The sequence below is a fragment of the Polypterus senegalus genome, chromosome 1, assembly GCF_016835505.1.
Source record: "Polypterus senegalus isolate Bchr_013 chromosome 1, ASM1683550v1, whole genome shotgun sequence".
In the NCBI taxonomy this organism is placed as follows: domain Eukaryota; kingdom Metazoa; phylum Chordata; class Cladistia; order Polypteriformes; family Polypteridae; genus Polypterus; species Polypterus senegalus.
In genome coordinates this window covers 60967898-61243598 of record NC_053154.1, presented here as the reverse complement: position 1 = coordinate 61243598, position 275701 = coordinate 60967898, and the positions used below count along the sequence as shown (strand labels likewise).

At 38.7% G+C, this 275701-nt stretch overlaps 2 protein-coding genes across 2 annotated transcripts in view; both read right to left on the bottom strand.

Annotated features, from left to right (window-relative positions):
- Positions 1–103164: 103164 nt before the first annotated feature.
- qser1 (glutamine and serine rich 1) lies at positions 103165–237488 on the bottom strand. Its single transcript, XM_039749680.1, has 13 exons — positions 236944–237488; positions 179750–179862; positions 168010–168171; positions 162465–166148; positions 145940–146241; positions 132336–132452; positions 126454–126587; positions 125710–125942; positions 122421–122558; positions 116457–116554; positions 114474–114620; positions 112802–112897; positions 103165–104299 (listed from the first exon to the last, which is right to left on the bottom strand). The coding sequence occupies exons 1-13, from the start codon at positions 237048–237050 to the stop codon at positions 104159–104161; spliced, it is 5472 nt and encodes a 1823-aa protein (XP_039605614.1). The 5' UTR covers positions 237051–237488; the 3' UTR covers positions 103165–104158.
- A 30479-nt stretch (positions 237489–267967) lies between these two features.
- The window catches only part of prrg4 (proline rich Gla (G-carboxyglutamic acid) 4 (transmembrane)), a 46834-nt gene continuing 39100 nt past the window's right edge, over positions 267968–275701 (bottom strand). The window contains exons 6-7 of the mRNA XM_039749669.1: positions 275585–275701; positions 267968–268943 (exon numbers count right to left, since the gene is read on the bottom strand). The exon at positions 275585–275701 is cut by the window's right edge and continues 54 nt beyond it. Coding sequence (XP_039605603.1) covers positions 268916–268943; positions 275585–275701 — 145 coding nt within the window. The 3' untranslated portion in view covers positions 267968–268915. The remainder of the gene's footprint in view (positions 268944–275584) is intronic.

Below are 275701 nucleotides of genomic sequence, written 5' to 3'. Positions count from 1 at the left end.
ACGTCATTGGGGAAGTGTGATATCACAGAAGTTAGCACTGCTGCAGAAGGCCGAGTACAAATCCATCCAGTGAAGTACAAGATATATTATTACAATTCTCTGTTCATCTCAGTGTGGTTTGCAGTCAACCGGCAAAAGCTGTCCATGGTTGGCCCCACATTGCACCAAATGCTGGTGAGCGAAACCTCCAGCTCCCTTGAATCTAAAAGTTAAATCAAGCAGGTTAAATGAATTGATGGATTCATTATTTTGGTTTCCGACTTGTTATTCTGGATGTTTTTCCATCCTGTCAGCCATAACGCTGAAAAAAGGCTTTCAGTGAGAGAACAAACCCAACAGGTACAATACCTATAAAATGTCACGCCAACTACAAGAATTTTATTGACCATCACATGCTCATCTGCTCCAATAATCCAGCTACATTTCAAGCAAGCTATAAAAAGATGGGGCTGTAAAACACAGGAGCTCTCTGATGCAGCAGATTCAAGCTATTAATCTTTTTGTCTCTGTAATCAGATCTGTTCCGAAAAGCTGTGGATGAAATCAGATGAGAGAAAGCAGGACTGACTCTCATGGTCATGTTTACTTAAATATTGTAAACCTGCGCCTATAAATCAGAGCTGTAAAACAACAATGCTTCCACCTTTGGCTTTTCAAACATCTCAGGACGACTCTGATCCAATATTTCTTTGTGTTAGGCAGTATATACATATAAGGGGAAAACTCTCCCATTATTCAAACTGAATGACAGTATTGTGCCACATAATCAGAGAAGTCTGTATAACTGTCACAAAGGCACTGAATAAATTACAATCAATGGCTGCACACATTACAACAACCCCTATTTAGCTTAGCATGGTATCTGAGCCAAGTGCAGTGACATAAAGATACGTATTAATATTGTATAAAAACTAGCAAACATTATGAAAATAGTGTGTCCAGGCTGACAGCCTGTCTCAGCAGGTACAGCTCAATTGATTTCTCAATTCTTATGATTTTATCAAGCATTGAGTTACACTTTGGATTGATCGGCTCTTTTTTGCAAGCATTCTGAAAAGCCCTGAAGTTGTGCACATCGCACTTGTATAGCAGAGATTAGTCAGTAAGCCTTTTGTAATGTTTAGAAAGCAAACTTCAGACCAAATATTATACACAACTCCATGTCCAAATGCCCTTCGTTGGCTGGCAGACCTGGGTAGGTCTGAAAGTCGGAAAATGAAAATGCTGTGAGTATCCCTGAAAAAAAATGTTAAAACATTCTGTGATGTAAAAACAGCTAGGAGACATGACATGGGTGGACCTCAGCAGCTTGTCTAGCAAAGACGGATATCCTTTGGTAGGCCTTGAGAGTATTTGAACAAGACAGCAGAGAATTTTAGAGAAAAAGTATCGATAAGAACTCACCAAAGCCATTAGTGCTTGGCTTGGTCACAGCGACGCTGAAGAGTGTGACGGTGGATGGCAGAAAGTAACAAAGCCTGCCAATACCATGATACTTCATTTAATTCTGGTACGTTGCTTTTTGATGTTTTCTGTGAATTTCCCCTTGGGATTAATACTATCTATCTATCTATCTATCTATCTATCTATCTATCTATCTATCTATCTATCTATCTATCTATCTATCTATCTAATCACTGTTATATTTTATTGTTGTGTTGGTGACATCGTCACAGCGATCTTTTACTGTTGACAGTGACACTCGTTGTCAGTCATGTTACTCAACAGCAATACTTTGTAAAAGGTCATCAATTCTGTGACACGTTTAAGGGATTGCCACGGTTCTCTTAGAGTCCAAGATTCTGGACAGAAATTGACTAAAACCTCAGGATTATTTGCAGTTGTTTAGGGAAAAGATTCTAAGAATACCAGGAACTTTTTGCAATGGCTTTTTAGCGATATCTGATGAGTGGAGCTCTGTTCGGCTAGTATGACCCAGTCCATATTTTCAACTACTCTTGTGTTTTTGCCCCTTTGAGCCTCATCTCCTTCTTTGGGCTGAGCATTGCTTTGTCGCCATGTTGCAGGAGAGTACTGCTTTACCCTTAAGGGACATGCTTGTGCCTTTTAACTAGCAAGAGCAGCTGGTCTGCAGCAGGGTGGCAAATTGGTTCACGGCTACCGTAACCCGCATGGTGAATATCCATTTTACCTTTGCACTCACATTCCCGGTGCATGAACGGGACTGATGCAGCCTGATATTGCACACCTATTGCAATGCATATTCTAAATGAGAGCATCTCCTAGCTACTCAAGTTACTGTATCATAGTACCAGAGTAAGATTTTAGAGTTCATCCACCAGTGGCGCATTGACGCTGATTAATACGGAGTATTTTACACAGTTTTTCAATGTTGCAATTTCCCCCCAGCCCTCCTCCTTTGGCTCCTTTCAGTTGTTTCTGTGAAAATGCCAGTGACAGAAACTTCCTCTTTTTCTTTTGGTTACTCCTGTTAGGGGTTGCCACAGCGGATCATCTTCTTCAATATCTTTCTGTCCTCTGCATCTTGTAAATCAAACAGGCTCAGTCAGCAATGAAGCAATGAGCAAACAGCTCTTCTACATAACAACATCCCTATATGCTTTGTGATGTCATCATTCTTCTGTCTATTCCCCTCCTGGAATTTCTTCTTATTTCTTGAAATAATAGGAGAGATTGGAAGGTATGTCAAAAACAAAGAATCAGTTCTGGATGGACCACCAGTAGGGCAAAATCAGACACACCCATACTCACTCAGAGTGGGCCAACTTAGAATTGCCATTGAACATAACATGCACATATTAGCTATATGAGAGTCAAACAGGGGCACCAGCAGAATAACATCTCACACAGACACAGGGAGAATGTGGACACTCCAAAATTAAAGTTCTGAGCCAGGATTTCAACTGAGGAGTACTCTATCTTAACTACTATTCCACCTGATTGCCATTTCATTATTATAATATATATCATTTAAAACTTGTTTAATACAGTGGTTCTCAACCTGTGGGGCGGGCCCCCCTAGGGGGGTGTGAAGCAACAAAAAGGGGGGCGCGAAGATGTGAAAAAAAGAAAACAAGAATCGAAAATGTGAAAAATACATCTGTTGAAACCAAAACAAATTAACTTAAACTACATTCTGATACTAGAACAATAAATATAGAGTTAGATAAATGTTGATAAAAGTTAAGTAGGTATAATAAAATATGCATCTACATTTCAAAAAAATGTTAGGGGGGTGCGATTAAAACTTATGAAAACTCGGGGCGCAAATACTTAAAGGTTGAGAAACGCTATCTTAATACAATTTAGAGATACTGGGTCCCGGCCTAACACAGGGAGAACACATACACCCACACTTAGGGCAGTTTAGAATTACCAGCTAACCTAACCTGCAGATCTTTGTGAATGTGAGATGAAGACCACGGTACCTGGAAGAAAGTCCACTCAGACACAGAGAGATTTTACAGACTTCACACAGATAATAACCAAGTGCAGGATTTAACTGCAAAGCGCAGGATCTGTGATACAGCAAAGCTATTATAATGTAAATAAGAGGAAACCGACAGCCCAAAAATAAATCAATATACCAGAAGATGAATTTCTGAGCCAGGAAACTTTGGTAAGGTCAAAACCCGGAAGAGCTGAAAATTGTTCCACAAAACTAAAATGTTAAACCAAACTTGAAGCCAAAACAAGGATCGATAAAGTTCTTAATCCGAAACTGCATCAAAATTCCATTCAGTGCAAGGTAAGATCACATGCCTAACAACCTACAGCACTGCCTTTGACATTATAGCACAATGCCTATTTAAGATGAAGGCACAAATCATTCTGAATCTAAGCTTTGGGATACTAAATATTTTCCACAGGGATCGATGACAGAAAACAACAACAATTTATTTAAGGTATAGGCCAAAATCACACACAGTATACCTCAATTAGCTTTAACAGGCCCTGTTGTTTGACAGATCCAAACTCCAAAAAGAAATCTTGGGAAAGGCAATTCAGAGAGAGACCCCCTTCCAGGTAGGTTGGGTGTGCCATGAGTGTGAAAAAATGGGGTAAATAGCACACAGAAAACAGAATATAAGTAGTCCCCTTCACAGAAAGAGATGGCCAGTCTATCATGGCCATCTCTGGAATATAATAGCAGAAAAAAAAAGTGCAGGCGCAGTAAACTAAGAGACAACTCTAAAGGCAAAATGCAAGAATAGTTTATACCACTCACTAAAAATGGAACTATCACACAAGGATACAGATTTGTTCAAATACACCAACCCATCGCACCAACAACTGTGCAACACATCATGACAACTGGATGATAAAATGGTGGCACCCATGGCAAAACAAAACGGTGACACAGCAAAACTAAATTTAATGATAAAAAATATCAAAGAACTACAAAAATAAAATAATATGGAAGAACTACAAAAATAACCATACAGTAGGAATCTTTGTTATTTCAAAGCACAAAAAATACTAAATGAGTTCCAGAAAAAAATGTTTTCAGGGTAAAGGTTTTTGAAGTTCATGTGACTCATAACAGCTATGCCACAGTGTTAACTGTTATAATTATTATTCATTTCTCAAATCTGCTTGAATCAGGATTGTAGGGAAGCAGTGTAATGACTGCACGGGGCAGCAGCAGTTTTAAGTCAGATGGAATCAGGAGACATAACGTAATAGCAGTGAAACAAAGTAAAAGCTGGGGAGGACTTGATTCAAATAAATAAAGGCCAGGACGTGAGACAAAATCGTAAGTTGAGTGAATAACTAGAAACTTTCATGTAACCTAAACCAAAATGCAAGACATACAGTAAATCAAAATCAAAGAACAGAAAACAATTCATAGCCAGAGAGATCTCTCTATTATAAAAAAAAAATCTTGGGTGGGAGACGAGACATGATCTTCGTGGATGACACATTGACGTCATGCGAGACAAGGCAGTGAAACAACAGGACAGCTGCTGTACAGGCTTTTAAATGATTGACGCGTAGCGCGACACGCAGATCATGCAGCACAGCACTAGCAGCCCTGGTAGGGGGAATAACTCATTCACTACAGCTTTTATATATCATAATAAGCCGAGCCAATCAAGGCACCACTAAGGTGCAATGCAGCAAACAGCCCTTGACAAGGTACCAGTCCATCATTGATCTTCTTCTTCTTATTATTCACAATGTTTGAGTCAATTTTTTTCAGCATTCAAACCCCAACAATGTCTAAATACTGCCTTTCATTAGGATGTGAGTGTTTCTAGTTACATGATCTTCTGCTCCTTGCTTGGATTTGGATAGCCAGAAGGGATTTTGAATCTTTATTGATTGTACAAAGTCTTCTTGCTACTGCTGACACAAACATTGCCTTCTTATTCCACATTCAGCTACCCTTAACTCCTGTATCCTTGTATTTGACTGATTTTCTGCCTTTGCACTAAAAACTTGATATCATTTTAGACAGCTGTAAGCACCCCTTCCATAATCCTACTAAGAACACCTAACATTATGGTGCGCCATAGTACTCCCTGTGGGTGCACCCAGTGGTACTGGCAAGGCAACAAGAGTTTCTATTGCCAGTGTAGATCCCACTGAGACCTCTAATGTCCTGACTTCTGTCCCGTGCCACATGAAAACACCTGCAGCTCCTTGGTCACAACTTACAATGAATTACTCAATCGTATCCCATAAAACTAAAGAAGTACTTTTGTATCCACACCAGCCAGCATCTGTTCTCCGCAGAGACAACTACATCAGTTCAGTATTGTAGGACTGCACGTCAGACATTGTGGTAAATTATTTGCTTGTTTGTTAATGATGGCAGGCACTTGATGGAGATCACTTCATGGTAATTGCTACCTGTAATTTAGAGGGCGTTGTTGCATTCATCTCTGTCATTACCTGGAAGGTGTTGCCTTGTATTGGGTTTCCTCATGTGCACCCCAGTCACTGTAAATAAGTGTGGTGCTGAGGTGTCACCCACTGCACTCGGGTCCCAATCCAGGTGATTCGTCGTTCGTCATCTTACCTATAAAAAAGAAAAATGCATACATTGATATATCATGCTGCAATTAACAGTGATCTAGGAAAAGCAATCTTTAGGGAGAGCAATCCACATGTCACTAAACCTACCTAAGATGCAAATTCTAGAAACTGGATAAGGAAGGAAGCCGGTTGCTTCAAGGTTAAGCAAAACGTATAATGTAAATGCTAGAATGGCATCCTAAGTGGGACGGAAGATGATGCCTTACCCAACCAGGAGGCTATTATGGATGGACTACATATGTGGAGGTGCAAGTTCTAGGTTCCTATCCCAGTCAGGGTGATCATATAATGGGTGTAATGGGGGGAGACTTGTTATCGGGGACAGTTTATCCCCGAGGGCAAAAGGTGTTACTATGCTATTGTCCCAATTTGGACTCCTGCAGAGTTTCATAGGAAGTGTAGTTCGGGAGAACGACCCTGCCTGGATCTATGGGTGCAGCCAGAAGAGGCTGCTGGGAGAAGATCTCCTTACTTTGGGGAACTTCCATATGACCTGGAAGTGCTGCTGCAATGGTATGCCTTGGCACTGGAAGTACTCCCGGGTTGAACAGGAAAGGGGCCATCTAGCCTCACTTAGGTGAGTCAGATTTGGGAGGAGAGTGGGAGAAACTCACCACAAGCGTGGAAGGAGAGGAAATAAACTTTAATTAATTGTGGTGATTATTTTTTTGCTGTGAATGTACTGTACAAATAAACATTTATTTGAATGCGTGACTGTGCAGGGGGTAACTGTGTCTGACGTTTGAGGCTTAGTGACGCCTCCTAGTGTTCACAGTCAAGTATACAGTATTCTTATTATAATCAAGGAGAATGACAGAGTTCATATTGCCATATCCAAAAGAAGCCAAATATAGCTTAGATAAAGAAACAGAGGAATCAGGTGACACTCAGAACCTTAGTACCCGACTTCACAGACAATGCCTTTAAATAACAGGTGTATATTCAATGAACTACATTAAATGTATTGATTAACATTAACAATAATCTTCTTATATAATACGCTACTGTGGCTGTTTGTTTGTCTGTCCAGGATTTTAAATCACCTGTAGCTCGCAAACCATTTCACCTTTTGACTTGAAATTTGGAACACATACACTACGTGACGTCTACTATCTGCCTTCGGGGTAATATTGTAGTAACTTTCGGCAAAATTAAAGAAAATGTTCTAAGTAATTGCAACACAAAAACGAACTTAATCAGTTTTAACGCAAAAAGATGCCGACGAAAGAAGGGGAGCAGCAGGCCGCTGGGGTGGACAAAAGAAGAGCTGCTCAGGAAGCAGCATGCGCATCAACCTCTCAGCAACAACAACAACATTTATTTATATAGCACATTTTCATACAAAAAAATGTAGCTCAAAGTGCTTTACAAAATGAAGAATAGAAAAATAGAAGACACAATAAAAAACAAAAATAAGTCAGCATTAATTAACATAGAATAAGTAAGGTCCGATGGCCAGGGTGGACAGAAAAAAACAAAAAAAAACTCAAAAGGCTGGAGAAAAAAAAATAAAATCTGCAGGGATTCCAGACCAAGAGAGCGCCCAGTCCCCTCTGGGCAATCTACCTAACATAAATGAAACAGTCCTCTTTGTATTTAGGGTTCTCATGGAAGGACTTAATGATGATGGTCACGTAACAACAACAACAACATTTATTTATATAGCTCATTTTCATACAAGCAGTAGCTTAAAGTGCTTTACATAATAAAGAATAGAAAAATAAAAGACACAATAAGAAAACAAAATAAGTCAACATTAATTAACATAGAATAAGAGTAAGGTCCAACGGCCAGGGGGGACAGAAAAAACAAAAAAAAAACTCCAGACGGCTGGAGAAAAAAAAAAAATAAAAATAAATAAAAAAAATAAAAATAATCAAAATAAAAAAAAAAAAACGTAGACTTCTGGCTTTCAGTCCATCAATGTTGGAGCATCATGATGCTTTGAGTAGGTGGTGGTGGCGCAGGCCGAAATGCTAAACAGAGACAGAGAAAGAGTATGAAAACTAGGAATGCTTAAGTCAAGTGTATTCACTGCACGTTATCGTGCAGTACGCCGTTACTGGTAACTAATAATTCCAAAAACAAAAAGAAAAACAAGTGGAAACACACAATGCATTAATTCTGTGCCTAGCTGTTTCATGTAAGCAGTAAAGCAAAAGAACACAGTTCCATGAACACAGTACACCCATCGCTCCATCTGTTGTTAAATTCACGGCTCTCGGGAGATGACAGCAATTTTTGTGCTATGGCCTTGTAGTGGATTCAGAAAGTATTCGGACCCCTTTATATTCTGTGCACTTCATTATGTTGTAAATTTAGATTTAAAATGAATAATGGGTGAACGAGGGATTTCAGTTTTTTTTTATTTAATTTTTAAATTTAATTTGCATACCTTTCTTAAAACATTTTCATTTTGTCATTACGGTTTTTTGAGTGTGGACTGGTGGGCGTAAATGACAAATGTATTCATTTAAAATGAAAAGTGTGCAGGAAGTAAAGAAGTCTGAATACTTTCTAAATCTACTGTAGGTAGCAGAAATGACAAAGTTGAAGTAGTTCACAAACATGCTGTGCTTATTAAATGTATGGCCTTATGTGGGTTTCATACATTCCCCCGAGGACTCTAAGCTGGCCTGTTGTGTTCGAATGTGGCATGTGATGAACTGGTGCTCCATTTCAGGTTGGTTTTTGCCTAACATCCATTGCAACCGGGGAGCTCACCAATTTCCTGCCACTCTGTACGAGAAAAACTGAGTTTGGGAATGAAAGGATAGCTAGATCGTGTCACACACATGCAAGTAGGAGGCAGCTGAGTGGACCAAGTGAAGGTAATTACTCGCCAGGCCAGGGGGGTGGCAGGGTGCACTAAACCTACTTCTGTTATCTCTGCAGGCCACATATGGGAAAACCTACCTGATTTATTATCAACAACGTCGCTCCCGGTTCCGACGGCAAGAAAAATGTCACTTCTGGTTCCAGCGCCACAGAAGACATCACTTCTGGTTCCGGCCACGGATGAAGTCACTCCTGTTCTTGGCCTTTAAAGCCGCCATCTTATCACTACCTGATCAGCTCAGTTTTGAAACTCAATGAGAGCACATCTCATCATGTTTCTATACCCTTCTCCAGCCAGGGACAATATACGTTTGCAAACCTTTTTTGTGTGTTGAGATCGATTCTTTTACAATGGATATTATAAGAAGCTGTCTATATGAAAGTGCAGTAAGTTCAACAGTAATGTTTGTAATGCAAAACCCATTCTGCTTAATCCACTTCAGGATGGCAGGGCCCAGAGGTTTATCTGGCAGTTTCACATCCAAGGCAGTAACCAGTCCTGAACAAGGCAGCGTAGGACTCACTCCTTTACATACATGTGCTCACTCAATTGGAGGCACTCTAGAGTTACCAATCAGCCAGACATACACACCTTTAGGATGTTTAAACAATACTGGAATATCAGAGACATAAGAAAATGTGCAAATGCCACACAGACAGTGTGCTTACTGGTGATAGGAATTAGGATCGTGAGGCTGTTAGGCTGCAGCACTAACCACTTCGTGGAAACGAGTCCGACAAATGACTGCTGGGTTACACGTCTTATCACTGAGTTGTTACAAAACTGCATTTACTCGGTTTCATGGCTGGCCCTTCTACGGCACAGCTTGTTGAGAAATAAGAAGGTGTCTCCCAAGATATCAGGTGGCAAGCGATTACGAAGGAAGTAAGTAAACAAATCAAGTGCTGGCTGGCAGCTCTGGAGCTCAGGGCAACATGCAAAATAATTGAAAATGTCCAGAGAAGAGCGACTAGGCTAACTCTAGGGCTGCAGGGGGTGAATTATGAGGACAGATTAAGAGCTGAGCCTTTTCAGTTTAAGCAAAAGATTATGAGGTGACATGACTGAAGTGTTTAAAATTATGAAGGGAATTAGTACAGTGGATCGAGACTTGTATTTTAAAATGAGTTCATCAAGAACACGGGGACACCGTTGGAAACTTGTTAAGGGTAAATTTCACACAAACATTAGGAAGTTTTCTTTACACAGAGAACCACAGACAATTGGAATATGCTACCAAGTAGTGTTATAGACAGGAGGACTTTAAAGACTTTCAAAACTCGACTTGGTGTTGTTTTAGAAGAATTACGTGGATAGGACTGGCGAACTTTGTTGATCTGAATGACCTGTTCTCATTCAGACTGTATTTGATGCCTACTGGTACTGCATGACGTTGATTTTATAGTAATATTAACAGCATTGGTTGCATTGTATTGAGAAATATTATTCAAGTAAACAGCAGGAAGACTAATAGACTTGTACATTTATTTAATAAAATAATAATAGTAGAGGCAGCACAGTGGTGCAGTGGTAGAGCTGCTGCCTCACAGTTAGGAGACCAGAGTTCGCTTCCTGGGTCCTCCCTGCATGGAGTTTGCATGTTCTCCCCGTGTCTGTGTGGGTTTCCTCCTACAGTCCAAAGACATGCAGGTTAGGCACATTGATGATCCTAAATTGTGCTTGGTGTGTGTGTGTGTGTGCACCCTGTGGTGGGCTGCCCGGGGTTTGTTTTTCTGCCTTGTGCCCTGTGATGGCTGGGATTGGCTCCAGCAGACCCCCGTGACCCTGCAGTTAGGATATAGCAGGTTGGATAATGGATGGGTGGATGGATAATAATAGTAGAAGTATTATTGTCACATGTGCAGAGTCCAGTGAAATTTTTACATGTGGGTCAGTCCAACATGCAACACGTTGCCATTCTCCAGTGCCATGTATGGAACACCAGGGGGTGTACGGCTCCCCCAACCCTGACACAGACAGGCTGAGACACAAGGCCTGCCAGACAGCATGCCTTTATTTAAGTGGGGAAGCGCTTTTCTGTTGCTCCCCGCTACACAGCACAGTTCAAATTATCAAATGTACAAACAAGCACAGTCCTTCCTTCTTCGTCTCTCTTTCTCGCTGTCTCTGTTTCCACTCCTCCTCCCGACTCTGGCTCCTCATGTGGAGGTGAGGCGGCTCCTTTTATAGTGCTCCCGTAAGTGCTCCTGGTGCTTCCTAATCTTATTCCGGGTGTGGCGGAAGTGGTGCCACAAACGGCTCAGCTGTATCTGCAGCACCCCCTGGCAGCGCCCATGGAACCCAACAGGGCTGCTCCAAATTACATCTCCCGGGGATCTGTGGTACTGTAGAAACCCAGGGGGGTTGCCCTCTAGTGTTTTGGGGAAGATAATGTCCCAAACATGTTCTCTCCCTCGGTCCTTCCACCCAGCCAGCGTTCCGTCTGGGTAATGGCCCTGGCCATCCGTCACACATGATAAAATATAATGTAATAATACATAACAACATTAAATTTAATAATAAAACACAAATCAGCTTACCAGATGCACGCCTTACTTCTGGTTCCATTCCACCCATTCTGTTATCAATTTCTTGCAACTTTGTGGAAAAAAACCTTTCAATATAGCTGTAGTTAGTATGTCTGCTGCTCATCACTTGTAAGCTGCAGGAAGTCACACTTGCAACTCTGACTCCGACAGGTGAAACTGTACCATGTTTATGGAGGTGCGCAGTATTTGGACGTATTCCTGTCTGTTTGCTTTATATATTTTTTTTTTTTGAAATTTTATTAATTTTTTTTTAAATCATTCCATACAAATCAATCAATTTTCACAAAAAGTAGAATTAAGAACAAGTCGACCCCCACCCCTGAGAGAGAGAGCAAGTTTGCTTTGTATTAAATAAATCTATTACAGTGACTTCAGCCACCACAATGTGCAACGTTCCCCTTCTAACTTGAACATACTTGCATAATAATTTTTTTCTTAATTCAGCATATTTGTATATATTGAATAAACCATTAAAAGAGTTTGGAGTGCCAGATACATTTTGAAACTTGGTATGCTGGACACCTGGGAATACTCAAAACTTTAAAAATGGCTGCCCTGACCCGTGCCTAACCACAATTTGATATCGGATGTCTGTAGAGAATACCTTGGACTTCATGGCTTGGTTTTTGTCCTGACTTGCACTGTGAATTGTGTCACCTTATATACACAGGCGTGTGACTTTGTAAATGAGGTCCGATTGATGGACCCTAGTCAAGTTCTAGACACATTTCAAGGATCCATCCATCCATTATCCAACCTGCTATATCCTAACACAGGGTCACGGGGGTCTGCTGGAGCCAATCCTAGCTAACACAGGGCAGGAAACAAACCCCGGGCAGGGCACCAGCCCACCACAGGGCACATACACAGCCACACACCAAGCACAATTTAGGATTGTCAATGCACCTAACCGGCATGTCTTTGGACAGTGGGAGGAAACCGGAGCACCCGGAGGAAACCCACGCAGATACGGGGAGAACATGAAAACTCCATGTAGGGAGGACTCGGGTCTCCTAACTGCGAGGCAGCAGCGCTACCCACCACGCCACTGTGCCGCCCTCATCTCAAGGATAAACAAAACGCATCTAACCAGAATTTGGATCAGCCCTAGAGAGGACAATTATTATCCTCACACACTTATAGTTAATGATAGCAGCAATTTACGTGTCACCTCAAGGATAATTAAATAAAGCAAATAAAATTCATCTAACCACAATTTTGAGTACCCCAGCAAAGGGTCTGAATACTTATATAAAAAAGAGATTTCAATTTTGGATTTTTAATATATGTGCAAACCATTCATGAAACATATTTTGACATTTGTCATGATGGAATAGTAAGATTGATGAGCAAAAATGACAAAAGTCCTGCTGTGTAAACAACAATATCAGTTTTTAAGAAACTTATTAACCTCAAAAATGAACTGGTAAGGTTCCTGACTGACCCAACATCCATATTCATGTCATCTTTTATCCTTGAACCAGACATCTGCAGGGACAAATATCAAGCCGTTTTATATGTATATATTCCAGTAATTTACAAGCCTGAATTCTTAACTCCAACATAAATGGAAATTATGATATATTACAGACAGTACTGTCATTTGTTCAGCAGGAACAGATAACAGAAGTGCCTTTGTACAGAGAAACGAGTGGCTCTGCAGACCTCTTAGAAGGTCTTTTTTATTCAAGAATTCAATGCCTTTCAGGCATTTGGATTGAGACAATGTAAAAGTTAAAAGCTGATGAGTCCACATTTTGTCTTTGCCTTTTAATTAGATTTTGGGAACTTTTGGAAAATGTTACGTGCTCGGCTTACACTTTTAAACCATTCGAGTACAGTACACAGTGTACGTCTTAGCCGGAAGAAAATATAACTTCCTTGTTCATTAGATGTGCACTAAAAAAGAAATGTCATGTGAAGGAAGAGAAATCCTTTCTGTAAGATTCGCCTAATCGTTATGTCATTTACTGTATTTACAGCGTCTTACCAAAATCCATGGCCATGTGTTGTTTGAACCAAACGGGTGTCGACAGCAATAGCGTGATGGCCTGCTTTTGCCTTAATGTCTGCTTCACTGTACTTACAGAATGTATGCTTATTAAGCCAACTACTTCAAAATCACTGCACTTATCAAACCTCATATCACATTTTAAAAGTCTTTGGTTTGTGACCTGCGCAGTAGCACTGCAGAAATTTGAATTGTTTGTATTGTAAACTGTGATTTATTTATATAACAGTTCAATCATCTCAAGGTTATGTTTATCATTTGTTATGAATTACCAATAAACTGGAAAAAAATCATAAAGTCCACTAAATCACTAGTTAAATAACACCAACCGTTTAGGGGGTCCGTGTCACTGCACAGGGTGCAATAAAAACAGGTCACTAAAGAAACGCCCCAGTGGGAAAACATTTTGCCCCAAACCAAAAATTCACTGACTTAATCAACCATGGGGAGTGCTTTTGAATGCCAGGTCCAGTCCCAAAAATGCACCCTAGGAGCACTTCCAGGAATTTCAGAGTGAAACCCAGGCTATGGACTTCACCTGTATCAATGATGTGGCGACAGATTCCACCTTCTGGATTTGAATACTAGACAACCATATTTAGTTTATATATTAGACAGATTCAGTCATTGAAGGGGTGCCAGGACTAACAGAGGTAAAGGGCACATCTTCAAAAAAATTAATCAAGCTACACCTTGTGAAAAACTGCCATAAAGGCGCTCATGTTACTGTTCCATCCAGTATCCAACCCGCTATATCCAAACTACAGGGTCACGGGGTCTGCTGGAGCCAATCCCAGCCAACACAGGGCGCAAGGCAGGAAACAAACCCCGGGCAAGGCGCCATCCCACCGCAGTGTTACTGTTCCTTATATGTGAAATAAAGTGGGTCACGCTTCACCTGTCCCCAAAGAACAGGCCTGACTACGCCAGTCATCAGAGTTCTTAAAAGAGCATAAGAAGTTTGACAAACAAGAGGAGACCATTAAGTCCATCAAGCGTGTTTGTTTAGCTGACAGCTAAGATGTCCCAAAATGTCATGCAGTTACTTCTTATAAGAAGTGTCTTAGATTTGTGGTACAAATTACAGGCCTACAGAAGCTATTTGCCAGTTCATTCTCATAGTTCAGTGTTCAATAGATTCAATCGCTGAAATGTAACAAATATTATATGTGCAAAGTTCTTTAGAATGGCATTCATATTATGTACAAAAACCCAGTAGGAAACGATGTTTGCTTGCATGTTGTATCCCATTCCATACACTTTAGCAATATTGCCAAAAGCCACCTCTGTTCACCCTCGACGTTCAAACTACCCCCTCAGACGGTAAGTATTCACCAGAGGTACTCAAGACGCGACTCACAGCTGCCAACAATGCATTCTACTTGTCCATCCGGCTGATTTCTTATGTCTGTGCACACATCAACTGAAGCTGTCGATCTGTGTTACTGTTTTTCTAGGGATATTCCAGGTAAGTAGTTCATAGCCTTCCATGGAAAGACTTACTGAATTTCTTGACGTTGTTCCTAGTTCACAAATTGCAAATCCTTTGGAGAGACGAACTAACCAGTCACCCTTCTCAAATTATGCTCGTTATGTACTCAGTCACTGCTTTTTACCTACCAGATTCATTCATCATGTTGCTGGCTTTGACAAGGGGAATCAAAATGGTGGTGCAATGACTCCAGTATCACAAAGCTTTTCTCCATGAAGAGATTCCTGTGTAAATCTCACTCATAGTCTGTGGTCATTTAATGAGTTAGAACATTACGTTTCTCAGTGTGCACATTTAGTTGAACTGTAGAACTCCACCTTCCTTGGCGTGAAACACTGTTGTGGTACTCTTTACCCCTGCCGACGTGGGGCTGTTCCACCTTTTCAATGAATTGCACTCTTTGAGGCCACTTTTTTGCATCTTAAAATTTGTGACTCGCACTATGGGTTATGGTCTTCTTCCCATTAAACTTTCCATAACACAAGATTTTGAGAAATTGTAACAGCTGTATAATACTGTGCATACAGACGCAATGTCTGGGATATCCAATGATTGAAAAGAGCACACAAGAACAATATAAATCACTTTCACTCAAAGCCGTTTCAATGAAATATCTGTCACCTGTGCCAATCAATTTGATTCCAAACTTCTGATTTGAAAGATTAAGTATATACTGTAGTTTACTGGTACTGGGACAGAATTCTGCTGTCATGATCTCAATGGGACCTCATCCCTGGCTCCATCCTTTCTTCCTTGCTTCATTCCTTGCTCTATTCTGCAGTCACCTGGGGTACTGCAGGAAACAAGAAGGACTTGGAAACCTTTACTGATGACAATGCTAACTGCATCATTTGTGCCCAGTGGAGGGTTAGAGATCAGCTGGCCTAGATTATTCTGACGTCTATGATGCAGAAACTGATTACCATCAGACTTAACTATTTGATTAGCTCGCTCCTGTCTGCTGACCATGGCCCTACAGAGGTTTATTTATCTCCTACTGAACCAGTCTTAGGAGTTTTTTGTTTTCCTCTCCTCCATGTCAGCTGGTCAACTAATCACATTATGGAATCAAGATCTCCATCTACATCCTAATTCAACTGTGGACGAGTTTATTTGCTTTTGCATCTTTTCATTAAATTGAATTACATCAAACTGTCTCTACTTAATGTGTTGCCATGTACACCTGCCTAAGTGAAATGCAGATATATACCGTATACTGTATATATTTATTTTTATATACATGTAGACTAGGTCTGGTTGTTCTCTTTCCATTTTTATGTATAAGGCTTTTAATTAGAAAACAATATTAACCTGTTTCTTATAACAATGAAACTTTGTTTTGCACTTTAGTATTTAAATTTTGTTTAACAATGCCCAGGTTGTTTTTTATCTATTAGAAATTGTCATAATATTAATTAATAATAATATCTAAATAACGATATACCTGTATATCTTTATTGTTTTTGTTGATTAATTTGTGGAAAGCACCTTGAGTTGCATGAAATGGTTTTTGTTGTTTCTTTTTTTCGCCTTATACAATTTCTTGTATTAGGAATTTTTTAGTTTTCACATACCTCTTGGGGTCAGAGTGCAGGGTCAGCCATTGTACAGCACTCCTGGAGCAATTACAGGTTAAGGGTCTTGCTCAAGGGCCCAGCAGAGTAGGATCTCTTTTGGCAGTGACGGGGATTCGAACCGGCAACCTTCTGGATATCAGCACAGATCCTTAGCCTCAGAGCCACCACGTGCTATATAAATAAAGTTGTTGTTGTTGTTGTTGTTGTTGTTGTTGTTGTTGTTGTTGTTGTTGTTGTTGTTGTTGTTGTTGTTGTTGTTGTTGTTGTTGTTGTTGTTGTTGTTTGTTGTTGTTGTTGTTGTTGTTACATCCCTATTCCCTGTATCCATTTTTGGTAATTGTTTTTCAATTTAATTTGCAGCCAAATGGGGCAGAGCCTTCAACTGGTGTATAACCCCGAGCATTCTATACAGATAAAATGTCACATTCCAAAGGGAAAAAAATTAAGAAATGAAAGAATAATGTCCAAAGCAGAAAATTGTTAGGAATTAAACTCACCTTGAATGCTATGAATGATGTCACTGGCTTGAGAGTCTTCTTCTTTCGGCTGCTCCCGTTAGGGGTTGCCACAGCAAATAATCTTCTTCCATATCTTTCTGTCCTCTGCATCTTGTTCTGTTACACCCATCACCTGCATGCCCTCTCTCACCACATCCATAAACCTTCTCTTAGGCCTTCCTCTTTTCCACTTCCCAGGCAGCTCTATCCTTTGCATCCTTCTCCCAATATACTCAGCATCTCTCCTAGTAAAAAGCAACAGTTACTATTTTCTCTATAGATAACATTTTACTTCATTTAAAAATTGCTTACAGGGTAATTTAGTTATTTCATATTGGAAAGGGAAGAAGAATATTGATGCATTATCTTGGAAAATTTGAACCTGTACTGGCAACTATATATGTACAGTATCTGAAATTTCATATTTAATGGAAAAAAGTTGTAAATCCTAGAGAGACCAATGTGTAATACCCTTGATGGTTGAGAATTTGTTCCTAAAAGAGATCACTTTAATGTACTAGAATGATTCAGCTTTGTAATTCTTAAAACTTTGGAATTATCAAAATGATATTTTTGGCAGGCATCCAAGAGGAAACATATAATGGGCTGTGTACAGGATAGCAAGATACCTTTTAGAACTATAGTTTCAGCTTTTAGTCCTACAGATTTATTGTAGCCAAAACCTTTTCCTTGTGCAAAACCTTGAAGTGTTACTGCCATGAATTTTATTTCTGATCTTCCACCTGTGGAGCGCTGTACTTTTATTTCAGTCACTGATGACAAAGTTGCTGAAGTTGCACATGTTGTTCTGTTAAACAAATTGAGTTCCTCACAAGAACGGGCCAGAATATTTTTAAGAGTTTTTTTTAGCTTGTTGGGTTCCCAAAATTGTTCTATCTATCTATCTATCTCTCTCCCAGGATTTTTTTATTCAATTATTACTAGCACTAAGCCATGTATGAACAAAACTGGAGTCAGTAATATGGACCTTCATACATCTGTTGCTGTGGACAGTCCCACTTGTGAAATCTAGGGACACATTTTAGTTTATAAGACATATTACTAGTGGAAGCAGTCACCCAATTGTATAGAAAGGCACAATAACTTAATTGTGTTCACTAGGTCTAATATATCATTTTCATGTATAGGATAACACAATAAATCATAGTAATTATCTTCAAAGTTTCATAATCCGCTGAACCATTAACAACTCCTGGGAACATCTAAGTGAAAGTCAGAGCCAGCTGCATTTTGAACTTCTCCCTGTGACTTTCCAGGCCAACACAATGTATAACACCCAGACATTTACCATAAGAGTTTATTTATGAAAAAAAAAAAAAACGCAAAATTATATCAAATATATAAAATGTCACGACAGCTAGTGTCAGTGAACTAATCCTAATAGGCCTGTGGTGATAGGTGTGTTCAACAAGCTTGTAAGCCTCTATAAACAAGTGCAAAACTTAAAGTTTGAACTGAGTTTGTTTTGCAGAGCTGGCTGTTAAACCTGGACAGACTCTGAAATGACTGACGTACTTTCTGTCCATGCTGAGAAGGAAATTGCTATGTTCCCTTCGGGGACTGAGAGACAAGTTGAAGTAAACGATCAAATTATAAAGGCCTTGAATGTGCATGATATAGTGAGAAAAAGAGCTCAGCATGAAAACAGATGGGAATACATTGTTCACGGGGATACAAACACCAGGAATTAATTGAACATAATTCAATACATTAACAAGCCATCCATGCAGACAGTGTGGCATAGTGGTTAAGGCTTTGGATCTCAGACACTGAGGTTGTAGGTTCAAAGCTTTCTATTGACGCCGTGTTACCATGAGCATATCACTTCACCGGCCAATGCTCCAGAAATGTGACCGATTGGATCTCGCAAATGTTGCAAGTTGTATTGGATAAATGCGTCAGCCAAACAGTAGCACAGAGGATTTGGTCATTTTTATACTTTAACCCCTAAACCACCTGGCGTGCTGCTTCTAATTATAACACCATTAACATAAAATACACGGTCAGCCCCAATGGATTTGACTTTTAAATTTATCCAATTTTGTTGTACTTGTGCAATGACAATAAAGATATTCAATTCAATTCAATAGCTTGCAAAGTTTCTTACTTAAATGGTACTTTTGAATTCAGCAAAGTGAAAGATGTGAAATGGGCTGTACATTCCAAATGATGCACTGTTTAAACTACAGGACCCCTCCATGACATACGACGTTTCAGTCCTGCTCAGGTCCACACTGTGCTCTGTACACATGGCAGTACCAGTGCTAGTACTTCTTCTTCTTTCGGCTGCTCCCGTTAGGGGTCGCCACAGCGGATCATCTTCTTTCATATCTTCCTGTCCTCTACATCTTGTTCTGTTACACCCATGACCTGCATGTCCTCTCTCACCACATTCATAAACCTTCTCTTAGACCTTCCTCTTTTCCTCTTCCCTGGCAGCTCTATCCTTAGCATCCTTCTCCCAATATATCCAGAATCTCTCCTCTGCACATGTCCAAACCAATGCAATCTCGCCTCCCTGACTTTGTCTCCCAACCGTCCAACTTGAGCTGACCCTCTAATGTACTCATTTCTAATCCTATCCATCACTCCCAGTGCAAATCTTAGCATCTTTACCTCTGCCACCTCCAGTTCTGTCTCCTGCTTTCTGGTCAGTGCCACCGTCTCCAACCCATATAACATAGCTGGTCTCACTACTGTCCTGTAGACAATCCCTTTCACTCTTGCTGATATCCGTCTGTCACAAATTACTCCTCACACTCTTCTCCGCCCATTCCACTCTACCTGCACTCCTTTTTCACTTCTCTTCCACAATCCCCACTACTCTGTACTGTTGATCCCAAGTATTTAAAATCATTCACCTTCGCCAACTCTACTCCCTTAATCCTCACCATTCCCCTGATCTCCCTCTCATTTACACACATGTATTCTGTCTTGTTCCTACTGACCTTCATTCCTCTCCTCTCCAGAGCATATCTCCACCTCTCCAGGGTCTCCTCAACCTGCTCATTACTGTCGCTACAGATCACAATGTCATCGGCAAACATCATAGTCCACATAGACTCCTGTCTAATCTTGTCTGTCAACCTGTCCATCACCATTAGTCCATAATATAATTAATTTTAGGAAAATGTGCTTTTCTGTGCAAAGGAGATGTAATGTTGCATATAGTTGTGGCACACATATCACCAGAGATTGTTCAGCTCCTATAATTTAGTCATGTACAGACATTCCAGCCTTACAGTTTGCTGTCTACTTTGGTGTAGTTTTATTTTCCAATACAGTGGAACCTCGGTTTGCAAGCATAATTCGTTCCGGAAATGTGCTCGCAATCCAAAACACTCGTATATCAAAGCGAATTTCCCCATAAGAAATAATGGAAACTCAGATGATTTGTTCCACAACCCAAAACTATTCATATAAAAATGATTAATACAAAATATAAAGTAAAATACATAATACAAATTAACCTGCACTTTACCTTTAAAAAGAATCACGGCTGGTGTGAGTGAGTTTCTAAACTCTTGTGGGATTCCACCCAACAGGACGACACGCGGAGGAGTGTCCTAAAGCAATCGCAGTCTCCCAGCACTGTAGCAGTTCGCTGTATAAGCACATCCAAAAAGATCACAGACATGCTATAAGCGCCTGTCGTCAATTGGTCATACAAGGAACATTATAAAGATCCCGCTGCAATAAATAACAGCGCTGTTGCTGTTTCAAGCTGAATAAAGCTGGTGTTAAAGTACTGAGACTCAGCTTCGTGTTATGGGGAGCAAGATGGGGACTCACACTTCACAGCACACACACACACACACAATGCTGTAGTAAATAGAGAGACGCACTGGGCGAGCGAGATAAGGAGAGAGAGAGACACGCTGTAAACAGAGAGACACGCTGGGCGAGCAAGCGAGATAAGGAGAGAGAGAGAGAAGAACCATCAGCTCAGTTGTGATCACATGACGCTCAGCAGACAAAGTGTATCCATACTGCTCGTATTGCAAGACATCGCTCGTTTATCAAGTCAAAATTTATTAAAAATTTTTGCTCGTCTTGCAAAACACTCGTAAACCAAGTTACTCGTAAACTGAGGTTCCACTGTATGTCATTATTCCAGGCCCTTTGCATTAATGTATGTTGTGACCTTCCCTTATACTGAAGTTGGACAAAAGCCACACATTACAGAAACAGTTTCTCACCATGATCTATGTTCTATAACATGGAAAAACATTTTGAACAAAATAAAATAAATACCTAAATTAAAAAAATATACTGTGACATGTGATAATAAATGAAAACAGTGATATGTGAACATAAATAACTGTGTCATGTTTTAGTTGCTTATTTTTTATGTTATGTTTTATTTCCTCATGTATTTACTTCATTGACACCACACACAAGGTACCATTGGCCTTGAAATGAAAACTGTCATTTCTGCCCATCAAACTTGAAGAGGGTGGGCTCTGTTGGCTCAAGACTGTGTTTTGATTGGTATATCATTGGTAGAGGGGATGGGAACAACTGCAGCTTTGCACATGTCTATAAGCCCTTGGATTTCCCAAGACAGGCAAAGTGCATACTCTGTGTTGTGACTGTGTGTCTCGATGCATGCTCAATAATCCAGGAAAGGAAATTCTAGAAAGTTGATTCTGTTCATCTGGACATAGTTTTTTTCCGATACGTTTCATCACTCATCCAGCTGACTTCCTCAGTCTCGGTTGACTGCAGGTTTCTCCAACCTTATAAACAGTACCTTGGCCTAATGCCGGAACTGGCACTATTGACTAACAATGGGCCGTGTGATCAATGATATGCAAATTGTCCATTGATCAATGGCCATGAGTATCATTCACAGAGAGTTGGGGAATGGCTGCAATCACCGCACTGTAAGATTGTGAAAGATGTACCCTAAGGCCCCCTCCTCGGTTCAGAGATGGTTGTTCTTTTTTCACGTAAATGGCCTCTTTGACTCCTCGCTCAAACCAGCATTCCTCACTGTCCAGGATGTGCACATCTTCATCACTGAAAGATTGACCACTGTCCTGTAGATGTAAATAGATTACAGAGTCCTGGCCTGATGAGGTTGTCTTCTATCGTGAATCATACATCAGGGAAACCAAACAGCCACTGGCAAAGAGGATGGCACAACACAGAAGAGCTACCTCATCAGGCCAGGACTCCGTATCGAAAAAAAAAACTATGTCCAGATGAACAGAATCAGTTTTCTAGAATTGTGACTGTGTGCTTCCAATGTGGAGAAGAAGAAAAAGCTGTGCCACACTACTGCATGAAGCAACTACTTTAAGTCAAGCAGGCCCGAATTCGTCATCCTTTTAGGAGTTTGTATCTCTTTGGTGGTGTCTGCCCTTAAAGGCCACAGAATTATACACTGGGCACTCTTCTGACAATTCATCAATCAAAACATACTACTTGCTAGAGGTCATGCTCTCAGATTTGATGGGTAAAAATGATAGTTTTCATTTCAAGATGTATTTCATCTTGTGTGTGCTGTCACTGAAATAAATAAGGAAAAAATAATTAAATAAATACATAAAATAATAAGAAACACAAAACATTTTCCATGACACATGTAATTGGTTATGCTGATATATCATTGTGCTTTTTATATTGTAAGTACCACGGAAAACAGAAGGGTATGCCGGCTGGACGAGGAAATGGCTTCTTGCCCAGCTGAAGGCATATAAAGAATGGACCAGTAGAAAGCGGAGTCCAAGACTAGTACCTTCCCCGATATAACAGGTGGCAGGGGTACATAGTGGCCCACAATTTGGACACCTGCTGCGGTACATGGCAGTTGGTGTCCGGAAGCTCCTGGGAGCCATTAGAAGGTGCTGTGAGGGGGGAGCTCTCTGGTTTTCACATGACCCGTAGGGCTTCTAGGAGAACACAGTATGGCACTGGGACCATTCCTGGGTCCAGCTTAAAATGAGCCTCTGACTAGGGGAGGCAGTGGCACTCAGCAAGAGGAGTGCAAGGAGAGAGAAACAATATAATTGTAGTTTGAATGTTTTTGCACACTTGGTCATTTACATTGTGTAATAAAACCCTTTATTTGAGCCCAGTTCTGTGTTTGGTGGCATTGTGTCTGAGCTTTAGAGCTCAGTGACTCCCTCTTGTGGTCACACTATTTATTGTCACATTTCACAATACATTTATTTCCATATTATTTATTTTTGTCCAGGGTTCTCCTCCATACTATAGTGATGACTTCTACAAGGATGACTTCCATAATCAAGGCTCCATGTCCCCTAAAGTCCTTAGCAGTAGAGTGTTGTACCGTGTTAGCCATAGATTGATACAGAAGAAAGTAGGGTGAAATGACACCTTTTATTGGCTAACTAAATAGATTACACATGCAACCCTTCGAGGCAGCTAAGGCCCCTTCTTCAGGATACACCTTGCCTGATGAAGGGGCCTTAGCTTCCTCGAAAGCTTGCATTTGTAATCTATTTAGTTAGCCAATAAAAGGTGTAATTTCCCCCTAAAGTCCTTGTCTGACTATGCAACACTCTTTTTAGGGACTGTAACTGTGAACAGAATAATGCATACAGATTTTGTGCTGCAATTGCTGATTTCAGGGAGTGTCTGCTTGGTTACAGCTCGTATTTCACAATTCCAGTGACTCCAATTCAATATTTGATCTTGACAATCCCTGTGTTTATGTCTTCCTCATATTGGCCTCTTTTTTTTTTTTTTTAACTCTCCTCCCCAGGTACTAAAGCATCCCCTGAATCTCAAATATTTACACATTACATACCTAGCAACTCTCAAGCCTTAAACAATGAAAAGATACAAGACAAGAACCTATTTAGAAACTATACACCTACATCCTGTAGCCTTTTTGGGGTCACCAATTATTGCGTCCTTTTTTGTTTTGTTTTTGAAATGATGAATAAAGCTATGGATTCTTTACTTCCAATACACAAAAGTATGTGTAACTTTGTAATTGAATGCAGGCCTATAAATATCTGGAAGTGCAGCTGGATGATAAATTGGACTGGACTGCCATTACTGATGCTCTGTGTAAGAAAGAGCCGACTATACTTCCTTAGAAGGCTGGCGTCCTTCAACATCTGCAATAAGATGCTGCAGATGTTCTATCAGACGGTTGTGGCGAGCGCCCTCTTCTACGCGGTGGTGTGCTGGGGAGGCAGCATAAAGAAGAGGGATTGCCTCACGCCTGGACAAACTGGTGAGGAAGGCAGGCTCTACTGTAGGCACGGAGCTGGACAGGTGACATCCCTGGCAGAGGGATATATATTATTTTTTTCCCTACCACACTCTTTAGCTTTGGCAGACCTGGCAGCATGAGATGGCTTTAGACCTCCCCACTGCACTCTAGGCTGTGTAATGTGGCACACGTTTCAGTGCAGGTATCATGCAACTCACATCCTATGTATGGAGGGTGTTTTGGATTTTGTTTTATATTTCTGTAGGATTATTTTTACTTTTTTCCATAGCTGGGGCCAAAATCTAAATCAAAGAAAAATTTTAGTTTTTTTTCCACTAAGAAGAGTTTTTTTTTAGGTCGTGTCATTTTAATTATGAAGTTCATGTTTCTGCCTATTTGTTTGAATGAAGGCAATACCTTTGGCCTTTTTATATCTTCTGCACACTTCTTGTCTATATGAACCACAAGTACTTGCTAAAAGAAAAAAAACTTCCACTGTGAACTCAGACTCAAGTATCTTTTTACATTTGTCTGCAGCAAAACTACATTCTCTCCTGTGAAAAAGCAAAAAATCACGTGGCAAGACATACCTCACCTTATTACTGTTTGCATATTTCACCCATAATACCCCGGCAAGTCCAGTAAAGTTGTAATAGAGGGATCAAGTGACAAGTCTAAGTAAATTCTTGGAAATTCCTAAGTAAACAGATCTCTAAAAAAAGAGAGTTTCACATAGTGGGTACTACAGAGTGTAGATGTGATCCACTTAGAGGGGTCTTGCCAGTCCCAGAGTGTATTACTTCCTCCTCCAGAATTCATTTTCTAAGAGATTTGCTTATTCCCTATAAGCTCTGTACATTTTTTCAGTTTTGTGGACTTCGTAAATATTTAATGCACAACTATGGCTAAACTATGAAGAGGAGTTTCAGTGTTTTTCTAACCCACTTATTTCTGAACAGGTTTACTGAGGGTACTGGAGCCTCAGGTAGAAACCGTCACCTGGACAGGGGAAACCCACCCACACGCCAACTGTATACTTGGGCCTAACCTGCAAGTAGAGGAGTGGGCATTAATGAAACTTATCAAACCTGCCAACCCCAGCAGCACTGGGCACACGGCAGGCCAGCCATGGACAGGGTAGTAGTTCACATTTGGAAAGGACAACTCAGCCCATATAAGCATGTGGAGAACATAAATACTCAACACAGACAATGGCCAGATAAAGGGATTGAACTCGGGATGGTTGATCCATGAGGCAGCTGAACTAAACAATAAACTGGTGAATATTTATAAGAAATGAAATATCAGTCAGTCATTATTTACTCTATTGTAAATACTTTCAAGGCCAGCACCACCTCAAAGTACTTGACAAAAGAACACAAAACACAAACACACGACAAGATATTCAAACATCTATTTGATGACTGGTGCATACAGAGGCAGGATAATATGTGTGAACTGCATGTGGTGCCTCGGACAGGCTTTGTTTAAAGAGTGGTAGAGAAAAAAAAAGGCAAAATAAAAGGATTGTCTCTTAAGTTGGCTAATGTCATTACACAAAGATGAAGCAAATCAAAATCAAAGCTAAAAGCAGAATCTCTCCCTAAATATTACTTATGATGACTACTCAAGCACAAATCTGCTGCAAGGTCTTTCTTTTGGTAAGTTAAAGTCTGGATATATCTGAATATGCGTCACATATCATGCAGCACATGCATCATCATAGCGACCAGACACACAAAAGTTTTACAGGCAGGAATCACGGTCCAGGGTCAAGAGAGAATTATTAATTGACTTGGAAAATCAAGGATTACATACGGGAGACACTGAGAGGGCAGCCCTTTGTCAGGCACGTGTTGATAAACATTTTAGTCAACTATACAGTGGTGTTTTTGCATTAATGGCCAGGGGGCACAGCCTCACCAGACGTGCAAAAAAAGCAATAAACTCCCCTCAGTAATACAACTTGCTAACATTTTAGTAACAACTCTCAGCTTTATTTTCTTATACATTTTTTTTCCTATAGTTCCTCCAGATGCTCAATGTATTTTTTTAAATCTAGAAAAATATTACTTTTGTAGTATGTAAAGTCTGTTTTCATGCCAGCTTTCCAGCTGAGGTGTTGGACCAATTGGCCCTGCAGTGTTCTCTATAACCTTGGGTGTGTGTGTGTGCTTGTACGATCTGAACTTTCCAGATTAGCAATGGGGCTTGAAAGTCATTTTGGATATTTAAGTGAGGACTGCCTGTTGTTGTTGCTGCTTGAACATGAGAAAACAGGAAGAATGTCAGGCATCGATCACAAGATATTACACTGTGTCTTGATTTTTGCCCCTGTTCAAGAGGTCTGCTTCAAATTTAAAAAGCCACCAGGAAAGCCTGCATATGCTCCTTCCATACCATTTCAAAGAATCACAAAGTACTGCTGCAGATATAACAGGTATGTATACAGAAAACTGTTTTTCCAGTGGTTTACAGGCCTTGCTTATCTGTCTTTTTCACAGTATTGTTGTTTGTCCTTTTTCAAATCAAAGCTGTACAATGCTGAACTTGAGGTATTGCTATTTCAATTCAGGGAGTTCACCGTCAAAATATTTTCCTGATGATTTCACTATAATACAAATATAAATCACAAAAAATGAGAAAAATGTTAACAAAAGGAAAAAATAGTCATAGAAACACCAATATGGTTAATGTAGAGTGGCATAGTTGGTAGTGTTTTGCTACAATCCAATAAGAAGACTGGAGTTCACCTACTGAGGACTCTTTGCATGGAATCTATATGTTCCCTCTGTGTCCACACAGGTTTCCTCCGGGTGCTCTAACCTCCTCCCATAGCCCAAAGACACAGAGGGTAGGTGTTTTGGCCCTTGTGTGTGTTCACTCTCCAATGGACTATCACTCTGTCCAGGCGTCGTTCCTGCCTTGCGCTTGATGCGATAGGCTCCAGTTGCCTCGTGACCCTGCCCTGGATAAACGGGTTAAGAAAATGGACGGATGATAAATGTATCTGTATTTTCTTTGCAGAAGAGGAGAAGATTCCACTCCAAGGTAAGTAAACTTAAGCTTATTTTAGCTAGTGTTAAATATCATGGCAAACATCCATCTGTCTTAAGAATAATAATGGCAGTAATCACATTTCTTCTTGGTACTGCATGCATGGAATTCACAAAGTAATAGTGCACATTTGTTACTCCCTCTAATTATACATTAAATCACAAACATTGTACATACACTAATAGTTTTTAATTCCTTCCAATGTAAAGTTGCTGGAAGCCAAAGTCTATCTATCCTGTTAGTATCAAGAACATCACTAGGATCACAGCCTATTCTAGTGGCTTTGGACACAAGGCAATACCCAGTGTTGGGCAAGGCTCCAGCTCATCACAGAGTACATTTGCACATACACACTTACTCGTAAATATAAAGACATTTTAGAGTCTTGAGTCAACTCAACCTAACAGTCATTGGGATGATTGGAGAAAAAGGCACAGAACATCAGACTCTACACAGAATGTGACCTGAATGGTAAAAGAACTAAGAACTTTATGGCGCTTTTCCACTGCATAGTACGGCACAGCACGGTTCAGTACAGCTCACCTTGGTTCGGCTCGGTTTGCGTTCCGACTGCAGTTTAGTACCGCTTTGGAGTGGGCGGGATTATTCACGTGTCGTTATAGTTGCGCCGCCTCTACTGCTCGCTCTTCATTTTTTTTAACTTGTCCCTACACTGTTTGTAAGTCCGATGGTAGCCGTGTGCGCCCAAGAGCTTAGCGACCTCCTGAAAAACTTTTTCATTTGCGTCGCCCCATCCAGCTCTCGCTGGATCCGCTCCTCAGCTACCAACGAGAGGAACGTCTGTACTTCCTCAATAGACCACGAAACAGCTATTTTTGGTTAAAACAAAATGGTGCGTCCGAACCTTCGCTGGCTGTGCTAAAAATCTAGCGGGTCTGTTGTGTCTCATGTCGCAAGTGCAGTGACGCATTAATGACGATTTTCTCCAGCCAATCAGTGACCAGCAGAGTTTACATGTCACGTTTTGGTAACGGTTCGGTGCGCTTGGAACCTCGGCTGAGGTGGTACTAAAAAAAGGACCAGGTACCAGGTACTGTTCCCAGTGGAAAACCCCCCAAAAGTGAGCTGAACTGAACCGTGTCGTGCCGTACTATGCAGTGGAAAAGCGCCATTAGATCCAGGTCCCATATTGTTCCTGAGACTGCCAAAATAACGTCAGCTATATTTAGATTAAATATCAGTAAACTGATGTTTGGATAGTTCACAATGCTCAGTTTCAATCACTATAAATATTGATTTGTATGTTATGGAGTTTTTCACAGAACATGTCTTTTTAACAGACTTTTTTACCTGTAGCCTCTCTTTTGGTGCTATACAAAGTAAAACTATGTCATTGATTGAGAATTAGGGTAAACGGGTTTTGTTACATGCACAGTGAAAACATATAATATTGCAAAGTACGTGAAAATATGCCGTAATAGACATCTATAGCCTTGGGCCCCTGTAATCAACATGACAGTAGATCCTTAATGTTGCATCTCCTCCAGGGTACTCTCCAAGTTAAATTCTTTACATATTTAAGTAGAAAGTGTTTTGTGTTATCAAAAGTGTTAAAAGTTTGACCTTACTCATTTTTTTTCAGTTCTCTGTTCAAATTATATAGTGGTTTATTTAGAAGTGGAGAACATGCAGGAGTGACTCAGGACATGAATCCTGGCCTGCTTGTGGTGAGATACCAGCACTGCCACTGCACCGCTGTGACACCCCCTGCCCCCATATTCAAACTACTTTCACAATTTTAATACAACATAATATAATTAAATCAGACAATCAATTCAACTTGATTAGAAAATCCTGTAAAAGCCGAGTATGTAAATATATGTTTGTAGAGGAATGGAACGTTTAGCTCAGGGGTGGCGAACTCCGGGCCTGGAGGGCCGCAGTGGCTGCAGGTTTTCATTCTAACCCTTTTCATAATCAGTGACCAGTTTTCACTGCTAATGAACTTCTTTTCCATTCATTTTAATAGCCTTGTTTTTAAGGATTAAGTCCCCTGAATTGATTCCTTTCTTCATTAAATGTCAGCCAAACAGAAATGAGATGTGAAACAAGCCAACAGATGACCAGCTAAACTGGAATTTCAAAATGAGAAGGTGATCCCTGCTGTTAATTAAACCTGTTATTTAATTCCATAGCTTGTTGCTGCTCTCATTCTGCCACAGCAGACATTTCCCAAACTGTTGATTTTTTTCTAAGAACACCATCAAGATATTTTGGTGACCTGAGAGATCAACCTTACCAAGACCATCACCTCTCTTTAATTTCAGATAGTGTGTGATGGGCACAGGGAAGCTGGTCATGCGGTGGCTTGTTTTGTGTCTCATTATTGTTTGGCTGCTAATTAAGGAAAAAGAGACAAACAAGGGGCCTGAGTCAAGTCAACTAAAATTAAAGCAAAAGAAGTTAATTAGCAGCAAAAACTGGTCACTAATGAAGATGATTAGAATGATACATGCGGTTTCCTTCAGTAAATAAAAATATTTCTCATTATTCTCAAATAAGTATTATCCTTCCTCTTGGTTATAAACTCAATCCACGTGAGTTGTTATTTCTTCTCTGCTATTCAGCACTCTGTTTAGTTGACTTCAGCTGCAATGGAGCCCCTTTGATCTCTTCTTCAGTCTTTCCCGTTCTTACCCACAATATCCACACCACACATACAAAGAGATATTAAATGGTTTGATTCCTGAAAGCTTCGCCAAGTACTTCGTACTGAAGATCTTTCATTAATTAATGAGCATTTCACGAATCCCACGTGAAGTATAAACAAGCCCTTACAATGATACAAAAACTAATAATAATAAGTCACAGTTGCAGCAATAAATACTGTTAAGAAAATGGATCGGTGGATAATGTAGGCTATAAATTAATGCAAAAGGGGCCCTTTGTAGCTTTAACACCTGTGAATAATTGGAGTGCATAGTGAGTTTGGTTAGTTAACACATTGTGTCATCAGTCACATTCTTTAAAGTCGGAAAGTGAATCAGCTGTCCAGAGAAGGGGGCAACTAAACCAGAAAATCTGTTTGAAATTGCGCCGTCCAAGAAGCCAAATTCGCAGTTGTACATGCTCTTTTCCAGGTGGACATGAACCCATGGATCATTTCAGTAATCTATAATTAATTGAGAAAGATCGGTTGGATGGAGGTCTGATGCAGCACAAATTGGAAAGGGGAACACGTCAGAGGGTTGTCTTTAGACACCCTGTACACCTTCTGACAGCTCTCCGTTTCTATGCCACCAGTGGATTCTTGCAGACCATCAGTGATGCGTAAGGACTGTGCAAGGCAGCTCAGACTACTGTAATGCCATGCCAACCTTGACACTGTGCGACCATTAGGAAGTCATTTCACCTGCTTATACTCCAGCTGGAAAAATGAAAGAAATGTAACCAATTGTATCATGTTGTAAGTCAATTTGGATGAAGACATCAGACAAATAAATACATACCGTACTAATAATAATAATACAATGCCTTGTATGATTCTGCCTTGCAGTGTGGTGTAGTGGTTAAGGCTTTAGACTTTAAACCCTGCGGTTGTGGATTTGAATCCCAATACTGACACTGTTTGACCATGACCAAGCCACTTGACCTGCCTCTGCTCCAATTGGAAAACCAAAAGAAATTAAACCAACTGTATCAAATGTTGTAAGATACCTTAGATAAAGGAGTCAGCCACGTAAACAAATGTAATTTTTATGCCATTGCAGGCTTACCTGGCATTGTGCAGAGGATGGAACGATCGACCCTATTCATATTGCCAGCCTCTTCCAATCCATCTACACTTGTGAAAATGGTTCACAGCATTACAATTCCAGGTGATGTTCCTAGCGGCAGGTTACAAGGAGACAGTGGGTGCCCTTTTCACAAATACCTACTAACTCCAGGTCTGAACCCTCCAAACCATGGCTGAGGAGAGGCAGAACAGCGCACGCCAAAGAACACATGCGGTTGCAGAGCATGCTCTGGGCATATAGAAGATGTGATTCTGGTGCCTGAACAAGTCCTCAGGGCTTCCACAAGCCTTGGAAAACAACATTCCTTTAGTTTTTGCCAACTTCTTCATAAGTCGTTTCAACTCCTCTTCTGTGACTTGTTGCTTTATATTCCTATTGCTGCCTGCCACTGTTCATTTATGCAAGGAAGTTGCATCATCTTTTGAGCCCATTTATATACTTTCTACTATAATGATATAAAGTATTTTATCTAATAGTCAAAATTTAAATTTATCCTTTTTGTTTTTTTTACTTTACATTTGTACATGGCTGGTGTAACAATAGTTCGCAAACCGTTTCACCTATTGACTTGAAATTTGGTACACATATACAACGTGACGAATACTGAGCTGGGTGGAAGGGTGGCATTGCGTCTGGGAGCTGGATTGTGTATTTGTGATTGTTGATTTATGAGTATAGTGGTGGAGAGTGTGCTTTGTGCACTGTGGCGATTAAATAAAGTCTGAATTTGGACTTTTACCTGGTGTATGGAGTCATGGACAGGGGTTCAAGGGAGCGAGAGTACTCCCTATCTACCACAACACATATATATATCTACACATATACCTGTATATATACATATCTACATATATATATACATACATACACACATATATATATACAGACATACATATGTATGTATGTGTGTGTGTATATATATATGTATGTATGTGTGTGTATATATATATACAGTATATATATACACAGTGGTGTGAAAAACTATTTGCCCCCTTCCTGATTTCTTATTCTTTTGCATGTTTGTCACACTTCCGGGTCCTCCCTGCGTGGAGTTTGCATGTTCTCCCCGTGTCTGCGTGGGTTTCCTCCCACAATCCAAAGACATGCAGGTTAGGTGGATTGGCGATTCTAAATTGGCCCTAGTGTGTGCTTGGTGTGTGGGTGTGTTTGTGTGTGTCCTGCGGTGGGTTGGCACCCTGACCAGGATTGGTTCCTGCCTTGTGCCCTGTGTTGGCTGGGATTGGCTCCAGCAGACCCCCGTGACCCTGTATTCGGATTCAGCGGGTTAGAAAATGGATGGATGGATGGATGTTTGTCACACAAAATGTTTCCGATCATCAAACACATTTAACCATTAGTCAAATATAACACAAGTAAACACAAAATGAAGTTTTTAAATGATGGTTTTTATTATTTAGGGAGAAAAAAAATCCAAACCTACATGGCCCTGTGTGAAAAAGTAATTGCCCCCTGAACCTAATAACTGGTTGGGCCACCCTTAGCAGCAATAACTGCAATCAAGCGTTTGCGATAACTTGCAATGAGTCTTTACAGCTCTGGAGGAATTTTGGCCCACTCATCTTTGCAGAATTGTTGTAATTCAGCTTTATTTGAGGGTTTTCTAGCATGAACTGCCTTTTTAAGGTCATGCCATAGCATCTCAATTGGATTCAGGTCAGGACTTTGACTAGGCCACTCCAAAGTCTTCATTTTGTTTTTCTTCAGCCATTCAGAGGTGGATTTGCTGGTGTGTTTTGGGTCATTGTCCTGTTGCAGCACCCAAGATCTCTTCAGCTTGAGTTGACGAACAGATGGCCGGACATTCTCCTTCAGGATTTTTTGGTAGACAGTAGAATTCATGGTTCCATCTATCACAGCAAGCCTTCCAGGTCCTGAAGCAGCAAAACAACCCCAGACCATCACACTACCACCACCATATTTTACTGTTGGCATGATGTTCTTTTTCTGAAATGCTGTGTTCCTTTTACGCCAGATGTAACGGGACATTTGCCTTCCAAAAAGTTCAACTTTTGTCTCATCAGTCCACAAGGTATTTTCCCAAAAGTCTTGGCAATCATTGAGATGTTTCTTAGCAAAATTGAGACGAGCCCTAATGTTCTTTTTGCTTAACAGTGGTTTGCGTCTTGGAAATCTGCCATGCAGGCCGTTTTTGCCCAGTCTTTTTCTTATGGTGGAGTCGTGAACACTGACCTTAATTGAGGCAAGTGAGGCCTGCAGTTCTTTAGACGTTGTCCTGGGGTCTTTTGTGACCTCTCGGATGAGTTGTCTCTGCGCTCTTGGGGTAATTTTGGTCGGCCGGCCACTCCTGGGAAGGTTCACCACTGTTCCATGTTTTTGCCATTTGTGGATAATGGCTCTCACTGTGGTTCGCTGGAGTCCCAAAGCTTTAGAAATGGCTTTATAACCTTTACCAGACTGATAGATCTCAATTACTTCTGTTCTCATTTGTTCCTGAATTTCTTTGGATCTTGGCATGATGTCTAGCTTTTGAGGTGCTTTTGGTCTACTTCTCTGTGTCAGGCAGCTCCTATTTAAGTGATTTCTTGATTGAAACAAGTGTGGCAGTAATCAGGCCGGGGGTGGCTACGGAAATTGAACTCAGGTGTGATACACCACAGTTAGGTTATTTTTAACAAGGGGGCAATTACTTTTCACGCAGGGCCATGTAGTTTGGATTTTTTTTCTCCCTAAATAATAAAAACCATCATTTAAAAACTTCATTTTGTGTTTACTTGTGTTATATTTGACTAATGGTTAAATGTGTTTGATGATCAGAAACATTTTGTGTGACAAACATGCAAAAGAATAAGAAATCAGGAAGTGGGCAAAAAGTTTTTCACACCACTGTATATATATATATTCAATGCATTCGTAGTCTGAATCACAATCTGATTGTATGGGTGGTTACGTCTATGGTTGGTCAGCAAGTCAGCTAATATCCGCCACGGTGCCTTCTTTCAGTTGCGAGAAGCAGATCATAGAATGGTTGAAATAGTTTTACTGTCAAATAATGCAAAGAGTACGTGACACGTGTTTCGCCCTAATTCTGGGCTCATCAGGTGTACACACTCACTGCATCCCCTCTCTAGAATCGAACCTCGGAACGTCAGCGGCGAATCCTCTTACGTTATGCAACGGCGTGTGGTTCGTTTATTTGACAGTATGTAGATCGGGGTAATTACATTCAATGCATTCGTAGTATATATATATATATATATATATATATATATATATATATATATATATATATATATATATATATATATATATATATATATATATATAGCAAAATACCCGCGATTTGCAGCGGAGAAGTAGTGTGTTAAAGAAGTAATGAAAAAGAAATGAGAACATTTTAAAAATAACGTAACATGATTGTAAATGTAATTATTTTGTGACTGTTATGAGTGTTGCTGTCATCAAGGATTTGATTATCATTATTTCTTTCAATCAGGTTCGTATTTGTAGGATGTGTTGTGTTCAAGTTACATTCCGTGTTTGTCAACCATTGTAAAGATAACAGGTTTCATTCATCGAAGTGTTCACTACCCAAATCAGTACTCTTATCTGAGACATCACAAACTGCATGCATGGGTTTTTTTTACACTGTCTTCCTTTAGCTGGACATTGACTTTTTCCACCGTGCGCTTTGTTTCCGCAGTAGCTGTACTTATGAATATGCTTGTATGCGTACTGCGTTCACAGTCAGTTCACGTGAGCAGCACGGAGCACATGCATCGAAGGTCATTTGCATAAGCACAGTCCTTCACCTGCGAATATTGACCTTATATGGGCAGGCACTCAATTACGTGGGAGGTGTGATGACGTGGGACGCAACTCCGCCTCCCACGGCCATCGAGCTGGAGTCTATTACAGTATATGGGCGAAAATAGGTTCCAGTTATGACCATTAAGCATAGAATTTCGAAATGAAACCTGCTTAACTTTTGTAAGTAAGCTGTAAGGAATGAGCCTGCCAAATTTCAGCCTTCTACCTACACGGGAAGTTGGAGAATTAGTGATGAGTGAGTCAGTCAGTCAGTGAGGGCTTTGCCTTTTATTAGTATAGATCAACTCCCGGCAGCAATCAGCAGGGCGGCAAATGCGTACAGGCGCCGTTCTCATTCCCTCCCACCTTCGCCTTCACTTTCTCTAACTCTTCATATCTTAAATCATTCATGAAGCAGATTGAATACTTAAGTGCCAGCTTAAGTGAAAAACTAAGGAAACCGTATAAAGTTATTCCAACACAAACACTTAATCGGTTTTAATGCGAAAAAAACAGAAGAAGCGAGCCATTAGGGTGGAGAAAAGAAGAGCTGCTCAGTAAGCAGCAAGCACATCAACCTCTGAGCAAATGAATGCTAAACGTACAGAGAAAGAGGATGAAAACTAGAAATGCTACTGGTATAACATATTTGATCACTGTGATATGTGGAATAGATCTTCCTGTTATTGATCGTGTGATTTTCTGACACAGTTGCTAGAAGGAACCCACTACTACAAACTCTCCGGTTAAATGTTGAATAACGAACGGCTTTGGGGAACACTCATAAAACTCATTCGTTCTTTACCTACATCATTTGTAATTTCATTTGTTATTCACTAAGATTGATCATTTTTGAAAAACTGTGTTTTCAGGTTCAAATTAAACCGTAATTAACTGTATTGTAAGCAGTTCTTTAAACTGCAACCCAATCAGGGAAACGTGTTGAACAAATACTGACTACATCTGTGTGAACTTGCCTGAAATCCCAATCCAATGTGTTATTATTTGGACATCATTCTGCTCACTGCCATTTTCTCTCTTGTGTCTTATGCTGTCTAGCAGGTTGGACTACTATCCTAGTATCCAGTCAATTATCTTTTCATATTAAAAGCAGTGAAAACTCTCATTAAAATCTTTTTATTGAGTCATACAATAATTCAGTATAGCTACTGTCACATGCACAAGCATATCACAGAACTTATGTAAGGTTACATCATGGCTTACCTGCTTGTCCGTTCCCATCAGGACCAGGAAGAGGACCACTGAGCTGGCTCCAATTTGCCTCCATCAGTGTACGTCCTAATCTATAGAACATTTAAACTAATGAAGACCACAATTTGAGCATGTTAACAATCACCAGAGAAAACAGAAGACCTTATTGTTTGCACAGAACTTCAACCCATCTCATAATGCATTTTATTATGCACTTGTTCCACATGTAATCCATCCATCCATTTTCGAACCAGCTGAATCCGAAGACAGAGTCACGGGGGTCTGCTGGAGCCAATCCCAGCCAACAAAGGGCACAAGGCAGGAACCAATCCTGGGCAAGGTGCCAACTCACCGCAGGACACACACACCCACACACTAGGGCCAATTTAGAATCGCCAATGCACCTATCCCGCATGTCTTTGCACTGTGGGAGGAAACTGGAGCGCCCGGAGAAAACCAATGCAGACACGGGGAGAACATGCAAACTCCACGCAGGGAGGACCCGGGAAGAGAGCCCAGATCTCCTAACTGTGAGGCAGCAGCGCTACCACTGCGCCACCGTGCCACCCTCCATATGTAATATTATGTTTAATATTTTATATTCTCAAACATTTCCCAATCTTATTTTCTCACCAAAACATATCATGCATCACAAGAATGAACTAAAGTTATGATTCCTCTGGAGACTGCAGCAGAAGAACTACTGCGTATTTACAGTAGACTTCATTTTTTCCTTTGTAAAATAACTGGGTTTATGTGAGTTTACTTTACCTCATTTCCTATAGTATCGCTCCTTGACTAGGCATTGCTTGGCACAAAATGGTAAAGCTGTCTTCAATTTAGTAAAATTAGTTTACAATCTACCAACTATCATCGAATTGGTGTGTCTTCAAACGCATAGTATAAATACTGTACAATGTGAGGCCAAAACATGTGGCCAAAAGGACACACCAAAAGAACTGGGCTAAGAAAAGCACACAGCAACAAATGTGCACATGAAAAATGCATGCACTAACAAATCTTCTCATTTATTAGTGAGTCGCTCTTTCAATCTTGCACAGCTTCTGTGGAGAAAAGTGAAGGGATTTACTTTAGTAGACACTTGCAAAAGCAACAAAAGTTTTACCTGCGTATTAAAATGTTATTAACTTTAAATTAATTCCCTCCTGAGTTAGATAAGTCCCATTAAAAATATATCCAGATTAATCACTACATGTAACTGTTAATATGGATATATGGATGGGTGCACATGGACTTTTTGCAAGGGATCTGCATGCAATATAGCATTATAAATTGTACAATTTAAACGGTTTTGCATTTTCTCCCCAATTTGTTGCAATGTTTTTCCTAATGTTATGCGTTTGGTTCATCACAATTTCTTTTTTCACCCAAAGATGCTGTTTTTTTTTTGTTTTTTTTTTACATTTTTTTCTTTGTAAATAAAACGTGCATTAGTTGTGAAACCTGCCAAAGATGACTGGTGCTTGGTATCATCTCCTGCATGCATAGCCTTATCCTGGCAAAACTTTAGAAAGTGTTTGAACAGTAAATTGTGATAATATGTGCCTTGCACCGATTGAGGAATGATCCATCCTTTGGAGTGAGGGTTTCTATCCAAATCTGATCTGTGATTATAACCATAACATTTTCCTCTCAGCATTGTGTTGGACACAGACTGATTTACTTTTAACCTCTTTTGCTGTGGGATTTTTCAGTAGTAATGCTTTTAGAGTATAGTCTCAGAAACGGTGGTACTGCATTTTGCAATAAACAAATTATTTACCAGACAAATAAATTAAAAACCTTTTCTGTGGCAACTTGAATTTCTCACAAGAATATATTAATGACACTGAAATATATTCCATATACAACTCTCTAGTGTTTGATTCCAAATTGTGGCAAACATTTCAATGAAGACAGAGATGCACAAATATGCCTTTTAGGGTGGAGCTCACAAAACAAAGATGCTACTTGTACTAGTATCTCGTTCTCAATGATTTGTACTGTACAATACAATACAATACAGTTTATTTTTGTATAGCCCAAAATCACACAGGAAGTGCCGCAATGGGCTTTAACAAGCCCTGCCTTTTGACAGCCCCCCAGCCTTGACTCTCTGATAAGACAAGGAAAAACTCCCAAAAAAAACCTTGTAGGGAAAAATGGAAGAAACCTCGGAAAGGCAGTTCAAAGAGAGACCCCTATCCAGGTAGGTTGGGCGTGCAGTGGGTGTCAAAAGTTGGGGGTCAATACAATACAATACACAGAACAGAACAAATCCTTAAGACAGCATAATAATAAAAATTTTAGAAGTACTTTTTAACAGTAGATGATATGACATAATTAGGTTTGGATATTTTTAGAGTCCTGGAGACCTCATCCATCTAGCTGCCTCCCCATTTGGCCATGCCACGGCTGAAACGTTGCTCTGATGAAAGGACCCCTCTTTCCCATGATTCCTGTGATCCTCCATCAGGGATGACTTTACCATAGGCAGGCAAACAACTTGGCAGGTGGGCCGTGGCACCAATTGCCACATTTGGGTACCGAGAAAAGAAACAGAATAGGTGAGGGTTAGTATTCAAATATAACTATCATGTTACTTATGTTATAGTGCTAATGACTAACAACAGAGATGCAGTCTGTACAGTTAATCAGCAGCTCTAGTCAGAATATGCTAAACTAAAGTAGTGAGTCTTCAGCCGGGATTTAAAGGCTGAGACTGAAGGGGCATCTCTTATAGAAGCAGGAAGACCATTCCACAGTTTAGGGGCCCTGTAACTAAAAGCTCGACCTCCCACTGTTATTTTATTAATCCTTGGAATCCTAAGCAGACTGGCATCTACTAGAGATAAATGCATGAATTAATTTCTCACAATCCTGTTTATTTAGAAACAGTACTTACAACATAGTAAACTTGAATCCATCCCACTCTTGCCAGTCACCAGACACTGGGTGGTAAGCCCATACTACGGCTTCATGCACCTTTTTCAGTTTAATTTAGACCACCTATTGTATAAGGGTAACACTCCACCTGGTTTCTGGAGTGAGTCATGGTGTCCCTGTTTATTGTGAGGACATCTTGGATGTATTTGAGACTATCAAGAGGTTATTTAATGGGACCTCTTCCCTTTACACCAGTTTATCTTGGGGAATGCTACCTTGATGCCATGTTTAATTCTTTCAAGGTACCCCAGGCATCTCTATCACAACACAAAAACTGAGATTTAAGGTGATAAAAAGCCCTTGGTGGAATGACAGCAGGAGTGGATAACATTCAGCCACAAATGAACTGGATAATGTGGAGTTGTGATGGCTAACATACCCCTTTAATGTTGGCTGGAGTAGTAATCCCCACTTTTAAAATGGGGGACAACAGGGTGCTTTCCAGTAACCAAGGGTCAAAATCCTCAGTTGCTCTGGGAATGCTTATGCCAGGATCCCAAAATGGAGTAGCTGAACGTCAGAAACCGAAAAAACAATGCTAATTCTGTTCTGGCTGGGGAACAGTGGATCAGCTATTTAAACCTACACAGATCTTTAAGGTTTCATGAGAATGTGTTGTAAAATCAGAAAAGAGTAGGCCTGTCTACCTATCGTCCACTGTGTAGGACCACCTGAATTCCTTGTCAGACACTCTCATGTTGATGGTAACTAAAAACTTCCATTCTGCCTCTTCCTAAAGCTGATCTGTTAGGCTGAGGTCTATGAACTGTGCAGACTATTAGAATAAACTGAAGTCATTTCTATATTCTTGGAATAATCTTGAAAAGATGCACGCTTTGCAACATGGCATGTCATCCTGCACAAAATACCCATTTAAAAAAGGATAAGCTGTGGCCATAATGGGATGCACATGGTCACCAACAATGTTTAGAAGTGTTGTTACATTTAAATGACACTCAGGTATTTTTGAGAAGTCTAATAGGTGCCCAAAAACATTCCTCACAAAAATTTCAGTCCCACCACCAGCCAATTTAATACAAAATAGGCTCAAATCACGGATTCATGATGTTTTACCAAAATTCTAATCCTATCACTGAGAAGTTGAGATGACATTTTTGAAATTTTCCATCGTCCTCATGCTCATGTGTCAACTGTAGCCTCGTATTCTTTTTCTTAGTTGTTTGAGGTGAGACTCAGTTTAGTCATTTGTTACAGACCACCTGCTTCAAGGACAAATACATTATGCTGTCAGTGATGCCATTCTTCAGGCCACTGCTATAAAGAGCTGTATGACTATTTGTAACCTTTTGTAACTTGAATGGGTCTGGCCATTCCTCTCTGATCTTTTTCAACAGCAAGTTTTTTTTTTTGGTCTAAAGAACTGCTGCTCGCAGAGGTTTTGTTTTTGTTTCTCAAATCATATCCTACAGACGTAAGAGCTTGAAGTTCACGAAAATCCTAACTCCTCAGCTGTGCTAGATGAGCTAGCACCACCATACCTGGCAGCCTCAATCAGTTACTTAGATCAGTTAAAGCTACATGCCAATTTGAAGGAGCATGGAAGGCAATTATTAACTTATATGAACTGTATCATTTCAGAAAGAATTTAATGAATTTGGGATCACAAGAAACTGCGTAAGAAATGGCATGATTACTTGAAGAGGCCTGGAGGAAAGAGGAATTAAATCTTAGTGAATAACAAAGAGATGTTAGGGTAAGAAGGGAGCTTACAGACAAAGTAGGAAATGGAAAACTTACATGAGTGGTGGGATCAGTGAAAAGAAGCCTGAGGGAGAACAGCATCAGATTTAGAAACGGTGTATGCAGCGAAAGGCAGACTTTTTCTCAATGTTTATTTATTTTTACGCTAGTGATTGATTACAACGTCATATGGAGAACACAAATGTGATCAGCAAGAGCTGTTAGTGTAAATACAGAGGAACTGAATTATAAAAAATAAGCCATAACTGAAACAGAAAAAAGTATGCGAGATGTTCATAATCTAAAGCATAAAAGCAAAAATAAAAGGAGCTGGGAAAGGCAGTAAAGGCGATACTAGAATGAACACAAGGTCTATTGACACAGCTGCCATATTCTATCAAATACAAAAAAAAACAATGTGATCTATCTCTGAAATGTTTAATTTTTATTTCCTGTAAATACACCAGTCAGTTAATTTTAGTGCTCAAATAATATTCTGTCTGCCAAACTTCATTCACATTCTAAATATAGAAGGCGCTTATTATATTACTTGTCCACTAAAGCCAGGTGGAATGAAGCTTAGCACAGTCTCAAGTTTTTTCAGCTACTCTCTCTTTCCCATCAGTCTAACCAGCTATCCATTTCTGAACGCGTTTAGGCGACATCCAAGCATGACATTTCGTGCCTGCTTCAAACATGGAGCACTTCCACTGAGGTGGTGGTAGCCCCAGCCTCAGTGGCAATTCTGCAGTAAGGGACAGTGGAGCACAGTTCTACCTGATTTCTCCGTAGTAAGTAAGTAATAAACTTTCCTCAGTAACTTAAAATCTAAATCAGCGTTTCTCAACCTTTAAGTATTTGCAACCCGAGTTTTCATAACAGTTTTAATCGCGCCCCCTCTAACATTTTTTTGAAATGTGGATGCATATTTTATTATACCTACGTAACTTTTATCGACATTTATCTAACTCTATATTTATTGTTCTAGTATCAGAATGTAGTTTAAGTTCATTTGTTTTGGTTTCAACAGATGTTTTTTTCATATTTTTGATTCTTGTTTTCTTTTTTCACATCTTTGCGCCCCCCTCAGAGGTTGAGAACCACTGATCTAAATATTTAGGACAACTCTCACCAAACAGATGCACAATGTAATTACCCATCTACAAAATATTGCTATTTGTAATTTGTGAAATTGTCCTCAACTCTGTAAGCCTGTTCCCGGCTCATAGGCCTAACTCTATTGACCTGCCATGCTGTCATTCTGAATGTCCTGTAGTCATGTGCAACCTGAACTTGCATGTTTAGTGATTAGTCTCGAAGATTAGAGCCTCCTATTCCCTTCATTATCATTGGTCTATCACAGGGTGCACATACACACGAGCACGCACACATACCATAAATAGGTAGTTTAATGCAACCCCTCGACCTAACTGGATGTTCGTGGGCTGCAGGAAATGTTTTTAGCTAGCTTTGCAATCAACTTGGAAGACAAGGCATAAAAATGCTGTAAATAATATTTGGCATAGGAAATTAAGAAAAAAAAAATAGTATTACATTTCAGCCAATTTGTTTGCTTTATTTAGTTTTTACTTTCCTCATATATACTACAGGTATGATGATGTGAAGAAGTTTTGCCCCTTTTCTATTTCATCTTTTAATGCAAATTTTTGAAGCTAAATGTGTTCATCCAGGTGTTCCTTATCCAATATTAGATTTTGATTGAAGGAAAACCTGAAAACATCCATCCATCCTTCGATTATCCAACCCGCTATATCCTAACTGCAGGGTCGCGGGAGTCTGCTGGAGCCAATCCCTGCCAACACAGGGCGCAAGGCAGAAAACAAACCCTGGGCAGGGCGTCAGCCCACCATAGGGCACACACACACCCCGCACACTAGGGACAATTTAGGATCTCCAATGCACCTAACCTGCATGTCTTTGGACTGTGGGAGGAAACCCACGCAGACACGGGGAGAACATGCAAACTCCACGCAAGGAGGACCTGGGAAGCAAACCCGGGTCTTCTTACTGCGAGGCAGCAGCGCTACCAATGCGCCACCATGATGCCCCTGAAAAGATTTTATTTAAATTATATTATTTAATGAAAAAGTGAAGTCATCACCACCAGGCACTATATGGGGAAAAAAGAATTGCCTTCTAGGTAAATTAACCTATCTAAAGAGACAATTAAAGTCAGCTAATCAACCACTGTCAACATTTGGAACAGTAGTCAGTCTTCCTGGGAATGGCCGGCCTCTTAAAAACTCCTCCAAGAGTACACCGTAGAATCATCAAGGGAGTCCCAAACAATCCTACAAAACATTCAAGGCTTCTCTTCAAATCAAAAAGACTCAGGGCAAAAATGGAGTTCATTACAGACTAGCGAGGCAGAAACCACTTCTAACCAGAAGCTACAGTATATGAATGCTCGTCTCCCATAGCCTTTAGCCAAAATGTTTGTTGGACAGAAATGTCAGAAAAGAAGCTAATTTAACTTTTTGGACTGGCCTAGTTGAAGTCTATAGAAAAGTATATTCTTAAAGTTGATGATTTGCCCCATTGGGTCACATGATTTGGGCCTGCACCAAATTAACACCATTCTGGGCCAAAATCTTTAAATGCCTTTCAGACAGGCTTGGGATCAAAATCCCTCCAAACCCATTAACAGCTGGGTTTGGTGTATGTGAATTTCCCCTTGGGATTAATAAAGTATCTATCTATCTATCTATCTATCTATCTATCTATTCCCAGATGGGCTTAAAGTGAAGAAGGACAAACAAACTGTGATTGCCTTCACTACACTATTGGTACGTAGACTTATCTTGCTCAACTAGAAGAATCCTAACCCACCTCTTTTAAGTCAGTGGGCAATCGATGTTACAGTATATACTATTTGAAATTGGAAAACATCAAATTCGCACTTAGAGGAGCTGTGGAAAAACTTTTTAAACCTGTCAGGGTCTAATCAACAACAATTTAGAATAAGCATTTAAATTGGGGAAAAGCATTTTCTCACCCTTTTCTCCTACTCCTTTTTTTTACTGTTGGCCTAGCTCTCTTTCTCATGGGTGGGTTTGATTTGAACTTAGTTTTGTCAAGTTTGACTTGCTTGTATGGAATGTTACTTGCTTTTTAATAAGTCCAATAAAAGGTTAAAAAAAAATTGATGATCTGCATGTATTCAAAGAGAGTCATGAGCATATATGACATAAGCATTATATCCTAGTACACATTTGTATAGTAATGGTTAAATCACAAAAAGGCCTGTGTCTGCATATTTGTATTTTTCTTAGCAAGCTGGAAACCACCAATATTTCATGAGTGAAGGTCAGGCATGTAGAAAGAGGCTGACAGGCAGAACCCCCCCTTCTCTCCAGGTGGTGAACATGAGCTGAGGACTAGAGATAATGGTGGCAGGAACTGGATGGGTTCAAGGTGGGCAGAGGGTCAGCCAGGTGGCCATGATGGATAAGAGAGTGCTACGCTCATTAGATTGGGAAATATTGGTGAAACTAATTAGAGGCAGGGCCAAGACAACAGGAAGCTGGAGTCAGATAGTGAGTGACGTAAACTTTTGCTAAGGATTGTAATAAATGAAAGGTAGCCAAGTTGCTAGTTGCTCAGTTCATTTGAACTTAAGACCGAGTGTGCATCACACAATAAAATATGATTCTGCCTGCACATCCAGAGGTCCTGAGTGCCTTCTTTGAGCAGTGTGTTTCTGCCACAAGTCAAGACCTAAATCCAGTAGAGATGCTGTGACAAGAGCTAGAAAGAGCCGTTAATACTTGAAAACCTAATGTTTCTCAAATAACATTTGCCTTAGAGTGTGTTTCCTGCAGAGGCATTAGCTCTCTTGGAAATGTGTTCTTTTAATATTGTGGCTTATTAAATTATTAAACAATATCATAATATACCAAAAAAGGCGATATCCCTCCCATAGTGATTACGGCGGTACAAGAATCACATGAGACAAAATATCTTTTAGCTTACATTTACTGACGTTTTACGCAGTTACAGACGGGAGGCATATGGACAGACTTTATCCAGGTGGGAATCTGGATCAACACAGTCAGCCATTTTCTCCGTCCCTACGCTGGGAGGTTTTCCAACACCTCGTGTGTCGGCACAGCCTCGAAGGGTCTGGCCACTGTCCAGACCTTTTATATGGTTCTTGCTTCATTTGCTGGTCTTCTCCGTCTCCAAACAAGGGCTGAATTCCTCTCCCACAAAATACAGAAATATCATAGTGCTTACATGTCGATTCTCATTCTCCCAAGAAGGAAAGAAGGTTTGTGCTGATAGAGGACAGAAATACCCTAACCTGTGTTTAAGCTGACTATACAAGCCTCCAGTTGTCTTTGGCTATCTAATCCAATGCTTGGTCAGCAATTCTAACTGCTGAGCCCGTGTGTGCCACAGTTAACATGCACATGTGAATAAAACTCATAACAGTACTGTCCAGATACAGTGACATAAAGAAACATGTAGTATTACAAGCCACCCTTTGTCACTGGATCTGTGACAAAAAACAATATTTGAAAGTCATATCCACAAAACAAAAGGTACTTGATCCCCCATCACAGTGTCAATATTTCAAGTCATTTGCGGACATGTGAGATGTAGTATCACTATAGCTTCTGTACCATTCATCTAAAACCAGCGTAAACATGGACAAACAGTTACATTTAACATGCTGTTATCAAGTAGTGATATCTCATCAATGGTGTTAGTGGAGATTTTTGCCCTGTTATTTCTTACATAGTCTGTGTTGTGTCTACATATTACTGAATTCATGCAGTGGGTGTCATAGCATCAGATTATATTACAATCCTATATAGCATCTTGATGGATTACTATTCTTTGGCACTCCTATCATTTCTAGCTTCAACATACTGCTATATGTGCCCACCCTTTGGTGTCTGATCCCTTTATGAGTTACAATAGTTGTAACATAACTCAGATGCTATTCTAGCTTCATTGCTATGATTATTAATTGTTCTTAACTAGTATTATTGCATAATTGTTCATTCACTATCTGTTATCCTCCCCAACTTCACTATCAGATGTTCTATTCCAAGTTACCAATTTACAAGTTCACATCATTGATAAATCATGCATATCCTCATACCTTTGAGCCCTTCTTATAATAGTTTCAAGTATATTCCTAGACTTGCTATATATATGCCTTGTCCAACCCAGTGGTTTGTTAACAAAGTCTTTTTCTTGGTGGCTTTGCAGATTGGTAACTTTGCAGATCCGTCTGAACAAAGTGTGACTGCTTCAAGGCACTAAAGTTTGTTGTTACTGGAACAGAAAGTAAACAGTCCTTTTGCCATTAGGGAGCTCATAAGATGAACACATGGTGACTGTCCCTTTTAGCAGAGGTTCACTTCCCTCTAAGCTTGCACTGTATTCAGTGGTCATTCATGGGAGCCTTCAACAGCTGTCACATCACCTCAGTGGCTACAGCCTGTCCTTGAAGAGTCCATAAAACTTGTCTTAGTTCATGGCATCAAATCTGAGTAGCTGGACTTGCAATCTTTCTTTAGTTCTTTACTCCGTTCCTCTGGAAAGCAAGTGTTTCTTCACCAGCTATTCTCAGGTATGTGCAACAGATTAAAAGTCATTAGCGCAGTACAGTCTCTGTAAATCTTCGTTTGTGTATACACCACCTGTTACTTCATTCATGAAACTTTACCACTGAATGGAGAGGCTTTAACCACTAAATTTAATGGCTAAACTTAATTAAGCTACTTGCTATGCTAAACTAGCGAAGGGTGGAAGGTAGAGCAAATACATAACATAAAGCAATTATTTCCCAATCATATGTATCATACAAATGCAGCATTATAAATGACAATTCTAGACCCGCAGTTCAGTCTCATAAAATAACAGCAAGAAATAGAGTAATACATTTAAACTATGCTAGTGACAATGTTTCTTCAGTAGGATCATCATACATTACACAAAATTAACACATTGCCTCAGTTATCCAAGTGTCTTAACTTATAACAGGATGTTACATATTTGAAGTTAAGTGTTAAACAAAAATATCTTATAATATCCATATCATATAGCTCATCTTATTAAAAGACAAAATCTTTATAATGTCTGGATTTTATAACAGTTCATATAGACTATTGCTTCTAATGTATAACTGCATAATCCATTTAGCTGTGTGCATTATCACTGAGCATTAACTTAATACATTGATGCAATAACAACTCTTCTTAAAATTAATCACTTACAGAAACAAATCAATACATGTATGTCATTTCTAATACATTTTGTAATTACTGAAGTGATAATAATAATCATTTGTCATACATCAAAATATGTAAACCCTCTATACTGCTTTTTCAAAGAACGAAATCAGTCTAGTGTTCATTTGTTTGCATTTTTCATTAAAACATTTTAACACTTGCACTAAATCAGCATGCAAGAAAATTATTCTAATAGCTCCTATCATTAATTTATGATTGATAAATATTCACTATCCTTCGATTAGATTATTTCTAATTGCTCTGCCCAAACTTGCTATTAAGCTATTTTTTGCAACTTGTATAGAAACATAGTTTGTGTTTTTCATCCGTTGGTCAGTGGATTTGCTGAATCTGGAGAAAAAGAACATCTATAGATTTTAAATGCAACTTTTATGCTTATAACACTTTTCATGAAATTCAGATTTGAAAATTCTTCTCTTTAACTGACCATGTTACAAGCTATTCTGAGATTCGTCGAGGTCAATAAGTCATGGCGTTATTTAAACTCTGCATCTGTTTGCAGGCTTCAAAGACACAGACCAGGCACAGATTGTGTTATCAATCACCAGTCATGATCACTATTGATATTCACATGTATTACATTTAACTTTGAATATTATTATATGGGACGTCTCCCATTTCTACAGTTTATTTAACATTCTTAGTCAGCTGACGAACATAGAAAGACAGACGTACAAATGACATAAACACGCATCTGCCACCCCAGACTCTGAATAAAAATAATTTATTCGTCTTTTATTTTCTTTTCTAGATTCTAAACTCTGCTTCATGTCCAAGTAGAATTACTTAGCTAAAGCAGAAATTCGTTCACTAGAGAACAGACAACCAACCTTCACTCGTTTCAGTAATTTCTACACACAGTATTTGGCAATTGCTTCATTCTTTCACATGTATTCACATACTCGCGTTCTCTTTTACAACAATACTTCATTCACAGAATAAAGTTCTCGATTTCTAGCACACGTGCTATAAACTCACTCGAGGTTGTGCTTTTTGTTTATCTATAGGGTTTCACCATGCAACATACTTAAGCACGTCTTTTCCTTCATGCTTATTATTAATCAAACAACATCTCAGGCCGCAAGCTGATATTACTGAAAATATTAGGAATGCTTCTTACCTCAGTTTCATACGCGCTATTTTCCAGATCATGGAATTTTCGTGGCGAGCATCACGGTCCAGCGGCAACAAGGGCAACGTATTACCCGTTGGCGATCCGTAAATTCAGCGGCAACGAGAAAATCCAGAGGAAATCACGCAGCACAATTCCACAACAAGAAAGTGTTCCCAGAAAAGTTATGCGGTCACAAAGAATATTCTGACTTAACAAGGAAAACATACATGCTTGAACCTTTATCTCATATCACCGGGCAAGTGTGCTAACCACTGCGCCACCATACATTCCCTTAAGAGTTCCCAAAATACATAACCTCCATTCATGCACAATCGGGCACATGCTACATATCCGTGAGAACTTGTCTCCCTTATTATTTAGTATTATTAAAAGAGTATTTTTCCTTTAAACTTGATCAGGGTTTAAAAGAAAAAATGTTTTGCACGTTTATAAGTTTTAAACAAAAGTGGAGACATTCTTTTTTTTGATTTGCTTTAAACCAATTGTTCTTATGAGAAACTGCCTCATGTTTTCAAATTCATACTTATTTAAATAATCCCTTCTTAAAACAAAGTTTGGCCAGTACTTACCAGAAGGTACAAAGGCATGTTTCTTATTGTAAGTTTCATCCCCAAATGTATTTATTCTTTTTTCACTTTGTTGTTAGAGCTCTTTTGCATTTTAGCGCTATATGTGTACACCGTTTTACTAATTCTTTTTAAACATTAGCTTATAAAGTAGGTTCGTTGTTTAAGCTATATTTAAAAGGCAATTTAATTATTTCTGTGTGTTTAAACACACGGCAATTTCTTAAAAGTACCAAAATAGATGGGGTTCGCCAAAACCTTTAACCTTTACCCTGTAGGTAGACTGATAGAAACAGCTGGCGTCTTTTAGACTGCTTGTAACACGTGGACGAAGCTTGTATTTTTGCATCGAGCTGCTTGGATGCCATTAAAGATTTCTACAAATTATTTTAGCGATCGTGATTGAGACGTTATGGATTCTATCGCTGTTGCTTTGATTTCATCTTTAAGTTTTTTCAGCTCCGCTGGATTACCACGCAAACGGCAAGGTGAGTGCATTGCCTGCATGTCTTGTCTGCCTGACGCAACTAATATACAATAACGCGCCGTTCTTTATAGCTTTTCAATATTGTTTTCTAAAGCCTAGCAATGTAATTTATTTTAAATACGTGTTCCCAACACGGCATTTACTTTTCTAGGTAGATTTTGGGCTTCGTACGGCCATTAATTAATCTGTGCTGCCCCTGTGAGTGCCGTTTCATTTTACTGGACAGCCAGTCTCGTGCCATCAGTTTCAATCTTGTTGTATTCCATTTATTTTGTCCAATTTTAGTCCCACTTATGCGTTAAACTTAAAAGTCCAACCTTAAAAGTTCACTCGATACCGTAGGTAGCAGACGCTACACGATTCGCCGACAGATGTCGGGCTTTCTTTCCAGCCTCATGCACTGTGCCGAGTTTGACAAGTCCGCCTCTTGTCTTTTGATGGGATAAATTAATCAGGCCAGGCATGTTAAGGCAGTTTTAATTCTCGGCCGGAGTCCATGACAGTGCGGGCGACCTCCATTCAAAACCGAGCCTCCCATTCATCAGTGTAAGCATATTTTTAATATATATATAAAATATTATAATTAATATATAATAATATAATTATTAATGTAGCCACAATCCTGCCGACTACGCCATTATGTTTCCTGCAGAGGCATTAGCTCTCTTGGAAATGTGTTCTTTTAATATTGTGGCTTATTAAATAATTAAACAATATCATAATATACCAGAAAAGGCGATATCCCTCCCATAGTGATTACGGCGGGACAAGAATCACATGAGACAAAATATCTTTTAGCTTACATTTACTGACGTTTTACGCAGTTACAGACGGGGAGGCATATGGACAGACTTTATCCAGGTGGGAATCTGGATCAACACAGTCAGCCATTTTCTCCGTCCCTACGCTGGGAGGTTTTCCAACACCTCGTGTGTCGGCACAGCCTCAAGGGTCTGGCCACTGTCCAGACCTTTTATATGGTTCTTGCTTCATTTGCTGGTCTTCTCCGTCTCCAAACAAGGGCTGAATTCCTCTCCCACAAAATACAGAAATATCATAGTGCTTACATGTCGATTCTCATTCTCCCAAGAAGGAAAGAAGGTTTGTGCTGATAGAGGACAGAAATACCCTAACCTGTGTTTAAGCTGACTATACAAGCCTCCAGTTGTCTTTGGCTATCTAATCCAATGCTTGGTCAGCAATTCTAACTGCTGAGCCCGTGTGTGCCACAGTTAACATGCACATGTGAATAAAACTCATAACAGTACTGTCCAGATACAGCGACATAAAGAAACATGTAGTATTACAGAGTGGACTAAAATTCATCCATAGTGTTTTAAAAGACAGTTACAGTCATTGCAGCTAAAGATAGAGCAACCAGTTAAGAGTAAGGGGCAAAAGCCATTTCATATAGTGCTTGTTGCTGATAATTAGCTTTGTTCATTAAATAAGTTATGTAAAAACTAATATATACTGTATATATATTTGGTCACTCCAGTCACATTTAACTTAGATTCGATTTTTGTTGAAGATACAAGAATATTCAAAAATTTGCAATAACAAGAAAATTATTATACTGGGCACATGCAGTGATATAATCAAAATTTCACCTTTACGTTTGATACATTAACATAATTCAAGCATGGTTAGACCGCTTTCAGGATGATGACAATATACAAGTCTATGGAGTCAATACCAAATCAATCAATCAGAATAAAACTTGGCACAATTATTAGCAATGTAAAATGATAGATATCTATTACTTTTAAGCAGACTCACTTGGGTAGATTTTGATCTACAGAGATGATTCAGATTTTTACACACATTAGTGCCCCAAGTCCAGCATAGTTGGAGAAAAACAGTGATGAGTGAACTCTGTGGAGCTCGCTTAGCTATGGGTTTAATGAAATCACAGAAATTTTTGCAAACTTTGTCAAACTCAAAAAAATGCTTTTTAAGTCAATGGGGAAGGAGGAACTGGATTAGTTTTGAGCTGCTTATAAGGATGTAATAGTGTTTAAAGTACCTAGTAGGCTAGGGAAGTATCTGTCAACTATGTTGGTCTGATTATTCTGGTAAAAAATCTCATCTATAAGGCAACAGTGCTAACCACTGTGCCATCATACCTCAAACAAAAGATGCAAACAGAACAATAACAACAAACAAAATAGATCACAAACTAGGAATAAGTAAAGAAAAAAAATCATTGCACTGAGTGCTCTAATCTTGGGAATCACATTAGCTGTGCAACAAAGCAGAGGCTTGTTCTATTGTTTGAAGTCCTGGCACCAGGCTTTGCTTGAATGTCTTTTTGTTTCTGATCAGTATGCATAAGCTATGCACTTTATTCTTCCATGAAGAAGACTAGAATGCCTTGTGAACAGTAACAGATCTTGCCTTACTTTTAGTATGCCACATGTGTTTTCTTTCTCAAGAAGAGGGAGCAGGCTTTCTGTAAGGCTTTTTTTGAGATTGTAGCTGTGCACATGGCTAATTATGTGCGTAAATGTAAAAGATGTAACTAATAAAGTGAACTGCTCAACTCACTTTGAGTTGTTTATTAAGAGAAAATGTCTAGATACTATTCATGAGTTTCTTAAGCGATTTGATTTTTTTTTTTTAGAGCTGGAAGGTGGTTGGCATTGCTGCTTGCCAACTCCAGCTGGAAGGAATTCAATAGGCTGTTAAATTTATTGGATCAATTTTATCACATGTGCCTAGTACAGTGAAATTCTTACTGGGCCCAGTCACCATCCATGTGGAATTTCCTTGTTGTTAACATGTCTATGTGTGTTTTTCTCTGGTACTTTGACATTTCTCCCCAATCCCCAAAATGCATGTTAAAGGAATATTTCACCCAAAAAGATATTTTTAAAGTGTTACTTCTTCCATATCTTTTTTTAAACAATGATTTCATAATGAACGGAATTACAAAATTCATGTCGGTTATCCAGTTGTTTGCTTGCTACATGTAAAACGCATACATTTTTTTCCAAAGTATAAAATATTGGTAAATATATATTTCCAAAAAATCAAACAGGAAACACAATTAACATGTGACTGAGCTTCAAAGTGAAAATTAGCCTCTTCTCCTCATTTATTGGTCAAGAGTCCTGTTTTCTGTCTTCAAGACACTGATCACAACTTCATCAAACAGAAAGACACACGGTCAGCCACTGGGGGAAAACAAACAGAAAGACTAAGACCAGCTAATTTAAATGCAGTTAAAAGACACCTGCCAAAATAAAAAGCAACTAAAAATGCACAAATGCATCTCAATAGAACATCAAAAGAATTGGGCAATGCCGCTATGTTATGAGCTGTACAATCATTTTGCTCAAAGGATCTGCAATCACCTATTAAAGTTTTCTTGTAGTGGTCATCCACCTGCAGCAAAGTATGTACAAGCCTGGCCAGTACTTGGAATCTAGGATGTAGGAAAAGTTTGGGTTGCTGCTGGAAGAGGTGTTGAAGCCAGCAGGGAGCGCTTATGTTGTGGTCTGAAGATGGATCCTAATACCCCAGTGCAGTGATGGGGGCAATTGAGACGATGTGGGTTCTGGCTCCACACTCCCTTTGCTATTGGAAGCACTCGAACCCAACACCGTCGATAATGTAACCGAGTGAGCTAGTCAATGGAGGCAAATGATTCCAGCAAGGGGAAGGTATACAAAAGTGCAAAAGTGCTTTTATTAAAACAGTCAACAAAAACAAAAACAGTGTTCCAATAAATAGTGCAGTACTCTCCAAGTTCTTCAATAAATAAATAAATAATCCATTAAATGAAAACGAGGAGTAAAACCAATAAATAGAAAAAACAATCCTTTAAAACCAGAGGTTAAAATGATCAGGAAGCTGTCTTTAAAAACAACAACAAATAAGCTTGGTGCTTCTTTTCTGTATGCGTCTCACCTGCTTATCCCGTACGGGCTTAGCAACAGGCAAGACGCTCTGCAGCTGCCCTCCTACATCACACGCTCGAGACTGGAGACCTCCCAATCCCTGGCTTCGGTCCGTCACTCATCCCAGTCCCCGAGACTTGATTACCCTCAACGGCCAGGTCGCCCACGTTGGGGATTCCATCACCAAGTCTCCCGACTTCCGCTGCCTTTTCCACGGCCTCTCTGCGGCCCGTCGCTTTCACCTTGTCACTCCCGCTACCAGATCACTCAGCGGGAGCGACATCTACACAAACACCTGGGTGTCGGCCCAACACCCAGCTTCCTCGCAGCTGCCCACGGCCGATCGCGCTCACCACACTCCGCGTGTCCGCTCTCTCCTGCACCGCTTGCTTCCACGCTCCCTGTAACCTCCGTCCTCTCCTTTCCTTTCTCTCCGATCGATTCTCTCGCCCCCTCCAACCGACTTGCGCTTCTTTTAAAACGTGAGGGGCCATCACAGCTGCAGCATTAGCCACGGGAGCAATCACGAATGTGGGCAGTTCCTCACCTGTGCACACGGTGAGAAACGCCCACATCGACGACGCCCCGCTGCTCGCTAACAACACCCTCACGAAGCCGCCTCGGGTGCGGTGATTATTTATTTAAAATCAATGGCCTTTTCTCCACGAGCTGTGGACCCATAACACCACAGCAATATGCTGTAAAAATGGCACCATACTTAGGATGTGACGTAAAACTGGAGTCCTGACTCTCTGTGGTCATAAAAGATCCCTGGGAATCCTTGGTAAAGAGCAGGGTGTATCCCAATGTCAAGGCTAAAATCACCCTCCATGGCCTAGTCATTCTGGCCTTCTAATCATCCCCAGATCTGTAACTGGCTCTCTCCTTCACCACTTCACCACCCAATAGCTAATATGTGTTTAGCATACTGGTGCAGAAACAGCTGCCCTCACATCATCCAGGTGGCCACCGAACATTGGTGGCGGTTGAAGTGGCTCCCCACTCACTATGAAAAGTGCTTTTAGCAGTGTTACGGCTGGCTTGTAAGTCGCAACATAAAACTGGCACAACACCACATTCTTGGGGAAAACTCCATTTATTTACCCAAAATAAGAAAAGTTTACATAACAAAACTAGACGTCTAGGGATGTAAAATAAAATTATACACGCGCGAGTAATTAATAGAAAAGCTAAGAAGAGGGGAAAAAAAACACACAAGCAAACACAAAACCTGACTCCCCTCCAAAGGAAAAAAACAGGTTTTTATACATCATGACCCTCCCAGAGGCTTAATCAGTGATTAATATCACCTGTTGCTCAGCCAGCGATTTCACTTCCCGCAAAACCAGCAAAGGGGAAGTAAACAAGCGTAAGAAGCAGTGAGAAAACCACTACATAAAATGTAAAGAATTATTATTATTACTTGAAATTACTTAATTTTCCCCCGTAATGAAATGGAAGGCAAACAATTTAATTCTAAAATTATAATTATCTTTCAGTCTTAAAAGAATATCTGGTATAACACCATAAGGTGCACAGAGAAAAGTAAAGAAGGACCAAGAAGTAAGTGTAAGCAGAATACTAGCAACGAACTGCAGGGAAACCAATTGCAATCAAAATCAAAGCGAGAAGAAAAATCAAAGTAGTAAGATATGCAGATTTTTTAGACTAGAGTTAATACAGGGAAACTCACCATGTTTTTTTTTTTTATCTTTTAATTATCCACAAAGTTGGACATTGCTTCATTCAGAACAGAGAACAATGGGTACTTGCAACGTCTAGAGTAGTGTCCCTATCAACCTCACATTGTACAAAACAACAAAGCTACAAAATGGAGCCTCAGTAAATTAATAATTAAAAAAAAACACAACATTAAATAATAAATTTAACACGGCCTCTTTGGCGAGTATCAAGCATCCCATTAAGTTCTCCAAGTTAAAAAAAACACACACAACACATACTTTACAGAAATATATTTATCTAGTGAAGATTTAATTCCCTCTGAATCCATGACAATACCAGGCAGTAAAAATTAGCGTTTGGTTCTTTTATCTTATATTCCTCTCAGTTCAAGGTGTGCAGCAAAACATACCAATCTTTGAATTATCTGTCCCAATATGAATGGAAGACGCTGTATAAGAATCACTATATCCTTGGCACCTGAGCTGGTCTGTCTTTTCAACTCTAAAACTGCCTAAAACAAGTTCAGTAAGTGGGTGAGAGGACAAATACATACAGTATACATCGGTTAACAGAGTGCATGCCTGCTCTTCTGCTCCACCACAGTACATTCTTTTATGACAGAAAATGGATTGAGGCATAAGTACATTTTTAACTGACTGAAAAATGTTATGAAAAAAAAAAAGATATACGTGACATAAGAATTACGTTTTCTGCTTTCTACTTTTTCCTTGTAAATGCAGTTATTAACCATGACATCCTTTCACATAAAAGGATAAAGGACTTTAAAAACCTTGAGAGAAATTGTGAATCAAGTTACATCCTCTGCGGTGGGTTGGCACCCTGCCCAGGATTGGTTCCTGCCTTGTGCCCTGTGTTGGCTGAGATTGGCTCCAGCAGACCCCCGTGACCCTGTGTTTGGATTCAGCGGGTTGGAAAATGGATGGATAGATGAAGTTACATCCTTTAACACTGCAAACAAACAGTATTAACTGAGTATATACACAATAGAAAAGGGGTGATCTGAACGTTCTGAGACTGAACCTTAAAGGGGTCTTCTACAGTGCTAATTTTGTAAGGGGGTAATTTTGTAAGATTATTTTCTGTGTACTAAATATACATGATTACAAGTTTTTAGCATTTGTAGTTGAGAGTGCATATTTTTTGTTCCAGAATTAAGTCAACAGTATACAGTTGGCAAAAATGCAAAATCAGGTATATATTAGATCTGTGAATATACAGTATATGTGTATGTGTGTGTGTGTGTGTGTGTAAGAACACGGATGGAAAAAAGTGTTATGCTCCTGGTTGGACTGAAGTATCAACTACAACTGCTGAAATACCAATAAACATATGACAATAATAAGTATCAAAACAGTACAATAACAAACAAACAAAAAAATCCCGGCAAACATTATAAATACTGTAGATGTATTGCAGTTCTTTGGTACCTTCAGTAATGGCTTCTTGCAGCACAATGGCTTGGCACCTTTGGTATAGAGCCAATAATCTTCTGAATCTGTATTTCTGAGATGGAGCTGCTGACTAACACATTTTTTTATTTAGATCACACCTTGCCCATGATCAAGTCGCTTAAACTCTTGCCTATCAGTCTGAAAGGTCTTAAACCACTGGAGAAGAAAGCCAGAGATACTCAGAATGTTCTCCATTCTGGACAGCATAATATCAAGTTTCATAGTATCAAACGCTGTACTAAGGCCTAACAGAATTGATAAGCTGGTTTGCCCAGAGTCTGCTGCCATAAGCAAATCATTCGTTACTTGGAGCTGATCAGTTTTGCAGCTGTGCTATGCTCTGAAGCCAGACTGAAAGGGTTCCATCAGCTTATTATTAGTTAAGTAACTGGTGAGTTGTGAGGCCACAACACACACCTGAACTTTACACAGAAAAAATAAGTGAGACATGAGGTGAAAATTGTTGAGACTGTCAGCATGAAGACCAGACTTTAATATTGGGGATACAAAAGTGATTTTCAAAGTAGCTGACACAGAGCCCGTGTCAAGGGATGAATTTATTATTGCAGTTTGGATTATGGCATGAAGGCAGGATTTGAGAAGTGTGGTGGGGAGCAGCAGTGAGAGGAAGCACGGAGGGCACAAGAGTGATGTCTCGCATACGCACATAATGTTTTACAAGGACCAGAAAAAACAGTCAAAAAACGAATGAAATTTGTCAGTAAAAAGTTAACCTGGAGTAAAAGCCAACATCCAATGAGGTGAAGTAACCAACAGCATGAAGTCAATTGCCCAGGGGGTGGTGACAGATTAAAGCTGACAGTCTTTCTAGCGATTCCGCTGAACGCAGAAAGGGATAAACATGAACTTACTGTTGAACGCAAGTTGCATCGGTTCTCTGCCCATTGAGGGCATGTTTATATGTTGTATACCATGCAGCATGTATAGTTCAGATTTTCTGGTTGACAATACAGACAGCTTCACCTGCCAAAAAGGCTTAGTTAATTTAAAGTTGGTCTGGAAAATATGCAAATTGGAAGACCGTATTTGGAACTTGAGAGTGATTAGGCAAACCGAGAATTGGATCGACTCAATTTGTTTAGACAATTTGGTTACTTCTGATTGAGGCTTAGTCTCTTCAGGAACCACTGTAGTCAGTGCGCGGCCAAGATCAGCAGCACCAATTCAGTTACAGGGTGAGTGAGTACAGTGAAATGGGGGGATCAAAGCAGCCAAAATGTAGTCCTTCGACATCCAGGTCACTAATTCATACCCAGAACAGATTCTCAGCACTCTGCGTGTGCCTGTGGAGCCCGAGGACAATAAAGTGCTTATAATTGGCAACTCCAGAATGTTAGAATTTCAAACTATGTTAATCCGGCAGTTAAAGTTGAATGCCTCCCAGGGGTGAAGGTATCTGACATTGAGGCTAAATTGGATATTCTGACCAGTGGTGAAGTAGTTACCTCATTGCTGCATGTTGACAATAGCAATATTTATTTGCAGCAATCCGTGGTATTAAAAGGGAACTTCATTTCTCTATGCACCAAAGAAAAAAGAAAATGTCAGAATTTAGTTGTGTCTGGCCCCTTAGCAAAATTATATAGAGGGGATGTGATTTATAGCAGATTGCGTTTCATTCACTGCTGGCTAGAAATGTGGTGTGCAAATAAAAGCATAGCCTTTGTGAACAATTGGGATTATTTTTGAGAAAAGCCAGGAATTTTCAAGAGAGACGATCTTCATCCTAACTGGGAGGGGATCTTTTGTTTTATCCCAAAATATGGCAGGAAAACTGCCTGTTGGACTAATCAGAGCATCATCTAGGCCAAAGTCTTGTGATCTTAAATCACATGCTGTTGTTTATCCCACCTGTTACTCTCCTGTAGCTGTTACTCATAATCCCTGTTGTGGGGCATCTTATAAAATTAATCTTGAGGCAAACCTTACATTAATGATTACCAAAAAATAAGGTATATAATTAGACCAAAAGATAAAAACAGATCCTCCACAAGGAGCACCTGTAATAGAAACTTAATTCAAATTAAAACAAAAACTATATCATCAGTGCAGAAACATCTATGCAGTTTTAAATGCTGCACATTTAATATTCACTCTCGAAAGTAAAACTGCCTTGGTAAAAGATATTAAGTACAAAATCTGAATTGTGTCTTCTCATTGAAACCTGGCTTAAAAAATCTGACCCTATTTCCCTCCATCCATCCATTATCCAACCCGCTATATCCTAACTACAGGGTCACGGGGGTCTGCTGGAGCCAATCCCAACCAACACAGGGTGCAAGGCAGGAAACAAACCCCAGGCAGGGCACCAGCCCACCGCAGGGCACGCACACACACACACACACCAAGCACACACTAGGGACAGTTTAGAATCTGCAATTCACCTAACCTGCATGTCTTTGGACTGTGGGAGGAAACCCACGCAGACATGGGGAGAATATGCAAAGCGAAGTGAAGTGAGAAGTGGGAAGTGAACCCAGGTCTCCTAACTACAAGGCAGCAGTGCTACTCACTGCGCCACCATGCTGCCCTGGATACACATTATTTCATAAATTTAGACATAGTGGTTGAGGAGGTTGGCCTGGGAATAAGTCATTGTGACAAAATGCACATTGCTTCTATAAATGTAGGCAACTTCACATCCTTTTACACACTCATTTTAAATATTAAAATACATTCCAACAGAAGTGTAGTGCTAGTCTACAGATCAACATGGCCATATTCATTGTTCATGACTGAATTTGGCAACCTTTTACCTGATTTAGCTATAAATTATGATCATGCAGCGTTAACGGGGGATTTTAATATACAAATTGATGTGGAAACTGATACTTTCAGCAAATGTTTTACTTATTTGCCTAGCGGGGAGTGGGCAGTCTCATGGCCTCAGAACCCCTGCAAATTTTGTTTTTTTCTCCGGCCCTATGGAGTTTTTTTTTTCTGTCCTCCCTGACTATCAGACCTTACTTTATTCTTTGTTACTTAGTATTGCCTAATTTTATTTTTATATTTTTTCTTTCTTCATTTTGTAAAATCACTTTGAGCTACATAATTTATATGAAAACGTATTATATAAATAAACGTTGTTGTTGTTCTTTATTAAATTCAGTAGGATTTCGTCAGATTGTCAAAGGTCCAACTCATAATAAAAACCACAAATTAGATTTAATTATAACTCGGAGTTGATATTCAAAATTTAATATTACTCCATTAAATGCTATTTAACTCCATTAAAAGTTATTTCTGATCACTACTTATTTATGTTCAGTACTACCCTTACTAATAAGTTTGCGGTTTAAAACAGACAGTGTGACATCTACAGTATATTCAAAATCTGCTTCAAAATTTATAGATATTTTGAGTGAGTGAAGTGTAATCGTGAAAGACAATTTAGATCAGCCAACATCAAATTATAATCTGACCTTGAGAAAGGCTTTGGACGCAGTGGTTCTCCTTAAAACAAAAGTGATTGAAGTACTGTACATTGAAACTCACTCTGGTTTAGTTAGAATACTCACTCGCTTAAATTAGAGTGTTGACAACTGGAGCGGTAGACGGAGAACAACAAAGCTACAGGTCTTTCGAATTACATGGGCAGATAGTGTTAAAAAATATTTGAAAAAGCTCTCTTAAAAGCCTGCTCAAACTACTATTCTAAATTAAAAGATAACAGTAATAATCCTTGTGTGCTGTTTAGAACAGTAGATAATTTAAGAAATAGGAATATAGAGCTACACTGCAAAAGATCCCAGATGTAAGCATCACAGTGCAAACCTAATACTAGTTTGGCAGACCCTATCTCATCTTGCATCCTTAATCTTGTAACAGAACAGGAAGTCTTAACTTTCATTTCTAAAATGAAATCTACTACTTTTTCTCTAGATCCAGTGCCAACAAAACTAGTAAAAAGTACAGTGGATATTTTTGTAGTACCTGTTCATAGCATTATTAATAGCTAAGTTTTTGTATGGCGTAGTACCTGATGCACTGAAAGTGTCAATTATCAAACCACTAGCAGAATACCCGTGCTTCGCAGTGGAGAAGTAGTGTGTTAAAGAAGGTACGAAAAAGAAAAGGAAAAATTTTAAAAATAACGTAACATGGTTGTTAATGTAATTGTTTTGTCATTGATATGAATGTTGTTCTCATATCTATCTATATATATATATATATGTTGTTCTCATATCTATCTATATCTCTCTCTCTCTCTCTCTCTCTCTCTCTCTCTCTCTCTCTCTCTCTCTCTCTCTATATATATATATATATATATATATATATATATATATATGTTGTTCTCATATCTATCTATATATATATATCTCTATCTATCTATATATATATATACACCCGCGCTTGGTAGCGGAGAAGTAGTGTGTTAAAGAAGGAAAGAGAAAGAAAAGGAAACATTTTGAAAATAACGTAACATGATTGTCAATGTAATTGTTTTGTCACTGTTATGAGTGTCGCTGTGATATATATATATATATAGCAAAATACCAGCTTCAGCGATGTCATGTGTTAAAGAAGTTATGAAAAAGAAAAGGAAACATTTTAAAAATAATGTAACATGATTGTCAAAGTAATTGTTTTGTGTATTTGGCGGCAGCGTCACGAAGTTGTTTTCATCTAGCTGCATCAGAAAATGTACCACGACGTCTGACACGCCTCCTTTTTACTGTTTTCTCAAAGCTTGGATTGCTGCTGTCATATATACAGTACACACACACACACACACACATACATATATATATATATACATATATATATATACACATACATATCTTCATATCTACATATCTATATACATATCTACATATACACATATATATACATACATACATACCTATCTACATCATATATACACACACATACATAAATACACACACACAAATTATATATATGTGTGTATGTATGTATGTATGTATGTATGTATGTGTGTGTGTGTGTGTGTGTGTATATATACACATACATATACTTGTGTGTATGTTTGTATGTGTCTATATGTGTGTGTATAGGTTTGGTCACTGAGTGCAAGGGAAAAATAATAATTATAGTCTATAAGTTATTAAACAGTAAAACATTAACGTTTTAAGAAGTACAGGTACATTGAAATTACATTTTCTATGTGAACGTTCAAATTTGTGCCTCTGGTAATGTGCCTTACCGGCATTTAAAGAAAATTAGTTTTGTGTCCTCTGCAGTGTTAAGAGAGAAAGGCTTTGGTTTGGGATAAAAGGAAAAAAGGTGTAAAGAAAGGAAAGTTGCCTTTTTCTTTTATATAGTATAGAGATGTGTTCGCTGGACGTTATGATCGCCTTTTGGGGACAGTCGTGGGTCTTGTGTAGACTGGTGAGACGTCCCTGCCATTAATCGGCTGTGATGGCACTGTCAGTCCTCCACTCGTGTGCGTGTCTTTATAATCCGAGCTGAGGACCTCATAATCGTATACGTGAAAAAGAAAGTGTGAATCGCCTTAATATTATTTTGCCGTGGTGTAGAAAACGGGTCCCGTGTTTGCACTTGTCTGGGCTATAGCGCAGGGGGAGGATGAAAAAAATTAAAAGTGCTCACTTTGACTTAAGGCAGAAGCGCAGTCAGCGTCTCAAAGGCCGGCACAGCTATGCGCGGGCGCTGGCTGCTCGACTTTTGCTGGGCAGGAGACCCCAGTTTTGCAGACACGCTCATGATATCAAAAGTCTCAGCGCTCTTTGGAGGTCATTCATATATATATATAGCAAAATACCCGCCCGCAGCGAGAAGTAGTGTGTTAAAGAAGTAATGAAAAAGAAAAGGAAACATTTTAATAATAACGTAACATGATTGACATTGTCATGAGTGTTGCTGTCATATATATGCCTGCCTAAATAAGTCACCCTCGCTTTGCTCTTACTTTTTTACCGTTCATTTAATCATGGCTAGTGGCGGAAAAATTATAAAATTGAAGGAGGATGGCTTTACCAAAACAATTATTGATGGCGAATCGATTATTCATAAAGCTTGAATTGGTGATCTGTTTTTCTATATTAACCTCATATTTTTTCATACTTCTTCTCAAACTAAGGTGGTGCGAGGGTAAAATGAATCGGGATGCGCTGATCAATGTAATCCGTGTACCAGGAAATCATGCATTGACAAAAGCTCCCCTTTGCTTGTAATGCAAAGTGTGATTAAATGCATTATTTTTTAACGCGTTATGGACCACATGCATCGAAGCTTCTCAGCTGTGCTTGTGCTAAGAAAAGGAAAGATTTTTAAAAAAACGTAACACGATTGTCAATGTGACCTTTTGTAAGTAGTGCCTGGAGGATTCAGTGTGGAGAAACTCTAGAGACAGCGTGTGTATTAACTTGTGGATTTTTCTGTGAGTATTTGGTGGCAGTCTGACGAAGTTGCTTCGGAAGACGGCGTTAGCCGCGGAGCTCAGCTCAGAGCAAAATCAGAACTGTCAATCCCCCACAAACACAGTCTCTCGGATTTTGCATAAGCACACCCCTTCACCTACAATTTTAACTTAGTTACAAAGTGATCAAAACTCTCATTTATATCCTGCGTCCTCTCATTAAACTTGTATCCCGCATTACCTGTGGGCATGTGAAACGCCAGCGGTAGCCTGTCTATGAACTTAATTTAAAGTTTAGGTTTACACCGTGCTTTCTTTCCGAGCTGGCAACACTCATGAATATGGTAGTATATGTCACTCGCTCGCTTCTTATTGTTTCGCTGCCTTCTCAATTATATATTGCATGTTTTCTTAAGTGCTTTTTGGAGGTCTTCCTGGTTTTCTACGCACTGCGTTGACAGTCAGTTCATGTGATTACGTGGGAGGCGTGATGATGTCACACGAAACTCCGCCCCCCACGTCTTTCCAGCTCAACTCCATTACAGTTAATGGAGAAAAATACCTTCCAGTTATGACCATTAGGCGTAGAATTTCGAAATGAAACCTGCCCAACTTTTGTAAGTAAGCTGTAAGGAATGAGCCTGCCAAATTTCAGCCTTCTACCTACACGGGAAGTTGGAGAATTAGTGATGAGTCAGTGAGTGAGTGAGTGAGTGAGGGCTTTGCCTTTTATTAGTATATAGATTATTTAAAAGGTCAGATCAAGAACCACATATACTTAATAATTATAGACCCATTTCAAATGTACCCTCTCTCTAAAATACTTGAAAAAGTAGTCATCAATCAGCTTCAGTCCCACCTTACACATCACAGTTTGTTTGAGAAATTCCAGTCTGTCTTCGGCATTGGTCATAGTATACAAATAGCACTAACGTGTTATAAACGGCACTATGATATCCTCTGATGAAGGAAATTTCACTGTAATTATCCTGTTAGTTTTAAGTCCAGCGTTTGACACCCTTAACCATTCTATTTTACTACACAGGCTGTAAGATGCCATTGGACTCACAAGCACTGTCCTTGCCTAGTAGTTCTTATTTATCAAATTGTTTTGATTGTTTTGCTCAATACTGGGACATTTACGGTTTTCACTTTACATGCTTCCACTGGGATGTATCAGTAAAAAGTATAATGCTAATTTTTACTTGTTTGCAGATGACACCCAGTTCTACCTTTCTTTTAGACCAAATGACACTTCTTGGATGTTGTCCTTAATTAGATGTGTTAGTGAGTTAAAGGAGAGGATGAATGAGAACTATTTGTGTTTGAACACAGTCAAAGCAAATGTATTGGGGGGAATGATGCTGATCGCAACAATATTTTGTCATTATTTACTGTAACTCAATGGTTTTACTGAATCAGCCAGTCACCTAGGCATTATCTTTGACACTAGCATATTGTTTAAAGCGCACATTACAAAACTGTTCAAAAACTTTTTTCCATCTTAAAAATGTTGGAAAATTAAGGAGTTTTCTAAATGTGCAAGATATTGGTAAATTAATTAATGCATTACAGTAGAGTCTCACTTATCCTACCTTCGCTTATCCAACATTCCGTATTATCCGACGTCCCACTGCAAAAAAAAAAAAAATATGTGTCAATCGGCAACAAGAACTGCAAGTTGCGAGCGTGAGTGTAGTCTATTCTTTGTTGCTCCCGACTGTGATGCAGCTAATTACAGTGGAACCTCGGTTTGCGAGCATAATTTGTTCTGGAAATGTGCTCGCAGTCCAAAGCACTCGTACAGTATATCAATGCGAATTTCCCTATAAGAAATAATGGAAACTCAGATGATTCATTCCACAACCCAAAACTATTCATATAAAAATGATTAATACAAAATATAAAGTAAAAATACATAAAGCAAATTAACCTGCACTTTACCTTTGAAAAGAATCATGGCTGGTGTGAGTGAGTTTCTAAACTCTTGTGGGAATCCACCCAACGAGACAACACACGGAAGAGCGTCCCAAAGCAATCGCAGTCTCCCAGCACTGTAGCAGTTCGACGTAAAAGCCAATCCGAAAAGATCGCGGACATGCGATAAGAGCCAGCCATTGATGGGTGATACAAGGACAGAGGGACATTATAAATGCACTGGGCTCAGTATTACTTTCCCCCCGACCCTGCCTGACTGATGAGTCTGTGTATAGGAGAATGGCAGATCCTGCTACAATAGATAACCGCGCTGTTGCTGTTTCAAGCTTAATAAAGCTGGTGTTGCTAAAAGTACTGAGATTCAGCTTCGAGTTTTCGGGTGCAAGAAAGGGGGCTCGCACGTCACAGCACAAACACACACACACACACAGTCACAATGCTGTAGTAAACAGTATACGCACAATATTAGTGACGGAGTTAAGGCTAGAAACTGCAATTAATTACACTGAGAAATAAGAAGAAGCTACAGGACATAATGATGCTGCAAAGATGGCGAGACTTCACAGCGAAGAAACGGCACTCATCAGGAAAGCACACTACAATCAAAAATGTCTTTAAATCATCACAGGACTGAACTTTTTAAGTACAGTACATACTGTATTTAATGTCAGACAATTCTGTAACTGTAAGTTCATTTTTTCAGTAAATTTATTCTGTTGTTTTGTTGCAAAACATGATTATTAGGTTCATAATGTGTAAAATTATAACACTGACGTTTAATAGGCTTTTTCTTAACATCTGCCATTATCCAACATTTTCGCTTATCCCGCGAAACTCTACTGTATTTCTAGTAGGACTGACTACTGCAATGCAGTGTTCACTGGCTATTAAAATTGCTCTATATAGCTATCAGCTAATTCAAAATGCTGCTGCTAGAATTATTATAAGAAGAAGAAAATATAAACACATAACTCCAGTTCTTAAGTCCTTGTACTTCTTCTCAGCTAAATTTAAGGCAGAAAAAAAATATTCTCCTTTAAACATATAATGCCTTAAATGGCAAAGGTCCTGCTTACTTGTTTGAACTTATCATTACTTACAAACCAGAGTGCACATTAAGAACTCAAGATGCCAGTCTGCTTATGATTTCAAGGATTACTAAACTAACAGTGGGAGGTCAAGCTTTTACTTACAGGGCCCCAAAGCTGTGGAGTGGTCTGCCTGCTACTATAAGAGACGCCCCTTTAGTCTTGGCTTTTAAATCTCAGCTGAAGACTCACTACTTCAGTTTAACATACCCTGAGTAGAGCTGCTGACTAGCTGTGAATATTGCATCTCTGTTGTAAGTCATTAGTACTAAAATATAAGTACTATGATATTTATAAACTGTTACTAACACTCACATATTCTGTTTCTCTTCTTAGTACTCGCATGTGACTCTTGGTGCCAAGTTGTGTGCCTGCCTATGGAAAAGTCATCTCTTATGAAGGATCACTGGAATCATTGAGTAGAAGGGTCCTTTCATCAGATAGGTTTCCCAGCACTGACTCAGCTGTAGTGGTTGTTGGTCTCCAGGTCTCTAAACTCTGTATCCTCATATTTGATAGTTCTGTATTTGGTGACTTACAGTATATAATCTGTTCTTGAAATTTGCCTTGTAGTTTGTACTATTGTACTGTACTCTTATATTGTATTCCTGAGATGGCAATGATAGACTGGCCATCTAGCTCTGTGAACAAGATTACTTGTGTTCTATTTTTGTGTATTGTATTTACCCCATTTTTGTCACCCATTATATGCTCAACCTACCTGGAAAGGGATCTCTCTCTGAATTGAGTTCCCCAAGATTTCTTCCATTTTTTTCCTTTCAAAGGTAAAGTTGTCAAAAAGCAGGGCCTGTTAAAGCCCACTGCGGCACTCCCTGTGTGATTTTGGACTATTCATTAAAAATTGTTGTTGTTGTTGATGGGGTCCAGTACATACTGTAAGTATTAGGCCTCATCTTATAAATCAAGTCATTAATAAATGTAAATGAAACTGGCAAAAAATTGGAAAAGGAGTTGAATGGAGAGGGGAGTCAGGGAAAATATAAAAGGAGGATATATTTGTATTAGTTTAATTATTTAGGTTTGTACATTTATCATGGACAAAGTGAAGGATTTTTTTAGTCTTCCGTGGAAGAGGTGGTTGGGCCAGAAGTCGTTTATTAACCACAGAGAACAAAACCCATGAGTTATCATGGACACTCTCTATCGTTGTGCCAATGTGTTTTCTTGGCTGCAGTAAGTGCCTCTCGGTGTTGCTATCAGTGTGTGATGAGTGGGAGAAGAGGGTTGCATTGACAATCCAACACAATGGGCAGCACATTGAACACATTTTAGAAGTGGTCAGAAACTTGTAAATAACTCATGATAAGAATAAAGTTACGTTAAAACCAAGCACACCATTGTTTTTCTTGTGAAATTCCCAATAAGTTTGATGTGTCACATGACCCTCTTCCTATTGAAAAAACAAAAGTTGGATCCAAAATGGCCGACTTCCAAATGGCCACCATGGTCACCACCCATCTTGAAAAGTTTCCCCCCTCACATATACTAATGTGCCACAAACCATTCCCATTTTATTAAGGTGTATCCATATAAATGGCCCACCCTGTATATATATGTGTCCAAACATTTGGCCTGTACTGTATATATAGTGTTTTTTTTTATTTCTGCTATCCTTATCATAATTAAATGTAGCTAAATGTTTTACTAATAGGAATTTATTGCAACATATATTATATAATACTAACATTTTTTTCTATGTTTTTAGGTGACTATATCTCTTTTTACTTTGCACGTAATCTAGGTAACACATATGTAATCATGAAAAAATTCCACCATCATTTTCAACCTCCCTAACAACAAAAATATCATTCTAATATAAAGTGATTATAGTGATTATAAATAGAGATTGTGGCAGTAGGGGGCAGTCGTGCACCCTTGAACCCTCAGGTACAACTCCAGACACCAGGTAAAAGTCCACGACCTTTTTATTTTCTTTTAACACAGTGCACCAAGCACCCTCCACACTACTCATTCAATAAATCAATAACTAATACAATAACCACTCCTCCTCGCCCAGACACTTTGCTCCTCTACCTCCCAGCACAGCTCAGTGTCTGGACTGAGGCTTCGTCCTTTTATAGCCCCTGACCCGGAGGTGTTCCTGTCCCAACAGTCCACAGTTCCTTATTCCTTCCGGGTCAGGGCAAACAGTCCTTTTCTTTAACCCGGGAGCACGTTGTTCCTTCCTATCACGTGACCATGACGTACTCCCGGGTCATAGGGCACAAAAGAGCCAATAAGCCCCCCCACAGCGACTCCTGGTGGCCCCCAAGGTATCCAGCAGGGCTGTGTATAAACACTTCAAGGTCCATAAGGCCCTGCTGGACCTCAGGGCACGATCCTGCTGTAGGGAGAGCTCCTCCTGGCGGCCTGGGGGTGCGGACCGGCATGGAAAGCCGGCAATCCTCCACAAAATAAATGATTGTATCGATATTATCAATTAGTTATGATGAGAAACAAAGAGATATGATATTTGAGAAATACTGCGCAACTGGAAGTGGTTCTAATTACCTTTTCCTCTATCTCAGTATACAAGAAAGTCGAGGGGAGCAAACCCCTGATTTTTCTGAAAGAAATTTCATGTAGTTAAGTGCAGGAAAAGGCAATGAGAAAGATTATATTAAAAAAAGAAAAAAAGCAAGCTTTGTGGTCAGAGGCCCAAGTCAGTACTGTGTTGGAAACAGATAATCCAGATGTACAAACAAAATCTAATAGGTGACCAATGGAGTAGGCAGGAAAATCAACATGCTGCACAATGTCAAACAGTTCAGCAGTGATGGGAATTCAGTTGTTAGGTTATATGAAGGATCATCAATGTGGATATTAAAGTCACCTACAAGAATAACCGTCTGTAAAAAAAAGAACTTAAAATGAGTTAGTATTTCAGTCGGATCAAATAAAATGATCCATCGTATTTTAGAAGACGATAGAGAATAAGTAAGATAGGACCAGATTTTGTTATTATTTTTAGGACCTCCACCTTATCTTTAGCTGTAAGCCACTGTAAAATAAACAGATGGAGTCACCTCGATTAGAGATGCAAACTCATTTAGTTTTTGCCATGTTTCTGTTAAACTTGATATATCAAGGTTGCAGTCTGTAATGAATTCTGACACTACCAGTGCTTTGACATTGAGAGACCTTGTGTTAAACAAGGCCATGTTAGTGGCTGAGTGTTTTCAATGTGTGCATAGCCAAATCCAGAATATATTTCATTTCTTTAGTTGAAGCACATACAGACAGCGCCGGTAGTGATCCAATACTTCCCAAAAAAAAAAAAAATCCAAAAAACTAGATCTCTGCATTGTAAAGAAAAACATTCACAAAACAGGGATCAAGTAACAGATGGGCATTCAAAAAACAAAAGTTTCATCCAGTAAACTACATTCAAAACAAAAAAAAACAGCAAATACATAATCCATAAAAATTAATCCAAAATTTAACACAAAAAATAATTATTTGGATCAGTGAATAAAACGGTGAGAAAAAGTAAAAAATGATGCAAAAAGTGCAAGGCTCGTTGTAAATTTCAAAGAAAAATGTTATTCGCAGAGAGGAGCTGCATCAAGTGTGTCAGCATTCCTTCCCTATCAAGGGTGTTATGCTTATTTTCATGTTCCTGGTGGCCGATGATGATGTTTTTAACTTTTTTTTGCACTTTTTTTATTTTTTTGTTTTTATTAATTTTATTACAATCCATACATAGCAATCAAGTTTTTACAAAAAGAAGAATTATGTTAAGAACAGATCGATCCTCACCCCTGAGAGAGAGAGCAAGCCAAACTGCGTAAAATTTAAGGCTTGTAAACATACCTAAATTAATAAATTCTCTGTGCTTTATAAACTTATTTTAAAATATTACTGATTAGATCCTGCCATGTTTTGAAAAAGTCTGTACGGATCCTCTAACTGAGTATTTGATTTTTTCCAATTTCAAATAATATAACACATCGGTTTCCCACTGACTTAAAAGAGGAGAGTTTGGGTTCTTCCAGTTTATCAGAATAAGTCTGCATGCCAACAGTGTAGTGAATGCAATCACAATTTGTTTGTCTTTCTCCACTTTAAGGCCCTCTGGAAGAACCCCAGACACACATTTTAATGACATTGGAGCATTTTGACAAGGCAGTACTCCAGAAGATTACTCGCCCATATGAACGTGAATTTTTAAGGAAGTTTCTGCCTTAACCAGGTTATTTACCTTATTCCAGTTACAGTATGTGTGGGTATGTAAATGCACTCATTGTGTCACTGAAGCTTCAAAAGTAGCATGGGTGGCAGATCTATCACAATCTGTTAGACTGATATGTATGACTGTCTGTCTGCTTTGGTGTGGTCATGTGGCGATGCAGGGTCGCTCCATGCTACCATCTTTCTTCTGGGAGCCCTTGAACCCGACACCGTCAGTAATGTCACCGAGGAGCTTGGCAGTGAGGTACAAACAATGAAGCAAGGGGATGATGCAAAAAGTGCAAAGTGCTTTTATTTAAAAACCAGCATACAAAAACAAAGTGTTCAAATAAATAGTGCAGTGCATCACTAAAAGTCTTCATTAAATAAATAATCCATAAAATGAGTGATGAGTGGAGGTCAAAACAATAAATAAATCCTTTAAAAACAACAGGGTTAAAACAATGGCTGGAATCAGTCCCTTTAAAAACATAAAGCATGGTGCCTTCTTTTACTGGCGACTCCCCTGCTTCCCCCATCCAGGCTATGTACCAGGGGAGTCACCCTACATGCAGCTGATCTTCTTCTGCTCGACTGGTCTGGTGCCTCCTGATCCCTGGCTTCATTCAGCCCCTGCCATACCGAGACTTGGCTTCCCCCAACGGCCAGGACGCTAACACTGGGGATTCTACTCCAAATCTCTGACTCCCGCTGCCTTCTCTATGGCGAGCCAACCTTTCTCCTGGTCACTTCTGCTCCCAACAAGCGCACAGCAGGAGCAACCACTAACATCGGCCCTCGGGTGCCGGCCAAACACCCTGCTCGGGCTCGCCTTTCCCCAGATGCTTGCATACAGCGCGAGCCTGCGCTTGCTCACTCTCCTTCTCTCCTGCACACACCGGCTTTCTCTCCTTGCTGCTTCCTGCCTTCCTCACTCATAACCTCTGTCAGTTTTTCTTCCCTTTTCCTATTCTTTTCTTTTTTTTCTTCAACTGCCCCTGTTAGCCGCCTCGCGCTTCTTTTTATTATGGGGACGTGGATCAGCTGTGGCAGTCAGCAGCTCCTGGGAACAATTACGGATGCGAATGACTCCTCACCTGTGCACTTAAGTGAGAACCGCCCACATCACAAATTCCCAGGGAACCGCTCGGCCACACACCACGCCCCCTCGCTAAGCCACGAATGCAGCGATTATTTATTTTAAAAAGTGGCCTCTTTGACCACAGGTCACTCAAAGGTGACCCGATCTTGGACAGTCGTCTGGTCTGCTGAAAGTTTTCCTGTATCCTGGGCAAAGTGGAGCAGCATTTTTAAAGATGATCTGATCAGGCATTCCTCCATTTGGACCTTGTTTAGTAACCATGCCCCTGATTGGCTTGTGTGTGTTTGTTAAGTTGTGATACCTCACTATTCTGGCTGTACTGCAGGTCAGAGTTCAAAAACAGCTGATATCTTCTATGAAACTACACAAACTATACAATAACTATAGTTTTCTCATTCCAGAAAGTATTACTTTTTTAGTTTTGCAAACATGTATATCAACACTCAGATTCAACAGAGGCACCTTTGGCAGAAATTTGATGTATGAGTGTTATTTTTGTGCATTTATTATATTCATAGTAGCAATGCTATTTCCAGTGATGAATTATTCTTCGGGGGGAAAAAAAACGAACAGAACTTGTTCATGACAGCATTATATTAATTTTTATCAGGTCAAAACTGTTATACTTTATTTTATGATCTTTAAAGTAACATAGGCTACGCACAATCATTCAATTTGTTTTAACATTTTGCCTTGAAAGTATCCATTTACATTGTGGACTATGGCCGGCCATTCATCCCGGCCAATACCCCCAGGCAGCCAGAGGGAGCCCTCCCTGCGACATGGAGATGTAGTTTTAGTACACAGCCCTGGTGGATAACGTCAGGGCCGCCAGGGACCGCTGCAGGGAGGCTCAGAGAGGTTTATTTTCCATATAGCCCGGAAGTACTTCCATGTCATGAGGACGGAAGAAATAAAGTGCTTCCGGGCTGACGAAGAAGAGGAGTTTCTATCTGACCCGGAATTGCTAGGAAGTCACATGGACTGTGGGTTCAGAAGTACTTCCGGGTCAAGGACTATAAAAGGACTATGGGAAATCCCAAACGTCAAGCTGAGCTGGGTGGAAGGGTGGCAACGTGTCTGGGAGTGGAGGATTGGTTATTGTAGTATTATTGAGAATTGTGTATTTGTTTATGAGTATTGTGGAGAGGAGGGTGCTTTGTGTACAGTGCAATAATAAAAAGTCAACTTACTGGACTTTTACCTGGAGTTTGGTGTTTGATCTGAGGGTTCAAGAGGACGATAACGCCCTCTATCTGTCACAACATTTAGATAACTAAATGTTATTAAGGTAGCAGCTACGATAGTATAACACTTTCACATTTGCTATTTAAATTTAGCTGTAGTGTTTTAACCAGTCTTCACGTGAATAAACTATTACAAGCTAAATTTATCATTTTAAACTACACAGCAAATTCCTAGTATGTATGTTGTGCCTTACTGTGTTGCATATTGCCCTCTACTAAATGCCTTTGAGGCAAACTAAATTTAGTGATAACATCTGCACCAGTGTCCTTCATGAAGTGCAAGGCAAGAGCTGCCCCGACATACTCAAGCAGGCCTTGTTCTAGCATGTTCATGTGAGATCCATGACAGTCAGCATTCACTTGTTAATCCACAAACATCAATGCTGTACTCTTTAGATAAATATCATTTGTACTGCTAATCCACAGAAGTCAGTCTCTCCTTTTCAATTTGCTTTTTCTAATTCATTTTGCCGCTGTGGGCTGGCGACCTGCCCGGGGATTGTTTCCTGCGTTGTGCCCTGTGTTGGCTGGGATTGGCTCCAGCAGACCCTGTAGTTAGGATATAGCGGGTTGGATAATGGGATGGATAATTCATTTTCAGGGTGCAAGAGATTTTGTCTCTATATTACAAAATAACTCAACACTTATGATTTCATACTCATCCCAACTGTGAGGCAATTATTTGAAGGTTTGAGATCACAGACTGATGTGGTTACAAATATGGATGTCATGATACCAGAATTTTTTCATTCAATACCAATACCAGTGAATTTTCATGATACTCAGTACCTATTTGATACTACTGCAAAACAGAACTCTCTTTTCCTGGCTTTAAAATTAAAAGTACAAGTACCTCAATTTTTTCAGGGGGAAATACTTTTGCCTTTTTCTGTAATAGAATATAAAATGTATAAAAACTAATATAACACAAAATGTTAACTAGTAATTGTTCCAAAATATGATCAAGTCTAGTTTTGAAAGTCCTTAAAGTCTGTGTGGGACGGCCAGAACGCCTCCTCAAAGAAAGAATAGGGGGAGATGGCTTTTGGAGGGCACCATATACCCCGAACTGCTACTTGGCAGCCACCCTGGGTTGCAACGGCACCTCGCTGTGGAAGCTGCAGAGCCCTTCTTTGGGCTTTCACCACACCTGGGAGTGAATCCAGACCTCGCTAACAAGCCACCTCCTTGCCAGAGGAGGAGTGGAGGCGAAGGACAAAGAGAGAGAGAGCGAGAGAAAAGACGAAGAACGACAGCTGTATTGTGCTTGTGGGCTATGGTTCTTGGTACTGTGCTGTGGTGCAGGGAATGAATGAAAAGCATTTCCCGCACGGATTAAAACCTGTTGTGTTTGGGTGTTAGGGGAGCTGTGTGCCCCCGGTGGTCACAAGTAATACTATCTTTACCACATTACTTGGTAGCTTATTCCATTGTGTTTGTGGTTCTCTGTGTGAAGAAAAACCACCTAATGTTTGTGCGAAATTTATCCTTAGCAATTTTCCAACTGTGTCCCCATGTTCTTGATGAACTAATTTTAAAGTAATAGTCTAGTATTTACAGTACTAATTCCCTTCATAATTTTAAAAACATCAATTATGTCTCCTCTTAAATGTCCTTCTAGTTAAACTGAAAAGACTCGGCTCTTTTAATCTTTCCTCATAATTCATCCCCTGTAGCCCTGGAATCATCCTAGTCGCTCTTCTGTGGACTTTTTTCAATGCTGCTATGTCTTTTTTGTCATCTGCAAACCAAAACTTCACACAGAACTCCAGATGAGGTCTAACCAGTGCATTAAATGGCTTGAGCATAACCTCCTCGGACTTATAGACCACACATTGTGCTATATAACCTAACATTGCGTTAGCCTCCTTAATGGATTATGAACATTGTCTGGCAGTTGATAGTGTTAACTCCACTACAGCCCCTAAACCCTTCTTATAAGGTGTACTTTCGATTTTCAGACCTCCGATTGTGTAAACAAACCTAACATTTTTACTTCCTACACGTAATACAGTTGCTTACGTTAAATTTCATCTGCCACAAGTCTGCCCAAGCCTATATGCTGTTGAAGTCCTTCTATAGCGATTCAATGGATTCTAGATTTGCCATTCCATCTAGCTTATCATCATCTGCAAACTTAACCGGATTGTTACATATATTCCTATCCAAATCATATTATATATATATATGAATAGAGGCGGCCCTAGCACTGACCCCTGCAGGACACCACTCTTAAGAGCCAATTCTCATAGGGTTCCTCTCACCACAATCCTCTGCTTTCTGTGTCTGAGCCAATTATGCACTTATCTGCAAACTACACTCACACAACTCCCACTTCTTTAAGTTGGATGCCCAACCATATGTGGAACCTTAAATGCTTTCTGAAAGTTAACATAAATAATATAACCTTTTGTTGCTTCATCATAGAGGTCTAAACAGGTTAGTAAAACATGACATCCTCAATTCTACCCTGATCCATTATTATATCTGTACTACTGAATTTGTGAATTCCAGGATATTTTCATTTAAGCAAACTCTTTAAAGTTGTTTGTGTAACATGTATTCAAAATCTAGTTTGTTAAAGAATCTCTCCGTTAGGTTTTCAAAATATGCTATTGTCAAATTTAAATTTGCATCATTAGCTGGTCCAAAAAAAAAACCAACTTACTAAAGAGTAATATTAAACAGAGGAGTCAAATTAACTCAAATTTAAAATGTCACAGATTCTAGGGCTTTAATTGTGCAAATCTGTTCCTTTTTTACATTTGTTCCAACTTCAAGGCTTTCTTTGTGTAATCAGACTTGTCAGTTTTACATTATACCGTTGCTTCAGAAAACAGCCATTGTGGTTGTTTTCAAAGCGTTCTAAATGAGTGATCAGACTTTGTAGCATGTGGACATAGATCCAGAATTAGAAAATTAATGAATTGATGTTACTTGTAGTCTGAAAGACTACATCACACGTGCCAATGTTACATTCAAATATACAATATACTGTATGTGCTTTCACTACATTTGTCACATGATGGCGGTTATACTCATGAACATTGATTTTTGAAATCAAACTAAATGATGCAAATTTAGCATTTGTAGATTGATATTCAGTATAGTGCTTGGCCTGCATTGCTGTAACTATGGTACGTGTCACTATAATGCCTTTCTATTAACACTACAGTGATCCCTCGCTATATCGCGCTTCGACTTTCGCATCTTCACTCCATCGCGGATTTTAAATGTAAGCACATCCAAATATATATCATGGATTTTTCGCTGGTTAGCGGATATCTGCGCACAATGGGTCTTTTAATTTATGGTATTTATGGTATGCTTCCTCAGTTTGTTTGCCCAGTTGATTTCATACAAGGGACGCTATTGGCGGATGGATGAGAAGCTACCCAATCAGAGCACGTATTACGTATTAAATAAAACTCCTCAATGATATACGATATGCTTCCCTCGTGGTGCTTCGCACACTTAAAGGCTCTAACAGCACGTATTAATTTTTGATTGCTTGCTTTTCTCTGCCTTTCTCTCTCTCTCTGACGTTCTCTGCTCTTGACGGAGGGGGTGTGAGCAGAGGGGCTGTTTGCACAGAGGCAGTTTGCTTAGATGATATGGACGCTCCTCTAAAAAATGCTGAAAGACTACCTTCACACTGATTCCTCCCTTGCAGTCGCTTTATCGCGGTGCTTCCACTTAAAAGCCCAACAGCCCTATTGATTTTTGATTGTTTACTTTTCTCTCTCTCTCTCTGACATTCTCTGCTCCTGATGGCACTCTTTTGAAAAGGAAGATATGTTTGCATTCTTTTAATTGTGAGAAAGAACTGCCATCTCTGTCTTGTCATGGAGCACAGTTTAAACTTTTGACTAAAGGTTGTTATTTCATGTGTAGAGGGCTCTGATAATGTTAAAAAAAGTATTTAGAAGGTCGTAAACAGGTTTTCTATGCTCTGCATAGAAAAATAATAGATTTATAAATAAAGAATCCTACTTTGCGGAAATTCATTTATCGTAGTAGAGTCTGGAACGGATTAACCGCAATAAACGAGGGTTTACTGTATACAGTGCATCCAGAAAGTATTCACAGTGCATCACTTTTTCCACATTTTGTTATGTTACAGCCTTATTCCAAAATTGATTAAATTCATTTTTTTCCTTAGAATTCTACATGCAACACCCCATAATGACAACATGAAAAAAGTTTTGATAAGTTTTTGCAAATTTATCAAAAATAAAAAAACTGAGAAATCACATGTACATAAGTGTTCACAGCCTTTGCTCAATACTTTGTCGATGCAACTTTGGCAGCAATTACAGCTTCAAGTCTTTTTGAATATGATGCCACAAGCTTGGCACACCTATCCTTGGCCAGTTTCACCCATCACTCTTTGCAGCACCTCTCAAGCTCCATCAGGTTGGATGGGAAGCGTTGGTGCACAGCCATTTTAAGATCTCTCCAGAGATGTTCAATCGGATTCAAGTCTGGGCTCTGACTGGGCCACTCAAGGACATTCACAGAGTTGTCCTGAAGCCACTCCTTTGATATCTTGGCTGTGTGCTTAGGGTCGTTATCCTGCTGAAAGATGAACCATTGCTCCAGTCTGAGGTCAAGAGCGCTCTGGAGCAGGTTTTCATCCAGGATGTCTCTGTACATTGCTGCAGTCATCTTTCCCTTTATCCTGACTAGTCTCCCAGTTCCTGCTACTGAAAAACATCCGCACAGCATGATGCTACCACCATCATGATTCACTGTAGGGATGGTATTGGCCTGGTGATGAGTGGTGCCTGGTTTCCTCCAAAAGTAACGCCTGGCATTCACACCAAAGAGTTCAATCTTTGTCTCATCAGACCAGAGAATTTTGTTTCTCATGGTCTGCAAGTCCTTCAGGTACCTTTTGGCAAACTCCTGGCGGGCTGCCATGTGCCTTTTACTAAGGAGTGGTCAGAATGGGAAAGAAAGGTGATTTAAGCAATTTTGAGCGTGTTATGGTTGTTGGTGCCAGACGGGCCAGTCTGAGTATTTCACAATCTGCTCAGTTACTGGGATTTTCACGCACAAACATTTCTAGGGTTTACAAAGAATGGTGTGAAAAGGGAAAAACATCCAGTATGCGGCAGTCCTGTGGGCGAAAATGCCTTGTTGATGCTAGAGTTCAGAGGAGAATGGGCCGACTGATTCAAGCTGATAGAAGAGCAACTTTGACTGAAATAACCACTCGTTACAACCGAGGTATGCAGCAAAGCATTTGTGAAGCCACAACACACACAACCTTGAGGCGGATGGGCTACAACAGCAGAAGACCCCACCGGGTACCACTCATCTCCACTACAAATAGGAAAAAGAGGCTACAATTTGTATGAGCTCACCAAAATTGAACAGTTGAAGACTGGAAAAATGTTGCCTGGTCTGATGAGTCTTGATTTCTGTTGAGACATTCAAATGGTAGAGTCAGAATTTGGTGTAAATAAAATGAGAAAATGGATCCATCGTGCCTTGTTACCACTGTGCAGGCTGGTGGTGCTGGTGTAATGGTTTAGGCATTTAGGCTTTAGGCCCCTTAGTGCCAATTGGGCATCGTTTAAATGCCACGGGCTACCTGAGCATTGTTTCTGACCATGCCCATCCCTTCATGACCACCATGTACCCATCCTCTGATGGCTACTTCCAGCAGGATAATGCACCATGTCACAAAGCTCGAATCATTTCAAATTGGTTTCTTGAACATGACAATGAGTTCACTGTACTAAAATGGCCCCCACAGTCACCAGATCTCAACCCAATAGAGCATCTTTGGGATGTGGTGGAACGGGAGCTTTGTGCCCTGGATGTGAATCCCACAAATCTCCATCAACTGCAAGATGCTATCCTATCAATATGGGCCAACATTTCTAAAGAATGCTTTCAGCACCTTGTTGAATCAATGCCACGTAGAATTAAGGCAGTTCTGAAGGCGAAAGGGGGTCAAACACCGTATTAGTATGGTATTCCTAATAATCCTTTAGGTGAGTGTAAATAGTCCTTAAACTCAGCATTTTGTGAAAAGGCAACATCAAAAGCACGGGGGAAATAGAAGAATTTCAGCAAATACCAAATGGAGGCAAGGGAAAAAGTACTATTTGTTGGTTTAAACAGTGGTATAAACAACAAAAGGTCAACAAAAGTTGATCAAGTGACATAGAGTGTTGGAGAAACTTGAAAGCTCAAGTTCACAAAGTCGCACAGTGCCCAAAATAAAAAAGAAGTTGTCAGATATCAAAGTCGTCGTGAAAAGGCGAGTTGTAGCCCACTGTCTGAGCGTCATATGAAATCTTATTAGGGTACAGAGAAAAAAAATAGGCACACAGTGGGAAAAAGCATGAAATGTAATCTTTAATCTTGAAATTTCCACTTTAATCACTTAGTTTATTTTGGCATTAAAGTAGAACATCATAAACTTCATATTAAAATCGCTTAATTTACTAGTTTCTCAAATCCCATCGTAACTAAAGTAGCATGTTAAATGCTTTGTTTTGTATTTGATCTTTTATGTGCTCTATGTGTGTGAATCAGTACGTGCTTCTTAAACAGGCTTTCTCTTCCTCTGACTGGACACAGAATCCATTACATTCGTGATATTACAGCTCTCTGAATAACGAATAACTAAAATACTGAGATGTATACTTGATATCATGTTTATGATGATAGGAGTTAAAGCATGTTATTAAACATGGGAACACGTGACTGTTCATGCCTCACGCAAGATGCTTGCTGTGCCGTGTGTGACCTTCGATGAAATAATTTATTGCAGCAGTACTGTCTCTTTCAAACGTACTAACCCACAATTCCTGTCCTTCCTTTTCTTTCTCCAAATGCCCAATCGCCACACAATCAGCTCTGTTAAGCCATCTGTATGCTTAGAACACCGATTCTTCAAAAGTTTTAAGGAACATTGAAATATCTTCGTAGTACGTGTTTAATTATTCCCTCCATCTATCCTTCCAGTGTAGCAGCAGCCCCGGCAAGAATACAGCGCAAGGCAGAAACAATCCGTGAACGGAGCGCTAGCTCCTTGCTAGCGTTGTAGCACCGTGTCCTCACATGTTTAATTATTAACAATATAGATTATTTAAATTAAGTTAAAGTTTTATCTGTATAATATAATAAACATACTTTGCTGCATTTCCCCTTAAAAATGATATCGTCATCATATGTAAATATGTGCTTTATAAATTGGCTCAGGTTGTGCAATATTATAACTGTAATGCAAGTTCACACAGTTCTACAAGGAGCACTTGATGGACTGATTGAGTGCATTTATAGTTCTTGGGATGAAACTGTTTCTGAACCGTGAGGAAAGGCTCTGAAGCATTTGCCGTATGAGAGCAGTTCAACAGACAGCATGGCTGAGGCAGCATTTGCTTGATGTTGTATAGCGATAATTCTCTTTCCGATCAGCTGCTGCTCTGATTCCCCACTCAGATACAGTGATATAAATATTCTAAGTGGTGCAGTGAGAATAATATGGAAAAAGATGATCCGCTGTGGCAAACCCTAACGGGAGCAGCTGAAAGAAGAAGAAGGTGCAGTGAGAGTAGCAATGCTAAAGCAGTTATGGTATTTAGAATAGTTTGACCATTCTGTGGACCATTATATTGTTACAGGTTAATTACAATCAGATGCATTAAACTAATAAACAATATGTGGTTAATTTCAGTGTATTTATAAAGCTGCGTCAGGGAAGGTATATCTGAAAAAGAAAGGGAAACCACAATGGAACAGTAGCACAGCTTTGACGCTGGGTGCCATCAATTTGCAAAACCGAGCTGAGAATTTGCGTACGCCAAGCATTTAGCTACAATGAAAATGTGCGTGGCTTTACACCAAGTTTAGGTTTTAGTAATCACGATCTGAGCATGGAAACGGGCTTAAGCAACATTTTTGTGCGAGCGCACCGTTTATACATGAGGCCCCAGGTTATTTCCAAACATGACTTCTACAGTTTTTCTTTTCAGCATGTGTTAATGCAGTGCTGTAGCACTGAGAGCCATTTCTAGATTATTTTGATATTGTGATAATTCATCCACTTGTAGTTACTCAACAATTTGGTATTGACTTCATTCAGTACTACTGATACTGTAAAAAATCTTGTACTATTACTTTTTTGCCATTTTGGTATTGATTTGGTACTGAAGTATTAGTTCTTGTGACATTACCTAGATAGGAAGACAACATGAAAATGATTTTAAATATATAAAGCTTTGACACAATCTCAGCAGGTCTGACCTCATCTTTGTCCCTCCTGCAACCCTGTAATTGGCAGCAGCAGCTTTCTATCGCCCAAGTACAAAGTTGTCATGAGTGTTTTCATAGTTTGCTTTTAATATTTATATATACACACTTGTAAAAAATATTAAGGAAGCACTTAAATCACATATCAGATCTCGAAAAATGAAATATTCAAGTGGAAAATCTTTACTGAGTAATATTGTGTAATTCATTGAGAACAAAGAGTTGTAACAATGGCCAAAGGAAATCAAAATCACCAATCCATTTACAGCTGAATTTAACATCACACTGAAAACCCAAGTCAAAAATTAAAATCACAGGCTGATCCAACTTGTGTGAATTTCATCATGGCAACTCATAATGTAACTCAGTAGTGCATATTGCCCCAATCTGCCTGTATGCACATCTGAAAACATGGTGTCTTGGGAGATCTTTTCGCAGACCTGGATCAGGGAATCAGTGAGCTCTTGGGACAGATTATCACGCTATTTGGCAGTGGTGTATGCACCAATAAATAACGTCTCAGTTGGATTGAGGTTTAGGGAACCTGTGGGCCAGTCAATGACATCAATGTCTACATCATTTAGGAGCTGCCTACGCATTCTGGCCACATGAGGCCAGGTATTGTTCTGCACCAGGAGGAATCCAGAGCCCGATGCACCAGCATAAGGTCTGAAAATGGCTATAAGGAATTTACCCCAGTACAGCAGTCTGGGTACTGTTGCCTACCACGTGGAGGTCTGTGCGACTCTCCAAGGATATGCCACCCCAGACTATCACTGATCCACCGCCAAACCAGTCATGCTGGATGATGCTGTAGGCTACATAATGTTCACCACAGAGTCTCCAGATTCTTTTACGTCTGTCAAATGTGCTCAGTGTGAACCTATTATCATCTGTGAAGAAAATGTGGAGCCAATGGAGGAGCTGTATTATCTGGTGAATGTGATGGGCAGTGAGAAAAGGTCCCACTAGAGGACATCAGACCTTCATGTCACCCTCATGAAATCTATTCCTGACAGTCTGGTCAGAAACATGGATACCAGTAGCAAGCGGGAGGTCATTTTGTAGAGCTTTGGCAGTGCTCCTCTTGTTACTCCTTTCATAAAGGAGAAGATGCTGGTCCTGCTCCTGACTTGATGCTCTTCTATAGCCCTTTGCAGCTCTCCTCATGTAACGGTCTGTCTCCTGGTATCTCCTCCATGCTCTTGAGGCTGTGCTGTGAGACTCAGCAAACCTTCTTGTGACGGCACATATGGATGTGCCATCCTGGAGGAGTTTGACTACCTGTGCAATCTAAATCAGCTGCAGGTACTGCCTCATGCTATAAGGAGGGCACCAAATTCTTAAATGCTAATCAAAACTTGTAGTTAAAGGATGTTTCCAAAATGTTTTTTTTTTTTTTAAATAACAGACAAAACTAAATGCCATAACATAATCATAATCCAAAAGCCTAGGACAAGAAAAATGCTGACAAAAATATTGTTAAGCCAAATTTCAAAAGCTAACTGTAGCAAAATTATTTAGAATAATCCAAAATCTTGGAAAAAGTAAACATCACATTTCTGGCTTAAATAATGTTGCACTGAAGATGCCTTTTGTGAAATGTGACCCTAATAATCAAACAGATATGATATTGCCAGAGGAAACACAGAAAGAAAAAAAAAAAAAAAACGACCCACCACACAAAAAAAGAAAACAAGCGAATTAGTTGCAAAACTAATTTAGCCTATATAAAAAGAGCAAAAAAAAAAAAACTGAATGCAGCATACTTTCAAGTATACTTTGTTGTGCTCATAACCTGAAAACTGCTCATGGAGAGCTGCACAATCACTGAGCCTGCACACTAACTCCCAAAGGTCACGCGAAAAGACAATTACCACTCAGGGATTAACAAAGTATTTCAAAATCAGAAAAAAATCTAGTGCATACTAGAAATATAAAAACTGAGCTTACAAAAAAAAAGAATTAGAATCATAAAAGACTAAGTCCTATTGCTAGTTTAACAGGTCAGCGTAAATAGTTTTTTCAATGTGTAAATAACAACATTTATTTATATAGCACATTTTCATACAAAAAGTAGCTCAAAGTGCTTTACATAATGAAGAATAGAAAAATAAAAGACACAGTAAGAAAATAAAATAAGTCAACATTAATTAACATAGAATAAGAGTCAGGTCCAATGGCCAGGGGGGACAGAAAAAAAAAAAAAACTCCAGACGGCTGGAGAAAAAAAATAAAATCTGCAGAGATTCCAGACCATTAGACTGCCCAGTGATTGAGTAGCATACAGCAGATATGTAACCATAAGCCTTCTCCAAGTCTACAAAACACAATTACATCAAATGCCCACAACCTCTCATATACGCCTATAAGGGCAAAGACGTGACCCGCTGTTCCACACTGTGTTATGATTCAGTGGTTCTGAGAGGAGGAGAGCTTATTGCTTTACTTAATTTACATGCTTGACTTTATTTTGAAAGAGTGATTGCTTCTTTGTTATTTTCTTCATGTGCTTGTGCTGCCATTTTATGTATTGTTTTGGGAGTCCTTACTTTACCACCACTATAGTGTTTATAACAACGGTTAACACTACCAGACGTGAGACACTGAAGTCATGGGTGGTTATCATGTCCCACGTACTTATGATAGTGGCACACTATCTGCACTGACTCCAGATCCTTTGGTGTGTTAGCTTGAGTAAAAATCTCTTTTGAGATTTAGTACTTTGTGTGTTTTTCAGTTATATTTTTGGTTTGTATTCTGGTTTATTAGATTTTTTTTTGGCTCTGACTTTTTCTGTATTTGTAACTATGGAGACTCACTGGTTCACATTGCTTTTTTCTGCCATTTTCACTCATAGATCAAATACTCAACTGGCAGACAGTCTCTGCTCGAAATGCATTGGCCTTTCCAGGCTGGCTGAAGAGTCTGTTACTTTTGTCACTGGAATAAAGTTTTATTAATGTTTTATTACAAAGGCATGTATGTGACAAGTAAATTCATACTCTGTGTTCCAGTAAAAAGAAGGATCTCCTTTGCATCCTCTTTTTTCTGTTTCTTTATTGAATGGTGATAATGTAATAAATAGTATCATATTTTTCAAATGTTACGCAAGATGTAACAGATGTCTCCAACTTCCACACAATATGTAGAGAACATAAATAAAGACAATTCCACAATATCAGGTGCTCTCAGCATTCCTGTCTACATCTCATCCACGTTGCCCTTCCATCTACTGACCAAATCCCTTCAGAAGCTTCTTATACTGCCTCCCCAAAAACAGTTCCAACTCTTGATGGTATCTGCGGCTGACGTTTCCCGATTCTTTCTCAGAATACCTTAAGTGGCGTAATGCCTGCCCTACCCTTTCCATGCGAAATTCTGGGAACTATAATAAGAAATAAATTACAGAATGTATCTGTATGAAAATAATATGCTATATAACAGCCAGCAAAGGTTTATGAAAGGAAGATCCTGCCTTGCCAGTCTTTTACATTTTTCTGAACAGGCAACTGAAATAGTTGGCAAGAACAAGGAACAAAATTACTGGAGTGTTCTCCTTTATATGCAGGCAGAGATATAGTAGGTATGGGTGTTTTTTCTGAAAGACAGGAAATGAAGTTTCATAAATCATGCATATCAATGAAATACTATTAAATTAATAGCATTACACATCCAGTAAATGGCAGCAATAGATCAATAGTGTACCTTACTATAATTACTTGGAAAAAACTGCACCTTGTATATTTAGAATATTGACATGTGGATCTGGAACTTAGCAATCAACTTTCCACATTAAAACACTTGAATGTAACAAAAAAACAACATTAACAGAGGTCAGATAATGCACACATTACTGTAAATGACATCTCGTTGTTCTTAAACAGTCACCCCCATACTGCTGTCTAAACATCAAACTTCAAAAGAAACACAAAATTAACCTTAAATATACATTGCAACACCAATACCATTAAAGAACATGGTATGCCAATAATAACCTGAAGCCCATCCGTCCATTTTCCAACCCACTGAATCTGAACACCCAGCCAATCCCAGGGCACAAGGCAGGAACCAATCCTGGGCAGGGTGCCAACCCACCGCAGGACACACACAAACACAACCACACACCAGGGGCAATTTAGAATCGCCAATCCACCTAACCTGCATGTCTTTGGACTGTGGGAGGAAACCCACACAGACACGGGGAGAACATGCAAACTCCATGCAGGTAGGACCCGGGAAGCGAACCCTGGTCTCCTAACTGCGAGGCAGCAGTGCTACCACTGCGCCACCGTGCCGCCCATAACCTGAAGTAAAATCACTAATTTATATTTATGCACATGTCAAAAGAAACACACTCTTTACGCATCTTTTTACTACACACGCAGTATTGCGTGATGGCATCCTTGTCACCTCGTTAGCAGAAGGAATTAGACGTCAGCAACTTCTGGGACAGGCATAGTGATGCAGTACACCAAATGAATTAGAAAGCTAGCCTTTTTAAACACATTTCTTTACGTAAGAGTTTAAATCTGGAACAATCTACCGGGAGATGTAGTTAAAACAGAAACCTTGACAACCTTCAAGAAATTTCAGGATGAGATATTGGGACAGCTTAGCTGTTAACTAAACAAACAAGCTTGATAGAGTGAATAGTCTCCTCTCATTTGTCAAATTTCGTATCTACCATAGTTATCAAATGGCAAGCTTTAAAGAACTTCTGGCAAACCAACCAAAGACCATTACTTTTGCTTATGACACAGATACCACTTATCTGCTGGTACACCTCAGTCCGATCTGGAAGCACTCCTACAAATGGTACATGAAGGTTTCTTTCTTTGCTTGAGACAGCCTCCATCTCTATTGGTATTTACCAACTGGTTATTGGATATCTGCCATGACAGTCAGCAACCAACTTTTGGTTACAGCTCCTTGAGAGTGATTGAACTACTGGAAACTTGAAAAGAATACCATTGAACAGCAACACCCCATAGTCCTTTTTATGGATGAGCCAGACTCATGCTGCATGTTCTTTGTTCCCATAAAATGTAAGCAAAAGTCGGCTAAGTAAGAATTGAAAAGATCTTTGCGTTACCTAGACATTTTTAGTGTATCTTCACTCTGACAGTCTTCTGATAGTTCAAAGCAGACAATTCGATCAGACCATGTTGGCAGCTCAACAGCTCTCCATTACACATAAGCGTCCCAAGCAAGTAATCTCATGATTATGTAGTTGATTACTGAACTTTTTCAAACACGTTTGGGGAATTGTTTTAAAGGTATATGAGGGGAAGACAGTATGTGTGACATCACTTTAACAGGTTCTGCTTCTGCTCTACAGACCGACATGAAGAGCCAAGATCTCATCTTGGCCCTAGCCTTGATCTCTCCTTGATATGCAAAGGATTAATTTTGATAATTTTTCTCGGGTGAATTTCTGTATATTAGACACTCTTTACACAAGATTGAGGTCACAGAATTAACTTCTGTGCCCGGTTTAAATTTTGTAATTTTATTTTGAGCTATTTCCAATACTGCTTTGGTTATTGTGGGTGCAGCAATTTTTTTTCCCCTGTCTCTATGGACACTCTGCAGTTGGGAGGTGGGATTCCTGAAGCCACAACCTGAAAATTAATTTGTGCCAGGTTAAAATGTTAACTGATGTGGCACTTCACTATCCAGATTCATTGATAAGTTCTTAGAGGCCTTTGTACTGTAATACTTATATTCTGTTTGTGTATGTGGTTAAGTGACCATCCTGTAGTTCAAAGAACACACTCATGGAATGTTTTTTACAACGGTTAATTGCTGTTTAATACCAAAACAATTTCCACAACCATTACTTAGGTATTCCTAACCAGGACACCAACTCTTTTTACTTTTATTTTTTCACACCAGTTACAAATCAATACTTAGACTCACATCAGACATGCCATTCCTTCCATACATGTCATTCCTAGTTATCTTCATCAGCTGCCATGCTGTGTTGGAGTCTCAGAGTAGAAATATCTCTAAAGAAGCTTAACATTTGGAATGGGGCTTAGGCTTATATGGGGGAAAAAATACAGCCAAAGTTTTCCTCCACGAATTACTGTCAATAGCTTTCACCCATTAATACAAACTCCAGTTATGGCCTGTGAGTAATCCCTCAAAAGCCTGGAGCTTCTCCTTTGGGGAAATTCGACAGTAGGAAGAAGACCACTCTCAAACGAGAAGACTGCTTCCAGACTCGATTTGCATAGACTGACTACATCCAACTCTTCCTGCCAGACATCCCAAAGGCCAGTTTCTTCTTTCAAGGTTTAATAAGTTATGATCTGCTCCACCCATGCCCATCAACCAACTGGTATTGAACCAGACAGAATTTCCAGTTGGCAATTCCTTTTGGTCTTTTCCATATAAGCCTGATTTGGCTATATAGTTTACCATAATACAATTAATGTAGCTTTTAATATTCCTTTGACTGTTTGGAAATTAAAATGAATGGTCACCCAGCCATTGTTATATCTCTTACTTGTATTTTTAAGTAATTTGTATTAACCAATACTAAAAAAATACTAATTTAGAAAGGGATAACATGTGTAGAGTACCTGAGTAGGTCATGAGAACTGATCATCGATAACATTATGTCATACCATAGAGAACAGTATTAAATCTACAGATTGTATACCTGGGACTTAAAGTGTGAAGCTAATGTAATGCATAGTCCCCCCCATTCTATGCGACTCTTCAATTCCACCGGGGGGAGTAAATGCGAACATTAATTTTATTTTAATTCTTTTCATTTTTATTACTATTTCATTTCATATTGTTTCTTTGTATCAGTATACTGCTGCTGGATTATGTGAATTTCCCCTTGGGATTAATAAAGTATCTATCTATCTATCTATCTAGTGTATTATGGGGCAGAATACAGATGTTAACAGTTTTATTCAGCTCTCATAAAATAGACGAGAAACAGAACTTGTCCCCAGGGCGAAATTTGGCTTTTTACAGAAGCTCTTTAAATAAATAAATAGGTAGATAAATAAAGAAATACACACACCGACGCACACACGCACACTTTGGTATAAACACACACCAGAATGACTATAAAGCAAGAAAATTAAAAAGAAAGAAAAGTCACAGACAGACATTATGCAGACATATTGTTGTTGGTATAAAGGAGCCCCTGTAGCATTTCATGAGACACTTCTGCTAAATAATTAATTGGCTGAAATTCCTCAGTGTTAGTATATGAGAGAGGATGTGCACCATTCTTCACAATGTCACTCAATTTTACTTTAATTCTCTTCTGAGGTGCAACCTCCAGGGAGTGCAGAGCACATCCTATAACTGAGCTTGCCCTTTCAATTAGGCTTGTTGATTTGGTGGACCTCTTTTGAAGTTATGTTAGCAGTCCAGCACATTGCAGCCCAGGGTTATAGAAGATGTGAAGGTTGTCATTTCCCACATTAAAGGAATCCAGTTCCCTAAGGTGAAAAACTTATAAAGATCCTCTGTATTTTACGACCAGTCTAACCTGTCATTTATGTGATCCCCAAGTTCTTATAGGAGTGGACCACATTTACATCCACTCCCTGAATAATGACTGGACATAGAAGCTCTCTGTTGCGGCAAAAGTCAATAACCAGTTCCTCTGCTTTTCTGATGTTAAGTTGCAGACAGTTATTTCTGCACCAAGAAACAAACTTCTCCAATTGACACCTAAACTCAATTTTATTCTCTTTATCAATACTCTCCAGAAGTGCAGAATCACCTGAGAAATTAAACTTGGCGTAAAACCATGCACATTCTCACTTCAGCCTTCCCCCTTGATTATGCACTTTTCTGCTCGGTTTTGTAACCTGGCGGCACCCAGAGTCAAAGCAGTGCTACTGTTTTCTTGTGGTCTCCCTTTTTCTGATTTGCATCAGTGACACAAGATTTACAAAATACACTAAAATTAATTGCATATCATTTACAAATTTAACTCACTTGATTATAATCATTCTGTAACCATATAATAGTGTACAGAATGAACATACTCTTCCAAATACCATAGCTGCTTTAGTGGTATTACTCTCAGGGAACCACTCAAGAGTATTTTAACCCACTTTACGTGTGTGTGGTATCATAGCTGTATCGCATCTGATTGGAAAGCTCTATGACGGGTTCTGTTGAGAGCGCAGACAATTATCAGGATACAGCTTCTAGCCCTGGGGGTATTTTCCGTACATTGCTTAAATCATCCAAGATCAGATGCCTCATCTTGGATGAGTTAATGCCAGTGAAGCTCATCCGGGATAAGTCAGTTTTTCTAACGCAGCCGTGTAGTAGATTAGTTTAGCTGAATCTAATCATTCGAGATGATTGCGCTCGCCCGCGCTGATTGAAAAGCCCATATATATTGAGTCTAGAAAACATGATCAGCAAGTCTTTGATAGGCTGCAACAAAATAACGAAAGAAAGGGTGCATTTTTTCACACAAGTGGAGCAAGACCTTTTACTCGAGGGATATGAAGAATTTCAAGATTTAATATACACAAGGGGTAACACTGCAAAAGCAGCCCAAACCAGAAAAGACGGCTGGTAAAAAGTGGCCGACAAATTAAACGCTAAGTAGTGTGCATTGTACTTACTGAATGCAGCGCTTCATTTCCTATGTGTCAGATTAATTATTATTTAATATGTCATAATTCCAGATCAAACGTGAGCACAAGGAGAACATGGGAAAAGGTTAAAGTGAAGTACAAGAATATACTTCAAACTGGTAAATATTGGTATATAACTATTTAAAGAATTGTCGACATAAAGAATCATATATAATATAAAAAGCATTCATTTTAAAGCTACCACGCGGTCCAGACCTAACCCCTGCAGAAGAGATGGCTCTCCAGCAAAATGCCCATCACCCTGTTTCTGTGGGCATTTTTTTTTTGTTGGGTCAGTTGGAAGGAATGTCATATCCCTAGAACTCTTCTGACCAACGAGATATTGACGAAGGTCAAATATTTGATGAAGACACTGTGTCTGATTATTCATCAGGAGAAGAGGTACATTTTCCAAATAATGTTTGATCAAACTCCACTCTGATCAGTCCCATGTGCCCCAATCACATTTGGAAATCCTGGGTAATGAGAATGTTAGGTTGATTGTGAGATTCTCTATGAAACTGTGGGTGTTTTTGCCTGTGTACCTGCAATGGCATGAAACGCTTCTTGTATTGTCTGCACACGCGGGTATCCAGGAAACACTATGAAACCCCGAAGGAAATGTTTCAGAGCCAAACAGACTTTACGAATTGCCTGGCAAACCACACTTTTCGATAGATGTTCCGCATCGCCTGCAGTATATAAAAAAGTGCCGCTTGCAAGAAACCTCAAAGCAATGCATACTGTGTGTTTGTGAGAGCCCGACTTCGCCGAGTTTGACTTCGAATATAAGGAGCTAATAAATCTTTGAGGTACAATATTCCCCCTCGGCTAAAGCGGTATCTTTCGAAAAGAATTTCCTCCGGGAGCAATAAAGGATCTTGCCGATCGCGTAAAACCCTCTCTATATGAAATTCTCTTCGTATAATTTGCGCACCAATATCAATTGGTCGCTCATTCATGAACGGCGAAGCCAAGACTGGATGAATTCCACGCACCGTCACTGATTACGTGTGTGAGCTAATCCTTGTTTACATAGAAAAAGGATTGGGATGTGCTGCTATGACAACACTTCCAGCAAGAGTTTCGAAAAACCGACAGATCAAGGAAAGGCCAAATCGTCAACAATTACATCCGGCTAAGCGAGTAATCCACGTACGAAAAATACCCCCCTGGAGGCGCAGAAACAGTTTCATCCCAATTTTTAGAAAGACATCATAATGAGTAAAAGTAACTACAGTACTACCAAAGTGAGCTTTTCAGGAATGCTTATTGTGCCAATCCAAATTTGGAAAAGAAAATAATTTACAAGGTAAACACTCCCTTCGTTTATAACAAATCGGGGGAAATACGGCTTACCTCTGACATGTAAGCAGGACCACTTTTATTCCATAAATAAATAACCCGCGCCTAACCCCGCTCCATGTGACCTGAACTAACTTTAGGCGCGTGCGTGTGAGCTGCCGGACCTTAACAACCCCCACACCCAAGAGATGAACCACCCGAATGCTTTCTCTCGTGTCACATGCACGCGTGTGCTTTGATTAAAGCAAACGATCCGCTTGCGTGTGTCTATTGTCAATTCACACGCCGTCGTTTGAACCTCTAGTCTAATGCCACATAGCCAGCTGGCTTGTAAACGACGTTATGAAAGAAAAAGAAAAGAGGCTGATATTAGGTCGAGAGAACAACTACTCGTTCATGCATACAACGCTTGTAGACATTCAAACAGGATGCATACGCTGATACCGACCCTTGTCAGTTACCCCTTCGCGCGACACCGCCCACCATCGGCCACTTCTCGGCGAGCCGGTAAGTAAGACCTGCGGCTTTGGTCAAGCTAACTATAACCGAGTCTTAAAAAAAAGACGGTCTCTAATGCAACTCCGAACTACGCAAAGTGATTAATCAAAACAATTTGCAAAATTTCTAATTATTTACCTTTTACAGAAAATGTCAGGGATTAATAAAAAGAGTCTGTTCTGCCATCCGCAATCAAAATTGTCTAAAGTCTCAGTAAAGTTGTTCAAACATTATTCCTTCAGTTTAATCACATACTCGAGGGCACCATTGGAAGTTCAGGTAAAATGAGGGAGGTACATCATTATATAAAGAAGTCCTGGCATTATAGGGATTATAGAACACGAACGACATATTGGAAGAGTTGGCAGAAACTGACTTTTCCAACTAACTAATCAACTTTCATCTATTTCAAATTACTCCCCACGTTTCAAAATGCTGAAAGTGACCCCATTTTATGTAATGTCATATTCTCAAACCTGCTAGTCATACTTGCAATGGCCTATTTGGGCAGCATTTGGTGAGAATCAAATGTGGATGGACACCACAGGGCCAAGTTTAGAATCCTAATCCTCATAACATGGTGCATTAAGGGGAAAAAACAGAGTGCCCTGGGAAAAATCCCCTCGGACATGTGGGGAACAATTTTGAAGTGCAGAAATAAGAGGAAAAAGGAATTCATGCCAACGCTCATTTAACATTATAAATCCTACTGCCATGGAATGGTGCAAAGTGAGTATACAGGCTGTGGAGGATGTTGGTGGACATTGCATGGAGGGACTATACATTTATTAATTTGCTCTGTCGAAGATATGAACATTAAAACAAAATGGTTTTGCCATGTGTGCTGGTTCAGTTTTTAAAAAAGTCTTAGTGTCAGAAAGGTTGAACTTGCTTTTGAAGCCAGGTCTTCACTATTAATCTCTAGGGCCATTTTTATAATCTTCAAACTTTCTAATGTGGTCTTTTGACGTATAAAATGTTTACCCAAGTTATTTGCGTCTGGACTGACCTGAGCAGTATTTAAACAAAAAATAGTGTCACATGTGACAAGAAGCAGGCCAAAATCAGTATTCTAGTCTCCAGTCAACCAGCACCCTTTAAATCAAATCTGCAGTCAAAACATTGAAAGCAAAGTGTGAAAACTGCTGTGTCCAAACTGATTTCAGAGAAGAACAAGGTTTTCAAGGGAACAGGCCATAATCTTCCTTGCTAAAGATTAGTTTGAAGGCCAGCCAGAATCGTGCATTCCTTCATAATAAAAGAGAGGGATACTAACACAGCTGCTAGTGTTGGGATCAAAAGCACTCATTCAAGGGCATCCTTAAGTAATCAGTACAGTAAAAATGAATAAATAAAACGATAAAGGTTTTATTTTGTTATTTGCAGTCTGTTACTTGCAAAGGACTCCAGTGCAGTCAGTCCTTGCTTACATGAGGATGTACAAGCTCCTGAAAATCAGCAAGACCTGAAAGGCCGCTGGTCACACCACCATGCAAGGGGAGAGCCACACAGCCAAGTGGACCTTAATGCATTCATGTGAGTACAATCGTTAACTTTCCCTTTGCAAATCTTCATTGAAAATGGATTTGTGGGTGGGTTAATTTTCACAAAAGAAAATATTTAATATTGTAGTGTTTTTATTATGAATTTTATGTTTAATTAAGATTAAGCTTGACGGGGTTTACATTACTGCCTTAATCATACGCCAGGTCACTAGCTCTGTGGAGTTTGCATGTTCTGCTCATGTCCATTTGAGTTTTCTTCAGGGCTTGCTGTTGTAAGAATAGATTACAGGCTGCCACAGCCCACTGACTGAAACAGCAAACAACTGAAAATGGATGGATGGATGGAAAAATGGATCAAATTGTATATGCCATTGACAGGGTATTTAAGGAAACTCCACTTAAATAGGTTTGTGGTCAACTGAAACAGATCTTTACTGTGAGAAATCATGGACACTGATAAGCACAGTATTTTTTTGAGCAGTTAAATAATAAGATAGCATATTCAAAAAAATAGCCTGACATGAATTTCAAATATGCAGACCACATCAAAAATTATACTCTGCAGTATTTTGATCATCCATTTATTGTGGCTTACACTTTTTCCTTATCAAAAGATTAAATAACAGCAGAACACCACCAGCCACTTTAGAGTGTGCCATCACTCTGTGACAGCATGACTTTGGACAGTCAGAAGAAACAGAAGCTCCCTTAGAAAAGGCTTGTGAGATTGTGCAAACTGCACAGAGAATGAAAAAGAACCTGGTCTGAGTGCCAACATTTTGCTAATATACTGTCCCCTGAACAACATGCTGTACTATATAGTGCATTTCCCTTTTAGTGCTTTCTTATTTTGCATCTGTCATCATTTACTATATTGCTTTACTCACTACTCAGGGTAAACTGCAGATAGATAGATAGATACTTAATTAATCCCAGGTGGCAGTCACTTGGAATTCTTGCTTTGCTAGTATGAAGAGATAAAATGTTAAATATAAACATTTTACCCAACACATAATTGAATTGATTTCTCCCACAACTAAAACAAAGCAAAGTTTTAGGAATTCACAGCAATGAGGTATAGGACATACAATTATCAAATCTACCTTTTTGAAATTGTTTGTTCCAATACAAGGTTGCACAAAAGCTAGGGCCCATCTGGGCGGTTTTGGAGTGACAAGTAATTTTTATTTTTTTTATACAAGTACTCAATTTATAAGAGTCAGAATATACAATATATATACAGTAATAACCATTAAGAGTTGGGGGGAAAAAAGTTGAGTTGTTTGCTTTCAATTAGTATTTTAATACAGTTGTGGAAAGCAACAAATTATTTTTATTTTTGTTACTATACTTGAGTAGATTTTGTTGGGAATTTGTACTTTTTTTTTTTTTAATTTATTGATTTTATTGAAATCGCACAACATTCCATACAGATAGATCAATTTTACAAGAATAGAATTGAAAACAAATCAACCCCCACCCCTGAGAAAAAAAGCATGGGCAGCAGAATAAAACTTAAACCTAATAAAAATAAGTAAATAGATAAATTTAATAAGTGAATATAGATAAATGGAGAAGAAAAAGAAAGAATAGGGAGAGACTCTACTTTGTCAGTGCTTTTAAAAGCTTACTATTCAACCCGCGGCGTACCATACGCCGCATAATCAGGCCGGTTTTTTAATGATTTTTAAGCACAGGGAGAAAATTAACGTTTGAAAAATCGGTACTGTATTAAATCAGCAAGAAAAGCAACATTGTAACAATGCACGGAACGAACCAACACACGATCTTCCGTGACTGAAAACTGGCGGACCGCAATCGTGCCCTGCCTGCTCATGTACCCACCTCCAACTCGTCACTTGAGTCGTTGTCATCTTTGCACAGTCAACATGCACCTGTGACTTACATAGACTTTTCATTGCACTGTGCGGTTTTGGCTGCTTTTCTATATATAATCCACCAAGACACCCGACCACGGTAGTAGCATGAATTGCTGTATGTAGTGTGTAAAACAGTTTGCTATGGTGCACGCGGTCGTGCGTCGTAACCGAAAACTCGAGAAAGACTGCTTACTTCATTGTGTTTTAACCTCAGTTGTAAAGGATTTTTTTAAGGATCCCATGGGATACCCTCGCAAACCGTTTTACACGCTGCATATGGCGATTCACCTCCACAAGAAACATGCCTCTATGAACAGTCAACGTCGCTCGGAGGTGCATGTGGTCTCTACGACAGACGAATATAAATGACGCAGTTTTTTCTGTGTCGTCGCGTCCGAGTTGGTGGGCGTGGCTCTGCAAGTTGTCATCGTATCCAATGGTCTTGGAGTTGGTGGGCGTGGCTCCTTCCTGCGTGCGCCATAGGTGTCTTACTTGTCGGCGGCTTAGTGAATCCACGCCCCTTCCGGCGCTTTCCATGGGTGTCTTGCCTTAGTGAATTATATATATAGATTCTAAAATGTTATTGATTAAATCCTGTCAGGTTTTGAAAAATTGATAATAAGTGAGAATTTGATTTTTTTCCAATTTCAAATAGTATATAACATTAGTTACCCACTGACTTAAGGAGAGTTAGGATTCTTCCAGTTGAGTAAGATTAGTCTGCATGCCAGTAGTGTAGTAAAGGCATCCTTAGCATCTTTTTCCCAATATACTCCGCATCTCTTCTCTGCACATGTCCAAACCAAAGCAATCTCGCCTCTCTTTGTCTCCAAACCATCTAACCTGAGCTAACCCTCTAACGTACTCATTTCTAGTCCTATCCATCCTCATCACACCTAACGGAAATCTTAACATCTTTAACTCTGCCACCTCCAGCTCTGTCTCCTGGTTTTTGGTCAGTGCCGTCTCAAATCCATATAACGTAGCTGGTCTCACTACCATCCTGTAGACCTTCCCTTTCACACCTGCTGATACTAGTCTGTCACAAATTACTCCTGACACTCTTGTTCCATCCTGCATGCACTCTTTTTCACCTCTCTTCCGCAATCCCCATTACTCTGTGCTGTTGATCCCAAGTACTTAAACTCATCCACCTTCTCCAACTCTACTCCTTGCATCCTCACCATTCCACTGATCTCCCTCTCATTTACACACGTGTTCTGTCTCATTCCTATTGACCTATATTCCTTTACTCTCTAGAGCAGTGTTTCCCAAACTCGGTCCTGGGGACCCCCTGTGGCTGCAGGTTTTTGTTCCAACCACATTCCTAATCGGTGACAATACCTGATGACACTGATCTCATTTGATTAGCTGGTATTTTTTATTCTTTTATTCAACATTCAGAAAAGCACAGCAGCATGATTTTTACATTTATAAGACATTTAGAAATATTTCTGCTTTTGCTGTAGATTTAAATGCTCAACTCTCTTTTGTTGATTTCATTATACTTTGCCCTTTCTCTGTGCAGTTTTTCCCCCTTCGTTGTATCTTAATAATGACAATTTAAAACGAGCAGATTACCCAGGAAAACAACACTGAATAATCAAAGGCTGCAACTACTTTAGAGTCAGACCCACTAATTAGTAAATAATGGATTAATTAAACAATTACAAGACCTAGAAAAGTAGAAAGAAAATATTGTTAAAATGAAAAAAAAAATCATTATTCCATTATATAATTTGTCATTATTCCCATATAACTGCTTGGTACATTTTTAATTTATACATATATATATATATATATATATATATATATATATATATATATATATATATATATATATCAAACTTATTTTACTAATCTCTATATCGTTCCCTTAAACACAGAACTTGGGAAATAACACATCACTTAAATAGCCCAGGAGTTCAATTAAAAACAGAAGCTGGTTGGAACAAAAACCTGTAGTCACAGTGTACCCCCAGGACCAAGTTTGGGAAACACTGCTCTAGAGCCTATCTCCGCCTCTTCAGGGTCTCGTCAACCTGCTCCTTATTCTTGCTACAGATCAGTGTCCTCAACAAACATCATAGTCCGACCTGTCCACCTGTCCATCACCATTGCAAATAAGAACAGTGTCAGAGCTGATCCCTGATGCAATCCCATCTTCACCTTGAATGCATTCGTCACTCCTACTGCAGGCCTCACTAGTGTCACACTTCCCTCATACATATCCTGTACAACTCCTACATACTACACCCTCAGAGCAAACACAGCATCTGTGGTACTCTTTCCTGGTATGAAACCATACTGCTGCTAATTAATCATCACCTCACTTCTTAACCTAGCTTCCACTACTTTTTCCTATAATTTCATACTGTGGCTCATCAATTTTATCCACCCTGTAGTTACTAAAGCTCTGCACAGCCCTGCTTATTCTTAAAAGTCGGTACCAGTACACTTATCCATTCCTCAGGCATCCTCTCACTTTCCAAGATTCTATTAAACAATCTGGTTAAAAATTCCACTGCCATCTCTACTAAACACTTCCATGATTTCACAGGTATGTCATCTGGACCAATGGCCTTTCTATTCTTTATCCTTTTCATAGCAGTCCTTACATCCTCCTTGCTAATCCATTGCACTTGCTGATTCACTATCGCCACATCATCTAACCTTTTCTCTCTCTCTCTCTGTCTCCTTCTCATTCTACTCTTTCCATCTGCTTGTGAGTACATTTCCATCTTTATCCTTTATCACCCTAACCTGCTGCACATCTTTCCCAGCTCGGCCCCTCTGTCTAGCCAATCGGTACAGGTCCTTTTCTCCCTCCTTAAGTGTCCAACCTCTAATACAACTCATCATAGGCCTTTTCTTTAGCCTTCGCCACCCCTCTGTTCACCTTGTGCCTTATCTCCTTGTACTCTTGTCTACTTTCAGCATCTCTGACTATCCTACTTCTTCTTAGCCAACCTCTTCCTCTGTATACTCTCCCATACTTCCTTATTCCACCACCAGGTTTCCTTTTCATCCTTCCTCTGTCCAGATGTCATGCCAAGCACCCTTCTTGCTGTCACCTTTACTACTTCTGCTGAAGATGTGCTCTTCACTGCCACTCAGTGCCTGTCTTACCTCCTCCCTGAACTCAACCTAGCAGTCTTCCTTTTTCACCATCCACCATTTCAGCAGGACACTGTTTATATATATATATATATATATATATATATATATATATATATATATATATGTGTATATATATATATATATATATATGTATATATATATATATATATATATTCGTAGTCTGAGTCCCGACCTGATTGTATGGGTGGTTACCTACCAGGTTACACATGTGGTTGGTCTGCCAGTCAGCAAACATCCGTCACAGGCCCTCTCAGTTCCGAGAATCAGATCATAGAATGTTACATAGTTTGCTGTCAAATAAAGTAAAAAGTATGCAACACATGTTTCGCCCTTATTTGGGCTCATCAGGCGTACACACTCCACTGTACCCCTCGCGGGGATCGAACCTCCAGGCTGTCAAATAAATGAACCACATGCCGTGGCACAGTGTAAAGAGGCTTCGCTTCTGACGCTGATGTCCAAGGTTCATATCCCCGCGAGGGGTGCAGTGGAGTGTGTATGCCTGATGAGCCCAAATAAGGGCGAAACACGTGTCGCATACTCTTTGCATTATTTGACAGTACACTGTTAGTTATATATAATCTGTGTAAACTGCATCCTTACCATCACAAAAGCTATGGAGTTACCTGCATACAAGTATTCTGTATTCCTCATATGTACAAAAACATTTGAAAGTTCCCCTTCAGTATGTAATGTGAGGTTCATTTAGTACATCATTTCTTAAAAGCTTGTCATATTTAGCAGGACATTTTTTTGTGTAAGGGCATTTGTAAATTGTCTGGTTTAAAAATAAAAAAAAACACCTCAACACTGAGGAATGTTATTGACAATTCTACAGGACGGTCCAGATCTAATTATTCAGATCCAGATTGTCTGGATGACTTTGATTTATGCGGGGATGATTCCAGTTCGGCGCAAAGACGATTCTTCATGTCGTCAGTTCGCACACTTCTCGATGGTCTGGGATTTTTTGGGTGATTTTCTGTGTAATAAACTCACTTAATTAAACGTAGCTTAATGAAAATTGCATAATTAGATCTGGACCACCCTATATAGCACCAGCCTTCTGTGGTGTATGCAATACCCAGGAGTTGGACACATGAAGGAAAGAAAAAAACACCTTTGACGTTTTACAGGCTATACATTAATGCTGTATTTGTCTAAGTGCACATTATGCACATTTCAGATGCCGATAATTCCTGCAAATATCTGCCTGTGTTTTTTTTTTTCTCCCTTATTTCAAGACTCTTATATTTAATGGTGTGCAGCACAAACTGTAGTTTGTTATTCAATGTTCTACTTTGCTATTCAGAGAACATATTAAATGTTGTTTGAGTTTTTGAAAATTGCTTTTTTATGCTGGTTCTTTACAAATTGTATTTGCCTAATGTTAACATATTTAAAAAGCCTGTCTTGCTACTAATGCCACTTTATTTGCAAAACTGTTTTTCTTTACTGGTGTCTCTACTGACTCAAGTTATACTTTATAATGATAAGTACATTTTACATTATCACCTAATATTTAGAGATTTTTGATCACTTGCTTTCCATACATCAATTGTTACAATGTCCTTTTTTGTATAGTTTGTATTTAAAATAACCAGGTTACTTCAGAGATGTGCAGTTAGTGTAACAAGGTGAGATGAGTTTAATCAGGAGGTTTTTAATAACAGACTAAATTAATATATCATCCTTATTGATTTCAAATTGTAATTAGCATAAGTGCACATGTAGTAATTAAAAATGTTGACTAAATTTCATACATTTAAATCTCATTTCATGGATAAGAGGATGAGGCACTTTGCAGTTGATGAAGAACACAATTTCCTAGAAGCAGACATTTAATAAATATGGTTTGAAACGACTGTGGCTATTGTGCTATTTGTTTGGATTTTTGTTTCAAAATGGAAACTTTTTGATTCATTAAAATCCAGTAGAAAGCCATAATAAACAAAGAGATGGCAATGGATCCCTTTATCATATTTGTTCTGTGTTTGGAATTTTAAAATTTAATCAATTAATTAAAAAAAACATTAATAGAAAAATTGGCAATTGCAGTTTTGCATGTAAGGTTTTGTACTGAGTTTATCTATAGTACATGAAAACAATTTTTTTAAACAATCTAAATTAAGAACATGGCATCCTTATTGAATTTGTATTTTAATCGTCATTGTGAACTTCCAGCAATTAAAAATATGGTTTGCTTTCATAACTTTAAATCTCCTCTCAGTTGAAGGGAGTATAATGTGTTTTGTAATCGATGGGTCCCTTTTGATAGAAGTGTATAACATTAACTACAAGTGTTACTGTGTGCTATTTTGTATTGCATAGACAAGGCTTTGAACTTCAAACCCTGAGGTTGTGGGTTCAGATCCTGGTACTGATGCTGCGCGGCCATGAGCAAGTCACTTGACCTGCCTGTGCTCCAATTGGATAACCAAAAGAAACATAACTAATTGAATCGCATATGTTGTAAGCTGCCTTGGATAAAGGCGTACGCCAAATAAGAAAATGTAAATGCAGACATGCGGGCATATAAAGTACAGTGCACTATGAACTGTCTGTCTTTTTGTTTATTGTTTATACATCCCAAAACACAGCATGGATATTTAAGGATATTTACTAATGTATACTTTTTTTTTTTTAAGTAACAAAATTGTACTTGAGTCCCATGTTTCAAGCCTACTCATTTTTTTACTTGAGTAGTTTCCATATCAAATACTTGAGTACATTCTCGTCTTCATAGTAATATCTGTACTCGAATAAATTTAATTTAGTACTTTTTCCATCTCTGCTTTAATAAATAATATAAAACACTTTTTTATTCTTTAGTAGTTGCATTTTGGGGGAGGTACTGGAAGCCTCAAAGTCTGTTATTTCTAAGGGTTCTCACCTACTGTAAAAGAGAATGTTACTAGTCATGCTGTGGGAGGTTTATGTTAGTAGAAAATGTGATTAAACATGGACCTGACCCCGGCTGATCCTGATTCCGCCAGTGTTCAGCTTTTATAATCTGTTTAACCATCCATTTTCTGAGCTTTTTCATTTCTATGACAGGGTCATGAGAAGCCATAGCCTATCCTGGAATCGGGCACACGGCAGGAACTAACTCTCAATGGGATGCAAGTCCATTGCACTGCACATTTGTGCACTATCTTGGGACTAGCTTGAAGTTCCTCACTTACATGTCTTTAGCTCTTGCAGAAAGTGTTCAAACTCCATATAGAGATAATGTAACTTACGAGAAAATTGTATTAAAGTTCAGGGACTACTGCAAAATGGTTTCTACTTTATGTACATTGCTGTACAATGGTTTCTGTGGAATTAAATTTCAATGCTTCTTGTTACTAAGGTAGATGTGTGCACGGTGGTGCAGTGCTAAACCTCACTGCTCCAGGGATCTACTAAAATCCTGGCAGATGCTCGTGTAGGTTTTGCAAATTCTCAGTGTGCCTATTCAGGTTTTTATTGAGGTCAATTCATTTCACACCACAGTGATGTGATTAGGTAATTAGTAAGGATAAACTAGTCATGTACAGTACAAGGACTGAAAAATTGCCAAAATCGGTCAATAGCACAGGAGTAAGGTATGTGTTAATATGCCGCTAGGTATTGTGTGGTTTATCATTCTGCCGAGTGGCACTGTGCGGAGTTAAGTACATATTTCTGGTAACTGTACAGTGTGGTGGTTGTTTCACACCCAAGTGTTCACCAGATCTTGTACCCAGTGACTTAATTTTGCTGCTGAAACTAAAATTGAGACTGAAGGGAAATCCAGAAAAAACACTGTAAGCTCTAAATCAGGGGTTTTCAAACTCGGTCCTGGGGGACCCCTGTGGCTGAAGGTTTTTGTTCCAACCAGATTCCTAAGCAGTGACAACACCTGACAGCACTGATCTCATCTCATTAGCTGGTATTATTTATCTTTTATTCTACATTCAGAAAAGCACAGCAGCATGATTTTTACATTTATAAGCAGCTTAGAAATATTTCTGTTTTTACTATGGATTTAAATGCTTAACTCTCTTTTTATTATATTTTGCCCTTTCTCTGTGCAGTTTGCTCCCTTCATTGAATCTTAATAATGACAATTAAAAACAAGCACATCAGAAACCCAAGCAAACAACACTCAATCGTGAAAGGCTGCAACTACTTTAGTGTCAGCCCCACAAAGTAGTAAATAATGGATTAAATAAACAATTAGAACACCTAGAAAAGTAGAATGAAAATCAAGATGAAAATACTGTTAGAAAGAGAGAAAAAAATACATATAACTGCTTAGTAAATTTTAATACTTTTTTTTTTTTTTACCAAACTTAGTTTTGTAATTTCTATATTTTTCCCAAAACGGGGAATCTGGGAAACAACAGTTCACTTAATTAGCCCAGGAGTCCAATTAAAAACAGAGGCTGGTTGGAACAAAAACCTGCAGCCACAGGGGACCCCCAGGACCGAGTTTGAGAACCCCAGCTCTAGATGAAATAATAAAAGTAGTGCTGGGATAAGTGTATTGCGTGTCAAGGAAAGTATTTTAAAGAATACTAAAAGGAAATTGCTGAAAGTTTTATTATAAAGTTTTTTTTTTTTTTTTTATACTATTGGGAGTTCTTCTGTCCCTCCTTGTATATGAAAGTGTCAATGCTCTTTGATGGAGTAGCACTCTATTTCTGGTTTATTACATGCTTGCACTTTTTGCCGATCAGACAATAGAGTTTGTATATATTTGATGATTACTAATTTCTGTTGGTACTTAAAAACATTAAATATTTAATGCTTTAGCAGTTAAGTCTTAATTTCAATGCATGGCTATGGAAAGCAGTGTTTTTACATATTGTAGTAATATAGTGTTGCATGGGCCCCGGCCGGGACACCCCTTCAGTATATTTTCTGGGGGAGCAAGCATGGGCTACCCAATACCTCCCCCGGGACGCTAGATGGCAACCACCCTGGGTTGCAGCAGAGCCTCTGAGTCCCACAGGGCTTCATGGGAGTTGGAGTTTGGTGCAGCCCTGTTGGGATCCGCAGCAGCTGCTGAGTTCTTATGGGCAGTGTTTTGGCCACACCCGGAAATGGGCAATCAAGCATCTGGAGCACTTACGGATGCCTTATTAAAAGGAGCCAGCAGCCACCACTCGAGGAGCCAGAGTTGGGAGGAGGGAGGCAAAGCTGCCGGGAAGAGTGGAGGAAAGAAGAAAGAGTTTTTGTTTAGTGTGGGACTGTGTTGTGCCTGTGGCTATGGGGAGGACGTAGCCCACATATGAAGAAAATAAAAGTTTATTTCTTTTATAAGTGTGTCTCCCGTGTCTGTCTGTGTCAGGTCGGCGCTCATATAGTGCCTTTTTGTCACAATAGGAATGATTGCCGATGCTGGCATTTATTGCTTTGATACTGGTTACTTTTTTTGGTGTTATTTATTGAGGTTTTCTGTGCTTCTGATCATGTTGTATTCTTTAATGAACATTTTGCAGAGAGCTTTTCGCGTTACAAAGGCATTAGATAAAAATGTATCATTGTTGTTCTGTGTAAATCTTGCTAAGTTTCAGCAAGTAGCACCACTAGTCATTCAATAGGATTCAACAACGAAATGTTCAGCCTGCAATCTCATCAGCCATTCTTTACATACTTTCAATTGAACCTACATCAGATCCTTTCAAACCCTTCACACAGTAATGACACAAATACAGTCTAAGTATATTCATATTCTGAATGTAAATTGTTGCTACTGGAACACAGTACTACTGTCTAGATTTATTGTTTATCCATTCTGTACTTTTATGATTTTAAAATAAAAAAGCAACTCAATAAATCAGTGCCCTTGTTTAGTAGGAAATTTATTTTCATGTATCAGAAAATAGCAGTGTGTAACACAGCTACACTTGGAAAGCAAAACTAGTCCAATACTGTATGCTTATTCTGGTTAACATTTAAGCAAACCTGTATTAAGAAAGAAAGAATACTTCAAGATATATAGTATACATTATGTAATCAACATATAAACGCAGGAGGATTTATTTTGAAAACAAGGAAAAGTGTATTACAAAGATACATGAAACAAATTCAACCACAATATTTTCTTTGTGAAAAATACAACTATTAGTGAGATAAAATGTACATATTTAAAGAAAAGTATAAAGGCAAAATATTTTTATTCAAACAGAGAAAATAGTTAAGTTCATTGCATTTCCATTACAATATAATTTGTCACAAAACAAGCAGTTTTAGAATTGCACCAACTCCATGTTCAGCTTTCTGAACACTGTTATAATAAAAGGAGTCTTAAAAGCAAAAAAAAAAAAAAAGTATATTTCTATATTGTCAATTTTTAAGAATGTAATGACACGCCGGTTTTTCTTTACAAAATTTACAATACTCTATATAAATTTGGCGTTTCATTAAAAATTGCTCCCCATCCCCCATCTGTTTTGCTTTAATTCATAGTGACAGTAGAGAGGCAAATAAAAATTAAAGCATTTAGTTCTCTGATTTAAAGTGTTTTTTCCTATAGTATTAAGTCTTTTTAGTGCATGCTTTGCCACTTTGATCTGTCACATAAGGTTCCTTAAAAAATGTATTTATTACAGGAAAAAAGAATTACAAAGTACAAAACTCATTCAAAAAAAATGGTTGGCCAGCGTAAAAAAGTGACATGTATTAAATATTACAGTCCCAGTCTGTTGTCAGCACCATGGCCAGGATTGAAGCATGAATGCCCATATGGCGCGTGTTACCTGCTATTCTGTCTTACATTAGTGCTTGCATTTTTGTTGTATTCAAGGGGAGAGCTAATTGTCTGTATAACTGTTGTTATAAACAGGTTTGTTGCACTTGTGTGAGAAGTTCGCCAAACTTGTCAAACAAGCTTTCCACCCATTTGGCATTTTTCATGCACAGTTGCACTGTCTCTTCTTGGCCCAGATCTTCATTGTCCTTCTGAATGGCAGCAATCTGTATATACAAATAAGTATTAGTCTTGTTCATTAAAATAATGCTAAATTAAAAAACTTATCAGAAAAACATTTGCTATAGTTTATACATACAAGCAATATTACCACAATTTTGGGTGTAACAGCCAAAAGTTGCCATACATTTAAACTGCATTTTTTATGGTGAAGAAAACATTCTTATACAATTTCCATCCATCCATCCATTTTCTAACCCGATGAATCCGAATACAGGGTCACGGGGGTCTGCCGGAGCCAATCCGAACCAATCCTGGGCAGGGTGCCAACCCACCGCAGGACTTCTTATACAATTTGATAGTCCATTTGTACTTTTATTATAAAAATAAATAAAACGGCAGCCGAGTGGGTTGGGGTGGGGGTCCTTTGATGGGCAATCCCTTTAGTTTTCAGTCGGCAACATGCCTTGGTACTGTATACACCGCGCTTTCTCTGTCAATGTTCTTCCAAAACAACAAATCCCTCATCACTACGCAATGTGCCTTCCAAATGCACTTCAGCATTCCTCCTAACGGTGATGTCCCAAATCAGAAAACAGTTCTTCAGTGGGTGGCTAAATTTAAATAGATGGGTTCAACGCTGAACAGAAAATCTCAGGGCAGTCCTCAGACTGTACGAACGCTTGAAAACATCTAAGCTGTAAGAGCATCAATTTTGAAATCTCCTAGACGTTCAGAGCGTAAAACATGCTCCAACACATCTTTGAAGACGATTTTGCATGAGGACCTTAATTTCCATCCATACGAAATGATGGTAGTGCAGGAACTCGCAGAGAGAGACTGGGAGAGCTATAGAGAGTTGTGTGCAAACATTCCGCAAACCGTTCATCAAGACTCCATCATTGTGTAATGACGAGGCACATTTCCATTTGAATGGTTGCATAAATAAGCAAAACTTTCGATATTGCGCTGAAACCAACCCTCAACAACTTCATCAGAGACCACTGCACAATGACCGTGTTACAGTTTAGTGTGCAGAATTTGGTACTGTAGGCCCTTAGTTTAAGGAGGGAAGAGCAACGGTCACAGTCGCTTTAGAACGTCACGTTGAAATAACTTTTTGCGGCCCCAAGTGGAAGAAGTGGATGCCTGGTTTCAACAACATGGAGCAACAGCTCACACAGCGCAGAGATCCATGCAAGTTTTGTGGGAGATGTTTCCAAGGAAGCTGATCTCCCTGCATGGTGGGTGGCCTTCACATTTGCTTGATTTCGCTCCATGTGATGTATTCTTGTGGGGCTATCAAGTTGAAGGTATACACCTATCGACCTCAAAACCCTGAAGCCTTCTAGAACACTATTTGCCAGAAAATTGAAATGACCGAATGAATCATACAAGCATTCGGAACTTGTTTCGAAGAGTGTATCGCTATTGATGGCCACCACCTTGAGGGTATCATTTTAAAAGACTGAAAAAAATTATTTAGTATACCCTTTCTTGTGCCGTAATGAAATTTATCTTGTATAATTTTTATAGAATAAACATTTGAAACCAATTACAGCAATGAATTTAAAATAACAATCTTCAATATATGGAAGAAAAGTACCCTGACAAAACTTGATCATTTGGAAAACAACTACACACAGAAAAGATTCAAAACCTATGCCCCTAAAGCAGTGAGATGATGGAGTTACCACTACTCCACTATTCCACCAAAAATGTGTAGTTAATTAAAATGATAATGTATTGCATATTGTTAACAAAAAAAACTCCTCTCATGCAGGCTGCAAATTAGAACAAAGACACAGACAATTTCTTTACAAAGAAAGCTGTGCCTCACCTTTTACCAGGCTACTAAAAACACCTCCCATTTATCATAAAAAGTACATCTGTTTGCCAGAATTTATATATATTTTAAATGTCACAAGCAATCTGCCACTGGGTTAACCTTTTCACTTTGGTTATTTGTTATCTAGTACTTTACGCATCTGCTTCTGATCTCACAACTAAGTTTTGTATTTTGTCTCATCTTTGTATCATTTCCAATTCTTCATTTACATTGTTTGGTTTGGATTATGGGATATGTGGTAGTGTTTTTGTCAGTGAAATTAAAAGCAAAGGAGTACGTGTTGCTATGTAATGATGTGCATGACATGTTACCATGTTTAGAAATCTGGGGTTTCCACAAAGCTCACACAGTGAGTAAGCCTTACTTAAATGACAAAGACAACAGGCTTATCTGAGGCAGTTTTGGTTCCACCAGGGAGGATCGGGGCAAATCATCAATGTTAACCAAGGCAGCTAACTATCAACCCTTAGCCTCCCTTCTGTCAGGCTAAAGATGAAGCCTAGCAGAGTGTTGTGGATTGAAAGTCCATGAAATTTCTGTTTAATGAGAAACAAAACCAGTTCTGGGATTTTAAATGTTTTTTTTTTTTTTTTTGACTATCAGATTTTGCTGTCTTTTTGTTTAATCTTACATTTTCATTACAAAATGGTAAAGCATTTTAACCTAAACTATCCACTGAAAATAAATTATTTAAATTATGTCATTTGTTACCACAGCTAATGTTGCCATTTTATTAGTTACACGATCGTTCAAATTAATCTGATGTATGTTAGTTACAAAGTGGTAAAACAATAAAAGCTCAGCGTTCACTGGAAAAAAAACAAGAATGAATATCATATTTAATTATGCAATTTATCTCCATAGCTCTTTTTGTCAGCAAGAGACAAATGGATAATATACAATAATAAAAAATAAGTTAAAGTACAGTATATTCTATAATGTTAGAATTGACACTTTAACTGGCAATTGTAAGTCCATAACCCTTTAACTATAAGGTACTGCAAAAACATTCATAGTAAGTTGCAAGAAAAAAATGCCTTCTAGGATCAACCCTGGTGTGCCTCCTGCCCTTGTGTACTGTGCAGAACTTGTCAACAGGTAACATAAGAAAGGAAGCCCATTGACCTTTTTGATACAAGTCATGACAGTATTTGTATTTAGATTGTAAAATAATAAAGAGTAAGATATATTAAACAGATTCAGTTTTGCACTTCACAATAATTAAATGCCTTCAAACACTACAGAATGTTTTGTAATTGAGGATGAGTGAACAGTGATGAGTTCACTGTGAATTCTCCAAAATCGCAGAAATGTTTTTGATATTCGCCAAGCTGGTGAACTGCATTAAAGCTGTTGGGGAATGACTAACTGAACTAGAGTTGACTGGATTATAATGGTGCTTTTGTCTTTAAAGTTTGCCTGAGAGCTAGGGAAATGTTTCCAACTATACTGGACCAATTACTGTGGACAAAAAGATACCTGAGCTGATCAGCAGTAGTGCCAATCACTGCACCACTATGCCTCTGTGATATCAAAGAAGAAAGTACGCAGTCAGAGATGCACAATCATAGATTCCGTCATAAAAAATCAGAAATGCTCAAATCCTAGTCAAAAGTCCGAAAAAATATGTAGGTGTTTTAAAGGCAGAAAATTCAAAGTGGTGTGTCATGATTGAAGCCGCTGGCATGTTCTATTTTTTGAAGTCGTGCTGAAGACTCTCAAAACTGTCTATGCTGATGCTTTGCACTTTTTCTCCTATCAAACAGATAAAAATGTGTTGTAAATAGCAATAAGTCTTTTGTTATAATTATTTCATAGAGACTCCTGTGTTTGGAGGAGGGGGGGTGTCAGGCTCCTCCAAAGTTTATTTATCTGCACATAGCAAATTATTATGTAGACATAGGGCACATGCCACCTTCTCTTATACTGATGTGGCACTTAAAGATTGACCTGCACATTGGCGAAAAACACGGTTTTACTGTTTAGTATTTGATATGCTGGGCCTGTTTTAAAATCTTCACAGCTGCTCACAAACCCTGTTGACGGCTGGCAATTTAAAAAGATGTCAGCTGCAACTAAAACTGTAGGTGAACCTAATGTTTGTAGCGATCTAGCCAAGCACTTTGGATACTTGCAATTGACATATTAAATTTAAAATTGTAACTGTTTATTTTAATATTACAACTTCACAAGCAGAGAGAACTTTTTATTATTTATGCATATAGGTTTCATTTTTGTGGCCAAAAATGTGATCTGAGCTGTGCGGCAGTAGTGCCAACCATTATACCACCGTGACTGTGTGAGATCAAAGAAGAAAAAATACAGTCAAATACACACAATCATATATTTCATGAAAACAAGTGGAAATGATGAAATCATAGTCAAAAGTCAGAAAAATATTTAGGTTTTTTAAAGACAGAAAATCCAAAGTGGCGCGTATTAACTGAAACCGTTGGCTCGTTCTCTTTTTTGAAGTTGTGCTGACGGCTCTCTAAACTGTCTCTGCCAATTGCTTTGCACTTTTTACTCTGTCAAAAAGATAGTCATGTAAATTGCTTTATAAAGTCTCCTCTACAAGTACAGATAACTCATCCCACAGTCTGTAATGCAAACGATCAGCTTTATACACTGTACCTCCTTGTGCCGTGGGGTCCCTTCAATTTTGACTGTTACAGCTCCAGACGATGCCACACTGGGCAAATTATCAGTAAATAATTTGATAAACAAGGGCGAACACAGCAAATTCACAGTGAATAACGTTTTGGCAAAATTCTCCGATGAACATTTAATGAGGATATACCAGTAAAACAAAAACACTCAAGTCTGGTCTGGTGCTCATACTGATGATTTTCACACTGATGTTTTGTGGACACATTTAATATATAAAATGTTCTAAGTGCATTTATCCAAAGCTGTATCAGTGAATATATAAGGTACTTTAGGCTTACCAAAAGTCATAGGTGCAATAGACTGCCCTCGTGTACAAATAATGGCACCAACGGGCTCATTAGAGGCCGACTGTGTAAAATTCAGATAATTCCTGCAGCATTAATGCAGTTGGTCCTTTCAATACTGATGGGTGTGGCTATTCATTTTCTGAAATTAGACATTCTAATGTGAGCAAAGTAATCAGAAGAAGTGATACTGGGACTGCAACTGTGGCAAAAGCTGCAGATCTCCTTTAAATTAATGCACAATATGTGTTTGCATATAGATGTATTCTATTAATTCCGAAATATGTTTTTGTTTGCATAGTGTTCACTTGCTGCCAAATGTTCTTCATATTGCTACTGAATTCTTACTTGTTCTAAGTAAAGTCTGAATCAAACTAGACTTTTATTCCGTTTTTGTCTGATTGGGTAGAAAGTTGAATACAAACTACTAAAATTTGGATTGTATTTGGGGCTCCATTTTCATTTGACTGACTGGACACTGATAGTTGGGTCAAATAGCTGGTGATGTTAAAATTGACAGTACTTTTATCATCAATCAGTGGCTTTGACAATTATCCCTATTAAAACCAAGTTCAGTTTTTTCTTTTTTGACTTTTTAATATGGATGTGAAAATTGGGCCAATGATGAAAACTTTTAAACATTTGCACTAATGTGAAAAATAAATAAATGCCGTGTTTGGTAATGATTTATTTGAAAACTCTTCACTGGCTACTCCTTGTTTGGCTGGCCAAACCAGAGAATCATTAAGCTACATTCTGGATGACTGTTGAAGCCTTCAGTTCACTGTATAAACAGGTCATTGTAGTTACATATGTTATATTTTTTCTTATCCAATAACTTAAAGAACTAGAAGACCAATGGCATGGTTCCAGGTGTTTTCCATTATAAGAAAGAATACTAAATGTGGGGTTACTTGTACATTGATCACAGTAAACAAAGGATTTTTGGATAAATATTTGCTGCAGTGCCATTTTTTTGTACTTTTAATGATCTTTCTAAAGGCACTGTTTTAAAATTAGCATTTATAGATATTTCTTATGGCTTCTTTGATGTTAATTTATATATTCCACTTTGTTATGAATTGATATTTTAGGTCATGCTTAACAACACTACTATCAGAAATCATCAGGTTAATCCAGTTTGCATTAAAAGCGAAAACTGCAAGAAATGCAACAAACCAAATCAAGTGCTATTTGAATGCACAAAGAATTTTCAAATTACAGACTTCTTCACCTATATGAAGAGAGAGGCAGTAAATAAACCACTGGCTTAAACACACTATAGCCTCACAGAGATGCTCAGATTAGTATAGACAATTTACTGAAACCTTCAGGAAGGTCATTAGTAATTGAAACAAAACAGAGAATACAGTTTACTAAAGGAAAAACGGCCCTTGTAAATAGTATAGGCCATGTGTTTCACAGCTACAGAGCTTAAGCAGCAACTCAGTTCTGCACTGCATACCCTGCAAGTGAAGGCATCCACTTAAATTATAACCAAGAAACTGCTTATATTAGATTTTAAAAGCATGCTGCCTTTGCTATTGTTGCCAATAAACAGGCACAGGCTATGCAATAACCAAAGAAGTTAAAGGGACTAAACCCAGCATTGTTTACATGAATACTTTATTCTGTGCTGCATCCTATGAAGGCAGTTTCATAGCTTTTTGCTGGTAGGAGTTCTGCAGTTACGCATGCCATTACATAATGTCCATAATGTGACCCCTAAATACAAACAGACTCTTTACCCCCACTTTTTCCAAACAGAAATTTTATACACACACACACACACACACACACACACACGTTAATGTCCATAACAGCTTAAACAAATACAACCACTGGCAAAAATGATGGAATCGCTACTCTTGGAGGATTTTCATTCAGCTGATTATTTTGTTGCAAAAGAACATCATAGATATGACACAAGACTATTTTATTTAACAGCTGTACATTCTTGCATTGTAAAACATACCTCATACAATTAATTTAAAATATTGTAATTAATGGCACAGTTTTTGTTCAGGCCAGTTAGAAGTAAGCATTTCTAAAACAAATTCCTGCACAAGTCTATATAGGCCAGTTAGTCTGCAGTTAAAAGAAAGTGCTTGCAGACCATAATGCGCTCTTGCACCTGGTTGATTGACAGGAAACGTGGCCCCAAAAAGAGAACTATCAGTTGAAACAATGGAAAGGATTATAAAACTCCTTTAAGAATATATTTCAGCACAGATTGTAGCAAAACATGTTGGTTCCCAGTCAGATGTCTACAAATTCAAGCAAGTACAAACAAAATGTGAAAGTTGGAAAAGGGCAACATACAGGTAGACCAAGGAAGTATCAGGACAGAAAACTCAAAGGAATATGCCAGTAAAACCAAAAATGCAGAACAAAAGAAATGAAATGAAAAACAAATGGGTATAAACAGGAGTCAGTGTTTGTGACCAAACTGTAAGACACTGGCTGAAGGAAATGGGATTTGGTTATTTCACCTTATACGATTTCTCCTATTAGGAATTTGTTAGTTTTCGCATACCCCTTGGGGTCAGAGGACAGGGTCAGCCATTGTACAACGCCCCTGGAGCAATTGAAGGTTAAGGGCCTTGCTCAAGGGCCCAGCAGAGTAGGATCTCTTTTGGCAGTGACAGGGATTCGAACCGGCAACCTTCGGGATACCAGCGTAGATCCTTAGCCTCAGAGCCACCACTCCTCCCATTTACATACAGAAAAGCCAAACATAAACCATCATTAACTCCTAAACAGACAAAAACTAGGTTGCAGTGGACTGAAAAGAAACTGCAATGGACTGTGGATGATTATATGAAAGTAATATTCAGTGATGAATCATGAATCTTTATTGGTGAAGGAGATGATGCTGGAACATTTTGTTTGGTTCTGTTCCAATCAAAGATAAAGATGACGATTGCCTGAAGAAAATAAGCAAATTTCCACACTCATTGCTTATTATATGGCATTGCACGTCCGGTAAGGAACCAGGGAAGATGGCAGTCATTACCTCTCTACAGTAAATGCACGGGTGTACTTTGATGTTTTTGACACTTTTTTTCTCATTCCATCAATCAAAGGTAGGTTTGGTGATGATGAAGTCATTTTTCAGGATGATAATGCCTCTTGCCACAGAGCAGAGAGTGTTTCATCAGGAAAGACATATCGACTCAATGACATGGCCAACAAATAATAGTCCGGATCTCAATCCGATTGAAAATTTAAGGTGAAAATTGAAAAAAATGGTCCTTGACAAAGCTCCATCCTACAAAGCTGATCTGTCAATTGCTATACAAGAAATTGGAACCTGGTTGATGAAGAATATTGTTTTTTATTAGTGAAGTCCACGCCTCAAAGAATTCAGGCTATCATAAAAGCCAGAGAAGATGCAACAAAGTACTAATTGTAATTTTTTGGGTTAATGATTCCATAATTTTTTTTCCTCCTCGTTTAGCGATCCCAAAATTTTTTCCTCTACTTGGTCTGAACAAAAAATGTGCCATTAAGTACAAATATTTCTTTTTTTGAGGTATGTTCTACGATGCCAGAAATTAGTTTTGGTTCATACGTTTTATTTTTTTTTTTTTATCTTCTTTTTGTTTTTTCCAACAAAGTAAAACAGCTGCATGAACATCTTCCAAGAGTATTGATTGCATAATTTTTGCCAGGGGTTATATATTCTAAAATCCTGCACCAAAGAATTTTCTAATTTCTCCAGAAAAAAAAAACATTGTACTCACCTCATCTTTGCACAAAAGGTAAGTATGATATTTATAATGCTGGAGTGAATGATACAAAGAAAACCACTGTGTTTTATCTTTGTCCACATTGTATTCCTAAAAAAAATGTAAATTGTGATCATTTTGACATACAGAAACATTTAATGAATATTTAAAAATTTGGTTTATTTTAACATTTACATTAACATACCTTTTTATTAAATAAAGACTATTTATTTGTAAAAGCAATAAAATATAGTGTTGCAGAAATGATAGGCCCAATTTATAAATCAGTGCTACCACCTACTGGCTGATTACTGTTGGTAACTTATTCTGAAAAGATTTCCATTAATACACAGTTGACTTTTACATTGGTTTAAAAACTTTTTACAGATTTACCTTTGCTCCTAATTTTAATTTTCAGAACAATCTTAAGGTAATAGTTATGTTGATCAAATTAGTGATCCAGTGCAAATACACAATTCTACAGAATGTTTCAAGAAAAATAAAGAATACGTTTTTATATTTAAAATACACTTAAAAAGATCACATTCATATGTAATTTGTGCACAAGGAAGTTTTATAGCACCTGATAAATCTTTACAGATATTCATAATAACAAGTAATGGAATGATTTTCTTAAGAGATTTAAAGGTGAATTTTTTTGCTTTAATTCATCACATCTTTTTTTTTTTTAGATTAACATCATTTATTGAATGTTTGCTAAACTACTAAGAGGTAAATAAATTTATTTAACTCTTGTGCAGATGGGTGTTAAGATTTGATCAAACTGCAGGTTAACAGGGGCCTCCTAAGTAGTATTCTTGGTCTGTCATTTTGTAACTGGGGCTTCCCTGGTCCTTTTAGTACTGGTTGAAGTTTGGGAGTGCAGGAATACCTGGGGCCACCAGAGAAAACTCTATACATACGACCTGAAAGGCATCAAAATGGCACCTGGGATTCTGGAAATAAGAATTCTTTAGGACCACCTGAAAGTAGTTCACAGTCCTTTCTGGCCACAGTGCAATTGAACTTGGAGTTTTAAGGTCGGTTAGATCAAGAGATCAACTGCTTGGAAGAAAAAGTTGTAGCCTTGAGGAAAAGGCATAGAAGGTGAAGGAGAGGTGTGTTTTGATGATATTTTCAGGTAAGCAAATGGATGAAACACTTCACTGGACTGAGGAAAGTTGTAAACTCTTTGAAGTTAGACCCAAGTGTGCTAGTCACAATATTTGTTTCTGTTCCTTCTTTGTATTAATTATATTAGTTAATAAAATACCCTTTTCCTTTAACTTTGGTTTCCTTGACGTTTATTCTTGATTAAGGAGGGCTTGTGACTGCCCAGTTTTGTTCACACATTTTCAATTATTTGGTCATATGGAGCTGGGCCTCACTGTTGCAGAACTGGGAGTAAGGTAAAAACAAGTCTGGATGGAACAGCAGCCCATTGCCGAGCACATTAAGGTATACAAGCTAGCTTGACCTTCTTATCATTGGAAAATCTGAGTACCCAGAGGAAAAACATGCATTGAAACACAGAAGAGCATGCAGACTCTTTATACAAAGTGATTAGGGTGGGATTAGAACCTCTTGTCTCAGGTACTGTAAACAGTATTAAGCCCGGTGCCAGCATGAAACATAAGAAACCAAAAAAATTATATTAATGAAAAATAATTAATCAAAATGGTCTTACCAATGGCATTTTGGAGGAAGTCTTTGTTGCTCTCAGAGTTCTTTTATTGTAAACTTTCCCACTCAGTTTAATTTTACAAGATGAACCTGCATCACTAGACTTTTTTAGATCTAGCACCAACAGTTCTGGAAAACTATCCAGTGCACTCTGAAGAGGGAAGAGAATATAGTATTTTAAAATTCAGTTACTAAGCCTGAAAAGGGGCTCAAAGAGCAAATTATCAGTTTGGATCCTGTCCTTTCATTAAAATGTGCAACACTCCCAGTGTGGAGCTGAAAATAAAAATTCAAAAGACTCATAATTGATTTATATCCATCCATGAAAATCTAATATATATGCACAATTACACATTTACTGCAAAACCACACTGAGTTAACGGAAAAAAAATAATCTTGAATCAGGCTGCAGCTGACTCAACCCAGTCTAACGGTTAACGGCTCCTTAAGTACAAGAATGAGAGCCGCCTTCGTCTTTCGGCTGCTCCCGTTAGGGGTTGCTACAGTGGATCATCTTCTTCCATATTTTTCTGTCCTCTGCATCTTGTTCTGTTACATCCATCACCTGCATGTCCTCTCTCACCACATCCATAAAGCTTCGCTTAGGCCTTCCTCTTCTCCTTTTCCCTGGCAGCTCTATCCTTAACATTCTTCTCCCAATATACCAGCATCTCTCCCCTGCACATGTCCAAGCCAACACAATCTCGCCTCTCCGGCTTTGTCTTCCAACCGTCCAACTTGAGCTGACCCTTTAATGTACTTATTTCTAATCCTATCCATCCTCGTCACACCCAATGCAAATCTTAGCATCTAATTTTTAATAAATAGAGTGTTTGGATAGTTAAAATGAAAATTACAAATCTATTTAATATTGATTAGTCTATAATGTACTTTATGGTTATATACAACTGAGGGGACTATTGACTAGGCAGAATTTCAAAACATTTTAAACATTACAATTACATTAAGATATAGTTACTTCAAATACATTAAAGAAATATGTAATTGTAATCTAAACTTGTCAAAATGGAATTACAGGTACCTCTAACTGAAACTCTAAAGATTAATCTATGGGGAAAGTCCAATGTTTTAACTAGTCTAACTGGAATAACAAATCTCCAAAGACCAGTAATTCAATTTGAGCTGCCAGAATATCTACCACAAAATAAGGCATTTCATTAACAAAGTAATAATGACGAGGAAGGGAAGAACCTTAAGTATGTACAAAGCATCACGTTAATAGACAAAATAAAAATGATGTGTGCCTCCCATGGCCTATCTATCACAAGGACAGTCTCATGCACATTCCTGCAATCTCTCCTGCAGGATTCCTCATGCATATTCCTACCAAACCACAACTAACTTTCCTTACTACTACCACATTTTGCCCTCTTATACTCAATACTGCTTTCCTCCTTCACTTTGCCCTTCTCACCACCTGACACTGTTCCTTGTGCTAGGTTCCTAGCATTATGACAGCAAGGCCATTTACACTCCAGTCGGTTAGTATTTCCAAGACATTGGCTAATCTATCCTTTAACGCAGCAAACCAGTTCAGAGCTTACCATCTTTGCAGGTCCACATGGGCCTGTCCATAACTTGCAGCAGAGCTCACATAGTTCCCTGCTGCCCCAACTAGGAAAAACCTCTCACTAGTCAAAGCGTTATTACAGACATTTCTAATTCAAATTTTAAGTGAAGTATAATTATAGACATAATAAATGGGGAAATTGGCACAAAGCATTAAATATATAACTGGAAAGCTATATGTGTGCCTGTGCACCTTCAGCTTTGAAGACTGCTACATTTCAAGAAAACAGTCTGGATTTTATTAAACATATACTTTTGTTAATCCTAGACTGCAGCAATACAATATTTTTGTATTTATGTATATTTTAATGGTAATTTCAAGTTATTTTCTTGGCATGAATACAGGTTGTGTTGCATTTTACGTGACATTTAATAAAGTTTGTAAACATCCAGTTACCTTAAATGACTGTCCTACTCTTAATTTTGGAAGCAGTCTCCTCCTATTGTCAGTAATCATTCCATCCACCTTCTTCATGTGAGGCAATAGTAGTTCATCTGTAGAAGAAATACCCAAATAAACAATTTAAAAGACAAATGAAACAAAGACCTTTGCAGGTATTGTTATATTTTGTATAGGTTTATCATAAATTGAACTGTTCTCATTTACTTATTTCTCACGGTTACCATTATCAAAAGTCAAGCTATATTAAAAAAAAAAATGCTTAACAGTGGCTACTACTCTTCTTTATCTGCTTTTCAACTATTTTGGCCATCTACTCCTATATACTGGCCATTTGATTTTCATTTTGAGTTAGTATTTTTGTTGGCAGCAAAATGAGCTTTCGGATTACAATAATGGATATTTAAAATATAGTGTGTGCATTTTGAATTAACATTTGTAAATATAATATGTTGTCCTGGTAATCTTTATATATGTGGAGGGAACTTTTTGAGAAGAGGTTAATAATAGGATAATACCATATCAGTTAATTAAATAAAAAATCACTGTGATTTTTATAATGCCAGATTTTAATAGGGAGATGTTACTCCAATGTTCAATAAACTGGAAGGCGAAAGTAAAGCTTCACTGGGTAGTTAAAACAGCTCACTTTCCACTGAAACATCACTGCCCTTCTCAGAATTTTGAGCATCTCTTGACGCTAATTGTTTAAAGTATTCACGTATACCATAGAGAAACTAGGATTCCAGAAGCTGTTAAGGAAGCTGAATGTAAAATATGAGTTGCCTGACAGAAATAGCAACTCGACCTGTGAGAGAATAAGCATGTGAGATTCTGGGGGGGGCAGAGGCATACATGTTGAAGCAGCTTTAAAGCAACTGTCCTGAAAAGGCAAAGAAAAGAAGATAGCCAGTGTGGCATGAAAGCTTGTGGTGACAGTGATCCCCTGAACAAGCTTCAAAATTGTCATCTCCCGAGGCCAACAGTGGAAGTTGATCGGGGTACTTAATAAATAGTAATTTCAGGGACTGTTCAACAGCTGCTACTGTCGGTGTGTCAGTCCATCAAACCTTGGATTGTTACAGTACTTACTATTCTGGTAATTGATATACAATAAGTACTAGCATGTATCATATAGACTGTTAAAAGACAAAAAAAAAAAAATCATGTATATGCATATTATACATATTATGTTACAGCCAAGGCAGAAAATGTCCGGCCAAATTGAGAAATGGCCAATGTCGCTGTAAATTGACCGGCCAATGTCCGATCATTTCCTCAATTTTGGAATTTTGCTGGCCAATTTGCAAAATGGCAGTGGGCCAAAGTCGGGTTGGGGGGGCAATGAGCAGCAATTTGTTGCGCATTGCATTGAGTTTAGGCTTGGCGGCTTTTGTTCAGAAACTGGACGTCACTTGGTTGTTTCACGGTAATTAAGATTAGGTATATAAGTATGTTTCACATTTCTGTTACCATTTTAGCCCTAAAAATAGTAACTTAACATCAGGGACCTATTTTATTGACCTTAAGGTTAGTGTTTGGGTGAGGGGAAGGCTGTCTCAAGTGGCGTCCGCTTTCTGAACAAGACCCGTCTTGAGCAGTTTCTCGTGCAGAATGGAAAACTCTCTTCTTAATCAGCATCTAAAAGTTTTTAAGCATCTTCACACTTTGAGCGGACAGTCTTACATCAGTACATCGGATTTTGGCCAGAGTTCTTGCCACTTTGCGAAATGGCCGGCCAAAGTAGCATATATGCTGGTCATTTCTAGTAATTTGGACTTGGGCCACACCTCACGGCCAAAATGTAAAACGGCCGGCTAATTCGGGAACTGGCTGAACTTCGGGTTTTGCCCGTAACATATATAAGTATACAGTGGTACCTTCAGATAAGAGTGTCCCAACATACAAGTTTTTTGAGATACGACCCGTCACTAGGTCAACTTTTTTGCCTTGAGTTACAAGCCAAAATTCAAAATACGAGCCATCAAAGAGCTTGTCACCGCACATTCCGAGGAACTGACGATGGAGAAGTTGACAGAACTACAGATGCAGCAACATACAGAGGTACTGCATGAGATCGGTATCGCAGGGGAGCCAGAGGCGGAGGAGGTTATCTCTTCAAGCGAGATAAAGGAAGTGTTGGCAATGTGGGAAAAAGTTTCGGACTTTATTGAAAAGAAACACCCTGAAAAAGTTGCAACTGGTCGTGCAGCAGCGCTATTTAATGACGCTTGCCTAACTCATTTCAGAAACATTCTAAAGGGGAGGAAGAAACAAAGCTCCTTGGACAGGTTTCTACTGAAACGCCCTGTGAATGAAAGTGACGAAAGCATGGCAAAAAAGAAAAAAAGTACTGAAGAATAAAATGAAGTTAAGCAAAAGTGAAGTGAAAGGAAAAAAACATTACAATACGCTAATCGGCTCCGCCAACATCTGTTTATTTCTTTAGATTCTCTTTTATGTATTAGATTTTATTTTGTTTGTATACAATATTTGTTCATTATAAATTTTTATGTTGAAAACATTTACCACAAAATCGGGGTGGTTTTTTGGGGGCTGGCACGAATTAATCTCATTTCAATTGATTTCAATGGGGAAAATTGATTTGAGATACAAGCATTTTGACTTACAAGCTTGGTCACAGAATGAACTAAACTCGTATCTCAAGGTACCACTGTATATGTCTCTATGGTGCTGACCTTGAAACCTGAAGATGTTATGATAACATATTGAGAAAAATTGAGTGTCTTATTCTGGGTTAAAATAACTGCAGCATCAGTTTAAGTCTGTATTGGCCAGACTTCTAAAATCTAGAGGGCTGGCTGTGTATATTTGGTAGAAGGGACTTAATAATGTTTGTAAAGTGTAAATGATGCCAGCTGAAAGCATACTACTACAAGAGAGTGCAAATCTCTTGAAGAGATTTTGAGCTGTAGTGTATTAAGTAAAAAAAATCTTTTCTGTAACAGTTAATTTTTTGGCAGTTGCACAACAATCATTGTTTTCAATTCTTTTGGTCAGCTATTGTCATTATCACATTTAATTAATCAAGCCAACCATTCCATTGCAACTAAATTGTTTCATTGCTGAGCTGTTTTCACTGTTTGATTTCTTACTGTGTGAAAATTTGTCGCATATTAAATATAAAAACAGAGAGCAGCAGGGCTGACAAAACAAATGTAAATCAGTTTGTTCATATTTTAAAATCTTGAAGTTCACTGATGTTATTTCCCTTTGTGGAAAACCAACCTACTAGATATCTTACTATGAAGGTTACCACAGTAGTGTAACATGTGCAATATAAAATAATAACAAATCCTGTGTTGTTCACTATTATAGCAGAGTTCCTGCACTACAAATTACTTCATTCAGAACAGTTCTTAAGCTAAAAAATGAAATTCTCTGCTTCAGATTTGGGTGGGAAAGGGATGAAGTGGGGGGAAAAAAACATTTATACAATTAGGTAAAATTCCAAAAATTGCTTTTTTTCTTTCTGGTGGGATTGTCTTCAGCTGAAAGAAGTGGATTTTTAGGCTTCTCTAACATAAGAACTAGGATTTAATTTTCCTGTTCAAAGTTCACTTTGTGCAGTCTGTGCTGCTGATTCAATCTTAATTGCAGTGAAAGGTGTGTTTCTTAAAGCTTCCCAGCAGTGGCATGTCTATAGCTTATGCATTGTGTGGTGCATGCCACAGTTTTTCTTTCTTGGATTAGATATGAAAGCTGCACCAGATTTAAAAATAAATGTTCTGAGTCGACAATCAGTAATCCAATAGGGAATGCATTTTCAGCTACTTTTGTCACCTGGCTTTGCCTAGGATATTTCATAAGACAATGGGCATCAGTTATAGTGCTGTCAGTTAATTGGATGTATCAGAAATACTATGTAAATACTTTTCTGTATACAATATTAAAGCTTTAGACTTGTAACCCTGAGGTTGCGGGTTCAAATCCTGGTATTGATGCTGTGTGACCATGAGCAAGTCACTTCACCTGCCTGTACCGCAATTGCATAAACAAAAGAAATGTAACAAATAGTATCTCATATGTCGTAAGTTGCCCTGGATAAAGGCATCATTCAAATAATAAGTAATAATAATATCAGTAAGTCACTGGTGCATTTACTCTTGAAAATGCTATACACAATTGAGCATGAACAAAACATTCCTGCATTCCTTAGCTTAATTTCTGCTTTTCCTAGTGACTTGGCTTTTGTTGATGGTCATTGCATTGTTTTACAGGAAAATATATTCTTAGGATTCAGTAGGAATAATGTCAAATATGAGTATATATTTTTGGATTTTTTGCATCATTCACTCAAGTACCTTATTTCTTTTTGTGTTTTTTGTCAGCTGTATGTAATCTCCTTTTAAAGCCCATGGGTTTAAAAGTATATGCAAAGCAGTGCTTTAAGTTGATATACATAAATGTTGGAACCCTATGTATTACACTGATGCATTAACCTGAAGTGCAAGGAGCATGGAGTATTAGCTTTGAGTGCCACAGCACAGATTCTGTGGCTTCCCCATCAGAAGTTGAAGTATCATGATCTAAGACTGACGTCTTTCCCTTGGAGTTTGCAGCACCACAATTGAAAGGGGATTTTCCGTTAATGTTTTATGCATAGCAATCAAAGAGCAGGGGTGGGAGGGTGGTATACAAGTTGTGCTAAAATCATTAAATAATTAAACAATTAAAAACACCCGCTCGTTCAACTGCTTTGACCAGTTTAGGTTTGCATATTTGCACCAAATAAAATAAAAGGCAATATTGGTAATCCTTCGTTCTGGCATTCTGGTTTGGCATCACTTGGTACATTTTATCTCCTGCAGTGACATTGTTCTCTATCATGTTGTTGTTCAGGTCTATTTTGGTTTTCTTGGATTCTGCAGAATCAGAAAAAAATTGTTGCTTAAACTGCTAGAAGTGCCAATATTAGCCTTTTTCAGACTGTAAAGACAGTTACATTCATCTCGTATGTGGTATTGCAAAATCTTTTTTTTTTTTTTAAGCAGCCAATGTTGAGGACAGTTTTTTAGCATTACAGCATCCTCCCGTTAAAGCAAGCAACCAGGGCTATATTATTCTTTTAAAAACTTTTTAATCAGGTCTGATTGGATATGTTTATAATCATGAGGTTTGAGGAAAGCTGATTGCTATGTGTGCCTGTACTATCAGTGAAAACTTGGATTTTTTTTTCCTGTTGTGCTTTTTTTTCATTTCCATACACTAAGGCCCCTTTCTAAGAAGAGACCCAGGGTGAGCACCTAAGTAACCCTGCTAGTAGATCGTGGATAGGACAACAGAGTCGCAAGCTGCTGGCCCTGACATACAGATGTGGACAAATCTGTTCGTATCCTCATTGAAAAAGTGATGTATGCCTCTTGAAAAGTGATTAAATGATAAAGTAAGGAGTAAAGCAAAGTCAAGTGTAAGAAGGTCAAACTACAGAAACTGCAGAAGTATCACTGAATGACACAAGACTCGCTTATTTGCAGTGATTGCCTCTAAAGGTCGTGCCACAAAATATTCGGATAAGTGTTCCATCATTTTTGTCAATGCCATTTTAATTTGTTATTATTTGAAATATTCTGTTAAATAAAAACTCTAAAGCAAAGTCTGATTTTTGGTAAATACAGAATAAACAATGGATGCCAATTACTTTAGTCAGTTTCATGTTATTTCACAGATTCCTTTTTCGTTGAGGGGGGTACCAACAAATTTGTCCATGTGTGTATTTGTACCTTTTACTCGAAGCTAGCTTTGTATTTAACTGATTAGTCTATCATATTTAGACAACCTGTGTATTAAAACATTGTCTACTTTAAAGTAGTGCATGTGGAGAAAAAGTCAGTATTTGACACTTAACAGAGCTTCTGATCCCCTTATACATTTAAAGGAATTTAGTAATATTGTTAATCAGATATCCAGAATCATTAACAGTCACTTTTCTGTACTAACCGTTCTCTTTCTCCAGTGCTCCCATCACATCTGCATCCAATGCAACACTGATTAACAACTCCACATAACTCTTAAATGTTTCCTTCATGGTTCTGGTGTTTAAGAACCGAGTTGCAAAAGGTACTGGTGGTGTAAATTCTAAAAGTAAAACATAATAAACAAGTTTGTTAATAAAATTATACAAATATACTGTAAAGAAAAAGGTTCAAGCAAACTAAAAGTACATTTACTCAAAAGGGACAGAAGAGGATGTTTTATATCACAAACTGTATAACTTTGTGGTAGGGACCATATGAAACAATTCAAGCTAGAAGAGCAAATATAATTTTATAATTTATCTCTGTATGTTTTTAGTAGCAATACTTTGAAATCTACTTAAGACAATAATTTTACCATTTTGTAACTGTACGCGCTAAGTGAAAGAAATGTAAAATTTCAGCAAAATGTGCAAATTAATTTTGATTGAGGACATTGGTCGCTACTGCCAGAGCATTATAATCTTCAAAGTTATCCATGTAGGACATGACCAGTATGACTAACACAAGTTTTTTAAAATTTTAATTGGGTAATGGCTGGTTTCTCTGCCATAATAAAACAAAAATAATATAAGCATGAATGTGTAGAGTTATTTCCTGAAATGCAATGAATATTTAGGAATTATAGTAAAATAGCATACAAATGAATCACTTTTTAATGCTGGACCAAATAAAAAAAAAAAAAAAGTGTGTGTGTATTAGACTATTAAATCTTATTATATGACAATCCCATATCTGTATCTCCTATATAAATGACAAACAAAAACCTCAATTGTGATTGCCCAAGACAATGGACGTGCATCAAGCCCAAGATGGCCGATGAATTCCTGCCTGGCCGAGAAGCCATAATGGAAGGATGGCCCAGTTATAGACATTACCTGGTCAGGACGCCCTGTGATTCCTGTCCTGTCTGGGATGCCAGAATGACTTGATCCAATCCAGAAGCAGTTTATTCCCCAAATAAATAGGTGGCAGTGTTTGGACACCCACAGGGCTGCAGGAGTCTGGAAGTGCAGCCCTGTAGGGGTCCTTGGGGAACGATATTGGGTGCTGCCAAGGGAGGACCTCCCTGGCTTCTGTATGACCAAAGTGCTGCTAACAAGCCACTGGACGTACTCCTCAGTCCAAGTTAAAAGGAGCCTGCAGCCATACCTCAGGCAGTCAGAGTGAGGAGGCAGTAGGCAATGTTCTTTTGTAGGAGGAAGAAGGAATCCTGATTTGTTTTGTTTTGCTGGAGTTTGTGTGAAGGTGTCTTATCCAATAAAGAATCGTTTATTTGAACCTGGAATTGTGTTGGGCATTGTTGTGCCTGTGGTTTGAGGCGCAGGGGTGCCCTGTGGTGGTTATATAATAAATAAAATTATTATCTGTTAAAGACAAATAAATATGCAGACACTGTTTTAAGATGATGTAGAAACTTGTTATATATAATATATAATTTTGGAACTATGGGAATTTCAGGTCTGCAGTAACATTAAGCACCTTGAGCATGGAAAGGGTGCTATATAAATAAAATCTATTATTCTAGAAATAAAAGTTGCAGGACATATTACATGTCTGAGAAATTTAAGCCATAAGTTACTTTTATAATGTCATAAGCCTAATTATTTATTAAAAATGATAAGATAACTGAGATAAATGAAAGAAGGAAAAAAAACACACTGGGAAAACTGTCGTCTTGACGTCTGTTAAACAGACTTTCCATTCAAGTTACAAAGGCTTCAGTTCCATTTTCTATTAAATTAGTTAGGCTTATGAGCTCAGAAATAGGTCAGGTCCACACTTTATATACAGTGTGAAAGGACTAGAGTGGCAAATAAAAATGATTTATATATTGCCTGAGTGGACAAAAATTTAGTTTAGATAAAAATTTTGTAGTTTATTAATACATGTCTTCGTAATAAATTTTCTACATCTAATATGTCTAATAGAAATGTAATATTTTAAACTGTATGTGGACACCCCTGAATAAGTAACTAATAATTTTATATACCACATCAAGACCACAAAATCACTGCATGCAATCCTACAGTGAAAATGTGTTACTTTAAAAACAGGCAATAACGTAATATGGAGAAACAGAGTTAACTTGAACTCTATGTGTCTTTACTTTGAAAAAATATTTCTATTAAACAATAATGAGTATTGTGCAGCTTGTTACTTGTGTGAAACCAAAAAGGATTTTCTTTACTTTTTTATTTGGCTCCTGATTAATAAAGATAAAAGCTACATGAAAACCAGGAACAGTGGTTTCCAAAATATTATTTTAATTATAACTGACACACCTCTGCTAGTACGAGTTATTTGCATAAATACCATTTGCTAGTGTGATATATGGCCAGCCATTCATTCCGGCCAATACCCCGAGGCCGCCAGATGGAGCTCTTCCTACAGCATGAAGGTGCCCTGAATTCCAGCAAGACATCATGGACAGTGGAGTTTTCCTGTACAGCCCTGCTGGATAATGTCGGGGCCGCTGCAGGGAGGTCCAGAGACTTGTATTTTCCCTACAGCCCGGAAGCATGTCATTTCCTCTGTCCATGTGACTGGGACGTACTTCCAGGTTGAAGAAGAGGAGTTTTTAGCTGACCCGGAAGTGCTGGATAATCACATGGACTGAGGGCTCAGAAGCACTTCCGGGTCATGGACTATAAAGAACTCGGGGAAATCCCAGACGAACGAGCCAAGTTGGGTGGCAGGGTGACAACGCGTCTGGGAGTAGAGGATTGATTTATTGTATTGGTTATTTATGAGTATAGTGGAGTGGAGGGTGCTTTGTGCACATTATTACTTAAAGTGAATTATTGGACTTTTATCTGGTGTATAGTCTGAGGGTTCAAGGGGACGACGGCACCCCTTATCTGTCACACTAGCAAGTAAAATTAAAATTTGATGGTAAATCCTGGCGTAATCATTTGCATTTTTACTTTTTCACTTTTCAGCATATATTAAAGCTTATATTCATTAACACTTTTTTCAATTTTCAAAATTATTCTTCTTCTTAAAATGTCATTTCTGTTTCACCCCAATGTGTGTTCTTTCATTTTGAGAACGAGCATTATTCCTTAATATTAATAATATCATATATCTTTTATGTCTTACTTAGGCTACATTAGGCTAATTTGATACAATTCTTCCATTTCACAGATTTAACTTTTACCCAAACTTTCCAAGTCACAACAGAATGCATACTTTCTATAAACTTTAATAAGCTACTAGTGACTTCCTATGTAACAGACAATAAAGCAGCTTACCATCATCTTCACTCTGTGCCTCTTGTGAAGACTCTGAAGGAGAAGGAGAAAACACCTCCTTCCACTTCTTCCGTTTTTTTGGAGGAGGTTCAGCCTTTACTTTCTGCTGTTTTGCTTTTGGCTTTGAGGCAGATGTTTTATTTGAGGGCACTTTTTGGGTCAAGTTGTTGGGAGCAGGTGAAGGTGCAGGAGCTGTTGCAGGCTTGGTGCTGCTGGACCGGGACTGAGAACTCCTAACAGATACAAAAGAAAAAAAAAGTTCCCTTTGTTATGATATGCTCTCTAATAGTTATCTACAAAACTTGAATAATTCATTGAGCTCATTAAATAGAAACCAACATGTAATGTCATCCACGATGATATTCCAACATCTGTATCTTCCAATAAATGTTTAACATTTCAGTTCTGTGCTTGGTAATAACATAGAATACTTTGCATAGTAAGGAAAAACTTAGCGGACAAGAATAGACATAATACATGGAATTAACATTTACTGATTAAACGTCTACATTAATATAGCTTTTTATGGAGTTTATCTGTTAAATGCTGAAACCTTAACAGTACAATAGAAAGCAAAGCACAAGTCATAGCATAAGTAAGAATTACTGTCCAAAATAATCCAAAAAAAGGGAAAACATTCAAAGTCTAAAAATAACACAGTATTGTTAATTTCATTCATTATCTCATAACAAATGAAAAACTAAGAGCTTACATTCTTTAAAGTAAACAACTATTAATTGGTACCTCATTGAATGCAAAGGTTTACATCTAGGTTTCCTGTTGCAGACACGGACATACTCCTTTTTATTTACAGTGTCAATGAATTTAACATACACTCGTTTGTACTTTGTCTTTGCGTCCCCAAAGTACCCAAGATACTGTAAGAAAAGCAATAACAAAAACATATTAAGAATGGCTACTTTATGCACTAATGTTATAAATGAACACTGAAAATAATACTTGAAATACTAAGGGAAAAAAATGTTACAAGATGAATTATTTTTAAATTAACAAATGAAAAGGGGGGAAAATAATCCTGTTACAGTCTGAGATGCCCCAGACACATAGTCATGATCATCTTCTTGTATCCAGAGCATCAACAGTCATGACTGAGATGGACCAGGACGAGTGAGGCAGACAGGCCGCTTTTTAAATGATTTTTAAGCACAGAGGAAAAAATAAACATTTGAAAAATCCGTAATTTAATAAACCACCAAGAAAAGTAACATTGCAACAATGCACGCTACGAACCAACATACAATTGTCCGTGACTGAAAACCGGAGGAGCGCCGTCGCGCTTTCTCCTTCCAAAGCGAAGGACGGGGTTGAACGGCGCTCGTTCAGTACGCACTGGCCGCTTATGTGCCCGCCCCAACTCCCTACCTGAGTCGCTTTCGTCTGTGTGCAGTCCACACGCACCTGTGAGTCACGTTGACTGTTAATTTTCCAAACACCGCCTCAGTCGGGTTCCACGTTGATTTTTCATTGTTCTTTGCGGTTCTGGCTGCTTTTTTTTTTATATATAATCCACCAAGTCACCCGACCATGGGGGGCTTTACAAAGGGCAGGGACGTAATCAGTGCAAGCATATGACCTGCACGTACTGGGAATTTCTCGTTCGTGGGGAACAATTGGAAGCCACGGTCTCCATCATAAATGGGGTTCAACGGCTTACCCATGCCGGGTAGACACACGTTACTCCATTCAGTGTAGCGCGCGTGCAGTACCGGACATACAAGTGCATCACAGACCTGTTAATGCTCAATCTCACGTGGCTGAAAGCCACTTGTCCCTCTAAGAATTTGGACGCCGACCGCTGTTGGGTCGTGTAACTATTTAGCAGGCGCGATGTCTCGCTCGTTTTCGGAAATAACCAGCCAAAATCGCTCCACCAACTAAAAACTGCCATGCACCACCACCCACAGAATCGAGAAAGAGCTATCAATCTGTCAATCCGGGCCGGGTGAGGTTTCCTGTGTTGAGTCAAATGAAGTGAAAGGCTCCACACCTGGTGGTGCCCTTCCGTCAATTCCTTTAAGTTTCAGCTTTGTAACCATACTCCCCCCTGAACCCAAAGACTTTGGTTACCCGGTTGGCAGCCCAGCAGGTCATGGGAATGACGCGGGGCCTGCATTGGTGAAGCAGGTGAGACAGTAATGAAACAGAGGCACAGGGCTTATTGGTTTTTAAAGACTGCTTCCTTCATTGGGTTTTAACCAATGCACGGAACAAACCAACACACAATTGTCCGTGCGGCGCTCAGGGTGGAACGGGAGGAGAGGAGAAGGACATCCACTCCGCTCCCTCCGTCATGCTAGTCTGCTGGTTTCTCGTTCAGTATACACTGCCTGCTCATGTGCCCACCTCCAAGTCGTCACTCAAGTCTTTGTACAGTCCAGATGCACCTGTGACTCACGTAGACTTTTCATTGCTCTGTGCGGTTTTGGCTGCCTTTGTATATACTGTATAATCCACCAAGACACCCGACCACGGTGGGAGGGGGGTGTGTACAAAGTGCAGGAGTATCTAAGAAGACGCATGTTTGTCGCGGATGCGAATTGCTGTATGTAGCGTGTAAAACAGTTTGCTATAGTGCACGCGATTGTGCGTCGTAACCGAAAACTCGTTTTTTTAAAGACTGCTCACTTCATTGTGTTTTAACCTCAGTTTTAAAGGAACGTTTTAAGGATCCCATGGGATACCCCTCGCAAACAGTTTTACACGCCGCATATGGCGATTCACCTCCGAGAAACATGCCTCTATTAACAGTCAACGTGGGTCGGAGCTGCATGTGACCTCTACGACAGACGAATATAAATGACGCCGGTTTTTCTGTGTCGTCGCGTCCAAGTTGGTGGGCGTGGCTCTGTGAGTTGTCGTCGTATCCAATGGTCTTGGAGTTGGTGGGCGTGGCTCCTTCCTGCATGCGCCATAGGTGTCTCACTTGTCGGCGGCTTAGTGAATCGCTTTCCATGGTTGTCTTGCCTTAGTGAATTTATATATATATATATAAAATACACACACACACACACACACATATAAACATATATACATATACATATCTACACATATATATATATATACACACACATACATATACATACAGATAAATATACATATATATATACATACATACATACATATATATACTGATCTACAGTACATATATACACATATCCACATATGTACACAGGTGTGGCAGAAAAGTAATGAGACTGGCAACACTGTGCACTGAGATTACTTTTGAGAATGCAACGTATAGTTTTGTCCAGGAGGAAAGCAATGTTGCCTTAAATCAATGGCAACTTTTTGTAGGGTGTGTCCCTGAGACTTATTAATTGTCATCGCGAAGCAGAGCCTTACTGGAAATTTGAGGCATTTGAATTGAAATGGGAGATCGGAGGGTATAACGGTGATGCAAGGAATACATTCAGAGTGTGGTGCTCTGCTGTTTTTTTGTGTAGCTGCCTTCACACAGCTTCTCCGCTGCTTTATAAACGAATGCCATATAAGGCCGTCGTTTCTCCTTGCTTCGCGGTTCTGTACTGTTTTATTGTTCGTTTATTACGATTCTTATAGTTATTGTGTAGCTATTCGAGACTTACTTTACTGTTCAGGTACCCATTTCCTTTATTTAATCCGCGGCTTGTACGCTATTTTTTGTTCATTTATTACGATTATAGATCTTTATTGATTCCCTTTTTTAGCTGACTGCCTCCTCATATAAGGTGCTCCGCTGGTTTTTTGTGAAGCAGCCTTTACGCAGCTTTTCCGCTGTTTTATAAACGAACGATGTATAAAGCCATCCTTTTTCCTTGCCTCGCCAAGGAAGCTGCTTTTTATTTAATCCACGGGTTCTCCGCTGTTTTATTGTTCGTTTATTATGATTGTTATAGTTCTCTTTATATAGCACGTTGTCAGTTCAGCAGTCCGGTTGTAATATGACGAAGCTACGCGAGCTTACTCTTGAGAATGCAACGTATAGTTGTCCAGGAGAAAAGCAATCTTGCCTAAAATCAATGGCAACCTTTTGTTGGGTCTGTCCCTGAGACTTCTTACTTCTCATCGCAAAGCAGAGCCTTACTGGAAATTGGAGGCATCTGAATTGAAATGGGAGATCAGAGGGTGTAACGGGGATGCAAGGAATACATTGAGTGTGGAGAAACTCTAGAGACAGCGTGTGTATTAACTTGTGGATTTTTCTGTGAGTATTTGGTGGCAGCGTGATGAAGTTGCTTCCACAAGACCGCGTTAGCTGTGGAGCTCAGCTCGGAGCATATTCTTTTTCCACCTTGTCAATTGTGTAATGCATTTTTTGAACAGGTTTGATTCATGGAAGTGATCACTCGTACTGTGTTCAGTCAGTTCACGTGAGCTGCTCTCGTGTGATGTTGCGATGTTTACGGCTTTATTTTATGTTAGCTAAGACCCGGCACTTAAAAGTTTCTCGCTACAGCAATTTTAACTCCTTTACAAAGTGATCCAAAGTCTCGTTTATACCTCGTGTCTTGTCATTAAACTTGTATCTCGCAAATAAAGTATTTGGCGTTTTTCTTCAGCGCTCTTTGGGAGCGCTTCCTTCTTTTCTACGTACTGCGGTCACAGTCGGTTCACGTGATTACGTGGGAGGCGTGATGATGTCACACGCAGCTCCGCCCCCCACGGTCATCAAGCCAACGTCCATTACAGTATATGGAGAAAAATAGGTTCCAGTTATGACCATTATTGTAGAATTTCAAAATGAAACCTGCCCCACTTTTGTAAGTAAGCTATAAGGAATGAGCCTGCCAAATTTCAGCCTTCTACCTACACGGGAAGTTGGAGAATTGGTGATGAGTGAGTGAGTGAGTGAGTGAGTGAGTCAGTCAGTCAGTCAGGGCTTTGCCTTTTATTAGTATAGATTGGGGCACAGTGGAGCAGTAGTAGCAATGAGCTGGCGAACCATCCAGAGATTTTGCCTGCCTCCCGCAAAATGCTTGCTGGGACATGAGCAACCCTGAATGAAATAATTTAATGCACAATACTATCTCTGTCAAACATACCAACCCCAAATTTCTGTCCTCCCATTTTCTTTCCCTATGTAGTCAATCGCCACACAATGAGCTCTATAATGTAAAACTGGCTGTAAGCCTTTTCTAGAACACTGAACGCGCCAGCAATAGCAAGCATCAAGTGCAAGGCAGGAACAATCCCTGGATGGGGTGCTAGCTCATTGCTACCGCTGTCCCAGCGTGCCCTCACATGTTTAATTATTAACAGTATACATTATTTAAATACAGTTAACAATTTGTCTGTAAAATGTAATATACATACTTCAGTGGATTTCATCATAAAAAGATATCAAGTATACATCCTAGTATTCTAATATCTTTAAATATAAGCTCTATTCTATTGAATTGAACTGAATTCCTTTACTGTCATTGTTTGGTACAATGAGATTAAATATACAGACCTTCCATAAACTTATTTTCCTATAAAGTGATAAAATAACAATAATAATAATAATACAATAAAAAAATAATGAAAAATATACAACATGCAAGCATAAGTACAAAAAAAGTACATATAGTGCAAATGGTTCATAAAGTGGCTCAGGATGAGCAATATTACAGTTGTGGTGCAAGTTTACAGTGAGGTAATTGTAATTTTAAGTACAAACATTTATACTGGGAACACTTCATGGACTGATTTGAGTGCATTTATAGCTCTAGGGATGAAACTAATTGAGTTTCGAGGTCCATGCAGGAAAGGCTCTGAAGCATTTGCCAGATTGGAGAACTTCAAATGGACTGCAGCATGGGTGAGTGGAATCCATGCAGATGCTGGTGGCTTTCCTCAGGCAACGTGTGCTATAAATGTCCTCCAGGACTAGATTCTGTATCCCGATAATTCTCCGCGCTCTGGACACATCCTGTCGTAGAGCTGTCCGATCACTTGCTGTGCAACTATGATACCACACACATACTAAAAATACTCTTAGTGGTGCACTGAGAGTAACAACGCTGAAGCACTATGGTATTTGGAATAGTTTGTTCATTCTGCACACTGTTATATTGTTACAGAATGATTACAATCAAGTGAATTAAATTTGTAAATGATACAATTAATTTTGGTATAATTGATAAATCTTTGGTCAATGATGCAAATCTGAAAAAGGGAGACAACACAGAAACGGTAGCACTGCTTTGACACTAGGTGCCACCAGTTTGCAAAACTGAGCAGAAAAGTGCGTTTGCGGTTGGGGCTGCTGTGAGAATATGCGTGACTTTACACCAAGTTTAGATTTTATACATTGCAAAGTGTATGTGGAAACAGGCATATGCAACATTGTTCTGCATATGCACTGTTTATAAAAGAGGCCCTTGGTGATCTCCATAAATTAAATATGGTATAGGTCAATGAGGGGAAGCTGACAAAAGCATCTTTACCTTAAAATAGGTACACTGTTATCTTTGAGTGTAGGACCGCTGTACATTGATGAAAATTAGCACTGACGGGAGCACAGAGCAAAGCATGCATGATTACTTCTGCCTTGTTTCAGTCTTAGCTTATGTATAATATATGTAAATACATTTGTTAAATATACCTAGAAATTATTTAAAGGAATTTTAATTAATTTTACTCACACTGTTTGTTCCAGAAAAGACTCTATTTCCATTTCGTAATTCTGGTACAAATTTCTGTAACAGTGCCTTTTGTACTTTCCAAATTGCAGGTGGCTCTTTCCCTTCTTTTAGTGTTGTCTGTAAAAGGGAAAGAGAAGTTGAAGATGAATTTAAAAACTTAGAACCTTTCAGTTTATATACAGTACATGCAAAGGTCTATGAAAAATATATAGTACAACTCCAGCAACAAGTGGATAGTATAAACTAATTATGAACAGAATAATAATCAGTTATCTATGAAAAAATAAACTTTTAGATAGTTTTACACTGTATTATAGATTGTCTTGGTTATTTAAAGTAAATGGAAACTTTAAGTTCTATAACAGTTTTAAAGATTATATTGTAAATAAACAATGAACCTTATGTAATTCATCTTGACAACATACATTTCATGTGCTGATATAGTAAAAAAAATAGTTGTAGATCCCAAAAAGAAAAAGTAAAAAATGCTTTACTTACTTGTATCCCAACCAAATAGTCCAAAGCTGAAAAGAATGCCTAAATACTGTACATTAAAAAAAAAAAAAATGTAGATCCTATATTTCACACTTAATATCATGGATATGATGTTGGCGGGACTCAAGAAAAGTAAACCCACTTCCCAGCCAATTTAATGTTATAGCTATTATAGAAACTTTGAGGTGACACCATTTTCTTTTGAAGATCTGGAAACATACCACATATGAGATAAATCTAAATATCAAATTACCTGTTTAAGAGTACACTTAAAAAATAATACATGTAACATTTGGATAAATCTAGATTTCAAGCAAACCTCAAAATGGGGAAATTTTCTGTTTTGTTCTACTGAAAAGAGGACTACATATGTGACCACATAAAGGTATAACAATTATATTTATTAGTAATTTACACTTTTATTAGTTTTGATGTAGTGATTCTTTAAAGGCCAAATTTATATTTTAATTATTTTGCTCTGTACGTGTTTAATGTGTAGTATGAATTAACTACTTTTATTAAATAATAAAGAACAGCACAGTGGCGCAGTTGTAGAACTGCTGCTTCACGGTAAGCAGGCCAGGGTTTGTGTCCCGGGCCCTTCCTGCATGGATTTGCGTGTTCTCCTGATGTCTGTGTTGGTTTCCTCCAAGTGCTGTTTTCCTCCCAAAGTCCAAAGCCATGAAGGATAGGTGAATTGGCAGTCTTAAACTGGCCCTAGTGTATGCATCAGTCTGTTCACCCTGCAATGGAATGGATGTGTCCAGGACAGTTACTGCCTTGTGCCCTATGTTTGCTGGGATAGGCTCCTATCCCTCATGACCCTCATCAGGATTAAGCGGGCTTAGAAAAAAGTACAGTGTTAAATAAAGTTTTACATCACTACTAACAGGTAAATAATTTTGAAAACTTAAAAGTAAAAATATCAAAATATAGATACATCAACATGACTGCAACCTACAAAATGGTACTAAAGATGTCATTTTTATTTAGTAACTATAAAACTGTTGATATATAAAAGCTAGAAATTGCACAATATAAATTAAAAAAAATTATAAGAGTTTACACAGTGGCCAGATTCTTCCTTCAAGTCCCCCTCAGTAAAGGTATACATGTTCTTTAATTTTATGTAAAACAGACTTTGCAGGAGCCCAAATCTATATGTTCAATTGTCTCAAAGTAGTGCCCTGTACAGATATCATTGTAAAGAACTACATCCCTTAGTAACCAAAACAATAAAGTTTTAGTCCACAAATAAATGTTAACTAATTCCGTAACCAGAAAATTATCCTGCTGATTTAGAAACCCTGACCAACCACGGTCCTGTATACTTTCTTTATTAAAAACAACTTAAAGTTACCAGATACCAAGATAGCCATTTTAAATTGTGTAATCCATTAAAATAGCAGCATAAAATTGCCAGGAGCAACAGCAAACACTGTAAAATTATTTATTAGTTGGTCTCTGCCTCCCTGTAAGAGGATGTGGGTGTGAATATTACATTAAACTTGACCCTGTCAAAAATGTTTACCCCTAAGGAATACATGACAATCATCACATAAATTCCTCACTTATACACATAATACTATAAACACTTTAAATTTTAAAGGTATATATTGTATACTCCGTAACAACTGTACCTCTTTAATACCTGGCCCTATGAACTATTTAAACTTTTAACAGATATAAATTTTCATTACAGTTGTTGTTGCCTAGGAGAACAACTACCTAAATAAGGGCTCCATCACATACTGTTATTATAAATGTTATTTCATATAATTTGTTGCTTATCCAGTACTTATAACTTGAAGCACTTTACAGTGGCAGCTTGCTTTAAAAGGAACTGACTGGCACAGTCTTCCTTCCATTACATGATGCACCAAAGAAGCCTTTTTTGTTTGTTTTTTCCTCTGCACACTAACACCTCTCTGTATTGAAAATTAGGTCAATCGGATTAGCACACTTGCTGGGCAAAACAGCCTGTTCTTGTAAAATTTTTTCTAATGTTGTGAACTACCAATTATTATTTAAAGATGTGTGCTTCCTTTCTATATGGCTACTATCTATTTGTTTCATCCATGCTAAAAAGAGATCTGTATAATTGGATTCTTTTAAGCATGAGATTTTACTTTGCTTTTGACAGATGATGTGATTCTGGGTTTAAATGGTCACGATATAGCATGTTAAAGGGATGCACTTGGTTTATGTGATGTATTCACTAAACAGCAAAACTAACACAAAAAACAAGTTAAAGGTAATACAATTAAGAAAATGTTAAAAATTGTTCAACTGCTGAGCCACACTTCAGCAGTTATGTTGAAGATGTTAAATTCAGCTGTCATAGGCAGGCACTTTTCTATGGCAATTTCAATGATACTCTGTTGGGCTCTTGAGTAAGGCCCTAAACCTGCAATTACTCCAGGGGTGCTGGACAAATACCTGACCCTCCGCCCTGACCCCAAAACTCCATATGTCTCTGGAGAGTAAGTTGAGGTATGCGGGGGGAAAAAAAAATTCCAAGAGGACTGTGATCACAGAAAAAAGTACATATTTTAGGTACCTTGAAATCAAATGAGATATCCTGAAATAAATTTTAAGATATCTCAAAAGGAGGAGAAACCCAGTACAAGATATCCAAAAATAACAGTAGGTCCTACTGAAAACATTTATCCTGTAAAATTGTGTACATCTTGAATTGTATTTCAGATATCTCAAAACGTGAAAAAATATTAAAATATCATGAAAAGAAGTGGGCATCTTGAAATCGCAGGAATTTATTTCAAGTCATCCAGAAACCCATTTGAGATATCCTTAAAGATATGTCATTTATTTTATTTTAATAGATCTTTGAATGCATTTGTAGATATCCCTAAATACTGAATCACTTATCATACTTTCTTACAAGTCATCGATCATTGAACTTCTGGGTTATCTGTGACAATAATGACAGATACAATGAAACAAATCCCAACATATTTTACTTTATTTTGGGAAATATAAATTATTTAATACTAGTTCATTTTGCTTAAATGGTGTCAGGTGTTTTGTTCCAACAGTAAAACTGACAGCACAGAACTAACAATTTTTCTACTAGAAAAAGGGAAAATGGCATCCATCCCTCTCCACCCTATAGGTGCAAATTGATTAGGCTCATGAATTCCAGCACTGACTAAAGCTTGCTTATATGATGTTAGATATAAGAAAGTAAAGCAATGAATATATCTATTTTGTTAAATAATATGCTAATAATAAATGCTAGCATGGTTATTTTTTAGGATATTTTATCAAAAGTTTGAGAATACACAATTTATTTTGCTGCCATTATCCACATATGAACCATCATCAACTCAGGAATGTTGCGTTTTTTGTTCTTAATAAGATATTTAATGATTTTTTTTCTGTGGTGGGCTAGCGCCCTGCCTGGGGTTTGTTTCCTGCCTTGCGCCCTGTGTTGGCTGGGATTGGCTCCTGTGACCCTGCAGTTAGGATGTAGTGGGTTGGATAATGGATGGATGGATGATTTTTTTTGAAGTGTATGAATTAATTTAAAAGCATAATTATATAAAGCTGTAACTTATAATGTTTATACTGATTTCTACTTTTACAGTTGCTCCCTGATGGTTTCCAAGTTAATAATTTATTCATATCTGTTTCATTTTCATAAACACATTTCATATTACATTAACCCTTAACTACACGCACCATTTCTTATCTCATAAGTACTCATGCAGCGTACTTTATGCACCAGTGTGAAAATGGCTATTTATATGCACGCTGTGAGGTTGTAATATAAAATACTGCAATAATTTTAAATTGTACATCCAATCATAAAACGGGCTTGGGGGCACACTGGAGGGAAACCATTGTGACACTGTACTTGTAGTGATTCAAGCTGAGGATAGATGGCGGATGTTGTGGGTAGGTTCAAGTAAAAGGACATTGGACAAAAAAAAAAACTGAGACTGCTGTACAAAGTACACCAGTGTGAGTAGTTGAGTGTTAAAAGATTTCTGTTGTAACACAACATTCTAAAACCCACTTAATTAAATTTAGGGCTGCAGGGGGCTACAGAAGTCCTGACAACATTAAACCCAGGGTAGAGCACAGCACGAGAAGGGAACCACCTCATTACAGACCACACTCATATACATATCCACTCTAACATGGACCAAGATTTAGAGTCTCCAATTACTGTAGACTAATCTAACATGTTTAAGGATATAAGAGGAAAACCCATGCAAACATGAATGGAATGTGCAAACTCAACACATACAATGACTAGACATTGCATCTGAACTCCGAACACAAGATCCTTGAAGGAGCCAAATTTGCCACTTAACACTTCATCAACATATGCCCTGCCATATGAATTTTAATCCCGTTAAATATGAAACCAATTACATATACAAAATAATGTACAAATAAATTAAATCATATAGTTGTGATGCAACCAGAAAGGACCCTAAAATGTCCAAACCGGACTTCACATTTGCGCCAGCCTCTAATCCTATAAATTAATTTTTCTGCTGAAATGACAAAAGGTTCTGGACAACATGCACAACACTCTGCTTGCCTTACAATAACTAATGGAGTATTTCATTTTTTTATTAAGAGTGGCTGTTGGAGGTGTAATAGAGCAAAACATGTGGGTTAAACAAGATAAATGGACCTCTCTCAAAGATGAATTCAGAAGGTTAAATCAGTAATGTTTCCATGAATTAAAATAGATAACTAATGCAATGCTTTTTAAATGGGTTTTTGAAATTTGAAAAATGTGTACACCATGCTTCATTTTAAATATTTCAACAAACTGAATTTTAATGACAATTTTTTTCAAGAATATATGTACCCAATTTGAAAGAAATTGGTCTAGCAGAAGCTGAGTTATTTCGATTGGACCTATAAAGGGACAAATATGACCATGTCAAAACGTATTTTTGCACTTTTACATTTACATAGTTGGCCTTTATCCAAAGTGACTCACAACATTTATGATACAATTGGTTACATTTGATTTTTCTAGTTGTAGCACAGGCAGGACTTGATCAGGGTCATATAGCAAGATTTGAACCTCCAAGCTCAGGGTTTGAAGTCCAAAGCCTATGAATGAGGTTCTAATAATTTATCATGGCATAGATAATTTCTGCTATTGCTAAGCTGTTGTTTCAGATGTTTTCTATGTTTTTTGCCCAGGTGTTATCTGACAGACAACTGTTCGTTTAGTGGAAACCACAGCTACTGGGCTAGGCCCCCCACATATCTAAATATTGCATGACACCTGAAGCTACAACAAATATAATGGACTGCTTAACATGGCGATGTATAGACAATGATGAAAAATTGCAACTAGCTCAGATCGTCTCAGTAACCCCAAGATGGAGTGGTTATGTTAAAATAAATCTTGATAATGAAATCCTACATCTGTACTACAGTGATTGAGGTTGGGAGTTAGGGGTAAATCACACAATTAACATCAGGTCACTAGAGTCAGCATCCTAGTTAGCAGATAACTTTTCCAAAAAATCTGACTTTCTTTAAGTTATCTACGATTGAACCATAACATTCTGATCCAAGAAAACTACTGGAAAGTGAAATCCACCTCTTTATAATCTGATAAAAACACCTTTTGAGAGTGTCTATAGGTAAGTCATATTGATTTTTTTCAACTGGTGATAATTATAATAGTCATAGATGATCTGAGTGCCAAAGATTATAGTGACAACAGCAGCCCAGAAAATGTTATGGGCAAACATGTCAATGGTAACAAAAACAATGGCAAATGGTAAATCAAATTTTGTGCCAATAACAGACTTTGTATTGCAGAAAGAGTGTTTTCTCGTTATAAAAAAAATAAAAATACCAAAAGGTCACTTGGATATAGCCATACAGCAATCAGCACGATGCAGAGATGCTTATATTATTATGTCAGAAATAAGAGGAGCTGCTATCAACACTCAGATCTTGTACAAATTGAAAATAGACTCTAGAAAGGTACAATCTCTCTCTCTCTATTTATTATATATATCTATATATATATCTATATATATCTATATATATATATATACTGTATATATATATATATATATATACTGTGTATATGTATATGTATATATATATATATATATATATCTATATATATATATATCTATACTAATAAACGGCAAAGCCCTCACTCACTCACTGACTGACTCATCACTAATTCTCCAACTTCTCGTGTAGGTAGAAGGCTGAAATTTGGTAGGGTTATTCCTTACAGCTTCCTTACAAAAGTTGGGCAGGTTTCATTTCGAAATTCTATGCGTAATGGTCATAACTGGCCATTTACTGTAATGGAGATGAACTTGAAACCCGTGGGGGCGGAGTTTCATGTGACATCATCACGCCTTCCACGTAATCACGCAGTATGTAGAAAACCAGGAAGAGGCCCAAAAAGCGCTGAAGAAAACATGCATTATATAATTGAGAAGGCAGCGAAACAATAAGAAGCGAGCGAGTGACATATACAACCATATTCATGAGTTCTGCTACTTCGGAAACAAAGCACGATGTAAACCTACACTTTAAATTAAGTTCATAGACAGGCTGCCGCTGGCGTTTGTAATTTAGTGCCTGCCCATATAAGGCCGTCCGTCAGCGGCAATCCAATAGCAAACTGCTATGGGTAAATATTCACGGGTGAAGGACTGTGCTTATGCAGAGGAAGATGAGATGGTCAGGGTGGTGTTTGGCACAAACTCAGCGAAACTGCGAGAGAAATTTTTAAGTGCCAGGACTTCGGTAACATTAGATACACCCATGGACATAGCACAATATGGCACCAGCACAGCTGGGAAACTTCGATGCATGTACACCGAGAACATGAACGTGAACTGACGCAGTGCACAGACAAAAAGCAACAGTTCCAAAGAGCGCTGAACAAAAAACGAATTACACAATTGAAAAGGCAGCAAAAAAATATGAAACATCTGATACATACAAGCATATTCATAAATGCAGCTACTGTGGAAACAAAGCACACGGTGGAAAAAGTCAATGTCCCGCTAAAGGATGACAGTGTAAAAAAACCCGTGCATGCAGTGTGTCAGGTCTCAGATAAAGAAGAAGACCAGCTGTTTATTGATGCAGTAAGAAACGAATCGATGAATGAAACCTGTCATATTTACAACGATTGACAAACACGGAATGTAACTTGAACACAACACATCCTACAAATACGAACCTGATTGAAAGAAATAATGATAATCAAATCCTTGATGACAGCAACACTCAGTAAAACTCACAAAACAATTACTGTATATTGACAGTCATGCTACGTTATTTTTAAAATGTTCCCTTTTCTTTTTCATAGCTTCTTTAACACACTACGTCTCCGCTGCGATACGCAGGTATATATATATGTATATATATACCCGATCTACATACTCGAATAATGGATACTTTATTCGCCATCAATGATTGTTTTGGTAAAGCCATACTCAGTGTATTCATTAGATGAACGGTAAAAAAGTAAGAGCGAGGGAGGATGACTTATTGAGGCATGCAGGCAAAACCACAATAGCACGCGGGCTCGATGTACGAAAAAATATATCTTTTCAAGTTCTATTTAGTCCATATGTGTCAAACTCAAGGCCCGCAGGCCACATCCAGCCCGGCGTGTAATTATATCCGCCCCGAGATCATTTTATATACTGTATTATTGTTATTAATGGCCCGGGGATATGAAGCGCTGGTAACACAATAAACTACAGATCCCATAATGCAGCGCTTCAGCTGCCTTGCCGAACACTTACCACGTCCCCGCGGTCTCTTCAGTCGTTTCCTTACTTTGCGAAGGAAGCAGCTTTCTCACAGCTTCTGCACTGTTTTATAAACGAACGATATATAAGAAAGTCCTTTTTCCTTGCTTCGCCAAAGCAGCCTTTTATTTAATCCACGGGTTCTCCGCTGTTTCATTGTTCATTTATTACGATTTTTATAGTTATTGTGTAGGTTTTATTTAAGCCACGGGTTCTTATTTGTGTTCACTGCGGTGTCTCCTTTCGTTTACCAGCTTCGCCAAGTAAACAGCTTTCTCACAGCTTCTGCACTGTTTTAAAATCGAACGACATATAAGAAAGTCCTTTTTCCTTGCTTCAACAACGAAGCAAACTTTTTATTTAATTCACGGGTTCTCTTCTATTTTATTGTTCATTTGTTACGATTGTTACAGTTATTGTGTAGGTTTTATTTAATCCACGGGTTCTCTTCTGTGTTCACTGCGGTGTCTTCTTTCATTTACGACCTTCGCCAAGGAAGCAGCTTTCTCACAGCTTCTGCACTGTTTTAAAAACGAACGACATATAAGAAAGTCCTTTTTCCTTGCTTCACCAACGAAGCAACCATTTTATTTAATTCACGGGTTCTCTTCTATTTTATTGTTCATTTGTTACGATTGTTACAGTTATTGTGTAGCTATTTTAGACTTACTTTACTGTTCAAATACCCATTTCCTTTATTTAATCCGCGGACTCTCCGCTATTTTTTTGTTCCTTTATTACGATTAGAGTTATTTATTGCTTCCCTTCTTTCGCTGACTGCCTGCCCATATAAGCCGCTCCGCTGTTTTTTTGTCAAGCAGCCTTTACATAGCTTCTCCGCTATTTTATAAACAAACGCCATATAAGGCCATCGTTTTTCTTTGCTTCGCCGAATTAGCAGCCTTTTTATTTAATCCACGGGTTCTCCGCAGTTTTATTGTTCGTTTATTACGATTGTTATACTTATTGTATAGGTATTTTATACTTTGTTTACTGATCAAGTAATCATTCCCTTTATTCTTCCAACTATATCCCTATTAAAATATCTATCGACGTGATTACCATCAATGAAAGAACTATCACTTACCGAGTGGTGTCTATGCCCGGAGATGGCGCCTGCCTTTTCCATTCTCTGTGTTACATATTGCACGGACATATCAGGCTCACTTTTGATATCCGCAAGAACATTGTGTCTTATGTATTAAATGACTGGGAGAGGTTCAAAGTGTGGACTGATGATGGTACAGGAGATAATTATAGTACACAGGAGCACTATAAGAAGGAAATGCTTAAGCCCTTCACCTATGGTTCTGCGTGTAAGTTGATGGCTGCCGCTGAATTCTTTGGTTGTCGCTTTCAAGTGTACCGAAATGGGCAGTGGCATTGATTTGAGGCAGGATTGCTTTTCACATGGCCAACTGTATGTTGCATGCTCAAGAGTGAGCTCAGCACACAGCTTAGTCATATTACAGCCAGAGGGCCGAACTGACAACGTGGTATACAGAGAGATCCTTAACAATTAATTTTTTACATATTTTCCTTCAGTCTAAAAATGTTTACTTTTTTATTAATAAAAATATTCAGACAGTATTTCACCGCTGCGAAGCGCGGGTATTTTGCTAGTATATATATATAAAATAGATAGATGAAAAACCACTCTCAGCCTGCATAATTTACTTTCAACAAAAAAAGATAACCGTGGTATGTCTTTCATTTCCTAGGAACATCTGAGTATTGGGGTCCGATCAAATATTTTTAGTGAAGCAGTATTTAGTTGTTTGAAATTAAATCAAATGTGAAAAACTGGCTGTGCAAAAATAATTGTAATTTTGCCGATCTGAATGCATGTAACTGCTCAATACTGATTATTTGCAACACCAAATTGGTTGGATTAGCTTGTAAGCCTTGAACTTCATAAAGAGGTGTGTCCAATTATAAGAAAAGGTATTTAAGGTGGTTAATTGCAAGTTGTGCTTCCCTTTGACTCTCCGTTGAAGAGTGACAGCATGGGATCCTCAAAGCAACTCTGAGAAGATCTGAAAATAAAGATTGTTCAGTATCATGATTTAGGGGAAGACTACAAAAAGCTATTTCAGAGGTTTAAACTGTCAGTTTCAACTGTAAGGAATGTAATCAGGAAATGGAAGGCCACAGGCACAGTAAAACCCAGGTCTGGCAGGCCAAGAAAAATACATGAGCGACATATGCGCAGGATTGTGAGAATGGTTACAGACAACCCACAGATCATCTCCAACAACCTGCAAGAACGTCTTGCTGCAGATGGTATATCTGTTCATCGTTCTACAATTCAGCGCAATTTGCACAAAGAACATCTGTATGGCAGGGTGATGAGAAAGAAGCCCTTTCTACACTCATGCCACAAACAGAGTTGCTTATTGTATGCAAATGTTCATTTAGACAAACAAGATTAATTTAGGAACAAAGTGCTTTGGACTGATGAGACAAAAATTGAGTTATTTGGTCATAACAAAAGGCGCTTTTGCATGGTGGAAGAAGAACACCGCATTCCAAGAAAAACACCTGCTACCTACTGTCAAATTTGGTGGAGGTTCCATCATGCTGTGGAGCTGTGTAGCTAGTTCAGGGACTGGGGCCCTTGTTAAAGTTGAGGGTCGCATGAATTCAGCCCAATATCAAAAAAATTCTTCAGGATTATATTCAAGCATCAGTCACAAAGTTGAAGTTACGCAGGGGTTGGATATTCCAACAAGACAATGACCCAAAACACTGTTTGAAATCTACAAAGGCATTCATGCAGAGGAGAAGTACAATGTTCTGGAATGGCCGTCACAGTCCCCTGACTTGAATATCATAGAAAATCTATGGGATAATTTGAAGCAGGCTGTCCATACTCGGCAGCCATCAAATTTAATTGTACTAGAGAGATTTTGTATGGCAGAATGGTCAAAAATACCTCCATCCAGAATCCAGACACTCATCAAAGGCTGTAGGAGGCGTTTAGAGGCTGTTATATTTGCAAAAGGAGGCCCAACTAAGTATTGATGTACTTGTGCTTATGCAAACGAAGAAGGAGATGGTCAGGGTGGTGTTTGTCACAAACTCAGCGAAACTGTGAGGGAAACTTTTAAGTGCCGGGTCTTAGCTAACATTAAATACAGCCATGGACATCGCACGAGATGGCACCAGCACAGCTGGGAACCTTCAATGCATGTACACCGAGCGGCTCACGTGAACTGACGCAGTGCACAGACAAAAAGCAACAGTTAGGGTGCCCAAATTTATGCACCCGTATAATTTTGTTATGATGCTTACTGCATATTTTCTGTTAATCCAATAAACCTAGTCACTACTGAAATACTACTGTTTCCATAAGGCATGTCATATATTAAAAGGAAGTTGGCACTTTGAAAGCTCAGCTAATGATAAACAAAAATCCAAAGAATTAAGAGGGATATGCAAACTTTTTCATATGACTGTGTGTGTGTGTATGTATGTATGTGTGTGTGTATATATATCTATACTAATAAAAGGCAAAGCCCTCACTGACTCACTCACTCACTCATCACTAATTCTCCAATTTCCTCTGTAAGTAGAAGGCTGAAATTTGGCAGGCTCATTCCTTACAGTTTACTTACAAAAGTTGGGCAGGTTTCATTTCGAAATTCTACGCGTAATGGTCATAATTGGAACCTATTTTTTCGTCCATATACTATAATAGACGTCTCCTCGATGGCCGTGGGAGGTGGAGTTACAACTCCCACGTAACTTAGTGCCTGCCCATATAAGGCCGTCCGTCAGCGGCAATCCAATCAGATTGGCATAATCCAAGGCACAAATAAATCATTTACAGTGGTGCATCCGGAAAGTATTCACAGCGCATCACTTTTTCCACATTTTGTTTTGTAACAGCCTTATTCCAAAATGGATTAAATTCATTTTCATGAAGTCAAAGGAATTGTCTGTAGACCTCCGAGACAGGATTGTCTCGAGGCACAAATCTGGGGAAGGTTACAGAAAAAGTTCTGCTGCTTTGAAGGTCCCAATGAGCACAGTGGCCTCCAGCATCCGTAAGTGGAAAAAGTTTGAAACCAACAGGACTCTTCCTAGAGTTGGCCAGCCATCTAAACTGAGCGATCGGGGGAGAAGGGCCTTAGTCAGGGAGGTGACCAAGAACCTGATGGTCACTCTGTCAGAGGTCCTCTGTGGAGAGAGGAGAACCTTCCAGAAGGACAACCATCTCTTCAGCAATCTAGCAATCCACCAATCAGGCCTGTATAGTAGAGTGGCAAGACGGAAGCCACTCCTTAGTAAAAGGCACATGGCAGCCCGCCTGGAGTTTGCCAAAAGGCACCTGAAGGACTCTCAAACCATGAGAAACAAACTTCTCTGGTCTGATGAGACAAAGATTGAAATTTTTGGTGTGAATACCAGGCGTCACGTTTGGAGGAAACTAGGCACTGCTCATCACCAGGCCAATACCATCCCTACAGTGAATCATGGTGGTGGCAGCATCATGCTGTGGAAATTTTTTTCAGCGGCAGAAACTGGGAGAGTAGTCAGGATAAAGGGAAAGATGACTGCAGCAATGAAAACATGCTCCAGAGCGCTCTTGACCTCAGAGTGGGGCAATGGCTCATCTTTCAGCAGGACAACGACCCTAAGCACACAGCCAAGATATCAAAGGAGTGGCTTCAGGACAACTCAGTGAATGTCCTTGAGTGGCCCAGCCTGAGCCCAGACTTGAATCCAATTGAACATCTCTGGAGAGATCTTAACATGGCTGTGCACCGACGATTCCCATCCAACCTGATGGAGCTTGAGAGGTGCTGCAAAGAGGAATGGGTGAAACTGGCCAAGGATAGGTGTGCCAAGCTTGTGGCATCATATTCAAAAGACTTGAAGCTGTAATTGCTGCCAAAGGTGCATCCACAAAGCATTGAGCAAAGGCTGTGAATACTTATGTACATGTGATTTTTTTAGTATTTTTTTTTTTAATAAATTTGCAAAAACCTCAAGTAAACTTTTTTCACGTTGTCATTATGGAGTGTTGTGTGTAGAATTCTGAGGAAAATTATGAATTTAATCCATTTTGGAAAAAGGCTGTAACATAAAATGTGGAAAAAGTGAATACTTTCCAGATGCACTGTAATTTTGATTATGGTCATAACATAGATTTTGTACTAAAACATTACAAAACAAAAGATAGCAATCTCACAGATATGTATTTCTGTGTAACAGCTACAGGAAGGTGTCTAAATTTACATTGTTAAGAAAGTAAAAAAGTTAATCCGTAATACAAACAAACAAAAGGAACAAACCGATAAAACTTACCTTCAGGTAGTCTATGTCCTCAATCTTTACTACAAATTCATCCCTTTCCCTGTACATCCCTTCTCCACCACTGTCCGACTGGTCTTCATCAGTTGAGCCTTCTATTGCCACAGACAGTTGCTTCAAGGCTAACTGATCTGCAGGAATTTCTTCCCGATTCTCCTGAATGCTGGAATCATCGGCTACTGCTGAATAGGATGGCTGAGGTGGTGCAGACAGGGGATCCTGTTTTAATACTGACAGAGGCGTGCTTGGACCCTGTTCCTGTTTAACTATGGAGCCTGCTGGATTAGCTTCTGGCTCTTGATTGGGAGGAGATTTGGTTAGGAGACAGGAAAATAAGAATGAAAGTGTAAGAATATTTTACTTCAAAGTGAAATAAATTTAATTCAAATGCTAAAGACTGCTGTCAGTTATTTCTTAAGAATACAAATTTACTTTGTTCTACACACAAATGCAGCACAAAAGATTTGAAGACTTTTCTGTTATGTTACAATAAATATTTCTAAAATGTAGTAGGCACAATAATGTATGTAGTACAACATATGTGTAATGAAGCAAATTCAATTTAATATTAGCTGTAAATTTACATAAAACATAAGTAAACCACTTTGATGCTTTAACTATATTGACCCTGTCTTGAGGGTTGCAAATAATGAGGGAGGGAATATCATAGCACACTGAAGTTACGTCATAAAATAATAGATATACGCATGTTAAAATGAAATCAAGACATGGTAGATTAAATGAGTTATAGTTTCTGTTATAGTGAATATGAGCTCAAGATGCTTTACTAATACAAAAGCTGGATGAAAAGCAGTGTATATAAACAGTGTTCATATGACTGTGCTATTTAGTTCATTCCTGGAGCTCCATTACCCAAGGGGAAGATTTATGCCTTATCTAACCTGAGACTCGGCTTGAGTAAATTAATACAATCAGGAAAAAATTGCTAATGAGTTTATCAGTTGTCTCATAGTCAAATGGGAGGTGGCGATTTATGTAAAATAATATATTTATTATATTGTGTGTATGTATGTATATATAATTTTTTTTGTGTGTGTGGAGGAAATTGATTAAGAACTGCAATCATGCATTGAATATAAAGAACTGAATAAAAATACTGATATACTGTTGATACATTATTAATCCCAAGGGGAAAATCAAACACTCTAGCAGCAGCATACTGATAAACAACAATATTAAATTATAGAATGATAAAAATGCAAGTATAACAGACAATAACTTTGTATAATGTTAACATTTAACCCCCCCTACTGGGTGGAATTGAAGAGTCGAATAGTGTGGGGGAGGAACGATCTCCTCAGTCTGTCAGTGGAGCAGGACAGTGACAGCCGTCTGTTTGTCTGTTTGGAGATGATGCTGTTTAGTAGGGAATCCATTCCCGGGAATTTGGGAATCACGGGCTCCCGGGGATGACACAGTGCACAGGCATCTCACATGTGAACAGTTTTAGAATGACCAACACTTATTTTTAATAAAACTACTGTAATATGTTGACACCAATAAAAGACTAACCTTATCTACAAGCAGTTCATGCTGTCATATAAGTACATGTATCTAATTAGTTGCAGTAATAAGAGAGTGTAGAAAGCACAACGTGTCCAGTGTGTGGTCGTCCAGGCATGAGCGCACTTTGTACAGAGTACGCCAGCTGCTGAGAAAGCAAGCTCTGCCTCCACTAAAGTAGGTGGCACAGTCACCAGATACTGATAAACTTGTTCTACACAACACCCATGCTTGCTGTTGCTCTGAAACACCGCAATTTCAGCTTTTACTGATGCATCCAGTTTTTTGTCATCATTCTGTGTTGGCAAGTATCTTGGCACAGAAAATGTGGACGCAACAGACTGACGCATTGCAATTTCAAGTTGCTGGTCAAAGCTGTTGCCTGATGGACGTCAATGAAGTCTGCCCCGTCCCGGCATTCGTGAGCTGCACATTGCAGACTCCTCCCATTCCACTGTGCTCTCTTCTTTATGCTGCCTCCCCAACATACCTCCGCGTAGAAGAGGACGCTCGCCACAACCGTCTGATAGAACATCTGCAGCATCTTATTGCAGATGTTGACAGACTCCAGCCTTCTAAGGAAGTATAGTTGGCTCTGTCCTTTCTTACACAGAGCGTTAGTATTGGCAGTCCAGTCCAATTTATCATTCAGCTGTACTCCCAGATATTTATAGGTCTGCACCCTCTGCACACAGTCACCTCTGATGATCACGGGGTCCATGAGGGGCCTGGTCCTCCTAAAATCCACCACCAGCTCCTTGTTTTTCCCAGTGTTCAGTTGTAGGTGATTTGAGTCGCACCATTTAACAAAGTCCTTGATTAGGTTCCTATACTCCACCTCCTGCCCACTCTTGATGCAGCCCATGATAGCAGTGTCGTCAGCTAACTTTTGCACGTGGTAGGATTCCGAGTTCTATTGGAAGTCCGATGTATATAGGCTGAACAGGACTGGAGAAAGTACAGTCCCCTGCGGCGCTCCTGTGTGACCACAATGTCAGACCTGCAGTTCCCGAGACGCACATACTGAGGTCTGTCTTTAAGATAGTCCACAATCCATGCCACCAGGTATGAATCTACTCCCATCTCTGTCAGCTTGTCCCTAAGGAGCAGAGGTTGGATGGTGTTTAAGGCACTAGAGAAGTCCAGAAACATAATTCTTACAGCACCACTGCCTCTGTCCAAGTGGGAGAGGGATTGGTGTAGCATATAGATGATGGCATCTTCCGCTCCCACCTTCTCCTTGTATGCAAACTGCAGATGGTCGAGGGTGTGGCGGACCTGTGTCCTCAGGTGGTGAAGCAGCAGCTGCTCCATGGTCTTCATCACATGTGACGTCAGAGCGACAGGCCGGAAGTCATTCAGCTCACTAGGACGTGATACCTTTCTGACTAGGGTGATGCAAGATGTTTTCCAAAGCCTTGGGACTCTCCCCTGTTCCAAGGCTCAGATTGAGGATGTGCTGTAAAGGACTCGCCAGCTCCAGTGCACAGGCCTTCAGCAGTCGTGGCAATACTCCATCTGGACCCGCTGCTTTGCTGGCACAAAGTCTCCTCAGCTCACTGCTTACCTGGGCTGCTGTAATTGTGGGTGGGGAAAAACTCCTATGCTGGTATCAGCAGAAGGATGGGTGGAGGGGTACAGCACTCCGAGGTGAGAGTGGGTTAGGGTGGTCAAACCTGTTAAAGAAGTTGTTCATCTGGTTTGCTCTCTCCACGTCTCTCTCGATGGTGGCACCCTGCTTCGAGCTGCAGCTAGTGATGATCATCATCCCATCCCACACTTCCTTCATGTTGTTATTCTGCAACTTCTCCTCCAGCTTTCTCCTGTACTGTTTCTTCGCCACCCTGAGCTGGACTTGGAGTTCCTCCTGCATGCCCTTAGCTCATGCTGATCACCGCCTTTAAAAGCCCTTTTCTTCTGGTTCAAAAGGCCCTTGATGTCTCTTGTAATCCATGGCTGCTTGTTAGCAGAGCAGCGTACTGTTCTTACTGGAACTACAATGTCCACACAGAAGTTGATGTAGTCACTAGTGCAGTCAACAACCTCCTCAATGTTCTCACTATAAAATCCTTGCAGGATATCCCAGTCTGTAGTTCCAAAGCTGTCTCTCAGAGCCTACTGTGCCTTAGGTGACCACTTCCTGAATGAGCGTGTGGTTGTAGGTATCTCCCTCACTCTTGGTTTGTAGTGAGGCTGAAGCAGAACCAGGTTATGATCTGCTTTCCCAAGTGCAGGTAGCTGGGTGGCGCTGTATGCGTCTTTAACGTTTGCATACAGTAGGTCAATAGTCCTATTTCCCCGGGTGTTAACAATCCACATACTGGGAGAAGGCAGGTAATGTTTTATCCAGCATCACATGGTTAAAGTCTCCACTGATTAGCACAAGTGCCTCAGGGTGCTGCACTTGTAGTTTAGCAACAGCGGAATAGATGATGTCACCCACTATCTCCATGTCTGCCTGAGGAGGGATGTAAACAATAACAATTACGTGTCCAAACTCTCTGGGCAAGTAATAGGGACGCAGACTTACGGCCAACAGTTCAATGTCCCTGCAGCAAGTGGAAATTTTAACATTTACATGTCCAGAGTTGCACCACCTTGTATTCACATAGAGAGGGAGTCCTCCTCCTTTCCGCTTCCCGCAGGTACTTGTGTCTCTGTCCGCTCTAACTGTGCTAAACCCAGGTAGCTCCACGTTAGCATCTGGGATGTTAGTTGTTAGCCACGTTTCAAAAAAACGCAACAAACTGTATTCTCTGTAGGTACTGACATTTTTTACCAGCGCAGCCAGTTCGTCGATCTTATTTGGTAGTGAGTTCACATTTCCCAGGATCACAGAAGGCACCGAAGGCTTGTAGCGCCACTTTCTCTCTAGCCGCTTGGCTTTTATTTTAGCGCTGGCTCTGCTGCCACGACACGACCTTCTTACCTCTTTGGGTAAATAGGGAACCACACCGGGACGAGCCTTTGTTCTCTGCGCTTGAAGTTGACTACCTGAATAGACGAGTCTCGGCGTGTAAAAATCCATGTCCAAGTAGTAAAAAGTGTCCAGGGAACGAGTCCACATAAAAGGAAGTGGTAGGAGTGATCAGTGAAACAGAGAAAAGGGTAGCAAGATAAAGTCATACACAGAGCTGCTGGAAAGGCTGCCACTCGCGTCGGCGCCTGAGTCATATACTGGTAAGAACAGTTACCTCTTTCCTAATATTTCTTCTTAATTAAATCAAGTTTCCAGTTCAGCTATATTTACCAGACTATATCTGTTCAGCAGTTACAATCTGATAAGAATAATGGAGGGGGATAAATGGAATTTGCCTTCAATACCACAACTGGACATTACAAGTATTGAGTAGTGCCCTATGGGTTAGCAGACACATTGACAAAGTCTTGAAAGATGGCCAATGAAATTTTCCGTGATTTATTTAATAGTTTATTTAATACTAGGGGATTCCCCCTGCTCACTTCACTCACCAACCCCCACCCCCGGCCTGTGCTATGCACCAGCCACTTCGCGTCTCTGCCGCTTGAGTCGTGAAGAGCGGGCTGAATGCACTCCAAGGAGATGCGGTTGCTCCTCCGAAACCCCCTGTTAAATGGTGACGCAATGAAAACAAATACAGTTACTGGTTTTTTTTATAACCTCTTCACTGCTCGATCAGCTGCTGCTTTCTGCTGCTGCCGTGCCGCGTGATCTGCATCTCACATGACGCTTTGAACATTTAAAAGCCTGTGCAGCAGCTGTCCTACTTCTTTCTTTTATTTCTATCCCGGATGTAGTTAAATCTTTTGGTACAAAGACTTGTCTCGCGGGACATGAATTCTTGATTATTTTTTAGGTTATACTTTAAAAATGGAATAAGAATCTGAAAGTCTAACAACATCACATTAAAGCTTGATAAATTCTGAAAAGAATGCATACCATATATATGTAGGTTTTAAAATAAGCCCGATTTTAAAGCGTGACAAAAAACACGATATAAAAATGTCACATAAAATTGTAGCACTTTTAGGCGTAGGATTTTATATATTGTGAGCAGGGGGATTGAATGCACGCTCCTCAAAAACTCCCTTTTAAACGCTGACAATCTACCTTCACATTGCTTCTTTACTTGCTGGACTGGTGCGGCTGCTCTGTCGCGTTGATATGCTTCTCGTGTGTGTGTTTGTGTCTTTTTCTCTCTCTGATCCACTGCTCCTGTTGGGGAAACCGTGCCTGACAAACACCCCTTTTGAAAAAGAGAAATGTTTGTTTAAATAAAATTCCTGTCTCTACAATCTCCTGTGTTTCTGTGCAAATCTGTGACCCAAGTGTGATAATATATAGAGTAGATTTCAGTATTTATAGTCATTATTTTTTCAATAGAACCAGGCACTGCTCATCACTTGTCTAATACAGTCCCCACAGTGAAGCATGGCGGTGGCAGCATCATGCTGTGGGGGTGTTTTTCAGCTGCAGGGACAGGACGACTGGTTGCAATCGAGGGAAAGATGAATGCGGCCAAGTACAGGGATATCCTGGACAAAAACCTTCTCCAGAGTGCTAAGGACCTCAGACTGGGCCGAAGGTTTACCTTCCAACAAGATAATGACTCTACGCACACAGCTAAAATAATGAAGGAGTGGCTTCACAACAACTCTGTGACTGTTCTTGAATGGCCCAGCCAGAGCCATGACTTAAACCCAATTGAGCATCAGCCTAAAAATGGCTGTCCACCAACGTTTACCATCCAACCTGACAGAACTAGAGAGGATCTGCAAGGAGGAATGGCAGAGGATCCCCAAATCCAGGTGTGAAAAACTTGCTGCATCTTTCCCAAGAAGACTCATGGCTGTATTAGCTCAAAAGGGTGCTTCTACTAAATACTGAGCAAAGGGTCTGAATACTTAGGACCATGTGATATTTCAGTTTTCTTTTTAATAAATCTGCAACAATTTCAAAAATTCTTTTTTTTTGTCTGTCAATATGGGGTGCTGTGTGTACATTAATGAGGAAAAAAAATAATTTAAATGATTTTAGCAAATGGTTTTAGGCAGGTGTGAAAAAAATGCTGTTTCATGAAGACAGTTTCATGTCATGGCAAGACTGAGCACAGCAACAAGACACAAGGTAGTTATACTGCATCAGCAAGGTCTCTCCCAGACAAAGATTTCAAAGCAGACTGGGGTTTCAAGATGTGCTGTTCAAGATCTTTTGAAGAAGCACAAAGAAACGGGTAACGTTAAGGATCGTAGACACAGTGGTCGGCCAAGGAAACTTAGTGTAGCAGATGAAAGACACATCAAGCTTATTACCCTTCAAAATCAGAAGATGCCCAGCAGTGCCATCAGCTCAAAACTGGCAGAAACCAGTGGGACCCAGGTACACCCATCTACTGTCCGTCTTCATGGAAGAGTTGCACCCAAAAAGTCATACCTCCGACGTGGAAACAAGGCCAAGCAACTCAAGTATGCAAGAAAACATAAGAACTGGGGTGCAGAAAAATGGCAGCAGGTGCTCTGGACTGATGAGTCAAAATTTGAAATATTTGGCTGTAGCAGAAGGTAGTTTATTTGTCGAAGGGCTGGAGAGCAGTACTCATTATTGTCTGCAGGCAACAGTGAAGCATGGTGGAGGTTCCTTGAACGTTTGGAGCTGCATTTCTGCAAATGGAGTTGGAGATTTGGTCAGGATTAATGGTGTTCTCAATGTTGAGAAATATAGGCAGATACATATCCATCATGCAATACCACATCAGGGAGGTGTATGATTGGCCTCAAGTTTATTCTGCAGCAGGACAACGACCCCAAACATACAGCCAAAGTCATTAAGAACTATCTTCAGCATAAAGAAGAACAAGAAGTCCTGGAAGTGATGGCATGCTATTGATTTAGATTTCTCTTTTGTTCATTCACTGCATTTAGTTGATTGATGAAAATAAATGATTAACACTTCCATTTTTGAAGGCATTCTTTGTTTACAGCGTTTTATTACCATAATGAATTTTAAATTAAACAACTCAGATGCAGTTGAAGTGCAGACTTTCAGCTTTAATTCAGTGGGTTGAACAAAAAGATTGCATAAACATGTGAGGGAACTAAAGTATTTTTTTAACACAATCCCTTTATTTCAGAGGCTCAAAAGTAACTGGACAAATTAAATAACTGGAAATAAAATGTGCATTTCTAATACTTGGTTGGAAACCCTTTGTTGGCAATGACAGGCTGAAGTCTTGAACCCATGGACATCACCAGATGCTGGGTTTCCTTCTTTTTAATGCTCTGTCAGGCCTTTACTGCAGCGGCTTTCAGTTACTGTTTGTTTGTGGGCCTTTTTGTCCAAAGTTTAGTCTTCAACAAGTGAAATGCATGCTGTCACAGGTGGCTGGGTGCAGTCAGCCATCAACCGCCTATTTAAGTAGCCACTGCCCTGCAATCAAGGCTGGAGTCGAGTGAGGAGGAGGACAAGGTCGTGGCAGAGCTGGCGAGGAGAGGCCCGAGTGTTTGTGTGTGAAGACAGTGGTTATTGACTTTGGGGAGACTGGGTGTTTGGTGGCGGTGCACTTGTCTTTTGTAATATATTGTGAATAAAATGTGGTGATGGATAAAACGGTGTCCGCCTGTGTGTGTCCGGGCCGTCATATTTCACAATGCTCAATTGGGTTAAGATCAGGTGACTGACATGGCCATTCAAGAATTTTCCACTTCTTTGCTTTAATAAACTCCTGCTTTGCTTTGGCTGTATGTTTTGGGTCATTGTCCATCTGTATCATGAAACGCCGCCCAATCAATTTGACTGCATTTAGTTGGATTTGAGCAGACAGTATTGTCTCAGAACACCTCAGAATTCATTTGGCTGCTTCTGTCCTGTGTCACATCATCAATAAACACTAGTGTCTCAGTGCCACTGGCAGCCATGCACGCCCAAGCCATCACAATGCCTCCAACGTGTTTTACAGATGATGTGGTATGCTTCGGATAATGAGCTCTTCCATGCCTTCTCCATACTTTTTTTTTTCTTGTCATCATTCTGGTAAAGGTTGATCTTGGTTTCATCTGTTCAAAGAATCTTTTTCCAGAACTGTGCTGCCTTTTTTTAGATGTTCTTTAGCAAAGTCCAATCTAGCCTTTCTGTTCTTGAGGGTTATGAGTGGCTTGCACCTTGCAGTGCACCCTCTGTATTTACTTTCATGCAGTCTTCTCTTTATGGTAGACTTGGATATCGATACACCTACCCCCTGGAGAGTGTTGTTCACTTGGTTGGCTGTTGTGAAGGGGTTTGTCTTCATCATGGAAATGATTCTGCGATCATCCACCACTGTTGTCTTCCGTGGACGTCCAGGTCTTTTTGCGTTGTTGAGTTCACCAGTGCTTGCTTTCTTTCTCAGGATGTACCAAACACTAGATTTTGCCACTCGTAATGTTGTAGCAATTTCTCGGATGTTTTTTTTCTGTTCTTGCAGCTTAAGGATGGCTTCTTTCACCTGCATGTTGTCTGTTCACAGCAAAATCTTCCACATGCAAACTCCAGGCATTCAAAATACCCGTGATTCGCAGTGGTGAAGTACTGCCTTAAAATTTTTATTAAGAAGAAAAGTAAACCTTTTTAAACTGAGGGAAAATATGCCAATAATTATTTGTTAAGGATCTATTTGTATGCCACGTTGTCAGTTCGGCCCTCCGGTTGTAACATGACCAAGCTGTGCGCTGAGCTTACTCTTAAGCATGCAACATACAGTTGGCCATGTGAAAAGCAATCTTGCCTCAAATCTCACAGCTTGGATTGCTGCTGTCATAATCGGTTTGAGTTTCATGGTTTATTTCAATTACGTTAGTATTTGCAGGACTTGTTGTGTTGAAGTTACATTCGGCATCTGTCAAGTGTTGTAAGCATACAACCGGTTTCATCGATAACTTTGTATCCAGCTTTTGAGAGTTTAAACATTCATAAACATCAAAGTGTCCACTACTCAAATCGTCACCTGTGAATCTAAGATGTTTAAGAGGCATTGGCGGTTGTCCAAAGGTGTAAAATATTTGGCCATTTCGGTACACTTGAAAGCGAAAACCGAATAATTCAACGGCAGCCATCAACTCACATGCGGAACCATAGCTGAAGGGCTTAAGCAGTTCACTCTTATAGTGCTCCTGTGTAGTATAATTATCTCCTGTACTGTCATCAGTTCACCCCTTGAACCTGATGCAGTCATTCAATACAGAAGACACGATGTTCCTCCAGATATCAAGAGTGAGCCTGATATGGCCGTGCAATATGTAACACAGAGAATGGAAAAGGAAGGTGCCATCTCCGGGCATGGAAACCACTCGGTAAGTGACAGTTCTTTGATCGATGGTGATCACCTCGATTGGAACGATAAAGGAAATGGGTACCTGAACAGTGTAAACTAAGTCTAAAATACCTATACAATAACTATAATCATAATAAACGAACAATAAAACAGTGGAGAAGCCGTGGATTAAATAAAAAGGCTGCAGTTATCAGCAGGGAGATGTGAATACTGTGGCGAAGCAAGGAAGGGAATGAAGAGACTGCAGCGACAGATGGCCTTATATAGGCAGGCAGTCAACAACATGGGGGGCGTGGGGATGGGGGATCCAACGCCGCCTCACATGCTGACCGAGCTGCAGGCTATGGACGTTTATATGTACGTAAGTAAGATTCAGTTAGCGTTGGGAACCCGCGTAACAAATTTCTTGAAGATGAGCCTATAAGTAACTAAGACTATTGGAAAGTTCAATATGGCGGCCGACAGTGGCATCATACCACAGAAATAAGTACGTACATCGGTTTCGGTTAGCGCAGGGAAGCCGCCTACCAAATTTCGTGAAGATGGGGCCATAAATAAGAAAGTTTAACATGGCGGACATTGTCGACCGTTACTCATAGAATTGTTATCAGCAAGGAGACGTGAATACCGTGGCAAAGCAAGGAAGAGAATGAAGAGACCGGAGCGATGGATGGCCTTATATAGGCAGGCAGCCAAGAACGTGGGAGGCGTGGGGATGGGGGACCCAACGCCGCTTCATACGGCGACTGAGCTGAAGGCTATGGACGTATATATGTATGTAAGTAGGATTCATTTAGTGTTGGGAACCCAAGTACCAAATTTCTTGAAGATGGGCCCATAGGTAACAAAGACCGTTGGAAAGTTCAATATGGTGGCCGACAGTGGCCTCATACTACCGAAATAAGTATGTACAGTAATCCCTTGCTATATCGCGCTTCGACTTTCACGGCTTCACTCTATCGCGGATTTTATATGTAAGCATAACTAAATATATAATGCAGATTTTTCACTGTTTCGCGGGTTCTGCAGACAATGAGTCTTTTTACTTCCTGTACATGCTTCCTCAGTTGGTTTGCCCTGTTGATTGCATACAAGGGACGCTATTGGCGGATGACTGAGAAGCTAACCAATCAGAGCGCACAGTTAAGTTCCTGTGTGCTGAATGCGGTGTTAACCAGGAAGTTTTGTCTCGCTCATTCAGCATCAATGTGTTTCGCTGTGTAAAGAGTTAACTTTTGTGCTCTTTTGTGTTTATCTTTGTGCATAGTCAAGCCCTTCATTATGGCTCCAAAACGATCTGCTCCTGTTACTGCTTCAGGGGCCATGCCCAAGCGCCAAGGGAAGATGTTAACGATTGCCGAAAAGGTAAACATTTTGGATTTGTTGAAGGAAGGGAAAAGCTACACCGCTGTAGGGCACCATTACAGCATCAATGAGGCTACGATTCTTTTTATTTAAAAAGAAGGAAAGGAATATAAGATCTATGGCCGCAGTGTCCTTTTAACCAGGGTGCAAAACGAGTTGTAAGTGGATGTAATAAGGCAGTAGTCTGGATGGAATCTGCTTTAGAGATTTGGATTGAAGACAGTGGTGCTACACAGTCGCCTAAAGTGGCTCCTTTAGAAGGGCTGTAACGCTCTCCTTTGTTGTGCAGTAAAACTAAACTCATTGTTATCGGACAAGTCGTGTCATTGTTGGTGAGTAACCATAATTAATTTTCTACTTACAGTACTTAGTACATGTACGTATGTTTAGTGTCACTTGACACACATTTACCGTATACAATTTTTCTTGCATTGTACGTATTTATTGCTGGTGGCCTGTCTATCGTAATGGCTGTAACATACGTGATATCGGAGACACTCGATATCTATAAAATAATATTTAGGTTTTACTGTATATAAACAGTGTGTTTACATACATAATTTCAATGAATCTTACCTAATATCTAGAATACAAAGGGATTATGCTGTATAACTGTGCAGGGAATATTTATAAACAGTGTGGGAAAGTTTATAAGGGCTTAAAATATATAAAAAATAACCATACAAACATATGGTTTCTACTTCGCGGATTTTCACCTATTGCGTTTGGCATCTAGAACGCAACCCCCACGATCGAGGAGGAATTACTGTACATCGGTTTCGGTTAGCACAGGGAAGCTGCCTACCAAATTTCGTGAAGATGGGGCCATAAATAAGAAAGTTTAACATGGCGGACGTTGTCGACCATTATGATCATTATACGTATAATTTCTAAATGAAACCTGCTTAACTTTTGTAAGTAAGCTGTAAGGTATGAGCCTGCCAAATTTCAGCCTTCTACCTACACGAGAAGTTGGAGAATTAATGACGTTGGAAAGTTCAATATGGCGGCCGACATTGGCATCATACCACCGAAATAAGTACGTACATTGAGTTCATATTTATCTCTCTCTCTCTCTCTCTCTCTCTCTCTCTCTCTCTCTCTCTCTCTCTCTCTCTCTCTCTCTCTCTCTCTCTCTCTCTCTCTCTCTCTCTCTCTCTCTCTCTATATATATATATATATATATATATATATATATATATATATATATATATATATATATATATATATATATATAAAACTTAGTTTTCTAATTTTCATATTGTTCCCAAAACACTGAACTTGGGAAATAACTGTTCACTTATCTAGGCCAGCATTCCAATTAAAACAGAAGTTGTTTGGAACAAAGCCCTGCAGCCACAGTGGGTCCCCACGACCGAGTTTGGGAAACACTGAACTAACACAAGCACTACTGAAAGCCACTTTTACTCTTGGGAAGCAGGCAACAATATCTAATTCCACCCTGTCAAAGGGGTCTTCTAAAATAAGCATTGGTACAATGGGTACCCTGGTGGGTCTGTGAGCAGAAATTATTTGACAGAATTGCTCCACATCCTGGCCCACATTTGCCCAATAAAAGCATTTCAAAATGTGTTCCCTCATTTTTCTACTCCAAGGTGACCCCCCCAAAACATGACTATGAACAATTTTTAAAACCTTCTCCCTATGCTTACTTGGCAGTACCAACTGCTCGATATGCCCATCACCCATGCAGGAAGAAATCACCAGATACAGAAAACCATCCTTCAGTAAAAAATGTAGTGTTTTAAAATTCGGGTCCTCTCTCTCACCAGATAGTAAGAGTCATTTGCGACCTTGGCTTATCTGAATGCAAAATCTAAGTTGCTATTGGCTCATTTTAGGCAAGCAAACTCCGTCTGGATGTCAGTGTCAACTTTCTCTGTGTCAGATGCAGCATTGCACTCGCCTTCCACGGTTTCGTTTTCATCTGGGTCCATATTGAGTTGTCCGGTCTGGGAAGGCTATTGGTGCATGTGACACGTGGAAAAGTCTGCCAGCTGTCCCGGGTCTTCACTTGAGGAATCGTCCCCTACCTCACTGGACAACTCTGGTTCAATTTCAAACCCGGTACCTTGACTGACATTGCCTGCGGCATGACCCACTCTATCCACTATGAGGGAAGGCGCTATGCAGGTGGCCAAAACCCGTGGGAAGAGGGCATTTCCTTTTTCCTATAACGAGTGGCCAGGGTGATGTGTCCGATATGGCAGTCCAAACCTTGAAGAGCTTCCTTTTAAATTTCAGAGGGAGTAACTTCCCTCTGAAGTTACTCCAGAGGGAATAGTCTCATATATTTTAATGTCCTCCATGGAAGCAGTGGATTTTCACTTTGTCTGTGGACTAAGGGGTTTGCTGGAGCAAGTCATGGCAGACTATGCAGAGGTTGCTACCAAAGTCCAACAGTGCTGAGAATTCCTGTCTGGCCAACGTAATAGAGACCTTAAAATTGTCCTCCTTTAACATCTTGGGGACACTTGCAAGCCACATACCTGGGCCAGACCGATGGTCTTGGTTTACACAGGTGGGAGCCAGATGTCCCAGTTGATCACAGTGAAAGCAGCTGTGTTCAGTCTGCACTATTGTGTTCCCACTATGGTGTCTGTCACCTGTGGGGCTGGTGACCTTGGAGGTTTGTACTGGCTGGATCGAAATCGGGGTCAAGCCTGGGTGTTCCCATTGTTTACAGGTGGTTTGTGCATCCTCTTGTCTGTGAGTCAGATCCAGCAGTGACTGGAAGTCATTCCATAGCTTTTCATCACAAAGGCTTTTGTCTGTACCCAATAGGACTGCATCAATAGCGAGCTTCTCCACAATGTGCTTGAAAGTGTCTCCAGCATCGAATCAGGTCCACTAAGCCCTAGATCTGTCCTCGTATGGGGTGATCCAAATCATTATGCCACACATTAAACTGGCGCCCACTGGGCTCATAGCCATTGAGGAGGAGAATCTGTTGCTTCAGAAAGTCATAATCATCAAATCTTTCGGGAGAGAGGTTTTGCACAACCTGCAGGGCCTCCCCAGTTAAAAAACGGAGCCACAATAGCCGTCCAGGTTTCCCAGCGCATAAATGTTGCCATGTGCTTGAAGCAAAACAGAAAACACTCCGAGGGAGCCGTCTTCACAAGCACATCCCTAGGGATCACGAAGACCGGAGCGCCAGCGGGAGCCTAATTTTGCTCTGCTGGTATTGGGATGTCAAATATGTCTCTTGGGGTTAAATTTGTACAAGACCCCACTTCTGGTACCATGTGACACATAAGTCACTGTTTTGCACCCCAAAACAAGAGGCGGAGTCTCAGTACTTTAGCAAAACCAGCTTTATTCAACTTGAAACAGGAACAGCAGGTTTATTGCAGCGAGAGCTACCACACTCCTATACACACAGACACAACAAACTGGCAAAGTTGGGGCCAGGTCAGTGGCCAAGTTGTACTGTTCCCTGCATTTGTAATGTTCCTTGCATCACCCGTTACCAACAGGCGCATACAGCATGATCTGGATCGGCTCGTAGTTGTTTCCGCAGTACTATGCTGCTGTGCTGCGAACCTGTGGTTGCTTTGGCAATGGACAAGTAGTCTTCCACAGATGTAGCAGTCTCGCTTCAGAATGTCGTCCCGTTTTGTGGGGGCATCCGAAAAGAGTTCAGAAACCTTATAGTATCCAAATTGAAATCAGTTCAATTGTAAGCCCTCCACCTACTCTGATCTAACTGGATAGAGAAGCAGAATGTGATGTTCACTGTTCACCCAATTCCTAATTACGCCGTCCCACTATAGAATATCTGGTCCACCGGTAGGGTTATTACTCACAGGAACATTCATAGGTTCCTTATACTGATATGTATAAACCTGGATTGTTATGTACGTTTCAACCTTGATTTTTTTCCAGGGTGTCCAGGGAACTGCAGATAAGGGGGCGGCCTCTATTATGAAATACCAGGTCTTAATATTTATTTCCTGTTAGTACTGGGTTATGTACTAAGTTTTCTTTTGAATGATGTTTCTCTTTAAGAACAATCAAATGTTTTGAGTTTGTTTTTTTTTTTTTTTGGTTTTTTTTTATTCTTTGCTTTGTGTGCCATTGTTGACTACAAATTTGCAGTTTGGGCTAAGTGGTATCAATCTCTCTTGTTTTCCAAAAGGTTATGATTACTCTGTCCCTAACTATGATTCATTTCCTAGTCCCTTTTGTTAAATTACAATTCTCCTTGTTCATTCAGTGAATAGAAACTATGAGAGTTTTACATTGAATAAAAGCAGTAACACTATAGAAAGAGTGAGATGAAGCATAAACTTAATAAGATCATAATTCTTGGCAGAAAGTTATTATTCAGAGATTCTTGATTTATGTTAGCCCACACCTACTATTTAACTAAAAACCATGAACACACACATTAATAATATGCAGTGGGAAACTTATTCATTTAGGCAAATCTCAATTCATACACATGGAAATTATGTTCTGTGTAGTACTGCCCATTTTTCCAGGGAATTGCATGAAAACCTGCACCAAAAGTAGTGATGCAGGTCTTCAAGTCAATACAGGGACATGGAAACAAACAGGGAGAAGTACACCCTAGATACACAGTGAGTACCCTGAAAACTGTTTACCTGATATTAGGAGAAAGAGGAAGACAAAGGAATTTTAGAAAGAGGCAAGACTGACACGAGGTTCCAGAGGTCTTTGGCCATCAAATCTATTGACAGTGGTATATCTGCAATAGCCCATTAATTACCTTAAGTCCCCTTAGGTGGCAACATGCAGTCTTGCAATTAGATGAGAAGAATTGTGTTGCCCAGTCCTGTCAGTTGAACAGCTATAATGCTTTAAAGGTTTCAGAGGTCAGTTTATGAAGAGGGCTGACCTTGAGCCCTGATGTGACTGTGAAACTTGACTTAAGTCATTATAGGAGATGGGGCAAGTTTAAAGTGGGAGAGGTCAAAGCTTGCCTTTTTCATGAGAAGTCCCTTGGTTATTATGTAAACCATTATGGGAGCCTGAAGGTAATTTATAAATGTCAATCAGTCTGATTTACTCATCAGTTGGAAATGGAAGGAAGACTGGGGGAACATGCAAATCTTACACAACTGTAAAAGAGTGGCATATGTGAGCTACACCACTGTGCTCTTTTCAGTTGCAGCATTTTTTTCATTTGGCTTATGAATACAACAATATTTTCAGACACATTTCATAATTTTATACAATTTTCATAATTTGTTAATTTTACACTATGTATTTTTTTCCTTGAACAAGCCTTACAATTATCTTTATTAAATAGACTACTTGACCTCATAATATTTAAAATTGATAAAAAAAGAAATTACCTGTTTTGTTTTTTTTCTCAGCAGGCTCATCTAAAACTGATAATGCAGAAGATATGCTTTTCTGAAGATCATGATTCTTCCCCACTGATTCATCTTCATCAGAAGAAAATGATGGCAAAGTTTCTAGATTTTTCTTTAGGTCATCCTCAAGTCGCCGTGTATGATTTGCATTTCCACCCATACTTTCTGATGATACCAAAGGTAATGACACATGTTGGGCTTTTACAGGAGGAGTAGGTGGAGGCTGAAGTGGACGAACAGAAGTAATAGGTGGCTTTCGTGATCGATTTGGCATTCGTATAGGCGGAGATGAGAACTGCTGTTTAGGTCCAGACTTCAAGAAGTCCAAAAATGAACCAATGAACCCTGTTTTAACTTCTGGCTGTTTTTCTTCTACTTCTCTGATTTTTTGCCGAATTCTTTCTTGATGTTGGTAACTATCATAGCAGCTGTCTGAAGCTGACTGAGAGCCATCACTCCCTCTGGAATTTTGCCGTTTACTTTGCCCAGTACGCTTCGCTGGTTTCTGGTTGCCATTTTCATCCTCCAAAAACAGTTTTATTGATCCTTTAGGTTTAGACTTTTTCTTTAAAAAACTATCAGGAGAAAAATCTGGAGCCATTTCCTTATCTTTAATATTAACCTGTATGCAGGGCAGTACTGTTGTTTTTGATTTTGGCTTAACAGGTAGCCTTGCTTTACTCAGCAATCCAGTTGGGTCATAATCGTCACTAGGCAAAGTATATTCACTTTCTGAAGCAGCACTTTCATCACTTAAGCTTCTTCTGCTGGTAATAAAGTCTGTATCGTTTGCTCGGTTTATAGTTCTACCATTTGTTGCCTCCTCAGTTTCCTCTTCAGAATCCTGACTAATACTCCTCTGCTTTTGAAAAGAACCCATACTTTTATCTCCCATCTCATTCCTGGAGTTTAGAGCTGGAGAAGTCAATCCAGACTGTAAACCAGGCTCCGAGGAGTCTAGGCCCTGGTGCTCAAGTTCTGAATTTTTGGATTGTACAGAGGATACTAAATGCAAACCAATATTAAGCTGTCCACCATTAAGTGTCATGTTCATATTCTGTGCATGCACAAGAGAGTGCGAGGAGGAAAAATTAGGAGGTATGTGTCTGACGTCAACAGACTGAAAATGTGACTTTGATTCTGAAGGGGTATCAAGTGATTGTAACTCTCCATCTGCTGAATTGGGTTTAGCAAAATCCTGTGGTGTTACTCCACAGGCTGCTGCTGTTGCAGCCAAAATATCATCTACATTGGACAAGATGCTCCTTTCATCACCCAGCAACACAGAGTCAGGAAAACAGATTGAACTAAGGGCAAAATGAAGCTTAGATTCTTGCTGACTGGCTTGACTAAAATTATCTTTTACCATTAAATGCTGCTGTAGTGCTTTTGAAGCTTCAGTCGCATCCATTTTCAAGGCTTCAGAATTTTGAGGAAGAAGCTGTTGATTCTGACCACCACTTGTTTGTATAATATGATCTTCCATCTGTAGAAACTGTGCCTGCATCTGTTGCATCTGGGGTGAAATCTTGGCCTGATCAAGGCCTGAATGTAGCAAAGAAGGCTGGAGTAAAACCATCTGTAAATCTCGTGTAGGCTCTAACAGCACCTGAGCACTTGGCAGACAGATTTGTTGAGTATTCCTTAAAGAGGGTGTCTGGCCTTGTTGAATGTTGATCACTTGGTCCTGATTGTCCTGTGACCTGGTGTCTTGCACCTTATGCAAAAGAGTCTGCTGTTTTAAATCTTCTGCACTTATATTAGCATGAGGGGGTTGCACTAAGTTTGATACTTTCTTTGAGTCTGAAGCTACTCTGCCATTGGCAGTGCTAACATTTTGTCCATGATGGGTAACTGTACTCATTTCTTCATCTTTTTTAGAACCCTGTGAAAGTGAAAGGCCAATAATCTGATCTTCGGGTCTTGAACTAGTTCTTATCACACTCTGTGAATTGTACCGGTCATCTGCTTTTGAAACCACATAAATAGGATTCTGTTCTGAAATTTCATTACCCGAAAGACTCTGAGCTGTGGCTTCAAGTGAAGCTTGTTGCAATTCTTGTAAATCTTGAATGGCAAATTCCTCATCTTCTTGTTTTGATGTGACAAATAAATTAGAATCAGATTTCCTTTTACTATATGATGGCTTTGTGTCTGGAGATCGGTTGTTCTGTAAGGCTTGGGAATGACAGGTGGAAGAAAAGGTTGGCGACTGGACTGATGGCATATATTTCTGAGGGGATGATCCACTTTTGTTCTGCGCTGTTGGTGAACTATGCATTAAAATATAATTCTGAGTTGGACTAGAAACGGGCAGATTTTGAGCTCGAGATAAAGAAAAGGACATAGACTGTGAGGTTAACGTGAGGGATTGTCCTGAAGCATAGCTTTGTGAAGGGCTGACTGAAGACAGGCCCTGGGACTGTGCAGTATAGCTTACAGTAGGCAAACCCTGAGTGTGGTTGGAAGTATAACTTTGCGACTCGTTTACTGAACATATGTTTTGTGTCTGACCCGTGTAGTTTTCATTGTGTCCAACAGAACGCAGCGCTTGTTGCTGACTGGAAGAATAACTAAGGGATTGACTGACAGAGGTAAGGTTATCAGACTGGCCAGAAAATGAAGTCAAAGTTTTATATAATGAAGGCAGTTTTTCTGACTGTGTGGAAGAATAGACCTGTGAATGGCTCACACTGGTCGCTATGTTTTGAGATGAAGCATAGCTTTGCGATTGGCTTTCTGACATCAAGTTAGTTAGCTGTGCTGAAGAATAAACTTCTGGCTGGCTTGCTATTACTGTACTTGGCTTCTGTGTAGAACTGGTGTAAGTTTGTGGCTGTACATCTGGGGAAACACTTTGTGATTTGGTTGCTTTCGATGATCGTGGAGTTCGTTTGCCAGAACAGTCTTTCGTTTTTGTGGTCGTAGCAGATGAATAACTTGGAGAGGGAATAGTTGAAGGATAAGCCTGAGTTTGTTCCAGTGTGGCTTGAGGTGTCTTTTGTTGTGGTCCTCCATTGCTCACCTGAGTAGTATCTTCTACTGGACTGCAAGACATTGTTGACTGCCTTGAAGTATCCTGAAAATTAACTCCATTTCCACTTGTTAGGTAACCCTGTAAGGAATGCTGAGCACCTGACAACTGAGTTGGAATTGAATGTGTACTGGAAGGCCGCTGATGGTGTTTAATAACACTACATTCTCTCTGAAGTGCTCTTTCAATAGAGGCTGCAGAACCTGTGAAAACTGGTGTGCTATAAGGCTGGGTTGACTGCTGTGTGCAACTAAGTGCTGAGGGCAGCAAACTGAACTGGGGTTGCAAAAGATGAGGTGCAGATTCTTGGGCTGAACGATATGTAGATGATTGTGGTGGTATACTTGTACTCAGAACAGTACTTCCTATGCGATCAAAGGCCAAAGCAGTTGGGACAGTATTTTGTGGTGGCTTGATTTGGAGTAAAGGATCATGTGTAGACAATAGTCCATTTGAAGTCGGGCTGAAAGCAGCATCCTGAAGTGTCAGTGATGGAGTAGTGGCAAAATTCCTTGTACTGAAAGTGTTGGGGTGCTGATAGGCAGACAGCGCTGATGTTGGGGCAAAAGTCCCAGAGACAGGCAATGCTCCAGTGACAAATAGTTCCGTAGCCGTGGATGAATGCATGCCTGTAGAGTGGAGACCAATACTTTAAATATTCTTATTCATAACAGTACAGTGCTTAATGATTTTACCAGACTTGATCTTAAAAATTAACAGTACTACATAAGCAAGTTAAATAGGCACAATCTATTTTACAATATTATTTCCCTTGTACCTTTATGGGGCCAGATGAAGTCTCTAGGCAAAATTCACAAAAAAAAAAAAAAACAAGAGTCAAACTGGTCGAAGTGGAATAGCACTCTCACAAAATGAAATCTTCCTATTTTAAGTGCCATTGCTTCATGTTTGTGTTCATGATCAGTCCATCACCATTACTGGTAGGAAAAAATCATAAACAATGGCAGTAAAAAAGTCTGACGATTTCCTGGCAGGCTCTTATAACGAAAGCCATATTTTATTTAAAAAAAATAATAATTACGATTCAGCACCCAAGATATCTGCAGCTGAGTTTATGTTTGGATGCAAATGAAAAACTAGGAAAACTTTATACATGACCTGTCAACTTGTTTGTTCTCTCTAAAATAATTTGTTTTGTTCATCCAGACAACCCTCTTCTTCATATGAAGTAATATGCCACAAATTTAAGCCACTTGTATGCAGACAGCCCATACTTAAGAAGAATGCTAGTTGCAGGCTGTCAAGGGTTAAAACCAATAGAATGAGAAAGAAGGAACTACAGAGGCAAATAGCCAAGTGGTTACAAGATTTGGACTGTAAATAACAAGGCTGCAAGTTCACTCTTCACTGTTTACTCACTTTGTGACCCTAAGTAAGTCACTTAACCCATCGTTTTTCAGAACAAATAAATATGAAGCTGATACCTGTAAAATGCGTTGGATAAAAACTAATGTATGCAAATGTCAGATGACTGGGTTATAGGTGCTTATTCATTGAAAATAATCTAACACAATGCATGGTTTCTTTGGCAGGATAGCTGTGAGTTTTAAACAGCAAAGCACAGGATTTTCTGCTTCTATAATGATAATCTGGAAATATTTTCACATTCCTGCCCTACCCATAAGGACAAGGAATTCTGGTTATAGTTTGTAAATTACCATAGTGTGTGCTTTTATAATCCTGCCAAACAAATAAGCATGTATATGATGGTGAAAAAGTATATGCAAATAAAATACAAGGAAATAAAGCCAAACTATTAACTTTATCTTTGCAGGGAGATAACTGTTTGAGACAGTAATTTGTACATCTGGCTGAAAAAACCTTCTGCTGATGAAGAATAAAAGGTAAGCCAATATAGAAAATTCACTCAAGTTATAACAAAGCTCCATGTGACTAAAAGACTCATGTGGTACAATCATCTTGAGACACCAAGAACCGAAGAGTGCCATGCAACACCCTGGTAAACACTTCATCAGTACTATAGCCTGCGATTTCATTGTTTTGGATAAAAATTTATTTTATCTATATGTCTATTATGTGGGGTAGTGAAGGGTCACACGGTAGGATGGGGTACGATTTTGGTTTTAAAATGCTTTAAAAATACAATATGATTTAAACCATAAAATTACTCTTGCAAGACTGGGAGAAGAAATAAAGAGTACAACAAAATGGGCAATCTGTCATCACCAGCTGTAAGGGTGAATTACTAATCATGACACCATGCTGGAAACTAGAGGTCATGCAAGCAACATAACCCAGAGAAAGCAAAACATCTCACTTCAGTGACTTAAAAAAATTGTTTATAACAAGCTTGACCCTAAATAATGACAGTAATCTTTTATAATTTATCTAAAAGAAATCAATAACAATTAACAATACAGAAGTAATAACACACATTTGGAAACTGCCAGGGATCAACATACTGTAAGTCAACCACCTTTCAGTTATTTAGCTATTTATTTGATTCACCTGTCTGCCATGAAGTCGTTCTGAACTGTGGAAGTATGGAAGCTGTGGTTGGTCCTGCTGGAGGGTTGCGTGATTCGATAGCAGAAAGGAAGTTCATGACTGATGTTTCAGTAGTGTTGCTGCCAGTAGTGTGCAAGCCTGTATCAAATATTCCTGAAAGTCCTGTGGTGGGGGGGAGATAGAGAGTACACTTTTCTTTTAGTATAAACATGCTGAAAAATTAAAACAAAAATAAAACAATACAAAATCTGGTTTGGAAAGTCTATATTCAGTGATTTTTACAAAAATATGGGCAGTAGAATTTAATGTCCAATAACTCAGAAAAGGGCATATTAGTTTGCAGGGATCTGGTTGAAAGGCTTAGTCTCAAATGATGTATCCATTTATGTATGACCATGTTTCATGGGGACTACATTTACCACTGTGAAATAGTTCCATGGCCAAAAGTCATTAACCAAAACTACCAGATTTTTTATTTTGATACCACCAACATGAATATAATGATCACATGTTTGTTTATTGACATATTGTGGTAGGAAGACAATCCAGGAATACCCCTTGTCTACTTGCATGCAAAACTGAATAAAGGTGTTTGATAGATGTCTTTACACAAAAATGCAGAACATTTATTAAGAAAAGTTTACAGCATTGATTCAAATTTAGAATTTAAGTCCCTTTAATTTCTGGTTATTTCCTCAAATTAGACCATATAAATAGTGTTACATAAACAATAAGCAGTCCCTCTCGTGCAGATATAACAAAACAATGTACAAGAACATAGCATATATATAAGATGCAATTCGTGCATCCCCAAAACATCAGCATAATTAAAGATAAAGCTTTTAACTCTTGGCAAAGTTTAAAACCTGCACATATTTTTTTAAATTGTGTATCTTGCTCCCTATATATTATAATTAAAATTAAACAAAATATAAACTCATCTCAAAATTGACCTGAAACTAGCTTGACTTATGCCCATTCATATATAAAAATCTCAAAAGTGATTAAGATATGAGATGGTGTGGGATAGTCGACAGTAAGCAAAATTTGTCATTTACAATCACAATTGCAGTCATAATTGTGCAGCTGACATTGCCACGAGGGAGAGTCAAGCTAAAGTCAGAAAATGGGATTTATTAGAAAATGGAATGAACCGTAATAAAAGTCATAATGTCACTTCTCAATGTAGTCTCCACCCTTCTCAATGCACTTGCGCCACCTTCCTGGAAGTGCCTGGATTCCAGCAGAATAAAAAGTTTTGTCTCTCCTCGCAACCACTTGTGCACCAGTTATTGTCGAACACCCCATGCTAAGGGGTACTACAATCACTAGTGCAAGTTACTGTGACTTGCTGGAGATCAATGTGAAGCCTGCCATTTGATCCAAGCAGCGGGGACTGCTGTCTCAAGGAGTCCTTTTGCTGCAAGACAATGCCTGCCCATACACTGCTAAGAACACCAAGGCTTGTCTGGAGAAACTGAAGTCTGAGGTGTTGCCACATCCTCCTTATTTGCCAGATTTGGCACCGTGCGAGTTCCACCCTTTGGGACCACTAAAAAAACATCTGGGTGGTCGTTGATTCAAGACAGATGATGACATAAAGAAAGTGGTGCACAAGTGGTTGCAAGGACAAGACAAAACCTTTTATTCTGCTGGAATCTGGGCACTGCCAGGCAGGTGGTACAAGTGCATTGAGAACTGACATTATCAGTTTTGTTAAAGTTCATTCCATTTTCTAATAAATCCCATTTTCTAACTTTAGCTTGACTCTCCCTCGTATATCACATTATTATGAGAAACTGCACTACACTTTTCACATCAGCAAAAGTTGGATAACTGGGTAATGCAAGTACTAAGACAACAGTCGGAGACTAATGTGTAAATGAGTAGTTACGTTCTGCAGTGATGCAGAAGTATTAGAAAAGATGAAGAAGGTGTAGGTGGTGGTGGACTTTAGAGTGTTACACAAGACTGAGGTGGTAACAAGATAAGTTTATGATTATGGATTATCTTGTTCTTATAATGAAAACAAGAAAGGAAAGTAGAAATATAGAAAAAATAGGTACATGAGTCTAAGATGAAGGTGAAAGGGCCTGAAAGTTAATGCAGGAAACAAGCAGAAATGATGTTGGGGTGGAAGAGTTAGAAAAAGATGATTTTCCTAGTTATGAACAAAATGTATACATTTTCTAATGGGCACTATACTGTACAAATAGACACAAGACAATAAACAAACAATACAAAGGGCAAATCTAAGCTGACTAGGTTTTCTAACTTTCTCATATAAAGAAGGCACAAACCTATAATTTACTCTTTTTATTTCTTGTGTAAGAATTAGCCAAGGAAGAATTATTCACTCAGGACTGGCTTTAAATGCTGTGGTAAGATTTCTGGTACGTTATCCAGTTAAATGTGTAAATCTTTGTCTGGTTTACAACAACTGGAAGTAGCTGGCGATCAATTCCCATAGCTTATGTATGTCTATGCATGTCACACAAACTGAAGTTCATCCAAAGTTGGGAGTCGACAACTGCCAAGTCTAAAGGTAGGAGCCTATGCTCTCATGAGTTTAGCTGTTCTATTAAATTTGAAGAGAAAAGCCTTTTTAAAAGCTAAAGATTTATCTGGCATATTAGTTATCACTTTATCTTAGCACCAACAACAAAATATACATATGCAAACACATTCACTGGCTTTACGCTAGTTACAAGTGGTAAATACTTTCAGCCTCTGATCCTAATGTACAAAGCATTGATACTTAGCCTTTGTCCAGTTCCCATCATCTCAGGGATTATTGGTGATCGTTTGCCTGAAAGCTTTTAGAATGCACCGAGATATATGTACTGCACATATGGTAGAAGAGCATACTTTTATTTTTTGTCCAAATGATTCTCTCTCAGTTTAGTTGCAGCTCACAGTGGTGGTACTGCTCTTGTAGTCTATGAGGTTTTAAGGGTGATCCTTTCTTGCTATTTTAAAATATGTTTGCTTGGAGTCTGTTAACTTTTTTTTTTTTTTCTTCAGTAAGGCAAACACATTACCTTTATGATCGGTGTCTCTTGCATGTGCTCTTGCACTGTCATTAAGCAAGACCAGAATCATATAACGCCCATCTTTGTTGCAGACTGTATTCCATTGTTAAGTTCTATCACTAGGATTTCCCCTTGGAGTAGAGGGCAATCTTGACTTTGTTTTAAGCCACACAAAAAGCAGCAAGGAGTGTACTACAGATAACAGAAGCTGGACCTAAGCTTAGCTGATGTAGAGTGGGAGCAGGGATCTGTTGCTTACACTGGATTAAAAAGCTGTAGGAATTTTGCCACTGGCATCTTAGGTGTGCATAAATCAGATCTTTATATCGTTAACTATTGAACAAAGATTGGAGTTGAAGATGCAATTATCTATCTGCTCCAAAAGGCTTATTCTCCCCTTGACGAAGCTGGCAGCATTGTGATGTATATATTTTGTAATTACTTCAGTGCCTTCAATACTATCCAGCCATCTCTGTAATGGGGTAAACTCAGACACATGCTGGTGGACGTGTCTATGGTATCCTGAATAATGGACAATCTGTCCAACAGACTACAGTTTGTGAGACTCAAGGACTGTGTTTCTGATACAGATGTGAGCAACACTGGAGCACCACAAGGAACAGTCCTGTCTCCTTTTCTTTTTACTCTGTACACCCCCAGACTATACATGTAACACCAGGTCATGTGATTTGCAGAAATTCTCAGATGATTCTGCAAGTATGTAGTGTATTAATGATAAAGGGGATCAGTCATCGTGTAGAAGTCAGGTGGAGAACTTTGTTTATTGGTGCAAAGAGAATTGTCTGCATCTTAATATCAGCAAAACCAAGAAACTGATTTTTTGACTTTCAACACACCAAAGCACCTCTGTCTGGTCACTATTCAAGGAGTGTATGTAGAGGTGGTCCATTCTTACAGGTACTTGGTGGTCCACATTAATGACAGGTTGGACTGGTCTCAGAACACAGACGATCTATGTAAGAAAAGGCTGAGCAGGCGCTTTTTCCATAGGAGACTGGACTCCTTTAATGTGGGAAGTGACATCGTTCACATCTTCTATAACTCTGAGATGACCAGTGCAATTTCCTACACTGTGGTTTGCTGGGCCGGTAACACTCACTGTAACTGTGACAGCCAATGTTTTTTTTTCTTCTTCTTTTTTTTTAATCTTGTTTTTTATTCAGACCATAGTGTTTGTATATATGTATTTACTTACAGTACTTACTTATCAACCTATTTAGGTATATATTTAAAGGGCATCTGTAAAAATCCAAATTTCCACCTGGGGACAAGTAAAGATCAATCTGTGTTACTTCTCAATAAATGGGCTTCCTATAACTGGGTTCAGAACAGTAGTCTCTATTTTGCATAGGGCACATGTTCTCTGAAAAAACAGGTTCTTTTATGTCAATGTTTTTGCTAATTGCTTATTCCTTCCTTATACACTTGCCAAACAATTCAGTAACAGCAAAAGACACTCTAATGAGAAAAACGGCACTTAGCTTCAAGTTTTAAATGCATATTGTGCAACAGGACAAACATTTGTAAACCATATCCAGAGAGCAAAAAAAAGTGTCATCTGTTCTTTTTATCATCTTTTCAGATATTGCTTAAGATAATTAGCCTATTAATACAGATGCCAAAAATGTCTGTCTGCTTCCTCTGTAACTCAGAAAATTCTAGCAAGTTCATGGTTATATGAAACCTCTTGTGCTTGACTTACACCTTTGTCTTATTTTGAACTTTTTCCTTGGATGTTTAAAAAAGGTCTTGTCTTACAACTGAAAATAATTCTTACAGTAAATAGTGTACAGGATTATGGCATCTGCCTGCTTTTCCTTGTATAAACATAACATTTTTACTTTCAACCACAAATTGAATGCAGCCTAAATCAATATGTAAATATAACGCAAAAAAAAAAACCACATCAAAGTCTACAAAGTTAATTAAAGCACAAATCAAATAATATTTGAATATTATTAAATACATAGTGTACTTGTGTCTATAGGTGACAATACTGAAATTTTGTGCTGGATAGGGATACAGTAATCATCAAGTTGTTATATAAAGTTTACTGATGTGCTGAATATGGACTGAGTTGCACACTCAATGGTGGTAGCAGATGTAAAGAATGTGTCCCACAATCTGATTTTTAATGGCAAATCTGTTTCATTAAACGGATGACCTAATGCAGGCTGTGGGAGCATATATGTACAGTACAATGTACTGGAAATGTGTGGTCATTGCAGGGCACATCGCTCTCAGATGCAAACATACAAGTACCATGAAAATGAGTAAAGAATTAAAAGAAAGAGCTAATAAAGGAGGTGAAATAGGCTGAGGTTTGGGCATGAGGAAAGAAAAAAGTCGACAGTGAGATGCACTGTGAATGGTGATTGAGAAAATTGAGGCTTTAGCCTTTCCAAATTGGAAGCCTAAACACTTAATTTAAGGATGCCCTGCAAGACAGAACAGGGAAGAAGATAAATTGTAGTTAACTAGTCAATTTTAGTAAGCAAAAGTAATGGCTCTTAAACTTAACATTAATACAATGGGTTTGAATTAATAGGGGGCAAAGGGCAAAAATGACCCCAAGTTAAAAAGAACTGTGTTCCTTAAAACATAACAGCATGGGCAAAAATATGTGGCTTTCTGACCCCAGTCAACCAGGAATCACTTGTCTACAGTGAGTAATGGTTAATTTCTTTGATGATGGTTTATAAATGGGTTAGTAAACCAGGTTGGAAACTTGTTTCAGTGATTCTAAAAGTCTGGTCAACTGAACATGTGATAAAGCTTGACTCATGTGGTCAGAAAGGTGACAATTTTTGTATGAGAAGAAAGTGAATTTTAAATTGCTCAGCTGTGTCAGACTGTTCTTTAGGCATTTAACAGTGCATTTTTCTTTGATTTAACTCTCTGTTCCACAGTTTAAAATGACAAATCAAACAATGCCGATGCAGATTAAAGTGCATGATGCAAACTTTAATTCAAGGATATCTGCATACATATTGGTCACACCATGTAGAAACGACATCATTTTTTATAATTTTTTTTTTTTTTTTTAATACAAAATGTCTTCATCCCAAATGTCATGGAAGGCACTGTACAGTAGACCCCCGTGAAGTCGCGGTTCAGGGTTCTCGGACTCCGTCATTCGTGGATTTTTCCTTAGAACCTAACTATTAACTGTTAGCGGAAAGCGCAAATATCCTCCGCAAATTTTTATGGCTTTTTTCGAGGCAATACGGTGCTGTAGAGAGAACAGGAAGCAACCGCTGAGGGAAACACGGTTTGGGGTGGTGAAAGTAGCCAATCCGAGAGCGTTATTCATTTCTCCTTGCTGCTGATTGACTGCTGCCCTGTGACGCTTCCCCAGGTGAGTGGGCTTACCACCGCTGAGGGAAACACGGTTTGGGATGGTGAAAGTAGCCAATCCGTGACCGTTACTCATTTCTCCTTGCTGCTGATTGAGTGTTGCCCTGTGACGCGTCTCCAGCTGAGTGTCCTCATGTTTTCCATTTTGTTATTGTTTTCATTTTGTTATTCTTACAACGCATAAGATGTCGCTGAAATACCCTGCGCCTTCTAAGGTTTCTGGATCTGAGCCCAAGCGCCAGAAGCAGTTTAAAACACTCCAGGAGAAGGTTGAACTACTGGATTTGCTCCAGGAATTAAAAAGTTATGCTGCAGTAGTGCGCCGCTATGGCATTAATGAAATCACTGTACGCTACATAAAGAACAACAAGGCAGCGATCCGGAGTACTGTTATCTGTAAGTTTCTGTAATAGTGCCAAAAAGGTTATGACTGTAAGGAATAAAAATAGCGTCAGGATGGAATCTGCCTTTTCATTGTGGATCACCGACTGCAGGAAGAAAAACATCCTCTTGGACGCTAACATTATCCATGAGAAAGCACGGAAATTGTACCAGCAGTTCGGTACAGGAGATAATATAGAAGGTACCGAAGAACCAAAACCAGGCCTATCAACAGCACCGGAGCCTGAAGATTTTCAAGCCAGTAAGGGATGATTTGAACGTTTTCAGAAGCGATTTACAAGGGATGATTGACGCATGGGATCCCTATATGGTTCGGGCACTCACAGTTAATAATGGCATCGATGCTGCCATTCAGACATATAAAACGCTCCTCGCCACCATGAAGAAACAACGACAGCATCTTCCCATCACAATGTTCCTGAAACCTATAAAGAAAAGCCAGCATGAAACCCCGCCTGAAACCCCGCCTGAAGAAGAGGCGCCACCCGAGCGGTTTTAAATCCTCTGCATCGTACTGCACAGCTGCTTCATCATCTGTCATTCATCATTGGCGAGTACCCGTACATTTTACTGTATTTTAATTAAATGAAATGCTGTATTTACTCACTTATAACAAAGAAAACGATAGCGCATACCAAAGAAAACGAGCTTGCATGAATTACAGTACGTATAGCCGTAACATCGGTATTTTACGTTCTAGCACCGCGGGAGACATAGCAGTACAGTACTGTACAGTATATGGGTTTACCTTTACATTCTGTTTTTAGGTAACATGTTAAGGTAATTTTTTTAGGTAATGTTTTATGTATTAAGCTGAGTTTGCAACGAAATTAAAATGCTTTGAGGGCATACTGTATTTAGGGTTTAAACTATAAAAATAGGCATTTAAAATCCATCCAAAAGTCGCGTTTTTTGACAAGTCGCAGGTGCTCTAGGAACATAACCCTGATGAATTTTGGGGGTGTATTGTATATATAACAACCAGGTTGCTGACTGACATTTACACTGCACAGTGTACATAGGTGCCAGAGGAACAGATCAAAAGCTTCCACCAAGACACCATTTGACATTCTTGCCAATTAATAATGTGCTGTAAACGACCAAGGAAGTTGGAGGTGACCATCTCAGTACAAGTGGATCTTAAGTTCAGTCTAGGAACGACCTCTGTGACTGAAGCTTTTTGGCCCAACCAACTTCTGGTTTTAATTGCACTCCTCTCTTAATTACACAATTTAGTATTTCCCAGTTTGTATACAGGGTGGTCCAGATCTAATTATGCAGATCCAGATCGGCTGGATGACTTTGATTTATGCGGGGACGATTCCAGTTCGGCGCGAAGATGATTCTTCATGTCGTCAGTTCGTACACTTCTCGATGGTCCGGGATTTTTCGGGTGATTTTCTATGTAATAAACTTAAGTTATAGCGTAAAGAAAATTGCATAATGAGATCTGGACCACCCTTTATTTTGGTGTCAATTCATACATTTAAAAAGCTGCTTTATTGAAATGTACCAAGCATTTCTATATGTTACTTGGAAGTAATTTAGTATTTTTTTTTTTTAAATCATTTTTTTTAAATAAATTTTATGATCAACATAATAATTTTCATTCCACCTTTTCTGGTGTTTTGGTTATTACTAATGTGGACACTGGCTAAAGTCATTGCAGCATTTCAATGTCATTTGCCCTAGTAGCTCCACTACTGTTCATTAATTGTCATTGTTAAATTAAAATTGAGGGAGCAAAATCCACAGAAAAAAGGTGAATTAGTAGGAAAATGATTCACACAAAAAAACAACAGTTAAGCACTTAAAACTCTGGCAGAAAACATTCTTTCTAAATTTCCTATTTTCAAACTTCTCTACCTTTCTGAATTCAGAATAAGAAAGCAACAATAAGATTAGAGGAAAAATGACTTGTTGATTGTGAAACTGTTTAGAACAAAAATGTACAGCTACAGTGAGCCCCAGGATTAAACTAGAGAAAAGCTTATCTAACTTCGTATAAGTTCTTGGTCCCATTTGTGATCTTAGTGAAATAACTGATTAAAAAAAAAAAAAAATTGGAAACTTAAGAAAAAGGTGGTAGGACTGTCCCTTCAAGTAGTCTCAGTTATACCTTTGCCTGTCTGCTGACCTTCCCTCCTCTTTTTAGACATGCAAAGACTGAACAAAGCTTCTCCATTCTTACTCCAAAGTTGTGATTTTTCCCTTAATTCCTTAAATCCTTAACTCCGTGTAGCTGGTGACATGCACCACTTCTGTTGCATCACTGCCATTATGCTATCTTTATGGACAAGGCTGTATTAAGTATCACTAATTTACATGAAATCATTCAATCCAACCCATAATTAAATGACTAATTACCCAGGTGCACCCACTCTGACATTTCTAGGGGGTCTGCCATATAAATCATTGATTGATATTAGGACTGCACAATATATCGCTTCAGCATCGTCATTGCTATGTGTGCCTGCACAATAGTCGCATCCCAGGACATGCAATGTTATTTATTTTTTTCAAAGTCACTTACAAGAATAACTTGTAAAACAAGTGACACATAAATACAGAACGCTTAGTGGATTACATACATGAACAGAATTGAAAGAATAGTATAATTCCATAATATATAATGCTGACAAACTTTAATATACTATAGCACAAAGTACACATTTAAAGACAATGGCATGCTCAGTAAGAGACAAATACACAAAATATTCTTAAAAATCTAAATACCTAACAAAATCAGTAGAGTTAATCTTTTCAATTTCTGAACCCAGTTTTCTCATTGTGAAGAGTAAGAAATTAGATTGTCAGCCCTGAACACACAGCAAGAAACCACCATTCTGGGTACTATTCCATTGCAGGATATAGTAATGAACACAATAAATGCAACCATGCCATTTACCCTATTAAGAATATCTTTGGGATGTGACTGTAGATCGGAGTACCCAGAAATATCTCGGACATACTCAACACAACACTAATGGTGACCTGGGGCCTCATGTATAAAATCTGTGCGTAGAATTCACACTAAAACATGGTACAGGGTGAGGCAGAAAGAACAGACTTTTTTACAAAAATGACAAAATTGTTAGTTTTTTTCTTACAAAGAAATTTATTGAAAGATTTGAGTTCATATCGAAATAGCATTTGACAATTTGTAGGGATGGAAATGCAGGTCTAAATGCAAAATACGCCTTACCGAACGATTACTGAGGCCAAGTTCAGAAGAATCATTCCAAACAGATCGACTTGGACTGCGCAGCAGGGCTAGTCGTACGCTTTGTGTAGCCCCCGGCGGTCTTTTGTTCATTAGTGTACCTCGTGTACGAAGTGCTTTAAGCCAATGTAGGATAGTGTTACGAGCGGGAACAGCTTTATTTCTGTGGATATTGAAATGGCAACGAAATTCAGGCTGAACTGCGGTAATAGATTGGTTGTTCTTGACAAAACAGACGTACGCAAAAACGCTGTGTTTTATCGTCCACGGCTCCATGGCTTCAACTAAAAAGAAAATAAAAAAATGCTAAGACTTTGCAAACCTAACGCCACCTACCGCACATCTGTCACTCCACCTAGTGGTGAGTTCTAGCCATTTCAAAGACGTCCATCCTTTCTGCCTCACCCTGTATATGGACAAAAGTGGAAATGTGTACGCACAAAAAATTTCAGAAGCACAAACTGTGTTTAAGTCAACTTCTACGCACTTCCACTTCATAAATCCTGGTCAGTGTGAAATGGAATGCACTTGCAAATGCCTGCCGTCCCACCGCGACTCCTCCCATAATTACACCCCTTTTAAATATGCAAATCAATATAAATAGCACCTTATAGTCAGCTTTTTTTTTTTTTACAAAAAGACAATGGCAAAAGCACAGGGGGGAGAAAAACTTCAGCAAATGCGAAGTGGTGATCCTACTCAGTGAAGTGGAGGCAAGGAAAAACATACCTGCCTTACCTGCATGTACCTTCCATAGAGCTTCCTGCTCAGCTGCTGTGCATCTATGATACCACGAATACACACAATGGGATAAAATACTCTTGAGTGGTGCACTGATTAGAACAACGTTAAAGCAGCTATGGTATTTGGAATAGTCTGTTCATTCCGTGCCAGTTTATGTTATAGAATGATTAGAGTCAAGTGAATTAAATTTGTAAACAATATGCACTTAATTTTGGTGTATTTGATAAATCCCGAGTCACTGATGAAAATCTGAAAAGAAAAAAAAAAAAAAGAAGAAAAGGGAGACCACACAAACAGTAGCACTGCTTTGACGCTGGGTGCTGCCAGCAGCTGTGACAATGTGCGTGGCTTACGCCATGTTTAGTTTTTATACATCGCAATGTGAGTGAGGCCTCTGGTCCTGGAATTGAACCAAGGTCTTTAAGGCTACAGCAACTGTGGGCTACCCTAGAAAAGCCCACAGCAAATAAAATATGCAGTGGAACATGACATGTAATCAAATACTTTTTCATAAATATTTTTGTAATATTCAGAAAACCAAAGAAATACTATTAATCTAATACAACTGTAATAAATACATTTTTCAGCAGTCAATGTGACCATTCTATTAAACAAATTCTAATTTGATCACATTCAGGCAAGATGAAAAATATGCCCATCACTTAATTCAAAATAGACGGAGAAGAAATGGCTTAAACATTTTACTACAAGATTACACATTTTTTCCTAACTGCATATAGAAATCACTGTATTAGTATTCAAAGAAAGCAAGCAGTAAAGTCATCTACCTATTACTACAACTGGGTGAACAGGATATCTCTGTCTCTGTAACATTTTGCATTATACAGGTACAATACTTTAGAAAATACAGTCAACATTCTGATCAATAAAAAGTAAACACAATTTTTGATACAATTTAAATGTAAAAAAAGACTTTGAATAAAGGAAAAATAAGTGTAACCTGTGGGATGGTGTGCAGTGGCATAGCCAGGCAACTGATGAGAGGCTGTGTAGGTCTGCCTGTGGAGCAGTTCACTGTCTGGATGTGATGGATGAGACGTTCCATAGCTCAAACTGGAGGAAACAATAATGTGAGATAGCAATTAGCATATTAAAATACATCAGCACTGTTGACCAAAACCAATAACTTACTTCACACCAACACTTCAAATTTAAAAAGGAGTAAAAATGTCAAATGTGTAGTACAAGACCTTTCACTGTCCTAAAAGCATAGATATAGTATCTGTAGTTTTTCTGTAAAGTGTGCAATCTGAAAACCACAGTTTGGAGCATCACTGAAAGCTTCCTACTTTGTGCATTAAAATATTACAATCTAACAGCATTAGGAATACATTTTATTGACTGGTAAAATCAGTATTGCCTTTAGTTTTATTCCTACAAATTAACAGTGTGTTGTAGTGTTTAAGGGTTTAGACTTCAAGTTCTAAGGTTGAGAGTTCAGATGCTGCCTGTGCTAAAATATTTGGGGGAGGGGGGGTAGATGCACAAAATAAAAACGAACCAAACAAAACGTAACCAACTGTATCACACGTTTTAAGAATTATTCTGATTTAAGGATGCTCCGATGTTTCACTAAAAAAGACACTACTGGTCACTGGTAAATTGGCCAATCACAAAAGCCAATTGTTTCAGCCCCTGCTTTTCTAAGCTTTATGGTAATTTAGTTGCAGTGCTCCTTTATGCAAGGTATTACAGTAGTTGGTTTTTTTTTTTTTTTTGCAGCAAACTTCCTGCAGCAATTCAAGGCTTGTTTTAGCAGAGTGAGAGGCAATTGGAGTATTAGCCTTTTAAAGAAAGTGGAGTAATAAACAGAGAAAATGGAATCTGAGGAGTTGTCCTTTACAGTTAGACAAATGGCAAGAAAAGCTTCTTTAATGAATGCAGACCTTAATTAACCTGTCCTTTTAAATTAAAATTGATACCATTTGAGTTTGGACAGCAAGCTTGTTTTAAATGCAGCAGTTTAGAAAAAGACCAAAGACAAATTTGAAATTGCTGCTTAGTAAACCATAGGCTTGTTAACTTAACAGATAAATGTGTCTTTTAGTTATAATCCCATTAAGCATGTTAGTCTTGTGTCTTCTTGATGGACATTTGATACATTTGCAGCTTTTTCTTTTAAGATTTGTACTGGTATTTATTATTTGTTGCTGTGTGTCTTACAGCATATGTTTTGGTAAGAAACAAGAACTACATATCTTAATCCATATTTATAATAACACCTAAAGAATTATGAATGTCTAGCTGATACACTGAAGAAAAAAAGCACACCGCTGTAAATTTAGTAAATGTATATTTAAAAAAAAAAAAAATTAAAAATTATATATATATATATTTTACAGAAATAATGAGAACTTTAAGTATTTTTTATTAAGTCTTGTTTCAGATTACAGGTACATTACAGAAAAAAAATTAAGCAATACGACAGCTTGTAATTGAGAAGCATTTTATTTTCTTTTATGCCATATGAATTATGGACACATTCTTTTGTACCTATTAGTTAAAGTACTGTATATATTTTAAAGTACTTTTTAGTATTTTTATAGTCACTGAAAATTAAGCCTACTGAATTTAATTTTGTTATTAAAGAATGAACAGTTAACACCCGTGATCGATAATTTAATTATAAAAATACTTTTTAATATAGGATATATGGCTTCTATGCATCCAGTTCTACAGGAGCTTAGTGTAAAAAGCTTTTTAAAGGGATAAAGGAAAAAACAGAATTGGCATCAGAATTGGCCAATCAAGTAACATAAAAGCTGTGATCGGTACTGCCCTTAAAAAACCTGGTCAGAGCATCCCTATTGTAAGTGCTATCAAAAACCACAATAGGGATCGCATTAGATTTATGGTATCATGGACACTCGATGCTAGGCAACCACAAAAAACTCACCAAAGCTTGTCACAGTAGCACTCCAACAGGTGCTAACCACTAACATGAAGTTAGATTAACCATTAACACAATTGCTATTGCCACAAGATGCATCAACATCTTCCTCGTCAATATATGCTAGGGCAGGAGACAAACATCAAAAGGCCACACATAAAATTGAACCATGGGTTACTAGAACATTTTAAAATTCTGATTTAGATACAAAACCACATATTTAAAATATGTAAAGTAAAAAGATCTATGAAGTGTAATGCACACTATACCTATAGTAGATATATTTAAGTAACCCTTAATCCTGAAAATGAAGCTGAACCAATAGAAAAAGCCTATCCAGAATGGTTGCTACTTAACTATGAAGTATCTATCTATCTACCTCTCTTTTAATTGGCACTACACAACAGACCCATAGTTCTTGCATAAATGCATTCTTAATTTAAATATACAATTAAAAGTATAAAAGCATAAGTTCACAGTTTGTAGAAGATTTGTTCATTAGGAAAAATTAACCAGTGACTGACACATAAAATGAAAAAAAAGCTAAAAAATTTTGCACCTAACTAATTTTAACAGATGCGTACTGAACTACTGTATACAGGCTGGTGGAAGTAGGCATTTTTTTCTCCTGTTTTGGTTATCCCTACTGCACACTTATATATGACAATTCATTTATTTACACTAGCCATGGCCTAAGTACTGTAAGACATTGATATCCAAATGCCAGTTATCCAAACTGTCAATTATTCAATCTAGAGAATGAACAACCTGAAATGTGTACAGGTGTGTGCTCAATATCTGCCCCCAATACACTGCACCATAAATTTCCCTATATTTTTGCACATGGGGAAAAGGGTTTACAGATCATATAAACATATATGCTTCAATGTGTTACAGTCAAAATGCAGCTCTATGGATACTGAGGATAAACAGAATGAGAACCCTCACTTGTAAAGAAAACAAAAAACAACCTTGCATGGTTCAAAAGAAAAATTCAAGATAATATATGCTATTTAAAAAAATAAACTTTTGCAAGATTCATTATACTCTTGTTCATGTGCAGTTGCTTGCACTTGTGTATTTTTGTTTATGTATTAAAAGAATTTGATTTAAAACCATGTAAAACAATTATGCAAGTTCAAAATATATATAATACTGTAGGCATTCCTTCTTCAAAACATTTTGGTTACTATTTACTGACCTCTTCCTAAATCAATCACTCTTTATAATACTTAATGTTTTAAAATAAGTTCTAATGACCTTGTGTACAAGAATTTAACCATAAGACCTCATGTATCTCTGATTATCCAAATCACGTCATTAAGTGAACCTATCTTGGTCCCAACTGGTTCAGATAATCACCATTCTACCATAGAGCTGGCAATTTCAAAGGCATGTTCTACTGCTGGAAGTGATATGTTGGTGATTCAGAACAAGATTTATGCCATGATTGCACAATTATTTAAAACACCAAAAACCATGTGCAGTTCTAAAGTAGCAAACTTCAAATGGCAGTTTTTTCATTAACCCATTTTCTTGCCTGCTTTGTCCACATTACAGTCTTGGTAACATTGCGCACATGGCCCTTGCAAATCACCAACATCAAGCTGATACTGGAAGCACTGTTCATTTGATTTAATTTTACTGAACAAATGCTATCACACATTATCTAAATCCACTTTTTTATAACATAAGACATAATTGGTAGCTAACTTTTATTTTAAAAGATATAAGAACTAGTATATTTGGCATGGTGTAAATGATTGATAAATTTGAGTAAAACTTGCAATGCCACAACTCTATAATTTGCTTTATTTTTCCTTCCTATTCTGCAGTACGATTAAAGGACAACTAAAAACAAATTGCCAGCATGTTTTAAACCGTTTCAAAGCATCTATGCTGCTCATACCAAAGGATCAAACAATTGCTTTATTGCTATTTGTTCAAGTGACATCATCCACCAATCTAGTTCAGCCGATTTTCACTATGAAAGACTCAATCTGTGATCTGTAGATTGGCCCATCACAAAAAACAACTTTTTCAATATCTGCTTTTTAAGCTTTATTGTAATTTAGTTGTAGTGCTCCTTTATGTGAGGTATTATGGTAGTTCAGTGAGCGCACATCTTTTACTTCCTGTAAACAGACAGCAGCAGAACAAGCCTTCAAATTAAAGAGTGGAGTAATAAGCTTAGAAAACAGAATCATAGGTGTCATCTTGTGCAATTAGACAAATTACAAAAAAACTACTTTAATGGATTCAGACCTTTTTATTTTGTCCTTTAATTAAAACTAACACTGTTTGTCAGAGTTTGGATGATTAGTGAGATTGTGTTTAGTACAGCAGATCTCATTTTCATTAGAAAATGAACAGAAATTACTGTTTAGTAAATAATAGGCTTGTTAGTTTAACAGCAAAATGTGTATTACTTGTAAAAATTTTAAGCATGTTAGCCTTACATCTTCTCACTACAAACCAAGAGTGAGGGAGCTACCTACAACAACACGCTCATTCAGGAAGTGGTCCCCTAAGAGACTGCTTTGGAACTACGGGCTAGGATATCCTGCAGGGATCATATAGTGAGATATATATATATAGGAGAGTATAGGAGAGAGTTTCCCCCCACCCACAATTACAGCAGCCCAAGTAAGCAGAGAGCTGAGGAGACTTTGTGCCAGTAAAACAGTGGGTCCAGATGGTGTATCGCCACGACTGCTGAAGGCCTGTGCACTGGAGCTGGGGAGTCCTTTACAGCGAATCTTCAAACTGAGGCTTTGGAAAACATCTTGCATCACCCCAGTCCCAAAGGTATCACGTCCTAGTGAGCTGAATGACTTCCGGCCTGTCACTCTGACGTCACATGTGAAGAAGACGATGGAGCAGCTGCTGCTTCACCACCTGAGGCCACAGGTCCGCCACGCCCTCGACCCTCTACAGTTCACATACCAGGAGAAGGTGGGAGCGGAGGATGCCATCATCTATATGTTACACCGATCCCTCTCCCACTTGGACAGAGGCAGTGGTGCTGTAAGAATTAGGTTTCTGGACTTCTCTAGCACCTTCAACACCATCCAACCTCTGCTCCTTAGGGACAAGCTGACAGAGATGGGAGTAGATTCATACCTGGTGGCATGGATCGTGGACTATCTTACAGACAGACATCGGTATGTGCGTCTCTGGAACTGCAGATCTGACATTGTGGTCAGCAACACAGGAGCACCACAGGGGACTGTACTTTCTCCAGTACTGTTCAACCTATATACATCGGACTTCCAATACAATTGGAGTCCTGCCATGTGCAAAAGTTCACTGATGACACTGCTGTCGTGGGCTGCATCATAAGTGGGCAGGAGGTGGAGTATAGGAACCTAATCAAGGACTTTGTTGAATGGTGCGACTCACACCACTTACACCTGAATACCAGCAAAACCAAGGAGCTGGTGGTGGATTTTAGGAGACCTAGGCCCCTCCTGGACCCCGTGATTATCAGAGGTGACTGTGTGCAGAGGGTGCAGACCTATAAATACCTGGGAGTGCAGCTGGATGATAAATTGGACTGGACTGTCAATACTAATGCTCTGTGCAAGAGAGGACAGAGCTGACTATACTTCCTTAGAAGGCTGACGTCCTTCAACATCTGCAATAAGATGCTGCAGATGTTCTATCAAGCGGTTGTGGCGACTGCCCTCTTCTACGCAGTGGTGTGCTGGGGAGGAAGCATAAAGAAGGACACCTCACGCCTGGACAAATTGGTGAGGAAGGCAGGCTCTATTGTAGGCATGGAGCTGAACAGTTTGACTTCCGTGGCGGGCGCTGAGCAGGCTCCTGTCAATCATGAAGAATCCACTGCATCCACTAAACAGTGTCCCTTCCAGACAGAGGAGCAGCTTCAGCGACAGACTGCTGTCACTGTCCTGCTCCACTGACAGACTGAGGAGGTCGTTCCTCCCCCACACTATGCGACTCTTCAATTCCACCACGTTAACATTATACAAAGTTATTGTCTGTTTTACCTGCATTTTTATCACTCTTTAATTTAATATTGTTTTTTATCAGTATGCTGCTGCTGGAGTATGTGAATTTCTCCTTGGGATTAATAAAGTATCTATCTATCTATCTATCTTCTTGATAAACATCTTTAAAAGAATCTCCAAATCTATGAAATGTTTTCAAGGTTTGTACACAGTGTAAGTTTTGGTAAGAAACAAGTATTGAATAATTAAAATAGTAATCCATATTAATAATTACACAGGAATTTACAATTACTCAAGAATTAAAAATGTCTAGCTGGTACACTGGGGGGAAAAACAAACAAACAGACAAAAAACCTGCATAAATATAGTAAATGTGTATTTTAACAGCAAAAAAAGGTGCAGTGCAATTAACAACTAAAAAAATGATTAAAAACTTTAAGTGTATGTATATACATTTAAGCAGGGCTTAGATGCAAATATCAATTTATTGAATTGATCGATTTATCAAAATGTGAAAATATATATATTTGACAGACAAATGGTGAAAACTACTTTTTAAAATTAAGCCTTGTTTTCAGATAAGTAAATTAGTCTTTTATTTTCTTTAATGTCATAGTAGGGGGCTCCACCTCCTGCTCGCTTCGCTTGCCCACCCCAGGGTTTTGTTTACCGGATATACAATTAAAAAAGATTGTTAGTTTCATGGGAATTGTTACATATGCATTATTGTCACTTTTATTTTAAAACGTTTGTAAAAACAATACTTTATTTCCGGCCCTGGGCGTGGTTACATCTTTTTCTTGAAGGACGTAGAACGCAGCTCGCGTTGTGAAGAGGGTGTGGCTGAACGCATGCTAAGGAGATGCCGTCGGATCATCTGCTGTCTTTCTGCTGCTGGCAAGCTGCCTGTTCTGCTTGTCTCGCTGCTGAATCATTTCCAAGCCTGTATAGCAGCTGTCCTTTTGCCACTTCGCATCTCTGTCGCTGGCGTTGTGAAAGGGGGGGTTGGACGGCTGGTGAGGGTTAGTTTGGCTGAGTGCACGCTAAGGAGAAGCATTCTGATCATGAGCAGGCTTTTTGCTGCTGGCGAACTGCGCATTTTGCTTGTCTCTTGTCGTTGTTTTAAAAGCTGGAAGCACGTGAAGCATGTCCGCCAACAGCAATCCAACAACTGCTAGGTTAGATGTCCGTGGGCTTGTTTTAAATGATGTCTTACTGCCTTGTCTCGCATGACGTTGTAAACACAATACTTGTCCTTTATTTCCGGCCCCAGGCATGGTTAAATCTCTTTCTCAGTACGTATAATGCTATTCTCGTTGTCAAGGGGGCAGGGTGGCTGAACACATGCTAAGGAGGTGCCGTAGCGCTGCTATCAGTCTTCCGTGCTGCACTCTGCCCTCCCTCAATCTGACCGAACAGTCACTTAAACAAAAAGAAGGCTTCAACCTGGCTGGGACACTACAATACTTTCGAATTTTACTGCTTGCATATTCTTTACCTTTCTCTGCATGTGCATCGCACCATTGTTTGTTTGAGCCTTTCAAATTCCACTGCTTTCATAATCTCTTATATGCCTTTTTTTTTCTCCCCAACACTTTTGGGTCTCTTTTCTCCGCGCTGCTTTCTTCTTCTTTCGTTGATGTTTCATCTAGAATGCATTGTCCTTATATGCTTTATATGTGCTGAGAACACAGGATCTGTGTGTGCTACGTGCCTTTACACGAATGTGTCTCGTGAGTCTTTAAAGTGTCTTCTGATAACTTCTGAGAAGATCACGCATCGTCGCCCTGCTTTTCCTTTCCAGGATTTTTTTTTTATAATAGCTATATTATGGATTAACATTTTTTTCTATTTTTATTAGTTTAAAAAGTATGTATTTTATGGGAATTTTATTTATTTCAGTATTTTATGGTCACTGAAAAATAATCCTATAAAATTCCAATTTGTTAACAAAAAATGAACAGGTAATAGCTGCGGTCTATTGTTTAATTGTAAAAATACCAAAGTTAATACTTTTAAAATAGAAGTTTAGGCTGTTCTCAGCCTGGTTATGCAGGAGCTTAATATATTAAAAAAAAAAAAAAAAAAAAAATTTGAAATTATATCGAAATCAGTCGATCCATTAACATGATATTGTTGATCAGTATCAAGTCTAGAAAAAACCTGATCAGAGCATACCTAGAGTGTATGCATACAAAGTAATAGAAAACACCTTACTAAAACTGGGGGAGATGAATAGAGTTGTAGCGGAGTATATCTCTCATGAAAACAAACTGAAACAAAAAAAATAAAAAATCAGCTCACCACTTGGTGTGGGGCAAAGCAACAGAGATGGAGAGTGTTCCATCATAGATGCACCTGTAATGCACTTACTTTCCAAAAGCCAGAGCCAATCCATTACAGAGCAACACAAAAATTAAACCTCCCCCAAGCTTTGTGCTTAATTAAGAAAGCTTGACAGGTGAGGTTTTCCCATTATTACAATATGAGATTACAATGTGTAATATTCCATGCAGATGCCCCATAAACATTAAAAAATGATGTTTCAATAAATATGAATATTTCCTGTTACATAATGTAGATACATGTCCACATGTATGTGAAAGTGTGAATCTCTTTGCCACTCATTAATTGTTTATTTAATACCTCAGTTTAGGCTCCTTGAGTTCATCTAAACAGATTAATTTCTCCCACAATAAAAAAAGACACAGCCTCAGATTAACTACATCCTTGCTCTAATGTTGAAATGTTGAAATACTTTATCCAATAATATTACAAAATGAACAGCTAAATATAAGGTTGTTGGATCACTGAACATTTTAATGAATACACTTTTTATACCTTCTAAAACAAGAACAGTCACTTATTATTAGGAAGATCTAAAATGTTTTACAGATGCTTAAATTGTCAATTTCAGTATTCATAGAACACTGCAAAAATGCCCTATTGCAAGATACTTCACTATATACATTAGTAGAAGAAACGGTAGTGTTGTCAAACGTACAGGGTACAGTGAAAATCTTACTTATCCTAACAAAACAAAAAAAAAAAAAACTGAAAAATCCTAGGAAAAACACCAAGCAAAACAAGCTAAAAAGAAAATCCTGTAGACCCCTACTGTATATACTGTAAGTAAGTGGACGCTTGAGGGCACTGCCCAACGGACAGATGCAGACACAGGTTTAGAAGCACCAAGAAGTACATTAATTTTCTAATTTGAATAGTGCCTCCCAAGCACCACAGCCACAATAAATACACAATGAATAAACACACAATAAATTTCCTCCTCTCCTCCCAGCAGCCCTGTCACACTCCCTCCCGACTCCCACTCGCTTGCTGGGTTTCCACTAGTCCTTTATATAGTCCTTGACCCAGAAGTGCGTCTCCTCTTCTGTTCACGTGACTTGTCAGGACTTCCAGGTGAGATGGAGAATTAAATTTTTCTTCAGCCTGGGAGTACTTCCGGGCTATATGGTAAAAACAAAAATCCCCGCGTCTCCCTGCAGCGTCACACGGAGGCACCCATAGTGTTGATTATTTTTCCTTTAGCAAAACAAACTTGGCCTTGCTATGCCAGCTGATGTGCTTAGTACGAACAACAAAAATAATCAAGATTTTAGTTACAATTCAGTGATTAGACATGATTTTAATGAGACTGCTTTTAATGTGAATGGTTTATATTGGCAGGAAAGAAATATGTTAAAGATTTCTTCAGTGTATAAGTGAACATTAAATGAGTTGGAAGAAAAAGGCATTATGCACAGCATAAATAGATCAAGAATAAAATGTAAAACAAAAGCAAACAGAACAATTAGGGCTACAATGTTTTATTTCATACCTGTATTGTGGGTAAATATACAAAAGCAATGTTATTTTTGATATAAGCAATATACAAACTACAAGAGGTTGTTGCTTGTACTTGTGCCTGTGGAAAAGTTCCTTAACACAACTGCCCTGTGAAATAATGTCATTACATTGCAAATTATTTTTTAGGATCCAGGAATTAGACTTCTGACCATGTTTTCTGATTAAATTACCATGTAATGTTTGTCTTCTACTCAGACTCTATAGCAGTTTAGTCAATATTAGACATTTGTTTTTATCTTTGTGAAACAATACAAAACACTTTATGGCAAACATCAAAAAAGCTTGAAGGCAATACATTCTGTAGCTATAACTTGTTTATAATAACAACATGATGTGAAGAAGTGTCAGGTTTAAATGTCTAGCTAGCTACAAACTATATTAACTATAACAAGCATGTTCATTTTAACAGTTTACATTTAATTTGAAAAGAAAATCACTAAGTTTAAGGCATTTTCTCCTACAATTAAAATGAGACACTTGATTAATTTCTAAATGGTTGAATATTTATTTGCCCAATCTATGCACGAAAAACAACATTTTAGCTTTACCCACACAACATGCACATCTGTAAAAATGACTTAGAAAGCTTGTTCTTAATTTGGCACACAAACAGCTAATGGCACAGCAAAAAAATTAATACAGCAATATTCGATGTACAATATGCCATATAAACCTGTTGGTCAATTTATGTACATTTTCAGTTTTACATAACATTTCCTTTAAAATAAAAATGGCGAATCATTAAACGTTATAGCATTAAAATCATTTTGATGGATTCATTTGAATGTTATCAGCATGGAGCTTAAACCCATTAGTCAGCAGCAAGGTGGTGCTGCAATTAGTTACTTAGCACTGCTGCCAGATCCAGACCAGTCACCGGAGCCAACACATTCTGTATATTTGTGCCAGGGTTTTTCCCAGGTACTTTTCTCAGATTTCCCCTATTATCACTTTTTCACCTCAATGTAATAAGTTTGAATAAATGGTAATAATGCATTAAAAATTTACATTTAATACTTTCTTTTGTGACTTGCACATGTTGGTTTAACAGTCTATCAGCAACTGACTCAAGTGGAACATTCAAATTTACCAGGAGTGTCCAAACTTTTCCATATAAACCGTACATGAAGTCCGTCAGGAGCATTGAAATAGAACATGAGAGGTGCCAATGGCCACTTCAAAAAAACCTAAACAAAAGTAGTCAACTACCTAACATCACAGTCCTGAATGAATTTGAAAGCCCATGGGCCTCCATTTACACTATTAAGTAAAAATGTTTAAGCTTTTTAAGCTATGTCTCTTGAATGCCACTGTCTACAGCATCCACATTTCACAAGAAACAGAAACAGAATTAAACATAAATTTGCAGTGAGGTGATAAGCCTTTTACACCAGTTGTGGAAAAAAACATATGTGCAATCCAAAAAATTGTCTCTAACACTTGTCTCTATCACAGTGATAACTATCCTATGGAATAGAGTACCATAAGATATAGTGCTTTGTGAAAGGTTCTACATAAAATAAAGTTTGAATGACTGAGGACGGAGGTGGTGTGTTTGTGCACGTAGCCTAACACCACCAGTACGCTGGCATACAATCTTAATGGGCTTTTCTATGTTTTCCCCATATCGGTATGGGTTCCTCTGTGGGTACTCCAGCTTTTCTCCATTTCTAATACATGTATGTTAGTTAACTGGAGACTGTTAATGCACAAAATTCAGTCTGTATGAGAGTATTGTTGATATATGGGTGTCTGGTACAGGTTTGGTTCCTGCCTTGCACGGAGTACACACAGGATTTGCTTTGGCTCCCCAAAGCTCCGATTTGACTTAAATTGACACAGAAAATGGATTTATGATTGCTAACAGGCACAGGAACAAAGTTACAATTTTTCTACCAAATGTAGTGTTGGAAACAAAACGGGAATCACTTTTATTTTTCTTTAAATATTCCTTCAAATAAAACATGTGACTTCCTATTACAAAAGTCGAAAATGCAGCTCCTTGTATGAAGCACAGTAAAAATAGAAACCTTTGACATTACATACCTATTGCATGAATCTACACTGTATTCATTTTCCCCCCAAGAATATTTTATTGTTTGACATGGCTTGAGAATGCCAAGATTTAATGTAAATCATAATCATCTGTTGTTAAGGAAACACAATTTGAGCATGCAACTGACCTTTTTAAAATAGAGTAAATGAAATGCCAAGCAAATTGGCAGCTTTTCTTTTAGGATAAGCTGAACAATATCTAAATAGTCACTTATAAGGCTACTACTGGGAGTAGTTAATGAAAAATAAACATCCTTGGAAGAATAAACATAACCATTCACAAGAGGTCACAGTTTACTACATACTGATTTTCCTGTTTAGAAGAGACTAAAATATGGATGACAATAATTATGGCAAGTGCTTTGGAGAGCTACTGAGTGGCCATTTTATATTAGGTGTAGATGTGCCAAGTTACAGATAGCAAATTAATCATTTGTCCTCAGTATAGTGAAAATTTGTCAGCACATGGGAATGTGCAATTTGCAGAATTGGGATCCTCCTGCAGGTTCAGGAGAAGCGCATCAAAACATTAACTGAATTTGAAATCCATCCCATATATCACAACAGACATATGAAACCGTTACAAACTCAAGTCTTCAAGACTTTGTAACAGGGCTACTACTGAAGAACAGTATTTTCTCTGGAAGCTCTTGTGTCAAACTAAGATATTGTAAACAGATGTAACAGAAACTGAGGCAGTAAGCTTGGTACTACAAACCACAACAACAGGATCAAATACTGACTATACACAATGTCCAAAATGTACCATATTTCTTGTCAGAAATGCCACAAACCAAACATTAATGGATGCAAACTAAAAACACTACAGCATGACAAGTCTGTTTACCTTTATCTGAAACATTACATATTAGTCACAATAATAAATGAGACTTGGTTTTTGACAAATTATATAAAAACCTATTTTACATTTTTTGTAAAATGTTTCGAGTCTTGGTCAAAAATAAAAATGTGACCTCATTCTAAGTTACAGCTTGCTGTTGAAACAGGCTTTAGATACAGCTTCTCTTCTCAAAACAAAGAAGAAGACATTACATTTATATAGCGCTTTTTAAGACGCTCAAAGTGCTTTTATATGGAGAGACGGGAGCCACTTCAGCCATCACCAATGTGCAGCATCTGCCTGGATGATATGATTTCAGGCACCTTGTGCCACTACGCTCAACACATTAGTTTTCAATTGGTGACGGGATGAGAGACATAATTAGCCAATTTGACACGGGGGTGATTAGGAGGCCAAAATGGCCAGGCCGTGATGGACAATTTATCTAGGACAGCAGAAAGCATCCTACTCTTTACAAAAGATGCCCATGGATCTTTTAGGACCACAGAATTTTTACAAAGGTTTTCATAACACCTAAAATCTTAAATTCAGAGAAAAAATCTGAAAAAAAAAAAAAAAATTCAGAGCAAACTCGGAGATTAACATTTCAAGTTTACCATTCTGCAAACTGAAAGTTGTAAGCAGTATAATAAAACTCCTAAAAACTCACTTTTACTAATATGCCAGATGAAAATGTTTACAACTCAAAACAATTCTTTACAATTCTAAAATGGTTAATCAAAACCTGAACCAATTAATAGCTCTATGAATGAAATTACGAGTTTCCTTAACAACAAACTAAGTAACACAAAAATTTTAGACAAAGCATCTAAATAATGTAAAGAAGCAACACGTTATATCATGCTATCTTTTAACTTTACCTCCTCAGTAAATTTAAACTGTAGGGACTTGTGTTAATTTCTTCATTGAAAGCTACTACATGTTTATCTATTAGTTGCAAATTTTCTTTAGAATTACAGGTCAATTTTAAATAGACCTTTTCAACAACTTGAACATTATTTTAAAAAGCAATCTTCATGAGAAACATTTAACTTTAGTAGTAGTGAAGAATAAGCCCAAACATGGGTTTAATTAATATTCCAATTCCCTTGAATGCATTGAATACCACAATCATTATACTTTTAGATTTAAGTGTAGCATTTAATGCCACTGGCCACAGCATTCTGCTATAAAGATTTGACAGTTTACCTGGACTGGCAGGCGCTGTTCTTTGTTAGGTACTTCCTGCTTTTTAAGTCATGTTCAATGCATAAAGAAGTATAAACATTCATGTTCCTCAATCTTGTCTGTGGTCAGATGTTGCCCCTTTAGGGTTTCGGGCTGGAGCCAATTTTTTCTACTCTTTACGTGCTGTGATTGGGAGGCGTACTACAATTCAGAAACATTACCTTTCATTTGTACACTAATGACACTTGGTTGAATTTACAAATTAAACAGAATGATGCTTCTTCAGCTAATATGCATCAATGATCTACTTTTAGTGACACAAAAGAAAAGATGTGTGAAAATTGCCTTTACGTTAAGGAAAATACATTTGTAGTGTGTGGTAAATACTGTAACCCTAACTCAAAACCCCCATTGTTCAGTTTGGCCAAGTTCAGCAGCTAAGTATTACCTTTGACACATACTTAACCTTTCAGGTATCATTTCCATGCTTTCAAAATCTTGAGTGCTACAGCTTTGAAATATGATGAAAATTGTTTTATTTATTTATTTTAATTTCGTGGCACCTATCAAACCTAATTTATTATTTTCTTTCAAGCAAAACGGTTTCATCTGAGATGTAAGTTTTTGTGTTTATGATGAGTTTCATTTACTACCCTTGTATATATGTATGTTACAGTTACAGGAATTAATGTGGCATTTTCAATTTGTTGCCACAGACAGACATACAAAAGAAGAATTATGAGAAGCTAAATAGACCAGCATCATATAATTCTTTCAGGCAGCTAATCCACCTGCTGCTGACACATTCAGGCCCTCGTATTTAACTTCTGGTCTCTCTTCTCCTCCAATCACAATGGAAGAAAATCAGGCAGAAGATATAGACAATACAGGAGAATGTGGTGTTTTTTGTCTTTTCCAAGTCCATCACATTCTCACTCACCACTGCAATCCAAACCAACCCAGAGCAGTGATTCTCCCACTATCCCTGTGACTTCTCTTTCTTTTCAGTTTCTTTGGTGGGTGCAATATGTGCTCATAAGCATTAAGTACCGTATACAATAAAGCCAACTTGTCATAAACATGGGGGAGGGGCAGAAAAACCATATGCTACAACATAAATAAGAATTTAGATAATAAAGGACAGAGATTCATCATTGTTACTGGCAGATTTAGCAGCAAAGGAGACCACATTAATACTTTTATTCAAACAAAATTATTAAAAACTCAACAGTATTTCACAAGCTTAAACAGATTGGAGGTTTTGTATACTTGTTGAAAGGTAGTGCTAGGCGGTATGACCAAAAGGTATTCAACGGTATTTTTTTTTTCCATGCATGAGTTAACCACATTTTCCACTGCAGTTACTGCAGTAGACTGGCTAAGAATAACCTATTCCACTGTCATGAGAATTGTACGTTGTACAAAAAAAATTTTAATGTGCACACAAGTATTAATACAGGTTTGTGTGGCCCCATAAACTGATAGTTTTCAAGGAGGGGGGCACTAATGAGGGACTAATGAACAGAAGGAATCACATTGCATGACAGTTGCAGTCAAAATACAGAACTTTTTTATTGAACAAATGTTGCAAAGAACTTAAACTAAAATTTTGACAACATATTGTCAACCATCCAAAGAGGCATTAAGACTTACTAAAATATCCAGAGGTGCTTGTCAAAAGTTGTATTGCACTGAATGTGTCTTAGAAAAGGAATAAATAGTACATATTTTTTGTAAACCAACTACTCTTTCTGTTAATGTTAACAATCTCTGTCCACTGACACGTTAAAGTGACTTTTTAAACAACTCTACCATCATTAAACAGCATAATATTTAAACTAATAAATAATAACAATAAAATAAAAAATAATGCAACTTCCAGTAATAATACTATTACTTCAAAACGTGATTGCACGACCGCGGGAAGTTGATGAGGTGATTAGGGTGAGTTGCAACCGGTCGTTCTCTATTGCTTCATTGGCTTATTGTGGCATGTGTATAAGGCGCTGCGCCCACGGAGATGTATTTTTATGGGCTGTCAGGATAGGGGGAAGCAAAAAATAAAAGATAGAACACAAGGAGGTTAAAGAAGGGAAAAGGCAGTCATTGTAGACGATACAGACACCAGGAAGGTGAAGGCAGCACAAGCTGGGGCTCCGTTAAGGAGCGCAGGCTGAGGCGATCTAGGGCCTGGTTCATCCCACTGACTAAGTGTGTAAAAAGTGGGGCGAGCGAAATGTAAGACCTCCCAACGGATCTGAGGAGCAACTGAGTGAGCGCCAAGGAAGACGGGGGAGGTGTGCTGACCTTGGACGCTCTGGCTGCGCAGTGTGGCGGCAGCCAAGACAGGAGTTAGCAGAAAGCAGTTCGTGCTGCAAAGACTCCGCCAGCAATGCCCGTAAAGGGTGAGCTGTGGAAACAGAAGGTGCTCTGCTACGATAGGGCGATTTGACGTTCTCAGAGAGAACACTTTCACGTTCCACGAGACTTTCTGCCAAGATATTTAACCACGTCCAAGGCCAGAAATAAAAGACAAAGAGCAGATGACAAAATAGAACATCGTAAAGAATTCAGAAACGTTGGCGCGATACACATGCAGAGCAAGTTGGTGATAATGGAAGTACGAAAATTTCAAAGTCTCAAAAATGATAGTAAAGTTCGCATTAGCGCAAACAAAATACACACTGCTGACATCGTGACTGATAATGCCACTATTATGGACCTACTTCAAGTCAGCTGCTTTGAGCAAATGCTCACTTTGGTATCACAGGCTGCTCTAAAAATTAGAGCAATTTCCCACCTGTGTTGCCAGGTGAGGCATGTTGCAAACTTTCCACAGTAGCAGTACAGCTAGCCACAAGGTTAAAGAGAAGCAATGTTTATTGGACTTGGCAAAACACAAACTTGAAATTGATGCAGTCATGCAATGGAACAGAGCATTGGAAATGCTAGAAAGGTTTTTGAAAGAACAGCGAGTCATCTCAGCAGCTCTGTATATATAGGCAGCAAGGTTGTTCCATGTGTGATTGGCATGCAGCATACGTATTTGCTACACATCCACCACAGGAGCCATGTCATTTTTAATGTACAATTGTAACGTAGGAATCTGCTGCACTGGATGTTCAGCAAATTTAGGGCTACTCTCTCTACTGACCTGAGAGACGTGGCAATGTTTTGCTTAAGATTTTCATAAAACCTAGTTACAATCACTTCTCTCAATTGCTTTCTGGTTGGTATAGCATACTGCAGTTCAAAAGCCTGCATCATTTGTTGAAAGCCCTCATTTTGAACATTGATGCAGAGTCTCTTATCGTCATGGATTAAAACTGTTATAGATTCTGTTATTTTTTTGGACACGAGCCAAATTAAATGGAAGCTTGGAGCTACTTGCCATCTCCAGTGTAGATTGTTTAGGCTCTACTCGTTTTGATATTGACTGAGATTATGTTTATGGGTGACATAAGGATAAATGATTTCTCAAATTTGTTGTGTTACAACACTAATTTGGCTTTGCTTTTATCATGTTGTTCTTTACTGATGCACTGTTTGAATCTCTAGTGAGTCTACACATCTGATTTAAGTGTCTAAGACACTGATTTCAGTTAAAAAAGACAAACCATTTTATGCAGGGTAGTAAAGTGCTTTTTCCATAGAATGCCTTAGCAGGCGTATTATCAACATCTACTGAATTGAATGCCAAAAACGAATATAAGCAAAAATATACATCTTTTTTCTTCACTTATTTCTAGATACAAACAATACAATAGACAAGTTCTAATTAAACAAACACACATTAGTATAAAAATATTAAAAATAAGTCCAGTCACAACTACAATCAATCCAGTAAATCACAGAAAGAATATATTCATTAATCTTAAACAATACTTAAAACCCTACCCTTACTCAATGCAGTGAGCTAATTAATGAAGAAAACCCATAATATACTTTCTCAAACTAGTTAGCAGGAACCCAGTAGAATTATTATAGAACAAATTTAACGCACTGCATTCTTGCCAGATTCTACAAAGCTCTGCACCGTTCGACTCAAAGATGATTAGATTATTTTCCAGTTTTATAAGATACAGTTTTTGCATTGAGATACAGAAGTTACATTAGGATTTCTCCCTCCATCAATTTAGCCAATGAAAATGTAGTATGAAGAATATAAAAATCATACTTTATTGCTAAATTGTTTTAACAGCAACCAGTACTACTCTGTGTATGATATACAGCATGTTTTGCACAGATATATATATATGGATGTTATTTATAATGAAACTCCAGTCCCTGTCCCGAGATATTAATAGAGGGGATTCTTTCCCAACATTTCCCAAGATTGTGCTATCGTGAGTATCATGACAGCAACTGATAAAATCTGAAAATACAACTGTTATTCTCTTCATTATTACATAAATTTTATGAAGTGTGGACATTAGTGATAGATTTTGGAAATAAGTCAGAATTATATTATTCAGGAAATTTAATATTTACAACAGAGCATATCAAAGGGTGCAAACACATTTTTAACAAAGATTCTTGAAGGTAAAGATACCTAATGATTTCTATAAATTTTTTCTAGCAAAATACCAGCGCTTCGCAGCGGAGTACTGTGTTAAAGAAGTTATGAAAAAGAAAACGAAACATTTTAAAAATAATGTAACATGATTGTCAATGTAATTGCTTTGTGACTGTTATGAGTGTTGCTGTCATCAAGGATTTGATTATCATTATTTGTTTCAATCAGGTTCGTATTTGGAGGATGTGTTGTGTTCAAGTTCCGTGTTTGTCAACCGTTGTAAAGATAACAGGTTTCATTCTTTGAAGTGATCATTACCCAAATCGGTACTTGTGAATCTAAGATGTTTAACAGGAATTCCCGGTATTAATTTGTGGATTTGCCTGCGAATATTTAGCGGCAGCGTGTCTATGAACGTAATTTAAAATTAAGCTTTACACCTTGCTTTTCTATTCTATGTCTACAAAGGCTTGTTCAGCTTCAGAGGGTTGTTCCTTTCTTACTGCATCAATAAACAGCTCGTCTTCCTCTTTATCTGAGACATCACACACTGCATGCACGGGTTTATCTTTCCCAATCCTGCAAACTTTAGCGAAGTGGTTCAATTTACCATATTTTTTACACTGTCTTCCTTTCACTGGACATTGAATTTTTCCACCGTGTGGTTTGTTTCCGCAGTAGGTGAACTTATGAATATGCGTGTATGTGTCAGTTGCTTCATATTCTATTGCTGCCGTCTCAATTGTGTAATGCTTTTTTTGTTCAGCGCTCTTTGGAGCTCTTGCTTGTTGTCTGCGTACTGCATTCAGTCAGTTCACGTGAGCCGTGCTTGTGCTATCTCGTTCGATCTTGCGATGTCCATGGCTTCATTTAATGTTAGCTCAGACCCGGCACTTAAAAGTTTCTCTCGCACTTTTGCTGAGCTTGTGCCAAACACAATTCTATCCCTGACCATCTCATCTTTGTTTGCATAAGCACAGTCCTTCACCAGCAATTTTAACTCCGTTACAAAGTGATCAAAAGTCTCGTTTATACCCTGCGTCTTCTCATTAAACTTGTATCTCGTGAATATCATATTCGTCGTAGGCATGACAAACGCCAGCGGCAGTGTGTCTAAGAACTTAATTTAAACTTAGGGTTTACACCGTGCTTTGTTTCCGCAGTAGCTGCACTTATGAATATGCTTGTATGCGTCACTCGCTTCATATTCTTTTGCTGCCTTCTCAATTGTGTAATGCGTCATTGTTCAGCGCTCTTTGGAGCTCTTGCTTGTTCACTGCGTACTGCGTTCACAGTCAGTTCATGTGAGCCGCTCGGAATACATACATCGAAGGTTCTCAGCTGTGCTTGTGCTATCTCGTGCGATCTTGCAATGTCCGCGGCTTTATTTAATGTTAGCTCAGACCCGGCACTTAAAAGTTTCTCTCGCACTTTCACTGAGTTTGTGCCAAACACTATTCTATCCCTGAACATCTCATCTTCGTTTGCATAAGCACAGTCCTTCACCCGCAAATATTTAGCTGCAGCGTGTCTATTGGAGGGCGGCACGGTGGCGCAGTGGTAGCGCTGCTGCCTCACAGTTAGGAGACCCAGGTTCGCTTCCCGGCGTGGAGTTTGCAAGTTTTCCCCGTGTCTGCGTGGGTTTCCTCCGGGCACTCCAGTTTCCTCCCACAATCCAAAGACATGCAGGTTAGGTGGTGTGGAGGATGGCCGGCTGTTTATCCCGGCCAATACCCCCAAGCCGCCAGGTGGAGCCCTCCTTGCAGCATGGAGGTCCCCAGAAGACCAGCAGGGCATCATGGACAATGGAGTTTTTATGCACCGCCCTGCTGGATGCCATGGGGGCCACAAGAGGGAGCTGCAGGGAGGACCGAAGAGTTCTTCGTGCCCTATGACCTGGAAGTTATGGACTTATGGACTGTTGGATTGGGAACACTTCCGGGTCGGGGGATATAAAAGGACTGTGGGAGCTCCCAGACGGCGAGCTGAGTTGGGAGGCAGGGTGGCTAAGCATCTGGGAGTGGAGGATTGGTTTATTGTATTTTGTGGTTTATTATTGGAGAATTGTGGAGAGGAGCGTGCTTTGTGCACATAATTATTATAATAAATAATTATTTGGACTTTTATCTGGTGTCTGACATGTGGTCCGGGGGTACAAGGGTGCGAGAAAACCCCTAACCTACCACAGTGGATTGGTGATTCTGAATTGGCCCTGGTGTGTGGGTGTGTTTGTGTGTGTCCTGTGGTGGGTTGGCACCCTGCCCAGGATTGGTTCTTGCCTTGTGCCCTGTGTTGGCTGGGATTGGCTCCAGCAGACCCCCGTGACCCTGTATTCGGATTCAGCGGGTTAGAAAATGGATGGATGGTGTCTATTGGATTGCTGCCGACGGACGGCCTTATATGGGCAGGCACTCAATTACGTGGGACGCAACTCCGCCTCACACGGCGACCAAACTACAGACTATGGCCGTATATATGTACGTGAGTAGGTTCCAGTTATGACCGTTACGCATAGAATTTCGAAATGAAACCTGCTTAACTTTTGTAAGTAAGCTGTAAGGAGTGAGCCTGCCAAATTTCAGCCTTCTACCTACACGGGAAGCTGGAGAATTAGTGGTGAGTGAGTGAGTCAGTCAGTCAGTCAATGAGGGCTTTGCCTTTTATTAGTATAGATACTGTATAATTAAGGGAGGGCCATAATACAAAATTGTCCTGTAATGGAGCTGCAAACAACAACACCTCTGTCTTCAAGTGTTTCCTACATTGGCTCCATATTTTAGGCAAGGTACTGATTGCTAGTACCATGACAAATTTATGTATGATCTAAGATAGTGAAATTGAGGATTAAAAGCCAGTGCTGCTTTAAGAACTTTTTTTTTTTTTTGTATTTATTATTATTAAAACTCTATATAATATACTGTACATGAATATATCTTCATATGTACTGCATGGTATTTTCCTTTCCTCAGTTACATTTTTGTGTATTTTGATGATGCTATAATGGTATAATTAATGTATGACATGTTGAGTTTACAAGTGTACTTTATTTGAGTAAATTGAATGAAAATGTAAAGATTAATAAAAACAATAATCTGAACATAAGGATCGGCAGCTATTCTAACAGAAAATGCTAGCATTTGAATCTGCAATGTGATCTGATGTTTGACCTTATTTTCCTCATGGATATGTATTTAATGTAGGTAATATTAAATGTCATAAATCTGAAAACTGCCAAAAGGACAAAGACATATATACGAAGTGACAAGTGTTTATTTTAAAATAACATTTAGGATTGTTAATATGTAGAATTCACATACTGTACATATATATACCTGTACTGTTATAAAAGATTAAACATTATTATACATTTGTATTTATTAGAAAGACGGGGTCAAAAAATACAATAAATATAATGTAAATATGTTTGCTTCTTACGTGTTATTAGTTATAGCAACCTATCTATTAATAGCATTAACAGGAAAAACTTCTGCTTAGTGGTCAGAGCAAATGCAGAGTAGATGTAAAATGATAGATCAAAACATGTCATCATGTGGTTGACAACAAAGGCCTTTAGCATCTACCGTAATCAATTATTTTGAGCCACGGCACCACATTCCATCGAGAGGCACTGTCTAAACAAAAAACATTATACAGAAAAGACATAATAGCTAAAAACTCAGACATCCATAGCCAATATCCTGGCACTCTCAAATGATTAATGAACTGGACTAACAACAAAGAATCATGCCACAGTAACAAACATACTATATATGAAGTGTGACCCATGAAATTGTTAGTGTAAGTACTAAAAATAACTAAAGTGATCCAACAAGACATACAGCTGGCCGCTTTGCTGAAAAGCTAATGGCTGCTGTGTTGACATGAAGAAGCAAAAGCAAAGTGCTTAAGTGTGTTCATGATGATGCATGAAAGACTATGACCACTAATTCATCCACTCTTGCAAACCAGGCCTCCGCAGCATCTTTTGCTAGTGCACTGAAAGTCACACTCACTAATCAATTTAACATGTATCTTAAACATGGTGACGAGCAACTTGGGCATACCTATCATTAATGGCATTAGAACAGATGACTTCAGCTGCCAGGCTGATAGGCTGTGCCTCAATTGATTACTGAGCAAGCTGATATGCTTCTCTCCTCTCCTAAACAAAAATGTATTAAATGTTATTTAGTCATGAAAAGGGTCCATTTATAATAGTTTCACTTAACAATGAAACTAATTCTTAAACACACCATAAATGAAAATATTCTCTGTGATGTTTATTCTTGTATATGTTAACAGGTTGTCTATGGATAATTAATGTTTATTAAATTAAACAAAGGAGGCGCAACTATCAACTATGAAATGTGATCAATATTTGTACCCTAGTATATAGAAATGTTGCATATACCTATAACAAGTTAATTGCTGTGAAGTGCTGTACTGTTGCATAGCCTATCCCAGTACTCTGGTCTTATTTATATTATTGATGTATCTTCCCATGTGTGCAGCCTTACTAAATTGAAATCTCTGCACTGCTCTTTTTAAGACTATTATTTTTTTCTCCTTCTATTCTACAAAAGTATATTTCTGACATTTTCTTATGTTTTGGGGAATACTGCAAGGAGATTGAGGAAGGAGACTGTGGGCAATAAGGAAATCAGTATATAAATTATTAGTTTACTTTTATTTAGTAGTTAATTTAAAAAAAAAAAGTTCATATTTAATTTCAACCTTGGTCACAGTCTTTTTTTTTTTGCAAGGGTTGCTTGCTATGAGTAAGTGCATTACTGTGGCGTCTAATATAGTTACACACCTTCCAGGAGTTGTTTGTGCTCTTTTTTCAGGTTAATTTTCAGGTTAATGCTTCTAAGTTGATTTTTATTTTCACATAAGGATTACAGCTGATTTTTAATGCAGCATATCGCCAGTGACTTTTTTCAGAATAAAAGCAAAAAATCTGACTAGAAATGTAACAAAGTCGGGAGAATGACAGGTCCACTGGTGCATTGCTGCCAGTCACAAGTAACATTTGTTCAGGTTCAACTGTAGGTAGGTTTTTTATGGCTTCATTGGAGAATACTACCTGTAATCTAGAGAAAAGTAAGGGAAAAGAGAACTTAAACAAGAAAGAAAGAAAGAAAGAAAGAAAGACTTGAGGGAGTACAGACCCAGAGTGTGAAAAAGAAATTTAGAGTGCATACAAGCAACTATAGATTACATTTTTAAAACATTCAAATCACTTGAAATATTGCTACAACTACAATTTAACAAAATATTAAAAAAAAACTCTTAAACTAATTTAACCAAAAATATAAGCTGGGCTCATATGATAAGTTTGTGGGTGAAACGATCATCTGAAATTATAATGTGCTTTTAGGTGTAACTAAAGCTTTGGTTAACCTCCCTATAATACTAATTTAAAAATGGCATGTAACAGCACAAGCTGTGACCACAAACAACCATGGGTATCATAGCAACTGGATATGCAAGATTAAAAGAATCATGTTGGGTATCTTGTATCACAAAATTGGTTTACAAATTTTTTCACATCTTTACTACTAATCAGCTCTACAGAATTGTTATTAAAAAAATAAAATAAAAAAATCTCACTAACTATTGTATTTTTCTTTTCTTAATTAAAAAAAAAATATCCCTTTAGTTTTTCATTTACTACTTTAAGTATTTGGCTGGCCAATTGGATTGTTAGTATTTTTTTTTTTTTTAACAAATACATTCATAGTATTGGAATGTTCTGATCATACAAATAGAAAATAACGGCTTTACACAGACTTAAAACTTTTGTCTTCTTTACTTTGATATTCATGATATATATTTTCATCTACAAGAAAATTACTTGAATAATTCTTTACAACAAAATTTAGGGGATATCAACATGTGATAGAAGAACTGTGACAAGAATCTGTACAAGAAAGGTACACCTTTTAATATAAACAAATGAGATGGGGAAAAATGTTAGAACTGTCAAGAAAGAACCAGAAGATATGTAGAAAAAATTGAAAAATACTAAAACAGAGGTCACACCCGCACTTGAAAAGAAAGGCAGAAATAGAGTCCATTGGAATATGACCCTTGTCACACACGTGCGATTAGGAGACAGTTTTGACTCAAAGGTGAGTGAAATATCGCGAGAGGAAGGATTGTCACGTGGTACTTACCTGAACCTCTTCTCTTCAACAGGAGAACCAAAGAAAAATAATTGCAGCTATTTCCGGGAATCAAAATGGCTGCTGTAACGTCACTTCCAGCTCCCACCTTGGACATCATTTCCGGTTCCTCCCCCATGGCGCCCTTTCCTGCCAACATCATCCACCATTCTATAAAAACGCCATTTTGTCAATGCCACATTGTCATCTGTTACAATACATGTACTTTTGATCAACCTTTTGTATCTCTTGCTTTCGTTTGTCTGCAGGACAATATATGGGGATGGTCCCCAAACCTTTATCTTGTGAAGATTCTTTTTTTTGTTTGTTTGATTTCTTCCACATCTCCAATAAGATGAGTACATGTTTAGCATAAAGCTACTGACTCATTTATTGGTACCAAAGCTTATATTTAACACAATGGGGGTTTCAGATTCCATTGTGGTGTGTTATGGGGTTGGGGGAGCCAAAACCCATCGGTTTGGAGGCACTTTGATATTAATATTTCAGACTTTTTTATGTAACAACTTTCTAATGTTTACAGTAGTTTATGAAATTGAGAAATTATTAATCAGTCTTTCAAATAATTTATTTCTGACATTTTAAATTTAAATAATTCATTAATTTAGCATGTAGAGATTTCTGCTCTTTTTTGTCCACAAAAACAAACTTGCTAAGAAAAAACTGCATGAGTGGAGATATTTTTAAGTAAAATCTCAAGGATATAAAACAAAATATGCTGAGAATAGTAGGTATTTTTCTTAACATATTACAGTAATCCCTCCTCAATCGCGGGGGTTACATTCCAGAACTCCCCGCGATAGGTGAAAATCCGCAAAGTAGAAACCATATGTTTGTAAGGTTATTTTTATATATTTTAAGCCCTTATAAACTCTCCCACACTGTTTATAAATATTCTGTGCACAGTTATACAGTAAACCCTCGTTTATCGTGGTTAATTCATTCCAGACTCTATCGCGATAAATGAATTTCCACGAAGTAGGACTCTTTATTTATAAATCTAATATTTTCGCAGTTAGAGCATAGAAAACCTGTTTACGACCTTCTAAATACGTTTTTTAACATTATTAGAGCCCTCTAGACATGAAATAACACCCTTTAGTCAAAAGTTTAAACTGTGCTCCATGACAAGACAGAGATGACAGTTCTTTCTCACAATTAAAAGAATGTAAACATATCTTCCTCTTCAAAGGAGTGCGCGTCAGGAGCAGAGAATGTCAGAGAGAGAGAGAGAGAAAAGCAAACAATCAAAAATCAAAACATGCTGTTGGGCTTTTAAGTATGCAAAGCACCGCGATAAAGCGGCCACAAGGAAAGGAGCAATGTGAAGGTAGTCTTTTAGCATTTTTTAAGAGGAGTGTCCGTTTCCTCTAGGCAAACAGCCTCTGTACAAACAGCACCTCTACTCACACCCCCTCCGTCAGGAGCAGAGAATGTCAGAGAGTGAGAGAGACAGAGAAAAGCAAACAATCAAAAATCAATACGTGCTGTTAGACCTTTTAAGTGTGTGAAACACCGTGCGGGAAGCATATCGTATATCATTGAGTTTTATTTAATACGTAATATGCACTCTGATTGGGTAGCTTCTCAGCCACCTGCCAATAGCGTCCCTTGTATGAAATCAAGTGGGCAAACAAACTGAGGAAGCGTGTACCATAAATTAAAAGACCCATTGACCGCAGAAATCAGTGAACCAGCGAAAAATCCATGATATATATTTAGATATGCTTACATTTAAAATCCACGATGGAGTGAAGCCACGAAAGTCGAAGCGCAATATAGCGAGGGATCACTGTATACTGTTTTTCCTGTAAGATGTTAGCTTCAAGAAACTTAAGATATTTAGTTGAAACATACTGTACGTAACACAGTCTTAGCGTACTCAGTAGCGTTAAGTGTTTAGCACTTCCACTTCACAGATGCAAAATACTATATTCAAATCTGGCACCCCACTGTCTGCATGGAGTTTGTGTGTATTCCCTAGGTCTCTGTACTTTTTTTCTTGATGCTCAATTCCCCCTGACACACACATCATCAAAGCCTTGCAGCTTGAGTTAAATGGCCCCAGTGTGAGAGTAATGATTTGCGCAAGTGTACGTGCGATAAACTATCAGTTTTCCCAACACCTTTTCCTACTTTGTGGCCAGAAATACCAAGATAAGCTCTTGCTCCTTGTTTGTCTCAATTAGAGCAAGTAAGTGGGCTTGAGAAGGATTATGACTATTATTAAGTTGTCTGTGAACATATTTTCTTTGAGATTACCATGAGTGGTTACTAGGCAGGTAGTGTAGAGAACTGGCTAATGCTTTGGGCTATAAACCCTGAGGTTGTGGGTATAAATCCCACTAATGATACTGTGTGACCAAAAGCAAGTCACTTGACATGCCTGTGCTCTAAGTGGAAAGTCAAAAGAAATGTAATGAAATGTATCATAAATGTTGCCAGCTGCCTTGAATAAAGAAATCAGTCAAATAAGTAAATGTACCAAAACTAAACATTTCTTAAAAAAAAAAAAAAAAACATCCCTAAGAGAATGTAAAGGTGAACACAGGGAAAACCATCAAAAGAAGTTTCATTCTTCTGCTGGATTGTTGTTCTTTTCAGAGTTGAGTATGGGTATATCTAAAGAAGATGTTATTGAATGTTATGCTTTAGTATTGTTTCTCATTGATTTATGTGTTTCACTGATTCTATTTTTCAGATTCAGATTTAAAGACAGTCAGCCTATCATGAACAATTTAAAGAATGACAATTATAAGTGTCTTAAGAGTTGGCAGTAGTCAAACCATCAAATAAAAAAAGAATAGAATACAAAGTCACTAAATAATACAGGTCAGTTTCCTGAATTTCTGCATTGCATTCAGAGCAATGGTATACATCAGTCTGTTTGTAGCCTTCAATGTAGCAGAGTTTAGTTGAGCTTCTTTATGCAACACAGTTTAAACATAGGGCATTACACAAAAACCACATCTCACACAGCTCTACTAAGTAGCATGTTAACTGCCTTACTACAACTTTAACCTGAAGTTGGAAAAAATGGCCAAAACTTTTTAACTTTTAATAAATACACTTTCCTTTCTCACAATACATAGTGGGTTACAACCAATGATAACTTTCAAAAAGTATGCCTGGTCAGTGGTACAGCTGAAGTGGCACAGGCCTGCATTTTGTTGTTAAAGGCAAATCAAAGAATCGTCAGACATTGAAGAGGCTGACACACTAAAGTCATAAACCAGCAACTAAAAAAATATATATATCAAATTAAATATTTCATAATGCTAAAGTCTTCTTTCAAAACATTCTCTTTATCATAAACAAAGTCTGGATGTTGTTTCATGTGTGCAGCCATTTATTACAACATGACTGAAGGTGTCCTGCATCTTGCAGCATCCTAATAACCTGAAGTTTAAAAATATTTAACACCAATGGAAATACAAAGAAATAAGATGGTATTGAAATAATGCCACCACAGCAATCATTAAAATTTAAACAAACCAAAATATATTTACATATATTACATATATAATACTGACAGCAGATATCAAAATTATTGGATAATATGCCAAATACTTAGTGTGTCTTTCTATGGGATGGTGAACAGCACAAAGGCTTCTCATATAATCATTAGTATAATATGAGAACAACACCTCTCTGCTATAACTACTGTATTTCAGATTAATACATGAAAACAGCAAAAACTCTCTTATAACATAATGAACAGTTCTCAGTTTGACAAGAAATGTGAACTGTCATCAAATTACTAAAAATAGCAGCAGCACAGGTTTAATTAACTTTTCTAATGATAAAACAGGAAATATGCCAGATTTCCAAGATATCTTGCAAATTTTGTATTGCAGTGTCAACTGCTATTTCTATTTACGCTTAGTAACACAAAAGCAAGTCACAGCTTTACTTTCTAAATTACCAAGGTCTGATTACAGATCTCTATCATGTTTGGTTAGCATGCTTAGAAGGCTTCAATGAATCTGAATGCAGGATTCTCTCTTAAGCAGCCATATCATTTCCACAAATGGGATAGAATGAATGGCCTTAGGGTTTTCAGAGTAAAAACTGGTAATGTGGACTCCTCTGCACAAAGTAGAATTCAACTATTATGTTGGAAAGTTATTACAAATAAGTAATGCAGGTAAAATTCAAGTTCACACCAATCAAACTGAATTACTTACTAACTTCTGATAAAAATATATTTTAAATCTTTGCTAAAAATGTTTTCCTGCTTTTGCTCCACAATGTTTTGTTGACTACAAACTAAAATTATATTTGTCATCCAAATGGCTATCCTCAAATTAAAGAGATCTTTTAAAATCTTACATCTATGAATTTTCTGTTTTATGAAATTACAAGGCCCCATTAAACACTCCTTGTAAATTTCCTCTTTTTTACATTACAACAAACTTCAATCTCTCCAACAGCCAAATCAATGGAGAAAAACAAAAAAAAGCTTGTAATAGCATCAAACTAAAACACATTTTAACAAAAATATGAGTGGCACTTCTCAAGTCTCAGCCTGTCCACTGAAACTTAAGCATGCCCATTCTTAGAATTCCTTATTTTACTCTGTGATCACTTAACAGTCAACTCTATTAAAATGCAGAAACACATTCTCAGCAAAAATAGTCTATAACTGTATTTGGCAGTCACCAGTTTAGGAATAAATATATTCATCTGGTACATAAAATTAAAAATATATATATCTCTTTGCTAATCTGCAAAAATGCAATAAAATATGTACATCTGAAAACTGGGAGGTAGGTATCTATGTTTCAACATGTGAAAGCAAAAACTATGGATGTGCCATTTGATGTTTGTTGACAGCAACTTAAGTTTCCTACAAAAAACTCTTCCTTTTAAATATTTATAATCCTTTCTATTTAAAATGGTGGATTTAATTGGTCAAGTTAAGTGACTTATTTACAGAAGACTGAACATGTCTAAAAATAATTATAATCAAATCTCCTAATTCCATAAAAATCTTTTATAAAAACATATATTTTGAACATTTTATGAATAAAAACCCATCGACCTAATTAATGAAATTATAAAATGTTATATAATAATAAAAAAGTCAATTTACAAAAAACTAATATTCTTAACATATTGTACATAATATACATACAATCTGCAACTGATGGGATTAATGTTTGTAGTTCATATCAATATAATATTCAGTAGCACATTTACACTGATCTTACATATGCACAATGTCGACTTTCTATTAATTCTGCATAAAAAGTGCACATTCTTAGCATTTAAGAATTTCTTCACTCTTGGTGCAATTGTGATTAATGGGATATGGCTGACAGTGCTTTGGCAAGGCATAATGAATCACATTCACATTAAAGATATAATTAACTTTTTGGAACAAGAGCATGAAATTCAAGTTTTATTAATCAGAAAGGACCAATAGCCAAGCTGCTCCAGTATCTGACCAAGACACTTTATGTAGTCTATGGGTTTCTGTTTCAGATATAAGATTTGATACTTTATCCAAGGTTTCACCACCCTTTGTGTGAAGAAGTGCTGTCTTGATTCTGTGCTAAACAGACTTCATCTTAGGCATCCTAAAATACAGTATGTGATTCACTAATTAACTGGAAGAAATGAGTCATATTAACTTTATTGGCTCCTTATTAGGAGTGGTAATTGACATATACCACTCATATTATCTCAGTGATAGAATCATAAGATATTAAAACTGTAATTGCAACTTTTTTTAATGATCTCCATTCATATGTAATGTCCTAAAATGTTTCAACCTTTTGCCCAATCCTTTAAGGACAGAGTCTGTCACACAAATTATCTGTTTTGAAATAAGTGGGACCAAAAAAACAAAGGAGTGAATCATCATTATTTTGAATAGTGGGAGATGCCCAGCTTCCAATGTAAAGATTAGTCTACTAAGATGACCATTTAAAGCCAGCACTTTGAGATATGCTTTCCATTACCTACTGTCACACAGACATGTCAGGCTGTTCATATTTTCTAACACAAAAAGACATCTTTGAGGCCCTAACTGTTCATATGAGTATATATTTTAAAAAATGTTCAAATTTGAATAAATGCATACCACTTCAATAAATGCTCCACCTAACAATATAAATATTGGAATTTATTCAAACGGGATTAAGCTTTGGAATTGAAGATCTCAATTATTCATTGACCAGTAGTTTGAATGCTCTTCTTTGTTATACACAGGAGCATTTCCTGGAGTAGTCTGACAATTTAGCCAAAATACACAAGTCTGAGAAATTCCAAGCCTATAACTAGACACCTGAACATTTGAATTATGCAAAATAAATAATTGAATTTTTTGATGCTGGGCCCCCCATTGAATTCAGTCTGTATCAGGAATTTAAAAGTTTTTACCTGGCATAACTACAACTACATGGTAAGTTTACAAATACAAGAAACATAATTTGGTGGCATATTACTTTAAACATATACTGTTATCATGACCTCACATGATTTTCAGAAATAATTTTACACAAAATACGGCTATAGAAGTGAACCAATGCAAGTTCTATAATTCTGGACAGAATCTGTGAATGAAATGGTCCAAAAGTGTAATATTTTCCTTTGCCCAGTAAACAACAATGTTAAATCTGTCCAAATAATGCACAGCTGCTCATTTTTAATCAGGAAGTCATTAACCTGATTAAATAAAGTATTTTAGTACAGTATGATCAGCAAGATATTTTCCAAGGAATAAAACCTATAAAGAGCCAAAATAATACTCACAGAGCAATCAGTTAAAAAAGCACTATTGTCACTAAGTTAATAATGAACAAAAAAAAGAAAGAAGACAACTGATGCAACAAAAATCTCCAATATATAAGCTGACTGTACATTACAGAAAACAAATGTATCTACCTTAGGACATTTAACTATTATTTTGTAGGAGAAATTAATTTTGATCTCGGTTAACGCCTAATCATATACTTGACAGTCATGAGATAATTCATGAAGCATTTTATTTAATAAAAATTGTTGTTTGAAAAATTGACAGCTTTAATGAAAGATGTGTTTGAAAATATTGACAGTTTAAAAAATTGATGGCTTTAATGATATGATTTTTTTGTGCACAACAGTCATATAAACTAATTGTTAGTCTTGCCATTACAAAACAGAGGTGTTCTTTTAAAGCACAATCATATATCAAGCAAAGCAAAAAAAACAAACTTTACATTCTTATATGGAACAACCGCACAACTAATCCAGCATAGAAAAACAAAAATGAATTGAGCTTTTGTGCTTGGGAAACTTCTAAGTACTGAACTCTTTTCCTGCTTCTAGTGCAAACAAACATACACTGTGAGAGCTTTATTTAGTAATCGCCATAGTCTAATACACTGACTTTAAAAGATGGATTAATATGTGAGGATTATATCTACTTTCTTGGGCATCAGAGATATTTCAGATTGATGAATGAAAACCATCTTTTCCATTTATAAAAAAAAACTAGCAAAATATCCGCGCTTCAGAGCGGAGAAGTAGTGTGATAAAGAAGTTATGAAAAAGAAAAGGAAACATTTTAAAAATAACGTAACATGATTGTCAATGTAATTGTTTTGTCACTGTTATGAGTGTTGCTGTCATATTATATATATATATATATATATATATATATATATACATACACACACACACACACACACAATGAAACATCTACATATATACACACACATATATATACACATATCAACATACACACACATACAGATAAATATACAAATATATACAAACATACACCAAATATATACCATATATTATTTTATATATATATATATCTGTTAAGGATCTCTTTGTATACCATGTTGTCAGTTCAGCACTCCGGTTGTAATATGCTTACTCTTGAGAATGCAGCATATAGTTGTCCAGGAGAAAAGCAATGTTGCCTCAAATCAATGGCAACCTTTTGTAGGGTCTGTCCCTGAGACTTATCAATTGTGATCGCGAAGCAGAGCCTTACTGGAAATTGGAGGCATTTGAATTGAAATGGGAGATCAGAGGGTATAACGGTGATGCGAGGAATACATTCAGAATGTGGCGCTCTGCTGTTTTTTTGTGTAGCTGCCTTCGCACAGCTTCTCCGCTGCTTTATAAACGAATGCCATATAAGGCCGTCGTTTCTCCTTGCTTCGCGGTTCTGTACTGTTTTATTGTTCGTTTATTATGATTGTTATAGTTATTGTGTAACTATTTGAGACTTACTTTACTGTTCAGGTACCCATTTCCTTTATTTAATCTGCGGCTTGTACGCTGTTTTTTGTTCGTTTATTACGATTATAGATATTCATTGATTCCCTTCTTTAGCTGACTGCCTGCTCATATAAGGCGCTCCGCTGGTTTTTTGTGAAGCAGCCTTTACACAGCTTCTCCGCTGTTTTATAAACGAACGACATATAAGGCCATCCTTTTTCCTTGCCTAGCCAAGGAAGCTGCCTTTTTATTTAATCCACAGGTTCTCCGCTGTTTTATTGTTCGTTTATTACGATTGTTATAGTTCTCTTTATAGAGCATGTTGTCAGTTCAGCACTCCGGTTGTAATATGATGAAGCTGTGCGAGCTTACTCTTGAGAATGCAACGTATAGTTGTCCAGGAGAAAAGCAATCTTGCCTGAAATCAATGGCAACCTTTTGTTGGGTCCGTCCCTGAGACTTCTTACTTCTCATCGCGAAGTAGAGCCTTACTGGAAATTGGAGGCATCTGAATTGAAATGGGAGATCAGAGGGTATAACGGGGATGCAAGGAATATATTGAGTGTGGAGAAACTCTAGAGACAGCGTGTGTATTAACTTGTGGATTTTTCTGTGAATATTTGGTGGCAGCGTGACGAAGTTGCTTCCGCAAGACAGCGTTAGCTGTGGAGCTCAGCTCGGTGCATATTCTTTTCCTACCTTGTCAATTGTGTAATGCGTTTTTTGAACAGGTTTGATGCATGGAAGTGATCACTCGTACTGCGTTCAGTCAGTTCACGTGAGCTGCTCTCGTGTGATGTTGCGATGTCCACGGCTTTATTTAATGTTAGCTAAGACCCGGCACTTAAAAGTTTCTTGCTACAGTAATTTTAACTCCGTTACAAAGTGATCCAAAGTCTTGTTTATACCTCGTCTCTTCTCATTAAACTTGTATCTCGCGAATAAAGTAGTTGACAAAGGCATGACAAACGGCAGCGGGAGCGTGTCCATAAACTTACGGTTTACACCGTGCTTTGTTTCCGCAGTAGCTGCACTTTCTACGTACTGCATTCACAGTCAGTTCACGTGATTACGTGGGAGGCGTGATGATGTGAGACGCAACTCCGCCCCCCACGGCCATCGAGCTTAAGTGCATTACAGTATATGAAGAAAAATAGGTTCCAGTTATGACCATTACACATAGAATTTCGAAATGAAACCTGCCCAACTTTTGTAAGTAAGCTGTAAGGAATGAGCCTGCCAAATTTCAGCCTTCTACCTACACGGGAAGTTGGAGTATTAGTGATGAGTGAGTGAGTCAGTCAGTCAGTCAGTGAGGGCTTTGCCTTTTATTAGTATAGACTAGCAAAATACCCGCGCTTCGCAGCGGCGAAGTACTGTCTTAAAATTTTTATTAAGAAGAAAATTAAACCTTTTTAAACTGAGTGAAAATATACCAATAATTATTTGTTAAGGATCTATTTGTATACCACATTGTGAGTTCAGCCCTCCGGTTGTAATATGACCAAGCTGTGCGCTGAGCTTACTCTTGAGCATGCAACGTACAGCTGGCCATGTGAAAAGTAATCTTGTTTCAAATCTCACGGCTTGGATTCCTGCTGTCATAATCGGTTTGAGTTTCATGGTTTGTTTCAATTACGACAGTATTTGTAGAACTTGTGTTGAAGAGACATTCGGCATCTGTCAAGCGTAAGTATACAACCGGTTTCATCGATCACTTCACATCCAGCTTTTGAGAGTTTAAACATTCAGAAACATCAAAGTGTCCACTACTGAAATCGTCACCTGTCAATCTAAGATGTTTAAGAGGCACTGGCAGTTGTCAAAAGGTGTAAAATACTTGCCCATTTAGTGTAGTGTAGTGTAGTATAATTATCTCCTGTACCGTCATCAGTCCACACCTTGAACCTGTCCCAGTCATTCAATACATAAGACACAATGTTCCTCCGGATATCAAGAGTGAGCCTAAAATGGCCGTGCAATATGTAACAAAGAGAATTGAAACGGTAGGTGCCATCTCCGGGCATGGAAACAACTCGGTAAGTGACAGCTCTTTAATCGATGGTGAGCACCTCGTTAGACATGTTAATGGGGGTACGGTTAAAATGTTAAAGGAAATGGGTACCTGAAAAATGTAAGCTAAGTCTAAAATACCTACACAATAACTATAATCGCAATAAATGAACAATAAAACAGCGGAGAAGTCATGGATTAAATTAAAAGGCTGTAGTTATCAGCAGGGAGACGTGAATCCTGTGGCGTATCAAGGAATGGAATGAAGAGACTGGAGCGATGGACAGCCAACAACATGGGAGGCGTTGGGATGAGGGACCCAACGCCGCCTCACACGGTGACCGAGCTGCAGGCTATGGATGTATATATGTACGCAAGTAGGATTCAGTTAGGGTTGGGAACCCGCGTACCAAATTTCTTGAAGATGGACCTATAAGTAACAAAGACCGTTGAAAAGTTCAATATGGCGGCCGACAGTGGCATCATACCACCGAAATAAGTACGTACACTGGTTTCGGTTAGCGCAGGGAAGCCACCTACCAAATTTCGTAAAGATGGGGTTAGCCTTCTACCTACACAAGAAGTTGAAGAATTAGTGACGTTGGAAAGTTCAATATGGTGGCCGACAATGGCATCATACCACCGAAATAAGTACGTACATCGGTTTCAGTTAGCGCAGGGAAGCCGCCTACCAAATTTCATGAAAATGGGGCCATAAATAAGAAAGTTCAACATGGCAGACGTTGTCGACCGTTATGACCGTTACGCGTAGACTTCCGAAATGAAACCCGCTTAACTTTTGTAAGTATGCTGTAAGGAATGAGCCTGCCAAATTTCAGCCTTCTACCTACACGGGAAGTTGGAGAATTAGTGATGAGTGAGTGAGTGAGTGAGTGAGGGCTTTGCCTTTTATTAGTATAGATTAAGACTTCCCAGATCACACGATCATATACTGTAAAGGAAAATATCACACACATCATTAATCAGTAAGTGGATCTACTTTAAACTCCCTTTTACTTGGAAGTGGTTCCATATTTACAGTGAAAAACTAATTGTCCTAAAACCTTAAACTTTTAGCTTTCTGTCTAAAAATCAGTAGTTGACATTGTTATGTATTCCAAGCACAATCATATGCATTACATTTCTTAAAATGTATTTATCCTATTAAATGGATAAACATTTACCATCTTTTTTTTATCAAGAAGTGTGTTTAACACTAACATTTTGATATTCCAAACAGATTATGAAAAAAAACTTGCTTACAATAATTATCCAGTTCATAATGGTTATAATTGTCACGTTTTAATAGCCAGTGTTGACCCAGAGAGCTTTAAAAATGGCCATGGTAAGCCCATATTTATATCTGAATGTTTTCTACAGTTATGTACTAATATAAATTTAATCACTAAAGGCTTATAAAAGTGGTTCCCCTGATATATCCAATCTTAAAAAATACAGACTTTACAGTTTGTGTCCAAGTCACAGAACAGACACATCTCAATTCCATGCTGTTAAAGACACTTTAATATACTCCGACTCAAGAAAAAACCAGCCAATATGTCTTTAAACTTCAATGTAGCTTTTGAAACAATTAACTGCAACATTCTACTACAACAGCTTAAAAACTGAAATGGTGCCCCTTGACCAAACTGGATAAGAATGAAAATAGTCGGATGTATGGCTGGACAAAAAAGTTAAGTTTATTTACTCTTGAGCAAAAAAGAATGAATGATTGTAATCCCTTACTATCAGACTGATTACATTGTTCCATTATTACTCTAATGCTATTCAAAGCATGTTGACAAATATCCTAACTACAATATAGATCTTCAAATCTTAAGGCTATGCATTGGTTCTAACTGGCAATGCAAATACTGATCACATTTCATAAATAGCGTTTAGTACTGATTAATAGTAAGGGAATATGCTTAGTAACAAGAAAAATGAGGGCATACTTATCTATTTATTCAGATCACAAACTATCTGTTTATTGCAAAGTGTTTTATACATTTTTGTTTTGTGAAAGTGCAGATGTTATAGGTATACTCCCTGTAGCACTTTGTGCACAGTTAAGACAAATGTTAATATCCATCACATGCAACCTAAGCCTGGTTCACAGCAGATGTATGAATTAGTAGTCAAAACATTTTGTGTATTATCATAAAAACATGTAGCCATTTTGCCTACTGGTTACCATTTCTATATGGCAGCAGTTAGATTCTTGGCAAGAGTAGCAGCTGTATCTCTCAATTGAACACTGTTCTTGTAATAACATGAATTTTATTAGTCAATCTTCACCTATGTAGAGGCACATTACTGTGAACTTATTTTGGTTGATAATGCAGTCCACTGGTCAAATGATTCATTTCAAGTGTGAATCTACTGACATTTATTATATGGCTGGTGGTGGTAATTCTAGAAGAAATGGGTTATCCTGGATAAAAAATGATTGACTAGCTCCTGAAATATTATTTCAATTTGATTATTATTAATTTTAATCGTGTTAATGCAGAGACATCAGGGTGACATTTACAGGTTGACAGACATGAGCAGATGAGGTAAGACATGTAAAGGAGCCCAGAACAGGATTTACAACCACAGGTCGCAGGCATCAAAATAGTCAGGCATGAAATAATCATGACTAATCGAAAAATAAATTGAACGATTAGTCGACTACCAAAATAATCATTAGTTGCAGCCCTATTGTTTTTAATGGCTATCAATGCCTATATGGTTGGTTGCTGCACTCTGACCTCCCAAACAGAAAGTTTGTTCTGCATTTGATAAAACTCTTCGGTGCACTTCTGTGGTCCCTTACCACAGCACTGCAGATTCTGGTGCAAAATTCCTCACCATGTCTCAAAGTAAGTTTAAAACAGGCATTGTAATGCAGCAAAGCAAAGGCATTTCCTAATGCAAAGTTAAACTAATTGCATAATTGATAAGGCAAATTGTTTTAAACTTTTAACAAATGTTAATGAATGGTTAATCACTGGCAACCCTATTTCTAACTTAATATACTCACGCCCAATTAATTCAATTTATAGTTGTGGAGATTCAAAAACTGTCCTAAACACACTGCCGGCAACCCACAAAGGGCACAGAACTCATACCTATGACACAGAAACTGTTATAAAGCATAACTAATCACTGAGGCAAACTGCAGTTAACAATGACTTATAGAAACCTCAAGTTACAGAACTTCTTAATACTACAAAATGCAGGACTTACAACAATTGCAACGATAAACAAAATGACTGCCTTTAAGTAAAGACCTCTAAACTCAAGAATGATGCCAACATGCACCCATCCATTGTCAAACCAGCTTATCAAAGACTATCCCCTATGTAATAGACAAAACACTAGATGAGGTGCTAGTCCGTCTCAGTGCACATTCACCCACAGACACCATAAACTAATTAATCATTTAGTTCCCAAAGTGGTCGATATCGACCCCCAGGGGTCAATTTGAACTTTCTAGGGGTCTACAGTTTCAATAAAAAAATGTGGGGGTCTACAACAGCAAAAATAGGCCCCCTTACTACTACTATTTGTTTGTTACTTCAAAATATCTACGATTCCAATAGGTACCTAATTAAGAAGTAAAATAATTCAAAAAAACACTTTTTTGATAAAAACACATTACATACCAAACTTGCCGACGAAAAGGTAAAATGTGTCAAAATGTGTCATTAAAAGAGTCACACGTAAGAATGCATGAAAGTACATGTAGTACAAACATATCTGTGCATTGTCTTATCGAACGCATCAAAGCAAGTGCGGACATGAAAAACCATTGCATGTCCGCACTTGCTCGCAGTGCGACGACACGACGGATATTCGATATTAGCAGAATCTATCAGTCTTGTATGGTCATGCTTGCATAAAACAATACGAATTGGTTCGTTTGATGTGACATGTACTTATTTGTGATTTGAACTTTGAATATAATTATTTATTGAGGAGCAGTACTACGAAAAAGAAAAATCAGAGGACACAGTTTATTTATTCAAGTTTGAACAGAAATCTTCTGTTTCAAATAAGTACATACTTTTTTTTTTATCACGGGGCTGTTGAAATTGTTTGTTAATAAAAGTTTTTACTTCTACAGATAATAATATGACTGAACCAAAAAAGAAATGCAGACGGTACAGCTTGGACTATCTGTACTTATTTTGAATTTACAGATTTATTTCATAGATGTCAAAAATGTAAAAAAAAAAATCTCTGCTCGTATTTTTTGCTTTAATTTTCGTTAGTGCAGGTTTCGATATTAAATGTTGCACAAGATAATGCCATATTCCGAAGTCCTTTTATCTTTTTCAATCATTAATTACAAGTGATTAAAAGTGATGAAAAGTTTGATTTGATTGAAATATTTAATATCGAGTACTGTACAAATTTATTAATTTGAGTAAGTAAAGTAAATGACTAGGGGGTCGACGGTTTTACATATACTACATTGGACTCAACATTTGAATCAAGGCTGAAAACTTCACTAGTTTAGCATAACACTCCAGGTGGAGCTGCTGGTAAGATGTTCATATTGCTGGTTAATAACAGGTATAATGAATCGGATTAGCTTACGCTTAACTTTTGCCATTTTTCTCTCTTTGCTGTACGCTGCCATTAAATGAACCTTAATAACCCTACACTGAAACTTCATAGTACGCCACAAATGTGAGCATCACCAGGGAAATAAAAAGAATCACAGCTTTGTAGTTCACCAGTATTCTGAGACCAATCAGCATCTATAACACCTATGGAGAAGTGTGGCAATCAATTGGCATACATTCAACAAGCTTTATTTATTTTTGTCTTTTACAAGGATCATAGAACATTAATGGTTTATTTTCTCCGGGATGTGTGTAAACTGAAGGTTTGTTTACTCTAACTTCATATTAACTGATGTTTACTTAGAGCATCTTATATTACCATTTACGTGCAAGGAGCTTTAAAGTGATTGTTTCACAAATCCAGAAACAGGTCTTCATATTACTGTGTTTTTGAAAATAATTCTCATTCTACATTAGTCCTGGCATACAGAAAAAAGACTGGCAGGGATCAACAAGTGGGTCCGCAATTTTGTGCTTAATCCCAGACTTTCTGCATTAAGCAGCACTTTGAACTTTGCTCTACTACAAAGGAAATCTTTCTGCTGAAACTGAAATGTCTGTCATAGTCCTCTGTATCACCACAACTCTCTGGGCTTAAACAAAAACATGCGGCATCCAAATTATGGCTTTTTGTGCCAAATAGTAACTACAGGTTATTTTTCATTTTAAAATAATGACTGAAATTCTCATTAATAAATCTAAATCAATGAATATTTGAAAAGGTTTCTCCAAGTTATTTTATAAAGTAAAAAACAGCAATACCAGAGATGAGGTATTCACAGCTGTGAAAGGAGAAAACAAAAACAAATGAAGTTCAAACTGACCAGTTTATATGTAACAAAAGTGCAATCAATCTGTTTAGTAATAAATTCGGAAAGGAACATGAAAAATTCAAGATTTCAATAATTAATTTGTGCTACTAAATTTTATTTGTATTGTGACCCTGATCATAAAAAAACGGGTATATATTGATGTAATAACATCACAGGTCTGTGTCTTCTTTTTATACATTGCCAAGGCATGAGGATTCCCATGTTTAAAACTATCCACTAACTTAATTTAAGGAATTGCTGGAACTTAATAAGATTACACCAATAAACAATTGAAGGGAAAAAAAAAATTAAAAGTTAATTAAAAATTCACAGCATAGCCTTCATACACCTTGTATAACAAATTTTGAGGAAGCATAGGACACTTCTTCACCCTAATTTAAACATATCAGCCAACAGTGTTTGACCCAGGCTTTTATTTTTTTCTCTAACACATTTCTGAGAAGGATATTTTATTAGCCTTTTGAGCAAAGAAGCTTTGCGAGCTAGTGATTATCACAGCAGCACCGGGTGCAAAGCAAGAAATAACCTTCCAGTAACATCAGACATTTGTGTGGAGGAAGTGGTTAAGCACGTGTGTAGCTTGAAATCAAGAGACAAAAACTGAGCAAAAGGTTTAGGCATACATTTAGTTTTAATCAGATTACAGTTTAGTAAGCATATTACAGATGTTTTCACAAAGGCAGGATGGTGGCGCAGAGCTAGCATTCTTGATTCACGGCACAAGGATCTGCATGTTTTCCCAGTGCATATCACCTGATTAAATGCTGTAAGTGTGTTTACCTCCACACATGTGCCTTATGGTAGCAGAAGCAGTAAGCGAGATCTTTGAACACTGGAAATGTATCAGGAATACTCAGTTAACAAAAACTGTTTAGTCCTTCCTGTGCTGTAAAGTAAATAAAATCCCTCCCCTTTTTTTCCATCCCCAGCCAGAGTCCCTGAACATTCAAGGAAAGAACACTTGCTGATGTGCCACAGATTACACTGTTTCAAAATATGTGTAGTAAATAAATAAGATTAAAAGAAAACAGATACTTTATTTATAGGTTTCTGTTAGTGGATTGCTTGCAGCACACTCTATTCTGTTTTTCTATGCAATTGCACCCTGCAAAGAACAGGTATACTGTTTATTGTGCCTTATACCCAGTGCAGCTGTGATAACCACTGTCTCCCTGTTACCATAAACAATCAGATTAAGTGTACCATTCAGCACATGCAGAATTAAATGTATAAATATAATTTTTGTTCAGTTCCTGCCACTTGATTGCACACAATGCACATTCTTAAATCTATTTCTCAGTAGCCAACATAAGATATCCAGAGCATGCACATGCACAATGACACCAATTACACCAGGCATGTACCTTTGTAAAATAGTGGAATGTTTATTGCAAAATAATAGAATACTTAGAATAATTATGCATTTTTTTTTCTGAGTGGCAGGAATAAGCTTCCATATATGAGTGAAATCACAACATGAGTTCACAGAAATTATGAGCTAAAGGAAATGTGGCAATAGTATTTTTCTTACTTTATTTTAGCTATAAATTTGAAAACTGTGGTTTAAGCTTTTCATTTGTGATAATTTCCTCCAAATATTACACAAGAACTATATTTAAAAGATTAAAAGGTTCCTTTTTGAATAATGAATTCTATTTTCTAAACCCGCTTATTGTATTAAGAATATTTCAGGGAGTTTGTCCCTACAAAACTGGATGCAAGGCACAAGCAAACTCTTACAGATATTTACACTACATGTGTTAAAATCTAAAATCTGGTAAAATGTTTATTATAAAGAATTAGAAATATATAGATAAATACATGAAATCAAACCTTAATGTCAAATTACTGCAGCTCATAACTGGCAGATTTAACCTTTGAGTAATTTTGCATACTTTACTGAGCATTTGAAGAACACATGGACCGCAGTTTGTGGACATTAGGAATGTTTGCTAGCATGACAGTTATTCCATGTTTTATGCTTAGAAATATCTATCATTCCAATTCTAATCCACATGCGAAACAATACATATTCCCCAGTGTAAGATAAAAGTTAAACACTCAAGTTGGGAAATCATAAAAAAATTTGAAGTCACTCACCAAACTGCAAGACCCTAAATAAAACTCTTAAATCAAAGTAGCTTGTGTAACAGGTTTTTCTTAATTAGCTAAGTCTCCTACCACAACAGCAAAGCCTATTTCTTTAGTACTGTAATTTCCTCTTCAGTGATACTGTGTTAAAATGTCAGTGTGGGATGCTCCTGTGTTCCACTATAAAACATTTATAACAACACTGACATCAGGAGCTGAAAAAAAAAAAAGTACAGCTTTACACTGCAATCACATTAAGTCACAACAATATGAAAGCGTTGATACAAATAGTTCAATAAAAGAAAACTAATATAGTCAAACAACTCCAATCCTTTTAGATCCTAGCTAGTTAAACACACACAATGCAACTAGTTTTAATGAATTTTCTACTACGGCAGAAATGTACAAATAGTAAAGTATCTTTTGTTACTAGAGTTGTACACTTATTAATTTATGATATTAGTATTTATTAGAAAAAGTCAGCTGCACTTATTTATTTATGCTAAACATACAAGCACACATAGATCTATCCAATAAACCAATTTTTATGTTTGGACAATCAATGAACAGTGTATTTTCAAGACTGCTCTATGCCAACAGTCTCCACTTCACACCTCCAGCCACAATCCCCAGAATGATGTCATATGATCCTGAAAATAGAGCAGCCACAGAGGGGTCTGCCACTGCAGGTCTGTAGCCAGACCCTTCTAACCAGTGTAGATTCACCAATCAATTTAATCTGTACTTGCTGGAGATGTGCATGTAAACCCAAGACCGTGTAGCTTTGAGTTAGAAACTCTTACCATTACAATATGCCACTCTGCTTGGATAATCTGCTAGGAAAGCCTCCCTCCCCCATAAAACTTTTGATTTGAACAAAAAACAATATAACCAACCTGACATATTTACACTACAAAAGTCAGAAAAAACATTTTGCAAGTTGGGATCAAAAGGTATCTTCTCTTAATCTCATTCATGCAAAATATTTTACCAATTTAATTATTTGTGTATGTTGCTAATTGCAGGTGAAAAAAAACAAACAAAAATATTTATCAAAGTGTCTTTTCTCCTGAGGTAGAATAGGATCAGTGTGACAGCAAACAAAACAAAAAAAAAACACCAACACCCTACTGAGTTATGCCTGAACATGCAATGCAAATTTGCAAAAACTGTTTTTTTTTCCTTGTAGCAAAGAAAAATAAAATATATAACACACACCCACACACACAGTGTCTATCAAAATAATAAAAACCTTGTACAGGTTTAAAATTGTACTTTATCGCATGATGACAAATGATACTGTCTTTTTTTTTTTTTTACTACAAACTCAGAAGATGAAGAAGAAGAAGAAAGGCCAACTCATCTTTTTCCACATTACTAATTCTTAAGTCTTTTGGAGTTGATCACCATTGGATTTCTTTGCATTTGGATTACACTGATCTTTGCCCATCCCTCTTTGCAAATTTGCTTTGGTTTATTTAATTCTTTAGGAAATGACATCTCAGGCCCCCATTTCAAATTTTCCCACAATTTCTGAATGGAGCAAAAGTTGGGAACTTCAACAAAGTCATCCCAGAATACAGTTGACCCCCACGAAGACGCGGTTCAGGATTTGCGGCCTCAGTCGTCTGCTGATTTTTTCTTAGAACCTAACTAATAATTGTTAGCGGAAACCGCAAATATTTTTTTTGCGGCAATACTGCACTGTAGAGCGAATAGGAAGCAACCATAGGGGAAAACGTGGCTTGGGATGGTGAAAGTAGCCAATCCGAGAGTGAACTCTACAAGAATTTGAAACTAACTCCCAGCAGTCCCTGCAGTGGCTCCGATTGGTTTTCTGCTGAAGGTGCAGGGGGCTGTTGGGGTCAAAGGATGTCAGCGTGGCTTTTAAAAAGGGGACCAGTGACCAAAAGAAAAAAAAAAGTTTTTGTAATTTGTGTTTCAAGTTCCTGTCTCTCTGCCTGCCTTCTGTTGGGTTACCTGTACTTATTCGTTTTGTCCTGGATCGTTTCGTGGTTGGGGTCCGGATTGTAAGTGAATTCATTCCCATCCTGCAAAGAAAAGAGCGCTCCTGAACCCATCCACCTGTCTTCACCATTTCAGGAACTACCTGTAGGACTATCTTTATATTCCCATTCAACGTGCGGATCTCTGGACTATCTATTTTCATCATTACATTTCATCCGTTGCCATTTTTCATGGACTTTACTGTGTGTGTTTTGTTGTATTTAATGTGTAATCTCCATAAGGGGAACAGGGTGGTATTGTTTTCATTACATTCTTTATTTGCTGTTTGATTACTGGTTTGCTTTGTTTTTGTCTCTTGTTTGTCAGTGCGTGCGGGTTGGGTCAAGGCTGGGTGCGGCCCTGGAATCTCCACCATAAAGAATAAATAAATCACCTTCTTCTCGACGGTGTGAATCATAGTGGCACCGGACTGCTACAGCGTCATTCATTTCTCCTTGCTGCTGATTGACTGCTGCCCTGTGACGCATCTCCAGCTAAGTGTTCTCGTGTTTTCCGTTTTGTTCTTCTTAATCCTTAAACCGCCTATAGTCGTTTCCCAGTACCATTTTGCCAGCACGTAGGAGCTGATCAGTCAGTGCCGTACATTCTTTGAGCAGCCAGCTAATGGCCACTGCCAGTCCCATTGCAGCCTCACTGTCTCTGGGATTGAGCCACTGCACTAGACTAGCCTGCCAGCGTTAGCGTTTTACCTCTGTGTGCTTGCGTGGAGCCAGTTCAAGCCCAGTTTGCTCGGTGATTTACTGAATTTCATCCGTGGCGTCCGGTGAACCTTATAGATATTGTTCCAGTAGTTTAAGTAGTTTTTACAGTTAATTAGCAGTGTGTAAAATGATCAGTGTTGCAGTAATTGTGATGTTCTTTGCATGAAAAAAAAAATGTGTTCCATTAAAATTTCACTTTTTCTTTGTGAATTGTGAAATTTACTTAAAAAGTGCAGCAAAAAAGTATTTGGTGTCCAGGGATGCATTAACCCCCAAGTATGTGGCAGTTTAAAGGTTAAAGCTCCAAGATGCAGCAGAAATACCCTGCACCTTCTAAGGCTTCTGGCAATGAAAACGCACTTGCATGAATTACAGTACTGTACATATAGCGCTAACATCAGTATTTTACATTCTAGCACTGCGAGTGACATATCCGTACAGTAGTATACAGGTTTACCTTTACATTCTTTTTTAAGTAATGTATTAAGCTGAGGTTGAAATGAAATTAAAGTGTTTTGGGGGCATATTTAAGGTTTAAACTATAAAAATAGGCATTTTTTTTAACCACAGCCATAATTTGCAGGTGCTCTAGGAATGTAACCCCCGTGAATTTTGGGGGTGTACTGTATTTAGTTTTTTTACTGTTATGCCACTACAATGCTGTCTGTCCTTCACACCACTGTTCTACTGAAAAATTTACTTTACTTCTGACCTTCAGGATTTTACATACTTAAATAAATTTTCCCTGCAATTTTTTCACAACATTGTATTCCAGTTTTTTTTATCAGTTCTATAAAGTGCTGATGAGAAGCTTCTTCATAGAGTGACACTACCATACTTCAATGCATGGAAAGTACTTTTTGAAACTGGTTTTTAAGGCAGATTATTAATTTTCAACACATCAATTTGATAGTATGTTGTCAGCATTTAATTTTAGTGTCCATTATTTTTAGCAGGTGTTTCTTGTGATTTTTTTAAAGTGAGAATCCACAGTTAAAAGTATGACCCGACACTAAAGTTACATAAAGAATAAAATGATACCACAGGTTTGATGTGGTGTAAGTTGAAGCAGGAGTGCAAACTGGATAAAATGTTAGCCATCAAATAAATATGTGCGCACTAACTAGAAGGAGGATATATTCAGTCTTCTTCATTAGAAGTTGATGTTGAGAAAAAGCTTTGACACATAATATTTGATCTGCATTCAGAAAGGTGTATATGTGTATATAGTTTCAATAGACAATCTAGTAAACTGATTAGTAACAACATATTTCTAGTCTAACTGGTATCACCTCACAATGGCGTTCTTCAAGAGATGCTATACATACTATTGTTTGCATGAAACTATCACTATTTCATTAGTGCAAAATATCACATCATCTGCAAGTGCAAATATGACAGGAGATTATGATTAACTAAAGACAATACATTCAGATCACTTATTTAAATGATTAGTATACTTCACACTTCTAAACTCCTCCTCTGGTATAATCATCAGGGCACAGCAAACCTAAACAAAATACATTCCCAAAGAAAAGTGAATATGTAGTGGATTACTATTAAAGTGTTCAGGTCCTAACAGTTGAATAAAAACAGCTTCTTAGCCATTGAGCTATATGAGATTTGCCTCACCCCATCCAGTCATAATGTTTACAGAACAAACACACTAATGGACAGCAAAGTGCACCACAGGCATTCCAACAGTAGAACTCAGATCCCTGGTATAGAGAATACATATTCCAATACTAGTAGTTTGGGACAAACAATAAAACAAGAGGATTTTCCTTCACTTTAAGTAACCGCATAAGACGGGTATGCAAGTCATTGTGCAGCTTTTGAATATTAATTTAAAGAGTAACATTGGGCGTAATGTCATCAGATGTCCATAAAAGGGCAGCAGTGTCTGATGAACAAAGGCAAGTGACTGGCATAAAATGATAAATCCTTTGACGTACATTCACAACAAGGCTTCAGGCAAGAAGAAAGGCAACAAGACATAAAAAGAAAGAGAGATGTAATGCATATCTGGTGAACTGAAGTTCGTAAATTGTAGTCACGATCAAAACAGTGCACTTAACTTTGTACCATTTAGCCTGTTTCAATTAACGGGCATTTCACTGTGCTAATACTCGCATATTTCAAAATTGTCATCAACTTCATAATATTTTAATCTTTACTGCAACAGCAGTAAATTCAAAATTTTGAATACAGATAAGATAGAATTCTCCAACAGTAGTACAGTAATCCCTCCTCGATCGCGGGGGTTGCGTTCTAGACCCCCCCGCGATAGGTGAAAATCCGCGAAGTAGAAACCATATATTTGTATGGTTATTTTTATATATTTTAAACCCTTATAAACTCTCCCACACTGTTTATAAATATTCCCCGCAGAGTTATACAGCATAATCCCTTTGTATTCTCTTAGATATTAGGTAAGATTCATTGAAATTATGTATATAAACACACTGTTTATATACAGTAAAATATTGAGTGTCTCCGATATCACATATGTTACAGCCATTACGATAGACAGGCAACAAGCAATAAATATGTACAACGCAAGAAAAATAGTATACAGTAAATTAGTGACACTAAACGTACATACATGTACTAAGTACTGTAAGTAGAAAATTAATTATGGTTACTCACCAACAATGACGCAATGACTTGTCCGATAACAATGAGTTTAATTTTACTGCACAACAAAGGAGAGCGTTACAGTTCTTCCAAAGTAGCCACTTCAGGCGATTGTGTAGCACTGCCGTTGTTCTTCTTCTGGCAGTCTTCAATGCAAATCCCTAAAGCAGATTCCATCCAGACTACTGCCTTATTACATCCACTTACAACTCGTTTTGCACCCTGGTTAAAAGGACACTGCGGCTGTAGATCTTATATTCCTTTCCTACTTTTTAAATAAAAAGAATCGTAGCCTTCAGCAAATCCAAAACGTTTACCTTTTCGGCAATCGTTAACATCTTCCGCTTTGCTTGGGCACGGGCCCTGAAGCAGTAGCAGATCGTTTTGGAGCCATAATGAAGGGCTTGACTATGCACAAAGATAAACACAAAAGAGCACAACTCTTTACACAGAGAAACACGTTGATGCTGAATGAGCGAGACGAGACTTCCTGGTTAACACTGCATTCAGCAGGCAGGAACTTAACTGCGTACTCTGATTGGTTAGCTTCTCAGTCATCCGCCAATAGCGTCCCTTGTATGAAATCAACTGGGCAAACCAACTGAGGAAGCATGTACAGGAAGTAAAAAGACACATTGTCCACAGAACCCACGAAGCAGCGAAAAATCCGTGTTATATATTTAGTTATGCTTTCATATAAAATCCGCGATAGAGTGAAGCCACGAAAGTCGAAGCGCGATATAGCGAGGGATTACTGTATATCAGAAAAACAAAGGAGCCAGTGAGTAACTTCTATGCAGCAAATCAGCAAGTAACTCAGTATAATAACAGGGGTCTATTTGCAGAAGAGTTTTCCCTCAAACTTACGCATCCTTAACCTATTTTACCACTTATTTTTTTTGTAAAACCTGTGTTATGCATGTTCGAATAAAACTAGTAAAAGGTAGTAAAAAATTCATTTTTAAATATCAGTAATTCATGTTCAAATGCCACTGTTCTAACTCGTTCTCACATTCATTCAAAACATTTTTACAGCATCAGTAAACTAATCCAAGGTTAAATGTGGAGTTCAAAAGAAACAGGATACCAGTGACACGCTAAGCGCAATTCCCAGGAGGCTCCATTCTAGCTATGTCCTCTGCTGAAAAATCAATGTACACATACATTATATGGACAAAAGTATTGGGACGCCTGACCATTTTACCAACAGGGACTTTAATGACGTTGGATTCAAATACATAGACTGTAATGAGGAGTCGGTCCCCTCTTTGCAGCTGTAATAGCTTCCACACTTCTTGGGTGGCTTCCTTTTCTTTTTAATTCTTGGCATGAATCTATGCACAGGAATACAGTAATGTTATGAGACATAACATTATTTTTTTCGGATTTAAGTCAAAGATTACTTGAAAAAAATTGCTACTTGGTCAATCTCTTCTTTCTTTTTTCCTAAACAGGATAGCCCGTTCTTCTAAAAGCAGGCTAATGCAGGACACAGTAGAGCTGCCTAACAACCTGACACACATATGTTTTCCCAATGTTAGAGGTACAGGGGTTCCAGGAAAAACACATACAATATTACCAGACTATTGATGCACCACAAACAGTGACCGAGCCATTTATATAATTAATTTCCTCATTAATAATTTAGCAGTGTATGCATTTCACACCAACTTCTCCCTATCTGTCCAGACATTTAATTAATCGAGGTGTTTAGTGAAAGCCCAGAGTCTTTTGCAATACAAATACTTTCAAATGTAGATACACTGCTGCACTAGGCCGCCTCACAAAAACCTAGTATTCACCATCAAAACTGTTTATGCAGAAGTAGTGTACACATTTCTAAATAAAGTCATGTCAAAGTAAACAGCACTAATAAATAATGTACAATTTTAACTAACAAAGGTTACAGACAAAAATTTCTAGGGTTTCCACAAAATAGACATTGTTATTGTTTTTTTTTTTTTTCACCAAGTCCAACTGGAGGCTATTACCATAATTAGTTTTTTTTTTTGTTTTTTTTTTGAAGTCTTAATCAAAATGTTCTCAACAACTTTAAAATCGTATTACAAATTAAGTTCAGCCATTGATATAACAAAAGTGGTATTAAATGAAAGGTCAAACATTCAGATTTTATAACAGTTCTCCTACAGTCCTTCAACACAAGCTCCGTGTGTGACTCCACACAATAATCAATTTTCTGCCACACTTTCCAGCATACTTTTGTCAATCTGGGAGAAAGCAATAGAGATGCCATCTGCGCTGTCTGTAGTAACACCATCTTGTAACATAGCAGTTAAGAACTTGATTCTTTCAATGAATACCATTTGTGTCAGAGCAATCAATTTTGTTCATTTGTACCAGGGTTGTTCACAAGTGCTGACTAACCTTGTGAATTTTTTTCACCTCTAGTGTTTGAATATCTAAAAATGGCAGTGTCAATATATTATAATATTTCTTCAATTTAATGAACAGCTTTGACTGGAAAAGAAATTCAAGTGAACAGCTGGTTCAATCTGAAAGTAAAATAAAAGAAATCCAGTTCATATTGAAAATCTCATAACCATTACAAAAAGTGTATATTGGCAATTTAGAGAATCAGACATTTTCAAAAATAGTTTTTACCTAGGATCTATACCAGTTGTATAAAGCTCAAGCCATGCAGTTAGTTTTTCTATAATGTACTGTATCTTTTGAGTTACTTTCCAGGTGGAGGAATTCAATTAAGTTATTATTATATAATGATTAAATAAATGTTACATATATTACAACTGTTTTATTTAAGTAAAGATCTGAGATATAGGAGTACATAAAACATAAAACACACAATAATTATAATAGGCAAATAAACCTGTTTGGAACTAAAGACCATTCACCTAGTCAGGGCTTCCAAAGTTCTGTCCTAGGGTACCCCTCTTGCTACAGGTTCACTGTATAGAATAATTAGTAAGAAATGTCTTATAATAGGAACATTAAAAAATGGGAGCAAAATAAAGAACTAGGGCTGACAATTTAAACAATAATTTGGATCTGAATACTCATATTAAAAATGAGTAAATATTCAATTATATTCAAACGTGTGTTAAAAGTTCTAAGTGCTACCTCATGTTTATTTTAACTTGGAATTGTATGTCAAACCAGCAGCCTTTAAAAGATACATGTTGGTTGAGGTAGCCAAGTATACTTTCCTGACACTGAAAATGCTCTTTAAAATATCCCATTAAAGGCGTTATAATAATTAAAGGAAAATCAGAAATATAGCAGTGATTTCCCATTATGTTTTTTGTGAAATAAAATCAGTTTTTATTTGCTACAGTGAATGCTTAACAGTTTTAATATAAAATAACATCTAATCAGGGATCTTTGGTTCAAGAGTAAAACTGGAACTGGGTCAGGAGCAAAACAATACTTTTAGGGCACTGGGAAAATGTTTCAAATTTATTGTTAGTTTACCTGTTAACCAAAGTGCACGGCAGGGCAGTAGAAGACTTCGTCCATTTTATGAATGATGATACAAACTAACAGCTAAAAATGATAATGCTGATTGTGGAAATTATGTGCAAAATACATGCAAAATGCAGAAGTATATTTTACAATTGAATGCCAGCTTTTGACTTTGAGAAGTCAAGCAAAATGACATCATTTATTGGCTAACTGAACAGATTACAATATACAAACTTTTGAGGCAGCTAAAACCCGTTCTTCAGGCAGCTTGCATATTGTAATCTGTTCAGTTAGCCAATAAAAGGTGTAATTTTGCTTGACTTTTCATTGCATCCACAATGGCCAACATGCTACAACAACCTACAACTATAGCATTTTACTTTGAACACGAATTATTTCATATAGATTTGAATTATATTCAAATAGTGATATTCATTCTGACAGCCCTAATGAGGACTGAACTTGAGAAACTCTGTGAAATGAAAATGTGTTCTGTCTTGAACAACAAATCTTACATGGGGTCATAATCCATGCCTTCCAAACTCTCAAATTCCCTAATAAGGCTAATTCATTCACATTCTTCCATTTAAAGAGTAAACTGCATACTCACAGACATTAGCAGAAATCAAGGAAAAGTAAATTCATTACGGAGACAAGGAAGCTGTTCTTCAGACAAACACTCCATTCACATTGTACATCCATTCTTATTCTGTCCCCATTCCAAAACATTTGGGTTGTTCTGTTGTAACTTGTGCTTATTCTGAAGAAGAATAAATTCCAATATCTGATAGTCCCTCAAAGCCAAGTCTCCAATGAACAGGTTTACATTCTCAATTTGCAACATCCCACACTAGTTGTTAGGACCCTTGATTATTCTCTGTGATATAAAAGAATATAAGAAATGTCTAAAAGAGGAGTATAAAACAATGAATGTCTGCCTTTATAATGAATTACTTTTTGTTTAGTAGACACCTTTACACAAGGTACAAAAATAAGTATATATGCAATAAATTGTAGTGCATGCCAAGAAAGTTTAAAATTGTCAGGGGATAGAAGATGAAATGTTAGGTATAATACAAAAAGTGTACTATCATTTTTAGTTTAAAAACAAGCAACATAACAGAAGCCCTTGTAACTGAAGATAAATTGGGTCAGAAGAAGCTATGGATATTGACAAGAAAGCAGAGAAGCAGGAAGCTTTGGGAATTGAAATGTAGTAGGTGGTGAGTCTTCAAGAGGCATCTGAACATTGGGGGAGAGGTTTAGATGGCCATGCCCTAAGACATTTGGTCTGCACACAAGTTAGGAATAAGAACTGACAAACAGCATACATATGTAGGCCATCTGTGCAAAATGAAGGACAGTGGATGGAACAGAAAACAGAACAACATCTTCTTACAGAGACACCGGGGACTGGGGGTAGTGAGGGGCAGGTCAATCTGACATCCTGGAGTTCCAGTTGTTTTTAGAACATCATTGAAGTTACTGCTTGTACTTGTATTTGCCTTTAACCAATCAGCTCTAAAGTTAGCCTCTGATATCATAAATGAAGTACTGCTTGAGGGAACACATTTTGAAATAATGGATTCAAAAATCCTTAGGAATTTAAATGATGAGGCGTATTCATCCAAGCTTCCTGGATTTTTGGACAAAATGAAGGGTTGTCTTTTTTCTACAAATAGGGAATTCTGAGTTCTTTTCATGCAGTTCCCGATTTCTGACATAAGAGACAAGAGTTTCAGGCTGATTGCTCGACATACAATGATACTCCTGGAAAAACAGAAACCATGATATCGGATTCACCGTGAGAAGCAGAGCTGAGCAGGGGCCTTTGTATCAAGACAAGTGTTTTAAACTGGATCCTAGAAAACAAGCTCAAGGAGTGGAGCACTGGAGTAGTGTGGGTGTAAGAAGGGACAAAATACAGCAGCAAAGCTAAAATATGCTGGATGATTTTAAGCATTCTGAAAGTCGCGAAGAAAATCTTTTTTCGGCTGCTCCCATTAGGGGTTGCAACAACATTTCATCTTTTTCCATAACTTCCTGTGCCTATGCATCTTGCTCTGTTACACCCACCACCTTCTAGTCCTCTCTTGACACATCCATAAGCATTCTCTTAGGCCTTCCTCTTTTCCTCTTACCTGGTAGCTCCTTCCTTAGCGTCCTTTTCACAATATACCCAGCATCTCTCCTCTGCACATGTCCACATCAATGCAGTCTCACCTCTCTGACTTTTTCTCCAAACTGTCTAACCTGAGCTAACCCTCTAATGTACTCATTTCAAAGTCTGTCCATCCTCGTCACACCTTCAGCTCTGTCTCCTGTTTTCTTGTCACTGCCACAGTCTCCAACCCATATAACACAGCTGGTCTCAATACCGTTCAATAGACCTTCCATCGACAATAGACATTTCCATTCAATTCCACTATACCTAATACTAATTGATCACAGCCTTGCGGTGCACCAATGGCTCAAGTCCATAGCACCAGACCTCTACATTTATCTCGCAAGAAATTACCAGTTCCAAATCCAGTGCTGATAAACTGTCATGAAGTGTTCAAAATTAAGTGTAAAATAACATTTTTTTTCTCATTATGAGATTCTTCGGAACTCAATCCCACTAACCCAGAAGCAAAAGAAAATCACAAATAAGCACTAAAGACACAGACGTCGTATCACAGCTATTTTCCATTTTAGCTTTGATAATGATGCACTGTTGTCAATACTGTAAGGGAAATTCAAGAATCAAGAGGCTCTTTTAAATTTTACAAAAGAATTTTTGGGAGATATTGCTCTTTTTTAAATGTGCCTGTATTCTGCCTCTGTTTAAACTGGACTAACTAGTATATAAACACAGAACATGTCCTTGTTGCTAATGGCCATTGTAAGCGATGCCACTATTTACACATTTAAGTTACAAGGCATAGGAATATTTATGACCATTAAAATAACCTATTTTGTTCAGTGCTCTTTTTGACTACTAAATAAGACTACATGGAAGTGGGAATGTAGAGTAAAGCCAAGAAAAAACAGCCTTGCATATAGCTGAAGCACCTATGATCTTACTGCTGAACACCAGCTGGATAAGATATTAGGGCAACTTAGCCCCGAAATAAGCTTGTTGGACACAGTGGCCTGTTCTTGTTTGGTAAATTTCTAATATCTATTGTAAGATCATTGGTGGAGTACAGACTCTAAAGAGAGGGAGAGAGGAGGTTGACAGCAGTATACCAAAACGCTGAAAACTTTTTCAATACTTCTACATTGATGAAGACTTACAAAACTAAATGTATGCTAACCAACTGCAGCTCAGTTGACCCTATTCTGTTACTTTGCACCCTCTTTTGTAGTTTAATTCTGAAGAAAGGGTAGGTTTCCAAGGGTGAGTTGCAGTGTACCTGAAACAGTACCGTACTAACAGCATATCAAGACCAGACTAAGTAGTGAGTACTAAGATGAGATGATACTCTGGGCTAAGTGCTATCTCAGTGAACAGCAGAACAAGATTATCATCAAGTTTAACCAATCCGTAACTAGTCTTGTTTTGGCTTTGTGTTTTTCTTTGATTTACTCATATCATCTGATTGCCAGTTAACAGCAGCACAACATCAATTAATGTTCTGCCCTCTCTCAATTAACGACATGTATTCCTCTCAATTTAAAGTAACAGAACACGGGGGAGAAGTATTATTCTCATGTAAACAATAAACTGTAACCGTTAAGCTAAATTAGATCAAAATGAGTGCCGCTATCATTATTGTAAATGTTATTCACTTTGCGCATATGAAGAGGCCTTGAAATACCTATGAGAAAAGCAATGGCGAGGAGAGGTAAACGTTAGTAGAATTCTAGCTGAAGCATTATTGTCTCTCTGTAATTCAATTCCCCATGATGTAGATAATACAGAAGAGCTCATATTTATTTACTACCTTTTCCTAATAACTGAATTAATCCAGCAATCGCCAGGTTATAAAATTCCTAGCCAGAGGCTGGACAATATTCATAATGTCTCATCACAGCACAAGCTTTACACTAAAGTACAGGCACTATAAAATACATATAGTGAGAGATCACATATCCAACCATCAGGGTACCTGCATATTTCCACAATACTCTGAAGGAATACAGTATGAAACTGGCAGTATCTTTTAATGTTCACTTTCCAAACCAGCAACCAGGAAGAATTGAATTGTGCATCTAAAAGAATTCATGAAAGATAAAAGTAGGAGCCAGAAAGGCAATTACAGTGCCCCAGACAATGGATGATTTCATAATTAGAGACGAAGATGCCAGCATTTTACTAATGATTAATTGTTAAATGTATAGTTGATCCATAATTTTCTATTACTTATAATATGCAATGTAAATATTCCCATGCATCACTTGTCATTTTCTGTGACATAGAGTTAAATATGTTTGATTCAGTATCATGCTAAACTTCACTTCAAATATAAAATGTTGTTTCCACATCTTTTAAAAATGGTATTTAAGGGTTTTTTCATACGTGTAACAGTCTGAAATATGCAGAGTTAAATTTGTTCACGAGGTGGTATACATTTATAGGCAACTTTATAAAAAGTTGCATTTTGTCTTAGTCTTGGTCTGCTACCAGACCACAGTTCTGGAGCACACAGTGCTAAACCCAAAAGTTAGTCTTGCTACTATAAATTCACACGAAGACCACATAATCCCCAGCTGATTGCACACGGCAACTAACCCAGTAGGTTCCTCATGTTTAGGTGTTCACTGTTTTATAATTTCACACTATTTCTATCCTCATGCTATATAAACACGGCCTGAATCTGTACAAACACCAATGAAACTAGTATAACTAGTTGACGTTATGAGTATGTATTCAAGTGCCCATTAAAAAGCCACCCATAAGTATTGCATGTGGAAAAATTGCAAATCCCAAAGATTAAGTGCCAGCTAGCTTTAGACATGTGCTTGACCTTTTTAAATGGCTAGTTTCTCAGCTGCATTTAAAGACCACCCTGCCTCCCTAAGTAAAGGGCCCAACAGAACATGTGCGTACGCTTCCTGCAAACTACCAATTAGTAACAAAGGGCTACCATTCCATCTTCTTAAGCACGGGGGCTAAAGGCGATGACAGAGGACCGCCGAATATGCTGCTATTGTATGACGGCTCTTCTTTCAAACCTCATCTCATTTCACGCCACACTTCTGTTGACAAACACGGCCACGCCTCCACGTAACGAGCCTCATGACGTGTTATTCATTGCTAAAAATACATACACCTCCAACAGATGGAATATAGTTAGTCTAATTAAAGAGTTTAAACGAAATCAGTTGGGACCGTCTGGATATATGGCCCCAAAGAGTTACGTTGTTGGTCACTTCTATCAACATTATAAAGCGTCTTTAGGGAAAAAATTAAAACACTTTTTACACTCCCCGGGGGGAACAATAAAAATGAGCAGAAATCTGCATATCTCCGCATTTTGAATCATTCGCTGAAGTGCAGAAAGTTGCGAGCAGTTTTAACGTGAAATGCGATCGCTCTGAAACTTAACGCAGCCGGCCATTGTGTTTAGTGATTACCGTCCTCAATTAAAGGAAATGTACAAAAAAAAAGAGAGAGAGAAGCGGCAAATAATTTGAATTTTCGCGTGTGTTTAGTCAAACGCACTACAATCGAGTTTGCAGCTCGTGGCCAAAAGCCCTTGGGCTGCACCGCATAGTCCATAAAAGTAAAATTCCGATATTTTAACAACTGCCGTTTTCCAGCCCTCTGCAGGGATCCCAGGTTTCCGTAAGTCGAACTACAGTCTAGATTGGCTCGCAAAGTTGCAAGGCACTATCGAGCCCCTTAAAGACCACCATTTCCTTCTACGGATCTTTTCATATGACAATAGCGCGGAGGGAAAAATTACAAAAAAAGCCATGCACACAAACCCAGCATGTCGTATTGCTCTCGGCCAGCAAAACTTTCGCAGCCTGACACTCTGCGTGTTGTGCTAGGCCCCAGATCCCCGAGATTTTCCCGCGACTACTGACCGTACCACCCATCTTACCTCGGCTTGATGCTTGGCGTGCTGCGATCATAGGCCCAAGCGGCAGTCTGCGCTGGAGCAGCCAGCGGGTCAGCGAAGCTGGGAGTCGGATAGTTCCTCTCCATCATCGGGCAAAAATCGGGAGTGCGGCGCTTCCCCAGGAAAGCTCTCTGAAGCGCACACGCATACAAGCAGACAGGGCCGGCCAGGAGCGATCACATTGTCTCGGAGAATGGCTCGGGAGTCGCCGACAGGCTTGCAAATGGCACGGAACAATCCAAAAACGACTCTTTTAATGTCAGATTATTGTCTGCTTATTATTATTATTCCTGTCTCTTTACTCAGTCATGATGTTAGTGTTGCATGGTGCTACTTGGATCAGATCCCCATGTTGGTTTATTTCCCAGGATGCACCTCCTACTACCAGCTGGGTTGCGAGTTACAGTCATTATCTGTCACTGAACAGAAGGGAGAGGCAGGTAATTCATAGGAATTACTCAAAGAAATAATAATCCGCTGGGTGCTTTTTGTTTGCTTTTCCTTTGTTTCGGAAGAACATTCGGCAGTGCCACCTATACGCCCAAGCGTACCACGTCGTATTTTTCTTCTTTTGTCTTAGCGTTTAGAACATTTCTATAAACTGGCAAGAGCATGTGGGTCTACTGTCTGCGATGTAAAGTCCGTGTCACACGAGTGCAGCCACTCGAGAAGCAGCTGACCCCTCGGAACTAACCGAATAATACAATGGTGAGTGACAAGTGCCGCGCGCGAATCGCGAGGGAACTGCGTCAAACTTTCATACAGACGACTTCTTTCAATTACAGTACATATTTTAATAATGCTCTTCAGCTTGTGAAAAGGAAATAGGAACAAATTAAAACGTTCACACGAGTCGTCGACAATACAAGAATAATTAGGGTATTAAAAAATTGAGTTTGTATCTAATCGGAGCATCCATTGTTCGAGTTAGTTTAACATGTGATGGAATAAAACCAAGTACCGTACGTGATATCCTAAAACGGGACCACAGAGGATGTGTTACCCGACGGGGTTTCTAGTAATAATACATGTAGAGGGCTCTCCATTATACTGGAGATCATCAATAGTCTCCTATTATTAAGTTATGCAGCAGTGGGGTATAAAGAATGATACATGGAATTCGGGTGTTCCCAGAATTTTGATGTCAGGTTATATAAAATGCAAGATTGGAGAGAGTGTCCCCTAATAATTGTGTGGTAGGAAATTCATCATAGCATCATGATGATTGATGCCAATGGAGTATACAGAATAAGTATTGACTGGGCAAAAAAAAAAAAAAGTATGTCTTAGTACCAGCATATACAGAAGAAAATAATGGACACATTGACTTTATGGTGTAGCAAACGGGAGTATACACAGCAGGGCCATTTTAATTTAGTGGCACTGGCTGGGGGCCCCAGGAGCATAGGGGCCTGCAATGTTTCTGATGTCCATTTCTGTTTTAGCTATCAAAACAGAGGCCCCAGTGCACTGCTTTGCCTGGAGGTATATGATGCTGTAAAGATGGCTCTGATACATAGTTGAAGTAGTGTTATACATGGTGACCAATATTCCTGTCAAAAGGATGACACTGAGCGTGGTGCTCCTGTAGTATTTCTTGCAAAGCAGGGTTATGTGACATTTTCAGGTCAGGCTTCCACATAATATTTGAAGCAGCACTGGGCATACAGCATACCATACTGAGCAGTCATTCTTAGTGAGTTTAAATGCTACAGCATTTTCAGTTCAGGATTCCTGATAATTTTTGAAGCAACATTTGCTACACAACATGCGATACTAGGCAGTCATTCCTTTTGATTTTAGACAGTATCCTTAAGGAAAATTATAATAAGAACAGGCTATATTCAGTCCAACAAAGCTCATCAGTCCTATTCACCTAATTTATCTAAAATAAGATCCTGATGATAAAGTGAGTATACAAAATGAGATAATGGGCAATAGGTCCTTTTAATATATGATGCATAAGTGATAATAATATTAGCAGTATTGTCAAGTTTACAGACTAATGAGAAATTCTTATATTCATCTCCAGCCAAGGGAGGCGAGGTGGTGGCATTGCTGCCTTGCAGTATGGAGACTGGGGTTTTCACCCTGGGTGCCCTTTGTGTGCAGTTTGCATGTTCCCCTCATGTTCATATGGGTCTGTGTGCTTTGATTTCTTCGCACAGTCCAAACACAAGCAGGTTAGGTGAATTGGTGTTGCTAATTGACCATAGTGTGTTCATGTATGTGTGATTATTATCACCTGTATATCTATGCCATGTAAGTGTGCACTGATTTATTCTCATCTATTTTTAGTATGGCATTTATCAATTCTTATTTCTATCTATTTTGAATTTGTTTGGAATTTTTTCTTTGATATCTTGTAAAGCACTTTGAGATAAATACTTTGTATGAAAATATGCTAAAGAAATAATTGGTGGTGTTGTAGTGTGTGTATTCACCCCGTGATGGAGTGGTGCCCTCTCCAGGTGGTGTTCCTGCCTTGTGCCCGATTATTGCTGGGATAGCCTCTAGCTTTCCTGCAACAGTGCCCTGGATAAGCACATTAAGAAAATGGATGGATGGAGGTCAATGCAATACGTAGCCACTCTCCAGTGCCATGAAAAAACAAGTATGGGCTGTCCCATAATAGCTGGATATATAGGAAAGATGCTGGGTGTTGCATCACTTTAATATCTGTAAAAGATAATTAGTAGGGAGTACCTATACTTTCTGACACAAAAAATAATGGGCATGCAGAAACAATGGGTCTTATTTGTGTAGTTTTTGCGTGCTTTCTGTTCCTCATTTGCTTAACTACTGGAGTCAAAACCAGATATTTTAATGTTCCAAAGGCAGTAGGGACAAATGAAAAACATTAAAACTCTGGGAAAGTCTCTTCAAACAGCTCCCTCTCTCCCTCCCCCATTCACTTCTTTGAAAAGGTGTAGTACTTTGTTCATTTATTAGTTTGCCCTGGAATGGGAAAGTCTTTAGAGAAGAACAATGAAACTATTCTAGGCTAATTGTTTAATTCATTACACATACACACACCTCCACTGCTATAATATCCATTTTCCATGTTAACCCAGGATGGCTGTTGGCCTCCCAAATCTTGGGATTACTGGAACAACCTCCTTTAGTTATCTTTTATCATGCAGAGAGATAGGGACCTTAGTCTAAAAGCGCTATATAAATGTAAAGAATTATTATTATTATTAAACTGAGGTAACGGGAAAATTTGTTTCTCTTATGCCTGTTTTTATAAAACTATCTGAAAATGTAGCAGTCTTCTCAAGTTGAAATGGAGCCAGTCTGGCAAATATGAGTTTCATTATTATTCCATTGAAGCTCTTCCCTAAATCTTTTTAAAAAATAACTCTTCTGGGTGGCATGATGGCACATTATCTAGTGCTGCTGCCTCATATTTGTATGGTCTTGGGTTCAAATCCAAGCCGCTACTGTCCACATGCAAAGTTTGTGTCTCCTTATTTCCTAGCGTTTTCTCTGGGGGCTTCAGTCCCACTCCACAAAATAGGTTGTTTGGTGACGCTACATTTGCCCGTTGTGAGTAAGGTAAGTGTGTCCTGGGATGGATAGTTCGGCTCCTGGCCACATGTTTGGGATGGGCTGTGGCTCCATGTTAATTCTAGTGGACAAATTAGGTTCATGAAATTAATAAACATTTTAATTTCCTAACCCTCCTGTTCATTGTAGTAATGTACAACAAATGACAGCGTTTTTAGTGGCAAACGAGAGCAGAAAAAAAATACAGTGAAACAAATAACAGTGTTTAATTTTTTGGCTATTATTTTCATTTGCTTTATGAATTCAGTAACCAACAGAAGTCAGCTGCCCACTTACCCCAGGTCAGTCCTCAATTCAGAGACAAAGTGTTCAAGCAAATAACAAAGGCTGCAGCAGTGACATGCTAGGGGCTGAAGCATGTGCATCTGTTGCATTTAATCAGCTGTGAGGCTGAGTGGCAAATCATTTGGGGAAAGACTGAAGTGGCAATGGATAGTGGGATGAGAGTGAAAACGCAGATAAAACCATCACTGTCATACCTGTGGTGACATACTAGTCATTAAAAATGCAACAAGCAATAATCTTAGCTGTAGTTTGTCATACAACAGTTGGGTGTGTTTAGTTAAGTCTTAAGCACTCAAGCTGATGCTGGTAGAGCATTCCCAAGGTATAGCCTAATACCCTTGTCTCTGCAGTAATTTTATTTATCCCTGGAATTATAAGTCAGTCTATATCTTGTGATCCCATCACACACTCTGTGCATGCAGTATGTATTAATAACTTCTGCAAAATATAGGGATTAAGTGATCAGTTCTAAATTTAACTGGTACTAGTGACTGAAGCATCTGGTACAAAAGTTACATGATCTAGTTCTTGTGATTCTTGCAGCTGTATTTAGGATAACATATTATAAAAAAAGCAGTTGAACAAACATGGAGATAAAATATTCTGGGTTCCTTTTACAAACGAGTCATTTAATATTTGTTTATCCTCACCATTAACAAATCAACTTACATTTTCATGGTTTCTAATACATCCATCCATTACCCAACCTGCTATATCCTAACTACAGGGTCACGGGGTTCTGCTGGCGCCAATCCCAGCCAACACAGGGCGCATGGCAGGAAACAAACCCTGGGCAGGGCGCCAGCCCACCGCCAGTCTCTATTATAGACAAAGTAAAACTTCAGACAGAGAATTAATATGGATATTAAATAGTTCTGACAGAAACAGCCTGAGTTGACAGTCCTGAAGTTTAGTGGACCTGTTAGTTTTATACTTCCATCAGTCCATCACAGAGCATATTCACTCACAGGCGATCAATTTAATGTCAGTAAGGCAGATGCAGTAATCAGTGTGCTACCCAACACCTTTGAAGTTGTTAATATGTCATTAAGGTTTTAGTTAAGCAATACTGAGTAACATCAGCATAATTATGAAAGTAAATGTTAAATTAAAATTAACAATCAAAGTTGTTAAATGTCAATGCAGGAGCATATTAGCAGTCATCAGGTACATAAGCTATGGCAGAGCTTACAGGTGTTTGATTATAAATTGAAGCCTAATCCAGTTGCATGAACATTTCCTCACCTGGATGAATGTAATGCCACCTCTTTGATTGGAACTGCAAACTGCTTCCTATGCAGTTACCTACAGCACCATATGATTCTTCCTTTTCTATTTCTATGGGTGATAGAAGGAGCATTTTTTTAAATACTCGTATATCCACAAGGCATCTTGTCCTGATGATATTACAGAATGTATTTTAAAATCTTGAATCAAACAACTAGCTGATGTTTTATAGACATTTTTATGAAGTCACTGACAGAATTTGTGGTCCCCACCTACTTCAGAAAGAAAACAAATTGACTGCCTCAGTCACTATGTATCAGAGACACTCACTTCCAGTGATAAAACTATTTGATAATCTGATGTTAGGAAACATTATACATTATATTCTTGCCAATTTTAATGTCCTTATGTTTGCATATTATCACAGCTGGTCCAAAAGAAGATGCCATATCTAGGCACTTCATAGTTATGGTGCACAAGGTGTCGAGGATCATTATGAACAAAATGACCAGAAGGAGACTGGGAGCCAAGGATCGTAATCAAAAATGGAAGACAAGGGTCAAAAATACAGTGAAGTGAAATAAAACCAAGTAACCAAAATCAGATGAGCCAGATAAAGATCGAGAGTCAAAGAGCAAAGGATTCAAAACCGGACACTCAATTTTACTTGTTTTGAAGGCAACTACTGTGAATAATGAAATGGTTTTGGATCCTCCTGCATGTGTGATTGCCTCCATATTCATACATAATGTTACATGACATCACAACTCACAAGTGCGACAACGCAGTCACGTGAAAGGTACCGAGGCGTCATGTAAATAATGAAAATCAAGATGGTAAAAGTTATGACTTTATTCATTTTGATTCAAAATGTAAAACAAAGGTAAGGATTCAATTCTATACATAAAACAAATGAAAAGCTAAAATACAAGCATAGCATTGCATGTTTACCATATTCATACTATACCAGCACACCTGGATGATGTCAGTTTCTATGTGAGAAAGACTACAACTTGGCATTTCACCTTCTTTCACCATCAGTGCAGGTCGTCATCTGCAATTGGATTTCACACTTTCTAACTGCCAGATCACAGGATATTACGTAGACTGGCAGCTCACTTTCTTCACACTAATTCTGTTTTACTCTTTGTTTTCCTGTGATTGTGTGGTTCCAACTTCATCATTAAATTTACTCCTGATACCACCATCACAGGCATGGTCACAAACAGTGATGACACAGCTTATAGAAAATAGGTTTGCCTTCTAATACAGTGGTATGAAGATGACATCTTCTCTCTTAATGTCAGTAGAACAAAATCTATAAATGAAGACTTCAGGAAGCAAGAGGCAGACAATGCTTCTATCTCCATTGGGTCAGCTGCTTTAATTTTTTTGTAGTCATAACTGATGACTTAAAGTGAGCATAATGCATCTTGTCAATAAGGCTCACTTAGGCCTTTACTTCATGGGGAATCCTTGGATGTCGCTTTGTGCCCACCATCTTGTGCTTTTGCACAGTGTAGTTTGTCTTCATTGGCTGCATTACATCCTCAATGGCTCCTGTTCAGCTCAGGACCAAAGACCACTACAGAAGGCAATGAAGCTGGCTCCGAATATCACTAGAATACAGGTAGGTGCCCACTACTCAGGACATGTGTCACCTATGCTGACTTAATCTGCATTATTAAAGGGGCCTTGGCCATCCTGCACTCTCTCTTCTCCCTTCTTCAAATTGGTAAATGGTGCAGGATCAGAAGAACTCAGGTTTTTATCTATAAGTCAAAGGCTATTCGACAGCCACTTATACTGTCAACTACGTATTGTCCTATATACACAAATGTATATGCATATATGAATATATTGTCTATTTTGTGTGTGTGTGTATGTGTTTGTAGTGGATTGTACCAATTATGAATATAATATATATATATATATATACATACACTCACCTAAAGGATTACTAGGAACACCTGTTCAATTTCTCATTAATGCAATTATCTAATCAACCAATCACATGGCAGTTGCTTCAATGCATTTAGGGGTGTGGTCCTGGTCAAGATAATCTCCTGAACTCCAAACTAAATGTCAGAATGGGAAAGAAAGGTGATTTAAGCAATTTTGAGCGTGGCATGGTTGTTGGTGCCAGACGGGCCGGTCTGAGTATTTCACAATCTGCTCAGTTACTGGGATTTTCACGCACAACCATTTCTAGGGTTTACAAAGAATGGTGTGAAAAGGGAAAAACATCCAGTATGCGGCAGTCCTGTGGGCGAAAATGCCTTGTTGATGCTAAAGCTCAGAGGAGAATGGGCTGACTGATTCAAGCTGATAGAGCAACTTTGACTGAAATAACCACTCGTTACAACCGAGGTATGCAGCAAAGCATTTGTGAAGCCACAACACGCACAACCTTGAGGCGGATGGGCTACAACAGCAGAAGACCCCACCGGGTACCACTCATCTCCACTACAAATAGGAAAAAGAGGCTACAATTTGCACAAGCTCACCAAAATTGGACAGTTGAAGACTGGAAAAATGTTGCCTGGTCTGATGAGTCTCGATTTCTGTTGAGACATTCAAATGGTAGAGTCAGAATTTGGCGTAAACAGAATGGTGGTGGTGGTGTAATGGTGTGGGGGATGTTTTCTTGGCACACTTTAGGCCCCTTAGTGCCAATTGGGCATCGTTTAAATGCCACGGGCTACCAGAGCATTGTTTCTGACCATGTCCATCCCTTCATGACCACCATGTACCCATCCTCTGATGGCTACTTCCAGCAGGATAATGCACCATGTCACAAAGCTCGAATCATTTCAAATTGGTTTCTTGAACATGACAATGAGTTCACTGTACTAAAATGGCCTCCACAGTCACCAGATCTCAACCCAATAGAGCATCTTTGGGATGTGGTGGAACAGGAGCTTCGTGCCCTGGATGTGCATCCCACAAATCTCCATCAACTGCAAGATGCTATCCTATCAATATGGGCCAACATTTGTAAAGAATGCTTTCAGCACCTTGTTGAATCAATGCCACATAGAATTAAGGCAGTTCTGAAGGCGAAAGGGGGTCAAACACCGTATTAGTGTGGTGTTCCTAATAACCCTTTAGGTGAGTGTATATACATATCTTGTCACACACGTGCGCATGGGAGACAGCTAAAGGGCTTGAATGATTCTTTTTCTCACTTTCCTGCAGACCATTCACGAGAAATTCTGTCTGGCTCAGTTGACGTCACTTCTGGGTCCGAGCCTATGGTTGAAGACCCTTCTGGTCCCAGCCCCTTTCACATCACTTACTATACTGTCCTTAAAAGCCTCCATCTTTTCCCTGTTCCCCCATTTCTGTTTTGGACTTGGTTTGTGCACATCAGTGCTATCATTTGTTTTGCAATTTAGCAGCCAGGACAACAATATACGGGTGGCTGCCCCAAACCTTGCTATAGCTCTTGTGCGAGTTTGTGACAATATATATGTATTATTTGTCCTCTGAATTCAAAACTGAAAATCATTTTTGTCTTTCATGTAACTTTTTTTTTAACAAAACACATTTTTTTAGCTATCAGTTATAGGCTTTGAAGTTGTTTTTGTGCAATAATTGATTAAACATCAATATTTTATTTAAATGATAAAATCTATGTTTAAAGAACTTTCAAAATTTTCTCAAGAAGATTAACTACAATGAGCCTCGTTGGTTCACATGTGGTGACCTGAAAGTTCTGTGTGTCTTACTGGGTCAGTAGTCAGGGCATACACAATTCCCACGACCTCTCTCTAAGTGGGACAGCAGAGCCAAGAACTGACTTTGGGTCCAGAAGCAATGGCCGACTAGAAAAAAGCTTCAGCCTGGTGCCAAAACATCATCAACCGTAGCTTGGTGAAACCAGATAGTTCTGCTGCCACCACTTCATATTAAGCTAGGTTTAATGAAGCCGTTGGTCAAAGTCCTATTAAAAGATGGAGCCTGTTTTTTTGTATTTGTGCCAAATGTTGTATTGGTTCCTGCCCTCCTTCCGGTACTTTCAGCATATTGGCTGCCAACTTTGCATTTGGATTGAGCTTTTTTTGACAATATTTGGATGTGTGTGTCTGTCATTCCTGAGTGAGCATGGTGCGGGGAGGGGGGATTACTTAAAGACTGTTTACTACAGCAATTTATTTTATCCATGGAACTATAATAAGTTCTGCGCTATATGATGACAGGGTACATTGTACGGTATACAGAATAATAAATTCAGCAAAGTTAAGGTAATCAAACAATTGAAAAGTTTATTTTTAGTAAAAATAGCATTAAGCTTAACTAGAAGAGCATGCAGGGTGGCACAGTGGTTAGCAATGCTGCTTCATAGACCAACGTCATGGGTTTAAAGCCAATGCATAGTCCTTGTCCAAGTGGAGTTTGAATGCTCTGCCTGTGCCTTTGTAGGTTTTTTCCCTACGCTGCTAATGATGTTCAGGTTAGGTGGACTGGCAGTTCCAAACTAGGCCTTGTGTATGGGAGTGGATCCTGCTATGGCTGGCGTTTGGACATGGTTCTTTCCTGTATTACAGCAAATGCTACTAGAATAAGCTCCAGCTCCCTGCGGTTTGGACTACAACAAGTGAGTTTGTGAATGGGCTCTGAGGTAGTGGTGCACTTAACACGAATACATTGAAATTAATTTCTTAGTCTTGCCTAACTGCAAACTACACTTCACAGGTCAAGAAAAAGGAAAGGAGGAAATCTCTAGTGGCTTACCAGGGATATGCAGTCAGCTTCAGCTACACAGATGACTAGCACTCTTCTGACCTATGAAGAGTTTGCCCCATCTTAATTCTTTATCTGAAAAGCTTGGGCACTTTTTCCCCAGTTTATTTAGCCTCTTACTAAGAACCTTCTGCTTCAGTATTACCCGTCCAGATTACACCCCAACACAGCACTGAGGGGACATTACATTTTTACCTTGCTAAATTACACTGCCATCCCAAGCAGGCAGTAGGCCCGGACAACAGGACTAAGCTTTTTTTTCATAAGGCGCTAACCCTCCAGCTAAGCTGACATTCCAATGTGGTGCAGTAAGAGGCTCAGGATTTTCTTTATAAAATGCTTGTGGAATGACATCTTTTGTGCAAGAGCAAATCTTCAGAAATTCCAACAAAATTCATGTTTCATAAAAAGACGTTCAATAAGAATGGTTTTTTTTTTTTACTGTATCACTTTTGAAATTTCCCTAGATATTTTGTAAAGGGAGTTTCACTCCTGAACCCTTTGGTAGGCAGCCATTTCCAACGGTGACCACCCCAGCAAGCTGCTAATGGATAATTGTTAGTCCGTAAACTGATTGTACTGTGAAAAGTCAGGACTAAGCAACACCTTTTCTCCACAAAATCTGTCTGATTAATCTTAGCAGAAGAAAACCACAGTGGATAGACTAAAGTCATCTGCTGTCCTTGAACAAAGATTACATTTACTGTATATCCAAGGGAGGGAGAGGTGAAAAGCTTAACATGGAGTTTATCGCACTAGCGTAGAACCTACAGGGGACATCTACAGACACTTGAGAGACCCTGATGCTAAACCTGAGGGCTCAGTATTTAATAAAGATAAACATACACCTCATTCTGTCCAAAATGCTACAATTTAGAGAAACTTTTGCAGTTAAACTGACTCTCACATTATGACAGTAACTTATACCTACAAAAATTTAGTGTGGATTAGTAGTGCATATTAAAATATGTCACAGCAAGTAGAAAATGGTGCCATTGCTCTTCTACGTCCCTCTGTGAGTCAGTTAGCATCTGCAGACATTACATCCATGCCCAGGCTGCAGCAATGGTGACAAGCTTGATCTACAATTGTGTTAACATCCTCACCAATTTAGCTAAATTCCCCTGCTGTTTCACTGTCTAAAATGTAACATAAGCTTGCTAATGTTGCATTCATGCCTGTTGGTTGTATGAGAGAAACAACCCACAAGTTCTGCAAACTGACATTTGTGTTTCTGTGATTACAACAGTTAAAAGTGAGTTGTTTGACAAAAAAAGAAAAACTCTTGAGGCTTTAATTTAAAATGCTGCTCCACTAATCTGAGCACATCATCTTGGTTAACTTTAGGGTGCAGTTAAGGAAAGCAGGAACTCCATGATAGGCCAGTGAGTGAGTGTGAGGTTGTAGCTGTCAGCAAAGGCATGTGAAATGTAAGAAATCAGACAAACGAGAGGAGATCTTTCAGTCAGTCAGGCTCGTTTGTGTGCATCTTGTCTGGATACTTCCTAAGGTTGTCAAAGTTTCTGCTTCAACTACATGTCTTAGTAGTTTGTTTTGTATAAAGAAGTGCTTCTTAGCTTCAGTCTTAAATGCATTAACTTCCCCTTAATTTCCATGGGTGTCATTTATGAAGCTATCCAGAAAAATGTGTCTTGACAGCAAGTTTCCAAATACCAGAACCCCATGGAAAAATGGATGTGCTGGGACAGTCTTATCAGAAAAATCACTAAAGTACTCTTATACACTGATATAGCTGTCCACCAATGATTTCTGCATTAGTTAAAGCATTTAAAAGCCCACTTACCTAATTGGTTAGCAGTTAGCAGACTCGATCGTGGGTTTAGGTGCAGTTCAGAGTAAGCCCGACAACAGTATGCAATTTTCCTTCTACGTTGGAATGGAGGTGTACTGTAAGGAAAACACACAATGAATAGATATGATGCTTAATAAAGTAAAACAAGGCCATTTAAAAGGACGGTCACTTACAGTTGATCTGCATTTGGGTGGCAAGAAGATGGGATCGTGGAAGGGTAGTTTATGCTGTTCTTCTCCATTTTGTTGTAGACATTTTCTCTTTACACTGAGCAAAAATATCACTAAAATCGGGATTAGTCTCCCCTAGACTTTCTTGTATACTCAGATATGGAGATGGATATTTGAGGAGTAAACTGCAAGACAATGATTATATTTTTGTATTATGTACATTAAAGAAGGGCAGCATAGTGGCGCAGTGGTAGCACTGCTGCCTCGCAGTAAGGAGACCCAGGTTTGCTTCTCGGGTCCTCCCTGCGTGGAGTTTGCATGTTCTCCCCGTGTCTGCGTGGGTTTCCTCCCACAGTCCAAAGACATGCAGGTTAGGTGGATTGGCGATTCTAAATTGTCCCTGGTGTGTGCTTGGTGTTTGGGTGTGTGTGTGCCCTGTGGTGGGCTGGCGCCCTGTCCGGGGTTTGTTTCCTGCCTTGTGCCCTGTGCTGGCTGGGATTGGCTCCAGCAGACCCCCATGACCCTGTGTTAGGATATAGTGGTGTGAAAAATGACTGACTGACATTAAAGAACTATTAACAACAAATCAAATCAATAATATATTCAACAATTATTATAAAAGTAAAGTTTAATAAATCGAACTCTGCAAGCTGCATGGATAAAAGGTAAAGTACCACTTCTGGTTAATGAAAAGAGTCCAAAAGTTGATAGAAATCTATGTTTTATACCTAATACTTGTATGCAAAATTTGGTTGACCTGTGGAAAATATACTCACGTTATCATGTTTACACACAGACACACACACACACATAATTCTAAAAGTGGTATTTTCAGACTCGGGGAGGTCTAAAACGTTGAGATTCACCAAGATCTCGAAATGGAATTTTTTGGAGGATTCCAATTCTTTCCCTATACGAGAAAGTCAGGGAAGTCTAAAACATTGAGATTTATCAAAATCTCGACATCAAATCTTTGGACAATTACAATACTCTCCCTATTGTTCGTATATGAGAAACTAAAAACACAGCAGAGGGAGAGAATGAAACGCACGTCTGTGCCACGCTTAACTTAAGCAGCTTGGCTGACAGGCGCTTTGAAATTTTCTTGGGATGCAGATTCAGAATATGGAGTTGTCTGATGTATTTGTACACAGATGTTTAAAAATCATAATTCCAATTTACGAAACAGCAAAGGATTGGTTGTACAGTGAAGCGGTAGAAGCCAGCAATGCCACTGGTGTAGGAATATGCAGAGCTTAAGTCATTTATAAAATAAAAGCAGAGTTGAAAACACAGTAAGTTCACCACTCTAATTTAAGTCCAAACCTATTAGCACAAAGTCAAAGTATGTGTGTGTGTATATATATATATATATTGTCAAAGGACCGAGGAGACAGCAATAAGGGTTGGGGTTTCCGGCCCCGTATATTGTACAGAACTTTTGCAAAAAAGAAAAACAGGTCAAAGCACAAACTAAACAGTTCATAACGCGACGCCGTCTCCTGGCGCCGCGCCATTTTATAGGGGTGGAGCCGGAAGTGGAGGACAGCTGGGAAGGACCGCTAGGGAGGATGGGAAGAATGACGTCAGGGCAAGATGGCGGAGGAAGGGCGGAAGTACCGCACTGCGGTCAAACCAGGCCTATGGTGCTGGAAGGTCTCTTTTTCTATAAGGAAGCAGAGGGAGAAAGTTAGTACCCGCCATTCCCTGGCGGCGAATGTTTTCCCAGGTGTTCTCGAATCAGTCCGCGGCCTCCTAATCGCTCGTGCGTGACAATATATATATATACAGTATATATATATATATATATATACTGTGTGCAGTATAAAAAGGACATAGCAGCACTAGAAAGGGTCCAGAGAAGAGCGACTAGGCTGATTCCAGGTCTACAGGGGTTGAATTATGAGGAAAGATTAAAAGAGCTGAGCCTTTACATTTTAAGCAAAAGAAGATTAAGAGGTGACATGATTGAAGTGTTTAAAATTATGAAGGGAATTAGTACAGTGGATCGAGACTTGTATTTTAAAATGAGCTCATCAAGAACACGGGGACACAGTTGGAAACTTGTTAAGGGTAAATTTCGCACAAACTTTAGGAAGTTTTTCTTTACACAAAGAACGATAGACACTTGGAATAAGCGACCAAGTAGTGTGGTAGACAGTAAGACGTTAGGGACTTTCAAAACTCAACTTGATGTTTTTTTGGAAGAAATAAGTGGATAGGACTGACGAGCTTTGTTGGGCTGAATGGCCTGCTCTCGTCTAGAGTGTTCTAATGTATATATATATATATGTGTATTCTGTATAACTTGGCCCTCCCTGGCACCCTTGCTAACACATGTAATTTTGTAAAATATTATTAAATAAACCACTTCCACAATATACTGTTGTGCATGACAGTGAAGTATGCTGACAGAGCTTTTCAGTTGAAGATGCGAGTAATTTGAGATTTATTCCATGGAGGTTCTGAGATTGTTTGCTGTTGTTTATGCTGTGTCTTCATTGAAGCCAATTGAATCAGGATTTTTGTTATAAAAATATGAGAATAAAATTTTATTTTTCCATCCATCACTACAACCTAGAATAAGTAACAGATTAAAAAAATCAATTTCGGGGTATCTGGTTAAAGAATTCTAATAGTGTTATCTAGACACCAACGCACAAATGCTACTTAATAGCATTGTTGCTCTATTTGCAAATTTAGATAAACTTTATTCATCCCAAGGGGAAATTCACATGCAAACAGCAGCAGAAACATTAAAAAAGAATACAGTCAATCAATCGATATGTAAATAAAAATAAATAAATGTATATTGTTCAGATATTTCAAACTAAGCTTAACGAGTGTCCCGGGAGGAAGCACTGAGAGATTGTGAGATGTGTATATTGTATAATAATCCTAAAATGACCATATGTTTTATTGCTGATCAGAAACTTCCTACACCACACAAACAAGAATTCAATATTGTGAGAGAAAGTATAAGCATTCATGGTAAAACCTTAGCATGTTCTTTAACCTGTGGAAGTGTCTTCTGAATTGTCTTCTGACCAGCCGCTCCCTTACAGGGGTCTCCCAATAGCAGAGTTACACAAAGGGAGAGTGGAGTGGCGACTCCTCGCACTTGCTGGTGATTGGACACAGATATGGACATGCGGGTAAGGAAAAACAAAATAAATAACTTTTTAAAAACCTTTAATCCAACTGGCAGGAAATCAAAAATCCGTGATGTTCTTGGCATGACAATTCTGGTGGAGCTGACTTCAGTAATTTAGTGTTCTCTATTCCAAGCAAATCATGCAAGTTCATACACCATTCCTGTGCTTAAATAAAAAATCGAACAATTAGATGGTAATGCCAAGTCTGTCTCAGCTGGCATCAGGTCATTGTGATACCCTCTGACTTCATCTTCTGAAGAAATACAGTTATAGAAATTTAAATGCTAAGCGACCAGGGAACCTCGTAAACTACCTGCTGTCTAAATAGAAATTGCAACAACCCAATTAAGAATTAAATGGCTCTGAGATGAGAAAAGACAAGCCACAATAACATGGAGAGAACACACAGATGTCACACGCTGCACAAGCACAACACAAGACTTTGGGGCTTTCGGGCAGCCATGCTAGCCACTGTGCAGGCAGGTGTTGACTGATTGCTTGAGGCTGGCAAACAACTGGAATAAACGTTCCCAGTATAGCTGTTCTTTTCGCACCTGGGCTCAGTGTGCTTCATTGTAACAGGGTGTCATACAGTCCACTTCTTTTCCATGTGGTGAAAAGAGCAGGTGTAACACTTCCTTGGTGTTTTTTTCAACTTTAGCACCATCTAGCTGTCTTCCTGAGGCGAAGGATGAAGATCGAGATGCTGCTCAGCCCCATTCTGTACAAATTACTGTGGCTGCCTTTAAGGAAGCAAATGGTAGGGAACTTTTCTTACTTTATCGCTGGCGTGTGCACTTAGCCTTGACTGGGAAAGGCTTAAACCAGACGTGAAAAATACACAGTAAAAAAGTGGTCCTTATTTTAAAGTGTACCATAAGGGTCTCTCACCTTGAAGCCCCATCGCTAAATGGAGAAGTCCTGGGTGTAATATAAATGAGAACCACCTCACTTCATTCAGAGAGCCAGAGTCAGGAGGAAGAGGACAAAGCTTGCCAAGAACAGTGGATGCAGATGAGACAAAGAAAGAAAAGGAAGAAAAGATAAAATGTGTTTATTTGGGACGAATGTGTTTTGTACTGTGTGCTTGCAAGTGGGAAATGATTGGGAAGGGTTTTCTGCAGCAAAATAAAAATGTGTGTTGTGCTGAATTTGCATCCATGTCTGTCTGTGTTGGGATTGGGGAGTGGAAGTGCCCCCTGGTGGCCACACCACCAAAACTATTTGAATTTCCAGGTCAAATCAGGCTTTATAGTTTGAGTCCACATCTTGACTACTTATTCTTTCTCAGTCCGTGTCATTTAATCATCTTCTGTGATGTGCACGCATTTCTCCATCTTTGTGGTTCCAGCATTCTTTATCCGACATTTGATGCTCAACAGAGAGCCTGCACTTCTTTATCGTATTATGGTGTTCTCCATTGTGTCATTGCTGTTTTAAGTATGGTTCATCTGTTGGCATGCAGCTCTCTGTTGTTCTTGCATTCTGTTTCCTGGATTTTGCCTTGCGTGCCTATGAGCCATCATGTCTGCCTGCTGTGCAATCACACACTCTTTAACACCATCTGAGATGTGCTTGGCACTCGGCAGATCTCATCAGCCTTCTTTTTCCTTCTTCCTATTATGGCGCTCCTCATCACGTTCAAAAGTCAATAAACACAATAAGCTTTTAATCAAGGCCAAGATCAATGTTTTAGCCCTGTTAGTTGACATCTTCGGCCTCTGTGACATGCTTGACACTCAGTAGATGTCACTTCATCTGCCTACCACTCTACCCACAAGAAACCCACAAATATGGACAAATCACATTGTTTTGCAATACTAATGTGTATTGGGTCATGAAATTTTGTTCAAGACCAAGATCAAGGTTCTAGCCCGAGTAGTTTGCAACTGATCATGTGACAAAAATGACAGCCCTTATAATTGTATATATTTATATATATTGTGACCAGTAGGTGGCGATGTAACACCTCAAGCCCCTAACACAAACAACAAAAGTCCAGATATAATAAAAAGATTTATTTCCACCAAATACCTTAACAAAGGTTTTGCAAATCATTACAATATTCATTTTCTTTTCCTTCCACTCCTCCAGGCAAGCTTCGTCCTCTTCCACCCAACTTTGATTCACCTGGCTGAGATCAAGCAGCTTCTTTCATCTGCGACTCAGGGGTACTTCCAGTGCTAGGGCACAACCTGTTGGATGCACTTACAGGTCAAACAGAAATCCCAGAAAGTAGAGACTATGAATCCCAGCAGGGCTGCCCCACAGGACTACAGGTCCCAGCTTGTCCTGTGGGAGTCTTTGTGGGATTTGTAACTTAGGGATCCTGCCATCTGGTGTACTGGGAGAGAAAATGTTCACATCCCCCAGACCTTCCATTGCACTGTCGTCCTGGCCGGGTAAGGATCCTTGTTTAATCCCGGCTGGGGTGCCAGTCTGTGTGTGCTGTCCATTATATATAAATATACAGTAAGTATATATATATATATATATATATATATATATATATATATATATATATATATATATATATATATATATATATATATTGTGGAGATAAGAAGAGAACACAAAGACAGAAAAAGGTTTGGGGTAGCCGCCATCTATACTTGGAACAAGTGATGAAAAAAAAAACATGTCTTTACAGGAGTTTAAAACAATGAACAAGGCAGTTATATAGGCAGATTGGAGGAAATGATGTCAGAATGGGTGGAGTCAGAAGGGATGTCAGGCTGGGAGGAACTGGAAGTGATTTCAGCTGCACCGGAAGAGATGTTATAGGAACAAGAACCAGAAGTGATGGCTTTAGACTCAGGCAGGATTTCTTTCAGCTGTAAGAGGAAAGGGAGAAAGAGTTAGAGAACACTGCCATCGCCTGCTCTGGCATGTAATTACATTTAATCAGCAGCTTTCTCCCATGTGCACATGCGTTACGATACATATAAACTACTCCAAAAATTTAAAGGAACACTTTGAAAACATCATATCTCAATAGGAAAAAAAATCTTGCTGGCTATCTATACTGATATGGACTATGTAATGTGTTTGGAATGAAAGGATGCCACATTGTTGGATGGAAATGAAAATTATCAACCTACAGAGGGCTGAATTCAAAGACACCCCGAAAATCAAAGTGAAAAAATTATGCGACAGGCTAGTCCGTTTTTCTGAATTTTCATTGCAGCAACTCCAAATCGTAGTCTGTATGGCCCCCACGTGATTGTATGCATGCCTGACAACGTCGGAGTGGTGCATGCTCCTAATGAGATGACAGATGGTGTCCTGGGGGATCTCCTCCCAGATCTGGACCAGGGCATCACTGAGCTCCTGGACAGTCTGAGGTGCAACCTGGCAGATTCAGATGGACCGAAACATAATGTCCTAGAGGTGTTCCATTGGATTTAGGTCAGGTGAACGTAGTGGCCAGTCAATGGTATTAATACCTTCATCCTCCAGGAACTGCCTGCATACTCTCACCACATGAGGCCGGGTATTGTTGTACACCAGGAGGAACCCAAGACCCACTGCACCAGCACAGGGTTTGACAACGGGTCCAAGGATTACATCCCGATACCTAATGGCAGTCAAGGTGCTGTTGTCTAGATAGATAGATACCCTATAGATGTCTGTTAGTCCCTCTATGGATATGCCTCCCCAGTCATGCTGAATGATGTACAGGCAGTATAACGTTCTCCACGGCTTCTCCAGAACCTTTTACGTCAGTCACATGTGCTCAGGGTGAACCTACTTTCATCTTTGAAAAGCACAGGGTGCAAGTGGTTGACCTGCCAATTCTGGTATTCTATGGCAAATGCCAATCAAGCTCCACAGTGCCGGGCAGTGAGCACAGAGCCCACTAGAGGACGTCAGACCCTCAGGCCACCCTCATGAAGTCTGTTTATGATTGTTTCATCAGAGATATTCACACCAGTGGCCTGCTGGAGGTCATTTTGTAGGGCTCTGGCAGTGCTCATCCTGTTCCTCCTTGCCCAAAGGAGCAGATACCAGTCCTGCTGATGGGTTAAGGACCTTCTACAGCCCTGTTCAGCTCTCCTAGAGTAACTGGCAATGGCACGTATTGGTGTGCTATCCTGGAAAAGTTGGACTACCTATGCAACCTCTGTAGAGTCCAGGTATCGCCTCATGTTACCAGTAGTGACACTGACTGTAGCCAAATGCAAAACTAGTGAAAAAACAGTCAGAAAAGATGAGGAGGGAAAAATGTCAGCGGCCTCCACCTGTTAAACCATTCCTGTTTTGGGGGTCATCTCATTGTTGCCCCTCTAGTGCACCAAAGCAGCTGAAACTGATTAAAAACCTCCTCTGCTACTTAACTGGCCAGATCAACAGCCAAGGAGTTTCATTGACTTGATGCTAAACTCTCATTAAAAAGGGTTCCTTTAATGTTTTTGAGCAGCATACTGTATATACACACTTGGGGGTTTTGGGAGAAAGAGATTTATTATTTAAAGTTCTCCTGATCACCATTTTTGGGGTGCCATTGTTGTTGGGGCAGCTACCGTAAGTCAAGACAATGATACGTTAAGTAGTCTCACTGAAAATAACTGTCCCAAGATTGGACAACATTTTGGTAGACAGTCCTTTTTGACCTTAGCCATTTCTCAGGACTAGACCTTTGGTTATGTCCTTCTTCTGGACCTGACTTTTTTGTATTAGTGTCGGTTCAAAGCAAAAGTACATACCTACGGCAGTCCACTTTTATAAAACCTCATACTGACTTCTATCTTATCTTTGCAAACTTAATTTCTGTCTTGGAATAAATAAAGTATCATGCAGAAGGTCTGGTCACCTTCTCAGTTCACCTGCTTATTTTAGTGTTTGAAATCAAAAGTATAAAGAACGTCAACAATCCGGCTATCTGCGTAACAATTCGAGATTGCCTCATAGGTCCCAGGAGTTCGTTCTGCTTTGCTTTCTAGTCATCAAGTGACAGCCTCATCCTCCTTGTGGCCCAGATATATGGCCGGAAGAGGTAGGACCATCAGAGCAAAGTGATAGTTGGGTCAGCAACAGTGCTCCCTCTCTCCACGTGGTGGCATTACATAGGACCCCAAAGGTGTCCCCTAAATGTGCATGCACAACAGTATATAAAATAAACAGTAAAACTAAATCTAAAACGGAGGCAAAAAGTCAAAGTGATAAATACTGGTTGCAGGCATAAACCTGACTGAAGGCTTCCACTTTTATTTTTGCTTATAACATCAGTCACGTAACATCAGCATGATTAGCATCACCCAGCAACAAGATGAAGAGGGAGTGACCAGGGGCAAACTGACCCCAAAAATAGGAGTCCCACCTTCACAGCACCATCTAGCAGAGCCCTCACAATTTTCAAGCTGCATGCAAATGGTGTTTCCATCGTATTCTTCACCGGGATTATCACCTTTAACCCTGAACCGGCCCTTTAGTAACATCTAGTACTAGTACCTCTAGTAACATCATCCTTTAAAACCCCTGGTTCTAATCCTGCGGTACAGTAATGCAGCAACTTTACAGAAAACACATCCCGGTAAAGTCAGTGCAGGAAAATCACAGCTATTGCAGAAATTAAGTTATTTTGTTTGTGGAACATGTCACATAATTAGATACACTTAATGGCCGACATGAAGATGCGAATGGCAACAACTCAGCTGATTATGTGGAGTCTTATCTTGTTACAGAAACATAAGCACAGTTTTAAAGAGAACAGGCCAGTCGGCTCAACATCGCTCATCAATCCCTGTTCTAGTCGAGACGTAACGGACCCCTTTGAGCTGCTGTCTGCTACACTGCATGGTAACATTAATGTGTGTGCAACTCCTGATTAGCTACCTAAAGAAATAAATAAACTAAAATGAAAGGAAGGGAGAATGTGCAGACACCAGACTTGAATGGAGCTCTCAGGAGCCATAGGAGAGCGCCGCCAACCTCTGCACTGCCCCTTACCTGGACATGTTTCCTGCAAAGACTTGCAGTGCTCCCTTTTAAATTAGATTTAACATAAACTGTGTTTAAAAGAATCACTTACAAAAGTTAAAAGAATTATTTATGATTATTTCAGTACATCCCGGTTTATTTGTGTGGACTTGGACAAATGTTTGAAGACTGAGAGAGAGAGAAGAAGGTTTCTGTGTAGATGTCATGTACTGTATGCCTTCAGGAGCGTACGGTACGTCCAATGCAGTGTATGTTTGTATGAGGGGGCTCTGCAAAACCAGGTGTGCAAGAATTACTTGTGAACGTTTTTAATGCATTTTTTTTGTCCAGCAGCCCCTTGACTTACTGGTACAAGAAAACCCCCTGCATATAATGTACCATTTCGACTCGTCTTGATGTCTCGTTAAGGAAGAAGATGAGCTTTTTGGGGTTCCCTTACCCTTTTTTATTGGCCCTCTTCTGCAGGTAGTTACACCCGTAGGATAAATGGTGTCAGAAGGACTTGAGGTTATGCGTGCCACATCAGCCAACCCTAATGGGACGTGAGGGGTCAAAACTTTGAAAAAATTGGAATTGGTAATATAGGCATGTGGAGTGTCATTTTATAGTATTTCAAGGTTGCTGATCACAAATCTGATAATAGTTTTGATATGTGATGCTTAACTGGTGGTCCTAGACCTCCACCAGCCGTTCAAGACGATCACAAATGACAAATTTCAAACCTAAGCACGTGAGGTATCATTTAAGGCAATTTCAAGGTCAGTGATTACAACTATGAGGATAGTTCCTAGCCATCTACAGACCTCTAGCACAGGGTGAAAAATGACAAATTTCAGCTACAACTGAGAATATTTAGACTTTAAACATTTAAATTGAAGCTTGCATTTTATTTAAAATATTTGACCTAACTCTTCTTGTATGTTATGTACTTCTACCTAAATCATCACATTTCTTATGCACATCCCAAGTCAGAGCAGCTTACCCTAATTCTGACTATTTTTCAAATTTTTAAGAATACTGAACAATCCAGACATTTTACTAAATTAGAGCAGGCTTTATGCAAGATGTGAATGTAACTTTTACTTTAACATAGAATTAGAATGTATTTTTCTGTTACTGATTAACATCATTTGATATCCATCGTTCCTAAATTGCCCCTAGTGTGTGTGTATGTGTGTGTCCTGCGGTGAGCTGGCGCCCTGCCCGGGATTTGTTTCCTGCCTTGTGCCCTGTGTTGGCTGGGATTGGCTCCAGCAGACCCCCATGACCCTGTAGTTAGGATATAGTGGGTTGGATAATGGATGGATGGATATCCACCATGTCTTATCACATCACGAAGGCACTTCTTGAGGGTCTTCAATTTTGATACAGTTTATAATATATATATTGCTCATTTTTTCCCCATGCTCTTAAAAACTGCATTTGTTTGTTCATTCATTTTCTAAATCCTAACAGTATTTGTCCCACATGTCTAGAAATAATGGAATTAATGACTTGCATTTCCAATAATGTGTGTAGCCCCGAAGCTTAATTACAAATTAAATGGGAATGCTTGCAATCAGAGTTAGAGGCAGACATCAAATTAAATGTAATTGTTAGCCTGCATATATCCACCTCAGATTAGAAAGCCGTGCTTCATGCTGCCAATGTATGGTGAGGTGATTAATGGTTTAGAATGATTATTTTATATGCCACATTCCAGATGCACCATTCCGGGACCATCTGGAGAGGAAGCTTTGTATATCTAAAAACTGTTGTGTGATTACATTTTTAAACTGAAGCCATACGACTTCATCACTAGATGACTAAAAATGTTAAAATGTGCAGCAACATTTAAATCTGAACAACAGTACACACCTGATATTAATATGTGAAGTCCTGTTTAATGTTGCAGGAATTTGTGTATATATACAGTATTATATATATATATATATATATATATATATATATATATATATATATATATATAAATAAAATATATTGTGATGCCAAGGGCACGTATAGCTGCCCTAACCCCAACACAATTGCCACACACAACAGACGGTTTATATGTATAATTTGCCTTCACAGCACACACGCCAAAGCACAGAGCCCAACACAGTCCCTCTTGCAGCCATTCCTTCCACCTTCACTCCTCCTTAGGCTTTGTCCTCTCCCTCAGACTCTGGCCATTGACTTCTGCTGACTGGTGACTGGAAGGACTCCAGGTGCCCAATGAGCGTATTCTGGCCACACTTCCGGGTGTGACCAAATACGGCCCTGAAAGAGTCCATGCACCCCCTGGCGAAACTAAAGGGTGCTGCCCTCTGTTGGTCTGGGGGAGAAACTGTCCTAGAAATACTCTCTCCCCGGTCCTTCCACAATCCACAAAGTATAAATATACAGTGTTGTCACAAAAAGCAGACACAAGAGTTATAAAATGGTTTGGGGCAGCTACCCATATAATATAATACAGAGTCCAAAACAGAACTGACGAGGTTAGTCAAATATGGTGGCTTTAAAGGCCAGAAAAGGAAGTGAAGTCATCAAGGGTGGAAGCGGAAGGGTCCTCTTCCATAGGTTCAGACCCGGACGTGACATCATCAAAAGGGCCGGAACAGGAGTCTCTTCGGTCATGGGTTCTTCACCGGAAGTGACGTCACTAGGGCCAGGCAGAATTTCCTGTGAACGGTCTGCAGGAAAATGAGAAGAAAAGTCATTGTACTCAGCCACCCCCTGGTCTAGCGTTGTTTTGTCTTGGTCGATTAATATTTTACTCTACTTTCCCCTTTTGTATTATTAATATGTAGCCTTTGTCAGAATGCCTCAAATCTCCCAGACTGACCACTGTTTATGAGGTATTGTACCATATAACTTCTCCCCTAACCCTAACCCTTCCCTTCTAAATTTATAACCTCAGGCAATTATGTGTAGTAAAAGACAAGCAGGAATTAAGTTACAATTAGATAATGTATTTTTGATAATAAACTGCTCAAAAAAATTAAAGGAACACTTTGAAAACACATCAGATCTCAATGGGGAAAAAGAAATCCTCCTGGATATCTATACTGATATAGACTGGGTAATGTGTTAGGAATGAAAGGATGCCACATCGTTTGATGGAAATGAAAATGATCAACCTACAGAGCCCTGAATTCAAAGACGCCCCAAAAATCTGAGTGAAAAAATTATGTGGCAGGCTAGTCCATTTTGCCAAAATTTAATTGCAGCAACTCAAAATTGTACGCAGCACTTTGTATGGCCCCTGTGTTCTTGTATACATGCCTGACAACATCGGTGCATGCTTCTAATGAGATGACAGATGGTGTTGTGGCGGATCTCCTCCCAGATCTGGACCAGGGCATCACTGAGCTCCTGGACAGTCTGAGGTGCAACCTGGTGGCATTGGATGGACCAAAACATAATGTCCCAAAGGTGTTCTATTGGATTTAGGTCAGGAAAGTGTGGTGGCCAGTCAATGGTATCAATTCCTTCATCCTCCAGGAACTGCCTGCATACTCTCACCACATGAGGCCAGGAATTGTCGTGCACCAGGAGCCACTGCGTCAGCATAGGGTCTGACAATGGGTCCAAGGATTTCATCCTGATACCTAATGGCAGCCAAGGTGCCTTTGTCAAGCCTGTAGCGGTCTGTGTGACCCTCCATGGATATGCCTCCCCAGACAATCATTAACCCACCACCAAAGTGCTCATGCTGAATGATGTTACAGGCAGCATAATGTTCTCCATGGCTTCTCCAGACCCTTTCACTTCTGTCACGTGCTCAGGGTGAATCTTCTCTCATCTGTGAAAAGCACAGGGCACCAGTGGTGCATCTGCCAATTCTGGTATTCTATGGCGAATGCCAATCGAGCTGCATGCTGCTGGGCAGTGAGCTCAGGGCCCATTAGAGGACATGGGGCCCTTGGGTCACCCTCATGAAGTCTTTCTGGTTGTTTGGTCAGAGACATTCACACCAGTGGCCTGTTGGAGGTCATTTTGTAGGGCTCTGACAGTGCTCATCCTGTTCTGCTTTTCCCAAAGGAGCAGATACTGGTCCTGCTAATGGGTTAAGAACCTTTTATGGCTCTGTCTAGCTCTTCTACAGTAACTGCTTGTCTCCTGGAATCTCCTCCATGCTCTTGAGACTGTCCTAGAAGACACAGCAAACCTTCTGGCAATGGTACATATTGATGTGCCATTCTGGAGAAGTTGGACTACCTGTGCAACTTCTGTAGGGTCCAGGTATCACCTCATGGTACCAGTAGTGACACTGACTGTAGCCAAATGTGAAACTAGTGAAAAACAAACAGTCAGAAAAGATGAGGAGGGAAAAATGTCAGTGGCCTCCACCTGTTAAACTATTCCTGTTTTGGGGGTCCATCTCATTTTTGCCCCTCTACTGCACCTGTTGTTAATTTCATTAACACCAAAGCAGCTGAAACTGATTAACAACCTCCTCTGCTACTTAACTGACCATATCAGTATCCCAGAAATTTCATTGACTTGATGCTATACTCTCATTAAAAAGTGTTCCTTTAATTTTTTTGAGCAGTATATTAATACATAACAACAATATGCAAAGTACATTTGAATATTGGCAACCATACAACCTGATAAATGTTGATGTGTAGTTTCAGGCGGCTTACAGACTTGATTGTTACTTGAAATGTCTCTAGTTAAGTCCTGATTTGTGGTCAGCTTTCTTGGTGTGAGATAGTCTTTCATCAGTTTGGTGAGAGAGAGAGGGTGAGGTAAGGCAAACAAATTTATAGGTTTTCTGTCCAACCCCTAGAGCCAATACGGCATTGTGGTACTTAAAGGCTTTTGATACAAGCCAGTTCCAAGAACTCCTCTATTGCCCTTTGTCTCCACCAGAAAGATCTCTAAATTTTTGCCAAACTGAAGCCCCCTGTGATGACATGAGTATCATCAAGGGTTAAGGATACGTCCAACAAGTCGCCCTCCTCCCCACTCTCAAAAGCAGACAATTCTTCTGCATCCTCTCATGTACATCTGTCACTACACTGTCCATACTTTTAATTTTGCTACATTCTCCCCTAATGATTTCATCCTCATATCCATTTACACTCTTGCTATTCCTATCCCTATGATTAATTTCATTTTGAACTGAGACACCATTAGACATTCGCCCAGGTTCATCCTCTTGTGAACCAGATTTTTTTCTTCACCTACTGTTATGTCTCTTTCTATCAATGAATCAGTGTCTACACTTGAGCAGCTGCAAGTGATGTGTCCAGTGCCACCACATTTACAACCATTCATAGGTTCTGAAGAAACGAAGATAACATATTCATAGTCATCTATTTTATTAAACGTTAGAGCTATGTTTCTCTCTTCATTTACTTCCTTCAAAGAGAGACACTTTCACGTCCCGCAAGACAGTCAACTCACATCATACTTACAACCTTTGGAAGCAAGTCCCGTGATACACATGCAGAGCAGGTCAGTGGGAAAATTCGAAAAAGTCTCAAAAAAATGAGAGTAAAGATCACATTAGCGCAAACAAACAGAAAATATTACTCGTTGAAATAACATAACAGCGAAAAGAGATCTAATAGTGTTTGAGGATGTCTGGGGGAGAAGAGAGACAAGGCCGTGAGACAAAAGGACAGCTGCTGTACAGGCTTTTAAACGTTCGAAGCACCACACAAAATGCAGATCATGCGGCACAGCAGCAAGCCAAAAGCTGATTGAGCAAACAGGAGGTAAAAAAAACAACTGTTATTTGTTTCCCATTTTATTACTGTTTAAGAGGGGTTTTGAAAGGGGCGGCTATGTTTCCTTGGGGTACCGAGCGAAGCCCCCTAGTCTTCTAAAATGATGCGCATTGTATCTGCTTCTCTTTATCAGAGACACGAGCTGTCCGTAATGAGAAAGCCCATTTTTCAGAGCTTCATCAGACAGAAATGGTGGCACACTGGACAGAACGATAATTTTAGCAGGAGTGGCAAGAGGCATTATGGGAGTTAGACTGTCTTTAATAACAATTCCATTCTCTACTAAAGGATTTACGAGGTCAGCTGTAGAACACACACTACAACTGCACTGATCATTTGTGAAGCGGAAATGTTTGCAACTGATCACGTTACCAACAGTTAAAACACACTCCTCTAAACAGCAGGCCAACTCAGGCATTAGATTTACGGTGTGCCGTAGCTTAAGCTTTTGGAATTCATCATTTTGAAGAGGGGTGTTATGAAGATTTCTGTGCCCCAAAGAATTCAGTGTCCCTTCTGATTTGGTGCAGGCACACTAAGGTGTGTTTATCACGGATCTCCACATGTTCACACATCTTTGTGCGCCGTTTCCCTTTTGATTTTAAGCATGCTCAATTCAAAATGCCAGCCTGTCTGTTAGTAAACGTACATGTGCAGCCACCTGCCTGCCGTTTCCTCACACACAGCGATATCTTGAAATCTGCATTTTAAAGCTGCAAGTGTATTACACATTATTGCCATTTTACTGGGGTGCTTTGGGATGAACGGAGGACAGTAAACTTTGTTAAAATGGTATAAAAAAAATGAACCTTGTATGTTCTGTTACCAATACTTTCTTCAATGGGAGCTCATCAACAAAGAAAAACAGAAAAAAAGATTTAGGAAAATATCAATAATAGTAATAACTCATTACTCAACACCCAATAGCTAGGAACAGAGACATTTAAAAGACAAATCATTAAAACAAATGTAGTAGTAGTTCAAGCTATAAGTGACGTCTTGCTCTTAAATATTTATGCAGGTAGTTGTTTGTGGGGATAAAAAGTGGAAAAAAAATCCACAGCAAAGGCTTTGTTGTTGAACTTGTATTCCAGCTCTGCCATATGAGTGATTAAAACGGTCTGAATGAAATACTTTAAGTTCTAGTAAATAAAAAAATAATAAGCCTATCAGGCAGTCTTCTATATCTCTTGTACCACTTAATCCCTTCCACCAGAGATGACACTCATTTCCACAACTCTGCCTTTGCTGTCGCCCCTGTCCGCTGCTTGCAAAATGGGCACTGGAGAGCAAAACTTATCCAATATTTATTTTAAGAGGCTGTAGAGGGTCTTCTCAATATTAATTTCATGATTAGTGTGCCCCTCTAGCCCATCTACTGCAGTGTATGATCATTTCCACGGTAGGAGCAAAGACGTAGAATTGCATTCCCCACCCCGACTGCCGCTTAAAAAATGAACACAGGAAAGCTAAAATTGATTAAAAAAAAAAAAAAGGTTGTGGGTAGTCGTCTATATAATTTTCCCCTTCACTATGCCACTGGAGGGGGTACTCATTTCCATGGCCAGAGCAGAGCTGTACAATTGCGTGCCCCCTTTCTGCTGCTTTCAAAATAAATACTGAAATTATAAAACTGATCAAAATGTATTTTAAAAGATTGGCAAAAGTCTTCTATATCAAGCAAGAGATCACTTATAGAGTGACAGTAGATAACATTTAACGATTTGTCTTTTAAATGTCTTTGTGAATAGTTATTAGGTGTCATGTAATAAATTATTACTATTATTTTTTATTATATTACTATTTTTTATTATATTACTATTATATTTTCCCAAATCTTATTTTCCTTTTTTCTTTGTTGATGAGCTCCCATTGAAGAATGTATTGGTAACAGAACATACAGTGTACATGCCAAAATGACTGAAAATACAACTCGCAAGTGGCATTTTTCAGTACCATTTTAACAAAGTTTACTGTCTGCTATCAATCACAGAGCACCCAAGTAAAACGGCAATAATGTGTTAACACACCTGCAACCTTGGACTGCCGGTGCACGTGCAGGTTTACTAACAGAAAGGCCGGCATTTTGCACGGAACACACAGTTAGGTCCATAAATATTTGGACAAAGACAACTTTTTTCTAATTTTGGTTCTGTACATTACCACAATTAATTTTAAATGAAACAACCCAGATGCAGTTGAAGTGCAGACTTTCAGCTTTAATTCAGTGGGTTAAACAAAAAGATTGCATAAAAATGTGAGGCAACTAAAGCATTTTTTTAACACAATCCCTTTATTTCAGGGGCTCAAAAGTAATTGGACAAATTAAATAACTGGAAATAAAATGTTCATTTCTAATACTTGGTTGAAAACCCTTTGCTGGCAATGACAGCCTGAAGTCTTGAACTCATGGACATCACCAGATGCTGGGTTTCCTCCTTTTTAATGCTCTGCCAGGCCTTTACTGCAGCAGCTTTCAGTTGCTGTTTGTTTGTGGGCCTTTCTGTCTGAAGTTTAGTCTTCAACAAGTGAAATGCATGCTCAATTGGGTTAAGATCAGGTGACTGAATTTTCCACTTCTTTGCTTTAATAAACTCCTGGGTTGCTTTGGCTGTATGTTTTGGGTCATTGTCCATCTGTATCATGAAACGCTGCCCAATCAATTTGACTGCATTTAGCTGGATTTGAGCAGACAGTATGTCTCTGAACACCTCAGAATTCATTCGGCTGCTTCTGTCCTGTGTCACATCATCAATAAACACTAGTGTCCCAGTGCCACTGGCAGCCATGCACGCCCAAGCCATCACACTGCCTCCACCGTGTTTTACAGATGATGTGGTATGCTTTGGATAATGAGCTGTTCCACGCCTTCTCCATACTTTTTTCTTGCCATCATTCTGGTAGAGGTTGATCTTGGTTTCATCTGTCCAAAGAATGTTTTTCCAGAACTGTGCTGGCTTTTTTAGATGTTCTTTAGCAAAGTCCAATCTAGCCTTTCTATTCTTGAGGCTTATGAGTGGCTTGCAGCTTGCAGTGCACCCTCTGTATTTACTTTTTTTTATTTGTCTTCTCTTTATGGTAGACCTGGATATCGATACGCCGACCCCTGGAGAGTGTTGTTCACTTGGTTGGCTGTTGTGAAGGGGTTTCTCTTCACCATGGAAATGATTCTGCGATCATCCACCACTGTTGTCTTCCGTGGACGCCCAGGTCTTTTTGCATTGCTGAGTTCACCAGTGCTTGCTTTCTTTCTCAGGATGTACCAAACTGTAGATTTTGCCACTCGTAATATTATAGCAATTTCTCGGATGGGTTTTTTCTATTTTTGCAGCTTAAGGATGGCTTCTTTCACCTGCATGGAGAGCTCCTTTGACCGCATGTTGTCTGTTCACAGCAAAATCTTGCAAGCACCACACCTCAAATCAACTCCAGGCCTTTTATCTGCTTAATTGATAAGACATAACGACGAACTTGCCTACACCTGCCCATGAAATAGCCTTTGAGTCAATTGTCCAATTACTTTTGAGCCCCTGAAATGAAGGGATTGTGTTAAAAAATGCTTTAGTTGCCTCACATTTTTATGCAATCTTTTTGTTCAACCCACTGAATTAAAGCTGAAAGTCTGCACTTCAACTGCATCCGAGTTGTTTCACTTAAAACTCATTGTGGTAATGTACAGATCCAAAGTTAGAAAAAAGTTGTCTCTGTTCAAATATTTATGAACCTAACTATGTTAAATCAAAAGGGAAATGGCACACAAAAGATATGTGAACATGATGTGCCAAATCAGAAGAGATTCTGAATTCCACGGGGCACAGAAATCTTCATAACAGGGACAGCCCCAGGGGAGGCCATACTGGCTGTCCTTAGTGTACACTAATCGCCAAAAACACAACATTACAAGAGACGCTACAAAACAATAGGAAGGTACAGTAAAGATGGACAAACCTTCAAACACTCCCGCTCACTCTCCTAGTCCTCTTGCAAAGCTCCGCCCACTCACCACTCTCAAAACAATAACACTGAGAGAAAGAGAGAAACACAGTCCCCCAAACACCTGTACATTTTACCACAGCAGTTTATTTTGCTCAAGTAGAAACTTGTCTTTTCTAGCATGCATAAAATAGCCTTAGGAATGGGCAGGTGAAATTTGCACCAAATATTTACCTACTGGATCTTAATAAAAATATGCCCTCCAGAAGGCAAGTACAAGATAATTCACTAGTGAATTCTAACACTGTCACAAAAGAATGATATTAAAAACAAAAAAAAAAAAAAAAAAAACACAATAATAACCTATTTCACTTTGACCTTGTTAATTGTGTAACAAATTAAGGTTTATAAATATTTAATCTCATACACTTTGAAGATTTGCTATTTCTGTCCAGATGTTATATAATTTTGTAAAATTCAGAAACAAATCCAATCAAGCATTGATTTTTATATATTTTTATTACTTCATCAGAACATATAAAATAGATTTAAGTTTCTTGTGAATATGCTTGAGTTATGTAAAGCACATGTTAATGCTTTTCATTGAAATGGCTTAATGTTGGCTTAATTTCAGGGCTAAAAGATGTCAAATTCTACATATATGCCTCTGGCAAAGACATGTTGCTAGCTGTCCAAGGATAGATAAAGAAAGAAAGAAAAGAAGAAAAAAAAAAACACACACCTTTCCAAATAATTTGTTCAAGTCTTCAATTTCAAATCACTCAGAATTCTTAGTTTTCTATGCAAGAACTCAAACTGGCTAGAAATACCAAGTATACATACTGTATATCCAATTTTATTCATATACAAGGTGAATTTGTATAGCTTATGGAAGTACTGTATGTCTTATATCCATATTGTGGTGACAGCAGATATGGATTTAGTTTTTTGGTATAACGAGATTTTTTTTCTTTTATTATTAAAACAGAGTTGGCATATGATTGCTAACACTCAAAGAAGGAAGTCATCAACATTCAGAAAATGGTAGCAATTGGGTACTGTGCATATATAAAACAGAGTGCACTATACATGGACATTCACAACTAACTGTGTTAATAAAATTTAGAAGTGAATAAGCACCAAAATTTCTTCAGTAAATTACAATTTCAATAAATATTTTAATAGGTCTCGGTTGAGGGAAGAATGAAAATTTATTTGTAGTATTACAATAAAATTGGTTAAAACATACTAAAACATATTTAGAAAGGCATTACTAGCCCTTTACTTCTGACTACAGAAACAAATCAGTGTATCACAGAAAAATGCATTTTAAAAAAACAATTGTTTCACATTTGTTTAAAAAACAAAATACATATGTACTGTGTTTCCTTCTTTTCACTGATGCAGTGATCCTGACCGAGACCTGCAAGAAAACAGAAATGCAAATAACAGTCAATAATATATAAAAACACCTTCTAATAGAGGAAAAAAATGATATTTATGTTAGTGGTCAATTGAATAAGTATATAAATGGATCTAATGTCAGATGTAGGATTTATTTTATGTGGCCAAATAGAATATTTTTCCTCTTTTTGTTAACTTTGCCGTAACTGCAGTTTAGAATATTCAAGGAATCACCTTTCTTTATGAAAGTTTTAAGCAAATAAGTTTATTGCAATCATTATAGTATTAAAATAAATTATTATTAGATAAAAGTTTATCGTAATCATTCTGTATGGCAATTCTTTATAAGGCAAAATAGGTAAAACACCCTTCATATTTTTGCAAATCATTTTGCCAAATCCATATGTGGACAAATGATCCGCTATGACAACCCCCAATGGGAGAAGCTGGAAGAAGAAGAAGAAGAAGATACAACTGGGCCATCACTATTAATCAATTAGCACAACAATAAAGAAATGCATAATTTGTATGAAGTGGGGTGGCAGTTGTATGGGCCAAGAAAGAAGAGGAAGCATGTTTCAATGCAGCAGATGGCATGCTTTAATAATTCTGTATTTTAAAAATATGAATTTCTTTACGGTTCTCTTTAGACTTTAGTCTAAAGCACAGCTGGTCAGAAGCCCAAGCGTATCATCCTGGGCTGAAGACACACAAACTACTTCACAAAAACACTGAAGCAAACATAACTAATCAAGCTGTACCAGTTGCCTGTGACCCCGATTTGGATAAAGGGGTTTAAAAGGATAAAAAAAGATTGAATGAAGGGTTCAAAAGACTGAATTTCTCTATAACATGCTAAATATGGGTCAAATTCAAGAGTATATTTTGTACAGAATTAGGATAAGATTCTGAGAATACTACAATATAGGCTTTGTATACAAATGTAGTTTTGACTACTAAATGCTTCGATCTATCCCCATGGGCTCACCACCTATGGGAGGGGCCAAGGAGGTTGGGTGCAATGTGAGTTGGGTGGTGGCCGAAGGCGGGGACCTTGGCGGTCTGATCCTCGGCTACAGAAACTGGCTCTTGGGACGTGGAATGTCACCTCTCTGAAGGGGAAGGAGCCTGAGCTAGTGCGCGAGGTCGAGAGGTTCCGGCTAGATATAGTCGGACTCACCTCGACGCACAGCTTGGACTCTGGAACCAATCTCCTTGAGAGGGGCTGGACTCTACCACTCTGGAGTTGCCTCGGTGAGAGGCCGAGCAGGTGTGGGCATACTTATTGCCCCCCGACTCGGAGCCTGTGCATTGGGGTTTACCCCGGTGGACGAGAGGGTGGCCTCCCTCCGCCGGGTGGGGAAGGGTCCTGACTGTTTGTGCATATGCGCCGAACAGCAGTTTGGAGTATCCACCCTTTTTGAAGTCTCTGGAGGGGTTGCTAGAGGGCATACCTTCTGGGGATTCCCTCGTTTTGCTGGGAGACTTCAATGCTCACGTGGGCAATGACAGTGAGACCTGGAAGGGCGTGATTGGGAGGAATGGCCCCCCCGATCTGATCGATGATCGACTTTGTGGTCGTGTCGTCGGACTTGCGGCCATATGTCTTGGACACTCGGGTGAAGAGAGGGGCGGAGCTGTCAACTGATCACCACCTGGTGGTGAGTTGGCTTCGATGGTGGGGGAAGATGCCGGTCAGACCTGGTAGGCCCAAACGTGTTGTGAGGGTCTGCTGGGAACGGCTGGCAGAGTCCCTGTCAGAAGTAGCTTCAACTCCCACCTCCGCAGAACTTCAACCACGCCCCGAGGGAGGTGGGGACATTGAGTCCAATGGGCCATGTTCCGTGCCTCTATTGTTGAGGCGGCTGACCGGAGCTGTGGCCGCAAGGTGGTCGGTGCCTGTCGTGGCGGCAATCCCCAACCCGTTGGTGGACACCGCGTGAGGGATGCCGTCAAGCTGAAGAAGGAGTCCTATAGGACTTTTTGTCCTGTGGGTCTCTGGAGGCAGCTGATAGGTACCGCAGGCCAAGCGAACGGCTTCGGTTGTTGCTGAGGCAAAACTCGGGCATGGGAGGAGTTTGGAGAGGCCATGGAGAACACTTTCGGACGGCTTCGAGGAGATTCTGGTCCACCGTCCGCGCCTCAGGAGGGGAAGCAGTGCAGTGTCAACACCGTATATAGTGGGGATGGTGCGCTGCTGACCTCACTGACGCTGTGGGTCGGTGGGAGGAGTACTTCAAGACCTCCTCAATCCCACTAACATGCCTTCCACGAGGAAGCAGAGCCTGGGGACTCTGAGGTGGGCTCTCCCATCTCTGGGACTGAAGTCACCGAGGTGGTCAAAAACTCCTTGGTGGCAGGGCCCCGGGTGGATGAGATACCGAGTTCCTTAAGGCTCTGGATGTTGTAGGACTGTCTTGGTTGACACGCCTCTGCAACATCGCATGGACATCGGGACAGTGCCTCTGGATTGGCAGACCGGGGTGGTGGTCCCCTCTTTAAAAGGGGACCGGAGGGTGTGTTCCAACTATAGAGGGATCACACTCCTCAGCCTCCCTGGAAAAGTCTATTCGGGGTTCTGGAGAGGAGGGTCCGTCGGATAGTGAACCTCGGATTCAGGAGGAACAGTGTGGTTTTCGCCCTGGTCGCGAACAGTGGACCAGCTCTTCACCCTTAGCAGAGTCCTGAGGGTGCATGGGAGTTTGCCCGACCGGTCTACATGTGTTTTGTGGACTTGGAAAAGGCATTCGACCATGTCCCTCGGGGAATCCTGTGGGGTGCTCGGGAGTATGGGGTACCGGACCCCTGATAAGAGCTGTTCGGTCTCTGTACAACCGTGTCAGAGCTTGGTCCGCATTGCCGCAGTAAGTCGAGCCCGCTTCCAGTGAGAGTTGGACTCCGCCAGGGCTGCCCTTTGTCACCATTCTGTTCATAACTTTTATGGACAGAATTTCTAGGCGCAGCCAGGGTGTTGAAGGGGTCCGGTTTGGTGGACTCAGGATTGGGTCACTGCTTTTTGCAGATGATGTTGTCCTGTTTGCTTCATCAGGCCGTGATCTTCAGCTCTCTGGATCGGTTCGCAGCTGAGTGTGAAGCGGCTGGGATGAGAATCAGCCACCTCCAAATCCGAGAGCATGGTCCTCAGCCGGAAAAGGGTGGAGTGCCCTCTCAGGGTTGGGGGAGAGATCCTGCCCCAAGTGGAGGAGTTCAAGTATCTTGGGGTCTTGTTCACGAGTGAGGGAAGAATGGAGCGTGAGATCGACAGGCGGATCGGTGCGGCATCCGCAGTGATGCGGGCTCTGCATCGGTCTGTCGTGGTGAAAAAGGAGCTGAGCCGTAAGTCAAAGCTCTCAATTTACCAGTCGATCTACCTTCCTACCCTCACGAGATCGCGAATACAAGCGGCTGAAATGAGTTTCCTCCGCAGGGTGTCTGGGCTTTCCCTTAAAGGTAGGGTGAGAAGCTCAGTCATCCGGGAGGGGCTCAGAGTAGAGCCGCTGCTCCTCCGCATCGAGAGGAGTCAGATGAGGTGGCTCGGGCATCTGATCAGGATGCCTCCTGGACGCCTCCCTGGTGAGGTGTTCCGGCACGTCCAACCGGGAGGAGGCCCCGGGGAAGACCCAGGACACGCTGGAGGGACTATGTCTCCCGGCTGGCCTGGGAATGCCTTGGGATTCTCCCGAAGAGCTGGAAGAAGTGGCCGGGAGAGGGAAGTCTGGGCCTCTCTGCTTAAGCTGCTGCCCCCGCGACCCGACCTCGGATAAGCGGAAGAGAATGGATGGATGGATGGATGCTTCGATCTATATACTCAGTTTGCAGAAATAAGAATAGTGACAGTAGATGCAAGATGTGGAAGGGTAGGCCAGAATCCAATATATTACAACTTTGGACTTTTTGGAGGCGGACAGCGCAAGGTGGCTCTTCATCTTTCCAGACTGGCTTAGTGTCTCCAGGTCCATACAAAGCCGTTGAAGCGAGCGTGATCTTGCCCGACTGTTCTGAAATTAATGCGAATATAACAGGATTCCAATGACAACAAAAATTCATTTTTATGGAATGCCTTAAAAGTCCAAATTTCATAACAGTGTTCTGCATATAGTAACATGTAGGTGTGCTTTTGCAATTGTTTGTAGGGCATTAGAATGGTCAGTCTCTAGAGATCCATTCCACCAAAAAAAAACCCTCAAGACACAAAATTACAGAGCCATTCCAGAATTAAATGAAAAAGAACCTACCAAATGACAGACTCTGAATAGGTTCATACTTCATATTTTACACACACACAGTACATACTAGCAAGTCTACTATCAATTGCACCTTACTAGATGCCTACTATCAATCAAAGAAAATCACTCCAAATAGTGCTTATCTGCAATTTGAAAAGGCTAAGACACAGGATTGTGTATGCAATGACATCCCACTTCTGTTCAGGTGTGTCTCATAGCACAAGGGAGATTGCACAGTAGACATACGCCATCATTCTATGGCTTGCCGATTACATGAACAACAAAACATGCAAAAGGAATGGGAACAAAGAGAAAGAAAATGAGAAATTAATTCTAGAGTAGGGTCAGCTGCTAGATGAGCAGTGGTACAATGTTGAGTCTGAAAGGTGTTTTTTGTAATATAACTTCCATTCATATCCTAATATGCATGGATACTTGCAGCTTAGTAGCTATTTAAAACATTTATATTGTATGCATAAAGCCGCAGCACACCTAAATATTACTATTGTTTGTTTATTACTAATGCCACATTATGTTTTAATAGCAGACATTAAAATACTTGTATTAAGTATGCTACATGTGTGAATTTCACTGTATAGCTCATACAGAAGTTGCAAGTAATTTCTTTTTAGAACATCATCAACTAGTAATCCCCACACTGACATTATAAAGATTACATATGGCACAACATGAGCAGCATTCGGAACATTTTTCTGTTTAATATTAGCATTTAGTATTTGGTGCCATTTAATATAGCTCCTTGTTTATAGTTACGATTGAGAAAATGACAGATGTTGACACTCTCAGCTCTTATTCAGTTTAACTCATCTGTACAAAGCCTTTCCTGATAAATGTAAATATGGGTGGTGTTAGAAAACAATTGCCTTAAATTTGAGGTGACTTGAAATTAGGATACTGTTAAACTGAATTAAACTGTCAGATCAGAGTATGTCATTATAGGCTGGCTTATGAATATTTTGGTTGTGGTGGTTATGATGGATGGAATGCACTTTAACCTTTCTTAGAAGTTTAACTATGTATTTGTTTGAAAAAAAAAAAAGCAATTTTTCAGGACAATATTATTAAGAAAGATGGATTGTTTTCATTTTAAAAACATGGGTCTGCACTTGAACCTGGAACTTTATGATGTTTCACACAATTTGGAAAATGTAATTTCATTACACTATATTTTTTATGAGAGCAGAAAGAAAAAGATATTTACTGAATGTTTTGCTTGTATTATAATAGGTTATGGATACATCAAACATATTTGCATAACAGGAAACGTGATGTGTTAAGGTAACAAGTGGGGGTATTAACAGACTAGTAGTGGAATTTGTTTATTTATTTATTTATTTTTTTTAAATGCATACAACAGGGGTAATTAAGCAAGTCCAAAGACATGTTTAAATATGCATTATTGGTGACTATGCATTGAACAGGATTATAAACTCGCTCTGGCTCTGGGTATTGGTAGAGTGATTACTGTCTGTCACCAACAAAAACTCAAAAAACAGGCAGCACTAACTAACTTGGCATGTGCCAGCTACATTATTCTCAATAGGAAGGCAATGCTGTTTGTCTATTAAACTGTTGGTGTCTCTATACTGGACAAGCAAGCAGCACTCCCATAGTGGCCTACTTTGATGCAGAAGAGGCCCTTAAGTCATGTCAGGATATCAGAAGCCAAAAGAAATGTGAAAGGAGCAGACATTGGTGGACTATGAGTCCACAGAAGATAGACACTATTAATATTGCATTTTTAAAATGCATGAGGTAGTGATGTTCTAATCAACTGTAGAAGATTTTTCAGTGCAAATAATGAAGGTATTAGGGAATAATACAAGGAGGGGAACAGACTATGGAGGACCATACCACTACCGCCAAACTTAGATGTGCAAACTGAGAAAATATAGTAAGCAGTCTCTTAGCTTTTTTGAATGAGCAACTGGAGTAGTAGGAAAAAAGCATGAAACATTATATATGTAGACTTTGATACAGTTCTACACCTTTTTTTTTATCCAAGTCAATCAAATTTTCATAATTATAAATGGTGCCCTCTAAACAAAGCGTGAATTGGGAAGAGTAAAAAGCACCACATAGCAGTGTCCTTGACTAAGACATGGTCCATAACCGTAAACAGCATAAAACTGAGTTTAGTATGAAGTAAGGCACTATTTTATAATGAAGGGATACTTAAAAAAAGCCTCTCACCAAACAACTGGAACACTGACAGAAAAGAGGCACTGAAAGGTATACAGTAGATAAAATCATTTATATTGTGAGTTAATTGCACAAAAAAATATCAAAGGAAACAAGTAAAATTAATCTTGTAAGAAAGTCTATGAAGAACTGGAAATTAAACATGAAATAAAATGTCTCAATTTGTACGTATAGAACTTTAAGAAGAGAGAAACTTTTCTGGAAGACATACCCCGGATAAGGAGGAGGGGGTGCATCATACTGTCCTGACATAGCAAAGGCTTGATCGTATGATGGAAGTCCGTGTGCAGTGTCCTCCATTTGGGCAGGCACTGTGTGCAAAGATATC

Excerpts from the sequence above, each read along its gene's own strand:
- qser1 (XM_039749680.1), bottom strand. The coding sequence starts at position 237,050 with ATGATGGAGAGGAACTATCCGACTCCCAGCTTCGCTGACCCGCTGGCT. Across the intron at positions 116,555-122,420 it reads AGCACTGGAGAAAGAGAACG|ATGAACTACTATTGCCTCAC; the intron begins GTTAGTACAGAA and ends TTTCTTCTACAG. Across the intron at positions 114,621-116,456 it reads GAGTAGGACAGTCATTTAAG|AGTGCACTGGATAGTTTTCC; the intron begins GTAACTGGATGT and ends TTCCCTCTTCAG.